The following is a 256,863-nucleotide window of genomic DNA, read 5'->3' as shown; positions in this document are numbered from 1 at the left end:
TTCCTTCCTTCCTTTCCCCCTTCCTTCCCTTCTTCCTTCCTTCCCTTCTTCCTCTCTTCTTCCTTCCTCCTTTCCTTCCTTCCCCTCTTCCTTCCTTTCTTCCTTCTTCCTTCCTCCCTCCCTCCCTTCCTTCCCTTCTTTCTCTCTCCTTCCTTCCTTCCTCCCTCCCTTCCTTCCCTTCTTTCTCTGTCCTTCCTTCCTTCCTTCCTCCCTCCCTCCCTCTCTTCCTTCCTTCCTCCTTCCCTCCCTCCCTTCCTTCCCTCCCTCTCTCTTTTCCTTCCCTCCTCCCTCCCTTCCTTCCTTCCCCTCTTATTCCTTCCTCCTTCTCTCTCTCCCTCCCTCCCTTCATTCTTCTTTTCCTTCCTTCTTTCTTTTTTTCCTTCCTTCCTTCTTCCCTTCCTTCCTTCCTTCCTCCCTTCCTTCCTCCCTCCCTCCCTCCGCCTCTCATATTTGAGTGCCTCCATGGTTTTTGGTATAGACTTGACCATGGGAGCCTGAGCTGACTTGGAACGAATCCCCATCCTTGAGGGCTCTCAGGCTGTGGGGTGAAGAGCATGTAAACTGAAAACGAAACCGTGTAACAACAGCGGTGGAAAGAGTAAATTAATCACAGCGGCCTTGGTATCAGGTGTCTACCAGGTAGCAGGCATCAGCACAGGTGTTAACTCCTCATGCCCTGGGGGTGGGTATCATCGTCTCCATTTGACAGGTGAAGCGAGCAGAGCTCACACAAAGTGTGACTCGCTTAAGGTCACATGACTATTATAGAAATGGTGGATGGGAATTTTCACCCAGGACTGTCTATCTGACGGTTAGATTTCTCTGAGGGTGCTACTCAGTCGAGTCAGCTTGGAAAGCAAAAATCAAGTGTAATGAAAAGTACCCCTGGCAAATCCTCAGAGGCACTAGGTTGGGGACTGATATTCAGTCTCCTAGTGAGTCCAGCACAGTTAGGGTTCCCTGCAGCCCTGGAGCAGGTTCCTCTTCCTTCCACAGAGGGTACTGGCTGGGGTAATATTAAATCATAATATAATCCAATACCAGTGTGTATTAGGAGCTACTGTGAGCACTTCACAGGTGTTAAGCTCATTTTATCCTCTCAACAACCTTTTGAGGTTGGTACTTTTCTTATGCTCACTTTACAGATGAGGAGCCCCAGGCACAGAGGAGTTAGCAACTTGTTCAGGGTTATACAGCCAGGAAGCGGCGGAGCTGGAGTCTGAATTTAGGGTAGTCTGGTCTGCCAAATCCCTCATTCTTTCCTACTATACTGCTAGTTGTTTTTTTTTTTCCCAGCTTATCTTTAAAGACTTGTCCTTAGGTAGCTGTAGGATGAGGGGCCTATCGGGACTGAGCCTCAGACAGCAGATTCTGCCTCTATCTCATAACCACTTAGGGTGTGTGCCCATTGGGCCACATGGTCCTTACTTAATTTCTTTCTCTCTTCTTGTCTTTCTTTCTGTATTTTTTCTTTTGTCTGAAGAGCATGTTAAACTTGCATAAGCTGTAATTTTATTGTAATCAAACTGTCAAAGAGGCCCAAAGTGACAGGGAAGTGAACGCAACTGCCTCTCTTCCTGCAGTGGTCAGGGAAGGCTTCCGGGAGGAGGTGGCATTAAAGGCATAAAGGGTGAATAGGAGTTTAAACAACACACAAGGAAAGGAGAGGCTCTCCAGGCAAGAAGAGTGAAAGTATAGGTGAGAAGAGATTGTTTTGGGAGGGACTCTTAAGTCCTTCCGGGTGGCTGTGTGAGCTGGGCAGGAGGCGAGGTGGGGTGGCAGACAGGGCCTTTCAGTGCCTCACTAGGGAAGCTGGACTTTATGTTAAAAGCAGTGACCGTCAATGTGTGGACAGTGGGCTCCTTGGGGATTTCCGAGCTCCACATTGTAGCCCAAGACAGGGAAACCGAGGCCCTGTAAGGCTCGTCAGCCTGTCCCATCCCACTCAGTTCCCCAAGGCTCTTCCATGCTGACCAAGCACTTACCTAAATGCTCTTATTCTCACGTCTGGCTGATGGAAGCGGCTCAGTCTGGCAGGTCTCTCTGGAAGGGCATCTACTGGGGGACGGAGAGAGGGTTGACAGAGAAAATACAGGATATCTATGCCCAGTTACATTTGAACTTCGGACAAACAGCAAGTGATTTTTATATCTCAAATATTGCATGATATATACTAAAAGTATTCATTATTTTTATGAAATTCAAATGTGATTGGGGGTCCTGTATTTTTATTTGTTAAATCTGTCTAGTCTAGATGGAGGGGACAGGTCACTTCCCAAATAGAATTGAAACCCCTGTGCCTTAGTCAGCATCCCATCAGAGAATTAGAGAAGCTGAGCCTTTAGGAGTCATCTAGAACAAGGGATTCTGCCTCTGGTGTGGACTTGGAAGGCCCATGGATCGGCTGGACCAGCAGTCGGAAGGAAGAGCTGCCACAGACAACAGTAAGGACAAACGGGAACATGTGTCTGTCTGCCACCCCTGCCCATGTCACTGCCACAGTGACCTGCAGGAGAACCTGCCGCCTTCCCTCTGAGAGGCTTTGTAACCATGGTTACAAAGGAAGGGCCCTGGGGAGTATGGAAACTGCACCTCAGTTCTGCCCTGGTCTGTAACTTTGGGTAAGTTACTAATAGTAGTCAACTTCTCCATGCCTTGGTGTCCTCACACATTAAATGTATACAAAAACTCACACCTCCCTTAGAGAGTTGCGGAGAAGATCCAATGGGAATGAGCCCAGCCTGGCAGCTGACATTTCCTAAGCAGTCAATTAATAATAGTTACTAGCAGTGTCAAAGAGTTGCTATCCATTTATTTTGCTATTAAAAAAAAAAGTCACTTGTTTTAAAAGACAAGATAGGCTGGGAATGGTGGCTCACACCTGTAATCCCAGCACTTTGGGACGCCAAGGTGGGTGGATCACCTGAGGTCAGGAGTTCGAGACCAGCCTGGCTAACACGGTGAAACCCCGTCTCTACTAAAAATACAAAAATTAGCCAGGTGTGCTGGTGTGTGCCTGTGATCCCAGCTACTTGGGAGGCTGAGGTGGGAGAATCGCTTGAACTGGGGAGGCAGAGGTTGCTGTGAGCCAAGATCATGCCACTGCACTCCAGCCTGGGCGACAGAGCGAGACTCTGTCTCAAAAAAACAAAACAAAAACAAAAGACAAGATATTAAGAAGCAGTATGTTTCAAAATCCTATCTTGATTAAGTAACTCACCAGGTAAGTCTTGGAAAGATAACATAAACCACCTTCAAAAGCATCTCCAAGTGCCAAAGTGAAAATCAGATACCGCGCACAAGCGAGTTACAAATCTCTGAAATCTTAGCGACTCTTCCCCCAAATAAATGGAACGGATAAGCGCTAAGTGATGGGAAAATAACAAAATTCTGCTTCAGCACTGTTACAGATGCAGTGACTGCTGATTAAAAGAAAATACTTCCTTTAAAAAGGCCACTTATGAAAAGGAAACTCTAGTAGCAAAAGCTGGCATGGAATGGGGGTCAGGCAGCAGGTGGTGGCCACAACCAGGGGGGCATTGATCAGATGTGAGATGGGGAAGGCCAGTGGGCCTCCAGGGGGGCTGAAGGGCAGAGGACCCAGAGGACAGTGGCTCCCTTCCTTCCTGCTGCTCAGAGAGTGGTGGGGAGAAGGGTTTCCTGTAACCTCAGGGCCTGTTTTCACTGCTTGTTTTCATGGCCATTCAATGCTCTGGCTTGTTTTCAGGCCTGAACAGGGGAAAAAAAAAAAAAAAAAAAAAAAGCCAATTCCTTGTATTTGGAAGAATGGGGGTAAATTGGCCCTCTTCAGGGTGTTGGAAGCCTCTCTCTGCCTCCTGCTGGAAAAAGAGGCCCCTGGGCAGTCTTTTTAGCCACTTAGCCTGGTTCTGAGGTTTTCTTCTTAACAACTTATAATTCCAGATTGCAGCAAGAAATACAAATGCACTGGAGACCGGGTCTGTGCCAGAGGTGGAGGGGTTGGGCAGAGTGTTCCCAGGAGCACAGCAGGAGGAGAAAGTTCCAGGGTAGAAACTGGAACTCCTGCATGTTGTACACAAGTGGAATGGAGGCAATGAGGCCATCTGGATATGATTAAAAAAAAAAAAAAGTTCACGCCTTTGATCCAAGCATCTCACATCTGGGGATATCTATGCAATAATGTTTAAGACAAAATTGTTTGCAAGTAGGGAAAAAATAGAAACAGTCCAGCTCTCCATCAATAGGGAATTCGTTAATTCAATTATTATGTTGACATCTGTCAGTGGCAACTTGTTGCTTTTTTTCCTTCAACTCTGTCTTCCCCATCAGCTGGTCCCGTGGGCTCTGCCACCAAGACATGTTCCAGGCTGGAGGCCGCATCCCTAGTCCCTACCACCATCGCCTATTGCCCGTGCCTCTGAATCCTGTAGCCTGACAACTTCCTGGTTCCTCCACTGGTGCCTCTCCAATCTGTTCCTACACAGCTGCAGGACCCCCGGGTTCAGGGACTTCACATGTCTCTCAGGATAAAATCCACAGGCACTGTCTCATTGGGCCCTGGCCTGACTCTCCAACCTGGTTTCAAAAATGCTCATTCTCTACCTCCAGTTGAATCACACTTGAGCTTAGTCCAGCCTCCCAGCCTTTGCCCTGGCTGCTTCCTCTGCCTGGACTGCTCCATGCTCCTTCCTTCTCTTCCTTCCGGTGGCAGTAAAATGCCATATCCCTGGGGACTTCACGCATTGTCTGTAAATTGTTTTCCCTCTCCCAATCAGTGTCTCTTTAACACTTTGTCCATCTTTTCTTTTTTCTTTTTTTTTTTTTTTGAGACAGAGTCTCACTCTGTCACCCAGGCTGGAGTACGGTGGTGAGATCTCAGCTCACTGCAAACTCTGCCTCCCCGGTTTAAACAATCCTCAGCCTCCAGAATAGATGGGATTACAGGCATGCACCACCACATCCAGCATTTTTTTTTTTTTTTTTTTTTTTTTTTTTTTAGTACAGATGGATTTTCTCTACTAAAACCCTAGGCTGGTCTTGAATGCCTGGCCTCAAATGATCTGCCTGCCTTGGCCTCCCAAAGTGCTAGGATTGCAGGCATGAGCCACAGTGCCTGGCCCCATCTTATTTTCTTCATAGCACTCAGTATAAGATGAAATGCTCTCAACTATTTATTCATGCATTTGTCAATTATCCCTCCCATGAGAACTCAGAGCAAGGACTGAGTGTGTTGTGTGCCCTTGCCTGGTGTACAGGAGCTGCCCGCTCTACACATGTTTGGTGAATGAAAGAATGAATATAAGAATGTTATGAAGCTGCTTGAAAGAATGAGGTAGACCTGTATGTCTTACTTGGAAAGGTGCCTTTAATGTATAGATGTAAATCCACTTATGAAAAACCAGAAATTAATCAAGTCTATGGCATTAGAATAGTGACTAGTTTTTGAGGGCTCACTATCATCTGGGCACAGTTTTAACCACTTTTACTGTCTTTTCTCATTTTGTCCTCACAGCAGCCTTCTGGGATAGGTACAGTTTTTGCCAGCATTCTACAGAGGAGGACGCTGACACAGAGAGGTTAAGAAACTTGCTTAAGGTCACGCAGTCAGGAAATGGAGGAGCCAGGAAATGAATTTATAGGGTCTGACCTCTGAAAGAACATTCACTAAGTGGTGTCGAGTGTTTGTTTCAGGGGATGGAGAGGGGCTGGGGTGAGATTCTGCAGGCTGTGGGATATTAGGGGAGAGGTCCAGACGCCAGTTCCATTCCTGTGTGATCTTGGGCAAGTCATCTGCTTCTCTGTGCTCACCTGGGAACCAGAGGCGATGGTGCAGGGCTACCGAGAGAAGTAAATAGGATAACGTACCCACAGCGCCCAGCTCGGGGCCCTCCATCAGCCAGTGATGGGAAGGTTTGGTGGAGCAAGTCTGAACTTCAAGGCCTGAAAGCCCCGTCCCGGTTCCTTGCGCCAGGGCCACACAGGGGTGGGGAGAGGGCTGCAGGGCCTGGTTGCTTGGCTTGAGGCAGGGTCCTCCCTCAGGGCCTCGGCTCTCCCAGCTGTCGGCCGCGCTGCTGCTTCCCCTGCTCTGGACCGCGACTGCCTGGGCTGGGCGGCGGCACCAGCGGAATGCGCAGGGGTCATTTTTGGAAGAGCTCAGCTCCAGGTGCAAGGTGCCAAGAGCAGGGCGGATGACTTCAAAGGGCCTTTGCAGCATGTTCTGAAAGATGAGCCCTTGCAGCTCTCCCTGCCCCCGCAGAACACACAGCTTGAAAGGGAAATCGAGCTCCGAGCAGGTGGCTCAGGAATTTGGTGCACGCTGGGGAGGCAACTCATTTGGGCACAAATACGTGAGGAGGGCGTGGCCTCCTTACACTCCCGGTTAGTATTGCGCGTTTGGGTCCGGGGTAAGCTCGCCTTCTGAGCTTTCATCGCTGGCCGTATTTCGCATTCATTTTTCTGATTATTCCATGATCCCTTTCCTCCCCGACAAGGGCCTGGGATTTGTCTGTTGCTCTCTGTGTCTACAGTTCGACCTGCAGTAGACGACGAGTGAATATTTCCCTAGTGAATGAATGCGTTTTCCTCTTCCACCAGTTTCATCACGTTGGAAAGGCACCGGGATTTAATCCTGCCTCTACTAATAACCAGTTGGGTAATCTTGGACTTCGCTGTTCAGCTATAGGCTTAAAATCTGCCTCCATTTGAACTCAGGCCCTGCCTCTTACTAGCTGCGTCACTTTAGAAAGTTGTCAAACTTCTCCGTGTTTCAATTTCCTCATTTGGGCAATGGGGCACTCAGTGCTATGTCACAGATTGGAGTGAGGGATAAACGGCTTAACACATAGGAAGCACAACTAGGACGGCACATAGTAAGATCTAGATAAATATTAACTCGTATTATTTTATTATTATTTTAAAATCAACTTTATTAAAGTATTAACTTACAAACAATAAAATGCACTCATTTTTAAGCATACAGTTTGATGAGTTTTGACTGAAATATACACCCATGTAAACACCACCTCAATCAAGATAAGCATTTCCAGGTTCCCAAAAGTTCCCTTTGTCCCTTTTAGTCAATTGCTTCCCTCTCCCCAGCACCTGAGAGATGAGTTTTGCCGGTTCTCGAACTTTCCATGAGGCTGGGAATGGTAGTTCACGCCTCTAATCCCAGCACTTTGGGAGACTGAGGCAGGAGGATCACTTGAGCCCAGGAATTTGAGAGCAGCCTGGGCAACATAGGGAGACCCAGTCTCTACAAAAAAATTTTTTTTAAACTTAGCTGGGCTTGTTGGCATGCACCTGTAGTTCCAGCTACTTGGAGGCTGAGGCAGGAAGATCACTTGAGCCCAGGAGTTTGAGACCAGCCTAGGCAACATAGGGAAACCCTGTCTCTATAAAAAAAATTTTTTAAAAATTAACCAGGCATAATGCACTGCACTAACACTTATTCCACACTCAAGAAACACTCTCTCCTACCTCCTCTCCCTTCTTCCCATTAAAGGGGTCCTTCCAAGGGTATTGGGAGGCAGGAATCTAAAGGTCAAGGGCACTTTGGAGTTGAAAGGGGAGAAACCACTGTGTTTATAAAGCAGGTTGTTATTTTTTCATTCTTTGCCTTGTGTCCTTTCCCCTACTTCCCTCTTTTGAGGATAATTAAAATGCAAGCTGGCACTCCCTTGGAGGAGACAGCTGAAGATTTAATTGCCCCAAGAAAAATTTTCCAGCGAAAGGTCCTGTGGTAATGGCAGCTCCCGGCCTGGCTGCCCGAGTGCCTTTGCATCAGGCACAAAACATTAGCGATAACGCATTAATCTGCGTGTGCACAGGGTCCATTTACTGGCATGGGGGGAGCCATGGCAGAATCAAGCCGACAGCCTTAGTCAGGCTGCAGCCTTCTGCCATTAAACTCTCACCCGGCCTCATTCTGGAGACAGGTCTGTGGCCCAGATCCATGCGACCGGCTGCCGCACCAGCTGACCTTGCCCAGAGAGGGCCTGCAGGGGCAGAAGGCCCAGGTTGGTGGGAACGGCACCTTCTACCATGAGGGCTTGGCCTGTTGTCATTGAAGCAGAGCCAGGAGGACAAGTCTGTTGAGAGGCTGAGCCCCGCCAGCTCCCAAAGTTGAGCCATTGACTAGCCGCGCTAGGGTTGTGCAATTTGAGAATAGACAGATTTTTGCAATCTTTTATCCTGTTTTCTAAGTATAGCCCCAGTTTCTCTAGAAGAGGAACCAAAGGTTCAGACAGAGGTCATGGCTCCTTGCCTGTTGGGGATCATGCGTCATTTTTTTAAAAAGGTGATTGCCCTGAACCCAGGATCATGATGAAAAGCAGAGAAACTCAGTGGGAAAAGTCAGATGTACTGAGGTTTGCTTCTAGTTCCAAACCTGCCAGCCAGGGACTCTCAGTTCTCCTAAAATGCCAAGCAGACTCCAACTTTTATGCTCTTCCTTCTCCCCCTTTGCTCTCTTCCCTCCCTCCCTCTCCCCTTTCCTTTCTTCCTTCCCACCCATCCACCCATCCATGCTCTCCTGCATCAATCCAGCCATCCATTCAACCTCCCTCCTTCCATCCATCTATCCTCTCATCCTCCTTCTCATCACTCCATCCATCCTCCCATCCCTCTAATATTTGTTGGGTGCCTCCTATGGGCTTAGCATAGGAGTTACATCGATGAGTGAATCAACACCCTCCTTGCCCTGAGGCAGCAACTAGGGCAGTAGAGGAGAGGATGGTAATCACATAATCACAGGGCCAGTGTATGATTACAAATTGTGATGAGGGCTACAAAGAAGTGCTGGACATGGTTACTATGGAAGAGTTTGACAAGGGAACTTAGCCCAGCCTCTGGATTGGAGGACAAGCAGGAAAGATCCAGGGAGTGTTGCAGGCAGAGGGAGTAGCTCATGCAGGAGTCCTGTGGTTCATTTTAGAAACTGGCAGGAGGCTGGTGTTGCCCGTGCAGGGAGTGATGGAGAGAGTGGTGTGAATCGGGCTGCAGAGCTCAGTAGCAGCCAGTGCACACAGGGAAGGCTGGCCTCTGCCAGGTGCTGGCTCCTTGGAACTCCTTTACACTGGCTCCTTTGCACTTATCTGGCTTCCTGTTACTTATTTTTTAAATCTCAGTTCAGGAATTTCCTCTTCAAGAAGTCTTTTTCTGCCCTGTTCAGGCTGAATGAAGCCAGTGTACTTTCCTTTAATAAGACAAAGTATCCCAAATTTGGAAATAAGGCAAAAGAAGGCAGTGCTTCATCTCGTTGCCATACTGGGGCACGGTTTAAAAGCCCCACTGAAGGATTAGTTAGTTCTGTAGAAGAATATACCTGAGTTTGTCTTTCCTATTTGGTTAAGGCCCAGATTGGGGCTAATTTGTAGACTTTTGTCTGGTGGGTGCAAATGGCTTCTGTCTGGCAGAAAAAAATAGCTCCAAAGATGTGGCCTTATTGCCTTGTAGAACATTAACCAGATTGATCTCTAACTTGAAAATGTTATTCTCACCTTCCTTTTTCAAAGCCTCTAAATGCCCATTGGCTCTTGGAACCAGCTCTTGCCCCACTGCTGACTCACTCATCAGTGTGTTAATTCTGCACTTGTATGTCATGTTTGTCACGCCCTTCTCAGCAGCACTCATCCCTGCACTGGGATTGCCAGTGGCTCTGGCTCCCTCATACATGAGCTCATATGGGTGTGGTCCATTTTTTGTCAACATTGTGTCCTCAGAATTTTGCACAGGGCCAGGTTCCAGTAGGAGCTTGAGAAATAATTACTGGTTGAAAGATCTTGAGCTTACTATCTCTCCACCTCTCTGAGCCTCAATTTTCTTCTCTGTGAAATTGACATTCCCTTTGTAAAGAATGTGAAGGTTCCATGAAATAAAGAATTCGAGTGTCCACCCAGAGTCCAGTCTGGCACATGGTGGGCTTTAGTCTCCCTTATCCTAGGGGCTGAATCCCAAAGGTAGAATGTGAAGTTCTGGTTTGGGAGCTCATGGCTGGTCGAGAGGACAGCAAGTCACTGGAGGAATGACTCATGGTGGGGTTAGGGAAGTCAGAGGAGTTGCTATTTAGTATTTCTTGGGAGAGGAAGATCAGCCTGGCCAGGGAGTCCAGTAGGGGCTGAGGAGGAGCAGAAAATGTTCTTAACCAGGTCAGGTGGTGGTGTAAGGCAGAGGACTCCGAAAACCAAGCTGGGGTGTTAGACCCCATCCTCCAAAGGTTGGTAAGAGAGACCTATCTCAGGCTAATGAGAAATAGAAGGACTTGATAAAATTATTTGTCAGAAGAGAAGACCCACCATTGCAGAAATGCTCTAATAACCTGGCCTGATATGTGAGTGTGTGGGTGTCAAGGTGCATGTGAATGTGTGTGTGTGTTTGTGTGCATATGTTGACTGCTGTCTGCACCTCACAGCTGCAAAGAGTCTTAAATCTATTTTCTCATCGAACCCTTGCCAGAACCCTAGGAGGTGAAGGCTGCTACTATCCCTGTTTCACAGGTGACAAAGCAGAGGCTCAGTGGTGAATCTGTTTGCCCAAGGTCACAGGGCAAGGACTCCGGGGTGCAGTTGTATCCGATTCCAATGGGTGGAGGTGGAGGAAACGTGATGGAAGGAATCTCAGGAGATGAAGTGGTAACAGATAATGGCTTATCCTTGTAGCCATCCTTAATCTTTGTGCTGTGTGGCATCTCTTCTTTCACTGTTTTCTGTGCTGTTTTGATCATGGGGATGTTCATCTTTCAAATGAACTCAGCGACACTCCTTGGGCCCCTCACTGGGGCCAGGCCCTGGGCTGGGTTCAGGGACCAAAGATAAGGTGTTGACACTAACTTTAAAAAACAGATTGGCCGGGGGCGGGGAAGGAAGGGGCAGGCATCAAAGGTTGAGGGGGACAGGGCGTGGCATCCATCTTTTAAAAAATTTGAGGCATAACTTATATACAGGGAAATGCACCCATCTTAAATGTGCAGCTGGGAGAGTTTTTACATATGCAACCCCTCAGATAACCATGACTCGGGAAGACGTAGAGCATGTGCCACCCCAGGCTTCTCCTGGTCCCCCCTCCAAGGGCAGCCACTCTTCTGATCTCTGTTGCCAAGGTTTTGCCTGTTTTTGAACATCAGGAGCACGTCTTCTTAAAAAGCATCTTCAATGTCACAATCTTGTATTCAGAAAAGAAACCAAGAGCCTGGCCAGGCACAGTGAAGAGGGTGGTGAAGGGGGGTGGTGTCGGGGATCCTAGCAGTGGCAGGCGCAAGGGTGCCTTGGCTGGCTGGTGAGCAGGCAGGCAGCCATATCACCCTGATGTTCTGACACTTTGGTGGTGAGATGTGGTGTTTCTGGCTACTGACAGCGTCCAGTGTATCCTGAACATTATCTACGCCCCCCACTTTCTCTCCAGCAGCCCCAGCCCCCATCATATGCCCATTCAGTGCTGGACTGGACCATACCCACAGTGGCGTCACTTCCCGGATGGCGACATTGAAGCAAAATGCTTAATCTCTCTGTGTTTCTATTTGTTTATTAAGTGGGGGATAATCATAGTACCTAACTCATAGGTTTGTTAAGAGAATAAAGTGAATTTTAATAAATACTTGTCCAGAGTTTAGGAGTGTCTAATATGTAGTATGTGCTTATGCCAAAATTAAATAAACCTTTGTCAAAACTTGGCTGTTGGAAATGTGCTAGAAGACACGTGGGCTTTTAAAGTTGGGCATTCAAATCTTGGGGTTGGGGGCCGGTGGAGATTTTCCTGATTATCATGTAAAATGGGCAGAGGCTTCAGGTAGAAGGCAGAGGACTCTGGCCTGGTCCTCATGGAGGAAGGGAGTCTTAGCATTCTCCTTTGCACAAGGAGGAACCCTAGGGAGGTGTCCGATAAATGCCAAATGCTTGACTGATTTCCTGGCGGGCTGGAAAAGGGCCACTTAGCTCCCATCAACTTTCATTTTGCCTGCCAACCTCCAGCCCTGGAGATTTGGCCATGGAGAAGCAAGGCCCAGGTGCTGCATAAAATACACTCCCCAAGTCTCCTTGCCTGGACATGCAGTCCATCATCCCCCACCTTCGCAGAGAATGGAAGGCATTTCCCCACCCACTCGGCCTGGATTCATGCCTTGAACACCCCATTCCTGCAAGCAGTGCACATATTTCATGGGTTGCTCCCGGAGGCGGAGAGCTGAACTCAGGCCACGGGCCAGCAAACTGCTGAGCTGTCTGTTACAGCCAAGGTCCTGGCCTGAGAGGAGGGTGACCCCTCTGAGCCCTGCAGAAGGCTCCTTGGTTCAGGTGGTCCCTGATCACATGGACCAGGCCAAGGGTGTAGGGATGATCCCCAGTGGGCTTGTGGATCTGAGTTCAAGTCTCAACTTGACTAAAGACTCTGCATGAGATTGGTCATGTCACATGCACTTCCAGAACCTTATCTTTCCTTCTTTGCAAAATGGGCACAACCACAGTGATCTGACAGTCATGAGAATTAAATGAGGCAGTAAGTACAGTGTGGGGGAGAAGAGTCAGATTCCCTGGCTTCAAACTGCTCTGCCATGGGACATTGGAGAAATGACTTCTCCATGTCTCAGTTTCCTCATCTGTAAAGCACAGAACAAGAGTTCCTCCCTCATGTAGTTGGGAGAATGAAATGAGTTCTAACTGTGAAGCACTTGGCACCACACTTGTCATAGCTGCTATTAGCTATCATGGTGGTTAATTTTGCAGTCAGTGCTCAATACATGATGTATTGATTATTAACCCAGTGGCTAAGCATCAGGCACTAGTCATCCAGTTGAAACTGGAGGCTCAGTAACACCACTCATTAACTGTGTGACCTTGTATAAGTTATACCCTCTCTCTGTGTCATCTATAGAGTCAGTAACACATGATTGCCCTTGAGTCACAAGGTTTAAGAATTCATCAAGGTAAAGTGTTGACACATAGTAACCACTAAATATTAACATATTTATGCCTTAACATTATTACATAATTAGCACTAATTTCATTAATGATCTAATGGAGGGAGAGAAAGGAAACTAACATTTATTGAGCACCCACTATAAACCAGTACTTGACATCAGTCATCTGGCAAGCATATTACAGGACAAGCATTAGATGTCTGCATTTGGTGGGGTAGGAAAGTGAGGCCCCAGGAGGGTGAGCCAGAGATCCCATCAGTGGTGAGAGGCCACGAGACTCAGCTATGCAGGGTCAGGGCAGGAAGGAAACACACAAGCCTCAGTGATGGCCTACCCAGTGCGAAGCATGGGCTCAGTGCTTCCAACCTCCTTGAATCCAGACAGTCACCCTGGCAGGGACTATTCCTGCCCCATTGTGCCGACGCGGGGCCCAAGTCTCAAAGAGGTGCTGTTTGAATTCCCACAGCTATAAAGCAGCAGAGCCGACATCCAAACTCAGTTGTCTGTATGGAATTTTATCTCAACCTTACACCGGCTCCTTCTGAGCCAGGGCAAACAAAAATCGTATGTCTCTAAAACCTACGTGAGGGGCTCAAATGCTGTAGGTTGTTTCCAAACCCTGGGGTCCATTCAATCCTCTTCCAGGCTTTGGCAGGAGGGCGGGCAGCCCCCGAGGCGGCCCTGGGACACACTCACAAAGACAAGAATACTGAACACCGGAAGGACTCATTATTACCCAGAAATCTTTATTACAAAAATATTTTGCAAGCCAAAAAGTTTAAGTTGCAACTATATACAAAATGGGGCCTGTTTCCTTCCCAGCAGTCTTAAAATAAACTCCTGAAACCATGCTCCTTCCGCAGGGTTGGTTCGACCTCTTCCTTTTCCTGGGGTTCAATACACAAGGTATGTGGAATCTCCAGGTTGCCAGGCTAAAGCTAAAGCTATACATCTTCCTTGGCCTTATTCCCTTATTTCCCCCTCCAAGAATTAAAATAAAATGAAAATGGCACCAAGAAAACATTCTTTTAAAATACTGAATGTGTGTGTGCATGCGTGTGCACACGTATGTGCTGTCTCTGGGTAGAAGAGAGGGAGACGAAGGTTTTTACAAGCCAATCTTTTGGAATTTGGAACTAGCCCGAGCCAGGTGGCTGGGCCACTGTGGCTCCCAGATGCCACACGGGAGCTCTGGCCAAAGCTGTCCACATGGTCTGTTGGCTCAGCTAATTCCTGGATGCCATCATTGAAATCACCAGGTGACCATCCCCCAGAGAGCTGGGTCTATGCTGAGCTCCTGCAGTTTCACCTGTAGGACCTCCAGGAACGGGCAGGATGGCTCAGCTACTTTTACAGCCTGAGCCAGAAATCCCCTGGGCATCCCAAGGCCAGGAGTCATGAACATTAGCGTCTCAACTCTAAGAGTTACAGTGAAGACTGAATAAATAGGGCTTGCAACATCTGCTTGCCCTGGGCCCGGTCAGGCCCTCACACCCGACTGGAAGGGTGGGGGTTAAAGGGTAACTGGGTCACACCCTCTGGCCAACCTTCTGGGACAGAGGGGGAATCAGCCCGAGCTTCACAGCTGCACCATCCCCCTGGCTGTCTTCAGTTTATTCCAGTTTGATCCCAGTAGGGTTTGACAGTAGAAATGGAAGATTTCTTCTTCAAGGATCAGCTCAGAAAGCTGGGATGGGGGCGGTCACTAAAGGGGTAGGATAGGTGGCCAGGGCCACTATCCCTACCCTCTATGTGTTCCTAAAGTGCTTATGAGAGGTGGTGGGGAGGGGTGTCATCTTCACTATCCCCACTTTACGGATGAGCAGACTGAGGCGTTAGGTCTTGATTAAGACTGCACTGTCAAGAGGCAGCCCTCAGCAGCCCTAGGCAGGCTGGACTTACCACAGCGGGGTCACAGAAGGCTGCGGTACCAGCCGCGTGGCTCAGCTGAGAACATGGCCAAGTCAGTCCCAGCCAGAAGGCTAAGTGTCTCCAGGGAGCTGCTGACCTGATCCTTCTTGCCCATTCTTGGGGTTCTGGGACTTGGAGGAACTCAGTCTTCGCTGTAAGAAAATCCCTCCAGGACTACAAACTGTTAAACCTCAGACTTCACAAGACCCAACCATGGACTTCAACACATGACAGACAGCCAAGATCACGTTGCTGTTGTTTTAAGAAAAAAACAAAACAAAACAAAACACCACAGATCAAGTTTTCTAACACCTCAGTTTCAAGATTGCACATTTCACATTTCTCAGTAATTTACAGGCGTCCACAGCGAGATGTTGCTTAGTGCTAGCTGGAGGGGCAAGCTCAGGTCTAGAAGGGAGAGACGGGTCCGGGTGGAGCAACACAGTTGGGCCCCAGGGAGTCTTGGAGGGACCCGAGGAAGCAGAGGGTTTTGTCTCCAGTCCTTTGGGAGGGGTCTTCTCCTCCTCCAGGACTCATGGCTCTTTAGCCTAGGGATGGGGGAAGCCAGGACTGTTGGCAGCAACCTCACCAAGCCTGGATATGGGTTCCAGAGTTTTTTTCCAGCTTTTCCATGGAAGGGGCAGTTTGATCTAAAGGAGAAATCTTCCCCACTCAAGCCCCAGTTGGGTGGTGGTGGTGGTGGTGGTGGTGGTGGAGGTGGTGGAGGTCAGGGGAGGTGGGATTTTCTCCTCCCTACCCTGGAAGATCAGGTTTCGGAGCATCGGGGAGGCAGTCGAGGGTCTTCAAAACCCACATGGTGATGGACGGAGGCACAAGAGTTCTTGGACCCCAGGCAGTTCTGGCCACTTCCCAGGTCGGTTCCCTGGCTGGTTTGGCAACGTCAGCCTCCAGGTGTGTGGCAATGTGGGGGGAGGGGGCCGTGGCTGCCCAGGAAGTGCTGGAGAGCCAAGGAGGGGTGGGGAGAGAAGAGCCACCCTGGCCCCTGGGTCCCAGAGCCTGCACCGCTCCAGCCCTCCGGGAACTGGGTTGGCTGTGCTCATCACGGCGGCTCCCTGTGGGACAAGAAAGCGCGTAGAGATGGGTGCTAGAGCAAACCATGGTCCCATTCACTTCCTCGGGACCTGGACGCTGGCATACTCTGAGAAGGACGGCTCGGGCTTGGGGGCCGGCTGCTTGGGGGTCCGGTTGAGGTGGACCATGTCCAGGTCAGCATAGGTGAGGGTGTCCTCCGATGCGGGCTGCGGGCTGGTCTGAATGCTGGCATACTCCGTGTGGTTGTTGGGCTCTGCGGCCTGGGGAGCAGGCTTCTTCCCCTTGGGCACGTTCAGGTCTGCATATGTGATATCATTTGTGTCCTGGATTTAAGATACCCAAAGAGAAAGTCATGAGAAGGTCATTCTATAGCCCCTGGCCCACTCACTCAAACTGAACACCAAGTCTGGATGCTTCTGTGTCCTCTCGGCCCACACTGGCTCAGCCGTAAGTCATGTTCCCCTCATCTCTTGCCAACGTTACTTGTCTCCAGCCTTGCCCCTTCCCATCTGCCCTCCTCCTCACCCTGCCTGAAGGGTCTTTCTGACCCGCACAGTGTGGTCCCCTCACAGCCCCACCTCAGTGTCACCTTCTCCCGTTCCTGCCTCCTTCCAGCCTGAACCACCTGCAGTCTTCGCCCATTTCTCATGTTCGTCTCTCGAGGGTGTCTGTCCTGCTTCTCCTTGTAACAAATCCCAATCCACCCTGTAAATTTCAGATGAAGCATGGCTCATCCTAAAACCCTTCCTGGCCCTCCCCTCTCCTGGCAGGGTCCACGTTCCTTCTTTGTCCTTCCTCAGCCCATGTTTGTTTTCCATCACAGGACCCACTACCCAGGACCACGTCTGTTTAGGGGCCTGAGGAGGTGCTGATGGTGGTATGTGTGGGGACATTCATTAATGTATGCATTTATTCCACAAATATTCACTGGGCATTTGTTATGATTCAGAAACCAAGGCTGGCACATAAGAAGTCTGATCCATATTGAATGAATACAAGAATGGATGGCAATAATTTCAGCTTCACTCAGGGCAAAGCTGGGGACAGGGAGACAGAGAACAGGGGCAGTATAAGAATGAGATCGCCAGTTAGTGAAGCAGGAAACGTTCTGGAGTTAGAAAGCCTGGGTTTGAATCCTGGTTCTAGCTCAGGGATTTTGAGCAATTCACTTAACCTCTCTGGGCCTCAGTTTCTCCATCTGTAAAGAGGGGATGATAATAGTGTCTCCTGCCAGGGTTGCTGTGAGGATGGAATGAGATTATCCAGGTAAAGCATTTAGAACAGAGCCTGGTACCTACTGAGCATCTGTCTTCAATAAATGTTCGCAATCATTAACCACTTAGCAAACTTGGATACCTCCCATGTGCTAATCCTATCAACCTGCCACTGCCGCCTCAAAATCACCCATCATGAATGATAAACTTGGCTCCCTCTGTGACTGGTCCCTGCATGACAGAACAGAATAAAGCTACCACCAACCGGCACGACTCCTAGTTGGTGCATGGTAATGGCTGATTTCAGTTCTCAGGGCTTACAAGCAGCACACAACCACACAGATCACCCCATCCACTCTTACCACAACCCTGCTTGGGAAGGATTGTCTACTCCACTTTACAGCTGAAGACACTGAGACCAAGGGAGGTTCAATAAAGTGGACAAAGTTGTCCGGCTGGCAAACAACCAAAGTGTGTTGGACTCTATGACTGTGCTCTTAGCACACAGCTCCTCTGTCCTGAGCCCTGTGTACTCTCATTTGCTTCTGTCTGGGAAATCCATGTTGACAGCATGCAACTCCCTCCCTGGCCAGGGCTGGCACCTGGCACTGGAATCGCAGGCACTCTGCCAGCTGGGCCGTGACTGTCTGGCTCACTGTCCAGTGCGTGGCACACAGTGGGTGCCCAGTAAGTCTCTGCTGTGCATTTCGTACAGGTTTCCATGACCCATTCTTCTCACCATCATTTTATCCCCCAGGAGATTCCAGGAGGAAGTCCAGAAGTAAAATGATGGGGGAGAAGGTCTCCCTCTCTCATGACTGGAAATTGTTTTGTTTTTCTTAATTACAACTCAAGCTCATGTCCGGGGCTGCGGGGGGACCCCATGGGTCACAAAGGCAGGGCTAAGGCGTTTTGGTCTACAAATGCTGCGCCTTTCACCAGCCCGACTCCTTCAACAGATTACATCTAAAAAGATGACAACTGCCTTGGAAATGTCAAGGACAGCTGGTGCGCTCTCGTTCCGGGTTCAGAGCAGGGCCTGTCTTGTTACAAGATGCTGAGGAGCCCTCTGCCTTCAAGGTCTGACAGCATTAGCCGGTGATGAGCAGGGCTAGGTTTCTCAGAAACCATGTTGCCTGCAAAATCATCTCAGCAATGTTGACCAGAAACCTCCAGCTTGAGTGAGTGTGCCCTTGCGTGAGGTAATTAATGACATGGGGTCTTTCCATCAGCAAAGGTGGGAGAGGCCCTGGCAGGCTGGGCTTTGCAGTTACAGCATAGAAAAGCCTGGCTGTGATGAGCAGGCAGTGAGCTGGGAGTGGCGCTCCTGGCAGAGGGACGGGCCTGGGCAAATGTACAGAGATGGGAAGGCACGATCCACACTAAGGGAGCTGCAGCCTGACTCCAGGGCACCATTTTCATAGGACGGATTGTGAATGGTGCCCCTGGGGAGTTGTGCAATGGGTCACACTGAGTCAGGAGGCTGCAACAGCCACCCTTGGCTGCAGTAGAGAGAAGGAATATGCACAGGACATGGGGAAAACTAGGAATGTAAGATCCTCCACCCTCCACCCCACAAGGAGTCTTAATTTAGAACCAGATCTGCAATTCCGGTTGATGTGAAGCAACCACGCCACGGAGTTTCCCAGGAAGGGCATCTCACCAAGGACTGTACCTGTGTTATTTCTCTGGCATTCTTCTCGGGCTCATGCAACCTAAAAAGGAAAGAGACACACAGATAAAAATACCCTCACTATCTCAAGTGCCCATGCAAATTGATAAGAATAACATTTAGGCTCCATTTTCTATATGGGTTGAGGACATGAATGAAGGACTCATAACAGAAATACAAGTGCATATCAAATGTTTGGACAAAGGGGTCAATCTCACTAAAAAGGAATTCTAAGCAATGCACTATCATTTTTTTAACCTACTCTACTGGCAAGGATCTTTAAAAATTATAATGCTTGGTGCTGGAGAAGCTATGGTGAAATGAACTGGAGCTTTCATACGTCGCTGGTGGGAGAGGCAAACCAGTACAATCCTTTTGGGAAGCAGCTGGCAAAATCAAGAGCTTGGAAGATGTCCTCATCCTTTGACTCATAATTGCACTTTTTTGGGGGGAATTCAAAATATAGAAAAAGCTTTCAACACAAAGGCATTTGTCAAGGGCAGGATGGGGGAGGAGGTTTATATCTTAGGGCTCTGCCAATTGGGACTGGTTAGGGAAATTAGGATAAATCCACAGATAAAGATTTAAAAGGTTTATGAGGAGGTTTTTTTTTTTTTTTTTAGTTAAAAATGCTTACATTAAAATGATAAGTGAAAAAGGAAAATTCTCTGTGGGATTATCTCCATTATGAAAAATGTGTGGATAACACTGGAAGGAAACATAGCAAAATGCAAACTGCAGTGGTCTTTGCATGGTATTTTTTTTCTCCTTTTTAGTTTCCCATATTCTCCAAATGTTCTGTATTATAAACATCTATGCATCATCATTAAAGAAAGAAAAGAAAAAGACCAAGATATCCAAGTTAATCAAATAAGTTGTTCGTGCACTTGCTTCTGTAATTGGAGGCCACGGCTTGACTCACTGGAGGGTCACGGTCAAGGTGATGAGCAAACCAGAGCCATTGGCTTGGCAGAAGTTGTGTAAATTCTCAAGCCGGCAACCCCGGGGATGTTAGCATGGATAATGTCAGAAATGAGCAGTGGGGCTTGGCAGCAGGGTTATTAATGGATTTGGCATGAGTGCTTGGCTCCGAAAGCAGTTCTGAGACATGACAAGCCCCACGTGACCACAGAAACAACCCTCCAGGAGCAGGGGCACGTCTGCTGGGGAAGATCATGCAGGTCTGTCCCCACCCTGCTGGCCTCCAGCCCTCCTGGAGCTCCCCACTGGCTGGCTGGTTCAAGTCCAACTCATCGCCCTGCTCAGAGTCCTATGTGGTCTGATGTGCTGCCTCCAGGCTAATTCACTGCCCTACCCTCATGTACCCACTCATCTACCCACCAGATATTTCGGGGGGGTGGCATTTGATGTTATGTACTTCATGCTTCAATAGCAGCCTCGAAGGACCCCCTTGATCAGTTTTCCTCTTGGCTAACTTTCGTGTCTCCTTCAAGACTCAACGATGGTGTCACCTTGTGATGGCTCTGCTGACAGTGCTGGGCTGGCTGGGCTGCCCCTCCATGACAATCTCAGATCTCCTGTCTATCTGCATATCCGGTTTCTATTGTTGTCTGCCTGCCTGCCACGCTTCCTCACCACATGTGCTCAAAAACAGTGATTTGGAATGAATGCCAGTCAGGCTGCCCCAGGGCCTTTGCATGCTCCGTGCTGCTGCCTCTTCATCTGCTTCAATCCTTTTCTTCCTTCAGATGCTATTTTAAACAGCCTTTTCTTGGAGAAATATTCACTGAACCCCCAAACTCCATTCTCAAAACATTGGGTTCTTCTCTTTCAAAGCAATTTCAGACTATAACCAATTATCCATTTTCCCCATATCTGTGTCTCCCCTGGATTTTCCTATTTCAGTGAATAGCTCTACCATTGTTCATCCTGTGCTCAGGCTGGAGAAGTGGGAGTCAGCCCTGATTCTTCTCTCTCTTCCTTTACAGCTCTCATCTAATCCAACCTAGGGCTCGTCGGCTCCACCTCCAAAATATCCATCAAAGCCAGCCACCCCATCCTCTCCACCACCCGAACTCTCCTGATACCTGAAGAACCTCCTCCTTGATCTCCCCACCTCTATTCCTGCTTCCCTGCCCTCCATTCTCCCTATCTGAAATGCATAAGTGATGTCATGTTACTTTTCTGCTCAGAATGCTCAACCCCTCTATAACCACTCCAAGGTGGTCAAGTGACACCAGCTCCAAGGCTCAGCCTAGCCGACTGCTCTAGGCTCCATCCCTCTCCTGCCTCTGCTCTGCTCCAGCTCCTCTGGCCTCCTCTGCGTTGTGTGCATGCATCTGACTGCTCCTGTCTCAGGGTCTTGGCACTGGCTGTTCCCTCTGATTGGTGTAGTCTTGTCCCAGATATTCCCATGGCGGAAGCCTCCTCATCCTTCAGTGATCTTCTAAATGTCACCTTGCAGACAAGTCCTCCCTGCTCACCCCAGGCCCCACCTCCTTGATCTGCTCTATCCCATACCTGGCTTCATTTTATTTAGTCAGCAGCTGCACAACATCCCTTATTAACTTTCCAGCTTGTCTGGTAACCTGTCTCCTCAGCGGACATTGAGCTTCACACAGGGAGGAACTGGGCCAGTCTCATTCACTGCTGAAGCCCCAGCACCAAGAACTGGGCTGACACATTGTCAGCAGTCCATATGCATTTGTTGAATGAATGAATGAATGAATGAATCTTTCTCACTGGCTCTGAAGTGCCATGAGACCAGGGGTGGGCCTTTTCTGCTCCCCTTTGCAACCCCCAGCTCAAGGCTTGGCACTGAGTTAGGCTCAGTCCAGACAAATAAATGAAAGACTCAGGGAAGCCCTAAATATTCCAAGAATAAATGCAGTGAATGTCTGACAAGTGAATAAATGGCTGATCGAATGAACCCCAGTGCCCAATTAAGGGAGCAGAGACACATTTTTCTCTCGTCTGAGCTGGGGAAGATTACAGACAATATTCCGTCTGTACATTCCTAACCCAGGGAGTTAGAGAGAGCCAATCCCTCCACCAGCCCTGCAACCTGAAGAACTCTTTGAGCTCAAAGTGGCAGCTTCCCCGCTTGTAGCCTCCCTGAGGTGCTCGGCTGTTACTCACACCAACGTCCTCTGGAAAATGTCTGATCCCAGCAAGCCAAAGCCGAAGCTGGCTGCTGCATGGGAAACCACCATTAGCACTCACTAGCTATTGCTTTGGTTTAGAGAGATGAAAGGGAGCAAGTGATCTCATGGCTCCCTTGGTAGGCTCATGCTGGAAAAATAAAAAACAGGCAGAAAATGGTTGGTTTCTCTGGGGAAGAAGAAATAGACAGCAAGAAGCATGGGAACAGTGATGAAGGCACCAGCTTTAGTGCAAGAGATGTCGAGGCTGAAGTCATCATTCCGGTGCTTCCTAGCCGCAGGACCTCGGGAATGTCATGACTTCTCTGAGCCTCAATTTCCTCAACCATAGGTTAGGGAATAAGAACCTTCTAGAACAGGGGTTCTCAAAGTGTGGCTGGGGAACAACAGCATCAGCACCACCTGAGAACTCGTGGAAATAGAGATTCTCAATCAGGGACTTTGGGGGTGGGGCCCAGTAATCTGTGTTTTAACAAGTCCTTTGGGGATTCTGTAACACCCTCAAGTTTGAAAACCACTGTTCTATAAAATTGGGATAGTGATAAATCATATCATATCTTGGTTTTCTGCAAGAATTAAAATCACAAGTGGGCTAATATACATAAAGGCATAGATCATGCCAGGAGCACAGTAAGTCCTCAATAAGTGGTAGCTGCTACTGCTGTTATTATTATTGACAATGTTCTATTCTTCCAGAAACTCATTGTTTAATCGGGGAGGTAAGACAAGTAAAAAGTAATGACAACAGAGCCGGGCGCAGTGGCTTATGCCTGTAATTCCAACACTTTGGGAGGCCGAGGCGGGTGGATTACCTGAGGTCGGGAGTTTAAGACCAGCCTGACCAACAAGGAGAAACCCCATCTCTACTAAAAATACAAAATTAGCCAGGCGTGGTGGTGCATGCCTGTAATCCCACTCAGGAGGCGGAGGCAGGAGAATCATCTGAACCCAGGAAGTGGAGGTTGTGGTGAGCCAAGATCACACCATTGCACTCCAGCCTGGGCAACAAGAGCAAAACTCCATCTCAAAAAATAAAAATAAAAATAAAAAAATAAAAAAAAAATAACAACAACAGAAACAAAAAAGAGAGATCCTCCTAGATGGGGCTGTGTAGCCACTGGGAAGCAGCATTTTAGGGATTCAGAGAAGGCAGAGTGGGAAGTGCCACAGTAGTTTAGGATGGCATGCATTGATCCATTCATTCATTCATTTGTTCACTTGTTCATTCGATAAACCTTTACTAAGCACCTATCCCATTCCAGGCATGGTGCCAAGTTTAGCAGCTATTTGCAGTGAACCTCAGGGACATGGGCCCTGGCCTCGAGGGGTGGGTTATGAAATGGGACAGATGCAGAGACACCTTGAACACACCGGGGTGTCCATGCTGGGGCACCAGGAAGGTTCACAGGAAGCCCCCCAACCCTGGAGGATGTCATGCCCTTGCTGACCTCAGGAGGAGCAGGAGGTGACCAGGTGACAGGAGGGGTCCCGCTCTAGCTACCACATTGCATAACTCCAGGGGGTGCCATTCACAGAGCCCACTGTGCCTGCCACCCCTGGAGCTGGGGGACCCTGGGTAGTGCATGAGCAGGGGCAGGGAACACACCCCAGCAGAGAGGGCAGTGTGCAAGGGGGAGGAGGAGAGTGAGGGCCCAGCCTGTGGGAGGAGGGGAGGCGGGGGAGCACAGTGTGGTTGAGCCGTGAAATGTGAGGACAGGGGGTGGCTGGAAGTGAAACTGTTCAAGGCAACTGGACCACAAGGGGCCCAGGAGCCTCAGGGAGGCATCTGGACTTTATCTGGAGGGACAGGTAGAGCCACTGAAGGTTTTTGGCAAAGGATATAAACGAGTCTCGCCCTTGGAAGAGTGTCCTAGGTGTGGGAGTGTGACAGGCGCAAGCATGACAAAAGGAAAACACATGTGCCCGGAAGGCAGTGAAGAGCCTAGTTTTGCTGGAGAGGCAGCTCTGCTTGTTCAGGGGAGGAGAAGGCCAGAAGGTTGGGCAGGGCTCAGACCAGGAGGCCCCCTGTGGAGATCAGAGCAAGAAGCAAGGCTTTATCCCAAGAGTACCTTGGACTCACACTGCTGGGCAGGAGCGGGCCATCCGATGCTTCCCAGAGCCTTCTCTGGCAGAAGAGCTGCTCTTGCTATATGCAACTGCTTTGCCTGATATTTGCCCCATCACTCCACCCATCACCTGCACCCCCCAACTCAGGATACAGCACTCCACTGCCCCCAATCTTGAGGTGGTCCTTAACCCTACAGCCAATCTGTCAGCAAGTCCTCTTGTGTCTACCTTCAAAATATATCCAGAATCTGAGCATTTCTCAGCCCATCCCACCACTTTGGTCCAGGTCACCATCTTTTTCTGCTTGGACCGGGACCACTACGGTCACCTACACACCCTCGCCTCCTGTAGTCTGGGCTCCACATGTAGCCAGGCAACACTTTTAAAACAAAAGTCAGATCATGTCCATCTTTTTGTTCCTCATCCCACTGCGGATAAAATCCCAAGTCCTTCTAACACCCACAGGCCCCACTCCAGATCATCATGTCCTATTCTGTAATTCTGAAACCCAGAAAGCTCTAAACCATCAAAAGATTGGCACTATGCAGTTGCTGGCAAAACCTGGTGTGAACCAACATGAAGCTATTTATAGTTTTATTTATCACCCTTAGCACGGATGTCCACATGGTTCTATGCAGATAGGTTCACATGGCAGATTATGGTGTGCTGCCTCTGCTCTGCTGGGGATGAAGATCAGAGGCCTTCCAAAAAGCCGATAAAGGCTTTTCACAAAATAGTTCATAACACCTCTGACTGCAGGGGCATCTGCGAAGGACACCAAGATGCCCAGGACCTGTGTCTTCCTGACCTTATCTCCTTCCTCTCCTTCCCTCTGGCCCAGCACACAGGCCTCCTCTCTGGCCCAGCATGCTGCTCTCCAACATACCTCACTAGTTTCAGGCACCTGCTTGCATCCCCTTTTCAGAGGCAGTCCCTTCCTCTGCCTAAGACAGTCCCCCACCATTCACCTCCATCCCCTTGCAGGGTAGGAGTTGTCGCCACCTGATATGACACCATGAATCACTTTATTTCTGCGTTTATGCCTGTTTCTCTCACCGGCCTCTGAGCCCCATGAAAGCCTAGGCTGATTCTTGTTTACTGCTATATCACCAGCTGGTCCTGAACAGGGCTGGCACATAGTAGGGACTCAAGTCACTAAAAATGTGAATCAACAAACTAAAGTGCCATCGGTGACGTACATCAGTGATGTAATGTCACCGTCTGAGCCTCTGACCAGGCTGTGAGCTTGCAGAGGGCACAGATTCTATCCTACTCATCCCGGCATTCCAGGGCCACAGCACGCCAAGGTACTCAATAAATATTTACTAAACAAAGGAAAGAGTAAAGTATACAACTTGGATCTGGATGCATCCGATGGCATGTGCAGGATGTCTGTGAGGACAGAAAGCCCGGGAGGTCTCTGCCCCAGTCCACATGGGATTAGACAAGGGTCTCCTTGTCTGGGGAGAGCAAGCAAGAAATCAGCGCCTCTGTGCACCAAAAAAAAACCCTCATTTGGGACAATAATTAAAAACAGCATGACCCAGTGTGAGGAGCTTACAAAGGAGAGAAAGAGACATGTTGACCAACACATTGGTGAGGTCAGTGGACATGGATTATGCTTTGTAGTCTGGGGGGCTGTCAAACAACCAAATAATAACTGCAAGAGGGTCTGGACCAATGATGCACTTACCTTGTAGAAGAAGTGGAGCCCTGGGCTGAAAGACAAAAGAAACAAAAGCCAGTTGTTTAACTAGAAGCACACTTTTCTTATGTAACTATTTTTTGGCAAAAGGTTTGCCTCCAGGGACGTGGAGAGGAAATACTGTAATCACATCCTTGGAACCACAGGAGACCCCCATGCCCACCAAGTGGGCATCCTCTTCCACCAAGGAAGCCTGTGAAGGAGTAAGCTAGATGGTCCTGCTTTTCCACTTCTGGAAGTTGCCAGGAGTCCAAAAGCAGCCTTCAGCCTGGGAGGGGACAACCGCCCTACCTCTGTCTGGGTCTCACCTCCATTCAACCACAAACCTCAGCGGAGACCCTCCAACAAGCCTAGGTCCCAATCAGTGCCCTTCGTGGCTTGAAAACAGATTCTAGCAGGGCTGCAAACCGGGGATCAGGTGTGAACCCTGGGTCTGCTACCCACTCACTCACTGTGTGACCCTAGATGGGTCACTTCCTCTCTCTGAGCTTCTATAACTTGCAGGGTTGGGCTGAGCATCCATTTATTTACATGCCACCACTTTCCAAAAAAAGGATCTTGGAAGGAAAGAAAGTATCCATCTGGTTCAGAGGTTTTAAACCTGCGATATGGGGTAACCCACAGAGAAGCCTCCAGGGTTCAGCAGCCATTTGATCCCATTTTGCTGTAAAATTGTAATTAAAAAGCAACATGCACACCCAAATGCACTCTGCACTGCACTTTAATAGGCTGGAGGCTGCCACAGTGCAAGAATTCTTGCTGCTGGGTTAACGCTTGGTGCCTGGGCAGGTCCTGGATCTTTAGATGAGGTGTACCAGTTGGAAGCTGTGCTCAGCACTGAAAGTCTGAGTGGAGGCTGACAGGTTGCAAAGCGCTGGACACAAGTCATCTCTGGAAATCCAGTGATAGGACACCAGTCACCCCCCTTTTACACCAGAGAGACTAGGTGACTCCTCAGGGTCACACAGCTGGGTAGTGGTTGAGTTGAAATCAGGACATTTCACTGTGAGCATTGAGAGGTTGGGCAGACCCCTCCAGGGCCTAATGAGGGAGAAGGGGGGTCTAGTTATGGCAGAGGGAGGTAGTGTGCAAGGTGGTCCTAGACATGGTCCTTGGGTTTAAATTCTGGCCCCACCACCTCCTGGCTGTGAGGCCCTGAACAAGTTTTATAACTTTCCCATGCCTCAGTCTCCTCATCTGTAAAGTGGGGTTAGTAATGTCACCCATGAGGTCTGTGGTGAGCACTGACTGTTACTACAGGGAAAGCACAGTGAGCAGTGCCTGGCACATTGGAACTGCTGGGGGATACTAGCCGTCCCTGTCACTGGAGCCTGTGTTTGAGAGCTAGACTCTGCACACAGACCTGCCACTCGGGCTGGGTGGCCTTTACCAGAGCTGCAGCCCTGCAAACTCCATTCCTCTGCAACACCTAAGCCCACAGTAATGAGCTCACACGTGCCAGGAGCCTGGCATGCTGCCTGGGGCTGAGATGGCCAGGATGTCACTATCGGCCGCTACGAATGCTTCATCCCACGGGATGGGTTGTCACCCTTGGTGGGGAAGGGACCTGCTTCCCCACCCAAGGAGGAGTCCTCCCTGTGTGGGGCTCTCCAGGAACTTTAGGGAATCCATTGGGTAGACGTCTTGGTGGGACATCTTGCAGATTCTGCAGAAGCAGGGCCTGACTCCAACCCTCCCAGACAGGAGCATGAGGCTTGGCCAGTATCTCAGAGCCAGCCCAGGAGGGAGGGAAACTTGGGAGGCAGAGGTGAAGAAGCTACCAAAGGGATGCGTGATTAGTGTATAACGTGCCCATCCAAGCTCAGCTGTGCCAGGCCACAGAAAGGCAGCTCGGGACAGCACTTGTCCCTTTGGAGGCGGTGGGTCACAACCAGCATTTTAAACAGAAAAAAGAATATGACAAAAAAGAAAATATCAGTTTTAATTTTATATACAAAGGGTGTGTGTACGTCTTGGGTTGAGATGTGAAATGTATTTCTATCTCTTGTAATAAAAAAAGGTTGCAGAAATACCAGCTTAAAATTGTCTTCTCCAAGAGTGGGAAAGAGAACATATATTTATGGCGATCCTAGAATGTGTCAGACCCGTTATTTCACATGGGCTTATTTGGATCTTGTAACTTCTCCAAGACAGGCTTTGCTAAACCCATTTTACAGATGGGGAAACTGAGGCTTGTAGAGGCCAAATTGATTGTTTAGAGTATACAACCAGGGTCTGGAACGCTGGTTTGTCTGACTTCAAAGACAGAGGCCCTGCCACAGCAACAACCAACCCTCCCAACAACCAACACACACACACAGACACACAGACACGTAACACATGCACACGAACAAGGGGAAGCTTTGTCCTGGGTTCGACCCTGTGCCCTCCTGCTGTGCAGTCAAAGGCTATGCAACTTGCCCTGTGAGGGGGCTTTCTAGGGAGGTGGCTCATATTTCTGGGCTTACATACAATACGGGTAATACTCAGGGCTGACATTTATTGAGCACTTGTGTGCCAGGTTACTTCCCTAACATTTCCCATGCAATCACTTGTTAAGTCCTCCGAATCAAATGGTGGTGCTATTATCTCCATTCCCTCTGGCCTCCTGTCCAGGGGCTGGTCATGTAACCTAGACTTGTACCAGGAAAGCAGAAGTCTGCCGGGAGGCTCCTGGGAAAGATGATGTCCTCCCTGAGACAAGTAAGAAGAGTCCCTGCCTCCCCTCTTCCCAGGCTGGCAGCTCCCTTGATCAGTAGTGGCCCCTTGAGGACATGGGGCCTGGGGCAGTGATGAGCATCTTGTAACCATGAGGGAGAAGCCACAGAGTGACCCACCCAGACTCTAACGTGGTGAGGCCACTGCCCCAGCCCTAGCACCACCACCTCTGGACTTCTTGCTACTGGCAGAAGCTGATGTCCTTAATCCAAAGCACCCAATGGCATCTCCCTCTGAGGACAGTCCAGGGACAAACCCTTAGGGAGGAAGAGGGGAATGCACCCACCTTTCTTCTGTCTGATTCGGACGAGGTAGAGGGCTGCCATCAGTAGGGCCACCAGCAAGGTGCACACCACGCCCACCACAATATAGATGTTCCGTTCATTAGGTCCAGTGTTCTCTAGGGACCACATGGAATAGAGGCTTCATGTATGCAGATTAAAAACAGAGAAAACCAAACCCACCACCGCTTTTCACCACTAAAGCAGGCATCATTAACTGAGAACATCTGGCTGGACCTTCTCAGATGTCTCAAGCCACATGGGCACACTCACAGGTCTGTACACACCTGCCCATGAGGCTCATCCATGAACAGCACAAAAACCATGCTGAGGTGCCAGGGGGGAATATATTTGCCGCTGACAGCTACGGAGGAACCCCTGCTGCAGGATACAGGAGTGTTCCTCACTCCTGAGGAACAGAAACATTCCTTCTCATCTGGAGTGAACCACAGAGCGGTCATGAGGGCACCCCAGATCCACTGGAAACTCAATCAGCAGCTAGAAGAAGGGCAGTGTGGCTAGCAGGCTCTGCACAGCTCAGGGGCTGACCACCGATCTGTGCCTGGCACCTGGGCCGTGCACACTGGGCTCAAGAGTTAGCATAGGGGCTCTGAACCAGGACTCTTGAAATGACGATGGAGGCTTGACTGCCCACAGCACAGGTAAGGGGATCATAGAGTAGAACACAGTGGTTCAACAGAAGCAGGGCTCTAAGCCACAGAAAAGTGCTTTCAAATCTATGCTACTAAGTAGCTGTGTGACCCTGGACAAGTCAGTTAAGCCTCCCTCCAAACCCTGGCTTCTTCTTCTGTTACTGGGGCCAACAGTCATCTCTACCTCATTGGCTAAGGATTATGTAACCAACCAACCAACCAACCAACCAACCAACCAACCAACCAACCAACCAGCCAACCAACTAACTCTTTTATCCTCTTTCACTCAAAAAGCATTTATTGAGTGCCTACTGTGGTCAGGCCCTAAAGCTGCAATGCTGAGCAAGATAATCATGGCCCCTACCAGCTGAGACTCAGAGCTGAGGGGTCATGAAGCTCATCCCCTTCAACACAGCCACAAGCAAGTGGAGGCCTGGAGAGAGGCACTGACTCGTCCAAGGTCACACAGCAAGTATGCAACAGAGCTGGTGTGGAAAGCCACACATCCTGTCTCCCGATGCCCTACACGTCCTACGAAAACCCAGCATTGCCCGATGCCCTACACATCCTACGAAAACCCGGCATTGCCCGATGCCCTACACGTCCTACGAAAACCCAGCATTGCCCGATGCCCTACACGTCCTACGAAAACCCGGCATTGCCCGATGCCCTACACGTCCTAGGAAAACCCAGCATTGCCCGATGCCCTACACGTCCTGTGAAAACCCAGCATTGCCCGATGCCCTACACATCCTAAGAAAATCCGGCATTGGTGAAACCAAAGGGTCACTTTGACACAGCCCCAAGGCTGTCTTTTAGAGCTTCCCTGAAGGGTGCATGAAGGACAGAAATGGCTTCTATTCTAATCCATTCAAGGGTTCTACTATGTATAGGGCATCAGCCACATTGATAACAGGTGATGACATATTCCATGGCTGCACTGAAATGCCGACCAGGTGCCACCATTTGAAAACAGAAGAGATGTACACCAACACCACGTTGCAGGGGCTGAGAAAATGGCACCTTGACACCCTCACACTCTCTCAGGGCAGTGACATCATTATCTCCTCCTTACATGAGTATGCCTTTTGGCCTAAAGTGTTCCTTGGGCAATCACACAGAAATAGTCACATGTGGGATGGAACATGTACAAGGATGTTCACTGAAGCACTGACTGTATGTGGGACAAGCTGCAAACACCCTGAATGACTCCACCCTGGCTTCCAGTGGGGCAGGCTCCCAGTGGCAGCCAGGGAGATGAGGCAGAGGCTAGAAAGAGTAGGGAAGAGGGGCTGGGCCAGTGAGAAATGGGGAGCGTGACAACTGTCAGGTGAAGAAGGCAAGATGCAGGCACCATGAACAGATGGGCCCCCTCTCTCCCTCTTTCCTCCTGTGATATAAATCTATGTCAAAAGATCTATCAAGATGTGCATCAAACTCTTACCAGTGGTGACTCTTGGAGTGTGGGATTTGGGGAAATAGAGCTGACATTAAAATTGTACTTTATATTTATAGACTTCTAGATTATTCTACAATAAGCATGAATTACTACTTTTAATATTTAAAAAAACCCACAAAACTAAAAGTTTAAAAGAGCTGGGTCAGCTGAAATAGAGGCCTCACCAGCGGCGGTATTTGAGCCCTGCTCCTTCGGGTGGGCTGAGACCTTCAGGTCATGGCTTTTGCTGATCGCTGGCTGCCCGTCATGCTCCACCTGGCAGGTGAGCTTCACATCATCCCTGTGGGCAGATACATTCACCAGGAGCCAGCTCATCCAGTTGTAGGTGCCATCCTTGTTCTCTGTAAGGGTCGAGGCCGTTTCTGTCCGGGACACGTTTCCATTCTCCAACCAGGTCAGCTGTAGTCTCTGGGGGTAGAACTTCCTCACCTGGCAGGTGACATTCACCTGGTTCTCTGCCCTCATGGGCTGTTGAGTAACCTCCAAGGTGGGTGGAACTGAAACAGCACAGGGCAGAAGCTCTGACCTTGTGGCACAGACAGATCACAGGGAGGGCTCCATAATGTAGCTCCCACCAACACGGTGAGGGCATCACCAGGACAGTGCTAGGCAGGCAGCAGGTGCTCAGACATTGAGGGTGCTCTTTGCATATGAATGAAATTACTAAGCACAATGCCCAGCACACAGTAGGTGCTCAAGGACTGGTAGCTCCTGCTAGGCTAAGAATGAGTGAAATCTATAAGCACCACCCCTGGCATGCAGTTGGAATGTTGTAACTGTAGCAAAATAAAGAAAATCACCAAGCACATAGAGGCTTAGCTCATAGCAGGTACTCATTAATTGTGTTTGCTATCAGTGAAATAAATGAAACGGCTAGCACAGTCCTTGGCACCTGGTGGGTGGTGTGGTCACCTAGCCACTGCCATTAAAATGTTAGTAAGTGGCTGGTACATCTAGGGGCATAGGAGGTGGGCAGTTAGGAATTTAGGTTCCAGGCATTTCAAGCCCTAGAGCAAGAGTAGAGCTGGATGAGTGGAGGGTGGTGGGGGTTGGGCTTGGCGGCCAGGTGTGGGCTTGGGCTGGGTGAGGGTCTTCTACCTCGGATGGTCTCAGACAAGTTGGCAGTCCCACGAAGAAGGTCCCCCTGCAAGGTGACGTGGGCCACCTCACAGATGACTTGAGAGCGAACGTCCTCGTGGGCCAGCACTACCTTGGCTGTGCTATGGATGCTGTAGGACACGCTCTCTCCTGCGGGGTCCACATTGGTCTGGAAGTCTGAGAGCTGATTCCCATTTTTGAACCATTTCAGGGTGATGTCTCTGGGTGAGAAGCCATGGGACTCGCAGGTGAAGCTCACTGTGTGCGCAGGTGTGGCCCTTGCCGCAGGGCCCGATACCACGGGGGCAGAGGGTTTGGCTACAAAAGGAGCATCGATAATCAGGAGACATGACTCAGATGACAATCACTAACGATAAGTGTGTGACACATTAAGAACCTTCTGAGATATTATTTTTTATCCTTCCAATAATGTGGAAGGATTAATGAGGGTGGTGTCCTTATTCTCATTTTACAGAGCAGGATGCAAAGGTTGGGAGAGGTGAGGACCCACGTGAGGTCAGACAGTGTAGGGGCAGGACCCGGAGGGAAGTCCAGGCCTGAGTTCAAACTTCTCCACTCTACACAGGGTGACTTCCACCAATTTGGGCACAGGATCAAAATTAACGATCCATCTCATCCTTGGTATTAACTTTTCTACCCTGCCTCTCCTGGCAACAGTGCCAACCTCAGAGAGAGCGTTTATAGAGGTCAGTGCAGGGAGTAAGTAGCAAAGTGGCACCACCATGAGAGCTGGAACCAGGCCACTCAGCCCATGAGAGGGGCGGCCTGGCACACCCAGCTCCTTGTCTGTAAAATGGGACAGCAGCATTTCTCCTTCCTAGGATGCAGCGAGGATTAAATGAGGCAACAGAAGCAGTTTTGCTTTGCATAAACACAGAAGATGCTTCACAAAAATAAGCAAAAACAGATCTAACTTTAACCCAGACTTTATTCATATCCAAAGCTCTCTCTTCAGGTATTTATGAATTTACTTCATATTTTTCATTTTCTCCACAAATATTCCAGCAGGGTCTAATCTGTGCCAAGTGCTAAATTTGAAAGGAAGGGACACTTTTCTGAATCTGGGGTCTTCTCTGGGGTCAGTTTTGGATAGATACTAAAGATCACCAAGTGTGGAGAAAGCCAAAGTGGTTAATTTCTTAATTATCAATTAATTACACAGACACAGGGCGCCCAAGCAGGTAGAAGCACTTCCTGGGTCCTGAAAGCACACAAACGGCTGAATCAGAACGCGGGCTGTTTCTCCCTGCAGATGGGTCCTAAACGTGTCTCCAAATTGCTAATCATTACCCTGTACCTCCTATCGCAGTCACCAGGAAGCACATATCACACATACTTGCATTTGTAAATATTAACTTGCTCCCTAACACCCATCAAACATTTTGAGGGCACAGTAAGGAGGGTGTCACTTGAAGAAGTCAAGTCATTGAGGCCAGCAGCCTGGATGTCCCCACAGGGCTGAGGGGCTGCAATCAGTTCCCATTTATCCAGGGCTTCTCTGGAGCTGGACACTGGCTGCTCCCTCCATGCCCCTCAGCTCTTTAATCCTCACTCCATCTCTGTGAGGGGATCCTTGTGTGAGCCCCTTTTAGGATGAAGCTCAGAGAGGTCCAGGGCCAAAAGTGGATACAAACCCCACTCTGGTAAGAAGAGGGAGGATGAATGGAAGCACAGAGCCTGGTATGCAGCAGGTACTTAATAAATGACCCCTGTGACTGTTATCAGGAGGTCTGGTCATTATTGCTTCTGAATCTACACATTTATCCTTCAGGCAGCAGAACAAAGAGGAGCAGAAACACCAAGAAAAGGCTCAAACCCTGCTCCCTGCGGCTCATGACAAACCCACATGATAAAACGAGCAGAAACCACCAAGTGAGGATTCTCTCCCCTTTTCTAAACAATCCCCTCAGGAAACAAGTTTGGCGAATTGGCTTTCAAAACACAAACAAGATCACAGGCGCCTCCCTCCAGAGGAGCCATTTACAGAAGCTGGAAGCATTTTAAAGGAGGAGGGAACAGACTCCTCCATGACATCTTGGTGTGTCGAGGCAGGGAGGATTCTGGGGCCGAACTGGAAGGATTTGCTGGGATTCCGGCGGTCGTTTAGACACAAACATTTTCAAGATGGAAGATTTCCCCACACTGAGGCTGGATCTGAGCAGGGCTTTGTCTGGGGCCCCTACCTCGGCCCCCAAGGCCTGTATTATAAGAAGAGGTCTGGCCAGGCCACTGGGGCCTCCAAAGAGCTGTCCCGGGTGCGCGTTGTTCAGAAGCATCCACACCCTGAAAAGCTGTTCTCCCATCTGGCACTACAGAGGACCATCTTTTCCAACTTGTCCTCTGTGACCTCTGGGTGTCTATCCCAGGGATTTTCAGTCCTGGCTCTGTATTAGAATCTTCTGGATTAATTAAAAACTTCAGAAGCCTAGGCCCCTGCCAGGCCAATTGAAGAGGCATTTCTGTGGTGGAGCCCGGGATTTATTGCAAAGTTTCCCAGACGATCCTAAAGAGCAGCCAAGATTGAAAACTACCTGCGTACACATCCTAAGGACCATTTACCCTTGAGGCCTGGAGGAGCACTGACCCATCTGAGGCCGCATGGCTTCACATCACACAGCTCACATCTGTTGAACATTGACTGCAGGCCAGGCGCTGCCCTAAGCACTCTACAGGATTTAACTCATTGGGTCCCAACTCCTGGTCTGTGAGGTTGGTGTTATCACTAACAAGTGAGGACACTGAGGCCCATGGTGGTGGAGTGCCTTGTCCCAGGTCACAGAGCCAGGAGGTGGCAGAGCTGGGATGGGGCCCAGGCAGTTGGACTCTGGCTACACTCTCCTAATTACAGTTCTGCAGGAGCTCAGTGATAACCCGAACACCACCACCATTCCAAGGCTCTGTACATCCTCTCCAATCCTCACAGAACCTGTGAGGGTTGGCAATCATCATCATCATTTCATAGACAGGGAAGCTGAGGACTCAGGGAAGCCAGGATTTGCCCAAGATCACATGATCTTGGGAAAACCCCATTGCTTACTATGGTCTATTTTCTCCCCAGGCTCCCTGCATCCTCATAACATCCTGGAAAGGTTGGTACAATTATCGACGTTCTACACATGGGGAAACTGAGGCTCAGCAAGGGGAACTGGGTTGCCCAAGGTAACACATCTTAAAATAACACCTTGATGGCAGGGTGCAGTGGCTCACACCTGTAATCCCAGCACTTTGGGAGGCTGAGGTGGGTGGATCACCTGAGGTCAGGAGTTTGGGACCAGCCTGGCCAACATGATGAAACCCTGTCTCTACTAAAAATACAAAAAAAAAAAAAAAAAAAAGCTGGCTGTGGTGGTGGGTGCCTGTAATCCCAGCTACTTGGGAGGCTGAAGCAGAATCGCTTGAACCCAGGAGGTGGAGGTTGCAGTGAGCCGAGATGGCACCATTGCACTCCAGCCTGGGCAACAAGAGTGAAACTCCATCTCAAAAATAATTAAAAAAAAAAAAAACCTTGATTTGGGGGTGTCTATTCTGCATTGGGTGTTTTATATACAGGAACTCAAATCCTTTCCACACTGCCAAAGGAGTCCCTGATTATCACCATTCTACAGATGAGGAAACTGAGGCTGAGAAAAGCGAAGGCACTGTCTCCTCATCCCTCATGTACCCAATGGGCATTTCCAGTGTTCCCCAAGCTCTTGTGTCAATCAATTGAGCAAGTGCCTGAACTTCATGAACCCTGACACTGACCACCACCTTCCCTTTTTCCCTTTGAGATCCCTGACTTCATGCAGTTCTAGGGAGAAGCCTCCCTCCAGGGTACCCAGATCTGGTTACCCTATAGCCATAAACTGAAGTCAGTGGGCTCCTGACAGCCTGAGGGGATAATATAAATTCTTGCTCCAATGAGCCCCAAGCACCCACCAGGAAATGCCTCATCTCCTCATCCTTAGTCCTCAGCACCACGAGTAGGTGGGCACGTGGTCTGCTGGGCTGCAGGAGGCCCAACTCTGCTCCATGGATGCTACTCAGTGATGTTCCGAGACCTGTCCTTTAGGAACAAGTTCCCATATCATGAGACATCTGCAGGACCTTTCTGATGGGGGCCAGTCCCTCCTACTCCCATAGGACTTGTTTTGTTTTTTCTTTCTTTTGAGACAGAGTCTTGCCCTGTCACCAGGCTGGAGTGCAGTGGTGCGATCTCGGCTCACTGTAATCTCCGTCTCCTGGGTTCAAGCATTCTCCTGCCTCAGCCTATGCTTGTTGCTATAGAACTGCAAGAGTTTGGAATGAGAAGGGTGGAGCATTTCTTCACACTTTGACAAGCATAGCTGAGTGTTACAGAGACAGGGGCTGTGAGTCAGGCTGGTGGGGATCAAACCTTGGCTCCCCCACTGGCTCACCACACAGGTCTCCTCTCTGAGCCTCAGAGTCCTTATCTGTAAAGGGGGCAGGAAATGGCTCTTCCTTCATAGTACTTGTTATAAAAGGAGAAAGTGTCAGGATGAGGATCTGGCCCAGCTGCTGCTCCCTGGCCCCCTCCCACCTCCCTCCTTTCTCATCCAGGGCATCATTTAGGCTGACAGCATGGCAAAGAGGAGTGAGCACTCTGCTAGGAGTCAGCAGATCTGGGTCACACCTGAGCCACTTACTTGCTGTGATTGCCTAGGCACGAGATGCATCATCTGGGAACTTCAATGTCTTTTCCTATAATATCTGCACAATCAGAATAAAGCCACCCTCCCTGCCTATGTCCAGCGGTTGTGGGGAGACTTGATTGTTATAATGTCTAGGAGGGAAATTAGGCCATAGCCACACACATTAAAACACACACCCCCTCTGATCTAGCAATGGCACTTCCAGTGGGCATCTACCCTGTGAGTAGGGTCACACATGTATAAGGTCATCCACTGCAGGACTGTTTTAATAGCTCAAGGTTGGGGCAACTTACATATCCATCAATGGAAGGCTGTAAAATAAATCTGGTACTTCCATAAGCTGGAGTATTCTGTAGCTATTACACAATGGAGCAGGTCTCTATCCTGATATGAAATCTCAGTATCAAATGATATGGCTTACGTTTGGGAGAGGTTTTCCAACCACTGATGGGCCTAATGGTCTGAATGTGAGTATTGTGAACCTTTAGGAAACTGATGAAAAGGAGAAGTGCTGGCTTCCTGCTTCGCGGTTCTGTTCAAGGAGCTTTCAATCAGCACCTATGATGCACCAGGCTCTTCTATGGAAACAACGTCTAACACTGGGGCAGGAAGGAGCCTCCCTGGAATCAGATGTGGGCTCTGGTCCAGATCCTGTCACTAACTGGGCCTATGACTGTGGACAAGGCCCCTGTCATCTCCTGACTTCAAGTTTCCACCTGTAACTAGGGGTTGGGCTGGATGGTCTGAGGGTGCTTCCTGCACTAATGTCCCAGAATCCGGAGTTAGAACAAGGATCCCGGGGCTCTGGCAGTAAATACAAAATGAGCATCTTTGCTGCCTTAACTGAGGAACCCAAAGTCACCCAGAAGGGAGACCTCCTCCCTGGGGTGAGGGATATTCTATGATGACCCAGCTTTGTTCAGAGGCTTTAGTGACTGCATGAATCAGTCCCTAAATCACACAAGGGTTTTTCTAAAAGACCCACAGAAAATTCCCAAACCTCTGGCTTCTCCTCTCACCAGGGCCATCAGATTAAACAGTAAATCTGTGCCTTTTAGGAATCTCAGTTGGTGTTTGGTGATGAAATAAAGGAAACACACCCTCCCTGCTCCCTGCCCTGGGTGGATTTCTTATTGGAAGGGATGAGAACACAAGCTTGGCGGAGCCTGGCACACAGTAGGTTCTCAGTGAGTGCTTGTCCCATAAAGGAGACTCGGCTGCCCCGAGAGGGAGTGCTCTCTGGAGGCAGCAGGTGAGGTCTGGCCCTGTGCCCGGGCAAGTCACTCTATCTGTCAAGTTTCCTCATCTGTGGAACCAAAGGGCTGGGTCAGCTTTGAAGAGGCCGCGGCTACAGAGCCAGGCAGATGAAGGATGCACACGTTCCCACCCTTTACCAGCCGTGGAGCCTTCAGCAAATAGCATGACATCTCCAGGCCTCAACTTCCCTTATTTGTAAAAGGGGAGACATCAATTCATGAAAAGGAGCAGCCACCACCACACCTCATCATTGCTCAAAGAATGGAAGGTGTTATTATTGAGTTATTGTCACACACCAGGGGTGAAGGAGGCTCACGCTGTACTCACCACGCACAGACAGCTCAGTGCCTGCTCCAGACTTAAACTCCACATCGACAGGGCTCCCTTTCCGGAACTTCACACAGTAGTAGGTGCCGGCATCTGCTGGGGTGATGTTACTGATGCGGATGGAAAAGTCCATGTTGTTTCTCTTTGTGGGGTCTGAAACAGCTGTTACCCGGGGGAAGTGGCCTTCTTTCTGATTGTAGATTAATTCCCGGCCTGGTCCAGCTCCTCTGAACCACTGGATGGGCCCCACAGGGATGAGGGAGGTCACATGGCAGTGCAGAGTGGCCGACTCTCCAGCTGCAACCGATACAGACTTCTCAGGCTGAATCACCTGCAGCTCCTCCTCACCCGCCACTCCTGGAAAGGAGCACAAAGCAGTCATTTTTTTTAATCCTTACCTGATCCTCTGTGTTTTCTCAAGTGTTTATCAGTTACTTTCATTGACAGGGTGCACACCAGGAGCAGGCTGTGAGGTCAGTATACTGCATGTATTATCTCATTTAACCTTCACAACAAACCTGCAACATGAGCCTATATTCTAAGTGGGGACACTGAGGCACAGAAAGCTAAGTGACATGGCAGAGTGGGTTTGAATGCCTGGACCCTCTCTGGAAGAGTCACATCTGAGCTGGGCTCTCTAATTCTAGTCTGAATGAGCCAGAAGGGAGCCTGGTGTTCCAGACAGTGGGAACAGCCTGGGCAAAGACTCAGAGGAAAGGCATGTGTGGGGCTCTACAAGGCATTAGATTCTGTTTCTAGCCTGGGCCAGGATGCAGGCCCCGAGAAGGGAGGCTATACTCAGCGGTTTGGGCAGTAGGAGAACGTGGTTTGAGTTCTCGATCAGTGGCCTATAGCTGTGTCCTTGGCAACCACTCAGGTGACCAAGAATATCCAACATAGACTCATGCCAGTGTGTTTGAATCCCCGCCTGGAGCCCGGGACTGAGCCTGACTTGCAAAGTGCCACACAAATTCAAGACCTGCCTTAGTTTGCCCTTACTGCTCTCAGCCTTGGTTTCTTCACCTGTAAAATAGTTACTACGACCCCACTGCAATGGATCTCTGGGAGGACCAAACAAGCCAAGGCTGGGGACAGTGTCCAAATGCAGCATCTGGTCTTTAGAGTCATCAGACCTGGTTTGAAACCTGGCTCACCCCTTGTTCTTGTGGGACCTTAATTTACCCATCAGTTTTGAGTCTCAGTTTTCTTATCTACAGGATGGGTGGAACAGCCCCCAAACCTCTGCCTTTTTCTGAAAAGAAAATGAGATCAAACATAGAAGTCACTTAGCCCTGAGATGGGCACTGATGCCCTGTGATCCAGGCCTCAATGTGATGGGGACACACTGGAGCTGGACCCAGTCCAGGCCTCAAGGGCTCCCAAATGGTTAGCTGGAAGGAGTTGCAGAGGTCGGCTGCAGGAGCCTGAGCCCCAATCAGAGACACTGGGGAACACAAGACAGGGACCCTGGGTGGAGAAATTGGGGTGCAGGGGGGAGAGCCCAGACAGGAAGAGGAGGGCAGGATGAGGTTGTCATGAGATGCGTTGAAGATGCTTAGGGACCAAGTGAGAACAGTTCAGAGCAAGGCAGAGCCAGGGCCTGGATTCTGAACAAGGTGAGGTACAAGAAACAAAAAAAAGAGAGACAGATCATGATTATAATGACCTCAGAGAAACACACGCCTGAGAGATAGAGGCAGAGTGAGAAAGTGAACTAGAATGGGGGAGAAGGAGAGAACAAGGTAGACAGAGGAGTGGCAGCTGCCTGGTATGCAGGTGACAGGTGACCTGGGGCCCCAGTTGGACTCTCCACTGACCCTTCATGTGACCTTGTCCTGCCCTGACCTGGGCCACCTTTGCCTTGTACATCAGACAAGGCTGCGGCAGATGTCCAGAGCAGCCCCTCTGGCTCTGCCTGGGCAGAAGAGAGACCCTGTGAATTTGCCCACCAACCCGTGGCCTGGCACCGCCCCACTGGTAGGGACAGGGCAGCCAAGCAAGGAGGCTCACAGACGCTTATCTGCCCTCACTGCAGCAAGCCTAGGGCTATCTGCCCATTGTCCTGCCTCTTTCTCCCATTCCCAGCCTAACCCAGTCTTGACTCTGGCAAAGGATCACCCTTGGGGCCCGGTTCTCATGGCAGGTGAGTGGAGTCTCAGAGTGCCTAAGACCACTTCACCTGCTTTGGGTGTAAATATGACCATTTCGGCTTTATTTTCCTGATCAACCACTTAAGACCTCAGCTGCTTTTATTGTCAGGAAGTCCAGCTTCTCATTTCATTTCCATTTGAAGTTGAACATGGCAAGATCTTCATGGCGCAGGAGAAAAAAACAGAACCCACAGTGGACAGAGGCCCAGCCAGCATCAGACAGCCTGAGAGGGGTGAGGCTGGTAGACAGATGTGTGGGAGGCCCAGGAGGCCCATCCAGGCGGAGACATCAGAGGCAGCACCAGCAGCTGCCAGCAGCACTGAGCTAGGAACTTTCCCGACAGGTCTGTATTTCAGCCTCGACACGGGACCAACTGGAAAGGCTGCCTCGGGGAAGTACAGTTGCTGGGGCCAGCAGGCCTGGGCGACAGCATGGCTCTCCTCTTAGTCACCTCTGTACCCACCTTCCCTGGACCCCCATTCCATCATCCATAAAGTGGGATTCCGGCATCCACCCCAGCACAGTCATGAGGACGGACACAGTGGTATGCCTGCTGCATAGGTGCTGGGTAAGTTTTAATTCCTATTCCCGTCATTATCACATAGCTATATTATTCATATATTTGATTTTCTCTGGATTGTCCTATTCCCAATAGTAGGATGTAGGATCCACAAGGGACTGTTTCCAACCTCCTGCCTAAAACACAATGTCATCGATAAAAATACACAGAATGAATGTGGTAACGAATGAATGAAGGAAGGATTTCGTTGGCTCCATGACCCTGGGCAAATCTCCTCTCTCTTCATATGTTAAATGGAGTTGATACTGGCATATCCAGGAGAGGGTGCCGGCCTGGAGCCCGGGACTGAGCCTGGCTTGCAGTTATTATTATCCTTATCAATAACACCACACGGGGCTGTGAGTCAGCAGTTGGTGAGGGAGCAGGAGGCGCAGGAGAGGCTGCGGAGTCAGGCGTGCAGCATGTTGGAGCAGGGCTATTCTTGTGGTGCAGCCGGAGGCCTGTAATCACACCCCAGGCAGGCGACAATAAAATCTGGAGTTGTGTAGGGCTGGCTCCCCCATTTTTTTTTTTAGCTCCTCTCAAGCTCTCTCCACCAACTGCAGCCAGATTTAGGCGGCTTAATTAATTAGCTAGTGTTTATAAAGCGTTTGAAGAATTTTAAAAGTGCGACATAAGTGCCAAATATTATTTTAATCTGTGTATGTGTATGTTTTTTCCAGTAGAGAGGTTTTTTTTTTTTTCCCTTGCTTGCTTTCTTTTTCTTTGCAGGTTCTGTTCTGAGAATCAGGCTTGTTAAAAATCACTCCTGGTTCTGGGTCTGGGGTCACTTGCTGGCCAAATTATTTCCTGCTCTCTCTTGCCCTCCTGGCAGAGGATGCGACTGTCCAGGGGCCTGAACTGTCTCAGGGAGAGGAGGGCGGCTGGGCAGGCATTCCCACGCACTGCCGGTGGGAGTGGAAATTGGAACATCCTTTCGGGAAAGCAGCTTGGCAGGATGAACCAAAGGTGTGAAATCTGTTCACCAGCCTTTGCTGGGCTGCTCCCTGAGGACATAACCCCAGATATGGAGTAGGTTTCCTGTATAATGATCTTTAAAATGTTGGAAAAAGCCCAGCCAGTCAATGATAGGGGATGGTTAAGTAAATTACGGCCTATCCCCTATGTGGAATTACAGGCAGCCGTAACAAGCCATTACCATGAAAACGGCAGTCATATAGAAATTTTCATGGCATCATTTTAAATAATATTGTGTTTATGCAAATAAAACCTGTTCATTGCAAGACATTTAGAGAAAATAAAGAAGTATGAAAACAAAGTAATAATCTCACATCATACCATCAAAGATAACTGCAATCAACATTCCAATGTAGTGAAAATACGAGTGAAGAAAAACAATCTTAACATCATACCTTTAGGTAACTAAGAATATGTGCAGACATTTTGCTTCATTCACTTAAATGTTTGTATGATAATGAAAATATCCTAATATCCAAGGAAAGGAGATTGGCTGATCCCAACATGGTGAATCTACTTTCACAGCTATAGGCCAAGTCTATAGCCATGAAAATGATGGTACAGAATTACAGTGGAAATGTGTTACAAGATCAGAGTCTGTTACCAAGTGGTAGATCCAGTGTGATCCCAAACTCCCAATTTTGGAAAAAAAAATGATATTAAAGATTAGCCATGATTATTTTGAGTGGTAGATTTCCATGGGATTTTGCTCTTGTTTATGTTTTCTGTTTGCATTTCTTTTGTAAGAAAAAAAAGATGGAGAAAAATCTATACTCTCTGTATGATCATGACTTTGTAAAATAAAACTATATATAAACAACTAGAGGGTATTAAACAAAGCTATAAAATGTAACTCTCTTTGGATCATGAATCTAAACCTCATGAGGTTTTTCTCCTTTTTCCCCTCCTACTTTGGGCATTTTTCAGCTTCTCTAAATTGGATGAACAAAAAAGAATATTTATAGTATCTCATTTTGTTTTTTAAAAAACCTGTACATGTAATGATGTATGTTACCGTATGTGTATTGTTTAAATGAACCTCTCCTCCAGGGATTTAGTCTGTTTTGTTCACTGTTTCCCCAGCTCCTGCTACTGTGGTTGGCACAGTGTAGATGCTCGATAAATAGTTGTTGATTGGTCAATTGCACGTCTAGAGAAAAAGGTTTGCAAGGATGATAAGTTAAACATGGCACTGCTGTGGTGTGTTACATCTGGGAAATGGGACTGAGGTAGGATGGAGGTCGGCATGTTTTCTTATTACTTTATAATAAATCATATATTGTATTTTTTTGCAGTGAACATTTATTGGTTTTGGAAAAAAGTTAAGTAATGAAACAAAACACATGAACACGTTTTCTAAGGGGAGAAGTCAGTACAGTGGGTGGTCACCATATGTTTGTTGTAAGTGTCCACAGCAAGGGCGGTCAGTGCTGCATTCTGGATCCTTCCCTGTGCCAGGCCCTGAGCTAAGGGCTGTGAAATGGCTGTGTCCCTGGCCTCATGGAGCTTCCACCCTCGAGGCAAAGATGGATTTCAAAGAAATCACTCAAATGATTACATCTGGAATGTACCTAACCCCCTTGGGCAAGAGGCTCCTGCTGGCATCTTAGATCCCATCTCCTGGCTCCTTCCTGTGACCTGCTTCTCCCGCCACATCTCCTTTCTCTTCTTTGAATTGGCCAAGGAGGGTGTGAACACCTGCATTGAATGCCACTGAGAGATGCAGTAAGATGGGGGCTGAGAACTGACCACTGGGATTTAGAAAATATATTTGATTTCTTAAAAAACAATGTTCATGTGTGTGGCTTTTGAGATTAAAAGATGAAAATAATTTCATAAAGGGTGAAAAAAATTAGCATGGATACTTTTCTTTCTTTTTCTTTTGAGACGAAGTCTCACTCTCATCACCCAGGCTGGAGTGCAATGGCACAATCTCAACTCACTGCAACCTCCACCTCCCCGCTTCAAGCAATTCTCCTGCCTCAGCCTCCCAAGTAGCTGGGGTTGCAGGCACCTGCCACCACACCTGGCTAATTTTTGTGTTTTTAGTAGAGATGGAGTTTCACCATGTTGGCCAGGCTGGTCTCAAACTCCTGACCTCAGGCAATCTGCCCGCCTCAGCCTCCCAAAGTGCTGGGATTACAGGCATGAGCCACTGCGCCCTGCGCACATGGATGTTTTTTCTAATAGAAAAAAATCAACTTAGAAGCAAAGCTTGAGGCAGGGATGGGGAGGGCTGCCTAACCCTGGGGTGTGAGTCTTCCAGAAGCCTGTCTCAAGGGGTGGGGAGAATGAAGCTAACAAGTACATTTCCCAAGAGCCAGCCTTGCCCAGGCGGGTACTCACTGCCACTGCATGGGAGCTTGCCCATCCCCTGGAAGCAGTGGGTCACCACAGCACAAGCCACGGGGACAGGCTGGAGGCCACCTGTTTGGATTCTTTGTAGATTCTTTGTTTGTACTCAAGGATCCCCAGGGTCTGGGAGGCTATGGCTAGAGCTCTGGCAGTACACAGGGCTCAACATTCTAAAGTGGCTGCAGTGATACCCGGCTCCCTTCTTCCCTCATCATTATTGTTATTCACCATCCTCAGAAGGCTGCGATTTTCCACCCTGCACTTACAGCAGCTCCTCATCATGGGCTGCCTCTACTATCTTCTGGGTGTGATTTAATGCTGTGTGCAAGAGTATGCAGTGCAAGAGTGTGCATTAAAGAGGGTGCTCACAGGATGTAGTACAGGACCTTGCAATAGCACATGTGAACATAAATGTGCATTAAAGTGGATGCACACAGGATGTAATAAAGGGCTATGCAGAGAACATGTGAACATTAAGTGTGCATTAAAGAGGATGTACACAGGATACAGTACAGGGCTGTGCTACAGAACATGTGAACATGAGTGTGCTGAGGGTGCATAAGAGTATGCACACGAGAACACGTGTGTACATACATGTATGTGTGTACAGAGCATAAGCATCTGCACACACATGTACACATGGATGGGCACAAGGAGGAGTGTGAAAGAGATGGTGCCTGTGTGCGGAATATGTCAGAGTGCAGCACAGGAGTGTGTCTGAATGGGGGGCTAGGGATCATGGGCGTGGGCATGTGAATTGTGTGCAGGAGAGTGCCTGAATCATGGTGGCCTAGGAATGTGTGGGAGGGTGTGAGTGTGTGGGAGAGTGATGCAGGAGCGGCATGCACGTGAGTGTGGTGTGTGTGTGTGTGTGTGTAGAGGGTGTGTGGGGGGGTGGCACGTGTGTGACAGAGTGGTGTATGCGTAAATGTGACTATGAGGGTGTGTGCACTGAGAAGCAGGGAGGTATACACTTGCCACTATTTGTGTGCACCCCAGGTGTCCGTGTGCCTGTGTTTGGGAGTGTGTCCAGCTGGGCATGTGCCTGGAATAGATGAGGTTGCTGTGTAAGTTTCCACAAGCATAAGGGTGATGGAGGAGGTGAGGAGACACACTTCCCCCAAGTCTACCATGGGCTCCCGGCAGTCAACATCCTGTGTGGTATCTGTCTAGGGTTGTGCCCTTGATAGGAGGTGCTAACCTTTCCAGAGCACCTACTTACTATGTTCTGGCCACAGGGCACAGCTGTGAACAGGCTAGCCCAGAACCATCTGCTGGAGCCCATGACCACACGCAGGAAGGCGAAAGGTAGCTGGGGCTGCGCCAGTGGATGGCTGCATGGATGCCGCAGTTCCCAAGAGAGCTTGGGGCTCCAACAGCCATGACTACACAGCGATTTCCTCTGGAGTCAGAATGATTCATTCATGCCCTCTCAAACCTCACTCTGCTGCCAGGCCCTGTCCTAGATACCACAGAAAACAGAGCCAAGTAAGACAGGACCTTGCCCTTGAGAGTATCTTAGCATGTGAGGCAGTCCTGGACATGAGCAATGACCACACACATGGTGATCGGTGTTGCAAGAGGAGGTTTGGGGATGGGGTTATGGAAGAGAGTGAAACCCAGGAAGACTTCCTGGAGCTGGTGGCCCCTGAGCTAGGTCTTAAAGGCTGACAGAGGCTGGGGTGAAGGAAGGCATTCCAAGAGGAGGGAACCACATGAGCAAAGATGCAGAGGTGACAGGACTCAGGGTAGAGTCCTTGGAACGTGCTCACTGGCTGTCAGGAAGCTGAGATGGGGAGGACCTGGGACTGGGCTAACCTAGCGCCCTGAAGGATGGTTTCGGTTGCCCATCTGAAGAGCAGGCCAGCACTGGGAGCATTCTGCCGGCACCACTGGATACACCCATTGGGCAGGGACAAAGCAGGTGCTGTGATAGAAACTGCTACCTGCATTGAAGCCACCAAAAATGGGGATGCATGTGGCCTGGTAAATAAGCTGACAGCTGGCCCAGGGGCTCAGGGTCCCCACTCCTTCACCCTTGCTCCGGGTAGCTCTGAGAACTCAGTGCTGTGCCACATCCCTGCAGGGAATGGGCAGACTCTGGTGGCCCCTTCCATGCAGTAGGTAAACTTCTAAGGTGCTAAGACCGTCCAGAGCTTGGGCTCTGGGGCCGGAGAACCTTTATGTCTTGTCTCTAGCACGGTGCTTGGCAAAGCTGCTTTTCTCTAAGCTTGTTTCTTCACCTGTAAACAGGAAATGCAGCCCCCTCCCTCCCCAGGTCAGATGCTCCGTGGTTAGAAGTGCTGGACTGAGAATGAGACATTTCCTTGACTGCCTTTCATCCGTGTCCCACAACCCATCTGTTAGTAGATCCTGCTGGCTCAACTTCCAACACATGACCAGACCCTGACCTCTCCTTACCACCCTGACTGAACCCCCATGCTGACCTCCCTGCCTCTGCCTCACCTCTCTACCAGCCACATTCCCCCAGCAGCCAGAGAAGCCTCTAAAACCTAAGTCAGGTGACGTTCCTCCTTTGTGCAAAACCCTCCCACAGCCCCCACTGCACTCAGAGTGAAATCCAGAATTTTTACAGTGGCCCCAGGGGCCTACAGCCTTGCTTTTCCCCAATCGTGCCAGATTCTCTACTCACCACATGACCTTTGCACTCACCATTACCTCTGCCTGGCACTCTCATCCCTAAATATCTACATGTCTGGCTCCCTCCCCTCCTTCAGGCCTATCTGAGAGGCCTTCCTTGGCCCTTCTGTCTAAGATACTATCCACCTCAATGTCCCTGGCTCTGCTTAATTGTTCGATATATCATCTTCACTCAAAAAACTATGCATTTCCTTGTTAATTTTTTTAAAGTGCTCATCTCCCTATCATAGACTCACTTATAAGTCCTTTGAGAGCAGGAACTGAGTTTTCTTCCCCAGGGTTGGAGCAGTGCCTGGCACTTGTTAAAAGTATGTTTTGATTTGGATTCCAACTCTGCTACCCATGAGACTCCAGGAAATGTTTCGCCCCCTCTGGACCTCTGGCTCTTTATCTGTAGAATGGGTCTGATGATGATGATGATGATAACAATACTAGGGTTGTTCTGAGGATGAAACAGGCTAGCGTGCCTGGCACAGAGCAGCTGTCACCATGCAGATGGGTGTCTAAAGATGAAGGGGGCGACAGATGACCATGTCCTTAAGCCTGAGAGGCTCAGGATCCTCTCCGAGGCAGAACCAGCTCGCCTCGATGCATGCATGAGGCCCCTCTGGCATGGACCTGTAGGCAGGCTGAGCACACTGCTGGCAAGGAGGCAGCAGGGACAGGCAGCGCTGGGAGCCCTATGGAGCATTTGCCAGGTTCAGATGGAACTTGGAGGTGACGAAGTGATGCTTGCAGTGTGACCCCGTTTGCAAAGTGGCAGGAAAAGAACTGCAAATCTGTGTAAATATCCTTTAGAATTAACAGGCTTTGGGGGACAAGCAGAGGCTGGGAGAGCAGGTAGAGGACATTGACATCTACTAGGCTTGGTGCCTTGACAACCTAAGGACCTTTCCTCCTCCTCATTTTGCAGAGGAAGAAACTGAGGCCTGGAGTAAGGCCTGAAGAGGCTGCGGTTGGGAGGTCCTCCCAACCTCCAGGCCCCAACCATTGCCCTGAGACAGGCCCTGGTGCTGCACAGCCACACTTTCATGGGGGCAATGCATGGGTTAGGCCAGATAACCAGAAGCCTTCATTTAGCCCTCAGGACATCCCAGCCCAGAGTGGCAGGTGTTATTGTCACTGTCCCCTCCTACAGATGAGGAAGCAGAGCCTGCAGAGGCAGGTAAGTGGCAGGGGTAGGATTCCAACACTGGAGCCTGGAGCCACCCCATGCGATCGCTTCTCCCTGTGACAGGTCCCCTCCAGTTCATGCTTCTGGATTCTCAGGTTGCCAAGGATGCGCACACATTTTCCCAGCTGAGATAAAGGCCCTCTTAAAAGCAACACGCATTTATTAAACGACATTTGCCAGGGTTTCAGCACACTGCCAGCAGCAGACAGTCTCCGGACTGACGGGATTTTTCCCCAAGCTGACACTATTCACTGATTCCTTTTATAGAGCATTTTGCAGCTTGCAAAAGCACTTTCCACGGCTCTTAATTCCTTAACCCTCAACAGTCACCCATTTGGGAGGAAACAGTGTTAGCAGTTCCATTTTGCAGATGGGGAAACGGAGGCTCAGAACTGGGAAGACACCTGCCCCAGAGCACACAGCCAGTAAGCGGCACATGCTGGACTCCAATTCAGGAATGTGCCCCAAAGCAGAAGCCCCTCCATGGCCTCTCCTGCCAGAGAAGTCTGTGGAGTCATCAGGACAAAGGGCCAGGAGGACATGCAGGCTGGAGCATCAGGGCTGGAAGGGACCTGCAAGAGAGGAGCCGAGCCAAGCCTCCCAGTCACAGAAGGGGAAACTGAGGCTGAGGGGCAGAGGAGTGGGTTTCAGGTATCCCTGCTGGCAAAAGATAGAGCTTTTAAAATTCCCAAACCATAAAATGATGACAATCACATAACAGCAGTAACAATAGCTAATAAGCGTCGATGCTGCCCAGAGCAAGACAGGCCTCATGGAACCTCTGCAGGAACCCAGTAAGACAGGGCTGTCACCACCCTCATTTCACGGAGGACCAGATGTGAAGCTTTGGGAGGTACGACCATTTGGCCATGGTCACAGGGCTGCCGAGTGGTCTGATTCCACCTCCCTCTGTTCTAACCCCCACCCCGCATCAGACTGCCTCGTGCAGTGACCCTCTGGGGGAGGCTAACCTCAAGGTGGGGCCTCCAAGCCAACCCTCAGCCAAGAATGCAGCACTAATTACGTCATGTTTCATGGTTTGCAGCACCTGATCATTCATCATGGTGTCTAAAGTGGGGCAAGTAGTTTGTGTAGCCAGAATTTTAAGTACAAATTCTGGGGTTTCTTGGCTGCCCCCTCCTATCCCTCCTGGCATTGATATCTTTGTGCTTCCTGATATCTTAGGGCTCTTCATGACAGCCTGATGGACAGGGAACTGTGGTATGATCCCGGCCCTGGCTGCAGAGGGGGGGACTGTGGTAGTTAGGGAATAAGCTTTGCTTGTACAACCTCATAACTCCAAGCCTCCTCTTTAAAAGGGGGATTTTAGTACCCACCTTGTTCTTTTATTCAATCAATATCTATTAACCCACCTACTGTGTGTCAGGCCCTGTGCTGAGGTCCTGGGAGGCCCAACAGTGAGTAAGAGACATAGCCCATCTCTTGTGCAGCTTATATCCTAGTGGGGTAGACAGGGCTGAAATAATGAAATGAATTAATATAGAAATGGCTAGAAGCACTAGGCAACAGGCAGATTTGGCCTAGTGATAGAGAATCACAAGCGAGAACCTCTTTTGGAATGGGGTGGTTGGGACAGCATCCAAGGAAGGGAGGTGGCAGCTGAGATCCAAAAGAAGCGAAGACCAGGGAAGATGCCCCCGTAGGAGACAGCCAGTTCAAAGGCCCTGGGGTGGGAAAGAAGCTGGTGAAAGGCCAGAAAGGAGGCTGCCAAGGCTGAAGCCCAAGGAGGAAGGAGAGTGGTAAGAGGTGAGGATGAAGAGACAGACATGGTTCAGAAATGCCATGCTGGAAACCGAAAAAGGTTTCCAGCAGAACCAAAGATGACTTGATTCACTCCAGCTGCTATGGGTGAAGAGCCTGAAGGGGTCAAGGGTGGCTGTGGAAAGCAGCAATGGGGATGCTGCAGCATTCAGGGGCCTAAATCCTAGTTCTGCATATAAAAGCTGTGTGACCTTAGGCAAGTCACTTTACCTCTCTGTGTCTCAGTTTCTTCATCTGTTCAATGGGTTAATGGTATTTCCCATCTTACAGAACCGTGGTGAGAATTAAATGAGAGAATGCATAATGATCCTCTCACAAGCCAGACATGCTCCATGTTAGGTGCTCAATGAGCCAGATCCTGCTGGTCTGGCCCTGACCTCTGCTCACTCCCCCACCTCTTCTCCTTTCACTCCAGCCCCACTGGCCTCTTTGCAATTCCTGGAACATACAAGCTCATTCCTGCCTCAGGGCCTTTGCACCTGCCATTCCTCCCACATGGAGGGCTCTTTTCCTGGTATCCCCTGTCACTACTCTTCCATTTTCTTTTCTTTTCTTTCTTTTTTTTTTTCTTTGAGACAGTCTTGCTCTGTCACCCAGGCTGGAGTGCAGTGGTGCAATCTCGGCTCACTGCAACCTCTGCCTCCTGGGGTCAAGCGATTCTCCTGCCGCAGCCTCCAGAGTAGCTGGGATTACAGGCACACGCCACCATGCCCGGCTAATTTTTGTATTTTTAGTGGAGATGGGATTTTACCATGTTGGCCAGGCTGGTCTCAAACTCCTTACCTCAGGTGATCTGCCCACCTCAGCCTCCCAAAGTGCTGGGATTATAGGCATGAGCCACTGCACCTGGCCTTACCTCTCCATTTTCTTGAGGCCTCTGCTCCTTACAGCGGCCCTCCCTCTGTCCTGACTAACCTCCTCCCTTCCCTCCTCCTGCTTTTCTCCCCAGCTACCTGGCATCATTTGTTTACTTAGGTGTGTTATTTTCTTCCTCACTAGAATGTCTGCTGCATGAGAGCAGGTGTTTTTGTCTGTCTTGTTCACATTTGTATCCTCCAAGCACCTAGAGCCATCCCTGGCACATAGTAGGTGCTCAAAAATATTTGTTGAATGAATATTTACAATTAAAATGACCCTAATAATGACTGCAAAGTGGTTAAGGGTAAAGTGAGGAGTGGAGCCTGGCTTTACCTCTCACTGGCTGTGTGGACTAAGGATGAGCCCCACTTGGCCTTGGGAAGCCTCAGTTTCCATATCTGTAAAGTGGGGATGAAGGACCATACTGTTTGGCTCGTGGTGAGGGTCAGACAACAGCTCACATGAAGGGATGTGGAGAGAGTATTGGTGGGTGAAATGATACCCCATGTTTAGCACTCGCTTTATATACTCCCCGATTCTCCTCTCCCTAGCAAAAATAGGGGCAGGGGACAAGCATGGTAGAGAGCTGATCAGTGTCAAAGCTGAGGCTCATTACATCATTCCTTCTCATTTTGCATATGTTTGAAATTTTCCAAAATAAAAAGATAAGGAAGAGCTAACACATGTTCAAGGCTCAGCCTGTGCCGAGCACATCGTGTACCTAGTATTTCCTTCCACCATGGGCTTCCATTTCTGGAGAATACCGACGGTCGGCCTGAAGAATGGAGCTGTAGAAACGGCGCTGGTATCACCGCCCACCTGCTCCAGCCGTCCCTCCTGGCTGGGAGGCCCATCGCTCACAACCAGCTTCCAATCTCCCTCCTGATCCGAGCACCTGATCTCCTTGGGCTCTTGGCGCTAATCTGCAGCCATCTAACACCCTGCGCCCCCAAACGAATGTGCCAGGAAATCTTAGACACAAAGGACCAATTCTGCAGCATTTCCGACTTCCACCTCAGCTGTTTTGCATCTCTCTGGACTGAGGGCCTGGCAAGACACCTGGCAGGGAAAATCCATCTCGTGGAGGGCTTCATCAGAATACCCACCCCAGGAACACCAGAAGTTAACAGGAAAGCAGCTTCAGCTGTGAAAATAGATGCTTCCTTCTCTAGTATGGGGACAGGGACACACCTTGGGGACACACACTGCCCCCACTTCGTAGGAAGGTGCACTGATACACATACTAGAGGAGGCCGAGGCGGGCAGATCACCTGAGGTCAGGATTTTGAGAGCAGCCTGATCAATATGGTGAAACGCAGTCTCTACTAAAAACACAAAAATTAGCTGGGCGTGGTGGTGTGTGCCTGTAGTCCCAGCTACTGGGGAGGCTGAGATAAGAGAATTGCTTGGACCCAGGAGGCAGAGGCTGCAGTGAGCTGAGATCGCACCACTGCACTCCAGCCTGGGCGATGGAGCAAGACTCCGTCTCAAAAAAAAAAAATAAAAAAAGGAAAAAAAAAAAACGAAAGGAGCACTAAGGGAGCAGGGTGCCAGCACAACTGGGCCTCAGTTTCCCTACCTGTCAAGCAAGCTTCAGTGACGGCTAAGGAATGGCACAACAGTTAACCACATAGGCTCTGTGATTAGGCTGACAGTGGTTATCCAAATCTGGCGCTTACGGTGTGGCCTTGGGCAAGCTGCTTCACCATTCAGAGCCTCAGTTTCCTCACGGATCGAACGGGTCTGAAGATAACGATGCGCATCACCAGGTGGCTGTGAGTACCACCAGGGTCACACAACAAGTGCTGAGCCCAGGAAGCAGAGAACCCAGATGGTTCCTATTAGTATTACTTTAGTGTTTTCCCACAGAATTCGGGATCCTGTCAGATTTCTGGCTGAAACAGTGGAAAGTTCCAGCACAGCCCAGTTTTTAAAAGCCTTGGCCTGGACCACAGGAGGCTTGGCGTTCCAGCCGGGCCTTGCCATGGATCTCTTGCGTGGGCCCGGCCAGTTTTTTTCTCTCTGTTCTTTTGGCCGCACAATAAGGCACTGGATGAAAGCACAGAGGGCTCTCTCAGGCCCCCTACAGCTTTGCAGGTCCGGGAATCCACAACTGCAGACCCGTGGATCCAGATAGAGACACCTAGAGGCAGGCTGTGCCCACAGCGCTCAGTCCCTAGTAACAGGCAATTAAATCACTCTAGCCCGGGTTTCTACTCAACTTGTCCATCCTCCAACAGCAAAAAAGCTAGAAGGACAGCTGGGTGGTGCGGTGGCTCAGCCTGTAATCCCAGCACTTTGGGAGGTGGATCACCTGGGGTCGGGAGTTTGAGACCAGCCTGACCAACATGGAGAAACTTTGTCTCTACTAAAAATACAAAATTAGCCAGGCATGGTGGCGCATCCCTGTAATCCCAGCTACTCGGGAGGCTGAGGCAGGAGAATCGCTTGAACCCAGGAGGCGGAGGTTGTGGTGAGCCAAGATCACGCCATTGCACTCCAGCCTGGGCAACAAGAGCAAAACTCTGTCTCAAAAAAAAAAAAAAAAAAAGCTACAAGGAAAATATCAAGCTGAAGGACATTTGTTCACTGAGCAGCCTTTGCTGTTTTTTAAGTACCCCCTATGTGTAAGCAACTGTGTTAGATGCTTTATGAAAATCCGTCCCAATGTTATAAATGAGGAATCAAACCAGAATAAAGCCATGCTAATTACAACACTGGTTAATATGTACTGAGTGCTTACTACATACAAGGCATGGCTTCCAGCATTATACCCGAATTAATTAACTTAATCCTTGCAATAGAGTGGTTAATACCATTCCTCTTTGACAGACGAGCGAAATGAGACACAGATTTCTGCCAATTGTCCAAGTCAGTAGCAGGACTCAGATCAAAAGCCAGGGGTCTTAGCACCATCTTAGCACTAGGCTAGGTTGTGTGTCTGTGTGGAGAGGCTCCTCTGACCCCCCCTCAGGAGGCACATTAAGTTGAACCTCGAAAGATGAGTAGGATTCAGACATAGGAAGACAAGGAGGTACAGGGTGGGCATTTGTGATGGCAGGAACAGCACGGGCCGAGGCACAGAGCTGAGAGTTCAGCTGAGGGCATGGATCTGTAGAAAACCATTTACCAAACGGAGAGAGGCCGCATGCTAATGGGCGTTCTACAAATCAAACACCTCTTGTTCATATGTTCAGAGAACACTGGAGTAAATGTGACCCAGCTCGGGATTCTACAGTGCAGGGCTTCTCAGGGTCTTTGGGGTGCTCGTGTGGCTGAGTAGCCAGGAAGCTCTGGTCTGCAGGGAGGAAGCCTGGTTATCCTGCAGCATCTCAACAGGTCAGCTTGTTGGAAAACATGTGGCTGGAAATCAGGCCTGGCAGGGAGGACGCCCAGGCCTCACGGCAGCTTTGTGTTTTTTTTTTTTTTTTTTTTTTTTTTTTTTTTTAAAGAAAACTTGGACCCACTCAACAGTTTTGAGCTGGGGAGTGACATGATCTGAGTTGTGTTGACAGGCCAGAAATCTGAGCACATTTAAAAAGAGAGAGAGGGGGGAAACCTTCCGTCAGTCCAAGACTACAAATAAGAAAATAACCTGTCGCACGGAGCCATTGGAAGCAGCAAGCGAGAGCGTGTGGGATCCGTACAACACTTTTAGACTCCCTTCCTCTCGCACACCCCCTCTCCATCTGTCGCAAAGGGCACCAGGAAGATGCAGGGAGGAATATTCCAGCTCTGGGGGCTCCAGAGCTCAGCAGCCCAGATGGGGGGCTCTTACAGGAGTCACATCACCCCTCATGTGTTGTCACTGGTGAGGACCAAGGGGCTGTCAGTATTTCCACCCTCAGCAGGCTTTCAGACAAACGCCTGTGACTTCATCAAAACCTTCTGCCCAGAGAAAGAACTCTTCCACAATCCTCCACCCAAGCCCAGAGAGCGGCCTCTCTCACTCCGTCTCCAGCTTGGACTAAATCATCCTGATTAAGTCATTGAACTTCTTCCCTAGAAGCCACCCAGCAGGAAGGCCAGCATCCAAAATCCTGGCTCCTCTCTATCACTTATAAGTTACTTCCCCAGTCTGGGACTCGATTTTCCGCATCTGCAAAATGGGGATAAGAGCCAATTCATGTCTTGCGGATGAGAAGATGCAGGAGCAGCATCCAGCCTGGAATGCCGTCAACTATTTAATGAACGTTGGTTTTGGTTTTCCTCCCTTCTCTCAACACATGGTTCACACCAGCACTTCATAGGTGCTGCATGACTGCAAGTACAGACATGAATTACCGTGAGTTTCCAAGGGGTTAGTAAAGGCCGGAAAGTACTCAGAGAAAACTATGGCTTTAAAGGAACTTCCAACAGCCTGAGCGTGTTGAGCCAAAGCACTCCCGCCCCATTTTCTCTTCTTACGAAAGAGGAAGTGAGATTAACTTTACCATTTAGGAAAGTACAGAGGAGCCCCCAGAATGCCACCCTCTACCAAAGGGTCAGGGCTTCACTGGGGGGCCCCGCTGCTCCCCAGAGCCTGAACTGCAATTTGGCTTGGCCTCCTGCAGGACAGAGAGAAGAAATGAATGGGAGTTTATCTGAGGTCGGCCTGGGGGGTGACTCAGAGGTCTCAAGGCGTAGCTGGGGCCAAGCAGACATCCTGCGGGTTCAACGTCAGGCCCTGCTGACACAAAATCAGGTGCCAGGTGTCCCCAGGCCCCAGTCCCTTGCCCTTCTCCCAGCCTCAGAATCTCCCTCAGTGCAGTTGTTTTAGGAAACAGGCCTCACATTGGGTCCAAAAACATAGGTTGGTGACTTCACTGGGATCTTTTTAGAATTTCCCTTTGGCAGCATTTGTGCTAAAAGCAATCTTTAGAAACTTCTTCTCTTGCCTCCCCCACCCAAGATAATTCACATGATTGGCCCCACCCCCCCAAAACAGTGATCATGTGAAGACACAGGAATCATGTGACACCTCCCAGGCTGACAGTTCTGCCTGAGACACCAGTAGTCATTCAATCCAAAGCCGCCTTCCTAAACCTGACATTTTAGTTTCTCACTCGAACAAATCCATTTTCTTAGAAAATTGGACAACTGCCTCCTTGTACCTTCCTACCCTCATATCCTGTCTTTCTACTTCTTTGTTGTAAATTCCATGTCTGGAGCAATATGGGGAGGGGCCTGAGGCCCCATCCTTCAGCCAAACCAGGTGACTTCCCTGCCCAGGCCCATGGTGTGACCAGGACCCCGAAGAACAGAGATTGAAGGATGATGGGAGGCTTGAGCTATGATGGTCGCACCCCATCCCTTCCCCACCACCCTCAACCAAGAAATTCATTCTTACCTCCTAAGATTTATTTATTTCAAAGCTAATCTTGGCCCCTCTGCTGCTCCCACTTTTTCAGGCCATTGATGCTGAATGGATTGGAACGGAAGTTTTATGGCCCAATCTTTACCATTTTATAGATTGTTTTTATAGGCAAAAGCGGGAGATGTGCTCACAAGAAAGGTGTTGGTGTTCCCAGCCAGTGGCCCAGGAAAGGCAGGCTGCCCATCTGAACACTTGCTAATCAGCGTCACTGCTCATTTGCCAGGGACTGAACCACAGGCTCCTCCTGGTCGGAGAAGGGTCTGGAATAGACATTTAGAAATTAACTCGGGCCCAATTCCCTGCTTCAGGAAAATTAAGCACTTGTGAGTGACGCTTGTGCATTTCCAGGCCAGGAAGGATGGCAGGGCAGGAACTCGGACTTTTGCAGGGTACAAATGGCCGGCTCAGGCAGGAAGGAGCAGATAGGAGATGCCACTCACTGGACAGATGTGAACTGTATCAGTGCTCCCTTCCGCCCAGCAAGGACCCAACTATAACTGAAAAGAACTGGGGGTGGAGGGTGGGGTGGGGTGGGGGGATGCCCATGTGAATTCCTGGGTTTCAGGGGAAACTGCAGGGCAGAGAGAAGCAGCTGTCTACCCCCTACTTCTCCTTCCACCCACTCTTTTCTAGTTCTCCCTTTCTCCCTGCTATCAGATGGTTACCATCTCTAGTCAAACGCAAAAGGGGGTGTTGGACACTGAGCTCATCTTTACCTCCCTCCTCAAGGGTGGGAGGTACAGAGAGACCCCACTGCCTACAACACAGTTTCAAGACGACAAAAAACAAGATCCCCATTCTTCTCTCCCTCCCAACTCCCTTAATGCCATTTCTCTGCTACCCCCGCCCCACACCCAGTGCCCTCCCAGGAGACCCATGGTTTTGCAAAACCCATTTAAGAAGCAGGACTCCTGAATGGTGACCTCACCCTTTGGTGAACATGCACAGTAGCCTTCAGAGCCCGCCTGCCGGCGACAGCCAGGTGTTTGATGTAGGCCAACAGAAAGACATGCTCAGAGCCACAGGTAACATCCCCGCGGAGCACCTGAACTGCAGGGAGCTGCCTGGAAGCTCGGGGAAGGCAGGAGGAAGTGAGAGCTGGGAGCGCCTCAAGGAGCAAGACCACCAGGGAGAGGCTTTGGCAACCACAGGGACAATCCACCGCGTTTTTACATAAGGATCTGTTGCTCGCGGCAGCTCGCTCCGGGGTTACCGGGTTACCGCGGCCTCCCTGTTCCCTCTCTCCCAGGCACACACTAACACTGGTTTACTCTGCGCACTAGAGAGAGGGCTCACTCTTCCCTAATTGCAATAGCTTGTCTCTGTTCCATTCCAGGCAGCATTAGGAGGACCTCTGCCCTCACCTCCTCCCCTCACACCCTGAAGTCAAACATGTGGAAAGCCGTATGTCCATGGGGAGAGATTCTGGGGAAGCCGGAGGGCCCTGCTCTGAAAGCCACTGTCAGTCAGCCTTCCCCATTGGACTGGGCAGGGGCTGGGTGAAGCAACTCAGCTCTTTTGTCTCAGTGCCCAGCACAGTGCAGAGAGTCAGAGTCCACAGAGACAAACTCTCATAGAAGAGACTTGGGTTCTACCCTTGGCTGTGTGACCTTGGGCATGTCGCTGGCCCTCTCTGGGCCTCAGTTTCTGCATCTACAACCCTGGTTACAGGCGTCTCTCCCCCTATTACTGCTCGGCATTAGCCGAATGGGTCCCAGTGCCAGTCTGAGAGGCCTGAGTCCGCAATTTGGGGAGTGCAGCAGTGGGGAGCGGGGGGGTGCTTACCTGACCAGGCGCAGGACGAGGCGAGCAGCAGGCAGAGCAGCGGCCCGAGGCGGCCGGGGGCCGGGCCGGCGGGCTCCATGGGCCGCGGCTGCGGAGCGAGGAGGGAGAGCGGCCGTGAGTGCGCGCTCGGGCGGGAGCAGGCTGGAGCGGGGAAATGACTAAGGCTCCCCCCCTTCCCCCCTCCCGGCTGGGCCTCCCCCCGACTCCGGAACGGGCGCCTGGAGCGGCTTAGGAGCGGCCGCCGCCGCCGCCGCGGTTTTTGGAGACCCCCCCTCCCCGCCCCCCAGGAGAAATCGAGAGACGGAGACTGGGAGAGACCCCAAGCGCGCGAGAAATAAAGCCAGGGGCGGCCAGAGAGGGGCGGCAGGAGAGAGAAACAGACCCAAGGGAGCCAGGCAGAGAGCCAGAGACACAGAGAGGCGAGAGGGGGAGAAAAAGGGGGAGAGCGAGCGAGCGAGGAGTGAGCGAGGCGGCGCGCAGATCGAGACAGACAGCGCGGGAGAGAGGACCGCGCGAGCAGGGGCGAGGGGCAGCACGGCCGAGCCCGGCCGCGCGGAGCCGCCCCCGCCGCTGCCCACCTGCCCCTCCCGGGCTCCACACGGCGCGGGCGGCTGGGCTCGCTCCCGGCCCGCAGTCCCGACCGCTGCCCCCGCCCTCCCGGCAGCCCGGCCCCCTCCCTCCTTCCCTTCCCCCTCCTCCCGTCTTCCCGCCGCCCGGGGAGGCTTCGGGGCTCCGGCCCCGCCGGCACCTTTTCTGCGAGCGAGCGCCCGCCTGCGCGCCCGCCAGCAGCGCGCCCCGGGGGAGGGAGCGAGGGCTGCGAGCTGCGCGCCCGGCCGGGGAGGGCAGCGTCGCCCCCAGCGCTGGCGCCCGGGCCCCGGCACCCCCGCGCGGGCACCCGGCTGCTGCCCGGGAAGGCGGCCCCGCGAGCCGCCGCAGCCCGCTCGGGCTCGGGACTAGACAAGCCTCCGGCTCCGACAATGTGCCAGTTCAGAAGCCCGCGCGGCTGGTCCCCAGCCCCGACCCGTCCCGCTTTGCCCCTCCCCGTCCCTGCCAGGCTCGGACCTGCGCCGCCCGCGAGGGCTGGAAGGCACTAGAAGCGCCGCCGGGGCTGCCCAGAGGCCGGGTCCCCGCTCCACTTTGCGCAAACTTGTTTTTCTAAGGTCAGCGCTGCGAGCTGGCTACATCGTCCTCTTAAGGTGGACTGGGGAAGTTGCGGCCGACCTCCCCTCGCCTCCGGATTCCGGCCGCGCGGCTACTCCTCGCTTCCCACTGGCGAGAGGCTGGAGGCGGCGAAGGAGTCGGGGAGTGGAGGCGCGGGGGTGGGGGGTGTCTGCCTTTTAACCCTCCCCAAGAGGTCGTGCCTCTGAGCCCCACAGCTGAAGGCCCCTCTTGGGTGTAGGTGCGGGCCGGAGGGGCCCGATCCTTTCAGAGCCGGGCCGAGGTGAAGGAAAAGAAGGAAGTAAGTGAACGCAGGGGGAAGGGGAGAGGAAGAAGAGAGTGATGGTACAAAAATAGCGTGTGTGTAGGAAGGACTTCGGTGCCGCCTGGAAAAGAGGCGCGGGGAGGAGAGGGAGCGAGAAGGGGGCTGTGGCGGGGAACCAGAGGGGAAGGGCCGGGGCCTTCCCAAGGAGGTGGAAGCTCCCTGGCCAGGTGTCTCGGTGGTGGAGGGCGGATTGAGGGGGTGGGGAGGCCCAGGCCGGGGCGTATGTGGGAGAGCGGGGCCCTGAAGGCCTGGGTTCCAGGAGAAGGACAAGCCCTGAGGAAGATGAGGGCAAGGGGAGCCGGGGCCAGAGGCCTGGGGTTAGAGAGGACAGAACCCCGGTTTTCCTGGAGGGAACGCCGTTCCTGTAGCAGCCAGGTCAGTGATGGGGAGTGCCAGTGTTGTGGTCACCTGGCAGAAGAAGGCTCCGCCACTGTGGGAGGAACACAAGTTCAAGGCCCGCTGCTAATGGGAGAGGATTTTGCTTCACACAGTGGCAGTTAAGAGGATAGGAATGACACAAGGTGAGAGAAGGCCCAGCCCTGTAAATGGACAGAAAGTTGAGGCCCAGAGAAGGAATAGGTTTGCTTAAGGCCACACAGCAAAGCTTGGGGTAGAAACAAGATTTGAATTCCTGATTCCCAGGTGAAAGACCTATGCAAAGTAACACCACTGCCTCCCCTCCTGCCCCAAGCCTCCTGGTTAAATGCCTGGTCCTGCTGTTGTGCAGGGGGAAAGGGAGGGTGCCACACTTGAGAACATGGGCTGAGCTCCCTGGGTTCAAATCCCCTGGCTACTGTTATGAGCTGGGTGGACTGGAAAGTACCCTACCTCTTCTGTGCCTCAGCTTCTTCATGAGACAAGGCCAGCGTGAGTCTCAATTGTGAGGATTTGATGAGTTAATATTTGTAAGACATGTTAAAAAGAGCCTAGCACATACCAAGTGCAACATAAGCAGTTGATAAATAAGTGAAGTGTTTGACGACAGTCCTTGAGAACCCACAGGGTTCTGGGCAGCATTGAAGTGCAAGGGAATTTTCATTTCTTTGGGTGTGGGAGAGCACGAGGTCCCTGTCCGTGAGGAATTTATATTCTACTAGGGGAGACAGATAAGTGGACAAGTAGAAATAATTAATGAAGAACGGAAGATTGAACTTAGAGAAGGAGAGGGGTGAGCGTATTTAGATAAGGCGGCCAGTAAGACCTCCCTGAGACATGGGTTGCTGAATCACAAGTAGGGTCAGCAAGGCGAAGATTGGGGGAGAAAGCTGCTCCAGGAAGAGGGCCCAGCGCAAGGAGGGGAAGGCCTCAGGTGGCTAGGCTGGAGGAGAAAAGGCGCAGCTTGCAGGACTGGGGAGGGTGGGATGGTCTCCAACACCTGGGTAAAGAGCCTGCGTTTATTCTGCAGTTGGGAGACCCCTAGAGGGTTTTCAGTATGGGAGGGCCATGTCTGATTTATGTGTCTAAAAGGCCACTCTGCAAGCATAGGGTGGACTGGAGAGAGAGTTGCGTGGAATTGGGCACCAGTGAGAAAGGAGATTGTTCTGGGGTTATCCTGGTATCTGATGTGGGGGCAGGGAAGGTCTCCAACTCTTAGGACACATCGGGTCTAGACCATGAAGGTGACCAGGGAGGCTCCTGGGAAAATCTGTCACCAGACTCCATCTGGGGTGGGAGTGGAGATGGGGGTTGCTGAAGTCAGAGAAGAGGCAGCCTCCTGCCCTGACTTCCAGAAGGCTCTGCTGTTCACTGTTCTTCAAGACACATACACACTCACAAACCTGCTGGGGGATTAGGAAACTGGAGATTAGGGAAGGATAATAATTGAACCACCTGCTATTTATATATAGCACCTTTGGCAAAGGCGCTCAGCAGGGCTTCCCTCACCTCTCCCCCAGGAGGGGGCCCTGACCCTTGTTCTCTGTCCACATAAAAATCATCCTTGGCCAACCTCAAGGCTGAGAAGCCATTGAGACCCACGGGCCGTGGGTAAACTGATGTGAGGGGCAACTTGTCTGAGGCCACACAGAGAGATTATGGCAGATAATTGACATGAATCAGCCACCGGCACAGCAGGAGGTCTGGGCTGCCCTGCATTAAAATCTAACTGCCTTCACACATGTTCATTCATGCACTCAAAAATATTTATTAAGCATCTGCTAGGTGCCAGGCACTGCGAATGCAACAGTTGGAAAACATAAAAATCCCTGCCCTCAAGGAGCTGACATTCTAGTGGGAGGAAACGAATCGATAAGATAAGTAAATTATTTAGTTTGTCAAATGGGATAGGTGCTATGGGGTGGGGGGAATTAGCCAGGGAAGAGGCCCAGGAGTGCTGATAAGAGGGATAGATTGCAATTTTGAACACGGATCAAGGAAGGTCTCACCAAGGAGGTGAGATGGGAAGCCAGGGGTGGTTGCATCCCTGCATTTGCTGCTTGACTCTTCCTCTTACTCCTAGAGGGCACAGTCTGTCAGCAAATCCTGCCTGCTGGGCCTTCTCATCACAACCAGAGCCAAACCACTTCTCAGCACCTCCGCTGCTTCCGCCCTCGTCTGAGCCTCCACCGCTCTCACCTGGGTGCCCTGTTGCCACCTTGTGCCTTCTGTCGATTCCTCACTCAGCAGCCCGAGGAATCTTTGCACAGAAGTCAGATCACATTCCTTCCCTGTTGTCAAGGGAAGAAGACAAATGGGCATGAGAAGGAGAGGATCAGGGGCTTGGAAGCCAAGATTTTGCCAATTTGACTTATGCAACTTGGGCAAAAAAGAATTTTGAGCCTCAGTCTTTTCATCTGTGAAATAGGGATAACAAACTCTGATACGAGGGGTCAGTAGTGGCAAGGATGTGAAAGCAGCCATGATGGCATGGCAGGGCCTATCTGGAGTTTGGCCTTTGCAGGGGGGTGGATGACACCCTTGTGTGTTCTAGGCCCTTTGAGATACATTATCTAACTGAAGCCTTAGCAACTCCACGGGGTTCCCACAGGTGAGGAAACACACCGAGAGACAGAACACGACTTGACCAGGGCCACCCTGTGGGGCACGCTGGCACCTGCACAGCCCAGCTTCACCTGGTTCCAGCCCTGCCTGCGCTCTGCTCCCCACTTCCCGTAACCCTGGGCTGGCATCAGCAGGCAGGCCTGCCAGGAAGCTGGGGCTGCCAACGACCTATTTTTCTGGGCAAGAAGAGCCATTTGGAGTTAGAGGTCTCAGCTGTGGAGCCAGAACAATAAAAATAAAAACAGCGTGGACTCCTAGGCAGCCTGGACCAGGAAACCAACTGCCCCAAGAGTTGCTGCTCACCAGGCTGGAGAGCAAGTGGGGTTGGGGGGATGGGAGATGGGAGTGACCTTACCAAGCCCCTGCTATGTCCTCCGGCCCTTACAGAGTAAGGGTAATCTCCAAGGCTCACAACAGCCCCTCTCTCTGGGTGGCCAAACCAGTCAGGATTTGAACTCAGTTTTCCAAACAATAACAATTCCCATCTGTTCGGCATCTACTATGCTTTACAGACTTGTGACATTCATACCACACCTGGGGGGGTGAGCTAATCATTCCCTCATTTTACAGGTGAGGCAGCTGAGACTTCAGGAGGCCTCTGCTCACACGCCACCTCCTTGAGAGGCCTTGCCAGACCACCCTGTTAGTCACCCCCACCCCTGCCCAATATGCCATACCCTCTTCCCTATTTTATTTCATCTTCATAGCATGCATCACGACCTGCTAATATTGTGTGTCTCCATTGCATTTTGTCTGTCTCCCTAACTAGCTCCAGGTCAGTTTATCCTAGTGGCTTGCACTCCAGTGGTCTCTCATACTAGCCCCGTGGGGCAAGTTATTTTGATGATCTGTGCTTCCTTTGGGGTAATGATAGGACCTTACCTGAAAGGTTTCTTGTAAGGGTTAAATGAGTTAATATAGGTTAAGTGTTGGCCACTGCCATTGTTTTGTCCCGGAGCTGTAGCTCCAGGGTCTTCAACAGTAAACAGTAGGTTGTCAATAAATATGTATTAAATTTAAAAACTGGGCTGGGCATGGTGGCTTACACCTGTAATCCCAGCACTTTGGGAGGCAGAGGTGGGAGGATTGCTTGAGCCCAGGAGTTCCAGGCTGCAGTGATCTATGATTGCTCCACTGCACTCCAGCCTGGGCAACGGAGCAAGACCCTATCTCTAAAATAATAATAAGTAAAAATAATAAATAAATGAAGCACTCTGCCCATGATCCAATCTCAGGGTAAGGAATTGGCACAGCCTGGATTTGAAGGTGGGTCTCTAGGAGCCTGTGCTTCAATCCATCCCACTTCATAATCACCTCTCCACAGGCCTCCATGCAACCACAGCTGCACAGGAATCAGAGCTTTGGTTCTACAACGTGAGCTGATACCAACAGCCCCTGGAGGGATTGTTAAAACACTGATTCCAGGGCCCTAGCCATGGAGTGTCTGATTCAGTAGGCCTTAGGTAAGGTCTGAAAATCTGCATTTCTAACAAGGTCCCAGGTGATACTGACGCTACTGATTCAGGGATCACACTTTGAGAACCGCTGAATAGACTGCCATTCAAGCCAAGGTGAGACTCCTTTGTAAGCCCGGCCCCAACTTCCGTGTTGGTTAGTCTGTCCATCCCTCTGGTTTCTGTCCTCCCCTTAGGGTGAAGGCAGAGGGCAGGACAGCGCTTGCTGTAGAAACTGTAGCCAGTGCTCTGAAGCCTAGGGGCTGTGACAGATCATCAAGCCCAGGACCCAGGGGAGCTTTGCTGTAATTAGTGCTTTCCTGGGGAAGTCAGCGATTGAGCAACTCGGCAGGCAAGCAGGCAGCTCATAGGAGCCCATCAGGGGTGGGACCACACTGTTGGGCCCTAAACACTGTTCTCAGGCTCTGGGGATCTGGCTCCACCCAGAGCCATGCCCAGCTGTGCTGAGCTGAGCCAAACCCTCCCCAACACTTCTGGGTGGGCATCCCTCTACTGGTGGTGTTGCAGGGGCAGAGAGCTGATTACCTCAGCCATCACGGAGAGACCTGGGTTTGAGTGCTGGCTGTGCCTAATAGTACTAATCACAGCTAAACATAGGGAGTATGTGTTAAGCCCCAGGCCTGAAGGGTTTCAGCACATCATCTCATGATGCCTCCCTGTGATTATCTTACGTGCACACGTTCTTATCCCCATTTCACAGATGAGAAAACTGAGGCACAGAGAACTTAAGGAGCTTGTCCAAAGCCCACACCTTGAGAGCTCCAGAGCCAGGCTTTGAATCCAGGAGCTCTCATTCCCTATCCCCTGCTCCCGACCTCTGCACATTCTGACTTCTACTTGCTTAGGATGAGCTTGGGATGCCCCACAGTGCCCTCTCTGGGTCTCCATCACTACTGAGGTGTTGGCTTGATGATTTCCAGGTCCTTCTCTGGTGCCCAGCACCGGGCCTGCTGAAAGGTCTTAGACACACAAGGATCTGGTGGATGAAATAAGGAATGAACAGATAACCCTAACTCCAGTTCTGATGGGACAATATAGCTCAGTGGCTAAGAGATATGCATGCAACTCCAGGCTCTGCCCCTCACTATGTGTGTGATCTCGAGTGGGTCTCAGCCTCAGTTTTCTCATCTGAAAATAGGTGAGGGCAGGATTAATGCATAAAGAGGAGAATGAGAGACAGAAAATATGCACCAACGCATGGCAGCTGAGAATGATGTTTGTTGCCTGCTCCATCTCATTCTGTTTACGCAGTTTCTCAGGCAAAATACCTTGGTGCCCTCCTTGACTTACCTCTTTCTCTTCCTTCCCTGCCAGCCAATCCTCTTGGCTCTACCTTCAAAATAAACCCAGAATCCAACCACTCCTTCCCACCTGCATCACACTCTGGTCCCAGCACCTTCATTTCTCACCTGGATTAGTGTGGTCACTTCCTCACTGGCTCCCTACTTCCTGGACTCCCCACCTTGTTGCTTCTTCAATAAAAGCCTTCCAATGGCCTTCCATTCCTTCTCTTGGAGTAAAACCTGAAGTTCTCAATGCAGCTCAAAAGGCCCCCTGTGATCCTCTGCTTCACTGACCTGGTCTCCCCACACTCTCCCCCTTGCTCACTCCACTCCAGTTAATTCACCATCTCAGTATTCCTTGAACATGCCCAGCAGGTGCCTACCTCAGGGCCTTTGCACGGGCTGTTCCCTGTGCCAAGAACCCTCTTCCCCAGCTAGCTGCCTAGTTTGCCCCTGACTCTTCCTTAGGGTCTCTGCTCAAATGTCACCTCTGCAGAGAAGCATGTCCTGACCACTCAGCTAAAACTGTCCCATCACTTCCTATTCCCTACTCCACTTAATTTTTTGATAGCATTTCCATTTCTTGACAGCATATCAATGTTATACATTTGATTGGTTGCGAGGCTCTCTCCCACTGATCTTTGAGCTCCATGCAAGCTCTTTGCCTTTGTTCCCTAGCACCTGGAGCTGAGCCCACACACAGTAGGGCCTCAGGCAAAAACTACTGATAGAGTGAAAGAAGGAGCAGGAAGCAGGAAACAGGAAGCAGGATGCAGCTCTGTCCATGAAGGCACTGGCGGCAGGATCCAGGGACTCAGGCTCCACCACCCCGAGGGCCTGGCTTGGCCTGGGTTTCCTGAAGGAACAGGTGTCCTCGTTGAACTCCCGGCTGCTTTCCTGGGCAGGGAAGCCAAGACTGTAGTTGGCCTCATTCCTGTACCCAAGAGAGGAAGTGTCCATCCCTGGGCAGGAACTGGTTTGGCTCTCAGGGAAAGCCTAAACGACACATACCACTTTCTCTGCTGCTGCAGCTTCTCATTGGGACCATGCCCTCTGGGTAGCAGTTGGCCATACCGGCCTTCATGCTGCCACTGCTGCTGGAGCAAGGAGGGAAGTGGATTGGAAAGTCTCCCAGAGCCCTTTGGACTGTACCTGATGGGAGCCTCATAGCCGTGCCATACCTATTGTACAGATGAGTAAACAGAGGCTCTACCTGACCAACATATTGGCTTAGTGGCACAGAAAGGCCATAAACCCAGATCTTTTGATAGCAAATCCCTTAGTCCCCTTCCTTACTCCCAACTCACACCCTGCTGCCCCAATGCCCACAACCCTGGGCTGGTTCATACTTGAAATTCCACCATTATAGTTTTCTTTCTCACTGTGTCTCATTCCCTCTTCAGCAAAAAAGGTGGTAACTATCCCCATGAATATCTGGGAATAGATGAGGAGACTGAGGCGCAGAGAGGGAAATGGGTGGCCTGAGCTCTCACGGCCTGTAGGCATGACAGGCCAAGTTAGAAAATATTAGTCTGTTTGTCCTCTTTATGTTTCTTCTCTTCAGTTTCAAGCAAATAGTTGGGCTTAGTAAACAGGTGCTGCAGGGATTTAGGCAGAAAAATGAAGGCCCCTTGGTCTTTAGTAAAGTCTAAAACCAAAGAGATTCCCAGGAAAGACTGGGAGAGGTTGGGGGCAAGCACATTGGAGAAGCTGGAGGGGGTCAGGCTGACAGGGGGTGCCGCCCCCAACCCAGCAGGATTGGGGAGGGGCCAAGGCCTCCAGGGCAGGCCTCATGGTGGCTCCAGGTAGCCATACCTGTGTCTCAAGGTCTCTGCCCTCACAGAAGACCCCACAGCCCCACAGGGTGACTGAGATGGGGGTCCCTTAGGGTGGGACAATGGGCACGGCCTCCATCAGCCAACAGATACTTATTGAGCACCTACTATGGCCAGGGGCTCAGCTGGATGCTGGAAATGAGGTAGTCACAGTTCTGCACTCAAGGCATTCACATTTTAGTGGGGGAGATGGAAAGATAAACACATGAGTTAAGGGGAGGGGATGCTATTCTATGCAGTGGAGGTCTCACTCAGGGAGTGGAGTTTCCTAAGGAAAGTATGAAGGAGAGCCATAGGAACACCAGGTGAAAGGAACGGCCAGTGCAAAGACCCCGGGAAGACCCTGGGATGACAAGTTCAAGGGCAGCTGGGCAGCCAGGCAATGGGAAACTAGCCAGGAGTGAGGCGGGAGATGAGGTTAGAGAGGAAGCAGGGCCCAGTCTGTTGGGCCGTGCAGGCCAAGGTGAGGCCTTCAGGTTTTACTCAGAACCAGATGGGAGCCACTGCGGGATTAGGAGCCAAGGAGCTGCAGGCAAGCAGTGTGGACAGATTCCTGGAAGCCACCTCAAATGTCCAGAGACTCTCTAAGACCCTGGATCTGAGCAGGCTCTGGAGAGGAGAGAGCCCCAAGAGTGACCAAGGTTGGGCTTGCTTCACGTCACCCCCATGGGATACATTCACAGACCAGATGAATTTAAGTAATTTGGGGCTTCTCAAACTTTATTCTTGTTAAATGCAGATTCTGACTTAGTAGGTTTGTAGCGGGGCCAAGATTCTGCATTTCTGGTAAACTTCCAGATGAGGTTGAAGCTGCTGGTCCCTGGACTGCACTCTGAGCAGTGAAGATTTAAAGGAAAGAAATGGCCACGTCTGGCCCAACTGTGCCTGTGGTTTGAGAATCATACCTGCTGCCTGGCTTCAAGGCCATCATTCAGGGCTCTTGACAAATTGTGCAGCCCCTCCACTCAGCCTGTTGCTCCCAAAAACCAAATGGGTCTTTCCTCAGCTCCATGCTTCCTGTATGACATAGGCAGTGTCTCCGGAGCCAGCTTACTTGGGTCCAGATTCCAGCCGTGGCAGCTACAGGTGGCAAGACTGTGGGGAAATGATTTTGTCTTGTCATTTAGTTTCTCATCTGCAAAATGGAAAAATCATGATAGCTTCTTTATGGAGCTATTTGAAGATTCAAAGGAATAATATATATCAAAAGTCTGGCACACAGGAGGGACTTAATAAACGTTATATCACTTTCCCTTCAGTTTCACCTGTCCTTTAAAGTAGTGATCTATGTACCTTTATCTCATTATTTCAAATTTTTCTATTTTTGTGTATGTTCTATGAAGTACATAACAAAGAAATATATAAAAATTTGTAAAAAGTATCAGATGTACATACATTGAGGAATACATGTTTAAAATGTTTTTACTAATAGTGAATATGATACAAAAAATTTTAAAGACCACTGTTTTGAAGCCCAGTGGAATTGATAGAAATAGAGACTCTCAGAGCTGGAATAGATTTTAAAGGCCTTCAATTCCCCTGGCACCCACTCTCCCATCTGATGCCCAAAACCCTTGGTTGCACTCGAGTGCCTCCACTACCTTTCCAGGCGATCCATTTTGTACAGCTCTGGGAACGGTTTCCTGAACCCAGTGCCTATCTGTATTCTAGCTGGCTCTGAGTTCCCAGGGACTGACTGAACTGCTCCTCCCCTTACTCTGCTGTGTCAGAGCCCTGGGATCTCCCAGGGGCCCAGTGCCAGGTTGTGTGCAGAGTGGGCCCTAAATAATGTCCCATGAATGAGAGGGAGTGGGAGATGGGGATGAGAAGGGTGATTCTGACAACTCTCATTTGAAGGCGTGATAACAACTCACTGCTGTTGTCCCCCCGGGAGTGTGTTGTTCTGTGTAACTCTGGATCTGTGTCTATTTGTTTGGATTTATTTGCATGTGTTTGTACATATGTGTGTGTGTGCATGCATCGTATGTTTTGCTGTGTGGCTGTATATGAGTGTGTGTGTATGTCTATGTTGCACTGCAAATATCCACGTGTGCTGTGCATGTCTTTCCCTGTGTTTCTGCATGCTTGTGTGTCCAGGTGTATGTCACTATGGGGTTGTGTGTCTGTCTCTGGTTTGTTTGCATGTGTGTGAGTGCTGCACACGTGTAGGTGTGTGCTGTTTGCACTGTCTGTGAGTGTGTGCACATCTCTCTCTGTTTCTTTGTGTGTCTGTGTGCCTGGGGCCCTCCTTTGTGTGTCTCTGTGTGTGTGTGTCTGAATCTGCAGGAGTGTGTTTCCCTTCTCTGCTCAGTCCCTTCAGGGAGCTGGGGTGACTCGCTGCAGCCTGGTCAACTTAAGGTCGTCTGACTGGCAGGCAGCATGGGTTCCACACCCTCCTCTCCTGCTCTGCTGTGCTAATCACTGGGTTACATGCAGATGGCAAATGCGTGGCTGCCAGGCTTGGAGGAGGGACTGTGGAGGGGGGTGTGCAGATGAGCAGACACCAAAGAGCGAAAAGACAATTTAAAGGCAGAAAGGGGGAAAACAAGCCTGCTTGGCTTTGGAGTTATGGGTGTGGGGTTCTTTCCAGAGGCGTGAATTTTATTAAGAGGATGTGATGACTACGATGTCTTCCTTCCCCTAATCAAGTAAGAGTCTTAGAATCACAGGATTCTAAAATCTTGGAATTTTCGAACTATAGAATTCTAGAATCTCAGCTGAATGCAACTCTAGACTCGTAGAACCTCTTCAAGGACCCTAATCCTCCTGGGAGTTTAGCATCTTCACATGCACATGCAGTTCTTCTTGTCTCCCTTCTCCTTGTATAGAATCATGGCCAGGAAATGACCTTGAAAGTTCATCCAGTCCACCCCACCCTGGCTCCGGGCAGGGCAGTGGAGACAGAGGTCCAGCCAGTGAGGACATTCTTGGAAGTGTTGCACTGGAATCTTCCCTGGCTCTCTTGCTGGACAAGGACTTGTTGCCTGAAGAGTCTGGAGTCTCATATTACTCTCCTCATTGCCACCTTCCGCAGGGACTGAGTTCCTGGCAAAGGCAAAGACACCTATGTTCCCAGGATGTTCTCAGCAGTTCAGGAGCTGGCACAGGCTGCAGGCGTGGGGAGAGTAAAGGGACGGGGCTCGGTTCCTCTGAGATCCTCCCTAGGTAGAGGCTCAGTAACCCAGCCTGGGGTGGGGGTGGGTGGCTAACCAGACAGCCACACGCATGCCCCAGGATATTCAGTGGGGTGTCTTCTTCCTCTTATTGCTTCCTCTTGCTGCTTAAAAGAGTAGACTATGTCCGGTCGGGCATGGTGGCTCATGCCTGTAATCCCAGCACTTTGGGAGGCCCAAGCGGGCTGATCACCTGAGGTCAGGAGTTCAAGACCAGCCTGGCCAACATGGTGAAACCCTGTCTCTACTAAAAATACAAAAATTAGCCAGGTTTGGTGGCAGGTGCCTGTAATCCTATAATCCCAGCTAATCGGGAGGCTGAGGCAGGAGAATCGCTTGAACCCGGGAGGCAGAGGTTGCAGTGAGCTGAGATCACGCCATTGCACTCCAGCCTGGGGGGACAAGAGTGAGACTTCATCTCAAAAAAAAAAAAAAAAAAATTCTATGTCCTATCTCAGAAATCCTGGGAGCCATGGACTGTCCCTGAGGGAGGGCATTGCACTGTACTTTGAAACCCTCCAGGACTCACCTACACTCTTTAATGTGGCAGCTTTTCAGGCTCTGGCTACTAGCCATCCCCCCCGCCTCCCTCCCTTGCTCCCTCCCTTACTGCCTCCCTTTCACACATGTCCAGCCACAGTGAACTCCCTATTCACCTTGAATCTACTTGACTTCATGCCTCTGAATGTTTGCACAGGCCCTCTTTCCTCTTTATCTCTTCTTCTTGGTGCAAACCTTGTTCATCCTTGGCATGCAAGCTCTCACTCAATTGTAGGCACTATGAGAGAGTCTGGTTTATTTAATACTTTATTTCCCCAAATCTACAACATTTGGCACACATTAGGTATTGAACCAATGTTTGTTAAATGACTAACTGACTGAATGTATGGTTCAAAGTCAGCTCATTTCCACTCTAAAGCCTCAATTCTCCAACCCCTTCTAGATATTTCCCTGAGGCCCACACCATGCCCGGGATTACCTGTGGTTGTGAGCCCTTGCTTACTTCTTCACCAGACAGGGAACCTCTTGAAGCTGGAGCCATGTCTGATTAATCTTTTTACCTGTAGCATCCAGTTCAGGGCCTGGTACCCAGCAGGTGCCCAGCAAATGTGGGGCCCTTGCCAGCAGCCTGGCTTAGTGACTTGAAATCCCCTGTCGGTCCCAACTGCACGCGCCGGTCCAAGCTGTTGGCAACATCTGCCTCAGAGTCTCATTTGCAATTATACATTCTCAGGCTCTTGCCACTTAATATTTAATAACCAGGCGGCTGGCCTTCTCTGGCAGCCAGTTAAGTCCCTGATTGCCTCTTGTCTGAACTTGGCCCCAAGTGAGGCAGGGACTGCTTTGGGGTTAAGTGTAAAGTCTGTTTCCTGAGTTGGGGGCTAGCATAAGGCCAGACCCTTGGAGATGGAGGAAGGAACGGCTGCTGGCTCAAGGCTTCTGGGTGACCTTACCAGGCAAGAGGCAGGTTGAGCATTTGCTCCAACTGGCTCCACCTCTCCTCCCCTTCCATGTGGGTCGACGCCTGCTCCTGGCCTCATAATGGGAGGAGGAAGGGAGGAAAATTATTAATGAGAGGGTCCCTGACTCACATCTGATTGGTCCAGGAGAAAGAAAGGGGGATTCTGCCTGGGCTGTGTCCCAGCAGGAAAGGTGGTTCTATCCTGTGTGGTTTGGCCACCAGGAGCCAGGGCAGTCCCTGTGAGGGCCTATGGCGCCACAGAGTGGGGCTCTGGCAGTCGTGCAAGCCTCTCCTGGCACAAGGCTGCGGAATTCTTCCAAGTTGGCTGTGGAAGGAGATGAGGCAATGGTGATGACCTGACCCTAGGGGTAACCCAGGCTGCTGTCCAGCTCTGTGAAACCCTGCAGGCCCAGGGAGGCGTGGGTCAGTTCTAAAAGCTGACCTCTGCAGAACTGCTGGGGTGAGAGGGCGCAGAGAGGCCAAGTGACATCCAAAGGTCATGGGAGGCTCCAGGAAGGGGAACAGCAAGCACAAAGTCTCTGAGGCTGGACTCTGCTATGGAAGCCCGATGTCCAGAGAAGGACTCACACCTGGGAATCTCAGACTTTGGATCCCAGAGGACATTTTACAGGGTCAAGAGACTTGCTTTCCGGGTCCCACTCTGCCCCTAACAAGCCCAGTGACCTTGGACAAGTCACCCTGCTGTTTCCACTGTCACTGCACATGTTGGGCAACATGACTGCCTGACTCCTTCCCGCGTGGAGTCCTCTGTTATCCCCTCAGAGGTCATTTGGTGCAATCCAGGAATCTGAGACCAGAAATGCCGCTCTGTTGATCGACAGGGCTGGTCCCTTTAGAAGGTTGTGCTTAGTATAGAACACTATGCTTTCCCAATGGGCAGTGTTTACCAGCACTTACTGTGTGCAAGGGGCCATGCTCAATAAACCCTCTGCTAACACACATAGTCTCAATCACCTGTGCCATCCTTGTCCCTTCCCTTTCCCTCTCCTGCTCATCATCCTCAGATCCTGTGACAGTATCTTTAAAACCCAGCCCAGCCCTGGTCCACCGTCTCATCCCACGTTCCCCTGCACTACCCTCATAGACCACAGCTGCTGTCATGCCCATGGCTGTACCAGCCTCTTTTCAGCTTCCCTGCACCACCCTGGCCCCTGCAATCCATCCTCTACCAGCAGCCAGGAGGCCTTTGAACCATCAAAATCAGATCACATCCCTCCCCTGCTCTGAACCTCCAGGGACTGCCATGGTGCTTCCAGTCAAACTGAATCCTACAGCCATGCTGCTCTACATGGCCAGTCCCCACTCTTCTCCATCCTGAAGTTGCCCGTCTTTGCTGCCCACTCTGCTTCAGCCACACTGGCCTCCTCAATGTGTCCCTTGAGGCCAGCCTGGGGCCCTTCAAGGCTGTTGATGTCACCTGCGCCTTAGTTCAAATGCCTGCCCCGAGAGTATCCTTCCTTCCTTCTCTAAAAGACCCCTCCTCCTTACACCCGGCCCCTTGTTATCCCATTTCCAAGTTTTATAGCACTTATCACTTTCTCATATTTCTCTTATTCATTTATGTGCACCCTCCCCCACCTGGAATGCAAACTTTGTCAGAACAAGACTTAGTCCCTGTTGTTCCCTGCTGGTTCCCAGTGCCTAGAAGGCACCAGCATGTGGCAGGGACTCCATGGGATTTGTCAGAGGAGGGATGACATGGCCTCGAGGGATGAGTGTAATAGTAGTATCCCATTTAATAGAAAGCCCAGCAATGCTAGGTGCCTGTGCAACTTACCAAACTTGTGAAGGGTGGAGTCGGGATTCAAACCCCCATCCAGGGAGTTCTAGCATCTATGCTTTTGTTCAGGAGGCTGCATGCTGTGGTCATGGTCAGAGCCCCTGAGCCCCAGGGACTCAGAGGTCAATTAGGGGTGGGGGGGGCACTGGCACTGGTGGTGCCTGGGATGTGCTTCTTGATTTTGCCCCCAGCTGGGGCCCTACCTTAAGGTTAGGGTTCTGGAACGAGGGGCAGCCTCACCCATACCCCTCTGCCCAAAGGCCACCCCTGTAGCTCCTGTTGAGGCTGCTGAGCCCCCTGGAAGTCCCTGGCTTAGCTGTGGGTCAGTGAGCTCATCCCCTGCCCAACCTACGGGTTTCCAACGCTCCCTCCCTCTGCTGCAGTCATTGCTACACAAGTTAATGGAATAACAAGACACTTTACCTATTATCTGATGCAAATACCTTTCCTCGCCAGCACCAGCTCTGCAGCTCAGATCTTCCTGTAACCCAGCAAACAGGCCTCCCGCTCCAGGCTCCAGCTGAAGAGGCCTGAGCACCAGCCAGGCACATACAACCCCCTAGCTCGAGGCCTGGAAGGAGGGGTCAGAGGTGTTCTGCTGACGGGGTTGTGGCACCAATCTTAGTACGTTTCACCTGCGACCATACAGTGAGGCCCACTGTGCACAGGCAGTTTGCATATTTCACCTTCACATGATTACATACAATTCTGATCCTCACTAGGCAGATGTGAGGATGAAAGGCACAGGCAAAGCTGTGTAGCGCTCAAGTGGTGGATCCAGGTGGGTTTCATACCCGCATCCCAAAACTTGACCCCTCTCCTATCCCCTTCCTAAGAGCTTTGTCTTAGTGGCCCCATTTAGACCCAATTTCTCTAATAGCTCCATAGTAGGAGTTCTACTTATAGACGAAGAAGACGAAGGGGGTGGCACCTTGCTCAGCCACACTAGGGTAAGTGGGACTCTATGCCCAGGAAGGTGGATGTGTGTGTGGGGGTACAGTTGGGTCAGGAGAGTTCCCAAAGCTTGCCCCTTGGGAAGCTCTGTCCTGGGACCCCCACCACCACCAAAACACACCTGGCCTAGTTCATATTCAGTGCTGCAGGCATGTACAGGGCATGTACGCAGGCATGTACAGGGCACCTAGCAGGTGCTGGGATCACCCAGATGGAAGGTGGACCTCCAAACAACTACATGAATCTCACAGGATGGCGGGACAGACTTAAGCTCCTCAGTTTTCTCATCTCTAAAATGGGGAAGATAATACTATTACTTCTTCTATAGAGTTGTGCTGAGGATGAAATGAGAATGAAGCACTTAAAAGAGGATCTAGCACCTACTCAATGGCCGATCAACAGCCATTTTTATTGTCACCTCCAGATCCCACATAGGCAGCTCTTCTCAAGGTCTATTGTCCTGACAAATAAAGCTCTAGTTCTGTCTAGGTCAGAATCATCCCTAAGCCAGTGGTTCTTAAACTCCAGTGTGCTTCAGAATCCAGTAGCATCATGTGAAAAATGTAGCCACAGCAGGTCTGAATGGGCTTTCTAGGAAGCTCCCTGCATCCCATTCTGACACAGGTGGTTTGCAGCAGGACTCAGACCCTCTGCTCTGGGGGGCACCAGTGAGACTTTGTTGTGGGAACGTGACTCCTGGTGACCAGCCCCTCCTCATCGCCATCAAGGGAGGTTTAGGATGTAGCATAGTGGTCAAGGCCTTGCCAGGAGACCTGGGTTCAAATCCCGGCTTCCCTCTTCTGGGCAAACGGCCTCCCTCATTTCCTTTTCTGAGACATGGAGGTTCCACAGTTCCCATCTCCCTGTCTGAGGGTTGGATGAATGCCTATCCAGAGTGGGCCTGAGGCATGTTGCACACCCAGCAAGCAGGGGTGGCTGCCACCTTCGCCCTGCAGCAGTTTGTCTTCTGAGGCTTCTGTCCCTGAGTGTTTTATTTTCTGTTGATAGATTCCAGCTCATGTTCATGGGCCTGCACCTGCATACAAATGCCAAGAGGACTGGCCCGCCCCTGGGATCTGTCCTCACCCGCTCCTCACCAAGCACCCGGCTGCAAGTTCCCAGCAGGGCTCGGAAGTCCCGGGGCCTCCTGTGAAGCTCGGACCACCATGCTGGTCCAGCCTCCTTGGTTGTGGTCGTGGCCGGAAGCAGCCAGGCTGCTGGCCCCTTTGCGAGCAGGAGTCTCTGTGAGAGAGTGGCTGCTGGGAGGCCTTCAGGGAACTTGGGCGCCGCTGGGACAATTGGTCGCTGTTTGGGGGAGTGAGGTTGGCAGGCCCTTGGCCCTCGGCATTGAGCCTCTGCCAGGCCCCTGCCAAGCCTGGGGCTGGTTTCCCACTGCCTGCTAGTTTCAGGGCCATTTGGGGAGGGGGCCCAGGGGAATTCATTGCCCCTCTCTTCAGCGTCTTTGCTGTGGTCCAGGAAGCCCGGGCAGTGTCCGCTCTCAGACAGCAGGTCAGCACAGCCTCAGACATGTTCTGACGATGCCCGCTGTCTACCAGGCTAGGGGTGGGATGCTTAGAACCAGCCTCCCAGATGCCTTAGAGACCCCTCCAATGGGCTGCCAGGGGCCTCACAGGCCATGGCAATGCAGAAGGCCTGGCTAGCTTGAGCCCATGCATGCTTGTTAACTCTGGGTGGCCCTAGTCAAGAGCCTTGGCTGGGGAAACAACTGAACAAAACAAAGCCTCTACCCTCCTGCAACTTACATTCTCACGTGGGGAGGTGGGGGTCAAAGCTGTGACAGTGCGGGGGAGAAAAATAAAGTGGGGATGGATACAGGGGGATGGATACAGGGGGATGGATACGGGGGTGGATACACGGGGGTGGATACAGGGAGGTGGATACAGGGGGATGGATACAGGGGAGTGGATACAGGGGGGTGGATAAAGGGGGGTGGATACAGGGTGGTGGTGTGGGGGTGATTTCTGCCAAGAGGTCAGGGAAGGTCTCTCTGAAGAGGTGACATATGAGCGGAGACATGTAGCTATGTGGAGGAAGAGTGTTCAGGCAGAAGGAACAGCATGTGCAAAGCTGCTGAGCAGGGACAGGGCCTGGCATGTTTGAGAAAGGCTGGGAGGCCGCCGGTGTGACTGGAGCAGAGGGAGGGAGAGGGAGAGGGGAGGCAAGGAGGTCTAGGCAGAGAAACTCCTCCCCACCACCATTGTCCCGTCTTAGAGACAGGAAACTGAGCCCAGAGAGGTTAAGCAACTTGCCTGAGGCCATGCACCTGGTCAGTGGAGGTACCTGGCTGGATGCCTACTGTGATGTCAGAGCCACTTAGCATCATGTGACTAACATGCTCTGTTGTAAAGCACAAGCGGCACCTTGTCATCAGTGACCTGGGATCACTGAGTGCTAGTGGTTTCCCTTTTAACTGTAAGCCCATTTGGCAGGGTTGTGTGCTGGCCACCCAGGAGCCGGGCCATCTTTAAGTACCTTCCTGAGATCTGGAGTCTGACAGGCCTGGGTTCGAATCCCTCTTCTATACTCACTAATCACTGGGGTTTTCTAGGCCTTGGTTCGTTTCTCTGTAAAATGGGGCTAATGCTGCCTACCTCAGTGGCCTGGCAGGAAGTGAATCAGCCCGAGATGTGGTGGATACTTAGAAAACATTTACCACCTTCAGCCCCCCTCACCCAGGCCTCTAAAGCTGTGGTCCTCAAACCTCACAGTGTCCTTTCCTGGGAAGAAACAGCCCTCCCTAGAAGTGCTGGGTCTGCATGCCTGGGGGCTTGAAATGGGATTCTGATGCGAGGTGCTGCAGGACCACCACTGCGGTAAGGTTTCTGCAAACCTTGTACAAATGGGAGATGTTGGCATCCCCCACTGTCCCCTCCCAGGGCCTTCGCTGCTTTTCCTTTGTGGCATCCGTCACACTTGTAATTACTTGTTTAGCATCTGTCTGCTTCTCTGGGCTGCGTGTGTTGGCCTTGTTCATGGCTGGGTCCCCAGCACTGAGCAGCCTGCCTGGGGCGTAATAAGTGTGTGTTGGGAAAACAAACAAACAGACGCCTGGCTGGCTGAATAAATGCACGGATGCTCTTCAGAGCAGCTGGACTCAGTGTCCCCCCACCCCCCAACCCCAAGGCCTGGGTTCTGACACAGGCTCTGCGGCCACACACTTCTTGTGTGATCTTGGGCAAGTCATCGTGTTCTCTGAGAAATTACATTGATTACTGGGGAGGAGTCGTGTGCAGAGGATCCCTGAGAGCTCTGGAAGAACTTGTTGGAAGTGGGTTTTTGGAAGAAGAAACCGCATGAGCAAAGGTAAGGAGGGAGGAAAATGCACAGCTTGTTCAGGGGATGGCCAGATGGCCAGGGGATCCGATGCTCTTTGTACACCATAGTGTGCGTGTCTGTGTATGGGGGAGTGTGGGATGTGTGTTTATGTTGCTGTGTGTGTGTGAGTTTGAGAGTGTATATGTGTGTGGTGTGTTACTGTGTGTTGTGAAGAGTGAGAAGCTGAGGCACAAGGAGGGTAAGGGTCTTACTTGATGTCCCTGGGGTGGGTGGCACGTGGTAGCCACCCTCTCTCTCATGCATGCCCTTATCCTCTGCTCCCCTGGCCTCAGGATGTACCAGGCACTGACCCAGGCACTGGGGTTCCAGCAGCTACAATGGCAAACAGAATCCCTGCCTTCACAGGGACTGCTGTCGCAAATAGAGGGGTGACATTGTGGAGCAAGGGCACAATTGGCTCTGGGGGCCTTGAAGGTCAGGCTGTTGAGCTTAGACTTAGGCCTGGAGGCACGGGGAACCGTGGGAGGGATCTTGGAGGGGAGGTGCCCTGGGAGACATTGAGGAAGGAAAATGCACCATGAGATAAGTTCTGCAGCTGCAGAGCATTGGGCGCTGCTGATGGAGTAATCAGGAGACATTGTGCTCACTTCTTCCCTTCCTAGAAGAGGAATCGCAGCACAACCAGGGTGAGGCGAGTGTATGGGCAACTTAGCTCAGTAGCTAGTGTGTGTGTGTGTGCAGTGTGTATGTGTGTGTTGTAGAGTGACTCAGAGTGGACTCTGCACCTCTGCGAGAGGGAATTCTATCATGGAAATCGTTTGGTGGCCCTCGGAGGCACGGGGTCATGCAGCAAGCTGGCACTAGAATATTTCGAGCTCGCAGTAATGAAAGCAAATGGCAATTTGGCGTGTCTTCAGGCTTGAAAGCCGCAGAGCAGCGTTCAGTCATCAGCGGCGGTTATCACCCACCGATAATGGGGGCTGCTGCTCGGGGCCCGGTGAGGGAGAGGAGGGCTCAGAGAGGTTAAGTGACTTGCCCAGCATCACATGGCCGGTAATGGGAGGGCAAAGTCCAAGGTGCAGAGTTTGGCCTTTCCCTCCCCCAAGGCCGGGCCGCTCCCCAGAATGGATCATCTCTGAGCATTTCCTGAGTGCTGGTTTCCATAGCAGCAGGGCCATTCCTGCACAATGGATCCCCATCTTTCCCCGGCTTTGCTGCTGTGGGGGCTGGCAGGGGTGGGGATGCTTGGTCTTGGGGACCGCTGGGGTGCCAGTAGGAAGGAGCTGAACAGGCCATTTGGATGGTCTTGGGGCCTCCAGCCTTTACAGAAGGGCCACACCTGTTCAATGTTTTCCATTTCAGCTCTGGAGTTGGGTCCACTTCCAGGTAGAGGGTAGGCAAAGAGAGGACAGAGAATGAAATAGGAAAAACACCAGAAACAGAGAATGGGAAAGTCAGAGACAAAATAAATTTTACAAAAGCCGAGACAGAGAAAAGGTGTTTGCTTTCCAGACAAATTATTTCATTTCATCTTTACAACCTTGGGAGGTAGTTTCTCTTTACTCCAAATTGACAGATGAGGAAACTGAGGGAAAATGCAGTGCTTCTCAAAGTATAGTTCGAGAGCCAGCCTGAGAGGTCACAGGGTGAAAAGTTGTGGAGAGGATAATGATTAAAACGCAGATTCTCTTGCCCCATCCTGGACCTATGGAATCTGATTCTCTCCAGTGGAACCAGGACGCTGCATTTAGCCAGTTCCCCAGGAGAAATTTCTATAAAGTTTGAGAATATCCACAGTCAGGAGGGTTGCCCTGTGCTATGCTGAAGTTTATGCAGCACATAAACTCAGAGCCAGGATTTAGGACCCAGAAGGGAACAAGATAGAGAGGAAAGTGACAAAGAGAAGCTTTTCAAAGCAAGACAGATATGCCTCAGAAGAGATGGCAAAGAGCAAGAGAGAGAAATAAGACTGACAGAGACACATTGGGAGAAGTCCTCTGAGCTAAGAGAAGGAGGAATCTGGTAGGACTAGTGTGCACTTTTATTGATTATGGATTGCCTGTCACTGTAAACACAGCCCTCACTTAATCCTCACAACAGTCTGATGAGGTAGGTCCTATTGCTCCCATTTTTTGGATAAGGAAACTGAGGCAAGGAGAACAAAGGGGAAGAGCCTTGCTTTGACCCCTGGTGGCCTGGCTTTGGAAGGGGTCACAGCTTTAACCACCAGGCTAGGCTGCCTCCTAAGCAGAAAGCTTGGGGACTCAGACTTAGACTCCAGATTTTTCTCCATCACCCTACCTGTGTGACGCTGGGAAGCTTTCTGTGCCTCAATTGCCTCACCTGCAAAATGGTGATAACAATACCTGTCTCAAGGAGTTCCTGTGGGGCCTTGTCTGAGATGGGGCAAGAGCACAGAGCAGTACCTAGTGCTAGAAGTGCTCCATAACAGTTAGCTGTCAATAAATACCTAGAAAGTCCAGGAAACACATAAAAGTTTCTCATAAATGGTGGGTTTCTTGAGGCCTCTTTGCCCTGAACTGGGGCAAAGGATGGTGTCTTAGTCCATGTTATGCTGCTATAACAGGATACTGCAGACTGGATAATTTATAATGAATAGAAATTTATTTTGCTATGATTCTAGAGACTGGGAAGTCCAAGAGCATGGAGCTGGCATCTGGAGAGGGCCCTTGGGCTCCATCATCGCATAGTGGAAGGCAAAAAGGTAAGAGACTGTGCAAGAGCAAATAAGAGGGAAGGGTGCTGAGCTCATCCTTTTACCAAGAACCCAATCCCACAATAACCAACCCACTCCCATGATAATGGCATTAATCATCCCTTAAAGGTCCTACATGTCACCACTCTTGCATTGGGGATTACATGTCCAATATGTGAACTCTGGGGAACACATTCAAAACCTAGCAGAGGGGAAGAGGCTCCCAGTGAATCTTGCTCCTCTCTGAGTCTAGAGCAAACCTATCAAACACAGAATCATTGATGACACAGAGACAATGGCCCGACTAATGGCCCTATCTGCCACTCTAAGCCACTGGGCTCCTGTGAGACTCACCAGGTTATATAGGGAAGCCCCAGCCTGTGACTCACAAGAGCTCACTCCCAAGTCTGCTCTGCCAGATGCTATGGTGGCTCTGGTTGTCACTATTATGTGGACTATTATGTCTACTGTGCACCTGCCAGATATCCTCTGGGTACGTTGGTGCCATACCTTCACCCTGTGACTGAGGCGCAGGAGCCCTAGGGATGCCCCACTCACCCTTCCAGGGAGGAATGAGTCCTCCCACTTTACAGATGAGGTAACAGAGGCTCAGAGAGGCAAAGTGATGGGCCGTGGGACACACATCTGGAAAATGGTGCAGTCAGCACACACACAAACACACACACACACACACATCTGGCTGTGCTCTGGTTGCCTCTAACAAGCATTTATTGAGCCCCTGCTGTATACCGAGCATTTGTGATATTTGTGAGCATAGTCATTACCTACATCTTCTCATAGGCTGGGGGCAGCATAAGAGGAAGGAGATCCTCCTACATGGCATGATGGGTGCAGCAGCAGCAGCAGGTGACGTTCATGCAATGTGCCAGGCACACATCCAAGGACGTCTCATCACTCCATGCCACAGCCTTGTGGTCACATGGTGAACATAGCTTGGGTGGTGATGAGCAGCCAGCCTTGGTCCAGCCCCTGTTCTTAAGTGTGGGTGGTCTTGGGTTGACTGGGGTGGGAGGAGGTTAGGAAACAAGCCCTGTGACCATTGGACCTTTCTCTGGTGGTGGTGGGCGGTGTGAGCTTTATGTCTTTGCTCTCAGGACAACACAGACCAGCTGATAATGCTGATGTTCATTGACCCTGTCATGGTATGTGGTGCAGTTTATACAATTGAATCTTTGGATTTCACTTACTACCTGAGGGTGGGTTTTTAATGGTCTGTTATTATTATCTCCATTTTACAGATGAAGAAAAATGAGGTTCAGAGATTGTAAGTAGGGAGGATTTGAATCTGGCACTTGAATGCCAAGGCCTGTCCCCTAACTGCCTCTTGGTTCTCTGGGAAGGGAGGGATGAGGCAGGTCAGGGGCTCTGGGCTGGCTTCCCAAAGGAGGAGGTGAGGGCTAGACTGAGACTTGACGCACAAGCAGGCGTGGGACTGATGGAGCGTGTGTGTGTGTGGAGAGGGGGTGGCGGCTTGGGCAGGGCTTACTGGGTGGGGCCCAGGGGGGCTGGAAGGTGGGAGCAGGGCCTCAGCGAGGAGCCGGCTACAATCTCATCTTGTCACCTGGGTTACCCTGTGTTAGTAAAATCAAAGTGAGGTCATGCCCCCTCCTGCACTCAGAAGACTCCTGTGGCTCCACATTGCGTGCGGAGGAAAAGCCGAAGTTCTGATAGAGGCCTGCAAGGCGCTGCCCTGGCTGACCCCGGCCACTCCTCTGACCTCACGTCCAGTCTAGGTCCCCCTTGCTCACTGAGCTCAGGCCGTGCATTCATGGACCATGTCGGGCACGCTCACGGCCCTTCTTCCTGCAGAGCTCTGCTCGGAGATATCTAGAGGGCCCCCTCACCTTGCCAAATCTTTTCATAGACAGGCCTTCCCTGACCCTCTTATTTAAAATTGTGACATCCCCCTTTCCACACCCCTGCCTCTCACGCTCTCCCTTCCCCTTTCTTGGTTTAATTGCTACTTTTTCACAGCACGTATCCGCATCTGACATGCTATGTATTTTACTTGCTTATTTGTTTAGTGCCTGGCAGTCCCTATAATGACGTCAGCTTTAACTGAGATTTTGTCCATGTTATTCACTGCTATATCCCCGGAGCCTAGAACAATGCCTGGCACATAGTAGGTGCTCAATAAAATAAATTGTTGCCTAAATAAACATACCAGCAATGACCCCGTCTCATCATCATCCCTCTGCAAGTCATTTTATTTTTTTTCCAGTTTTGGAAGTTGAGGCTCAGAGAAAGCAAGGAGCTTACCCACGGTCATGTATCGAGTAAAGGGGCAGGGTGGGTGCCCAGCTCTCCTCAGGAAAGAAGGACTTACTGCCCAGCTATTGGTGGTGCAGCAAAGTCCCTGTTGGAGATTGCCCAGTTAAGGAGAGCAGTCTTGCCTGAGGTCATGTCCCCTCCCTAGGCAGCTCATATCTGATGACCGATTTATGCAGGGTCTAAAGGCCCAGCCCAAGCCACTGACCACAGCCCCAGGCTCTGGTGGCAGTAGAGAGAGAAGCACAGCTTACTTACAGCTGACAGCCCTAGGCAGAATGTTTTAGATGCCATATGAGTTGAATTATGTCTCCTCCCACCCGCACCATATTCATATGTTGAAGCCTCAACCCCCAACACCTTAGCATGTGACTGTATTTGGAGACTGGGTCTTTAAAGAGGTAATTAATTAAATGAGGTCATTGAGGGTGGATCTTAATTCAATATGACTGGTGTCCTTTATAAGGACACCTTTATAAGAAGAGGAGATTAGGATGCAGACACACACAGAGGGAAGACCAAGTAAAGACATAGAAAGAAACAGCCATCTACAAGCCAAGGAGAGAGGCCTCAGAAGAAACCAGCCCTGCTGACACCTTGATCTTGGACTTCTAGCCCCCAGAATTGTGAGACAATAACTTCTATTGTTGAAGCACCAGAATATCCTGTGGCTCTGCATTGTGTGCAGAGGAAAAGCAAAAGTCCTTAGAGTGGCCTGCGAGGCCCTGCCCTATCTTCTGTCTGTAGACCGTAAGTTCTCTGGGAGTCAGGTCCTTGTCTGTCTTCTATACTGTGTCTCCGGTATCTAGTGTAGTGTCAGAAACACAGCAAGTGCTCAATAAGTATTGATTGATTGGATTTGCAAAATGACCAGATGCACAAAGTCATTGTGATGCTTAAGTGAGGTTTTAATTGTGAAGCATCATGGCACAAAACAACAGAAATTTATTGTCTCACAATTCTGGGGGCTAGAAGTCCATGATCAAGGTGTCAGTAGGGTTGGTTTCTTTTGAAGCACCAATATCACAGCCAATTGTGACACTTTGTTTTTTGTTTGTTTGTTTGTTTTTGTTTTCGTTTTGAGTTGGAGTCTCACTCTGTCTCCCAGGCTGGAGTGCAGTGGCATGATCTTGGCTCACTGCAACCTCCACCTCTTGGGTTCAAGTGATTCTTCTGCCTCAATCTCCCAAGTAGCTGGGATTACAGGCACCCGCCACCATGCCCTGCTAATTTTTGTATTTTTAGTACAGATGAGATTTCACCATGTTGGCCAGGCTAGTCTCGAATTCCTGACCTCAGGTGATCTGCCTGCCTCAGTCTCCCGAAGTGCTGGGATTACAGGCATGAGCCACAGCAGCTGGCCGAGTGTGATACTTCGTTATGGCAGCACTAGCAAATTAATCCAGTGCATTTGCTCATCCAATCCTTACAAGATCTGCACAGTAAGTCTAATAATTACCCCATTCTGCAGATAAGGAAACAGGCTCAGAGAGGGGTAGTGACTTGCCCAAGATGACACAGTTCAGCTCTGTTCTGACCCCAAAGCCAGAGGCAGCATGCAGTCTAGTGAGAAGATGGGCTTTCACAAGCAAAACTGATGAAGCTGCCTTGGCCATCTGCCCTCATGACTGGGCAGTGCTGTGTGAGCTCAGAGGACCAAGGGCTCCATTTAGGGCAGTCAGCCAGGCTTCCTGCAGGAGGCAGAAGCCCCTGGACCTTGCAGAGTAAGTACAATTTCATTAAGGATAGTGAAACCACAGAATTCAAGGTAGACAGCCGCTCTTCAGGGGTGTGGAGGGAGGAATCCTCATGGCCTCCTTGGGTAGGTGCCTCAGTTGCTCATTTGGACAGAGCACAGGGTCCAAACTAGGTCATGGCAGGTCGGGGGAGGAGAGGAGGAGGTGAAGAATTGACGCCAGGTGAATCATCTGGCATGTGTAATGTGAAGTTATCACATGAGGTTGGATTTTAATGTTTTGGTTTTAGGACTCCTTTATACTCTTAAAAATTACTGTGGACCCCAAAGAATTTTGTTTATGTCAGTTTATCTATTGATAGTTACCATGTTAGGAATTAAAACATTGAAGAAACACACTTGGCTGGGTGTGGTGACTCATGCCTATAATCCCATCACTTCAGAAGGCTGAGGCAGGCAGATCACTTGAGGTCAGGAGTTCGAGACCAGCTTGGCCAACATGGTGAAACCCCATCTCTACTAAAAAAAAAAAAATACAAAAACTAGCTGGGTGTGGTGGTGCGCACTGGTGGTCCCAGCTACTTGGGAGGATGAGGCAGGAGAACTGCTTGAACCTGGGAGGCAGAGGTTGCAGTGAGCTGATATCACACCACTGCACTTCAGCCTGGGCACAAAGCGAGATCTGAAATAAAAAAAAAAAGGAAGAAGAGGAAGAAGAAGGAGAAGGAGAAGGAGAAGGAGGAGAAGGAGAAGGAGAAGGAGAAGAAGAAGAAGAAGAAGAAGAAGAAGAAGAAGAAGAAGAAGAAGAAGAAGAAGAAGAAGAAGAAAAGAAGGAAGGAAGGAAGGAAGGAAGGAAGGAAGGAAGGAAGGAAGGAAGGAAAGAAAGGAAAGGAAAGGAAAGGAGGAAGAAAAAGAAAAAGAAAGAAAGGAAAGAACACTCCATTAGTTGTCAAAGCAAGGTCATCTTCCTAACAATCTTCTAGTGTGTTACTATTATAATCCCATTTTACAAATGAGAAAACTGAGGTCCAGATAAGCTGAGTCATCCAAAGTCTTACAGCTACCATGTGAACTGAGCCAGGATTTGAACCCAGGCATTCTGCCTCCAGAGCCCAAGCTGTTAACTGCTACATTATGCTGCTTGGAGACGCTGCACGTGCCCCCATTCCTACTCCAGGTATGGAGTTTGGACATTATCCCAGGAGTCTTGGGCTAAATCCCTGGAGCCTGTCTATAGCCAGTAGAATGGGGTGCAAGGAGTTAAGCTTTCCTGAGATGAGATTTCAAACCGTGAAAGGGATGCTTTACCCCAGAGGCACACCAGGCATCCCACACCCACCTCCACACAAGGCAGGGGTGAGAAGTCTGCTCTCACAGCCAAAGCCTTTGAAATGTTATTTCCTGAAGTGTTGCCTCACCCCTACCACAGCTCAAAGCCTCTGGGACTGGGGCTCCCTCCAGGAAGCAGCTGGTCCCCATCCTTCCTCCTGCATAGAGCTTGGGACCAGCCAGGACCAGAGATAACTTAGCTCTCTGTAGGGTATAGGGCAGGATAAGTCCTGGCTAAAATCTGCCTTCCCACTGAAAGCCTTGCCCAGCCCACATGCACCTTGATTTAGCTAATTTTTACTGTATTTGCAGAGGACCTCCTGTGTGCCATGACGCTTCACAATCAGAACCTCGCTTAAGCCTCATGACAACTTTATGCATCTGGTCATTTTGCAAATCCAATCAATCAATACTTACTGAGCACTTGCTATGTTCCTGATGCTAAACTAGATACCAGGGACACGGTGCAGAGGATGAAGACAGATAAGGACCCATCTCTTGGGGTACTTACCATCTAGAGAGAGAAGACAGTCAGACAAGGAAAGAGGCAATCATGGGCAGTGCAGAATAACAGGAAACACAGGGGGCTTTGCAAGCACAGAATAGGGGCTCAGTAAATATTCGTGGTTGAATGGAAAGCTCTTAGGATAATGGCTGTCAGATAGCTCTCCAATGTGCCAGCCTATTGTGTTAGTTATGGCAGGATAACTGCTGTTACAGACAACCCCCAAATCTCAATGACTCACAATCTGTTTACTTGTCACTCAGGTCACAGTCCAGTGTAGGTCAACTCCTCATGATCACTCAGAGATCCAGCCCCTTCCATCCAGGGGAGGGGATCTTGATTTCTTTTTTGATCTTCTGCATCCCCCTACAGAGAAGAGGAAAAGGCAGGGTGTGGAGGAGAATGGGGGAGGTTTTATGGGCAGGCCTGGAAGGGACTCATGGCCAATTCACCTGGTCTTGTGTGGGGGTGTAGATAGTGACCTAGGAGTGAAGGAAGGAGCAGTGTCATGCCCAGCAGTTCCCCTGGATGAATTTAATGGAGGAGAGGTGATTTTCCTAAACAATGAGGGTTACTTAGGAAGGGGGCATGGATTCTGGGTGGTCACAGCCTTCTAACTAGTATATATTCACTGCAGTATGCTAGTCAGGATTCTTTCAGCTTCAACTGATAAAAACCCAACTCAAACTACTTAAGGAAAAGAGGGAATGTATTGGTTCTGGTCTAGGAAGGTGGTTTCAGGAATGGCTGGTCATCTTTTCTGGTTGGCTTTAGCCTCCAGGCAGGCTGTCAATGTGTGGTAGGGATGCTGGCCACCAGCAGGTGCACCCAAACATGTGTGCAACAAGCCCAGCAAGCCTGGCAGGAGTGAGGCATATATATCATGTATCTGTGTACATCTATAATATGTATGTCATATATCATGTATCCTCTCTATATATCATATATCAATGTACATATCACATATGCCATATATTGTATATCCTATATATGTCATATATATGTCATATATCTTCTATACACATCATACATCCATGTGTATATATCTATCATATACATGTCATATACCTACATATATTATATATCCATATCTATGCCAAATATTCATCCCAGAAAATCACTTTGGTCCTGAATGGGACCCATGACCACTCTTGCTTTGGTGATCTTGATGGAAATCCCAAGTTCACACGGTGTGGAGGAGGGACCATTTTCCCAAAAAGGGACTCAGACAGACAATACCATCAAGTTCACTACAGGAGACATTACTAGATCTTTCCAAGAACATTGGGCTTATCTCACCGTCCTAGGTGTCAAAAGGGAGAGGAAACTTGAGAAAAATAGGCATCTAATCTCTTTGTTAATAGCCAATTTCTAGGAGCCAGGTATGGACTATGTGATTTTTATGGCGTCAACATATAATGTTGCTTTCTCCCTCACTTAAGTTCAGAAGCAGTAGGAGACCCAGGAGTCAAGAGGTGAGGAACAAAATGTCAACTTATTACAGATAAAGCTGTTCAGAGAATGTGGCTTGGGCATGCAGGCAAATGGAACTGCTAACACTGATCCTCAGAGTTGGACAGCCTTACCTTTGCAGTCACACATAGATGGATAAACACAGATCTCTCCCCTCTGTATCCTGGGACAGAACATGTCTTCACAGGTAGCTGATCCCAGGTTGAGAGAGGGCTCACCTCTTCATATTCACCAATCATTCAGTCCAGGTTTGTTGCTCTGATGGAGGCCACCCCAATCCCCAGCCCCTTTTCAAATGTGCACCACAGTAGTGAATGAGGCCAAGACCTGAGACCTGGCTGCCTGGTGGGTAGACCCTGGAATGTACAAGCAAACCGCCCCTAATACTGGGAGCTCCTGGTTCCCGAGGAAACAGATGAAATTTGTGATGGGCAGAGAGTCAGAGAAAGAAGCATTCTTGTTTTCCTTCATTTTTTCAAAAATGACTATTCGAATAATACAAGCCACTGTGAAAATTTTAAAAGGAAAAAAAAGCCAGGAAAGAATTGTAAAACTGCAAGCCACTTCAATTCCATCATCTGGTGTTAACTATCATTACATGTTGGTGTATATCCCTCGGGCCTTTGTGAGTGTGTGTGTTTAAACAAAATTAGAATCATGCTCTATGCATAATTTTTTATCTGGCTCTCTTTAACATTCTATATAAAGCATTTCAGCATGTCCACGAGGATGGAGGCAGCACGAGGGCAGGAACCAAGTCTGCTTGATGATTGCTCTCTCCCCAGGGCCTCCCATGTGCACCATGCTAAAAAAATATATTGCAGAAAAGAACGATATTCACAGGTAATATTGATTAGGTGACTTCTAGGCATCACCATGCATCACTGAATTACATTCTTACAAGATAATGCAATGGGCACCTCTATGAACCACACCTTGTAGAAGAGGAAACTGAGGCCAGGGGAGGTGAAGTAGCTCACACAAGGTCACCATCAATGTTACATACCTGCATGAACACATCCTGTATGTGCATCTTCCTACTTGACATATTTTCTTCTTGCTACTTCCCGGTTTTAATCAGAGAGAGAGGGAAGCTCTGTTTGCTTGAGAGAGGACTCTTTATTTGGAAACAAGGTCCATCCCATTATGGGAGGGGGATGTGCTAAGGACTGTCACCCAGCCTTTGAGCCCCACCGGGATTCTTTTTTTTTTTTTTTTTAATTTTCTTAAGACAAGGTTTTGCTCTGTCACCCAGGCTGGAGTGCAGTGGCGGGATCATAGCTTACTGCAACCTCAAACTCCTAGCCTTAAGTGATCCTCCTCCCTCAGCCTCCTTACAGTGTGAGCCACAGCATCCCACTGAGACCCTTAAGCAGCCTGGGCACAGGATGGTGACGAGTCTGTCCTCACTTGGGCCCTGTTGCCCGTGACACACCTGTCCCAGCTGTGTGTGTCAGTGTGTCTGCCTCTCTGCCAGATGTTGGAGTCTCCCAGTATGCCCACTGACTATCTTTCAGAATTCCACAGGGACAGATGTTCTTAATGCCCCACCTGAGTCCCCTTGGCCTTTCTTTTCTGTTTCAGGTCACGCGGGCCCTGTGTCCGGCTGCTGGCACACGAGTCTCTGCTTGAGGGTTTATCTGGCCAATGGAGCCTGCTCACCAGGGATTGATGCCTCCTGGGAGCAGCCTCCAACCAGTTACTCTAGGAATTGGCATTGAGATCCTCCAGCCTCCTACCCTTGAAGTGGGCAAATCTGAGGCACACTCAGTGCCGTCTCGCAGAACTCCCAGCAGGACTGAGCTCCCGTGGCCCACGGTGCTAACTGGCTTTCTAATAAACATTTTATCAGCCTTCTTCCCTTCCCTGTCTCACTTCCTTCTCCCTCCTCCCCACATCAGTGCTTCCTGGGGTCACATCTCAAATAAGATTGGATCCTTGGCTCAAGGTTTGCTTCTTAGGGAACCCAAACTGAGACATTTTCACTCTTTTCTTCCCTGCAGCCACCACCCACCTGAATTCCCCCACAGGCTGTGTCCGCACTCTTTCCCCTCTAATCCATTGGCCACACTTGTCCTCAGAGTCACCTTTCATGTTTTGCCCCCCTCCCTATGTGGCTGATTTCCCCTGGCCTCCAAGCTGAAGTCAGCCCAGCATTCAAGGCTCTGTATGTTTCTCCCTTGTCAACCTCTCCAGTATCTTTTTGAAGTATGACTCTCATCCTATGCTTGGGCCATACTGACCTATCTCATCTGTCTCTGCCTTTGCATGTGCTGTTCCCCCTACCTGATGTTCCCTTCCCTATGCTGGTCATTCAGAAAACTTCTACTCATCCAGCAAGACCCATCTCAGAAGTCACCTTCTCTGTGAAGCCTACCTAGATCAATCCTAGATATTGACAGCCTCTCCCTTCTTTTGTGCCCCATTTGTATATTATTTTTCCCTTGTATCCAATACTTATCTTACTTTATTGTAATTATGTGTTTGTATTCTGTCTCCCCAACAGGACTGTGAGCTCCTTAAGGGCAGGATCAGTCCTATTCTTTCTCACCCCAGGGCCTGCCTAGCACTGACTCTGGGACAAATTAGGTCCCCAATGCATACAGGTGTCCCTTGCTATCCAAATTTTCCTATATGCTCAAAACCTAGAAACAAAATAGGTTAGGGCAACATGGCGTCCCACATGATTCTGAGTCCATTGTCCAATACCCGCTACCTGAATTTAGGAGTTCTGTGGATTTGGATGGCAAGAGATACTTGCGTATGAATTAATTAATTACTTAATGAATGAGGGCATTCAAAGCTGAGAGCGTTCATCAACTATGGGCATAGACCTGCATGAAGTTGGTGGAGAGGAGGGAAGGAGGGAACATGGAGATGCCAAGCCAGAGCCAAGAAAGTTGTTTTGCTTTGGAATATATTATTTTTGCAGGTTGCTATAGTTACCGCTGTGAAATTAAAAATTAAAACCTTGTGAAAGAGAGAGGGTTGACTGAGATGAGGCAGTTCCTTGACAGGCTGAGTTATTTATCTTTTCCCCATGTAACATCTGGTTATGTGCTTGCAAATTTATTTTTAATTCAGAGCCTCTAAAAAGGATTTCGTGGCAGTGCAAGGTGCCTGGATGATCAGCTTGGGAGGGAAAGGTTAGAGGGTGGTATTTGGGGCCTGCTGGTGACCCCCAGCTTCTCTCCTGGCCCTTGCTCCTACTTGTCACACAACCTCTAGGAGTCAAGGGGTAGCTCGAATGTGTCTGGACCCCCTGCCAATCAAGCTGCAGCCGTAACCATGGTTCCCAGATGCAGAGCCAGGATGGAGGCTGCTGTCTGGTTCCTGTGGGTCTTTGAGTGTGAGGACAAGCATGGCTGGGAGTGGGGCAGGTTTCAAGTTCCTATCTCTCCAGCCTGTCTCCTAACTTGTGTGTCTCTGAGTGTCTCCCGGGATCTTTCTGGACCCCTCATTCTGCCATCCAGAAAGACAACAACTGTGGTTTAGGGGAGGCAACACTGGCCAGAGTTAAGAGATGTGGGATCTGGGTCCAGCCCAGCCACTGCTGGCTGTATGACCTGGGGAAATCACCTTCCCTCTCTGGTCCCTGTTCTCTCTATTCTTCAGATACGGGTTGGAGGCTGCAGTAACGCATTGGATCCCTGCTGTAGGAATCTAAGTGAGCCTAAGGAGGTGCCAGCCATCATTGGAGCCTATTTTTGTGCTTTCGCCTGACTGCCCAAGGAGACAAGTTGGGAACCCGGGACAGGCTGCCCCATGGGTTCCTTTACCCTGCCAAGCTTCTTCCTGCCTTGTACCTTTGCACTCTATGTTTTCTGCCTGGAGCTTTCTTCCCCTAGCTATTCACAGGACTCCCTTCTCCGTCCCACCCAGTCTTATACGTCACCTCCTCAGCAGGGACTCTCCGCCCAGCCAGTCTGGAATGGCCTCGTCCTCCCTCCCCCACCTTGAAGCCTCTGCTTTTCTCTTCCAGCATCTGCGCTGCCTGTGAGTGTAGTATATTTTCTGTCTGTCTGTCATCTGTCTGTCTGCCTTCCTGTTGTCTGTCTTCCTTGCTGGAATGTCAACCCCATGAGAGCAGAGACATTGCCTGACATTGTCTGTTTGGGTCACAGCTGCTTCCCCAGCTCACAGAGCGGGGCCTGGCATGTTGGAGGAAGTAATAAATGTTTGTCAAGTAAATGAATGAAGGAAGGAAGGAATGAAGAAAACATTTATTGGTCTCTGCTATATGCTGGATTAGGTTAGGACAAGCTACGATGGGTTAGGACTAAGGGGAAATGAATGAAATTAAAAACTCCCAGACTAGGAAAAATGAATGCCAAAGACAACTTTAGAGGAGGAAATAAATTCTTTCATAATGGCTTAAGTGTGAGTTGTGTATGTGTGTATATATGTGTGGGGTGGGTAGAGGGGGCGTTTTCTGCCATGGTAATAGTAATCATATAGGTGGGTAACAGAAAATAATTGTATGTGTAAAACTTAAATCCTCCGACAATAACAAAAGTCATAATGACCATGAATGGAGTACTTATTATATGTGGGACACAGTACTTTAGATACATTAACTCTTTACACAAGCCCCCGTGAGAACAGGACTTGGCTGTTCTTTTCACTGCTGTATCTGCAGTGCCTGGGACATAACAGGGACCCAATATACATTTATGCAATGAATGAATCTCCATTTTATATTTGAGGCCTTTGATCAGACAGGGCAAGTGACTTGTTCAAGGACACACAGCTGGAAAGTGACAGAGCCAATTGAAGCCAGGTCCATTTGGCTCTGTCCATCTTGCAAAAGGAGATCTTTCTACGTTCATTGGCTTCTTTGAGTCACTGCCCACCACCACCACCACTCCCCTGAAGAAATGACTCCCCACCCCCTTCCCTCACTAACCCTCACAACATGCCTAAAACTCTGCTTAGCTCAAAGTCTGAAAGACCTTGGGCTAGGTGGGAATGGAAAACAGGCTGAGCGGTTTTAGCTACCAACATTGCAAACACAGCCTGGGCCCTGGTGTCTCTGAAGCCTCCTGGCTCATTGTCATCTTTCACTATGCCTGGCGAGGCTGGTGTGGGAGGACCAGGGAACATTTTGTGGGCAGACACATACATTCCAAACTTCTTAACAGGTCTGGGCTTATCACCCCATGGGTGAGCTCCAAAAAGCATGGCTGAAGCCCTGGGCCTACATGTTCAGCAGGGATCAATAATTAAGCAGCCATCAGGTGCCAACAGCTTGATGAGGGGAGTTTTGTATAGCTGACAATGCTGTATCCAAGCCCAACACTGATTTTGGGTAGAGGCTGTTGTTTCTAATGGCTGTCTCAGTGATGCCCAGAGCAACAGATCCCCATGGCAGAGGGATTTATTTGATTGTTCTAGTGGACAGAGGATGTGCCCTGGGGAAGGCAATTGCCCCCAGACTGACCCTTCTGGACATGGCTGGGTGATCTTGGGGAAGTCTCTTCTTGGTCTCTGTTTTGTGCCTTTGTTTCTTTGGCAAAATGGAAAAATGAAGAGTTATTGAGGAGGCGAAGTTAGGTCTCCTTAAAAAGCCCTTCCCTTTATGTTTATCCCTTTCCCTTCTTCCTACATGGAAGAGGGATGTGATGCCTAAGACCTGGCAGTCATCTTGCAACCATGAGGCACTAGGAATGAGGATAAAGGACAGATAGATTCTTAAAAGTAAACTGTGAAGCACCTTGTAAAGGTGAGGGACCTCTCTGCTGATTTGGTTATGGTTTGCTTCCCCCACTAGGATATGAGTTCTGATGACAGGGACTTTGCTGATTTTGTTCCCCTATCAGCATCTGAAACTGGGCATCCCCTCAATAAACATTTGTTTAGAATGATGGATGCTATTATTTGTTTAGAATGATGGATGGATGGTTATTATAGGTCAAATCAAATATGTTTCCTGGAAGTCCAATCTGTTGGATACTTGGGACCCTGGAATTTTCATGGTAGGTGGGTTCAGGGCAAGACCCCACCCCCACTCCTCATGGGTTCACATGGGTAGGTCTAGTGGCTGCGTGGCCTGAGGAGCAACTGCTCAGCACCCTTTTCTGAGCCCTGAGCCAGGCAAATGCCTAATGCTGGTGCATTTTGGAGGAGATAGAAAGGGGGAAGGTACATCTCCTGGGAGGTAGTGTGACTCCATAGAGGGAACAAGGGCTTGGTGACAGGCAGTCCCTGGGTCCTATCTTGACCCCACTCTTGGGAAAGTTAGGAACGAACTCAGCTAGAAATAATAGAAACCCTTCTGCAGAGGCATAATCCAACTGGTGTTTATTGTCTTATAAGTCCTGGGCAGGCCACCTGGGACCAGGGTGGCTCTCACTGATGCCACTGGAGACTCAGGCTCTGCTTGCCATTCGTCTTTGCCATCTTTAGCATGTAGCCGTTTATCCTCATTCCTAGTGCTTCATGGTTGCAAGATGACTGCCAGGTCTTGGGCATGGCATGCCTGTTCCATGTAGGAAGAAGGGAAACGGATAAACACAAAATAAAGGGCTTTTTAACTGTGGAGGAAGACTGTTTCTGAGACTTCTACCTACATCTCATTGATTAGATCAGCAAGTGTCACATGCCTCTCCTAGTTAAAAAGGAAGCTGGGAAAGTTAGCGTTCTGGCTTTTCCTGCAGCTAGCATGAGAATAACTATTAGCTGTGTGGGAGGAAGCTGTCCACACATAGTTTCCACAGCCATAGGCTGATTTCCCAAACCCTGAAGCCTCCTTCACCCATGCTCACTGAGTGATGCTGGAACTTCCAGAAAGAACGTCCTCTTCCTGCTGTCAGTGTAGTGATCAAGATGGGTTGTGAAGCCAGGCTGCTGGGTCTGAATCCCTACTCTACCGAATACCAGCTGTGTGGTCCCAGGCACATTCTGTAACTTCAGTGTGCCTCATTTTCCTCATCTGTAAAGTGGGGATGCTGATCCTTCCCCATGGAGTGCCTTTATGAGAGTGGAAAATGTTCAGTCATGGGAAGGACCTAGAATAGTGCCTGCCTTATTGTAGGCATTCAAAAAAATATAGCTCTTAACAACCTAAATGGCCACCAGTGGCAGACCGGATAAAGAAAATGTACATATATACTGCGGAATACATTGCAGCAATAAAAAAGAACAAGATGGTGTCGTTTGTAGGAACATGGATGGAACTGGAGGCCATTATCCTCAGCAAACTAATGCAGGAACAGAAAACCAAATACTGCATGTTCTCACTTATAAGTGGGAGGTAAATAATGAGAAATCATGGACAGAAAGAGGGGAACAACAGAACTGGGGCCTACTTGAGGGAGGAGAGTGGGAGGAGGAAGAGGATCAGGAAAAATAAATCAGATACTATGCTTAGTACCTGGGTGACAAAATGGTCTGTACACCAAACCCCCATGACGTGAGTTTGCCTATGTTAATGAACCTGCACATGTACCCCTGAACCTGAAAGTTAAAGAAAAGTTTAAAAAATCAGGAAATTCTTTTTCTCTCAAAAAACAAATTATATATATATATATATATCTCCATCTTATGATTGTTGTTATTATTATTATGACTATGGTTACTAAGATAAGACTTTGATGTCGGTGAAAACAGTAAGGCCTCAAATGCCTGGGGGTGGTCCCAGCTTTGTCCCAACCTGCTGTGTAACTTTAGATGAGCCCCTATCTGGGCCAGTGTCCCCTTTGTACAACAAGAGTCTGAATCCCGATGGTTGGGTCTTACAGGCCTTCCCGGAGAGGACTCAGATGGAATCCTCCTATCAGACACTCACAGGTAGAGTGACCTGTGATCACATCTTCCCGGAAAATGGGTCTTATCACAGGAACAGCAGGGTCCAGGAGCAGAGGAAATTTTGGCAAGTTTGGGGGCTCTCCCAGGATTGCTGATCCCAGGCTTGGTGTCTGGAGCTGGGCCAGGGCTGATCAAGCTTCTCTGTGTCGGGGGTGGAGGCTGGGCTGCCCCCACCCCCCACCTCCAGCCTCATCCTGCCCCCGTTGTGCTAGGCTTAGCTCTGGTTCCTGCTACCCTTCTTTCCTTTCTCTAAGTATTACTTCCTCTTGCTGATTTCTCAGCAGAAGCTGGTTTCCCTCCTCTGAAACCAGCTTCCTGCAGTGGGAGGTCCTGCACCAGGGAGGGGCATTAAGGAGGCTCACTGGGTCCCTCTGTGGCAATGTCGAGAGGGGCAGTGGAGTTTGCACTGGGACTGTGACCTTGTTGTGGTTGTTGTTTGTTTTTCTGGGAAGGCGGCAGAGAAGCCCCTCTGCTCTCCAGAGGGAACTTGGCTCTTAACTGGTTGGTAACCTTGCAGTCCTCTCTAGGCCTCAGTTTCCCCATCTGTGAAATGGGGCACTGAATGCATAGTTTTGAGAGGCCTGAGCAGACTGGATTTTGACAGCAAGGACACAGCCACTGAGGTGCAGGCGCATGTGGTGGCATTGGGCCATGGTAGTGTTTTTGCAGGCTATTGCAGGAGGCGGTCCAATTTCACAGGGCTCCAGTGCTCCCAGCCCCTGACTTCTTCAGGTCGGGCAGCTTTTCTTTGTTTTATTTGTTGTAACATCAGTATCCACTGAAGTTTTGAATGGAAGACAGGACTCCAAAGTTAATATAAAATGTTTGAAAGTAATAGCTAACACTTTATAGACTTACCATGTGCCAGGCACTCTTCTAAATGTTCCACACATATTACTTTATGTAATCTTACAGTAATGCAGTCAGGTAGGTACTATTATTAGTTCTGTTTTAAAGGTAAGGAAATTGAACAAAGAGAAGTCTAGTAACTTGCCCAAAGTCACTCAGAAAGGTAAGACGGATTTGAATCCAGGCAGCCTGGCTCTTAACAAGTATTTGTTTGTTTTTTTCCAAAAAGCCACTGATGTAGCTCATCCTCTTTGCCTCCCATCTGGTGTTGGAATCCCTACTACAACATTCCACCAAATGTACTGCCTGGGCTCAGCTTGCACACCTGCAGGGATGGGGAGCTTGCTACCTCCCTGGGGATCTGTGGCCAGCTGTACCAGTTTTAAAATTCTCCCCCAAATTTATGAATTCTTTAATAAGTCCTCAAGGCCCCAAATGGTTTCCTGGGAAACAGAGCAGCTTGCTCAGCCCCCAGGGACCTGTTATGGTCTGAATTCCAGATGGAGAAATCTAAAAGGAGCCAACAAACCTCACATTTCATGGATATGAGAGAGGGCACAGGGTGGACACCAGAGTGGAGGCTCTGCATGTCTGCTCTGGAGTCATTTTTCTGCCTGAGCCTCAATCTCATCTTCTGTGAAATGGCATTTACCAATAGCATCTTCTTCATAGGGTTGGTGTGAGGATTAAAAGAGATAATCCACATGGAGTGCCTGGTACTTAGGTAGCATTAAAAATTGTTAACTAGTATCTTGGTATCATTTTTATCATCATCATCATTATCACCTATGAAGTCTCTGTTCTCACTCTGGAATTTAGGAATGACTTGGTCAGTGGCTAGACCATAGAATCAATAAGGCCAGCAGCTTGATCCCTGGATCCAAATAGTCCTCTTTGGCATATGGAGAAGTTGAATCTCAGAGAAGGCTGGGGACTTGCTTAAGGCTTCCCAGCTAGTCAGTGGCAGAAAAAAATCGAGTTCCATGGAGCAAAGGGAGAGGTGACTGGTTAATTCCACTAGATCCTCTTGGAAATAAGTGTGAGATCAAAGGTCAGAAGCAGGACCACTGGGAGGTTGGGGCCAGCTCCTTGACACTCAAGCTTCTGGGAGGAGCACAGTGTGGGTATTAGAATGGTCAGGTGCTCAGATTCACACATCCATACATGTTGCCTGATTAAGAGTTTTTATGTTACATCTGGGTGTGATCCTGTTGCAGGGATGTAGCTTGGATTGGGCAATAGTCATAAACTTTTTGGAATTTGTTTGGGTGGCTTTGGAACACCAGGGGCAGGGCACCTCAATATACCTGAGTGATTCAGTAGAGAACGTAGAGGTTCAGGAAGCACATATAGGCTTGAATCCCAGCTGCTCCACTGACTTGCTATGTGAGTGACCACTTTGAGGCTCAGTGTCATCATCTAGAAGATAAAGACAGAGTTGTTGGAAGGATTAAATGTGATGAGGGCAGCGGAGTAGCTACAGAAGTTGCCAACCCAGAATCTGTCTTAACCATATTTAAAAATTAGAATTGATAACCAAATCCAGATTGCCTCTTTCTTTCAAAAACTCAGAAAGATCCTGCCACCTTAAACTGCTTTTTCAGGAGCCCAAGTTGGGCATCTCTGGCCCCCTAGAGCTGCACTCTCTGACCTGTCAACCCGACACCTGCAGATGGGTCATCTAGGTGTCGCTTCTCCACCTTCCTAGCTCAATAAGTCTGTCCCAGGCCACGGAGGCAGCTGCCCCCGCTCCAGGAGCAAAGATCACTGGGAGAGGAAAATTCCCCATCCCTGGAGGTGTTTGCTCAGGGCCGCTACAGGATGAATATTTCCTTTCATAATGTTGCTAGTCATTTTCCCCTCCAGGCAGGAGCAGAGGCTCTCCCGAGCTCCTTGCAGCTGTGGTGCCCTGTGGGCTCTTAATCAATGTTACATGGTAATTAATAATAGATCCTCCTGCTCCGGCTCCATCACTCCTGGCTTCCCGCTCTCTCTGACAAGCTGGCATCTTCCTGGCCAGATGAGGCCGAAATCAAAGGCCTGAAATTAGAGCTGAAAATTTGTCCTCCAATTGCTTGTGGGAAGGAATCAGGATAGCTCGAACCCCTGGCAGATCTGGCGCTGGCTGAAGTTCTCATTTTACCCTCTGATCCCATGGGTGCTCAGCCTTGCTTTATGGATGGGGCATCAGGCTTGGGGACGTTTGCCCATTTGTCCCAGTTGTTCTCACACTCTAGCGTGCATCGGTGTGATTCAGTAGGTCTGCAATGGGAACCAAGAATCAGCATTTCTAACAAGTTCCCAAGTGCTGCTGCTGCTGCTGGTCCTGGGGCTACACTTCCAGAACCACTGATTTCTCTCATCCTTTTCCAAGGGCAATTCACCTGGTGCCAGGCACTGGGAATATGGCGATGAATAAGGCAGACGTAGTGCCTGCCCTCTTGTTGGGTGGAATTGACCTGGGCATCACATGATGGGTAGGCAAGTAGGTTTTAGAATCAGACATGCTTGATTCAAGTCCTGACTCTGCTAGCGATGCTCTCTGATCTGGGCAGCACCTGCTTTCCCAGTGCCTTCGTCCCTGCAGCTGTCTAATGGGGATAATTACATTCTCTGCTTCAGATGATTGATGTGAAGATCAAATGAGGAAAGGAATGTACAAATATATGCTCAGGGCTGGGTGCCTGGCTCATGCCTGTAATCTCAGCATGTTGGCTGTCCAAGGCAGGGGGATTGCTTGAGACCAGGAGTTCGGGACCAGCCTGGAAAACATGGTGAGACCCTGTCTCTAAAAAAAATTAAAAATTGGCCGGGCGCGGTGGCTCACGCTTGTAATCCCAGCACTTTGGGAGGCCGAGGCTGGCAGATCACGAGGTCAGGAGATCGAGACCACGGTGAAACCCCGTCTCTACTAAAAATACAAAAAATTAGCTGGGCATGGTGGCGGGCGCCTGTAGTCCCAGCTACTCTGAGAGGCTGAGGCAGGAGAATGGCGTGAACCCGGGAGGCGGAGCTTGCAGTGAGCCGAGATCGCGCCACTGCACTCCAGCCTGGGTGACAGAGCGAGACTCTGTCTCAAAAAAAAAAATACATAAATAAATAAAAATAAAAAATTAAAAAGTAAAACATTAGCTGCACATGGTGGTGTGTGCCTGTAGTCCCAGTTACTTGGAGGCTGAGGTGGGAGAATCACTTGAACCCAAGACAAAGGCTGCAATGAGCTATGATTATGCTACTGCTCTCCAGCCTAGGGAACAGAGTGAGACCCTGTCTTATAAAAAAAAGTGCTCAGAAATGTTAGTTATAAAGAGTGATGTATCATTAATAACTATGTTTTTATTGTTGCTGGGTCATTGTCCAAGATTGTGTAACTAGGCTCTGGGGAAGTTGAAATTCACTTATTTATTCATTAATTCATTTGACACATATGTCTTGAACAACCAAGTATGTACCAGGTGTTGGAAACACAGAGCTGAACCCAAAAGTTAACTCTCTACCCTCATGGAGCGGACTTTCTTGTGAATAAGCAAATACATATGTAGTAAGTCGAGAGGTGTCAAGCACGACAACGCGAAACCAAGCAGAGTGGGGATAGAGATGTTGGAGCTGGGAGAGGTGAGCAGGTGATGCTCTTTTAGGTAGAGTAGTCAGCTGAGGCCCCTCTGATAAGGTAACCTTTTAGCAGAGAGCTGACTGGGGAATTACAGTGAGCCAGTAGGTGTCTGCAGGGGGCGTGTTCCAGGCCCAATGAGTGTAAAGGCCAGGTGGGGACCAAAGTCTGTCTGGGACTTACAAGCATTCCACCTGGATGTCTAACATTGCATCCAGGAGTTCCAGACCTTCATGCTTTGTGGTCCCAACAGCCTATACATCTCTTCTCTCCTCCACACTGAGGACTGACCCTAGATCCCACCAGAGGCACCATATGCACTTGTATCCCAGGGCTGCGTAGCCTGGTCATCAGATACCACTGGCTTTGGAGTTGGCTGGTCCCACTGTGACATTGCATAGGCCACTTCCCTCTCTGAGCTCCACTTGACTTGCCTTCAAACAGTGGATGATAATATTACCTTCATCACAAGTGGTGACGAGTGGCAGAAGAGCTCCAGGCCATGAAAATGCTTTGCAAGTGGGACACTTAGTAGATACTCAATGAATGGGGTCATCACTATGCCCTCCTCTCACTCCTTCCTTCCCTCCTCAGTGAGACCCAGGATCCAGGTGGGAGCTCAGACCTGGAATTCTTGCTTAGCCAGAGAGTGTGTCCCATTTGCACAGATTTGCATAAGGCAAGGAATGGTGTGTACCTCTTTTTGCCTTTAGTTCCTGCAAGCTCACGTCACCATTTAAAAATAGGGTGTTGATCTTCCCCTTTCCCTACCATTCATTTTGCCTCCTGAAAGAATTTCAAGCTGTTAATCAAATATGCTGGAGTTGGAAGCTGTTTTTATTTTGGCCTGGTGCAGAATGGGGTCACCAGCTCTGGGCAGTCCTTGATTACCTGCTTTACTGGAGGAGAGACAACAGCAATGATCTCACAAATTGGAGGGTCCTGGAAGCTTTTAAAAGAAGAGCCAATTTTATTTTTTATGCTTACAAAACTAGAACATATAGGTAAAATGGAAAATATAAAACAGCAGGAAAAATTCCCCAACAAATTACCCATAATAACTGTAACTAAGCATAATCACTATTAACATGTTACTGTCTTTATTGCATGGTTGATTTTTCCCTCATGTAATTTTTCTATAATTGAGATTATATATAATATATATAATGCTACAGCCGGCTTTTCCTCTGTGCTATAATATTATAAACTTGCAAACATAATTTTTTATGATCATGTAATATTCCACTGAACAGATAGTTTAAAAATCCTTCCTCTGTTATAGGACATTTAGATTTGTCCAGTCTTTTTGGTGGGGCTGGGGCAGGATGAGGAGGATATTGTAACTGTAACTGTCATGAAAATTATACTCCTGGCTTTTTCTCTGCTTATTATGGGTTATTTTATCAGAAGAGAGCTCAGAAGTAAGATTACTAGGATATAAGAAGAGTAAGATAAGCTTAAGACTGTGGATAGATTTCGCTGCATCTCAATCAGTATCTGAATTCAAGAATGTACTTTTGAGTTGGCATTGTCATAGCTTCCTCTATAACCCTCAAAGCAACATGGGACACTCTGCCATGGGATTTGATGGGCTCCCAGCCTTCCGCTCCATGACTCCTGGTGCCCCTCTCACACAGGGAACACTCAACTCTTTGCTGGGGTGGATGCAAAGCTTGGACAATCTGCTTTCTTATAACATCTTTGGGCAGAACTTGTTTATGAAAGTATCTGGAATTCAAGGATACTCAAGCTGTGTCTTCAAGGCTGTGTCTCAAGGCTCTCACAAGTCCTATTTTACAAAAAATGACTTGGCTTTGTGTCGGTTAGGAATGAATGTCTTTGGCTCAAACAAATATGCATTTCCAATCCAATTTTTCATAATAAGATGTCAAGAGATAGCATTCCAGACTATGCACAGCTGCCCAACAATGTTGTCTAGCCTTTAGGCTCTATTTTTCTGTTCTGCAGTCTCTGGGACTGTGGCATTTATTCTTGCAGTTTTTGCCTCATGGTCCCACAATGGCTGCCACACCTCCAGGTATCAAATCCTCATTCCAGGTATGAAGAAGAAGGAAAGGTAAAGGAGCAAAAGAATATGCCATCTAAGTCTATTTTTTGCACCAGGAAGGCAAAAGCTTTTCTAGAAGCCCCACCGAGGAGATGCTTGCATCTCATTAGCTAGAACCAAGTCCTGTGGCCATCCCTGAACCAATCGTTGGTGAAGAGAAATAAGGTTACCATGATCTTTGGACCAATCAAGATTCACCCCCAGAGCTCATGTTAGGGGCCTACCCTCTTTGAGATCAGTGGCTCACCAGTGCTGTGGGCACAAATCAGTTTCCTTAGCAAAGAATGGGATGGGATAGCTGAGATTACTGGGATATGTGTTACTAGAAAGAGGACATTGTCATAGGCTTTGTGGAAGATGTTATGATTTCATCCCAGGGGTAAGCTCTCATTGGCTGATGCTCATTTATTTCTCTTGCCCAGTGATTGGCTCAGAGATAAGCACATGATCTAAATAGAGCCAGGACATCCAGTCCGTAATGAAAAGAAAAGGCTCCTTTTCTTTGTGCAGTGGGGTACTTGAATATGATGCCCAGAACTGCTGCAGCCATTTTGTTCCTATGGGGTAAACCAGGCTGAGGATGAAGCTTACAAGTGTACAGAAGGGGTGATAGAGACACAGAGAATCCTCAAGAGATGGAGCCAAGGCCTTGATCAAACTCTACCTGAGGCCCTTATGTTTTCTAGACTTTCAGTCTCAAAAGCTATCGTACTCTTCCGGTTGCATAAACCAGCTTGACTGAGGTTTCTGATGCAAGTAAAAGAATGATAACTGACAGAGATGCAAACAGGAACTTTCAGAAAAAGAGTTATGTGGTTAAATAAGTTTGAAGAACTGGATTAAGCAAAGTTTGACAAACTTTTTTTTTTTTTTTTTTTTGCTTCCCGTAGATTCTTCTACATGCAAATGTGTAATGTGAAGCTTCAAGAGGGGGAGATTTCATGTAGCATTTCCAGAATGTATTGTCCCCAGAATTGTTTTATCATGGGACAGGACATCATTGGGAAATGCTGACAAGCCTAGCACCTACCCTATAAACCTTAAATTTTTGACTTGAGATTAGACAGACGGTTAATGTAGACAGAGTTAGGAGGCGAGTCTAAAGGGAAGGCAAAGGTTTCGGTTCCTGGAACATCTCCCCAGTGGTCTCTGCATTTCCTCCCGAGGTACACATTGCATCAGCTAGACCAGGAAAGAATGCTAATTACAATTAGACACAAAGGAAATTCCAGGAAGCTCCAAGTAGCCTAGAGAGCCTCAGCTGGGTGACAGGTTAAAACTGATTTTTTCATCCCCAGTTGCCTACATGCAACACACACACACACGCACACACACAAACACACACACACACACACACACACACTCCCTTCGCCTTTAGTCCATGGCTTCCCGGATGGCAGGGTTAAGTGTCTTATTCATCTCTTTCTCCAGGACAACACAGAGGGCCTGGCACTGAGTAGGTGCTTATAAATCCAGCCCTGACACTTGGGAGACATTTGGGAAGAATGTCACTGACAAGTTGGCCCTATTGCCACATTTCACAGATGTGAAAACTGAGGTCCCGAGAGAAGGCATCTGCCCAAGCTACAGGGAAAGCCAGAGGCAGAGCCATTCAGGACAAGAACCTGATAACCAACCCCATCCTCCTTCCCCACCCTCCTTCCCCACCTCCCCACTCCCTACCCTACCCTGCCAACCCGGCCACTACCACCTCCTGCCTTTCCTACACCCTCTCCCAGCCTCCTGGTCAGGAGCTCAAGACCAGCCTAGCCAACATGGCGAAATCCTGTCTCTACTGAAAAAATGAAATAAAAAATTAGCTAGGCGTGGTAGCGGGCGCCTATAATCCCAGCTACCCAGGAGGCTTTCTAATTTTTTTATTATTTTATTTTTATTTATTTATTTATTTTGAGATGGAGTCTTGCTTTGTCCCCTAGGCTGGAGTGCAGTGGCGCAATCTCTGCTCACTGCAACCTCTGCCTCCCAGGTTCAAGCGATTCTCCTGCCTCAGCCTGCTGAGTAGCTGGGATTACAGGCACCTGCCACCACGCCTAGCTACTTTTTTATTTTGTTTTTTTTTTTTTTAGTAGAGACAGAGTTTTGTCATGTTAGCTAAGCTGGTCTTGAACTCCTGACCTCAGGCGATCCTCCCGCTTTGGCCTCCCAAGTGCTGGCATTACAGGTGTGAGCCACTGCACCCGACCTCTTTTTGATTATCATGAGCTCTAGAATGCTGCATTCCTGAGGCCATATCCAGGCTCAGTGGGGAAGAACACCCTGATCATTTACTGATGTCTGTCATGGACAGTGGGAGCAGAGCATGCCTGCCAATGTGTTGTCATTATCCTTGTAATATAGTGCAGCTGAATAAGGAGGGATAGCAGAGGGAGCTGTAGGAGCCACCAGGGAGCCTAGCCTGGGGTGAGTTCCAGCCATCTGGAGAAGAGGGCAGTGACCCTGCAGGTGATAGAGAAGTGGGAGTTTGCCAGGTAGAGAAGGGCAGGAAGAGGATTCCATGCTAGAGCAACCTGGAGGAGCAACTGTGCAAAGCTCTGCAGGGGTGCTTTAGGTACAGCTTCTTACAGCTGGCAGGTACTGTGGCTGTGGGATGGGGGAACAAGAAGGCCATGAAGAGTGGGACCAGATCACACAGGGCCTTGAAGGCAACTATTGGTGTTCTAGATGTTATCCCAGGCCAGGGGGAGCTATGGTGGAGTTTTAAGCACTCGCTGAGTGACATTGTCACCCTCTTCAGAATGGCCTCCTCCTGCTCTTAGTGGGGTGGATGGGAAAGGGTTGGATGGATGCAGGGGTACCAGCAGGAGCCCATGACAGCCATCAGGTGGAAGGCAGGAGCCAGGTGGGGCAGTGCTGTGGAGAAGTGGTGGCAGGAATCAGGCATTTGAGTTTAGGTGTCTTGAGGAGGTTGCCCGCCTCCCCTCTCCATGAATGTTTAGGGAGTGAGACGAGGGCACCTGGAGCTGCAGGGACCAGATTCTCCAGATGAATCTGCTGCCTCTGAGTAAACCAACAACCAGAACCTTACAGCTGTGGAGCTGGGGGCTGCTCAGAGCAACCTTGAGCCTGCAGCTGCCCTGGGCTGCCTGCGGGGTGAGGAGCCTACAGGGCTGGGATCTGGGGAGATGGACCTTGGCCACCAGCTACCCAACAAGGGCAACAAGATTCCCCTGGCAGGAGGGGCCAGGTGAGCAACTTCACTCCTGCTTGTCTGGGTGGGGGCTCCTTGAAAAAAGTTTGCGGGAGCCTGGCTAGCCCTAATAACAGCAACACATATAAAAACAATAAGGGCTTTCCTGACATCAGCATAACCATCATAATGCACCCCAAATCTAAAAGCTGCCATCGTCTCTATGGCTACCACCTTCATCCCAGGTGCCATATCTCACCTGGATCATCACCACAGACTCTCCACTGGCTTCCCTGCTTCCACCCTGGGCCCCTCCAGTCCATTCTCCAGGTAGCAGCCAGAGGAATCCTGTTAAAACAGAAGTCAGGTCATGTGGCTCTTTTGAAGGAAATCCTCCAAAGGCCTCCATCTCACAGTTGAAGCCAAAATCCCTACATGATAATCTGCTTCCCTCCTGGGGTGGTGGGGGGCCACCTCCCATTTACCTTCCTCTCCGACCTTGTTTTCCATCATTCAAGATCATTCCTCTCTGGCCACCTCGGCCTCTGGGCTTTCCCTGGGGCATAACTGGCTGTGAACATTTATGCCCCAGGACCTCTGCACCAGCTGTTCATTTTGCCTGGAATGCTCTTCCCCCAAATATTTGCCTGGTTCCTCTATTACCTCCCTTGGGTCTTTGCTCAAATGTCACCTTCTTATTGAGGCCTTCCCTGACCCACTGCCTTATTTAAAATTGCATCCCCTGAATCTACTCTTCTTGGCCTGCTCCCATGCTTTTTCTCCATAGGAGACATCACCACCTGATATGGTTTGGGTGTGTCCCCACCCAAATCTCATCTTGAACTGTAGCTCCCATAATTCCCATGTGTCATGGGAGGGACCCAGTAGGAGGTAATTGAATCATGGGGGTTGGTGTTTCCTGTGCTGTTCTCATGATGGTGATAAGTCTTATGAGATCTGATGGTTTTATAAAGGGGAGTTCCCCTACACAAGATGTCTTGCCTGCGCCATGTAAGACGTGACTTTGCTCCTCATTCGCCTTCTACCATGATTGTGAGGCCTCCTCAGCCATGTGGAACTGTGAGCCAATTAAACCTCTTTTCTTTATAAATTACCCAGTCTCAGGTATGTCTTTATTAACAGCATGAGAACAGACTAATACACCATCTAATATACTATGTATGTATTTTACTTATTTAGGAGTCTGATCCTTCCCTTAGGTTGTGTGCTCCCTGAGGGCAGGGACCTTGTCCTTTTCATCACTGTTGAGATTCTAGCACTGTGAACACTGTCTGGTGCATAATAGGAGCTCCATGCACTTCTGTTAAATGGTTGAAGGAATGGTACTATGTGTCCAATGTGTCTGACACTGGCCTTCACCTTCTTAACAAATCTAGGAAAGCTACATTGTGAATTTTCATTCTTTTCTCTTTTCAGTTTGGAGAATTTCTGTTGACCCATCACCAAGTTTCACTTTCCTCCCCTATGTCCAGTCTGTTGCTAATCCCATCAACAGAATTCTCCCTCTTTGATATCATATTTTTCTTGCTGGTTCCAGCATTTCCAGTTAGCTCTCTCTCTCTTTTGTTTTTCATAGTTTCCTTCTCTCTTCCTAAACTTCCCATCTGTTTATGTATGTTGTCCACTTTTTCTGCTAGATCTTTTCATCTATTTATTACCATTATTTGAAAGCCCCTGTTTGATGGTGGATGATCATTTATTGAGTACTACATGTCAGACATTGGGATAATGGATGACTTTAACCCTTTTAACAAGTTGAATTGGGTGAGAAAAATGGAGGTTTAATAGTAGGAAGTGACCAGGGGGTGAGGGCATTGGGATTCAACCTCAGACTGACAGCAGAGCTTTTGTTCTAATCAACTCTGTTAGTCTGCCTTTAGCTACCAGCTCTCCCAGAGACCTGGGCTCAGTTCACCAGTTTATTCACAATGAAGGATCCAGGTGGCCAGTCCCCATGGCACCTCACTGTGGCCAGGTCTCTGAAGAGTAGAGTCAGCTCAGATGCAAGCTTCCCCACTTGGCCTTCCAGACCCCTACCATCTGGCCCCATCCACTTTTTCCTTCCCATTCCCAGAGCTCCCCTGCAGGGAGCCAAGCTGGCCCCTTCCTCTGCCAGAACCACTCTCCACCTTGTTCTCCATCTCTCCACTCCACTCCAAACATGGCTCTTCTGTGTCTCATTCAATGATTCGGGTCACTTAACATGTATTTAATCAGCTTGGATTCTGGTCTCTTCACTTACCAGCTGTGTGACTTAAGTAAACAATTCGCTTCTGTGTGCCTCCGTTTCCAAACCCATAAAGTGGGGACAATGGAAGGACCTATCTCAGGGAAATGGCATGAGGAGTGGCGAGTTAGACCATGTATCAATACAGGACCAATACAGTGCCTGCCTCTCAGCCAGTCCTTAGTAAGTGTTAGCCATCATTAACAGTGACAGCTGTGATGTGGGGACACAGAGGTGGCTCAGGCCTGATCCTGCTCTCTTGGATCCCCCAATCCCAAGGGGCACCAGGCGTGTAAACCCAATCCCTGTGATCAGGGATAGAGATGGCATAGGCCGGGGACAGCCTGGAAGAGGGGTGCTTCCTTTGCCTGCCTGTCTAGCCACTTGGCCGATCAGAGGGACAAAGTCACTGGGCTGTGAAAAGTCCAGCTGGCCAGGCCATGGCAGGAGCCCCCTCCTGCTGGCCCTTCCTCGAGTCCCCACCCCAGCCAGCTACCTTTGCTCTTGTCAGGCAGAGAGGAGGCTGGGCACTGCACATGCAGGGCTAAGACTGAGGTTGTGCACACAGAGACACAGGTAAGGCGTGAACTTAGGCATGCCAACTTGCATGCTACGAGGCATATCAGCTGGGGCGAATGTGCTCAGTCAGCCAGACAGACACAGACAGACACGTGCACGCAGAAAGAGCCCTAAGATCACAACAGCTCACACATGGCTCCTAGTATGTGCCAGGCATCAATCCAAGCATTACACATATATTCATTTATTTGATCCTCACAACAACCTTATAAGGTGTGTTTTATTAATATGCCCATTTTACTGATAAGGAAAGTGAAGCAGAGGGGGTTGAGTAATTTGCTCAAGGTCATACCCAGTAAGTGGCAGACCTAGATTCCAACCCAGGGAGTCAGGCTACAGAGACAGAACTCTTAACGGCAATGAAGATCCATGAAACACATGCGCAATGACGCACACTCATTTTAGACATGCAGACATGGATACATGCCCCCTGATGAACATGGATACCTTCCCAGGGATGCGTAAACACAAAGACAAGACGAAGATGCCCATGCACACTTGCATTCACACAGATGGGAAGGGCTAAGTAAACCACTGTTTAACTTGTGGGCAGCAGACTCAAGCCCCTACGCAGCCATAAACACTCAGGCAGACACACTCAGAGGTAGGAATGCACACGCTGTGTGTACACGTGCTTAGACTCCCTCCACAACCAACACACACAGAGAAACGGAAAACAGCAATCACGATGGATTCTTATAGTATCTGCTCAGGCTCTTAGCTGACTTCTCAGTTTCCCTTCCTCTCTCTGCAGCAGCGGCAGCCCCAGAAGGGTGGGGGCTTCCCCCATGTGATTCCCCAACGTGTTTGGCGCAATGCCTGGTAATAACATACGCTCACCCTTTCTGGCTTTCCTCACTAGAAAGAGTGTCAGGCCCTTTGCAGTTGAAAGCTTTACTTTACAGTCAGACAGGCCCAAGATATTGCTCTCAACTGCCCTACTTGTGAGGCAAGGGATTTCACCATTCCAAGCCCACCACTCTGCCCCTAGAACATGTCCTAGCCACGGTGGCCATTGCTTCTGTACACCAGGGATGGGCCCACCTCAGGGCCTTTGCACTTGCCTTTGCCTGGATAAATCCCTGGCTAAGTCTGTTTTGTGTTGCTGTAGCAGTATACCACAGAATGGGTAATTTATAAAGAATGGAAATTTTCTTTGGCTCATGGATTGGAGGTTGGAAAGTCCAAAATCCAGGGGCTGCATCTGGTAAGGGCCTTCTTGTTGCATCATCCCATGGCAGAAGGTGGAAGGGCAAAGGGGTTGGGAAAGAGAGAAGAAGGGAGTCATACTCATCCTTTTATTAGGAACCCACTCTTTCTTTCTTTCTTTCTTTTTTTTTTTTGGAGATAGAGTTTCACTCTGTCGCCCAGGCTGGAATGCAGTGGTGCAGTCTCGCTCACTGCAACCTCCACCTTCCAGGTTCAAGTGATTCTTCTGCCTCAGCCTCCTGTGTAGCTGGGATTATAGGCACCTGACACCACGTCCAGCTAATTTTTGTATTTTTAGTAGAGACAGAGTTTTGCCATGTTTGGCCAGGCTGGTCTTAAACTCCTGACCTCAGGTGATCTGCCTGCCTCGGCCTCCCAAAGTGCTGAAATTACAGGTGTGAGCCACCATGCCCAGCCTAGGAACCCACTCTGTCAGTAACCCACTCCTGTGTTAACAGCGTCAATTCATTCATAAAGGCAGAGTCCTCATGACCTGATCATGTCTTTAAGGTCCCCCCTCTTAACACTGTTGCATTGAGGATTATGTTTCCAACACATGAGCTTTAGCTTTACACAGTAAAATTAGAGCACCCCTTCACCTCCTTTAGGTCTTAAATGTCACCTTCCCAGTGAGGGCTTTCCTGGTGTCGCTATTAAATTGCAAACCTCCTCCACTCACCTCCCTTGCTGTCTCTACTCCCGCCCCTTCACTCTCTACACTTCTCCATTCTGTTTCCTGCCCCCACAGACTTGTTTTAATTATTTATTTATTGTTCATCTGCCCCACTGAAGTGTAAGCTCCATGAAGGCAGGATTGCTTCTTCACTCTGGTGTCTCCTGAGCCCAGAACCATGCCTGGTGTGTAGCAGGAGCTCAGTGACTCTGGGGAATGGAGAATGCGCTTCGCTTCATAGAACGGTGGGAGTAACAACGCCCTCGCAGGGTAGTTGGGAGGCTGGGGAGAATCACTCATAGCCACTACACGGGACATAGCATCACCTCAGAGCTCTTTTTTAAAAATCACATACCTATGCTCTGCATGGTAAGAGTTTCATGCAACAGCTGAGTGAAATGAGTGAAATGAGTGAACCCTGAAAGGGCCCCTTGACAGCCACTCCCCCATCCTCTTTGCCCACCCTCCTCCCCGGTTCACCACTGTATGGTAGTGGACATGTTTCCAGGCCTTTCCTATATACTTACATCTGCACAGATATAACATGTGTGTCATAGGTATGCATCATACATCGATAAGATCATTCTCCATTTATTTGATAACTATTCATTGAGCACCTACTATATGCCAGGCATTGTTGTGAGGCATGAAAAAGTGAGAATCCTACCCTCCAGAGCTGACACTCTAACAGAGCAGCCAGCAGACAAAGCTAAAGTATTCTTCCTGGTAGTGATATTAATAGATGTTATGAAAGACATACATTTAGGTAAAGGGATAGAGGAGGATAGGAGTGGGGTTGTTGGGGGTGCTTTCAGTCCAGGGAATCAAGGAAATGTCTCCTCTGAGGAGACATTTGACTTGAGCTTGGAGGATGGGGAGGAACAAGCCCTGCAGATATCCAGGACAGATTCTTGGTAGAGAGGACATTGGGTGCCAAGGCCCCAAGCATGGAATGAAATTAGTGGGTTGGAGAAAGAGTGAACAAGCCAGCAGGGCTGGAGCAAAGTGAGCGAGGGGAGGGGCAGGAGATGGGTCAGGGAGGTGGGGTGCAGAACACGTGGGGTGGCATGGGGAATGCAGGTTGGGGCGTACAACCGGAGCCTCAGGAAGATGGAGCAGAGGAGAGGACTGAGCTAGGATTGGTTTCATTGGGGTTTTTTGGTGCAATTTTTTTTTATTGTGGTAAAATATACACAGCATAAAACTGGCCATTTTAACTAGTTTTAAGTGTACAGCTCAGTGGCATTAAGCACATTCATATCGTTGTGCAATCGTTACCATCATCCACATGCAGAGCTGTTTTATCTTTCAAAACCGAAACTCTGCACCCATTCAACATGAATTCCCCCGTCCCCCAGCCCCATTCTACTTTGCGTTGCTATGGATTTGACTACTCAAGATGAATCATGTAAGTGGAATCATGCAGTATTTATCTTTTTGTGTCTGGCTTATTTCCCTCAGCATAATATCCTTGAGTTTCATCCATGATGTACCATGTGACAAAATTTCTTTCCTTTTTAAGGCTGAATAATATTCCATTATATGTACATACCACACTTTGTTTATCCATTTATTCATCTGCCAATGGACACTTGGGTTGCTTCCTCCTTTCGGCTATTGTGAATGATGCTGCTATGAAGATGGGTGTGCGGATACTTACTTGAGACGCTGCTTTCAGTTCTTTCGGGTATAGAGCCAGAAGTGGAATTGCTGGGTCCCATGGGAATTCTTTGACTTGGTATTTTATGTAATAGAATCCAGGGGCTACCAGGGGAGAACAGCCACCATGGAAGGGCAGAAGCTGGGAGACCAGCCAGGCAGCAGCTGTTGCAAGGCGCCTTGTCTTACGTAACAACCTATCCTGCAGATCCCTCCAGGGTGGCACAGGGAGTTCTGCCTGTCTCTTTAATGATTCAGGGCACTTTCACTTTCATCCTTTATTCGGGTTCATCCCAGCTCTGGAAGTCAGGTGGGAAAAGGCCTATGATTCCCTTGGAGAGACAGGGACAACGGGGCTCAGGGAGGGAGAGTGTCTCAGCCGAGGTCACTAGGCTGTAACGCTGGTGGAGCCTCTAGGACGTCCTTCAACCCTGGGCCTGCCTTGGGGCTGACTCTGGGGGTAGGTGACTGCACTGTAAGCCTCCCTTCTATTCCCTACTCCTGCCAGGCAAGGCTGGGCAGCTGGAGAGAGCTCACAGCCAGAGCATCTGTGCCAAGACATTAATGAGCCTGAAATCCAACTCAGGGTATCCCTGGGACCTGGAGAGTGAGGAGGCAGCACCCTAATTAGCCACCATTCTTCTTACCTGCAGCTTAGGGAGCCCATCCCGGCAGCCCTGCCTGAGGTCAGGGGTGTCTCCCAGCAGGGTTAGGAGCCCTGAAACTGGCTGCTATTGGCTGTGCTTCCTCTTTCTGTGCCTTAAGCCCAGGAATGCATCCTGAGGAGGACAGTGAGAATTCCATCAGAGCCACCAGAAGTCACACCCCACCCGGGCTGGGGTCTGACCTGGGGCAGGAAAATCTTAGGGCTCTTCCTCTCCTGGCATCAGTTCCTCCCTTTTTAAATTTTCACTTTTTCACTGATAAAGCTTTGTGGGATGAAAGGAGGAATGGGAGATGCTGCTTCCTTGGGTCGGGGGAGCAGGATGGAGAAGGGGCCAGGCCCTGTCTCGCTGGTTTCCCTCCCACCTATAGGCATCCAGGTCCCAGTCTCTTCTACCCATCAGCCCCTTCCTCCTTCCCTCCCTTCCCTGCATGATCTGTCCCGCCCCCACCAGCTTAGTCAGCTCAGTCACAGGGACCTCCTTGCTTTCTTCAAACAAACCAGGAGCAGGCCTGCCTCCGGGCCTTTGCACTCGCTGTTTCCTCTGCCCGGAACTCTCTGTCCCAGATTCTATCTCATGCCTCCTTTACATCTTCACTCAAATGTGGCCTTTTCAATGAGACTTTTCCTGACTCTCCTTTTTAAAACTACAAATTGCCCCAGTCCTCCCTGGTGGATCTCCACACCCTTCCCTGCTTTGATTTTTTCCACAGCACTTGTCATCACCTACCATTGGCATATATTACATTCAGTTACCATTCTCTTTCCTCTAGATTGCATGCCCTGTGAAGGCAGGAATTTCTGTCTTGTTGGCTTCTGCATCCCCAATGGCTGGCACAGGATAGGAGCTCAGTAAAGATGTGCTGAATGCACAATTTCAAGGACCATCCGCGGCCATTGCCATCACCCTGGTCCAGCCTGCAGCCACCCTTCCCCTGGATGCTGTGACAGCCCCCAATGCTGGGCTCCCAATGTCCTGTTCTGCCCCATCAAGGTAGTTTCCTGCCAGCAGCCAAAGTGAGCTACTTAAAATGCGATTCTGACCAGACCATCCCTGATAGAAACACTTCCGTGGGTCCCATTTTATGGAGAATGAAACCCACAGTACGTCACTCAGTCTTCAAGGCCCTGCCTGCTCCGGCCTCAGTTACTCTCAAACTCATCCTCTGTCTCCTCCCTCCATTGCAGCCACACTGATCTCCTTGGGGCTTCTTGGCCACATGGAGCCCTGCTTTGACCTCAGTGCCTTTGCACCTCCTGTTCTCGCTAACTGGGACACTCTTCTCTCTACCCTTTCTGGTCAGTTCCATCACACTCCTTGTGTCTCAGGCAAATGTCACCTCCTCAGAAAAGTGTTCCCTGACTAACCGGTTCCTCCACCGAGTCACTCTTATCTGTTGCTTTGTTCCTGTATTTATTGTCTCCTGAAGGAGACTGTGAGCTTCCTGAGAGTAGGTCCTTGTTAGCTCACTTTTCTCAGCTCGGAGGAGGCATGTGGCACATAGTAGGTGCTCAATAATATTGTCTGGCTGGATGAATGAAGATGTCTGAGCACACACAGCCATTTTCCTCGTTATTCCTCCCTGTCCTCACAAGCTAGGATTGTGATACCCTTTTGACAGATGATGCAATTGAGTCTCAGAGAGTTTGGGCAAGCTGCCTGGACCACACTGGCAGTGAGCAGTGTGTGTCTGTACGTCCTTTGTGTGTTATGTGTATGTCTAGATGTATCTCTGGGTGTCCGAGTGTCCTCTGTGTGTGTCTTTGGATATCTGTGTGTCTGTGAGTCTCTGGGCACCCAGGTATTCCTATGGATTTGTGTATGTCTATGTGTTTGCAAGTACCTTTCTTTGCTATGCACATGTGGCTGCCATGTGCATATCTCTGTTTCTCTGTGTGAGTCTGTATATGTCATTGTGAGGCCCTTCATGTCAGCTGTCCTAGTGTCTCTGTGTGCCCCTAAGCGTGTGTGTCCACAGTCCAGCTCTGTCAGCTTTCCCAGCCCCCACTCGGTGGTCCATCTCATTTCCCTGCTACTCCAGGCTCCTCCAGGGCTCTAACAGCCTGTCGTCTTCCAGCTGTGGGGTCCTTGAGTTCTTTGGGCACCTGGGGAGCTGGAGCAGAGGAGAGAGGCAGGCAGGCAGGCAGGCAGGCACTGTGCATCCCTGGGGCCCACAGACCCCAACCCATGGAAAACCTCGCTAGCCCCAGGATTGGCTCCTGACTTAAAATTGCCAATCTCTGATCGAGCTGCCAGGAGCCTGCACTGGGCTGGTTCCCATGGCAACGTGGAAGCTGCCAGGCCTCCCGCTCATAAAACAGGTCATAAAGCAGGGGGATGGGAGGAGGATCAGGGGCTGCCCGGCTGAGGGAGGGGCTGGCTGCCTGGGGGCTGCTGGGGCCACTTCCCTTGGAGACCTGGCCATGCACCTGTTGGCAGCCAGGCCAGGTTCTGCTCTGCCGCTCGCACTGAGCGGCCTCTTTGTGAATGGGAGTAGTCATGGCCCTCTAGTTCTGCCTCTAGGTACGATGTTGCATGGATCCAGCAATGCTTTGGGTGAAAGGGCCCAGCAGGACTGAGGCCTGGGAGTGAGCTCTGTAACCCTCTGTCTCCCCATCAGTAAAAGGGAGAGCTAAGGGAAAGCAGCATGGTGAGTGGAAAGAACCAGGCTTGAGAGTGCACTGGGTTCAAACCCAGCTCCACCTGCAAGCTGTGGGACCCCGGGCAAACGGCTTCAGTCTCTGAGCCAAACTTGTTCGCCTCTCAAATGGAGACAAAAATGGCATAGAGTATTTGTGAAAATTAAATCAAAGTTTATAAAAACTTCTTATGGTGCCTGGTCCAGAGACCAGCTGTGGTTGTTAGAAATAATAGCAGCTATTATAATAATAGTGATAATTCTGTGCCAAGCACTTGTCTAAATACTTTACACATAGCAGTTTATTTTATCCTCACAGGTGATAATTATTCCCATTTTACAGATGAGGATGCTGAGGCACAAGAGGTTAAGTGACTCACTCAAATCACAGAAACCAGAGGGAGAACTCCGGTTTAGATGTGGAGTTGGGGTGCTTTCAGCCACAACCCAGTACTGCCTCTCTCTTCCCTCCCTGCAGAATCAGTGAGGCTAGGGGAGGAGTCAGCATGAGCCCCAGCCAGCCTCCTCAGCTCCAGGGCCTCCCCACTGCAGCCACGAAGAGGAGAGGGCTTGGTGAGCGTGGGCTTGGTCCTCCAGAAGGACTTGGGGAGGCAAGTTGCAGGGATCACAAAACAACCTCCTTCAATACCCTTTTCCCATTGCTCAGAGGGAGAAATTGAGGCCCAGAGAGGGCCAGTGTCTTGCACGAAGTCATATAGCAAGATGGTAGCTGCAAGGATTCAAACCCAAGTCCCTTTCTTTGGAGCCAATTATACTCCCAATAAGCCCTACGGCTGCCCAAGCACCCCGGGCCACTGGCAAAATTGAGAAGAAAGCAAAACAATAGTGACAGCAGTAATTCCTGTGTATTGTGGATTTAGCAGGTATTGGATATCGCGCGGCAACCCTTCACGTGCACCTTGTTTAGTCCTCGCTGCAGTCCTATAAGGTTAAGGCACATGATACACATTATCAGCATCATCCCCATTTTAGAGATGAGAAAATTGAGGATCAGAGAGGTTATGTGATTTCCTCCAGGTCAATTCAAGAGACTTGAACCCAGACCCGCTGATCCCAGAGCGGCATAGAAGGACCCAGCCCTCAATCCTGGGGTCTTTCTGTGGTGTAACTCTTGGGGCGTGCCCACGGGGGCTGCCTTGTGCTGACCACAGCAAGGCCCAGGGAATGAGCATTTCTCTGTCCATCCAACCGTCTACCTACCTATCCATCTGTACACTCGACAAATATTTACCCAGGGCTTTCTCCATGCCAGGCAATATTCAGGCATTGGGAGGCACACAGCGGTGAACAAAGCAGGCAGTGCCTGGCTTTATGGCCCTCATACCCTCGTGGGTAGAGGCAGACTATAAACAGAGAAACAACAAAGATGTGTGTCAGGTGGTGGTGAGGGCTATGGAGAAAAACAAAGCCAGAGGAAGGGGCAGTGCAGGATGGCGGGGTCCGAGAAGGCTTCTCTGAGGGTGACATTTGAACGGTGATCTGAAGGAGGTGAGGGCTTGGGCCGTGTGGGGATCGCTAGAGAAGGGTTTCTGGCAGAGGAAATAGCGGGAGCAAAGGCCCTGAGGTGGGAGCGTGCCTGGCATGTTGGAGGAACAGAGAACAGGTCAGTGCAGCTGGAGACAGCAAGCGAGCGGGAGGGCTTTGGGGAGGTGGAGGGGTCAGTGGGAATCGGACCAAGGGCGGCCCTGTCAGGTTTTCTTCTGAGTGAGATGGAAGCCATTGGAGGTTCTAAGCAGAAGCATGGAATCATCTGATTTCGTTTTTAAGAGCATCCTCTGGCTGCTGGAGTGAGGATGTACTACAGGGCTCAAAGGAAGAGGGAGTGGGGGTTAGAAAGGCAACGTAGTATGTGGGTGTCAGATGGCAGAGGCTAGGGCCACGCAGAGTGAAGGAGGTGGAGAGGGAGGCCCAGATCTGAATATATACTAAAGGCTAAGCCACAGGATTAGGGTCTGAGAACCCTCTAGGATGGCTCCAGGTTTTTGGCTTAAACCAGAATGAAATTGTCATTTATGCAGGTGGGGAGGACTGCTGGAAAAGCAGTGCGGGCCCAGGCTTTGCACATCTCAATTTGTTTGTGCCTTATATTCCTCAAGCGTCAGAATCACTGGAGACACTTGTCAAAGTCCAGATTTCTGGGATCCTCCACCAGAGTTTCCCATTCAATAGAGCTGGGTGGGGCCTGAGAATGTGGATTTCTAATCAGTTTCCAGGTGATGGTGATGCTGCCGGTCACAGGACCTCACCTTGAGACCCACAGATTGTTGCAGCTGGGGAAGTGGAGGCTCACAACTGGAAGGCGACTGGTAATAAAGCCATAAATTGAGCCAAAGCCTCTTCAGTCCTTGGCCAGCTTCTGGACCCTGATGGAGAGAGAAGGGAGCCCTCAGACATATGTCCCCAGAGAATGGGAGGTGGGTGTGGCTGGAGCTCCTAGGGACCCTCTGGTTTCTGCTTCTGTTTCCATGGAGGCCATAAAAAAGGGTAGTGGCTGAGCGTGCATGTGACATGCATTCTCTGCAGTTTCTCCACCTCCGGGTGTAATCCTGTCTGGCTTCCCTGAGCCCTATGCACAGGAGGGATTCTGGAGAAGCTTGCTGCAAGACCCAGTGGTGTCCTCATTCCTTTGTTTTACAACTGTTTGCCGTGTTCACATGCCGCAGTTGTCAAGAGTGCTGTCCACCATCTGGGTCCATTTCTGGGTCTCCTCATGTGGGGCGTGTGGAGAGGCTGTACTTTCCAGCCCTCTTGAAGTTAGGCACAGCCTTGGCACTTGATTTCTGCCAAGATCTGTGAGCAGAAGTGAGGTGTGTCTCTTTCTGGTGGGAGCCTCAAGAGCCGGTGAGCAATTTGCTGTCTGCATCCCCTGCCAGGGAGACTGGTGGGTTCTTCAAGGGAGGGCTCGCCAGCCTGGGCCCCTGACTGTGGACGTTATGGAGGAGATGCCTTGCCATCTGGAGATGGACGTGGAACCGGAGTAAGAAGCAAACCTGTGTTTTTTTAAGCCAAGGGTTGGCAAATTTTCTTGGCCAGAGAATGAATATTTTAGGCTTGTCGCAGCTACTCAACTCTGCTGTGGGAGCAAGAAAGCAGGAACAGACAGTATATAAATGGGTGGTTGTGGCTGTGTCTCGATGAAACTTTGTTTACAAGATGAGTGACCAGCTTGCAGGCTATAGTTTGCCAACCTGTTTGAAGTCTTGAGAATTGGGAGTTGTTTGTTCCTGCAGCATGAACTAGCCATAGTGACAACTGTACCTTCCATAGTGACCTTGCTGGCATAGACAACAGAACCTACTGTGCCTATGCAAGCACAAGGCAGTAGGTAAGGAAAGTGTATTTGACTTTGGCTGGAGATCTTGTGGTTCTCCTCCCAGATCCTCTTCCCACCCTTCTCCTTGCTTTCTGTCCTAAGTGGTTGGCCTGCAGGGATTATGTCAATCAAGGGAACCCTTGTTGTCTGGCTTTCCATTGGGTCTGGCCCGCTGGGAGCACTGGTAGGATCTGGGAAGAGAGGATAGTGAGGCTGGCATATTTATTCCCCAGTTCTCTGCCTTCAAGATCCCCTCAAGCTGCCTGTGTCCTCCAACTGAAGGCCACATCTCCTATTGGGGGCTCTCTCTTTGTTTCCTGGTGACAGCAACTTCTTTCTTCTCCCTCCTCTCACCCTTTGGGCTCACAACAGTTCGACTTGCACCAGCTCTGAGGTACTACCTTACCCTTTGTGGTTTGCTATACTCTTCTCATCCCTCCTAAGTGATCCCTTTATTAAAATCAAATCAAATGACCCACCTGGAGGGCACCATCTGCTCCTGCTGAGACCCTGACTGCTATGGCTTTGAGGCACACATGTCTGGGCTTGAATTCTGATTGAGTCCCTGCCTTAGTTAAATCATGTCACCTCTGAGACCCCTGGGTTTTCTCTTCTGTAGACTGAAGCAAAACTAACCTCCAGGAAAGGAGGAGGGGTTTCCTAAACTATGGTATCTGTACAATGTCAGGAGGCATCTCAATTAGTGTTAGGAAAGAAGGGAGGAATCCTCATGACAGCTTGGAGATGGTGGGGCCTGAGTGCCACTTGCCACTTGAGAAATGAGGCTAAGGCTGCGTGGGATGGAGTGTTCCGGGGCTCTGAATGGGCCTGAACCCTGGACAGACATCAGTGCACCCACCTCTGGTTCAGTCCCTTCTGGGGATATTGCTGGAAAAGGGTCCCTCAGGACAGAAAACGAGACATCAGCTAGGCCCAGGTTCAAATGTGGGCTTTGCACTCCTTGCTGTGTGACCTTGGGCAAGTGACGCTGCCTCTCTGTGCTTCATCTAAAAATAGATATACGAATACCTACCTCAGTTGAGAAACAGAACATAAGGCAGGCATCCTGACTCTCTTTTTGACTGCTGTATGCATGGTATCTAAAGCAGTACCTGGTGTATAGTAGATGCTTAATGCTTGTTACATGAATGAATGAGTGAACAAATGCATTTGTGTAGAGCACTTAGCACAGTGCTCACCTGCCTGAATTCAGCTTCTGATGCTACCAGTTTCCAGCTCTGTGGCCTTGGGTACCTCATTTAAATTTCTTTATGTGGAAGATGGGATTCAAAAATACCTACTTTGCGGGATTGCTGAGGACTACCTGAATCTTCACATGTGCCAGGCAGAACCAGCACTCACTCATGTTAACCATCATTGGTCACACTTTTGCTGAGGGTCAGGCTTTTTAAGCTGTTTAAGCTCTTTTGACCATGCATACAGCAGTCAAAAAGAGATTCTGGATGCCTGCCTTATGTTCTAATCCTCACTCGAGGTAAGTATTTTTATCCCTATTTTTAGATGAAGCACAGAAAGGCGGTGTCACTTGCCCAAGGTCACATAGCAAGCAGTGCAAAGCCCACATTTGAACCTGGGTGCCTGACCAGTTGGCTTACTGGAATTACCCCTGGGCTGGGGACAGAAACCTGGGCAACTTGCCACATGATATTGGGTGATTGTTGCCCTCCAGGAGCCTCGGTGTTCCTATCTGTGAAGTGGGAGGTGGTGGCTGAAGTGGGAGCCCTCTGAGACCCCTTGTAGCTTGCACCTGCACATGAGTCACTTTCGGACCAGGCTGTTGCAGGGGATGCCCTATGCACGGCCCCAGAGACGGGGCATCTGGATGTGAATGGACCCGGGGCAAGTGCAGGGTCAGAGCCCTCGTCACATGCCTGGGCCGGTGGCAAGCATGTGCCAACACTACTACTACACTACATCACAAACACTACTACTAATGGTATTGCTGACCTTATTATCGTCATCATCATGAGGTGGGAGCTAGGAGGAAGCCCTCGTTGGGGTGGGAGACCCAGCTTCTGGGCCCTCCGCCCTGTTCCCGATTCCTCTATCCTTGCCCAGTGGTGCAGGGGGGAGGTGGCAGCCCATTGGTGCTCAAAGCTGGAAGAGACGTTCTTCACAAGTGCCATCGAGCCTTCTTTTTTTAACCGCCACGAGCTGACTAATGCCTGAGAGTGTCAGTCCCTCCCGCTCCGGGTGGCCGTGCAGGGGTGTGAAGTGCCAAGAGGAGAGGAAGCTGCTGCCTTCTAGAGCTGCTGGGCTGCCTGGGGCACTGTAGGCCCTCAGAGCCTGAGCCCAACGTCTCCGAGCCCCTGTCCCTCTGTCAGGGCTCCTGTATGCTCTCCAAGCTCTCATGCCCCTCTTAGACTTCAGTCTCCTTTCTGAGTCTCCCCATCCTTTTGGGGTCTCCCTGTCTCCCCTCTGAGCCCCACCTCCCTCTCTGGAAATTAGTCTCTTTTTTGCCCTCCTCCCTCCCACTTCCCTGTAGTAGTCCCTTGACAGATGCTGGCAGGGTTGCCCGCAGACGGCCCAGCCCTGGCCCGGGTGCTGGGAATCCTGGCTGGAGCCTCAGTTCAGCCAGTGGCTCTTAGGGGACTTCGTGCAGCTCCTGTTCCCATTCGGGTCTCGCTTTCCCTATCTGTGTAATGAGAGGGTTGGACTGGATGGGTGAGAAGTCCCCTTCCCACACTGAGCCGAGAAGATTCCATAGAAACCCAAAACCTTCCAGTAGGAGGTCGGGGGTCCAGCGCCCCAGCACGGTTCCTTTCATGGTGCTGGAGCTCCTTTCCCCTTTCCTCAGGGGAAAGGTCATTGCCTCTGAACAGCACGGGCTCTTGGCAGCTATCTCCCGAGTCGATTTTTGGATGTGCCTTACTGTTAGAACCATAGTTCCAACTCCTCCCTTCCCGACGTCAGCAGTGCCTGGTCCAAGTGGGCCCCTAATGGTCTTGATTCCATCATATTTTCCACCTCGCACAATCTAAAACTTGACCAAGGTGTGCGCCTCTTGATGCTGGCCAAGTACTCTCCCCATAGATGCCCTGGCTGGTTAATTTATCACACTGAGGGCACAGGACGCTGCATGAACTCATTTTGATGGGCTGTGCAGGGTTTCGGAACTCTCTGCCTCCAGGGCCAAGTCTGGTTACTGCAGCAGCTGTGAACGTGCACTGCTGAGGTCTCCTGCCGTGGGGAGCATGATTGACTGACGGCCCCAGCTGTTGTCCCTTGGGATGTGCTGCCGTGTCTATGCTGAGCCCACATTTCCTGTGGGCTGCTCTCAGCCAACCACTGAGCATGGCAGGAATACTAAAGGCAGGCCCACTCTGGAGAGATGAAGAACTCTTCCAGTAAGTGACTTTGGCTCAAGGACTCTCCATTGGCATGGCTTAACCTTTGGAATTGTACTGCAGTTCAAGACTCTTCCTACACAATCTGCCTTCCTTCTCCCTCTCCTTCCCCAGGTGCCAGACCTGCCTTCTCCTGCTCCCTCTCTCAATAAATCTCTTGTATGTTGGATTCAATCTTGATGTCTACTTTTCAGTGGACCACCCTAACACAGTTATTACCTACTAGGCTACTGAAGTTATGTTATACACAGGAATTGATAACAGCAACAACTAGTATTTAATGAGCACATATTGTGGGCCAGGCCATATCTCATCAACTGTTTACTTCAACCTCATGAGGGAGGAACTCTAACCATCCCATTTTATAATGAGGAAACTGAAGCTCAGAGAAGGAAGGAACTTACTCAAAGCAGAATTTAAAATGACTGTAGAGTTTCCAAATTTTTTGTTAATATCTCTCTCACCCTCTATACAATACAAGCCGGTGAGTGTAGATATGAAGTCACTTTTTGCTAATCATCGTGTCTCCCTCCTCAGAGCCTCACGTAGTCTCTGGCATGTAGAAGGCACTTGATAAATATTTGCTGCAATTGCCAATGAATAAATGAGCAGTAAAAGAGCTGTGAACAATGGCCAAGCAGCTAAGCCACATTGTGAAAAGGCTGCAAGAAGAAGCTTTCGTTTGAAAGTCCTCGGCCCTGGTAAAACATGAGGGTGTGAGTTTCTATATTTATTAAAACATATTTAGCTTCTCTTCCTTTCTCTTTCATACCCGTCTGCTTCATACTGGGGAGGCAGAGCAGAACAATGGAAAGAACTAGTCAAACGTAGTAGGATTCTCCTGGCTTGGCCACCTACAATGTTCTGTGCCTCAGTTTCCCCATCAATAAGATGGGAGTAGTAATGTCTACTTTATCAAGTGCCTGGCAGAGAGAAGACGGAGTAGGCACACAGCAGGTCCTGTGCTCCTGCCAGTGCCTCCTGGTAGCCCACAGAGGTTGGGCACAGCCCCATGCCAAGCTTGGGCCAACTGGGAAGGTATGGTGGCTGCGGTGGCTGCAGTGGCTGTCACATCAGTCCCCAGAGGGGCTCAGGAAGCCCAGTGCTGGCAGCCTGCTCCCTTCCCCCAGCTGCGTAGAGGCATCCTGCCAACCTCTCCCAGCCTGCGGGTGAGTCTCAGGCCCCTGGCTGTCCCAGTTTCTGCTGATAGCAGAGGACCACACGTGAGTCAATGCATCACCCCCAGGTTTCTGCAGCTGCCCTTGGATGCGCCAGGCCTGACCGGATTAGTAACTGGATCACAGCCTCCGCCCCTGCGAGCGTCAGAGGCTCAGGAATGCTGCGGGAGACCTTGGCGTCAGCTGTCCCAGGCTCCTTGTGCCTTGCATTACAGATGGGGAAACTGAGGCCCAGAGAGGGGAAGGGATCTGCCCAGGGTCACACTGAAACTCAGTGGCATTACAGGAACTCGAGCCTAAGTTTTCTCCCCCAGGGGTTCATTCATTTATTCATTCATTCATTCTGGGTCCTAGCTCTAAAAAACAGATCTCAACTCTGCCTACTCTCCCCTGCTCCACTGTCACACCTGTAGCCTAGCTGCTGACAGCTCTCACTTGGATGGCTGCAGTAGCCTCCTCCATCCATTTTCCACACAGCAGCCAGGGGGGCCTTTTAAATAAAAAAAATTAGATTGTGTTACCTTCTTGCACACTCCTATAGTTTCCCATCTTATTCAGATTAAAAACCTGAGGCTATGACTAGGAATGGCCAGGCCTTATGGGTCCAGCCCCTGCCACTCTGAACCCTTCCTCTTGCTGTCGCCCCTCCATGCACTTGGTGGGAAGCCAATCCTGTTGGCCTCAGTGTATCTGGAAGGCTCCACCCTGGCCCAGCCCTGGAGCCCTCATATGTACTGTTCCCTCTGCCTAGAACACTTGTCCCCAGCATCCCCATGGCTGGTCCCTTCAACCCCTCATGTCTCAGCACGATCCCCTCCTCAGGGAGCCCGGCCAACCCAGTCCTTCCACCGCACCCCAGCTGCTCTGCCCCGCCACCCTGCCCCATCCTCTCACAGCACATACCCCCGCCAGAATGATCGTTAGTCATGCACTTAATTGTTTATCACCTAGAGCTCCAGGAAGAGTGGACACTCCCTGAAGACAGGGGTCTGAGATTCCATTATGGCCTCAGTGCCTAAAAGAGTCCCTGGCACAGAGTATGTACTCAATAAATATTCCCCTCTCTCTCTTTTAACAGTGTAGTGTGGGGATCATAATATTTTCTCTTTTTTGTTTATTATTATATTACAAATATATAACTATACTATTTATTTTATTTTATTTTATTTTATTTTATATATTTTTTTAGACAAGGTCTTGCATTGTCAGCCAGCCTGGAGTGCAGTGGCGCAATCATAGCTCACTGCAGCCTCAAACTCCTGGGCTCAAAGGATCCTTATGCTTCAGCCTCCTGAGTAGCTGGGACAACAGGTGCAGCCCACTGCCCCTGGCTTTTAAAAAATTATTATTATTTTTTTGGGACAGGGTCTCACAATGTTGCTCAGACTGGTCTTGAACTCCTGGGCTCAAGTGATCCTCTTGCCTTGGCCTCCCAAAGTGCTGAGATTACAGGCATGAGCCACTGTGCGTGGCCATAAATATTTCTTGAATGGAGTACAGAAGAAAGAAGAAAGAAAGGAAAGAAAGGAGAAAGGGAGGGAGAAAGGTAGGGAGGAAGAGAGGGAGGAAGGGGGGAAGAGAGAGGAAAGAGAGATGGGGGGAAAGAGGGAGAGGGGAAGGAAGGAGGGAGGGAGGGAAGAAAGGAAGGAAGGGAGGAAGGAAAGGAAGGGAAGGAAGAAACGAAGGAAGAAGACTAAGCAACGGTGTTGCTGGATGTGGAGGGAGAAGGCCTGATATTGAGGAAAAATTACCAAAGAAAAGTCTGCTTTTGTTTCCTCCCTCATGTAATCTCACTTTCTCTGTGAGTAGTCCCTTCTCATTCTCCTGCTCCCCTTCTGGGCTCCTGGTGCCTGCCTGCCCCCGCCCCCCCCCCCCCCCCCCCCCCCCCCCACCCCCACCCCTGCCTGCTGCTTGTTGTCTTCTGACTCACCTCTCTTCTCGGGAAAACTAATTCTCACTCACGTGTGACAATAGGGCATTCCCATTCAAAGGGAGTTTTTATTTTTAGCTGTCTTCACAGGGTAAAGCCAAAGAAATGAATACCTAATGGTGGAATCTCTGCTACTAGTGAGGTTGGAGGACTGTCCTAATCCCCTAAAATTACATTCAGTATGTGGCTATCCCTCTGTCCCAGGTAAGGGCTGGGTGCCCACCCCCAAGTCAGGCTAGGATACATGGCCTTCTGGACTGTGCCTGTCTCTGTCACCTCTCTCCCCTCCCTCATTCACCACTTTCCCAAGATAAATCAACCAGGTCAGTCAACACGTTTTGGTGAAAAAGAAACAAGTTAGTCTTTTGACTCGACAAAGTGGGCCTTTCTCGTGGCAGAGGGGCTGGGGCAGTCGGGAGCATGTGGAATCAGCACTGCTGGGCCAAGACAAGGCCCCTTTTGTGTTCAGAGACAAAGATAGAGTGTCCGGGCAAGATGGGGCCAGGGCCTTTCCAACGCCAGCTCCGGCAGCCTGGATTGGCTGGCAGGCAGACAAGTCTACCCTGTGACTGGGCGGCCCAGGCTCCCAGCCACCGGCCGCCCCACCCCTCCCTTTGGCAAACAACTGGGCGGGGGTGAAATAAATTGTGAAACCAGACTGTCTTCCCTGTCCTGGCCACCAGTGCTCTTGGGGCTGGGGATCCTCAAACCTAACAGACCTGGTACTTGGGGGCTGAGAGACCTTAAATCTGCTATTTCCGTGGCCTTTGGAGATGAAAAAACTTGGCTTTGGTTCCAGGTTGGGTGACCTTGGGCAAGTCACCCCACTTCTCTGAGCCTCTGTTTCCCAGTCTGCGAAAGAGTACAATAATAGTTCGCCTCCAGCCGTGGTACAGGTTCAATGACATGGCATCTCTAAGGAACAAGGCGCATGCCTGGCACAGAAAGGGCACACAACTGTCAAGTGCACAGCTCTTTACAGTTTACCACTTCATATCTACTATCTCATTAGGTGCTCAGAAAACTACCCCTACTCATGGAGGCAGGATAATCACCCCCATAGACTGAAAGAAAGGAGGCTTGAAGGAAATTTAGAGAATCTGAATTTCTGGGGATGTGGGCATTCTGGAAGGGCACCTGGTAAGGTTATGTGTGGCTCAGGCTGATAGATCCTGAGGTAGGTGGTAAGAGGGAGAACCTCCAAGGCGTAAAAACTTGAGAGGGTCAGAGACTGATGTAGGGTCATACCCCCAGGTTGTTGCACTGGCTGTGCCCTCTGCAGAGAATGCCCTTTTCCTCCCCTCCCCACCCCCCAGGTTAATGCTGGTTGGCTTTTTAAGACAACTTAGCCTAGGAAAGGAGGAAATTCACTTTTCATTGGAAATCTGTGTTTAAAATTTTTGCTATGTGGAAAAATTTTTAAATGGAAATTCTTTGTTGAATGGTTTATTTATTCAACAGATATTTGTGGAGGACCTACTCTTCATCAGACACTGATGCCAGATGCTGTTAAGCAAGATAGAAGTGGTCTTGGCCTCCGGGAGCCAACAGTCTAGTTCAGGGGGCTCTCAACTTTCGCCACATCGGAATCACTTGGGGAGCTTTAAAAATTATTGATGCCTGGGCCTCACCCCAGCTATCTTGACTCAATTGGTCTGCAATGGGACATTTTCTTCTTCTCCTTCTTCTCCTCTCCTTCTCTTCCTTCTTCTTCTTCTTCTTCTTCTTCTTCTTTTTTTTTTTTTTTTTTGAGACAGGGTCTCCCTTTGTTGCCCAAGCTGGAGTGACTGCATTGGCCGTATCTTGGCTCACTGCAGCCTCGACCTCCCAGGCGCAAGCAATCCTCCCACCTCAGCCTCCTGAGTAGCTGGGATGACAGGAACACGCCACCATGCCTGGCTAATTTTTATTATTTTTTGTAGAGACAGCGTTTTGCCATGTTGTCCAGGATGGTTTCAAACTCCTGGACTCAAGTGATCCATCTGCCTCAGCCTCCCAAAGTTCTGGTATTACAGGTGTGAGCCATTGCCACACCAGGCTCTGCAATGGGGCACTGGGATTTTCGATAGCCATTCAGGTGGTCCCAGAGGCCAACAGCATGGAGAACCATGGTTTCGGAGAAAGGAGACAAATGAACAAATCACCAAAATGCACAGACCATGATACATGCATACGGTGAAGGAAATCTATACCAGGAAAAGGGACCAGCGTGATAGGGTTGCTGTTTAAGATGGCCTGACCCTAGAGGGCCCCTTGGGGTGGGGAAATACTGCAGCAGGGAGTGGGGCAAAGAAAATGAGGAGATGGATCATTGGAAACCTGGGGAAAGCAGTCCAGGCACAGGCAAACAGCAAGTGTGAAGGCCCAGGGATGGGAATGTGAATGTGATGAACAGCAAGGCGGCTGGTGTGGCTGGAAGGCTGCAGATGGGTGGGGAGGGAGAGAACAGAAGGAGGCAACATTGAGAGGCGTCCTGTGGTTCCCCCAGGCCTGAAGGACTCAGTGCTGCCTCAGGAACCTGACTATTTTCCTCTTATTCTTAGTCCTAGTAACCCAAATAGAAACTGGCAAGAAGTGCCTGGTCTGAATATTGGGATCATTCTTGCCTGTCCCAGCAGGCTCACTTTGAGCCCGGAATGGGTGGCCTCCTCCTCCTTCTCCCTTACCCCAACCCAGAGCCCACAAAAGCATGTGGCTTGGAGGAGACAGGTAGCTACCAGAGGTCAAGGAGTCCCTGCCCTGTGCCTTGGGAAGGACCTGCCCTCCCTCTACAAAGCTAGACAGCTGGACCTACCTGACCTGGGTCCTGGGGGCCCCTGGAACTAGGAAGGGCTCTGGCCTCACGAATCACAAACTGGCATGACATCAGCTTGTCCAATGGACATTCCAGAGGCTTAAAATCTCAGAATTCTTAATATTAGAGTAATAACTTAGTTATTTTAGAGTGTTGTATTAGAATTGCATTCAAATAATACAGAAATGTGTTACTGTGTTAGCAGCCTAGATTGGAATGTTGTGGTACAATGTCTTATAATATTGCATTAGGACATTATGCAATGTTATGTGTTAGAATTGTATGTTGCTCCAGAATGTGGGATTAGAATATTGGTTAGAATTGTGCTGAAATATTGAATTCGAATATTAATCTGTGTTAGAACATTATATTTGAATGCAATGTTATAATAGTATATTAGTGTTACATTAAAATATTATATTGTGTTGAAATGTTTTCTTAGCAAGTTTTCTTAGAATGGCATTTTGAATCTTAAAATCAAAAGGGAGCGCATGAAATTGTGAGGTGCTTTGATGGCATGCAGAACACCTCCTGACCTAGGAATGGTGGAGTAGGGGTGGCAGGGCCTGGATTTGGGCTCAGTTCTGACACTGACTCCTTCCCCTGCTCTTCCTCTCTCTGGACCTCAGTTTCCCCATTTTTACATCAGGAGCTGTTGGGCAGTGTTGGCCTCTAGGGCCTCTCTCATGCCGATTTTTTACGGGGCTCTGAATGCTGGACATTTGCCCTGCGCCAATTCCTGGGCAGGAAGTGAAAATTCTGCTTGACAATGAGATTGATCTTATCAGGGAATGAATGACTTTCTGGGAGTAAACAGCTTCCTCACTGACAGGAAAAGTAAGAGGATCAAGTGACCAGGGTGAGAGAAACTCCAGACCAAGCAGGCAGGAGTATAGACATCCAGCCAGCTGCTCACTTTTCCCTAAAGGCACAATGGCTCCATCCTGCAAACTGGGGGTGAACCAGAGTCTCCTTCTTCCTTCTAGAAACATTTCCCCATCCATCCCACCCAGTCTTCTCCAGACCCCATGGCTGACCACAGTTTTAGACTGCTATCCCTGACTGCTGGGCTGAATTGCTGAGTTCTGAGCCCCTCATCTTTGCCCCTAGACGTTGGCTGGACTCTCAACCATCCCTGTTTTCCCCCACCCCTATGTGGATCAGGGCATTTCAGAAGTAGGCCTAGAACAGGTGGTTTCAGCAAAAATATCCCAGGCCTTCCCACCTTAACTCTCCCTGCCCCTCACTCTTTAGAAGAAAAAACAAGTGATGGCAAGGCAACCTGGAAAAATCCACACATTTACACAAGCTCTGATCCTTCTGTACATCTTCATGGCTTGCATGCACCACCACCCACAGACCCTGTGGTCCCTGATCCAAGACAAGGAGGGGGTTAAGAGCAAGGCCTAGCAGACCAGCTAATGACCATCAGTGCTCTTGTGCAACCCACTTCCCCTTCTGAACCTGTGTCCACCACTGCAAAATGAAGTAAGGGTTTTGACCTTATTAAGCCTGGTGGGCATGAATTTGAGGTAACACCTGCAAACCACTCAGCTCAGCACTTATCAAGTGGCAAATGCACTGAGCTTGTTGAAGTTGAAATTGTCTGGAACTGGGCACACCCCACACCCACCCTAATGCCTTCAGCTTGAGGTCTGGGCCCCAGCCTTCCTGCATGCTACAGCTTGGAGGGTAACATTCATATCTCATGGTCATCCTGAGATGAAAGGGAAAATCCACAGGAGAAAGACAGCCAGGGGTCTTGGTGACTGGAAGAAGGCTTTCTTAAGAAGCTTGTAGTGAGCATGATGTCTTTTGCTTAAATAAATCTCTTGATACTTTTGAGGGCAGACAAGGCCTTGGAACCTGGAGTAAAGAAGCTGGGCAGGGTTCTAGGCCCACATGGCGTCATTGCCTGACCTCTTTCTATCTCAGGGCTTCAGTTATCTCATCTGGAAAATGGGGCTTTAAAAGGCACTTCTTTCACAGGTCATTGTGGGGGTCAAATGAGATGGTCTTACTCATAAATCTAGGAAAGGCCATGAGAGGCCTGGTGTGGCATAGGGATGGAGAACAAAAAATAACATGAAGAAAAGGAGAAATGAAAGGGGAAATGGAGGGGAAGGGATAACTTAGAGAAATTGCATGCTATGGGCAGTCCCTGAGGCAGTCGCCAAGGCAACTTAGAGAAACAGGAGGTGGTGGGCAGTCAGCAGCTCTGCCACTAGCTTGTTGTGTGACTTTCAGCTGGTTCCCTGCCCTCTCTGAGCCTCAGGGTCCTCACGGGTAACACTGGCCATTCAGACTGGACAACTCCAATGGTGTACCCACCCACCTCCCTTGGTCCCCTGGATTCCCTGATATGTAGCAATAAGCCCTGAAGTGCTTGGCTGGGGAGACTAGAGTTGATCACAATTCCTAAACACCTTCACTCCTATCTTCATGGTTGGACCATGGATGGCAAGGAAAGGATCTCAAATTTCTGGAGGTGACAGCTGGGACAGCCGAAGTTGGTCAGGTTCAAGCTCCTGCCTGAAGCTTGCCAGACCCTATCTGTCCACTTTTGCCATGGTCACCTAGTGGGGATAGTGGAAATTGAGCAAATGTGTGTTAGTCATAAATGCCTGGTATGAGAGCAAAGCAGTAAGCAAGCCAGATCCAGTTCTTGCTCTCATGGAATAACATTTGGGGAGTAGGGTGAATAATACATTAGAACTCTGCTATTTGGTGCATATATGTATGTAATTGTTACATCTGCTTGATGAATTGACACTTTTATCAGTATATAATGTTCTTTGTCTCTTGTAAACATATTTGACTATTTTGTATGGCATTCGTATAGCAATCTCAGATCTTGTTTGGTTACTATTTGTATGAAATATATTTTTTCATGTTTTCACATTCAACCTATTTGTATCTAAAATGAGTCTTTTGTAGACAGAATATAGTTGGATATTTAAAAAAATTCATCCTGTCAATTTATGCCTTTTGATTGGTGAGTTTAATCCATTTATATTTAAACTAAATACTGGTAATTAGGAACTTACTTTTGCAATTTTGTTATTTGTTTTCTCTCAAATGTGCTGTTGAACTCTTCTAGTGAATTTTTCATTTCAGTTATTGTATTTTTCAGCTCCATAATTTATATTTGGTTCCTTTTTATAATTTCTATCTCTTTGTTGATATTATAATTTGGTTCATATATCATTCTTCTGATTTCCTTTAGTTATTTTTCTGTGGTTTTCTTTAGCTCTTTGAGCATTTTTAAGACAGTTGTTTCAAAGTCTTTATCTAGTAAGACCAGTGTCTGGGCTTCCTTAGGGATAGTTCCTGTCAATTTATTTTATTCCTTTGAATGAGCCATGTTTTCTACTTCTTTGTTGTGTTTTTGTTGTTGTTGTTGTTGAAAACTGGACATTTGAAAAAAGAGCTGCCTCTCCCAGGCTTTGCAAACTGGCTCTGTGTTACACAGTCCTTCACCAAGGTGAAAGCTTCAGGTCTTCTCAGGTCTTTTCTGAGAATGAATCTTGCCTGCTCCTAAATGTGGCTTACTCAATTCCTCCATATGTACAGCTGCTTTTGAATGTCTTACTTTTTCAAAGAATCTTACCCCAGCACCCAGCTTCTCCTTAGGGTCACAGATGGTCTATTGTGTGTGTCCACTCATAATCTCTTGCCCCAGTCATCTATGGGTCTATAGTCTCCCTGCAGTTTCCACCAACAGTGGAGCTTCCCTCTACCTGAGATTTTAGTTAGACAAAACAGAGAGCTGTCCTCCAGGCAGGCCTCAGACCAGTTAAGAGTGTTGCCATTAAGGTAGGCTTGCTCCCTCTGGCTCAAGGGAGGGAAATGGGCTGCTGTGCCAGGGAGGGTGTTGGGCAAAAGGGAGTAAAAATGCCACAAAACTTTTTCTGCTGTTTGAAGGTGGCTTTTTCTTGATTAGGTGTTCACCTGGGTGCTGTAAACCTTTGACTGTTTTCCAGAGCTCCTATATTAGTTCTAAACCAGTCTCTGGTTGTTTTCTTGATGCTTCCATGGGGTGAATGACAGCTTGGAGCTTCCTAGTCTGCAATTTTGCAGCTGTCACTCCTCCATTAGAAGCACTCAAATATCTAACTGCACATTACAGGGAAATGAACAGCATCGCTGGTGTGAATGTCTGCAGGGAGGAAGGTACCAGGGATAATTGGGATCAGAAAAGGCCTTGGGGGAAGTATGATTTTTGAACTGAAAGAGAGGAAGGAAAAAGCCAGGAAAGCACAAGAGCAAAGGCCTTGAGGTGAAGAAGAACCTGGTTTGTTCTAGGCCCTGTTGGAAGGATGGTGTGGCCGGAGCCCAGGGAGGCCTGGGGATCAGAGCACACAGGGCCTGGGGGCTGGGATGAGCAGCTCGAGCTGTATTCTGTGACGAGAACCCATGGAGGGCTTTAAGAACTAAAGAGACCTTGTGATTTTTGTTTAAAATGACAAGGCTGCATTGCAGGTAAGGTCTAGAGTGAGAGCAGTGAAGAGGATGGTGTAGATGCCCTGGTGAGAAATGAAGCTACAGTCGGGGAATTAAGGGTCAGTTCTTGGCAGGGGTCAGAGGAAGCAAGGTTTAGTGGGAACAGCTGGCAGCATCCCTGCAGACTTTCAGAGGTGGACCAGGGAACATTCTTGGCCAAGTCAAACCAAGACCAGTGTTGGGACAAGAGGCAGGAGGGACATTTTTGCCCCTGTGGCTTCCTTTGACGTTCTAAGCTCTGCCTCTCCCAGATGAGCCTTTCCCCAGGGAAAGGAAGACAAACTGTGTCTCCAGGGTTTACAGAACCTGAAAGGTTTTTCAAACAGGAACTGGACCATTGAGAAGATGGGGAAGCTGGGCCCAAGGAAGGGCTGTGGCCATGGCCTCACAGCACATGGTCCTCCTTTAGGGGAGATGAGTCAGGGACTGCATCACCCAGTTCCTGCTAATACTCAAGTGTCAGCATTTTCAGTGAGTTTAAGGTTAAACTCAAGGATTCCAGAGTTGGGCTGGCCTGGCCAGAGTCCTGAGCTTTCTGGCTCACAGAGTGATGCTGTGCTGGCCACTCCCCCTCTCTGAGCCTCAGTTTCCTCATCGGTACCACTGGGGCGATGATAGTCCTCACCACACTGGTTATTGTGAGCTGTGTGGGATAACACATGAAGAGCACTTAGCAAGGCACCTGGCTCACAGTGAGTACTCAATCATTGATTTTTGCAATGACATTGCTATTTACTGTGATAAGAGTAGGTATTATCTGGGGACCCTGGTGACAATTTTAGGCACCCAGCAGAACCACAGAATCTCACTTGGTTTGGTTTGGGAGAATGTCAGAGAGTGGTCTCCACTTCTTATTTAGCCACGGACCTCATCTGTTCTCAGGCCACACAGCCTATCTCATGTCTAAAGTGAAATGTCATGGGTCAAAGAGAAGGAAAGATAACCCGTGACCAGGAGGACCACGAGGACCATTTGAGCTGGACCTTAAGGTTTGGTGGGAGCAACACAGGCCAAGACAGCAGGATGCCATTCCAGGAGAAGAGAGGAGCCACAGCCAGGGCTTAGAAGTCGAAAAATGATTCTTATTCCTTTAGGGTATGCAGAAGAGAGAGAGTCATTTTGGCCACAGTGGAGAACTTGTGATGGGATGGTGGGTACAAGGAAATCAGGCTGTAGCTAGATCATGGATGCCAGGGTGGGGGAAATTGGCCTTCACCTTAGAGGTGACGGGGACAGGGGGCTCTGACTGTTTCTGAGAAAGAGAAGGCCATCCTCAGAGCTGGACTATGCGAAGGTCACTCCATCAGCATGAATATAGGTGAGCGGCCCAGAGACTGCTGGAGCCTCTCTGTGGCCTAGGTCAGGAGTGCGGAGGCCCACTTTGGGCAGTGAAAATGCAGATGTAAGGAGATCCCACAGGTATGAAGGGGGTAGAATCAACAAGACTTGGCAACTAACTAGAAGGGGCAGGGGTGAGGGAGGACCCAAGCCTGACTCCCAGATGCCAGCTTGGGCAATGGGGTGGTTGAATAGAAGCCAAGGATGGAGGTGGTTTGGGGAGGAAGATGGCTGGGGTGGGGGCAGCTCTGAACACACCTTGCCTGAAGAGCCCATGGGCCACCTGCACCGGCACTTGCCTTTATAAGTCTGGACTTGGAGAGAGGTCTCAGGATTGGGGACAGGTATTTGACAACGTTTATAGCCCTGAGTTTGGCTGGCTTGTTGAGGAGACAGGTGAAGGAGAGGAGGCGGGACAGGTATGCCGGCTGCTGCTCTCTTTGGCCTCAGCCCTGGGACAAGCTTGTTCCTCTCCTCTGCTACCCTCCCCCTCTTCTTCTCATCTTACTTCCTTCTGGCTCTTACTTAGCTGCGTCATTTTAGGGAACTTGGAAACCAGGCCTGGTGTCTTTAACTTACAAAATTATACACTCCAATGAGCCGGAAAGGGGCTTTTGGAATAATTCTATTGAAAATATGTGGGTTTTCGCCTTGAAATGATCTTCCTGAAATTATCCCCTTTCTCTCTTTATAAATATTAAAAAGAAGGAATCTGAGCTTACTGCTTTAAATCTCTATTCAGGGACTTTTTCTTCTGCCTCCCAGGAAAGCAACCAGTCATTTCTGAGGAAGAAAAGGACAAGGCTGGCGCAGTTTCCTTTAACATAACAATCCCACCCCACTTCTGAAATCCACTTTTTGGAATACCCCTGACCAATCCCTCCTTGTTCCCCCCTACAGCTAAGCTGGGATTTGCTGGAATATTGTGTGTCAGTGTGGGGGTGTGACAGAGGAGCCACTCCAGGAAGGGTGGCAAGGGGAAGGTGAGGAAGGCTACAGAGACAGGCAGAGAGAGACGGGGAGAAGCAGGGACAGGGATGAAGGGGAGACAGAGACAGCAACAGCGACAGAAAGACAGAGACAAGAGATATACAGAGAGATACAAAGAGACAGAGAAAGAGAGACAGAGGGACAGAGAGAGAAAGGAAAACAGAGAGGAAGACAGAAAGAGACAGAGAAGCAGAAAGAGACAGAGACAAGTACAAAGAGAGGGAGATAGAGTGACAGAGGGATGGAGAGAGGCAGGGAGAAAGAGAGAGAGAGAAAGAGGAAGACAGAGAGAGAAGTCACATACACACCCACACACACCCAGAAAGAGAGGCAGGAGGGAAAGCAAGGGAGGTTAGAGCAGAGACAGAGGGAGAGGGAGATAATGCTAGGGAGAAAGGGAGAGATGTGTAAGAATAGAGAGGGAGAGATGGGCTGGGGGAAGAGACATGGAGACACTGAAACCCTGGATACTGAGGATTAAAGGAGAGACAGAATATTGTGGGGGGGGGGGGGGGGGGAGGGAGAGACAGAGAGAGAGAGAGACAGAACAAGCATGCTGAGGAGAAAGTAGCACACAGATGCAGAGAGACAAAAAGGGAAGACATAGGAATAGAGAAATGGGGAGGGCTGGGGAAGAGACAGAGCTAGAGGCAGAAAATGATAAAGAGAGAGAGGCCCACAGAATGGAGACGATGCAGATTGACAGATGGGGTAGAAAAGAGCTAAAGAAATTGCAAGTCAGGAATGAGGCAGGGGAGAGAGGCTGACATGGAGGGCTGGATGAGGAGACCTGATGGGCTCTGCAGCCTGTGTGCAGGTGCGAGTGTGTGGCTTGTAAGCACAATGGCCTCCAATGGAGGGAAGCCCCTTGTTCCCAGCCCGGCCCCTCTGCTGCCTTCCTCGGTGCCTGAGAGTGGGGTGAAGCATTGCCTGCCTTTGATGCACAGAGGGAGGGGCAGAGCAGACCAGTTAACAGAGTGTCGTTTAGAAGACAGGCAACCCCGAGTTCAAGCATCAGCTCTGCCAATCCCTGCCAACCCCCTTGGGGCCCTTACTCAGTCTTTTGGAGCCTTGGCTTTCTTGTCTGGAAAATGGGGATAACAATGCCTATCCACATCGTAGGGTCGCCACGGTGCCTACAGGAGGCCTCACTGTAAAGGGCTTGGCACAGCACCCGAGTCAGCTGCTATTGTCCAACCTGGAGTGTAGGGTGGGCTGTAGTCCTTCTGTGATCTCATAATCCACCAGCAGACCCCTGCTGTGTACCCCTCTGTGTACTCCTGCTGTGTACCTGGAGACCCCCAGGTCTCCAGGGGTCAAACCATACCCCACAGGCACCTTGGAAGAAGAAATCCACAGGAGGAAAAAAAAAGTAGGAAATCTTGGTGGTTGGGAGAGTTCCAAGAGGGCATCTCAGGCAGCTGTGATGGGTTCAAGAGGAAACAGAGGCTTGGGTGCACTTCCCTGGTCTCCACCTCCTTGAAAGAGAACCTGGGGAGGAGGAAAGTGTGACCTTGAGCCTGTCCAGGGTTTCTGCCTGCCTGGCTGACCCAAAGAGGGTTGGATTCTATGCTCTGTGAAGGCCTTTGAGGTCCTAACAGTCAGGGGTTCTCGAAGTCCATGACTGTAAGCAGCCCGACTGGGGCTGGGGGGCGATGGGGAAGGGTGTCCCTTGCTCCCCCACCTCCTCCTGCCAAGGCTGCGGAGGGAACAGAGGCCGTTGCCTTCTGAAGGATTTGTTACAAAGCGCGGTGGTCGGTTACCGGTTACCACATAAGCCAAGCCCTTGATCTGCTGTGTTTGAGGAAACCCTTTGTTCCTTTCAAGTCTCTATTCTCTCAGCCAGGGCTGGTGCAGAGACCGAAGCAGTGAGCTTTCTCTTTCTTCCTTTTCTTTTTGGATTTTTAAAAATAACTGGCTTGCGCATTCAGGCAGTGTTCCAGAATTGGGTTCCCGGGCTGGGGTTCAGGGCCAGGGACTCCAGCAGCCCCGTCATCCCAGGAAGGCCTCAGGGGAGGGAGAGCCTAAGGGCTGATGGGGAGGGAAGGGCACACACAGGTGCTTGCGAGAGGCCTGGGCTCAGGAACCAACACTAAGGGGAGACTGAAGATGGGGTTCTAACTCTGGCTATGCACCCCATGCATGCCCAGTGCATCTTCTTCTGGACCTCAGTTTTTTTCAGTGCAGGGGTGGAGGCCAGAGCAGAGATGGCCACTTTTTCCCATGGCTGAGTCCATGCCAGACATAGCTCATCAATCGCCCTTCCCCACGGAGTTTGGATGAGCCCCAAGAAGTCTTTTCAACACCGTGCTCTGGGTATCTACTGCCAATTGCATTTGGCATGCAAAATGAGACCTGCTTCCCGTCCTGAGAGAAGATCATCTCTGAGGCACCAGCATGAAGTGGGGATGCAATAAATATTTGTTGGATGAATGGGCACTGCTTTTTTTAGCCCTTACTTCATGCCAGGCATTGTTCTGAGTACTGTTCTAAACGTTGAACAAAACAAAGTTCCTGAACTCAATCTCACATGTGAGGGAGACAGGCAATAAGCAAATAAACAGAGAAACAGATCAAATGTCAGGTGGTGATCAGTGCCATAAAGAAAAATTAAAACAATAAAGAGTGACAGGCTGTGGGTCGGTGGGGGCGCACGTTGTGGATAAGGTACCCAGAGAAGATCTTCTGGGAAAGAGATATGGAGTAGACAAAGTGAGAGTCCCCTCAGAGCCCATCACTCTAGGACTTTGAGTCTAAATTTTTCTGACTCTAAGATTCTAATTTCATTGAGTAAGATTCTAGAATCTCGTGAATCTAGGAACCTATAACCAAAATTATAGATTTTCACTGCTCTCATATTCCATGACAATGATGCTAGAATTCTGTGACTCTGAAATTCTAGGCTTCACTGATGCATCTTTTTGCTTGAACAGACCAGGATTCATTGCCTACCCTCTCCCCACTACCCCTAGGAAATGGAGCTGAAAATAGAAACAGTCAAAACAACAAGCCATTCCAGCTCTAAGTGCCATAGTAAACAAATGGTCCAATGTTGCTCTGATAGTTTAATTGCAGCAGTTCCAGACAAGCCCATTCATGAAGGATCTTTAGTTGATGGAGAGGAGGAGTGAGCACCCAGGGAAGGGAAGGCTTGTAGGTGGGCACTTGGGGGAGGTCTGCGTCACCACCCCAGCTGAGGATGACGCTCTGGGGAGCCTGTTGGGTTTCAGCAGCCAAAGCATTGGTGTTTGAATCAGGCCCCTTTGCCTTTAAGGACCACAATGGTGGCTATTTTAACTGGCAAAGTAAAGAAGTGTCTCTTTGAGGATGTGGCATTAGAGCTAGACTAGAAGACTTAAGAAGATAGTAGCTTGACAGAAATCCAGGGAAGTGAGTCCCAGGCAAAGGAGAAGAGCAGATTCAAAGGTCCTGAGGTGAGAGAGAGCTTGGCAAGTTCCCCAAGTATTCAGAGCATAGGACAGAGAGGAGATGATATCAGAGGGATAAGCAGGGGCTGTGTCCTATAGGGGTTTGGAGGTCAGGGTTAGGAATATGGAAGCCACTGGAAGGTTTTTAACAGGGGAGTGATATGATATAACTCCATATCCAAAATATTCGTAAGTGCTTTGAGTAGAAGAGACTACTGGGGGCAAGAGTGGAAACTGAAAGACCAGTGAGAGACCCAAGTGTTTCAGTGAGAAATGATGGTTGTTTGGATTTAGATGGTGGCAGTGGGTCCATCTGTTTGTCTACCGCTTTGTTCTTCCCTCATCTCTTCCATTCTTCTATCTCTTCATCCATCCATCCATCCATCCACCCACCCACGAATCCACCATCCACCCACCCACCATCCATCCACCCACCCACCCACCACCCATCCATCCACCCACCCACCCATCCATCCATCCACCCACCCACCCACCCATCCATACACCCATCCATCAATTAACTAAACACATTGTGTCTATGGGGAGTCAGGTACAATGCTGAGATAACAAGAACGAAATAAACATGGTTCCCATCCTAAGGGGCTTACAAAACAGCAGGGTACACAAAATTGCAATGTAATGTTATGAATGCTCCAGTTAAGGAATGCATGAAGCACTGAGAGAGCTCTTGGGAGGCAATTCCCTATGCCGTGTCCTGGAGGAGATATTGATGTTTGAGTTGGGCCTTTCGAAGGACACAGGAGTTGGACAGGCAGCAGAAGAGTGTTCCTGGCAGGGGCACACAGCTTGAGTAAAAAGCAAGGAGGTAGCATGAGTGCGCGTGGCCTGTTCTGGAAATGTATAGATGTCTAGGTTGGTTGAATCAACAGGTATGAGTGGGGACGCTGTGGGAGAGGAGTTTGGGTCAACTTGGGAAGACGCGGAACAGCATATGCCCATGACTGGGCCTGCCCCTTCCTGCTAGGCTCTGCATAATTGAATTAAGTACCAGCTCTTAAACAAGATGCAGCTGTTTAGCAGATGTTGCTTCCACCCCAGATGGAGGTGCATCTTGGAGACGGGCACAACATTTCCAAGGCATCTAATTTGTGAGGCTGTGGAGAGGAAAGAACTTCAAGATGCTGGCATTATTATTTAATAACCATCATTAATTACACACTCCCTCTCTCCAGCACCACTGCATGTCAAACATTCCTGCTGGATTCGGACTAGGGGCACAGATGCGGGCTGGCAGGTGGGCTTGGGGGTTGGACTTGCTGGTTCTTATTCAGAAAAATAAAAGAAGAAAAGGGAATAAAAAAGTCATCAATCCACAAAGCCTTCAAGAACTTTTTTAGTAATGGAAAATGACTTCTCTTGCATTTTTCGTAAAACGGGTACAAATAATAACTGCTATTGATTGAACCCCCACTCAGAGCCAGGGGCTGTGCTGGGTGCGTCTTAGATATTGCCTTCAATTCCCTAATCCTCCCAACAGCCACGCATGGCCCTATCTCAGGGCCTTTGCCCTTGATGTCTCCTCTGACTGGGAAGGTTCTTCCTTCAGACACCCACATGGCTAACTCCCCTAAGTCCTTCAAAGCTCCACTTAAATGTCAGCTCCTCAGAGAGGCCTTCCCTGACCATCACTCCCTGAAATAATGTCTTCCACATTCTTGACCTCCTTCCCTTGCTTTTTTTTCATCATCTGATATACGTATATTTGTTAATTGTCTGTTTCTCTCTTTTAGATTTTAAGCTCCCAAGGGCAAGGATTTTTGTTTCATTCACTGTGGCCTCCCCAGCACTCAACACATGCTTGACACAGGACAGAGTTCTTTTTTCTTTTTTGAGATGAAGTCTGGCTCTTTTGCCCAGGCTGGAGTGCAGTGGCACGATCTTGGCTCACTATAACCTCTGTCTCCTGGATTCAAGCGATTCTCCTGTCACAGCCTCTGGAATAGCTGGGATTACAAGTGCACGCCACTATGTCCAGCTATTTTTTTTCTTTTTTTGGGGGGGTATTTTTAGTAGAGATGTGATTTCATCAAGTTGGCCAGGCTGGTATCCAACTCCTGACCTCAGTGACCCACCTGCATTGGTCTCCTGAAGTGCTGGGATTACAGGCATGAGCCACCGTGCCCGGCCCAGAGTTCTATAAATATCTGTTCAATGGGTGGGTGAATCATCAGTGGGTCTCATTAAAAAATGTAGCAGAAGAGTGTTAGGGAGATAAAATCTCTTTCCCAGGCATTACACAGCCAGCAAAGAGCAAGCTGAGATTTGAATTCAGCTCTAATTCTAAAGCTCTGCGCTTTTCATTAAGGACTTTGTTTTTCTTCTCCATAGAACTTATTACCACTTACATATTATTATTATTATTATTATTATTATTATTATGATGATGATGATGATGATGATGAAGTCTCGCTCTGTTGCCCAGGCTGGAGTGCAGTGGTATGATCTCGGCTCACTGCAACCTCCGCCTCTTGGGTTCAAGCGATTATCATGCCTCAGCCTCCCAAGTAGCTGAGATTACAGGCATCTGCCACCACACCCTTGTATTTTTAGTAGAGATGGGGTTTCACCATGTTGGTCAGGCTGGTCTCGAACTCCTGACCTCAGGTGATCCACCCCCGTCGGCCTCCCAAAGTGTCGGGATTACAGGCGTGAGCCACCATGCCCGGCCCACTTATTATTTATCTATTCATGTGTTTAATGTCTGTCCTTCCCACTACAATGGCAGCTCCACTGAGGGCAGAGTTCATCTATTCTGTTCGCAGCTGAATCCCCAGCCCCAAAACAGTACCTGGCACCCAGGAAATGCTTCATAAATATATGTTGAATGAAGGAAAGAAGGTCTGGGATATGGGAGCCTGGAGGTGTTCCCACCCTTGCTGGGTCTCTGACTGGGTGAGATGGTGGAGAGCTCCAAGATGTTTCCCACTTCCCTAACCCCTCCCCACCACACACTTCTTATTTACTCTTGGGAGCAATGCCGCAAGGGAAATATTATCCAAACCATTTTACAGATGGGGAAATCGAGGCTCAATCAGAAGAAATGATTTGCCTTTCTCAAGATCACCCAGCTAGTAAGTGTCAGAGCTGGGATTTAAACCTAGGTCTTCAGAGCTCACTTGTCACGCAAAAGGGACCCTTAATGCTTGCTAGCTCTGCCCACCCAAAGGCAATAGCTAGAAGGTCCAGAAGGTCCAGTCACAATCTATGCATTTCCTCTTCAAGGTCAGGGGTGTCAGGACCAATGTGAAACTCACGCTTAATTCACAACTCCCAGCTTTGTCCATTTAAATGAAAACTTTCATGTTATTTTAACCAAAATCCCCTGTCGACTTCAATGAAAGCTTTGAATCCATGAGGAAGGTCAGAAAGGGTTTTTTGGAGGTAGCACAGGCGCCCAGTGGAAATCATATTAGCATATTCATTATCATCAGGGCCCTTTGAATGTGTTTTTGAGCTGTTCCCTTCAAGTGACTGGAGACAATGGCTCCTTTCTGTTCACGAATTCCTGGGCTTGAAGTGGGCTGTGGCCAGCTCCTGTGTGCTTCTCTGCACTCTCCAAATGGTCACAGGGAACCCGTGTTGCATAAGGTGACGGGGAGGATGTCATCCTCCAGGAGTGCTGGTGGTGAATGAGGCTCTTTGTCTGGGTTTGGAAGAAATACCTCCTCAAGTCACTTAGGCAGCTGTGGTGGACCCCAAAGATGGACTCAGGTAACAAAATATGTTGTTAAACTGTCTTCTAAGGAGGCTGGACCCTATTAACAGGCGATCCCTGAGTGTGGCAGAGTCAGGGCTGGGTCTGGGGTAACAAGGTAGTTGCTCAACTCTAGCAAGTGCCAGGATCACCCAGGGAGCATTTAGCAACCATCAGTGCCCAGCACCACCTCACCAGGCCATCTGGACCCAAATCTTGGGGAGTGGGGGAACAAAGGTTTGTAAGTGTCCCCAGATGCAGACAGGCAGCTAGTAAGCAGAGCAGAATGGCTCTCTCCTTGAATCAGAGGGGAGGAGAAAAGAGAAGTTGTGGGTGGGGTATGGTGAGGAGGGAGGGCTACAGGAAATCCTCTGGGCATGTGTCGGGAAAAGAGAACTTCAGGCGAAAAACACTCTCTTTTTTTTTTTTCTCTCTAAAGAAAATTCTCAAACAACAGGAAGTGGAGAGAACAGTACAGTGACCCTACACGCTTGTTACCAGCCTCACCTGTCACCCACATGGAGTCCTTCCCATTTGTGGGGTTTCCAGGTGTGTGCCTGTCCCAGGGAGGCCATGTGCCCCTGCTGCCCCAGAACCTTCCTTCTGTAAAGCCCACACCGCTCCCCAGTGATTCTAACAGTAGATCCTTGGTGGGAACACAGAGCTCCAGCTCTCAGCCTGAGACAAGCTTTGACAGGAGAGCCAGCAACTGGGACACAAGTCCTTTTGTATTAAGGGAAAAAAAATAGTTCTAATTAAAAAGAAATCCCCACCTATTTGGACTAATTCCTCCATGACTAGCTTCTCCTTAGTTCTCCTGTTTTCGGACAGGGCCTGAGGCTGATTTCCCCTGAATAGGATCAAAGAAGCGAGGGGACTAGCCGAGGGCCTGGAACACCCAGAGGGTGGCTGCTTGGGGCATGAGAACTGGGTAGGGGTGCCTCCAAGAAGTCCTCTTATGTATGCTTCTTTGTTCATTTGACAAGGATTTGCTGAGTACCTACTATGCATCAGACGTTGTGTTCTAGGTAAGGGGGATACACCTGATGGAAGAAGGTGCTTCCCTAGACGTAGCTAACATCCCAGTGTAGGAGACGACAAGAAAAAGTAAGTAAAATCTACTGCATGTCAATAGATGATGTTAAATGCTACAGAGAAAGTTAAAGCAGGGAAGGAGACTGGGGAGGGACTGCTGGAGTGGGTGGTAATTTTTAATGAGGTACCCAGGGAAGGCATCTCTGCAGACCCACACAAGTGAGAGAGGGAGCCGTGCTGGAGGGGCACCCCAGGCAGAGGGCACAGCAGATGCAAAGGCCCACGGGTGGGAGTTCTCCTTCCAGGAGCGGTGAGCACCTTGAGTGGCTGGAATAGAGGAAGGGCTGGGGAGAGTGCTGGGAGGTGAGGTCAGGGAGGCAAGTCTGTAGGGGAAACTGAGGAGGTGGGACTGTGTGACTTAGGAAGCCTTTGTTTTTCCTCTGAGTGAGAAGGGCAGTGACAGGTGGGTTTTGAGCAAGAGGACTGCAAGCTCCAGCCTAGGTTTTAACAGGACATCTCTGGCTGCTGAGTTCAGAACAAGTTGCAGAAGGCAGGCCAGAGGCAAGAGGAGGCTGTTGTGTCACCCCAGGTGACAGACGATAGTGGGTCAGACTAGGGTGATCATGGAGGGCATGGATATGTTTAGAAGGAAGAGCCAATAGAATCTGTGGACTGCAAGAATGTTGGAATATGACTCAGGACAGTCAGGGCTGACTCCAAGGTATTTGACCTAAGCAGCTCGAATTATAGGGTTGGCATTTCCTGATACGAAAATCCTGCAGAAGGGCTGGGTTTTGGAGGCACAATCAGGAGTTCCATTTTGGACAGGTGAGATTTGACATGCCTGTGTAACACAGATGGATCTGTGGAGTTAGTAGCTGGGCATGAGGCCAGAGTGCAGGGGAGACGCCTGGCCCAGAGTCACCCCAGATGGTGAGTGAGATCACTAAGGGTATGATTGTAGATGGTGAGACATGGACTAAGGTTCTGATATAACAGGAACTGGGCTAGGCCATGTCTTCTGGGCCTCGTCACCTGGGGTTGATGGACGGATGTCCTGATCCTACCTGCCTCTCCATTCACCACTTCCAAATCTTAGCATTTACCCTAAAGATAAATGGGAGAGCTGAGCTAGCCTAATTTTGGTTGAAAAGAGCAGAGCCTCTCTCCTAACTTGAGCCACGGGGGTTGTTGTAAAGCTACATGCAGGGACTGGAAGGCAGAAATTTTGACCACACATCACAGAATACAATTTAGCCACTGGAACATCATTCAGGACCCAGTGCTCCACGACTGAGTGAGTTCATAGTCATCTCAGGAGAAGACCTTTGTCAAACTTCTCCTCCCCCTTGTCTGTCTTGGAATTTTGGCTTACTCATTACCCCTGTGCCTTCACATTTGTTTGAATTATGTCACCTTTTAGGGTCTTTCAGCTTGTAGGCATTATCCTAACTCTTTGTGGTCCAATTCAAACTGGCAGCCACTATCACTGCTGATGAGTTTAGTTAACTGGGCTCAGCCCTGCTGGGTGGAGCTTCTGTCCCAGGCTGTATCATAGGCTGCTCAGCCTATATTTTGGCAGTCTTTGGGTCAGGTGGCTCTTCCTGCCCCCACCAGGTGTTGTGGAAGTGTGGAGATATTGGGTACAGAATTCAAGGTCAACAATAGTAATGTCGACAGTAATAATAACAGCATGGCTATTGATTAAGGTAGACTGCATCAGACAGACTGGGTTCTGGTTCAAGCCCAGCTTCCACCACTTACTATGACCTTGGGCAGCTTCTTTAGCCTAACTGCATCCCCATCTCTACATCTACAAGTGAGAAATAATAACGTTAACTACATCTTAGCATTGTGGTGAGGAGTATATAAACTAATCAAGAAGACTCTTATGGCATATAATTTAATCAGGGCTCAAAAAATACCAGTCACTCTTACCATGACTATTGGTTGAACAGTTCTTCTGTGCTAAATGAGGTGCTTTAAAGGCGCACATTCTCATTTGATTCCTTATAAAATCCCAATGAGATAGGTTCTTTTTTCAGCCCCAACTTATAGCTGTGAAACTGGAGGCAGAAGTGATGTGACATATCCAAAGGTCCTTCAGCTAGTATGAGATGAAGCTGGGACACTCAAACACAGGTTTGTCTGGTTTCAGAACCGCTGGTCTCACTGTGTCCCCCCAGCGGGGCATCTATATGTAAACGCTCACCCTGGGCCACTTCCTCTGCAAGACTGTGGGCAGGAGCACCCCAAGAAGGTGCAGGGCACTCCCTGATCCCCCACAACCCCACTCCCTACCCCAGATCTTTCTGCCTTCCAAGGAGATAATGCCTAGTCTTCTAAATACTACTCAGATCCAGTGGGACTGTGCCCCTCACCTGCTCTGGCCTGCAAAGCCCGTTCCTATTCCTTGTCCTGTGTGGTCTTCAACATTTCAATTACTTAGCAAAGCAGGGATTATTCCCTCTCATTTGACAGATGTGGAAACTGAAATTCACCGAAAGGATAGAATCGTATCCTCCCCAGTCCTTATGAGGAGCATTTGGAGAAAGGCAAAACTGAACTTGAGGGGAACAGGGAGTCACTGCATGTCCTCGAACAGGGGTGAGGCAAAGGCAAGAAAGACTGGGGTCAGAACAGAGAAGCTTGGAGCTGGAGCAGAAAGGTGCCTCATTTAACTGGGCCTGTGCCCTGCTTAGCAATGTAGTCAGTTCCGCAAAGTCTCCTCCAGACTTGGGGTTCAGTCAGGGTATAAAGGAAATAGAATGATATGAATTCCTGGTGCCAGTTTAATTTCATGAAATATGCCAGCATAGCCCTGGGGCTTGATGCAGGCTTCCCTACTGAAGGATCACAGCGGGAAGGGAGCATCTGCAGGCTGTTGGCTCACATTCGTCGCCTGTAACCTTCACACACCAGGCACAAGTCTTGCCCATGCTCCGGGGCTATCATCCGTAAACAGTCCCTGAGCTTCACAAGTGTGGGTTTCACAGCACAGCTCTGGAATCTGACAGTCGAGGGTTTGAATCTCAGCCTTGCACCTACTCACTGTGTGGCCTGGAGCAAGTCATTTAACCTCTCTGGGTTTCTGCTTCCTCGTCTGTGATCCTCCCTCAGTGGGATACCGTGGAGATCAAGTGAGATATGTTCATTTAGTGCTTGGCACAGTGCCTGGTGTGTGGCAAACCCCATTACTGTTTCACACAACACAAAACAACTCGGACAATCGCTGTTGGCATAGGAATGATTACAAGATACACGGTATAGGAACATAACAAATAATAAGGAAAGATTATTTTGATGACAGAGTGGAGAATGTGTTAGGAAGGAGAAGACTGGTATTGAAACATCTCTGCTAGGAACAGTGTTTGGCTGTTGGCAGCAAACAAACAAACAAACAAACAAACAAAAACAACACCTAACCATGGAACAGATTTTAGTTGGTCCTCAATACCCATGCTCCCCTTCTTCCTTAGTCAACAAAATCCCTAATTTTCATCGGAGTACATGGCATGCCTCCTGCAATAAAGATTACAGTTTCCAGTTTCCCTTCCATATCCTAGGTATGCCCATGTAAGTTCTGGGCAATGGAAAATGTTGTGTGTGACTTCTAGAAAATGTCTTAAAAGGGAAGGTAAACACCTTCCTCCACCCGTCCTCCACACTTTCTGGAATTTGAGACATGATGACTACATCTCAAGCAGCTTAGACCATGTGATAAGCTAAAGATGGCTGTGAATTCTTTGATCCTCCTCCCTTTGAGAGGAGGAGTCAATTTCCCCTGTACTTAAATCTTGGCTGACCTGTGACTCCTTTGACCAATAGAGTATGGTGGAAATGATGCCACACCCACTCCAGGCCTAACCTCTAGGAGGACTGGCAGTTTCTGCTATGGCCTCTGGGAGCCATGAGCTGCCAGGTCAAACTACCCTGCTGGAGACACTCACCTGGAGAAGCCCTGGGATTCCATGGAGACGCAGAGGGACCCAGCTGAGCTCAGTGTTCCAGCCATCCCAACGAAAGCACCAGGCACCTAAATGAAACCATCTCGATCCTCCAGCGTAGCCCAGTCAGCAGCTGAGTATCATTGAGTGACTCTAGTCGGCGCTCCATGGATCACTGAAGGATCACCCAGCTGAGCCCTGCCCAAATTTCTGACTCACAAAACTGTAGACAATACAATGGTTGTTGTTTGGGGGCAGTTTGTTATGCTGTAGCAATAAATAGCCAGAACAGACCAAGAGGCAGAAGTTGTTTGCTGAAAATAATGCAAAAATTATACCAGCCCTTGCCCAGCTTTCTTGCTACATGAAAAAAAAAAAAAAAATCCCTATTTGTTTAAGCCTTGTTGACACCTTGGGCTATTGCTCAGTCCTCAGGTTTCCATTTGTTAAATGGAGCATTAGCTCCTGTCTTATTACTTCCCAAAGGTGCCTGAGAGGGTACAGTAAGAATGAAGAAGAGAAGGCCTTTTTCACATAATATAAACAGTGCTTTTGTCCCCAAAGATCAGTGAGTGACATGCTCAGTTATATTTAATGCGGTCATAATGGGAGTGAACTTGTCATGAACCAATTGCAATGGATTTTGGAATCAGACGCGTTAGGGCTTGAGGCTCTCAGCTCTGCTAGACAAACTTCTAACTTGACAAATAGGCCAGTCATTAAATCTCTCCAAGCCTTAGTTTCCTCATCAATAAAATACAGACGATGTGATTTCCCTCCATTAAGTCTGTGTGAGGATTAAATTAAATGAGATTAATCCATCTATTTGATAAATATTGAATATCTCCTAGGGTCTAGGCCAAACACATTTCTGATATTGGTGGAGGCTGGTGTCCACTCACCCTTAAATCTAAATATTTAAAAATTATAAATCAAACCAATACCTTCTCTTAAATGTTCTATCCTCCTCAATAAGTATAACTTCTCAGCAGCCTGAAAGACCAGGATTGATTTGGATTTCTTAGATACTTGCACTGAAATGTGGCGGTGGTGGGGAGAGCCAGCCCCAGCCCCTGGTCGCTCATTTCCCAGCCTATAAACTGCCACCTTCCCTTCTCGTCCCCAGCTCCATCCTGTACCGGTCATACCTCACCTGCATGTGTGTAGACATCCCAGGCTGCAGGTCCAATCTCCATCCACACCCCATCCTCTGCAGTGCCCCTTGGCTACACCCTGGGCTTAGTGTTCTGCCTCCAGACAATAGACCAGGAAGAGGCCTGGCAGCAGGCTTGGGACTTTTAGGTAGGGAGCTCAGGAATCCTAGGAATCTGTAGTATTCTAGACAAGGAGCAAAGACTTGGATGGGTATATCCCCTTGGCACTGCAGACTCTCTAGCCTGTGGGGATGTACGCAGATGGAGGCTGGCCAGGGCAGAGCCCTGCTTGCCTGGGTCCAAGGATGGGCTGGTCAGCCTGTGCTAGATGCTGCAGGTACATGAGTAGATGAAGCAGATACCATCCCTGCTTCTCCTACTCAAAGGTGAAGACGCATCCCTGAAGTCGGGGCCTCAGTCTCAGCCCTATCTGTAAGATAAGGGCTTACCTGATCTGACATCAGGTAATGTTGGAGACTTGGTGTACGTCCTCAGGAATCTCCTAGAAGCCAGGAGGTCAGATGAGGAGGGGCATGCTTAAGGCCCGAGCAATCAACTTCCTCCTTGAACCTAAGGCTGGCAAGGCAGGAAGGGCATCCACCGTCTGGTCCAACTCCATCCACGCAACTCCTTCCATGGCCATAACAACACAACTTCCCATCACACCTAGAAGAAGAGTCCAGCTCCTTGCCGAGACCTACAAAGCCTGCTACCCCCAGCTCCTGATCATCTCCAGTCTCCTTACTGCTGCTCACTGAGTTCCATCCTTATGTTCATGAAACCCCACATCTACTCTCCCACCTCAAGGCCTTTGCCCTTGCTGTTTGCTCTGCTGCACACGCCCAGCTCTTTGCATGGCTAGTTCCTCTCATTGTGCAGGCCTCAGCTTACACACTCCCTTGCACAGAGATGTCCATTGACATCCTTTTAGGAGCAGCTCCTGTCTAGCCCCAACTCTCTCTTGGGCATGCCACCACTTTACGTCCTTCCTAGTACAACCAAAAGTGGTGTAATGGAGTGTGCAAAAGCTTCCACTTGGAGCTGGACTGGCTGGGTCGAAACCCAGGCTGGGCCCAATATTCTCAAGTGCCCAGCCTACCTACTGCGCACTTGAGGCTATTGTTCAACCTGGTTCCCCACATATTGTTCAACTTCCTATTTCCCTTGAATAGATTATTCAACCTGCATTTTCCTATCTGTACAAGGGAGTGAGGATTACACGACCTAATGTACATACAGCATAGAGCAGAGTCTGGCACAAGCGCTGCATTGGTGTTTGCTACGATATTAACACTTGTTGCTATTTGAAATTATTTTGTCTGTATGTTTCTTGTTTATTTCCCTCTTCTCTCTGACAGGCAAACTCCCCACAACAGCCTCCTCAACGCTGCCTCCCACAGTGCTTGGACAAAATAATTACAGCAAGAAGCGGGCACTGAGCTGACTCCTTATATAGGACATCCCAGTGCAGTTAGAGAAACTGAGGGACAGTTGGAGGTTCCTTGCCCTTGGTGATGCGGTGTGAAGGCCTGCAGGCACCAGCCTGGCCGCCAGCGCCGCCGCGTGCACCGCTTCTCGCGGACCCCAACGGAGCTGCGCTTCTCGTGCCGCTCCTGCGGGTTTCCGCGGCGCAGGCGTTTTTGTTCCCGGAGCGTTTAAGTCGTTCAGGACGAATCAAGCGAAGGCGGAAAAGCGGCGCGCAGCCCGCGTCAGCTGCAGTTCCGTCCCCCTGGTTCCCGGTGCGCTAACAAAGGCATTTGCATGAAAACAGGAACCCCGTTTGCAGAAAGGACTCGTTGGCGGGGTGCATCGTGAGCTCCAGTGCCCTACCGCTGCGCCCCCCTCCCCAGGTGGGGAAGAAGCGGGGGGCGGGGACTGGCCCTAAACACTGCTTGGCCGGCGGAGACCGGGACGCTGCGGCCCGGGCGACCCCCTTCTCTGCCCCTTTCCCAGGCCGGCGGAAACGGCCGTCTCGGGCGTGGGCGCGCTTCTGCAGACTCATCGGGACCTTTTACCCAGGCGTGCGGCCAGGGCGCCCGGGGCCTCGGGGAGCCGGCGCCTGCGTGCGGACCGCAGCGGAGCGGAAGGAGGGGCGTCAGTGGCTACTCCAGATCTGGGGCGCAGCCTCCAGGCTCGCCCTGCACCACTCTGGGCCTCGGTCTCTTCGCCTGTTCGACAGGGGCGCAAGAATGTCACAACGCCTATCTGCAGGGGGAAGTGGGCTTCCCAGAGGCATGCCGGCGCGTGGCTCGCAGAGGGGCTCAGGGAATCTCCGCTCCGTTGGCGCTTTCCAAAGCTTTTCCGTAGCTGCTTCTCCTTTGAAATCCTCATTTTTCCCAGCAGCCCTTGGAGGCAGGATAAATTAAGTGGTAAAAGCAGAGGATTAGGAACCAGGAACCCTGGATTCAAATCCTGCCCGCCGCTGACTAGCTGTGTAACCATGAGCAAGTTACTCCGCCTCTGGGGGCCTCAGCTTCCTCATCTGTAAAATGGCGCAGAACACAGTCCAGAAAGTGCTTAGTTCCGCAGTGTCACAAATCAAGTGCTTAATTCATTCTTAAAATTATCACTTCCAGCTGTGGGACAGGCGCAGGGTAGAAAGGGGTTTTCTTCGGGTCACAGGCGGGGTTAAAGGCAAACCCTCCGGGTCTTCACAAGTAAGACTTGTGAAGCAGCAAGTTCCCCAAATGGTTTTATCCAGCCAGGTAGATGTGAGCGGCAAGGAGCGCCGGGGCATCTCCCCATCTCTCCGCGAAGACGCACAAGCAATGGCTGGCGAACCTACTGCCTGGAATGGGGTTCTTGGGTCGAGACCTTAAAAAAAAAAAAAGAAGAGGAAGAAGAAAGAAAGAAAACAAACAAACATGCAAACAAAAACGGAATGCCAGAGCCTTTTATGTAGGAGCCAGCTTGCTATTCAGGGCCGACCACCGTCTCGCCGCAATTCCTCCCCGGGAAGGAAGCCTCGCGCTGCCCTCCAGTGGCAGGCGAGGTAGTGTCGCCTGGACGAAACTCACAAACAAGGGTTTACCAGAGAAACCAGCTTCGCTCTGCGCGGGTGGGGGCTGTCGGGGAGAGAGCAGAGAAAATCGGAATTGTTCCCTGACTGCTGTTTTTTGGTCCCGGTGGATCTTGGGAGTGTTGGAAAGAGAATAATAAGGCTCTCTGAATTTGAAAGGCATAGGAGTTTTTACATTCTGGTTTTATTTATTTTTGAATAGATAACACATTTACACGATTCAAAAGATAAAAAAGAGGATAGCATGAAAAGGAAGTCTCGCTTCCACTCTTGTTCCCCAGGCACCCAGTTCCCCTTCCTAGAGACAGCCATTGTTACATGTTTCTGTGTACCCACCCGGAGACAGTCCATGCAAATGCAAATATTTTACAGGATAAATAGTAGCTTGCTCTGTATACTCTTCTGCCTCTTTCTGCTTCGCTTAAAAATGCATCATGGAGTTTGTTCCATGTTGATTCACATAGGGCTGCCTCATTCTTTTGAACAGCTGCATAATATTCCATTGTTTGGCTCTCCTGTAATTATTTGATCAGTGTTCTATTGATGAGCCTTGAGGCTGCTCCTAATCTTCTGTAATCACAGTGTGTTACAACAAATAACCACCTACATGCATTGTTATGCCTAGGTGCCAGTGAGGCACATAGCTATTGCGGAATAACAAACCACTCCAAAATTCAGTGGCTTTAAATAGAAAGCTTTTGGTATTGCTCATGTGGGTCAGCTGGGTAGCACTGCTGATCTGGGCCAAGCTCAGCTAACTTTGCATTTGCTCCTTGTGTCTGGGATCAGAAAGGGTGGGTCAGCTGGGGCTGGTTTATTTAGGATGGTCTAAATCACATGTCTGGTAGTTGACTGGCTATCAGCTAGGATTAGAGGGGTGTTCAGGCTATGTGTCCCTCAACATCTGGCAACATGCAGTGCCTCCTGAGACTGTATAACTGGTGTGAATTTACATCCATTACATTCTGTTGGTGCAAACATGTCACAAGCCAGCCCAGATTCAAGAAGTGGGGAAATAGAAATCACTTCTCCCAGGGAGGAGCAGCAAAGTCACATTGCAGAGTATGATGCAAGGGCCCTGAAGTATTGTGGCCATTTAAAAATATATTTATAATGTTATAGTTAGCATTATGGCGAAAAAACCTGATAAACATTACCTTTGCCATTACCTGACAGACGTTACCTCAAGCCTCAAGGCTCATCAACAGAAGACTGATCAAATAATTAACAACAATAATAATTAACAACAATAACAACAATAATTTCAACAGAAGACTGATCAAATAACTAGGTGATCAGGGTTAACATTAAGTGATACTGATATTGATAGCATATTCTCGATATAACTTGTTGAGAATGACACTGTACCTCTGTGGTTTTCCTCCCCCAAACCAGTCTAATAATAACCCCAGTATAATAATGAGAATAGCCTCATAGAATAGCCGCTATGCACAGCCTCCACTTAAGGGATGGGGAGTTATGCTTCACTTCCTTGAGGGGGCAGTATGTAATAAGTTACTCGGAATTCTTCTGCTATTTGTTTATTCAGTCATTTATTATATCCATGTGCACTCATGGATATTTATTTTGTACTTTTCGTTATAATCCAATACTATGTTATTTATATTGTTGCTTAAATTGTTCCAGTTTTGGCACCTGGGAGCTCTCTCTATTGGCTCCTGTGTCCCTTTGCCATAATTTTTTGTTATGTTTTTGAGCCCTTCCTTACTTTCTGGCACTAAAGCTGCTCCAGACTCATCGTGCATATTTTCTTCCCAGCCCTACAATCAGCCATTTCTCCAGGGAGCCCGGTTCCTTTCACTGGACAATGTTATTAGAAACAGATCTGGACGGTGGGTTTGCATGTTGCTACTGGGGACCCCCTACCAGGGGGCAGAGCTAGGAAATACATGTATGTATCCTAGCCTGTGTATACACATAACTGTAATGATTCTGTATCTATCATCGGTATCTATATTAAGCTAAACATGAGCTCATGCTACCGTCTCTGACTCTAACACATTCATACAGTTCATTCTATCCTTCTCCCTTTGCTTATCTATAACCTCCCACTTGAGCAGTGAAAAACCTGGCTCCTACCATCTGCCATCCATTTACTTAATTGTTCAATGTTAGTACACATGTACTGGGGTTTCAGAATTGTCAAGCCATACCCCTGCGAGAAACAGCTCTACCAACCGGAGGGCAATGCTTATGGACAGCTCTTTTCATCTTTAGCCTTCTTGTTTCCAGTCATTTCCAAAGTTGTTTAGGTCAGCACCTCTAGTCTCCATGCCCTTCAATGAGATCCCTCATACGTTTGTAATACAATTAGATTCTTTTGTCATCATCTGCATTTTATCCTGTGATTCCCCATCCTCCTAGTAGATTTTTAAAAATTGGCATACATTAAGGTTTACTTTTTTTTTTTTTTTGAGATGTAGTTTCCCTCTTGTTGCAAGATCATGCAATGGCGCAATCTTGGCTCACCGGAACCTCCGCCTCCCGGCTTCAAGCGATTCTCCTCCTCAGCCTACCGAATAGCTGGGATTACAGGCATGCGCCACCATGCCCGGCTAATTTTGTATTTTTAGTAGAGACGGGGTTTCTCCATGTTGGTCAGGCTGCTCTCGAACTCCCGACCTCAGGTGATCCACTTGCCTCGGCCTCCCAAAGTGCCGGGATTACAGGCAGGCATGAGCCACCAGGCCTGGCCAAGGTTTACTTTTTGTGCTGTAAAATTCTATGGTTTTGACAAATGCATAGTGACAAATGGATAGTGTAGGACCTCTTTATATGTTCTAGATATCAAGCCCTTAGCAGATATATCAATCACTACAGTACCACACAGAATAGTTTCATGGCTCTAAAATATCCACTGTGCTTCACTTAGCCACCTGTCTCCTTCTTCTCAGTCCTCTGGCAACCACTGATCTATTTCCCATCTCTATCATTTGCTTTTTTTAAAGAAATCATATAAATGGAATTATATATATATATACGTATACCTATATATATACACACACACACGTATACATATATAAAACATTTGGAAACTGGCTTCTTTCATTTAGCAGTATGCGCTTAAGATTCATCCATATTGTGTGAATTAACAGTTCCTTTTATCTCCGAATAATGTTCCGTAGTATGACTGTTCCACTGTTTGTTTATCCATTCACCTATTAAAGGACATCTTAGTTGCATCTGGCTTTATTATGAATAAAACTGCTATAAACATTGTGTGCAGGTTTTTGTGTAGACATAAGATTCCTTATCAGTTGAGTAAATACCTAGGGGCATAATTTCTAGATTGTATGGTAAATCTATGTTTAACTTTATAAGAAACTGCCAAACTTCCAAACTGTACTTCCAAAGTACCATTTTTCATTCCCACTAGCAATGAGTGACAGTTCCTGTTGCTCTACACTTCATCAGCACTGGTATTGCCAGTTGGTTGTAATTTAGCTATTTTTATAGGTGTGTAGTAGTTGTTTTAATTTGCATTTCTATAATGACAAATGATCATTTTTTCATATGCTTATTTGCCATTTGTATACCTTCTTTGGTGAGATGTCTGTTCATATCTTTTGCCCATTTTTTAATTCAGATGTTTGCTTTCTTATTGTTGAGTTTTAGACATTGTTTGCATATTCTGGATATGATCTTTGGGATGGTTAATTTTATGTGTCAACTTCTCTGGGCTATCACAAGGGATGCCCAGATAGCTGGTAAAACTATTTCTTGGTGTGTCTGTGAGATTGTTTCCAGATGAGATTAGCATTTGAATCAGTACACTAGGTAAAGAACTTTGCCCTCAGCAATGTAGATGGGCATTATCTAATCCATTGAGGGTCTGAATAGATCAGAAAGGCAGAGAGAGTGCAAATTCTGTCTCTTTCCTTGAGCTAAGCATCCTTCTTTTCTTCTTCGACATCAGAGTTCTCCTGGTTCTTAGCTCTTCAAACTCTGGGTCCTATAATAGCTGGTACCCTCCCCTCAGACCCCTGGCCTTTGGAATTAAAAGTTCTGATTGTCTGAGAAGCCCTGACTAATACAATCTTTCATTAGCTATGTGATTTGCAAATATTTACTCCCATCCTGTGTCTTATCTTTTCATCCTCTTTTTTTTTTCTTTTTAGTGACAGGGTCTTGTTCTGTCACCCAGGCTGGAATGCAGTGGCATAATCATAGCTCAGTGTAGCCTCAAAGTCTTGGGCTCAAACAATCCTCCTACCACAGTCTCCTGAATAGGTGGGACTACAGGTATTCTACAATGCCCAGCTAATTGTTTTTTAGAGGTGGGGTCTTGCTGTGTTGCCCAGGTTGGTCTTGAACACCTGAATTCAAGCAATCCTTCCACCTCAGCCTCCAAAAGCACTGGGATTATAGGCGTGAGGCACCACAGTCAATGCCTGGCTGCTCTTTTCATCCTCTTAACAGGCCTTTTTTTTTTCTTAAGACGGAGCCTCACTCTGTCACCCAGGCAATGGAGTGCAGTGGTGGGATCTCAGCTCACTGCAGCCTCCACCTCCCGGGTGCAAGTGATTCTCCTGCCTCATCCTCCTGAGTAGCTGGGTCTACAGGCACGTGCTACCACGCCCAGCTAATTTTTGTATTTTTTTTAGTAGAGTTGGGGTGTCACCATGTTAGCCAGGCTGGTCTCGAACTCCTGACCTCAAGTGATCATGCGCATGTCTCAGCCTCCCAAAGTGCTGGGATTGCAGGTCTAAACCACCACACCTGGCCAACAGTGACTTTTATGGAGCAAAAGTTTAATAAAGTTCAACTATCAATTTTTTAAAATTATGTTTTTGGTATTGTATCTAAAAACTTGTCACCAGACCCAAAGTCAAGTAGATTTCTCCTATGCTTTCTTCTAGCAGTTTTATTGTTTTGTGTTTTACGTTAAGTCTATGATCTATTTGACTTCGTATTAATTTTCATGTAAGGTGTAAGGCCTATGTTAAGGATTTTTTTCTTTGTCTATAAACATCTAACTGTTCCAGCATCTTTGTCAAAAATGAGTTGACTGTATTTGTGTGGATAGCTTTGTGGGCCTTCCATTCTGTTCCATTGAGCTATGTGTCTGTATTTTTGACCACACTGTCTTTGATTACTGTAGTTTTATAGTAAGTCTTAAAATCGGGCAGTGTGAGTCCTCCAACTTGGTTGTTTTTCAGAATATTGTTGGCTGTTCTGTACTTTGCCATCCCATGTAAAAAAAAAAAAAAAAAAATTTTTTTTTTTTTTTGAGACAGAGTCTCGCTCTGTTGCCCAGGTTGGAGTGCGGTGGCACGATCTCTGCTCACTTCAACCTCCACCTCCAGGCTTCAAATGATTCTCGTGAGTCAGCTTCCCAAGTAGCTGGGATTACAAGCGTGTACCACCATGCCTGGCTAATTTTTGGATACTTTTCATAGAGATGGGGTTTTCCCATGTTGGCCAGGCTATTTAGTTGTTTGAGTTTCTTATACATTTTGAATATTAACCCCTTATGAGATGTATGGTTTATAAATGCAGGATGTTCTTCCATTCCATAGTTGTCTCTTCATTCTCTCCATGATTTAGATCTTTGATTTCTTTTGTTGTTGTTTTTTAGTTCTCTACATACAGATGCTCTATATATTTTGTTTGATTTATACCTCAGTACTTTATCTTGGGGGATGCTATTTCAAAAGGTATTTAGTTTATTAAATTTACAATTCTATTTGTTTATTACTGGCATATAAGAAGGTAACTGACTTTTGTATATTAATCTTGTGTCCTATGACCTTGTTAAATTCTCTTTTTGTTCCAGAAGTTTTTCTTTTGTTTGTTTGGTAGATCTTTTGGGATTTTCTATGTAGACAGCCACATCATACATGAATAAAGACAGTTTTGTTCCTTCCTTTTCAAACTGTATACTATTTATTTCATTTCCTAGCAGTACCCAGGACTTCCAGTATGATGGTGAAGAGAAATGATGTGGGAGGGCATCCTTATCTTTTTCTCAATTTTATTAGGAAAACATTCATTCATTTACATTAAATATGATGCTACATATTGGTTTCTTGTATATATCCTTATTAGATTAAGAAATTTCCCTTATATTCTTAACATTTTTGGAGTTTTAAAATCTTGAATGAGCAATGCACTTTGTCAAATGCTTTTTGTGTATATATTGATGCGATCATATGCTTTTCTTAGTCTATTAATATGACATATTACATTGATTGATTTATAAATATTGATCTGGCCTTCTCTTCCTGGAATGAACCTGATTTAATTGTGATATATTATTATCCTTCTTAAATATTGCTAGATTCAATTTGTTGATATTTTATTAAGGATTTTTACAGTTATGTTTATGAGAGATATTTGTAGCTCTTTTTTCTTTTAATGTCTTTGTCTGATTTTGGCATTAGAGTAATTCTAACCTCATAAAATGAGTTGGGAAGTGCTCTTTTCTCTTTTGTCTTTGGAAGATATTATATAAAATTGGTAGGTATTACTTCTTCCTTAAATGTTTGGCAGATTTCATCAATGAAACCATATTGTTCTGTTATTTCCTTTTATAGATGGATTTTAACTACTAAATGAATTGGTTTAATAGGCATAGAACAATCTAAGTTATCTCCGGCTCTCCTTAAGTAAGTTTTGGTAATTTGTGTCTTTCACGGAATTGGCTAATTTGATCTAAATTATCAAATTTATGGGAATAGGGTTGTCCATAGTATCACCTCATCATCTTTTCAATTTCTGTGGGATCAATGGTAATGACCCCTCTTTTTTTCTCAGTGTTAGTAATTTGTGTCTTCTCACTTGCTTTTCCTTGGTTAGCCTGGCTAGGGGCTTATCAATTTTATTAATATTTATAAAGAACTAGCTTTTGGCTTTTATTGATTTTCTCTATTGTTTTTCTGTTTTTAATTTCACTGATTTCTGCTCTAATTTTTATTTTCTTTCTTCTATTGTCACAAATTTAACTTTCCATTCTTTATTTAGTTTGCTAAGGTAGAAGTTTAGGCTACTGATTTTGGAATTTCTTCTTTTCTAACACACATTGAATGCTATAAATTTCCTTTTATGCACTACATTAGCTAAATAACACAAACTTGTATAATTTTTATTTCCATTTCGTTCAAAGTATTTTCTAATTTATCTTGAGACTTCTTTTTTGACCCATGGTTTATTTAAAGGTATACTGTTTAATTTCCTATTATAGTCAGCTTTCTGTTTTTGATTTCTAGTTTAATTCTTTTGTGATCTGAGAACATAATTTGTATGATTTCTATTCTTTTTAATTTGTGAAGGTGTGGGTGATGGTCCCGAATGTGGTCTGTCTTGGTGAACATTCCATGAGTGTTTGAGAAGAATGTGCATTCCGCTGTTATTGGATGAAATACTCTGTAAGTGTTAATTAGTTCAAGTTAATTAATAGTGCTGTGCAGGTCATCTGTGTCCTTACTGATTTTCTGCCTGTTTGATCTATTAATTACTGAAAGAGGGGTATTGAAGTCTCCAACTGTAATTGTGGATTTGTCTATTTCTCTTTTCAGTTCTATCTATTTCATGTCATGAATTTTGACACTTGTTGTTAGGAGCTTAAGATGATTATGACTACTTGGATAATTGACTCCTTTATAATTATAGAATGACCCTCATTAGTTCTGATACTCATTCTTATTCTAAAGTCCGCTTTGTCTAAAATGAATATATTAATAGCTACTCCACTATCCTTTTGATTAGCGTGAATATACTATTCCCTTACTTAAAAAATTGAGATATAGTTCACATACCATAAAATTCACCCTTTCCAAGTGTACAGTTCTGTGCTGATTAGTGTGTATTCACAAAGATGTGAAATTATCACTGGGCACGGCGGCTTATGCCTGTAATCCCAGAACTTTGGGAGGCCAAGGCAGATGGATCACTTGAGGTCTGACCAACATGGTGAAACCCTGTCTTTACTAAAAATACAAAAATTAGCCAGGCTTGGTGGTGGGTGCCTGTAGTCCCAGCTACTCAGGAGGCTGAGGCAAGAGAATCAATTGCTTGAACCCAGGAGGCAGAGGTTGCAGTGACCTGAGATTGTGCTACTGCACTCCAGCCTGGGCAACAGAGCAAGACTCCATCTCAAAAAAGAAAAAAAAAAGGTGAAATTATCAACAAGAATTCCAGAAACATATAATTACCCTACAAAGAAATGCATACCCATTAGCAATTACTTCCCATTCCCCCTCCCTGGAGAACCTGGCAACCACCAATCTACTTTACGTCTCTGAATTTTCCTGTTCTGGACATTTCATATAAATGGAATCATATAATGTGATTCTATATTGTGTCTGGCTTTTTTCACTTAGTTTAATGTTTTCAGAGTTCATCCATGTTCATCCAAGCAATCCTCCTGCCCCAGCCTTCTCTGTAGCTGGGACTATAGGTGCATGCCACTGCGGCCATGTATCACTACTTCATTCCTTTTTTTTTTTTTTTTTGAGACATTCATTCCTTTTTATGACTGGATAATATTCCATTGTATGATGTCATATTTTATTGCATCATCCCATTTTTTTTTATCAGTTGATGGACATTAGGGTTATTTTCATCTTTTGGCTCTGATGAACAAGGCTGTTATGAACATTGATGTATGAGTTTTTGTGTGGATATATGTTTTCAAATCCCTTAGGTAAATACCTAAAAGTGGAATTGTTGAGTCATATGGTAACTGTATATTTAGCATATCAAAGAATCACCAAACTGTTTAACAAAGCAGATGCACAAAGCGGATTTCATATAAGTGGACTTATACACGTTTTGTCCTTTTGTATCAGCCTTATTTCACTTAACATAATAATGTTTATAAGATTGATCCTTTTGCAGCATCTATCAGAACTTTATTCTTTTCTATGGCTGAATAATATTCTATTATATGTATATACCACATTTTGTTTAGTAATTTTTCTGTTGATGGACACTTGATTCTTCACAATAGCCAAAACATCTTTTGGCTATTGTGAAGAATGTTGCAATGAACATTGGCATGCAAGTATCATAGTCCCTGTTTTCAATTCTTTGCACTGTAAAGCTAGGAGTGGAATTGCTGGATCATATGCAATTCTATGTTTAGCTTTTTGAGAAACTGGAAAACTTTTCTACAGTGGCCGCACCCTTTTACTTTCTCACCATCAATGAACAAGGGTTCCAATCTCTCCACATCATTGCCAACACTTCTTTTTTTTTTTAGTTGTTACTTGTAAATAGCCATCCTCTTAGGTAAGAAGTGGTTTTGATTTTGTATTTCCTAAATGACTAATGACGTTGAGCATATTTTCTTGTGCTTATTGGACATTTGTGTATCTTCTCCGGGAAAATGCTTATTCAAGTCCTCTCCCCATTTTTTAATTGGGTTGTTTGTCTCTTTCATTGTTGAGTTGTAGGAGCTCTTAATATATTCTAATAATTATATTATTAGATATATAATTTGCAAATATTTTCTCCCATTGCATAGGCTGTCTTTTCACTCTCTTGATGATAACATTGGATGCACAAAAGTTTTTAATTTTAATTAATTTATTTTTTCTTTTATTGCTCATGCTTTTGCAACCGCTGCCAAATCCAAGGTTGTGAAGGTTTACAACTATGCTTTCTTCTAATAATTTTATGATTTTAGCTTTTACATTCAGGCTCTGATTGATTTTGAGCCAATTTTTACATATGGAGTGATGTAGGAACCCAACTTCATTTCTTTTGTTCATGGACATCCTGTTGTCTCAGCACAACCTGTTGAAGAGGCTATTCTTTCCGCACTGACTGGACTTAACACCCTGGCCGTATACTTTATGGGGTTATTTCTGGACTTTCAATTCTATTGCACTCATCTATATGTCTATATATTGGTTTGTATAACCTAATGTCATTATCATACTGTGTTAATTACTATAGCTTTATCTTAAGTTTTGAAATTGAGAGTGTGGGTCCTCCTACTTTGTACTTCTTTCTACATGTCTCCTTATAAGAGGGAGACAGAGGGAGATTTGATACACAGAAGAGGAGGAGGTGACATCACCAGAGAGAAAGAGATTGGAGTGATTTGGCTACAAACCAAGGAATGCCAGCAGCTACTAGAAGCTGGGAGAGGCAAGGAAGGGATTCTCCCTTATAGAGCCTTAAGAGGCAGCACAGCCCCACTGACACGTTGGTATCAGCCCAGTGATTCTGATTTTGGATTTCTGGCCTCCAGAATATTAACAGAATAAAATTCTGTTGTTTTTAGCCACCCAGCCTGTCCTAATTTGTTACAGCAGCCTTGGGGAACTAATATAGATTGAGTATGTCTTACCTAAAATATTTAGGACCAGAAGTGTTCTAGATTTTATTTATCTTTTATTGGGGCATGTCTGCATATACATAATGACATATCTTGGAGGTGGCACCCAAGTCTAAACACAAAATTCATTTATGTTTCGTACACACCTTACACACATAGCCTGAAGATAATTTTATACTATGTGATATGGTTTGGCTGTGTCCCACCCACCCCCCAAATCTCATCTTGAATTCCCATGTGTTATGGGAGGGACCTAGCAGGAGGTAATTGAATTATGGGGGCAGGTCTTTCCCATGCTGTTCCCATGACAGTGAATAAATCTCATGAGATCTGATGGTTTTAACAAGGAGAGTTTCCCTGTGCAAGCTCTCTCTGCCTGCTGCCATCCATGTAAGACATGACTTGCTTCTCCTTGCCTTCCACCATGATTGTGAGGCTTACCCAGCCACGTGGAACTGTAAGTCCAATTAAACTTCTTTCTTTTGTAAATTGCCCAGCCTTGGGTATGTTTTTATCAGCAGCATGAAAATGGACTAATACCATGTACTATGCATATAAAATTATAGTGTATAATTTTATACTATGTGTATAAAATACACACATATACTGTCTGTGTGTGTGTGTGTGTGTGTGTGTGTGTGTGTGTGTGTGTGTATAAAATATATATAGAGATGGAGTGTTGCTATGTTGCCCAGGCTGGCCTTGAACTGCTGGGCTCAAGCAATCCTCCTGCCCCAGCCTCCTAAGTAGCTGGGACTACAGGTGCATGCCAATGCAACCAGCTATACAGTATTTAAAAATTTTGCGCATGAAACAAAGTTTTGACTGTGTTTTGCCTGCAGACCATCCCATGAGATCAGGTGTAGAATTTTCCACTTGTGTTGTCATGTTGGCCCTCAAAAAGTTTCAGATTTTGGAGCATTTCAAATTTCAGATTTTCAGATTAGGGATGCTCACCCTCCACAGCTTGCTTTGTAAATTTTTGCTGAAAGCTGGACATGTTGAATAAGAAAATAAACACTGAGGTAAATAGACCTTTAGTGTGAGGATTGATGTTAATCTGGCTAGGAGTTGGGCAGCATTTAATGCTTGTTGTAGTTATGGGCACCAGGGACTTCCAATTCATTTAATGTCCTTATTTTCTCCTCTCTTGGCTCTGGAGCTTTCCTTTGTACAGCTCCTCAGAGAGTCTGTGTCTTGCAGCTGTAAGTCACTGTACTCTACTGGAGCCTTATTGGTATGTGCTAGAGTGTGGGAGACAGAGGGCATTCCCTAGTCCTCTAATTAAGTCTCAATCTGGGGCCTCTTGCTTCAGGAGTGTGGACTTTAGAAGTGTTTTTCTTCTTCCTGCAGGGGTAGAGCTCCCTCCTCTGCCACCACTTTTTCCTCCCTAGATGGGACAGGAAGTCTGGAGAGGCCTGGAGTGATGCAGAACTCCTTTAGCCTAGCTAGGCTAGAGTTTCAGAAGTGCCCTCTGCCAAAGTCCTTCCCTCTGGAGATGAGGGAAGAGATCCTGGGAGGGCTTCACCATAGCTTTCTTTGCCTCTCCTTGCTCGGGCCACGTGGGGACCTTTCTCGTTGGAACTTGGTGAGCTTTCTGGAGGAAAAACCTGCTAGAGTGTGGGGTCTTCCCTCTCATGCTTCTCCCTCCCATGCTAGTCTGCATGTAGCCTTGGCAATTCATCAGAATTACTATGTAAGCATTCCCACTAACTGACTTAGGCATTGCTGCAGGGAAGCAGAAATTTGGGGTCACATCTATCTGGACTCACCTGACTCCCCAGATTTTTAGGTGGTAGTTTGCTCTGCAACCTCAGTTTTCTAATGGGTTCAAGGAAAGTCATTGATTTTCAGCATATCCAGCATTTTCTTATTGTAAGGTCAGGAGTAACGACTTCTGAGTTCTTTGCACGTCAGAGTTGAAACCGCAAGTCCCCACTGTGGGGACTTTTAATATTAACCTACTACAGCAAGTAAGAAATATTAAGAGTCACAAAATCATAGGACTATAATCTTGGAATCATAAAGACTTTGGCACGTAGAGTCATAGAGTTTTACAACTGGAGAATCATAAATTCTAAGAATAAAAATCCCCCAGATTGAAAATCTCCATGGACTCACCACTGTTTATAGGACGACATGACATAAAACGATTTTTATGATCTGACCTATTCCATCTCTCCAGCCTCATTTCTCACCACTTATCTCATCTCCTACCCAAATCCTATTCTCCCTCCCACTCCCCAGCAAACAAATTCCGCCCAGGGCTCCAGCCTTGTCCTTACCTACTTCGTATTCTCTGCTGCACCTTGAATATTGCCTGGAACCTAGCAAACCCTCAATGATCATTTGTTAACATAATTAATAAATAAAATGGTAAAACTCTCTGCATGGTGTGTAGCACACAGAAGTATTAACAGTGACCTACCTCTATCATCCACCTGATTTTTGTCTCATACTCTTCTAAGCATGTCACGTGTATTAATTTTATTTTCATAACCTTATGTGATAGGTGCTATTGTGATTCCCATTTTAAAGATGAGGGAAGTGAGGCACAGAGAGGCTGGCAATTTGCTCAAGGTTACTCAGTTGATAGGCAGCAAACTGTCATAAATAGGTTGTATTAGCATGAGGCTTCTATTATTTTCCAGGCACTGTGCTAATGCTAGATGCATTAGGTGCATAATCTCTCATTTCATAATAACTCCCATGTAATGCATGAAGAAATGGAGGTTTATAGGGGTTAGGCGACATATCCAGGGTCACACAGGTAGTAAAAGCTGGAACTAAAATTCACACCAGGTCTGCCTGCTGTACATCCCACACTTTTTGCTATTCTTTGAGCGGCTTCTGCTGGCTGTATGGAAGGTGACACCTTTGCCCACTTGTCAAGCCATCCAACTCCTCTTCCTTCAAGACATAGCTCAATGATCCCTTGTCTATGAAGTCTTCCCTGGCCTCTTCCCCACCCCACCCCAAGCTGCTGCAGTCAGCCTTCCTTCTCTGAGCCTCCATACCCCACCCACCTGCCCTTCACACCCCAGTGGAGCCCAACGGTTAGAAATTCAGGCTCTCCTGGTGGTCTTAGGTTCAAATTCTGGTTCTGCTGGGTGGACCTTGATTCACCCTTTGTGTGACCATTTGAGCTTTGATTTTTTTCCCATATGTAAAATGGAGTTAAGAAAATCAGTTTGCACAGGGGGCTGGGTGAAAGGTGCATAAATCTCAGCCAAATGCTTACTGAAGCATATACTACCCTGTATTATAATGATCTGTGTAAATGTTCGTCTCCATCTCTTAAGTTGAGGGCAGGAACTGATTCTGATGTATCTCTTTGCCCCTAGAACCCAGTATGGCTTAAAATAGATATCAAATAAATGTGGAGTAAATGAATAAAAAACAAAATAAATGAATCTTAGAATCCTATTCTCATAATTTGATACATAAAACCTAAGGACCTCATGTCACATAACTGCAAAGTTTGAAGGACCTTAGAGATCAACTTCCTGAGGTGTTCAATCTCTTTGACTATCACCCACACTTAGTAATATACTTTATATTGCCACCTAGTGTGTGTGCGCGCACACGTGCGCGCACACACACACAAACACGCATGCACACACACACACTGAAAGTTTCAGTGAACAGTTCTTGTCCTTCCTATGTGGGATAAACTCACATAATTCCTCTTCTTTTCTCTTTCCTCACCTCACCTCCTCTTCTATCTTCTAACTTTTCCCTTCTCACTGTTTCCTTCTTTTCTTTCCTCTCTCTTCTATCTTTTCCATTTAAAAAAATTGCTGGTTTAGGTCCACTAAATCGATTTCATGCCCCATGAAGGCGTTGTGACCCATGGTTTGAAAATCACTTATCTAGTCTAACTAGACTCCTTGTCCAGCATCTCTAACTGGAGTTCTATACTTACACTTCCCTGATGAAAGGAAGTTCCCCCCAAAAGATAAACAGTTTCGTTGCTGGACAGCATTTATTGTTAGAAAGTTCTTCCTTCTCTTAAGCAGAAATGAGCCTCTTGTAACTTCCTCATTGGTCTTAGTTGTTCCTATCTAGGTTGCTGGCCTCTCTGTAAGTTATCAAGCAAATCACCTCATCTCATTGAGTTTCCTTTTCTTCTCCTCTTCCTACAGATGTGCCCCACCTAAGTGCTGACAGCCTAGAAGTCCACCATTAAAGCCATTCTTCGGGGTTAAGGCATTGATCTTCACCCATCGTCTCGCATTATTATATCTGCTTGCTGTCATGGAGACAGGGGTCACTGGGGTCAGTCCACCTGTAGTGGCTGAAGTCTTCATCTCCTGCAGCAGAGAAGTTTGTTGGGACTATGTGAAATATCAAAAGAGGGTTTCTTTGACCCTTAAATCTCTTTTGCTTGTTTTCTTTCCTCAATGGCTTGGATCTTCCCAGTGAGATGCTCAGTGGGGTTAGCAAATAGCATTTTGGAAATCACAACCAATATTGAAGGGTGAAATGGTATGTTAGCCTTTAACACCTTAGTCTAAATTTTCCCCTGTCAGTCTTTTTTCCATCACTCTAAGATCAGCCAGGGGAGGGGAATTCTAGTGCTAGCCCTCTATAGGGTCTCCTCAGGCAAGAGGCAGTAACCAGCCTTCACTCCAAGGTAAGCGTCAGATTCCTAGGACTGAAAGATTCCCTTGGCCCTATACATCAAAACTCTCCATTCATTCATTGAACAAGTATTTGTTGAGCATCTTCTTTGTGCTACACCTTGTGCTAGGTGTTGCAGATACCATGGAGACCAAGAGAGTCCCCATTCCTGGCCTCCATGGTGCATGCAGTCTAGCAGTAGTGACAATCACCAATGATAAGAAGGTGCTCTGCTAAGGTCAGGAGTTGAGGGAGCTTGGAACGGGGTCTCAGCTCACTGTGTGCTGGAGTCAAGGGAAGGCTTCCTGGGGGCGGACATTTGAGCTGAGACCTGAAGGACAAGGAGCATATGGCTGAGTAATTAATCTCTCCCTGGCTTCCCTCCTTCTCCCCACCCCCCAATCCAGGCAGCATCAATGCCCCCATCAAGTCATCTTCCTGAACTCATCTGGGTCACTAGCTTAAATCAGTAGTTCTCAAGTTTTAACTCAGTCAGAAGGCTGTTTTGTTTAGTTTGTTTAACTGCAGATTTTAGGACCTCTGTAGGATTCTACATCTGGGGTAGGACTGTGATCTGCATGTCAGACCATGGCTCATATCTTCGGAAATCCTAGGCTATATCAGAATTCCACGGTTTTGGCATTTACCCTTGACTATTTGTTCAGCTTCTGAAGGAAAGAGGAAAAGGAAGTTCAGGAATGCCAAGGTTGTCTTTCTGGGATTGCAGAGTCTGGGGAGGCATTGGGAGGGTGGTGTTCGTGACAGCAGGGACTGGGGAGTCCTCAGAGGGGTCCAGCAAGGGCCCTCAGTCCTGGCACCGAACAACCCGAGGGACCTCCCACCAGCCAAATAGTGCTCCTGCCTCACCTCACAGCAGTAGACCAAAGGCACATGGGAGCACTGGCCACATAATTAGCAGAGCATGTCCCAGAATAATTAAACGTTTCAAAACAGTAACAACAGAGCAGTAAATCAAGTGCGGGTCCCTCTGAGAGTGGGGCCCTGTGCGATGCAGGGGTCAGATAGCCATCAGGCTCAGCAGTGGGGTGAGTGGAGCCCCGGCCCAGACTGAAACTCCTGGGTACAGGAAATGAAACCAGGCCTGTGAATATTCAAAGAAGAAGGATCCTTAGAGATCACCTGGCTCAGTTCCCTCCATGTCCAGTTGTAGAATCCAAAGCCCAGACAGGTGGCCCAAGCTCACCCTGCAAATTGGTGGCAGAGCCAGATCAGAATCCCAGCCCTGGGACCCTCCTTCCCCCTCTCCTTCTCCCCCAATCTCTTCTTTCCTGAGATGGTCTCATCCTATGCAATGTCCATGTGGAAACCATCCACATGTTGACAGCTTGCAAATATCTATCCCCCGTCTCCATCACCTATCTCTCCCCCAGCTCCAGAGTCCTGTGTCCAGCCATCCCCAACTGCAGTGGCCTCTTGCTTCCTCTTCTCCCGTGCTTCCTTCCTTACCCCCCTCCAGCCTGTCCCTCCTCCAACACACACATACACACAGCCACCAGAGTGTGAGTTTCCAATCTGTGACCTGGATCCTGCTCCGGTACTGCTCTCTGCCCAAGGCATTGCACACAGATTACACTCTAACCTCATCAGCACAGCCTCCAAGATTAAGTCCTGCCGTTTCTCCCATGACCATCTGTCCCCTCACTCTGCTCCCACCACAGTGACCTTGCTGTGGCTCACATGTGCCCAGCTCATGCCTGCCCTGCAAGTGCATTCCTCTCTCTGGAACATTCTTCTCCTAGAACTCCCTATGACTTCCACTTCCTTCATTCAGGTCTCAGCTCACAGGACCCTTCCCAGAGAAGGCTTCCTGTGCACACAGTCCAAAATATACCCCGCCACTCTCTGTCCCTGACTTCTTTATTTTTCTTCATACCAGTTAACCTCCCTGGAATTATACTGCCTAGTTATTCCTTTATTTTTATTATCTTGCTCACTGCTCGCTTGCTCAGTGCCCCAAATGATGCCTGCCACGTAATTGACACTCTATAAAGAATTGTTGTAGGAATAAGTAAATCAATAATGAAACACATTTATTTAACACATGCATGTTCGGGGGCTATTCAGTGTCAGGGGCTATGTGAGGCACTGAGGTCTCAGACATGGAGCAAGTGGACAAGGAAGGGTTCCTGTCCTCAAGGAGGCTGATCATTGTCTTGGGGAGACAGGGACTTGTGTTCACAGGAGGCTCAGAGTGACATGTGCAGCTTGTCAAGGGTAAGTCTAAGAAGATGGGGTGAGGGTAAAAGATCCATGGGTCCTTGCAGCAAGGAGTTGGATTTTAGGGGCATCGATGTCCTTTTTTTTTTTTTTTTTGAGACAGAGTCTCGCTCTGTCCCCAGGCTGGAGTGCACTGGCATGATCTCGGCTCACTGCAACATTTGCCTCCTGGGTTCAAGCGATTCTCTTGCCTCAGCCTCCTGAGTAGCTAGGATTACAGGCACATGCCACCACGCACAGCTAATTTTTGTATTTTTAGTAGAGACAGGGTTTCACCATGTTGGTCAGGCTGGTCTCGAACTCCTGACCTCATGATCCGCCTGCCTCAGCCTCCCAAAGTGCTGGGATTACAGGCATGAGCCACTGCACCTGGCCCAGTGTCCCTTTTCTGAAGAACTAGCAGCTCTCTGTCCTCTCTGGGCCCTCAGCCTGTTAGGCCAGCACAGGGGCCCATATTCATGATGAGGGCTCTTGGATCCCCAGCTCCTATAAAAGGTTGTGCTTATAGAGTAGGTGACAGCCAGTTCTTGCCGGTGCTAGAATAAGGAAGGAGACTGACGTGACTCCACTCAGAGGAAGCCAAGCCTTACCCAGTGGACGCATGGCCCAGCCTGGGCGAGCCCTGTGGGTACTTTGGCATTCCTCAGGCCACCCCTTGGAAAACCTCATCTTCTCCACTTCCCCTTCAGCCTTCCAGCCCCACAAGGCAGGCCGCCCATGGCTGCCCACCCATTGCAGCTTAGCCCTAGTGTTGCAGTCTTCTCCTTCTGTGTAGATGGTATGATTAAGCTGGAGGGCTGAGACAGGAGCCCACTTCCTGCAGGAAGCCTTCTCTGCTTTCTCAGTGGGAGTGCTTCTTTCTTTCCCTTGCCCTGTAGCACATACCTTCCTCTTAGTCTGTTTATCCATGGATCCACCCACCCATCCATCCATCCAACAAACATTCATCCAGCACTTATTTACACTAGTGACCAAGGACATGGTCCCTGTCCTCCAGAGCCTACAGTCTAATAAGGGAAAGAGTTATTATGCAACTAGTTTCAAGTTAACAATTTAATTATAACTGTGATAAATTATCTGCAAGAGAAGTATTTGAACCCACGGGGAGACATTAGGGTAGAAAAGACTTCCCTGATGAAGAATGTTTCACCCAAGACCTCACTGTCGACTATGGTAGCCAGTAGCTGCACGTGACTATTGAGTGCCTGAAATGTGGCTAGTGTCACCAAGGAACTGAGGGTAGATGAATAATTTTATCAAACTTTATAAAATAACTATTCTGTGTCAGGCCCTGCCCAGTCCAAACTAGTCTGGTTGAAAATGCCAGCATTACATCTAGTTCAGCATCCACTTCCTCCTCTCACCCTAGCCCAGTGCTGCCCCCAAGTCCCTGCTGAGGGATCTGGAAGGGATGGAGGTGAAGCATTCTTTTGTTCCTCCTCCTTTCCCTGAATTGGGTCTGTCTATCATCTGGTGTGTTAGGGCCTGGGAGGGGACATGGAAAAAGAGGGACTTTTTTTACCCAACAATGCTCTGTTCACTATGGCTGGACTCTGGAAGCCAGCTGCCTCCTAGGGCACAGGTGTGGATTCCTAGGAGGATCCTGAATGTGTGCATGCGTGCATGCATGTGCACGTGTGTGTGCCCATGTGTGTGTGCTGCGGGGGTACACAGTCTGCTGCACAATCTCTCTTATGCATGATCTGATCCAGGTTCACAGCTCCCCGCTGGAGTCCATGCTGCAGTCTCTTACTCCTAGGCCCTCTTGCCAGTTGTCACCTCTCTTGAGTGGGATGCTCTAAGGTTGGCTCCCCCCTTTCAATGGGGGTCTCTCCATGGACCTCACCCCCTTGCCACTCTGCATGGAGGAAGCTTGAGCTGCTGCCCTGCCACCCCGTCACTTACCCTGCTGTCTCTTTTCAGTTCCTTTTTCTCTTGCCCAGGGCAACATTAAGGTGGATCAGCAAATCCACTGTTGCTTCAGGAGACACCTGGAAAAAGAGGAGGCAGCCTCCTCGTCACTCTACCCTGCTGTCTCTTTTCAGTTCCTTTTTCTCTTGCCCAGGGCAACATTAAGGTGGATCAGCAAATCCACTGTTGCTTCAGGAGACACCTGGAAAAAGAGGAGGCAGCCTCCTCCTCCTGCAGGCACCTAATATCTAGGAGTCATTTTGGGGTTCCTTGCTTGGCTAAGTAGTGGTGGAGGGTTGTGAGGTCAGAGGAGTTTCCATAACAGCCTCCCCCAGGATGAAAACTCCTCTCTAGCCTCTCCCTCCACTTTAGCTGAGCATACAGACCCCAAAGAGATGGGATGGCTGGGGAGCAGGCCAGGCTCTGCTGCTTTGTAATCAGTCTTGAGAACATATCTGGCCCCAAAGGTTCATTTGTTATTACCGAGTATCTATTCTGTGCCCAGCACTGGGTGGCTGCTGGTTACAGCTATGAACAAAAAGCAGTAGTCTTCAGGGCAAATCATTTACTTTTCATGAGGGAAATGGATAAAAACAAATAATATACATCAGGGCTAACCATTGGAAAGCCAGGTAACGTAGGGTAAGGAAATGGAGAGAGACCAAAGGGAGAGGCTGTTTTCATAGGGAGGTCAGGGAAACTGGTGGCTGTTTCAAATTCATGCTTCCTCAACATGGAGCCTAGTAGACAATTCTGGGCCATGGGAAATCCATGCCGCCATTGTTCAAGACTAGTTAAGCCGTGAGGCAAGGGTTGGGTTTCAAAGTCCAGGGTCTTTCTTGGTTGCACGTGGTTGTGTATGTCAAGGCTCACTTCTCAACCCTCTGGGCCCATATCTGATCCATTCTGCATTCCCAGAAGCCGTGTCTGGGTCTGGGACAGGGCAGGCTCTTGATGCTGCATGTTCAGCATGGAGGAGCCTCCAGGAGAAGGGACATCAAGGCTCAGCCTATCAGAGGCCAGCTCTGTGGCTTGAAGCTTGAGGCAGAGCTCTGCCACTTCCTGGTCTTGCTCATGGGGAATCAGAGACAGTCAGAGCCCATTGAAAGGCTCTAGATGCCTCCCTGGCTAGACACCTCAGGCCTGAAGGTTTGGGGCTTGGAAGGGGGCCTTGGCCACAGTGACCACTTCTCTCACTGTGGCTCAAGCCTCTGCTCCAGGCATGGCAGGGAATGGGGTGGGGTGAGCAGCTGGGAAGTATAAGGCCTGGTCCAGGCTGTCAGAGGCTGGTCAGTGGCTCCTGGGCTCTTTCAGGGCCTTATCCAGTGGTTGCCACCAGGAACAGACGAGGAGCACTGTGAGTCTCTCACCATGGCTACCACACCTGGGTGGGTCCTGGGCTCCCTCCTGCCCACCCTTCTGCTGGGACTCACAGGTGAGTCCTGATTCCTGCCCAGAGAGACCCTCAGGGCAGGCAAGGAGACCCCCAGGAATGACCAAATCCAGCCGCTGTGTCTTTCTGAAGGGAGACGGAGGCTCAGAGGAGGTGACTGAGCTATTTTCCTGCCAGTCAGGTGCTGTTTTTCATCTTTTCTTCAATGTGGACCTTGTGGACAAAGGGAGTTGGTGGGAGCTTGGGGGTCAGAAGAGGAAGTGACCTAAGGGTGAAGGGGCTCGGGGGAGGTCAGGGGGTAAAAGAGGAGCCCACCTCCCAGTTTTCCCGATGTCAGCTCTAGTCTGAGTGGCTACCTGTTCTGGATCAGAGAGGGTGTAAGGGTGGAAAAGACAGAGAAAGAGAGAGAGAAAAAAAAAAGAGAGAGAGAGAGAAGTCGCCAGAGTGATGGAGCCTCCGGCATTGGAGGCATGGAAGAGTCCTGGACCCAAAGTCAGACAGGCCTTCTTACCCTTCCTCCTTAGCCACTGATAGGCTGTGTGACCTTAAGCGAGTCACAAGACCTTTCTGAATCTCTGTTTCCTTTTCTGGAAAGTGGGGACAATAATACCAGCCTCCCATAGCTGAGATGTGGAAGAAAAGAAGCACACATGGCTGAAAATGTTTTCTGAACCACACGGTGCTGTGTGCAGGGTGGGTGATGAGGGCAGAGCACAGTTCAGAAGGTACCAGAGCTGTGTGCTAAGAGGACAAGTTCCTATGGCCTCCTGCGCTGCCCTCTGCCTGTCATCCTGCTTGTCATTGGTTGTTTATTTGCCTTTCACCCCCTCCTGACCAGATGCTTCTCAAGGGTAGGGCTCCTGTCTGACTCATCTCTATGGTCTCAGCACCCAACTCTTGACCTGAGCAGGGGCTTAGGGAATGCTGTGAAGACCTGGGGAGGTTCCTGCTCCAGAGCACTGCAGGGCTGTCCTTAGGAGGAGGGGTGAGTCTCATCCTGCAGTTTTCCTGGGAAAATTCTGGGAGACAGATCCCAGGTTATATCCCAGAAGCAGGAAATATTTTGTCATAGTCCTAGCTGGGTGTGAGGGTGAATGGAGCTGCTTCTCATGGAGAGAGCTCCCTGTCACTGCAGGTAAGCAAGCAGACAACGGGGGTCTAGCGAGGTGTCGATGGGAGGGACCTGAGTAGGAGGGCCAACCATCCCTGTTGGGGTGATTCTTGACTTCACACTCAAGTCCTTAGAAACTTACATCCACAATGGAAATCCTGATTCTTCACCATTCCCTTCCTATCCCAACTTGGTCCTTCTCCAGATCTTCCCATCTCAAAAAGTAGAGCTACCATCCACACAGCTGCTCTAGAGAAAACCTGGGAATTGTTGATCCATAATTCATTCTGTCCCTCACCCCCCATCCCGCCCATCACTGAGTCCTGTGGGCTGTATCTTCCAAATATGTCTCCAGTCTCCTTTTCTCACCACCCTAGTCCAGGCTACCGTCACCTCGGCATGGAGGCCTGTACCAGCTTCCCCACTGGTCTCCCTGCTTCCATTCCTGCCACGCTCCTTCCCATTCTCCACACAACAACCCCAGTTATCCTCTAAAAAATATACATCAGACCACTTTTCCCCTCTGTTAAAGTCTCTGCTGGCTTCCCATCAATCTCAGAATAGAATCAAGATCATCACCATGGTCCCCAGGCTCTTCTCACTCTGGACCTCTTTGCCATGACACTAGGGTCGTACAGACTTCTCAGTTTCTCAAGCCCACCAAGCCCTTCCTGCCCGAGGTCCTTCTCTCCTGCTGCCCCCGCTGTCTGGAATGTCCTTCCTCTGTCCCTTCCCATAGCTAGCTCCTATTCATTCCTGAGTTTCAGCTCAATGATGTCACCTCCTCAAGGAATTCTTCCCCAGCTGCCCTTCTAGAATAAGTCCTCCCCGTATTCTCCATCTGTGCACTCTTTGGGTTTCCTTGACGGCATTGGGCTCAATCGTAATCACATTTGCATTTGCTTGTTTTCTTGTGATCAAATGCCGATATGCTGCCTGAAGACAGAATCAGACACAGCACATAGTAGGTCCCCAGGGCCTGACACAGCTCTGGTGCCACGGGTGCCTGTAGGGTGTGTCCCACTCTCAGTGTGCAGTCACAGTTGCTCTTTCCTTAGCTGGACAGCCCTTCATCTCTCTGACTGGTCCATCTCAGAGGACAAGCCCTGGAGACACGGCACCTTTCAACTGTACTGCTGGCCCCTTCAACTCCCAGGACTTCTCCCGGGACTTCTGTGTTACCTGGTTGAAGGACAGTGATGAACATCCAGCTTCAGCTCAGAGCCTGGTGCCTGACAATGGAGGCAATGACTTCATTACCAGCAAGGCATGGGTGACACTGACCCGACAGGATGTCTCATCTGAGATCACCTGCGAAGTCACCCACAGGGCCCTGGCAGAGCCCCTGAAAACAACCATGAATCTCTCCCAAGTGCTCCGAGGTGAATGGGCAGTCAGGTGGGGTGGACATTAACCCTGGAAGCATCTAGCTTTCAGGGTTTTTGCCCAAAGCCCCATTTCATAAATGGGGAAATAAAATTCCTCTTGGATTTCTGATCATGTGTATTGTGGTTATAAGCGCAGGTTCCAGGGGCTCACCATCTGTGTTTTAATCCTAGCTGTGCCACTTTACAACTTGTGGGATCTTGCGAGTTACTTGACTATTTAATGCCAGTTTCTTTATATAATAGGAATAAAATGAGGACCTACTTCATAGGTGTCCTGTGAAGATTAAATGAATTATTCTTTATAAAACACACATAACTGTGCATGGCATGCAGTGATTTACTTATGAATGTTTGATCTTGTTATTATCTGATCTCAGACTCCCTTTCTAAACATCTTTGTTCTATTAATGTCATTGTTACAGTTTTTTATTTAAAATGTTTATTATTCATTTAATAATAATGAATATCCACTGTATGCCAGGCACTGTGCTCAGTGCTGGGGATGCAGCAACGAGCAAAATAAAGTCCCTGTCATCATGGGCATCATCTTTTACTAATTCTTAAAATTATATTTTCTGATATGAAATATTTCAAAACTACAGAATATAGCAGACACCCATGTACCCTTACCCATATTTAATGAATATTAACATTTAGCCCTATTTGCTTTACATTGCGCATACAATAAAAAAATATTTCTTTAAAAAAAGGCGAGAGAACCTGAGGCTGTTCCCTGGGAGAAGGAAGCATGGGTGGCCACAGGCAGGGGCTGATTTCACCAGATCTTACTTCCTATTCCTCTGTCTAGTTGTCCCCACCCTGAAGATCACCACAGAACCCTCTGGGACCCATGTACGTGTGCAAGACAGAGTGAATCTCACCTGCCACGTCCTCCACTTCTATCCCGCCCACCTGCGACTCACCTGGATGGAGAACAGGCGCATGATCCGGACCCTGGTGTCCCCTCAGGCCACCAGAAATCCAGATGGGACATACTCTCTGGAGCACACATGGCAGGCAGAGGCCACACTGGAGGAGCGTGAGTTTGCTTGCTGGGTGGTCCACGATGAGCAGCCCCCACTCAAGGCCAACATCACCCTGCAAGCCCAGGTGCGCAGGCAGGGGAAAGGTGGGTGCAGCCTCTGGCCCAGCCCCTCTGGACATCCCCTGTGGGCAGCACGGCTGGGGAGGGTCAGAGACTCAGGGCAGCATTGGATGATGGTGAAGGAAGGAAGGATACCCTCAGCTGGTGATACAACTCTCACACATTCGCCCCCAGACTCCACTCCTCACGCCTTCCTCCACACCCTCCCCAAGAAGAAAGGGTGGGACTCCCCTTCCCTAATTCCATGCATTCTTGGTGTTGAAAGTTCTCCACCTTAACACTTGACTGCAAGAAATGGCAGAGATTAAGGACTGCTGAGCACCAAAGTGCCTTCTAGAAAGGCTATTAATCAAGACTGGCACAGTTGAAAGTTTCTGGATGGCAACTTTAAACAGAGGCCAGAATTCTGAATTCAGCTGGAAAAGAGGGTCCATGCAGGGCCTTACACAGGGTCAGGGCAGGCCCTTACACGAGGTCAGACAGGCCCTTACACAGGGTCAGACAGGCCCTTACACGGGGTCAGGACAGGCCCTTACACGGGGTCAGGACAGGCCCTTACACGGGGTCGGACAGGCCCTTACACGAGGTCGGACAGGCCCTTACACGAGGTCAGACAGGCCCTTACACGGGGTCAGGACAGGCCCTTACACGAGGTCAGGACAGGCACTTACACAGGGTCAGGACAGGCACTTACATGGAGTCAGGACAGGCCCTTTGAGTCAGTGCAGGCCCTTACACGGGGTCAGAACAGATCCTCCTCCTCCTTTCCCCTTCCTTTTCCCCCTCCCTTTCCTTCTCCTTCCGTCCTTCTCTTTTTCCTTGTCCTCTTCACTTTCTCCCTTTTTTGAGTGTTTTTATATTATCTTATTATTATTTTTTTAGCTTTGGTTTTAGGTTGGGGCCCATGTGCAGGTTTTCATACAGGTAAATTGTGTGTGGGGGAGTTTGTGTACAGCCTGTGTTATTTTTTGACTTTGTAATCATAGCCATTCTGGCTGGTGTGGGATGGTATCTCATTGTGGTTTTTATTTGCATTTCTTTAATGATTAGTGATGAACATTTTTTCACATGCTTGTTTGCCACGGGTGTGTCTTCTTTTGAAAAGTAGCTGTTCACATCCTTTGCCCACTTTTTAATGGCGTTATATTTTTACCTGTTAGTTTATTTAAGTTCCTTATAGATTGTGGATCTTAGACCTTTGTCGGATGCATAGTTTGCGAATATTTTCTCCCATTTTGTGGGTTGTCTGTTGGCTCTGCTGACAGTTTCTCTGGCCCGCCTTGCCTTCTGGAATCTCCTCTACCTCCGTCTCTCTCTCTCACTCTTTGCGTCCTCAAACTGTTTTCTCCACAAGAGGGAGCTGTCTGCTGGCCGTTCAGACCCAGAGAGCGCGGGCTGCATTCCTTTGGTTCAGCTTGGATGAGCTTGGGAGAATGAATTACTGGCCCAGAGTGGCCGGCTGGGTAGTGGGGGTGGACGGTGTCCGAGAGGGTGGGTGGACGTTCTTAGGATTGGCCGGGCCTTGTGAGCTAGGGGTAAGCCAGCATATGGACTCACAGCCCTCCAGAACCACGTGGTCAGAAAGGACAGCCCCTTGTGGGCAGTGAGGGTGTATGCCTCGGGGTACGAGTATTACAGCGCAGGCCACTGCCAGAGCAAGGGTGCCGGACCGGACCGGCAACAACAGCCCATCTTCCCACCAGGGCCCTCCACCTCGCATTCTCTCTCTCCCTGACGGAATTGGCCTCTATCTGGCTGTTGCAAGAATTCTTAAGGGGAAGGATCCCACTCAGCTTTCAATATCCCCGTGCCTTTTTGTCTGTTGTCCAGCAGAAATAAGAAAAACGCTCACCCAGCAGGATATACAGGTCTGGCTGAAAAACTCAAAACTGGTCCTTTCTGATCAGAAGCAAGTTTCAATATTTCTTTATTGACTCATGCTGGTTTTTTCTTCTTTTATTTTTCTCTTTTGCCTGCATACAGTATATCTGGCCCACTGCTGCAACATTAACCCCCTGGGAGCATCCTTTTGATTATACGGCTCCGCTATGTAGCTTTGTGGGGCCCCGTGGTCTGCAGGGGGAAGGGCAGCCCCTTCCCTTTCTGGCATTTAGGCCCCTTTCTATTTGGTGTTAACAAAGCATTGCAGCTGTCCTTCCCCAACCTGGCCCATAAATGCCTTCATCAGCACCCTCACCTGTTATGCACTCCCCACTCTGTGTCTCTGTTCCTACTGGCTGACACCTGTAGAGCATTTACTGCATGCTAGGCGTCCTCAAATATGTTATCTGATCCTACAACAGAGCCCAGAGCTAGCACCGGGACCAAGGTCTCAGAGGTTCCAAACAGCATAGCTGGGGTTAGAATGCAGGCATGTCTGTTCAAAAATTCAATGTGTTTTTCTGCATTTTTCTTTCCTATCTTGCCCGAGAATACAAAGCTTAGTGTTATCTCAAGTCTCTTCTCAAATCTCAATTTTAAATGATCTATTTCTGGTATTTATGTCTTCCTGAATTGTGTGGTCTTATCTGTCCATACCAGTTAGTTCTCACAATTGGCACTTAAACCACAAGGACATCCCCAAAGTCCCCCAACCTGGGGTTTTATTCCGTTTACACCCATCTTCCATGATTAGACCCTCACATCCTTGAAGCAGGGACTGGCTCTTATGTTTCGAGGTGGCCAAACGTTGGAGTCAAACAGATCAGTGTCCCCAGCCATGTGACCTAAGACAAAACAACTCCCTTTCTTTTTTTGAGATGGAGTTTTGCTCTTGTTGCCCAGGCTGGAGTGCAGTGGTGTGATTTCAGTTCACTGCAATCTCTGCCTCTCGGGTTCAAGTGATTCTCCTGCCTCAGCTTCCCAAGTAGCTGGGATTACAGGCACACACCACCATGGCCAGCTAATTTTGTATTTTTAGTAGAGATGGGGTTTCACCATGTTGGTCAGGCTGGTCTCGAACTCCTTACCTCAGGTGATCCACCTCCCTCAGCCTCCCAAAGTGCTGGCTTACAGGCATGAGCCACCGCACCTGGCAGCAACTCCCTTTCTGAGTCAAGTTTTCCATCGGTGCAATGACAATTGTTATACCCACCTCAAAGAGCCCTGCTTAAGATTCCTTTCCTTGACTCCTGCCTGGCATCTGGACAATGGGGCCCATAGCAAGTTCTCTGCAGTGACTGTTTGCAGTCTCCATAGTGCCTAGCCCAGAGCTGAGCTGCAAGTAGGACAATATTAAAGGTCATTGGTTAATACAGAGCCAACTGTGCAGAAGTAGAGACAGCTATGATGTAACAGAAAAAGGCCTTGACTTGGGAGTCAGAACTCCTGGGTTACAATGTCAGTTCTGTTCACTGTGAGGCCCTTGGATGAGTCACTAACCCTCCCTGAGCCTTTTCTTTATCTGTTAATATTAAAAATATGATTAATAATAATTCCTTGGATGGTCATTGTGAGTATATGCTGTGGAGGGCTACTGTTTATATAGTGATTACTGTGTGCCACACATTGTACACTAGTTACATCACTTAATTTATTAATTAACTCTGAGAGAAATGCAAATCAAAACCACAATGAGATACCATCTCACACCAGTCAGAATGGTGAGTATTAAAAACTCAAGAAATGACAGATGCTGGCAAGGCTGTGAAGAAATAGGAACGCTTTTACATTGTTGGTGGGAATGTAAATTAGTTCAACCATTGTGGAAGACAGTGTGGTGATTCCTCAAGGATCTAGAACCAGAAATACCATTTGACCCAGCAATCCCATTACTGGGCAGATACCCAAAGGAACATAAATAATTCTATTACAAAGATGCATACATGCGTATGTTCATTGCAGCACTACTCACAATAGCAAAGCAGTAAAATTAATTCCTTGACATGGAATCAACCCAAATGCCCATCGGTAATAGACTGGACAAATAAAATACGGTACATATACCCCATGGAATACTATGCAGCCATAAAAAGGAATGAGATTGTGTCCTTTGCAGGGACATGGATAAAGCTGGAAGCCATCATCTTCAGCAAACTAATGCAGGAAGAGAAACTCAAACACTGCATGTTCTCACTCATAAGTGGGAGCTGAACAATGAGAACACATGGACACATGGAGGAGAACAACACACACCAAGGCCTGTTGCAGCGGGTGAGGGGAAGGAGAGCATCAGGACCAAAAGCTAATGCATGTGGGCCTTAATACCTAGGTAATGGGTTGATAGGGGCAGCAAACCACCATGGCACATGTTTACCTATGTAACAAACCTGCACATTCTGTACATGTATCCCAGAACTTAAAGTAAAATAAAATTTAAAAAAAGAAAGAAAAGAAAAATGTAATTCATCAAACCTAGTGGCTAAATAAACAAAAGAAGTCTGAATTTAATTATACTCCAGATATCAAAATGGGATGAATAATTGTTATAAAATTTAAGCCATTCTTCTTCTATTAAAAAAACGCCCCCATTTTACAGATGAGAAAACTGAGGCTCAGAGAGTTAAGTTGCTTGGGCTCCAGTGGAGAGTGGAAATGTAAACTTGGGTTGAGTGAGATCCTAAAGCCTGTGCTCCTAACCTTTTCTCTATGGTTCTAACCTCTTCTCCATGACCCGGCGTCTGAGAAATGAGGTTCTCTTCCATTTTCAAAGACTGAGGGTAAGGCTGAGTGACAGTAAGGGGTGCTGACCCTGGAGCCTGACTACCTGGCTAAGATCCCAGCTCTGCCACTGACTAACGGACCTTAGACAAGTTACTTAGCCTGCCTGGCCTCAGTTTCCTCATCTGCCAAATGGGGATAGCAACAGCTCCCACTTCTGAGGGCTGCTGTGAGAACTCAGTGACTTAGGGAAGAGCCTGTAGGCAGGGTAAGTGCCAAGTGAGTGTTCGCTATGCGGTATCTGTAGGAGTTGACCCCCTTACAAACTGCCGTTGCCCATTGCTACAGTTTCACTGTCTGGCCTCCGTTATTAGATTCAGAAACTGGTTCCTATCAGAACACAACATTTACATCTTATGAAAGAGGAAGCAATGGGCTTCTTGGCAGATGCAGTGTATTTGTTCACACTGGGGTTCAGGCACCTCTGTGCCCTCTCATGGGAGGGGTCTATCCTTGCAGGCCAGAGTGTCCAGCCTTACAAGTTGCAAGGCCCCCTTCAGCGATCTGAGCCCGGCACAAGGATCCGATTGACCTACACATCCTCCGGGTTCTCGACACACCAGGTTACTGTGACCTGGCTTAAAAACAAACACGAGCTCCCAAACCCCCAGACCAGCGTCCGGTACAGTGGACACACCTACAATGTGACCAGCAGTGTGCTTGTCCCGCTGACGGATGATGATGTGTTCTCCCACGTCGTTTGCCATGTCGAGCACAAGTTGATGCGGTTTTTCCAGAAAACCATTGGCCTGGACCAGTACCTCCGGGGTAAGATCTCTCTCTCTGCTCAGCTGAGGTAGTGCAGAGTTGGGGTGGGGACTTCTCTGAGCCTCGGTTTCCTCAATGGAAAATGAAGAAGAGCCCTCAATGATAAGCAAGCACATCCCTCGTTTGATTGAGGCAAGAATTTAGTGAACTAATACCTGTAAAGCATGTAAGACAGTGCCTTGCTCATACTAACTACTCAGAAGTGGCAATTGTTGTTGTTATTATTATTATCATTTACAACACTTCTCAGAACTCACTTCTTTCATCTGTAAAATGGAGACAGGATATCTTCTGGGAATTCAATTTTATTATTATCATTATTTTATAGGAAGAAGATTTGAAGGGCTTGGGAAACTAAATTCTAGGGCCTGTGGTGTCTTTAGATGGGTTGAACCAACGCTTGGCAGATCTGTGAATTCCATGAGGTCATAAAGTATCATGCCTAGAAGAAATCTTAATGATCATCCCATTGTTCTGACAACTGTAAAAGTCAGAGAAGGCAAGTGAGTGGTGCAAGCTTGCATAGCAGTAAAATTAATTCCTTGAATGTATATTGGACTTTAAAATCTACAAACTATATCTCTCTTCATTTTCTCATTCACAAAATAGGGAGAGAAGTGTGCTATTGGGAAGTAAACACATCATGCTACATGGTGGAAAATATTGGTAGTAATGTCTCAAACATTTACAGCACACAGACGGTAAAGCACACTCATGTGAATGGACTTTAATGCATAGAACTTCCCTATACTGTTTGTGCTATTTGTGGGTTACAGAAGGAAACTGAGGCTCAAAGAAGTGAAGGCTGCTGAAGGTTGTAAAGCTGGTGAGTGAGAAACCTTGGCATGAATTCCAGCTTCCAACTCTGCTCTATTTACCAGTTGTGGGAGCTCCTGCCAGTTGCTTATGTTCTCCCACCCTCAGTATCTTTGTCTGTAAAATAGAGAAATGATAGTTCAGGGAATCTTCCTTATCTGAGTATTTATTATGTAGTTCTCTGGAGCTAGGACAATGCTGTTGAGGAGCAAAAGTTATAGAAAATACAAATTTTCAAAAATAAATCGATTACATATAAAATTAGCTCCCACTCCAAGCCCCTTCCTACTCAACACTGCACGCATCTCAGGGCTGTGCTTCCTCTCATGGAAATATCTTTGTGGGTGTCTTTATTTGGGTTCCCCTGAAAGCAGAGCCTGAACCCAGGACTTGGGGGCAGGTGGTTGGAGGGTGATGCTGAGAGTTTGGGATGGGGGAGCAGGGAGAGAGATACTAGCTTTGCAGGGGGTCAGCCAAGAAAGAGTGAGTTATTAAGCTGGATGGCCCTATGGAAAACTGGGGCCCAATGACACTGGAGACCCTCTGAAGAACTGGGTAGACCATGCCTGAGAATTGTCTCATGAAGGAGGAGAGGTGGGGATGTGCCTGCAGTGGGGAGGTGGCATTTCATGTTTACAGAGAAATGCGAGGCAGAGAAGAGGAAAAGGGTTTTGGAAGCCAAAGGTGGGACTCGGTGTGAGTAGTACTGTCTTGCACCACTGCGCTGAGGTCAGGCAGCTGGTAGAGGAGGCGTGGAGCCCAGAAACCCTCTGCTATAGGAGGTTGGTCTTGCCTTGATTGATGTGTGGCAACCTCACACCATCTTGTGCAAATAGAATCCATATCCATTGCACAGTGCAATCTGAGATCTTGAAAAATTTTTATTTCAAGAAGTTGAGGCAGGTGATATTGAGGAGCTGCAGGGATCACAGGCAAAGCCTTTGAGTGTTAAAAATGGAATCATAATAATAAGAAAAAATTCATGATGCTAATGATACTGTGGGTACTTCAAAAGAGAGCACTTCGATTAAAAGATGCCCCTATGAAAATTGATAGAACACTCAAATAATTTCAAATGATTTTTCAAAATTACTCTTTAATGATTGTGCTATAAATATGAGATTTGAAATGAAGGATTTGTTGGTACTATAGTATAACTTCTGAGAAAAAAATGATGCCAGCTTCTGTCCACTCCTAACAATTATTCTTCTAAGAGTTGGTGCCTCTTTGCAATTATATTATATATTTATATGCAAATATAAATTAAGTAAATTTTTTAAAATCCAAATGCTTTTCAAGATGACGTTCCAACCAATTCCTTTTTTATAATTTCTATGAAATTGAGGCCTGATTTTGTGTAGGCTGCTTCTAAGTGGCACTTTTTTTTTCTGATACCTAGTAGCTTCGGTGTTTACATTATTTGGTTTTGTGAGAATTGAATAAGAGAATGCATGCACACTGCCTCAAACACTGACATTCAGGGGATGGGAGCAGTTGTCATCAGCTGTACTCAGGCCTTTGTCCTCCCAACACTGGCCCGGACACCAGACAGCCAGGAAAACTCACGGTGGTTGAAATGGGCCATCTCAGCCTCTTATCCTTTTTTATTTTTTTTTGATCCTGGCCACCTTCTAGAACCCATGACAGTTGTGTGGAGGCACCTTACCCTGCCCTCTTCTCCATGGGCATCACCCCAGTTACCAGGACTTCAACACCCGGAGTCCTCCATTCTCAGGCTTTGCTCTTTCCTTGGTGAGATCCTATGCTCTCCCTGTGTGCTGAAAGAGAAAGACTAAGTGCAGGTAAAAAGCTCAGGGAGGCTGTCTGCCTCAGCTGCCATTAGCAACATCATTGATAGACTTTTACAAGTCTGGGTATGTTGAGGATGAGAAAAGAATATTTGGGAGTTGGATTCCTGTAACTCCTTCAAATTGCACTACAGAAAGAGTTGCTTCGTCTACCCTAGACCAAGAGCTGAAATCTCTCTTAACTAGGCCCGTGAGAGCTGATCTGACCTCAGAGAATTTCATAATTTTAGAGTCTTAGAAACAGAGGGAAAGTGACTTGCATAGGTCTCGCAGTTGGCTATGGTATCAGTGCAAGGACCAGAATCCAGATCTCCCAGCCCTCAGTTTGGCATTAGAGCTGCATCGTGTTGTGTGTTCATAAGAAGTCTATTGAAATATTCAGTGTTTTATAGGACTTCAAATTTGTCCTATTTTCCTTATTGTGAATACATTCTATTGCATAGCTGAAAATCTGGCTGAAAAAATTCTGGAAGTCATTAGATCATAATTTTGGAAGCCTAGAATCATAAATGCTTATAGCCTCGTAGTTTGGGTGTTAGAATAGCATAAAGGTAGAACCTACTGTCTCTGGTGTAATCCCACCTTTGCTACTTGTGCCTCGGGCAAGTTACTTAACCTCTCTAATATGAAGTTCCTTCCTATGTACAATCTTAATATCTTTGATTCTAAGACTTAGAGTCTTTGAATCTTCAAATCTTAAAATTATCTAGTCATAGAGTAAGTTAAATGATTTGTAGCTTCTTCAGTGGAATTCATACCTCATCTTTTCATCTTTAATGGCCAAAGTGAAAAAGAAAAGAAAGATTAAATGGCTTTCTTCAATCCCATCCATCCATCCATCCATCCATCCATCCATCCATCCATCCATCCACATCCATCCATCCATCCATCCATCCATCCATCCATCCATCCATCCATTCAGGCATGCATTCACTCATGAATTTTCACTGTCATTCAATCATGCATTTCCTTATGTGTGCATTTGTTAACCAATACCTAAAGTATTCCTCTGTGGCAGGCTCTGGTTAGGCCCTAGGCAGATGACTTCATCTTCAAGGAGCTCCTAGGCACCTACAGATGGCTTCCCACAATAATTGTTTGCTTTCTCTGGGCTTTGTCAGTTCCCCCTACAGTGACAGTGTCCCAGTCTTCCACCTCCTCCAGCTTGGTGACTGTTACTTGCCTCGTGCAGAGATTCTATCCACAAAACGTGCACCTCGCCTGGCTAGAGGACTGCCATACACTCAAAAGCACTGGGCAACCCACATTAAAGAAGAATGATGATGGGTCCTACACCCTGAAAAACCTGCTGCTGGTGAATGCATCAGTGCAGGGGCCTGAGCGGGTGCTCACCTGCATGGTGGAACATGAGGGACAGCCTCCCAAACGGGCCAACCTCATACTGTCCACAGCAGCCCACACTGCTTATAAGCCCATTGCGAGCACAGGTAAGTTCACTTCTTCTTCTATGAGCACCTGGGGTCACTTCTGTATCCTGAGTGGATTTCAGAAGGTACTCAGAGGAGGGGGAGCTTGATAATCAATGAGGTCTTATCCCACTTGAGAGTCTGTGATTCCTTAAATAACCAGAATGGTTTCTGGCCAGTGGATTCCTTTAAATCTGGCCATCCTGAAAGGTTCTTTAATTTCTGTGGAAAGAGTGATCTCCTGGCTCAAGCTCCTTCAAAATTCCCAAGAGAGAGTTCAGCTTAGTGCACTCACTACTGGTTCTTCTGAGATGGTTGTCAGCAAGGCTGTCTTGTTTAAAATATTTGTTTTGGTTATATGGAGGCGAGCTTGCATGCACATAAAACCTGCTTGCATGATGTCTGTTCCAATGATAGAATAGCCTCTTCCCCTTGATTCTTGCACAGGCACTTCACCCCTGTGTGCTTCAGTCTGCCCATCTGTAGATAGTGTCTAATAAAGGTTCCTAATTCGTTGTCTTTATGAAGATTAAATGAATTAATATATGTGAACTTTACCTATGGTCTACAAGAAATGTCAGCTATTGATACCTATTACTTGAATTCAGGTAAGATTACTTTAAAATTTAGTTTCCGGTAGTTACAACTTTGTAAACTTAGGCAGCTGAGTCAATTACCTTCCCATAACCTCAATTTACTCATCTAGAAAACAGTGCTAATGATACCAAACTCTTAAGATTGTAGCAAAGTTACATTAAATGACCACAGGCTTTCAGGACATGGAGCTGATTATATTATACTTAGGTTTGTGCCTCTAAAGCCTTGCACAGTGGCTGGTATGTGTCAGATATTCAAATCAGCATTTGTTGAGCCAAATTCAAGGTGAGGCTTACAGGTCAAGGTCAACTCTTATTTCCAAGAGAGAACTCAATGTAGAGAGAAGGCATGGGTTTGGAATCAGAATCAGGTACAACCTGCAAGCTCTGGAACTTCTTGACTACATGACCTCAGACAGGGCATTTAAACTCATAGAGCCCCCATGTGATGGCTCCTTCTATCCTTTGGCATTTAGGTCCAGAGATGCCTGCCCTTATCTTTGTGGTTTTCCTCTTGGGCCTCAAGGTGCTGCTGGCGATGAGTTTCACAGTGACCTACATCTGCAGGAGGTGGAACCTGTGACAGGTGAACATAGGATGGGCTTTAGTCTTCGGTACTGGGTGGCAGGCTGGCAAGAGGCCTACAGGCCAAGCCCACAAAGTCACTGGGGCCCTCAAGAGTGATCCAGCCTCAAGGGAAGGTTGGGAACACTCTTTATTTTCTCCAAATGTTTTTTGGGATTCCTAGAGTCTTTCAACTCCGTGCACTGTGTAGTGCCCTGGAGGTGGAAAGGTTTCAAATTCCATTCTTTGGGACGCTGGAGATGGGAGGAGGGGGGTCCAAGGTGTGGTAGTGGTATGAATGTTGAGACCCAAACTCCAGAGTCCCCCAATACACTGTTACATGTTTCAGTTTACATATGATATATTTTGGGGATGTATAAGGAAAGTATTGCTAAAATCAATGAATAGAACCTATTCAAGGGACTTGGAGGTTCTGACTAGTGGCAAAGATGAATGTGGGTATGGGAGAGAGTTTAGAACCCAGAAAGTGGCGTTGGGGTGTAATGAGTAGGGGCTTTGTTTCTGATCTGTGCCATGAATCCAGACCAAGCAGAATACCTGCCATATAGTAGGTGCTCAATAAACATTTGTGAAATTAATACATGAATAAACAAACACATGAATGAACATATTTTTTTCTCTACAGCCCCTGCATGCCCTGTGATACATTACCTCCAGCCCTTTCCAAGGGGTTCAAGCGGGGAGAAGCTGCAAGGACTTGTAGGTCACTAAAGACCCCTTTATTCCATCCCTGCCACCCCCATTGCAGACATGCTCCCTTCCACACACTCTCCTGGTGTTCCCTCCCTCAGAGCTTTGGAGCAGAATCAGGGATGGATTTTCTTCATGAGGACTCCGGGGATGTCTTGACCCTGATGTACTGAGCTTCACATTGGCCCTGCTTCCACCCAAGAGAATCAGACTGATCAAGAAAAGAAGTTTCCATTCTGCCCCTGGTCATGAACAATTCTTAATTTTCAGAGCAGTTTTTACTTTTGTGCAGGGCTTTTGAAAGTATGATTTCATTTTAACACACATATATTTTGAAATCACTGGCACGTTGCACAAGCATTTTTCTCTTCTGAAGAGTACAGGAAAAATATAAACAATACCCGTTGACCTACCATCCTATCTTTGTAAAATAGTAACATTTGCCATTATGTTCTTCAGTTCTTTTTTAAAAAAAAAAAACAAAAAACCACTGTTCTGAATTTGGTGTTTATCATTCTCAAGCATGATTTTTAACTTTATAACATATGTATAAATCCTTAAGCAATGTATAGTATTACTTTTCATATTTTAACATTATATAAATGCTATGATACTGTACACAGCACTCTGGAACTTTATTTTTTATGCTTAACACAGTTTGTGGGGCTTGTTCCTATTGACATGTGGAGCTACATTTTATTAATTTTCCACTGTTCTGTGGTCTTTCTATTGTAAGAATATGCCACAATTTATTGATCCTTCTCACCATGGATGTTGAAGCTTCATTCAGTGTTTTGCTAGTACAACTTTGCAACAAATGTTCTTGTATTTGTTTCCTTGGGCATGTGTGGGAGAGTCCGCCTTGTTCCTCTAGCTTGGTGCACAAAGCTGCAGTATTGGTATGATTTGGGAGCTTTTGTTACATAAAAGCAATTTCCAATTGTTGCTTAAGTTTTATTCTTTCCATTTATCCCTTTCATCTCACTATATATATAATATTTTTTAATGTGTATTGCATTTTTTAAATAGATACCTTTTAGGAAGTTAAAGAGTTAAGGAGTTTTCCTTTCTTCTATTCCGATATTAACATATTTTAAAATCAAACAAAAGCAAAAGAAATCATCACCAGCAGACTTGAATTACAAGAAATACTAGTGGACACCCTTCAGGCACAAAGAAAATGACACCAGGTGTAAATCTGGATCCACACAAAAGAATGAAGAACAGAAACAGTAAATAGATGCATAAATTTAAAAGACATTTAAACAAAACTCTGTAGATGATAAGTGAATGTTTAAAGCTAAAAATAATAATAACGCAATGTGGATGTTATGATAATAATGCATCAATATCATATAATACCTGAAACAATGGCACAAAGGCTGGGAGAGGGAATTGGATGTACACCGCCCGAGCATTCCTGTACTATACATACAGTGGTATAAATATTGGGACTTTTTTTCAGGATCACTGTATACTTTTATATGTTTCATGTTGTCTTTTATGTCATTTAGAAACAGCTCTGCTTTTTAATATAATCCATGTGCATTTTTATTACATTTATCTTTTTAAGACTTAAATGTAAGATCTGGAACTATAAAAATAAGAAAACTTGGGAAAAGCTCTTCTGGACACTGGCTGAGGCAAAGATGGAGTCTCACTCCATCGCCCAGGCTGGGGTGCAGTGGCGTGTTCTAGGCTCACTGCAACCTCTGCCTCCCAGGTTCTAGTAATTCTCCTGCCTCAGCCTCCCAAGGAGCTGGGATTACAGGCGCACACCATCACATCTCGCTATATTTTTCTGGTGGTGTGTGTGCACACGTGTGTGTATGCATTATAGATGGTAGGAATCTTATTTTTTTATAGGTGATAGGAATCTTATCTTTTTTCTAGAAGGATTAATTATCCAGCACTCCCTGATATCCTGCCACCTTTGCTATATAGCGAGTGTCTATAAATCTGTGGTTCCTTTGATGAGCTCTTTGTTCCGCTGATCTGCTTGTCTAGCTCTCTGTCAATACAGGCAAATTAAATTGTGCTTCACTTTATTGCACTTCACAGATACTGCGTTTTTCACAAATTGACGGTTTGTGGCAACCCTGCATTGAGCAAGTCTATTGGTGCCATGTTTCCAAGAGCATGTGCTCACTCCGTGTCTCTGTCACATTTTGATAATTCTTGCAATATTTCAAAATTTTAATAATTATTACATCTGATCTGATGATCTGTGATTAATGATCTTTGATGTTATTATCGTAATGGTTTTGTGGCTCCACGAACCATGTCCTTATGAAACAGCACACTTGATGGAAAAATGTCTTGTGTGTTCTGACTGCTCCACCTACTGGCCGTTGCCCCATCTTGCTCCCTCTCCTCAGGCCTCCCTACTTACCCTGAGGCACAGGGAGACACATTGGCCTGAAATTAGGCCAATTAATAACCCTGCAACGGCCTCTAAGTGCTCAAGTGAAAGCGAGAGTTGCAAATCTCTCACTTTAAATCAAATCTAGAAATGATGAAGCTTGGTAAAAAAAAGGCTTGCCCAAAGCTGAGACAGGCTGAAAGCTAGGCTTCTTGCACCAAACACTCAGCTAGCTGTGAATGCAAAGGAAAAGTTTTTGAAGGAAATTAAAAATACTACTACAGTGAGCACATGAATGATAAGAAAGCAACACATCTTATTGCTGATAAGGAGAAAATTTTAGTGGTCTCAATAGATGATCAAACTAGCCACAACATTCCCCTGCAATATCTCCGAGATATGCTTGTACCTGGCTTAGCATAGCTCCACAGTAAGTTTTGATATCTTTTGGGCAAATCATCTCACCTTTTCTTATCCAAAATTGTTGTGATTATTCTTGGCTTAAATGCATTTTAGACTCACTTTATCAAGTTTCATGAAAAATCCTTTTAGATTTATTATTTGACTCCAGGGAATTCATATATTATTTTGGAGACATTTACATTTTCCCAGGATTGAGCCTTCCCATTTATGGGTGTGGTATACCTCTGTTTATTTAGATTTTCTTTTATGAATTCAGTTTACAATTTTACAGTTTTTTTCTCTATAATGGTCTTATGCATCATTAGTTAGAGACGCCTTTAATATATTCTAGTTTATGGAATCTTTAAAATTTATTATTACTTCTTTCAGTGGTTGTTGACTACTGAATAGGATTGCAATTGAGTTTTGAACATCAATCTTATAGCTGGAAAGCTTATGAAATTCTCTTACTAGTGCTAATAGTATGGATATTCTTTTTACATATAACTCCTTTTTTTTTTAGATGGAGTCTCGCTTTGTTGCCCAGGCTGGAGTGCAGTGGTGTGATCTTGGCTCACTGCAACCTCCGCCTCCCAGGTTCAAGCAATTCTCCTGTCTCAGCCTCCCGAGTAGTTGGGATTACAGGCGCATGCCATCATGCCAGGAGACAGGGTTCCACTGTGTTGACCAGGCTGGTCTCGAACTCCTCACCTCTAATGATCCGCTCTCCTCACCTCCCAAAGTGCTGGGATTACAGGTGTGAGCCACTGCACCTGGCCTTTGTGTGTAACTCCTATAACATTCATGTAATGATCTAAATTAGTGTTTATCTTTATCAAAGTTACATGTACACACTGAGTCAAATAAATAGTTATCTAAGTTTTACATATAAAAATTGGAGTCTCCTTAACATCCAACCATATTCTACCTCCCAGAAGTAATTATTCTCAACTTTTAATAGATTATCTTAGATTTTTACTGCCATATCTCATATAACATGTTCATATCTCCACTTCTTCATCTTTCAGTATTAGGCATTATTTTTGACTTCCCACAATTGCAGATGGTAATATAATGCTCTGCCATTGCTGACTTAATGCCACACGTGAACACTTTCTATTCCCTATCAACTGAATATGATTATATCATAATTTGGGATAATTTAAGAGTCAATGTCTGTATTGCAATAAGTGTTTGAATATTCTTACGTTCCTTCTTTCTTTCTTTCTTTCTTTTTTTGAGATAGAGTCTCACTCTGTTGCCCAGGCTAGCATGCAATGGTACAATCTTGGCTCATTGCAATCTCTGCCCCCTGAGTTCAAGCAATTCTCCTGCCTCAGCCTCCCTAGTAGCTGGAATTACAGGTGTGCACCACCACGGCTGGCTAATTTTTGTATTTTTAGTAGAGACGGAGTTTCACTATGTTGGCCAGGCTGGTCTCGAACTCCTGACCTCAATTGATCCACCCGCCTCAGCCTCCCAAAGTGCTGGGATTGCAGACATGAACCTCCACGCCCGGCTGAACGTTATTTCCAGTTGGGTCTGGTAATATTCCTAGCTTTTGCTTATGTTCAGTCTCTCCTGTGTATGTTTGTGTAATCACCACTATAGTCAAAATACAGACAATTCCATAACCATAAAGGTCTCCCTGGTGCTACCTCATTATAGTGACACCCACCCTCACCACACTAAGTCTCTGGCAAGTGCTAACCTCTTCTATAGCTCCGTAATTTTGACAATGTTATATAAATGGGATCGTACAGTATGTAACATTTTGAGTTTGATTTTTTCACTCAGCATACTGCCTTTGAGATCCTTACAAGTTGCTGCATATATAAATAATTTATTTTTTTATTGCTGAGTGTTATTTTATTGTACGGATGCATACTGTTTGTTTAGCCATTCACTTGTAAGACAAGTTTGTCTTATGCTGGTTGTTTCCAGTGTTTTGCTGTTACAAATAAATCTGCTACAAACATTTGTGCACGATTTTTTGTGTGTACATAAGTTTTCATTTTTCTGGGACAAATGCATGGGAGTGCAATTGCTGGTTCATGTAGTATAGTGAGTGTATGCTTAATTCTTTTTAGGAAGTTGACAACCAGTTTTATAGAGTGGGTGTATTATTTTACATTCCCATTTTCAATGTATTAAATATTCAGTTTCTTCGCATCCTAGCCAGCATTTGATAGTGTCACTATGTTTTACTATAACTGTTCTATTAGGTACATAGTAATAATATCTCACTATGATCTTAATTTGCATTTTCCTGATGGTTAGTGATGTAAGCATCTTTCATGTGTTTATTTTCTATCTATATATCCTTGTTGATAAAATGCCTCTTTATGTCTTTCACCCATTGTGATATTGTAAAATATATATTTGATCTTCAATCCTGTTTCCTGCCAAACAACCCCTAAAATCCTTAGACTCTCCAAAGAGATGTCTTTTTGTGTCTCAATGAATTGACTGATGGCTGGGGGGAGCACCTACGTAGCTTCAGGATGGGGACTGGTCACCAGAAAGTCCAATTTTTAAAGACAGACAGGGGACCTGAAGAGTAAGTCGATTAAATGATTTAATCAATTATGCCTACATAATGAAGCTTCTGTAAAAACCCAAAAGGACTGGGTTCAGAGAGCTTCTGGACAGCTGAACACATACAAGTTCCTGAAAAGTGCTGCACCTGCAGAAGTCATGGAAGCTCCGTGTCCCTTCCCCATTCCTCTCTCTATGCATCTCTTCATCTATATCTTTATAATAAACTGGTAAACTTAGTGTTTCCCTGAGTTCTGTGGGCCGCTCTAGCAAATTAATTAAACACAAGAAAGAGGTCGTGAGATCTCTGATTCATAGCCAGTGAGTCAGAAGCACATTCCTTGCAATTGGCATTGGAAGTGTGGGGAAGTTCCATGGGACTGAGTGCTCATCCCCGTGGTATCTGACGTTACCTCCAGATAGATAGCATCAGATTAGAATTGGATTGAGGACACCCAGCTGGTGTCTGCTGCAGAACTGATTGCTTGCTTGTTGGTGGGGAAGAAATCTCCCACATTTTGTCACAGAAGTCTTCTGTGTTGATTGTTGCTGTATGAGTGCAGAGGAAAAACAGTTTGAGTTTTCCCACCTTTACCCGCTGTCTTGTTTTGTTGTTTTTAACTGTTGAGTTTTGAGAGAGATATCCTAGATTTGAACCCTTTGTCAGATGTGTGGTTTGCAAATATTTTTGCCCGGTCAGTAGCTTTGTTTTCATCCTTAACATGGTATCTTGGAGAGCAAAAGTTTTAAATTTTGATGAAATCCAATTTATCAATTTTTAAAATTGATCATGCTTTTGACGTCAAGTCTAAGAATCCGTCATCAAGCCCTAGATCCTGAAGATTTTCTCCTAAACATTTTATAATTTTACGTTTTATCTTTGAACCTATGATCTATTTTGAGATAATTTTTGTATAATGTATGGTATGAGGTTTATGTTGAGGTTCATTTTTTGTTTATGGATATCCAGCACCATTTGTTGAAAATACTTTTTCACTTGCGGAATCAATCCCTCCTCTATTGAATTGCTTTTGCTACTTTGAAAAATCAACTGTCTGTACTTGTATGGGGCTGTTTCCAGGTTTTCTATTTTGTACCATCGATCTATGTGTCTGTTCCTCTGCCAATATCACAAATTTTTGATTACTACATCTTTATCATGTCTTAAAATCGGGTATATTGATTCCTTCCACTTTATTCTGTTTTGACTCTTTCAGTTCTCTTTTTTTCCCTTTGTTCATGTAAATTTAAAAATGGTCATGTATGTTTACAAAAATATGTCTAGAATTCTGACAGAAATTGTGTTAAACCTATATATCAGTTTGGATAGAATTGACGTTTTTATTATGCTGAGGCTCACAGTCCATGGATATAGCATGTCTCCCTGTGACGGTTAATTTTAGGTGTCAGCTTGAGTGGGTTAAGATAGCAGGCAAAACATTATTTCTGGGTGTGTCTCTGAGGGTATTTCTAGAAGAGATTAGTGTCTGAATCAGTGGACTGAGAAAGGAAGATCTGCCCTCATCTAATGAAGATAGGCACCATTCAATCAGTTAAGAGCCTGGATAGAACAAAAAGGCAGAGGAAAGGTGAATTCACTCTTTCTTCTGGAGCTGGGACACCAATCTTCTCCTGCCCTTGGATATCAGAACTCCAGGTTATCTGGCCACTGGACTGCAAGACTTACACCAGTGCTATGAGATTCCCTAGTCCCAATCTTTACCTCTGTAGAGTCTGAGGCCTTCAGCCTCTGAATGACAGATATGCCAACAGCTCCCCTGGTTCTCAGGCCTTCAAATGCGGAATGAGCCACTCCACCAGCTTCTCTGGTTCTCCAGCTTGCAGACAGCATATCATGGGACTTCTCCGCCTCCATGATCACATGAGTCAATTCCCATAGTAAATCCCGTCTCATCCATCTATTGATATACATATCAATAGATATATATAAATCCCATCTCATCCATCTATCGATATATGTATCCTATTGGTTCTGTTTCTCTGGAGAATGCTGACTAATACCTTCCTTTTTATTTGAATCTTCTTTGATTTCTTTCATCAGTGTTTGCAATTTTCAGCACACAAGTCTTATATATGTTTTGTTAAATTTATACCTATTTCATTTTTGAGCAATTTAAATGGTATTGTATTTTAAATTTTGGTTTTCATGGGTTTATTGCTAGTATATAAAATTAAAGGTAACTTGGCCGGGCATGGTGACTTATGCCTGTAATCCAAGCACGTTGGGAGGCCGAGGCGGGTGGATCACCTGAGGTCAGGAGATTGAGACCAGCCTGGCCAACATGGTGAAACTCTGTCTCTGCTAAAAATACAAAAATTGGCTGGGTATGGTGGCACGCACCTGTAGTCCCAGCTGCTTGGGAGTCTGAGGCTGGAGAATCACTTGAACTCTGGAGTCAGAGGTTGTGGTGAGCCAAGATCATGCCACTGCACTCCAGCCTGTGCGACAGAGTGAAACTCTGTCTAAAAAAAAAGAATTAAAGTTAACTTTTTTGCATGTTGATCATGTAGTCTGTCACCATTCTGAACTCACTTATCGGTCCTAAGAGTCTCTTCTGTAGATTCTGTAGAATTTCCTACAAAGGCTATTATGCCATCTACAAATAGAGATAGTTTTATTTCTTTCTTTCTGATATGTATGCCTTTTATTTCCTTTTCTAGCCTTATTGCCCTGGCTAGGACTTCCAGTACTATACTCAATAAAAGTGGTGAGAGAGGAAGAAACACTGTGACTGCGAAGTCATGGTGAAGCCAGGCTGTCACCACCACTGCTGCCATCGAACAACAGAGAAAGCTCCAGGAGTACCTAGAAGTCAAAAGGAACTTCAAGTGCCAAACACTGAGCTTCATCTAAAAGCCAAAAATAATTGCCCAAATCTATCCAAGAGAATGTTATCAATCATGCTGCTTTGCCTGTTAAAGCATAAGGCCCATCAGCATTAAACTCCAGGCCAGGCCAGGCCAGCCAATATTACAAGGTCCCAGAAGCCAAAGTTGAAGCCACTAAAACTGGGCAAAAGGCTGAATATGTTCCTTCTAACCAAACTGTAAGCCTCCAGCGGTAGCTGACAGCAGCACAAAGCTGGATCATTCACCACGGAAAAGCTGTCAAGAAAACCCACGGGGTCACTTAATGCACAGGATTTGAAGACTACAAAGCAGCAGTTAACATATCAAGGAATGTTAAGTGTACAGACTCCATAGGAAATACCCGCATTGAAAATTAATCTTTGGTTAGCTTTCTAAAAGAGATTAATGAAGACAATTTGCCTCAAACCTTGTCAGACCCTGAGAGGAAGCCAGATTCTCAATTACATACTATAAAGAAGTTAAAGAATAACTCTCATAATTGAACCAAGAGCAATTTGGTTCCTAAACAAGCCTTGGGCAGATATTCAGTGACTAGTGCTGCCTTGAAAGACAGAGTTCATAAACAATTTTTTAGAGAAACACAAGTCAAGCTTCTAACAGTAAAGTCATAGCAACTCTCTCAAGGGGATCTTGCAAGACTGGAAGAAAAGCCCCCAAAACAGTTCCCTCTCTCTTTGTTCAGACCCTTAGTAGGACTCAAGCATCAAAAAAAAAAAAAAATTAATGGTGGAGGGTACAAAGGTTAATAGGGTTAATTATTAAAGAGCATGTATAAGTTAGTGAACAGGAAGTAAAACATACCAAAACCAGGACATACTCCAGTTTGTTTCGGGGAGGATACAGTAACAGACATTTAAACATTAAGCAAGATCAGCAGTCCATTCAACCTTGTTTTGGGCCTTGGTAGTGTGCACTGCAAAAATCAAAAGCTATAAGCCAGAGGCCTAGTTTGACAGTTGGCAGCTTAAATTCAGTCATTCCCAGCGCCCACGGCTTAAGAGCAAATGGAACTAATGGGGACAAATGCCACAACAGCTTACAACACAAAGCACAGGCATCAGACTCCCAAGTTGAAAAAGGCTCTTCTGTTTTCTAAACAAGAGAGCTCCCAAAACTCAAGCTGGTAACACAATCATGAAGGGAAAAGGAGTCTCAAAAGGGACCCAAATGAATCCACATACTGAAAAGAAGACAATAGCAGAGGATCAAAGGAAACAACCTGAAGAATGATAGAAATCTAAGGGGAAAATCTATAAGTGGCCTCCTATGACACATAAAACAGAAAGAAAAATAATAGAGAAAATAAATATTCTGGAAGACCGTTAAAAAAAAGAGGAAGAAAAGAAAGCATAACTTCAACTGCTCAATAAAACTAACAACACTCTGACAGAATGTCTGCAGCTCATTGAAAGGGGTGTGGTTTTTAATGAAATATTTGCCATATTGTCTAGTATTCCTGAGGCCGAAGAACTGCTAAATTCTGGTTCTACAAAGCAAAGTTGTTAGCCAATAAAGGCACCTATGATGCTACTGGGCTATATGAAAAGGCCGTTAAAAATGAGGCAATACCAACACAAGTGTTACAGGAAGTTGTTCTTAACATTTTGCAAGACCCAAACAAAACCATGGAAGGAATTACCTCTGACTTTTTAGTTGCTAAAACTGACACGACATCAGCAGAAGAGTTGGCCTAGAAGATGGAATCTGGAAAGTCTTGTTCTTCTCAAAGAAAAAAAAAAAAGGAACAGGTTACAGCAACACCCCAAATAATGAAGGCATAACAGGATAATCATCCTGATATCAAATTGCAGATCACTCCAGCCCTGGAATAAATGGAGTGGCAGAATTGCAAGACATGAAACTTGTCACTCCTGTACAGGGTTCAGTGGAGATCAAACAAGCAGTATCCCACTACCTGGAAAGGCTGCAGGAACGCAATTTAGTAGTGCCTTCTCTTGACAAGCTATTAGGTGTGAAAGAAACAGCATTTTATATTTTATAAAAATCAGATTTTACCTGTAACATTAGGGTTTCAAATCCTTGAATCATAATTTCTGGAGTCTTTTTTTTTTCTTTTTTTTTTTTTTTTTTTTTTAAAAAAAAGGTGTTTTAGAGGGCTGGGTGCAGTGGCTTACACCTGTAATCCCAGCACTTTGGGAGGCCAAGGTGGGCGGATCAGGAGGTCAAGAGATCGATACCATCCTGGCTGACACAGTAAAACTCCATCTCTACTAAAAATACAAAAAATTAGCTGGACATGGTGGCGGGCACCTGTAGTCCCAGCTACTTGGGAGGCTGAGGCAGGAGAATGGTGTGAACTGAGCCGAGATGGTGCAATGCATCCACCAAGATGAGACTCGTCTCGTTTTAGACCCGCTGAGGTAAGAAATGCTCTTGTTCAAGTGACCTGGAAAAGAACGTATAATAGAGAGGCATAATGGATGCAGAAGATTATGTATGGCCTCTCAGGATTTCAAGTAATTTGCTTGGCTTACTCAGATTTCCTATACCCACAGGAAGGTCTTTGGTGTATGTAGTTTGACAGTTTTATGGCATACATAAGTTTCAAACTATTAAGAATTAATTTATCCTGTAAGTATGGTAAAAATTTGTACTTTGTTGATGTACTTTAACCCCAACATAGTTCTTTTTTATATTAGAAGGTTGGTGCCACAGTATGATGGTCTTTCATTTCTGCATCCACCTTAGCAGGGAGGGCAAGTCCTTTCACAGTGGAAGATCTGAGCTTTCACGTTGGCTTGCCAGGCTAGATGGGACATAACAGACTACCTGGTTCAAATCTCCTCACTTGCAGATGGATTTATACTAGGTTTGTCTTTGCTCAGAGCCTACATATGATATTTATGTACGATCTTTGATGTCTGTCACAGTATCCCTGTAGATGAAGGGTAATCCTTTCTGTGCCAGGTCTCCTGGAATGAAGTGCAATCTTGAATTGGGGTGGTCATCTGGCTCTTTTGGTTTATATTCAAACCTAATTTTGCATTTATTATTCAGAAATACTAAAAGTAAAAACAAAAGGGGCAAGAGAGAGGGGCAAGGAGGAGAGACGGGTGAGGAGGAGAGAGGGGTGAGGACACTGCTTCTTCATTTCAGTGCTTTGATCTGCCAGGGGACAACAGGCCTGAGAAGGCAGTGCAAGGCCCGGAGACTGTTATAAGTTCTTTTACTTGCTTTCTGAGCAACTGCTCTAGGAAAGGTAAAATCAGAGTCATCATGGTAATATAATATATAGAAAACCCTGGTCAAGATATTTTACATTTTAACTTTGTAAATATTTAAGTATTATCCTTTAAACAATCATTAATATTTTGTTTATTCCTGCTTTTAAAAAAAGAGTGATGAGAGAAAACATTCTTGTTTCTATCCCTATCTAGAGAGAAAGGCTTCAATACTTCATCATTAAGCATGTTAGCTATAGCATTTTGTTTTTGTAGATGTTCTTTTTAAAAAAAAATTTTAGTTGACACATAATAATTATACATATTTAAGGTGCACAGAGTGATATTTTGAAACATGCATATGAAGTATAATGATCAAATCAGGGTAATTAGGATATCCAGCACTTCAAACATTTATCATTTCTTTGTGTTGGGAACATTCAAAATTCTTTCTTCTAGCTTTTTGAAAAATGCAGTAACTTATAGTTTACCATATGCACCCTACAGTGCTGTGGAACATCAGAACTCATTTTTCATATCCAGCTAAAATTTGTAACCATTCACCAACTTCTCCTTATCCTCCCTACCCTCCTGCCCTTCCCAGCCTCTGACAACCACAAGTCTCTACTTCTATGGGCTCCATTTTTTTTTTTTTTTTAGTTCCCACATGTAAGTAAGAACACGTGGTATTTGTCTTTCTGCGCCTGACTTATTTTACTTAACAACGTCCTCCAGGCTGATCCATGTTGCTGCAAATGACAGGATTTCATTTTTTTTTTTAATGGCTGAGTAGTATTCTATTGTGCATATAATACCACTTTTTTTTATTCATCTGTTGATGGACATTTAGGTTGATTCCACACCTTTACAATAGTGAATAGTGCAGCAATAAACATGAGCATCCCTTTGAGAAACTGATTTCCTTTCCTTTGGATAAATACCCAGTAGCAGGATTGCTGGATTGTATGGTAGTTCTATTTTTAGTATTCAGAGAAGTCTTCATACTACTTTCAATAACGGCTCTACTAGTTTACATTCCCACCAACAGTGTATAAGCATTTCCCTTTCTTCACATCCTTGCCAGCGTTTGTTATTTTGTCTTTTTGATAATAGCCAATCTTAACTGGGGTGAGAGATCTCATTGTGGTTTTGATTTTCATTTCCTCATGATTAGTGATGTTGAACGTCTCTTCATGTATTTGTTGGCCATTTATTTGTATGCCTTCTTTCGAGAAATGTCTAATTAGATAATTTGCCCACTTTTAAATTGGGTTATTCATTTTTGGTTGTCAAGTTTTGTGAGTTCCTTGCATATTCTGAATATCAGACCCTTGTTGGGTGAATAGTTGGCAAACTTTTCTCCCATTCTACAAGTTGTCTCCTCACTCTGCTGATTGTTTTCTTTGCTGTGCAGTAGTTTTTTAGTTTGATATAGTCCTATTTGTCTGTTTTGTTGCCTTGTTGCCTGTGCTTTTGAAGTCTTATCCATAAAATCTATGGCTATAACAATGCTCTGAAGCAGTTCTTCTATATTTTCTTCCAGTAGTTTTATAGCTTCGGGTCTTACATTTAAGTCTTTAATCCATTTTCAGGTGATTGTTGTGAATGGTGAGAGATAGAGGTCTAGTTTCATTCTTCTGCATATGGATATCCAATTATTCTGGCACCATTTATTGAGAAGATATCCTTTCTCTGATGTATGTTTTAGGTGCCTTTGTTGAATGTCAGGTGAATACACAGATTTATTTCTGGATTTTCTATTCTGTTTCATTTTTTTATGTGTCTATATGCCAATACCATGCTGTCTTGGTAACTGCAGCTTTATAGTATGTTTTGAGGTAAGGTAGTGTGATACGTCTAGCTTTGGTTTTTTTGCTCAGCATTGCTTTGGCTATTTGGGTTCTTTTGTGGTTCCATACAAATTTTAGGATTTTTTTTCTATGTCTGTGAAGAATATCATTGGTATTTTGATAGGGATTGCATTGCATCTGTGGATTGTTTTGGGTAGTATAATAATTTTAACAATATCAGTTCTTACAATCCATAAGCACAGGATGTTTTTCCACTATTTTGTGTTCTCTTAAATTTCTTTCATCAATATTTTGTAGTTTTTATTGTGGAGGTTTTTCACCTCCTTGGTTAAATGTATTCCTAGATATTTTATTTTATTTTATTTTTATAGCTATTGAAAATGAGATTCCTTTTTAAATGTGTTCTTCAGCTATTTATTGTTGGTGTATAAAACTACTACTAATTTTAATGTTGATTTTGCATCCTGCAACTTCACTGAATTTGTTTATTAGTTCTAAGAGGTTTTTTGGTGGAGTCTTCAGGTTTTTTTCTATATATAAGATCATATAATCTGCAAAGAGGGACAATTTGAATTTTTCTTTTCCAATTTGGATCTTTTATTTCTTTCTTCTGCTTGATCATTCTGATTAAGACTTCCACTACTATACTGAATAGGAGTTGTCAAAGTGGGCATCTTTGCCTTGTTCCAGTGCATAAAGGAAGAAAGGCTTTTGCTTTTCTCCATTCAGTAGCTGTGAGTTTGTTATATATGGCCTTTATTATGTTGAGGTATGTTCTTTCAGTGCCTAATTTGTTAAGAGTAAGTTTTATTTTGAAGGGATGTTGAATTTTACCAAATCCTTTTTTCTGCATCTATTGAGATGATCATGTGGTTTTTGTCTTTCATTCTGCTGCTGTGATGTATCACATTTATTGATTTGTGTGTGTTGAACCATCCTTGCATCCCTAGGATAAATGTTATTTGATCATGATGTAGTATCTTTTTGATGTGTTGTTGGATTTGGCTTACTAGTATTTTGCTGAGGATTTTTGCATCTATGTTAATCAGGGATATTGCCTGTAGTTTTCTTTTTTATTGTTTCCTTGTCTGGTTTTGGTATCAGGGTAATGCTGGCCTCATAGAATGAGTTAGGAAAAATACCCCCTTCAATTGTTTTGAGCAGTTTAAGAAGAATTAGTGTTAGTTTGTTGTAAGTCTGGTAGGATTTAGCAATAAAGCTGTTTGGTCCTGGGCTTTTCTTTGTTGGGAGAGTTTTTTTTATTACCAGTTCAATCTTGTTACTTGTTATTGGTATGTTCAGATTTTCTGTTCCTTTCTGGTTCAATCTTGGTGTGTTGTATATGTCCAGGCATTTATCTATTTCCCCTTTGGTTTTAAATTTGTTAGCATATAATCATTCATCATAGTCTATGATTATCCTTGGTATTTCTGTGGTATCAGTTTTAATGTCTCCTTTTTCATTTGAGGATCCAGCCTCATTCCCCTACATGTGGCTTGCCAATTATCCCAGCATGATTTGTTGAATAAGGTGTTGTTTCTCCACTTACATGTTTTTGTTTGCTATGTCAAAGATCAGTTGGCTGTAAGTATTTGGCTTCATTTCTGGGGTCTCTATTCTGTTACACTGGTCTATGTGTTTATTTTTATATCAGTACCATGACCGTTTTATCTCTTTTTATGTTTTTTGACTTAAAGTCTATTTTATCTAATATGAATATAGCTAATCCTACCTGCTTTTGGTTTCTATTTGTGTAAAATATCTTTTTTCATCCCTTCAGTTTCAATCTATGTGTCTTTACAGGTGAAGTGAGTTTCCTGTAAGCAGCATATAGTTGTGTCTTGTCTTTTTTTTTATCTATTCAGCCAGTCTGTATCTTTTAACTGGATGTGTAAACTGTTTATATTCAAGACTGTTATTGATAGGTGAGGAAGTACTCCTGTCATTTTCTTACTTGTTTTTGATTGACTTGTACATCCTTTGTTTTTTCTTCCTCTCTTATTGGTTACTTTTGTGATTTGGTGGTTTTCTGTAGTGACAACATTTTATTTCTTTCTCGTTTTCATTTGTTTATCTGCTCTACCAGTGATGTTTACACTTTTGTGTGTTTTCATGATGGCAGATATTTTCCCTTAACTTCCAAATGTAGAATTCCCTTAAGCAACTTGGATCTTGAGAGGTGAGTGGGATCCAGTGTGAATTTTCTCCCTGAAACAATGCAGTCACATGAACTCCAGGCAGCTCCCATACTAGCCTTATGGCCTGTAAGGGCCAAGAGGTTCTCCTGTGGCTAGGAATATAGGTGTCCATGGTGAGAATGTGCATCACTGTGAATCTCTTGCTTACCATTTTCTCACAATGGGGTGTTCTTCCTGGCACTGAGCTGATCCCAGCCAGGCCAACTGCTCACTTCCCTTTCTTTCAGTGCCTCAGAGGGTTCCTGTCACTTCCCTGATGAATTCCAGTGTTTTCTCTTAGACACTCTATTCAGTATGTGGTTGTCCACTCTCTGTTTTGATCTTGCTTTGTAAAAGAGGTGAGTGTTGGGCATCTCTGGTCAGCCATGATGTTTCCTTGGTAGATGTTATTTATCAAGTTGAGAAAGTTCCTCTATAATATCTAGCTGTCTGAGGTTTTAATCATGACGGGGTGTAGAATTTTGTCAAACGCTTTTTCTAATAACTTGATACAGTCATCTGATTTTTCTTATTTAGACTGTTATTGCAATGAACTATACTGACAGATTTTCAAACATAGAATCAGCCATGCATCTTCATTCACTTGTTTGGGGTTTATTTTGCTATTTTTTCCTAGGATTTTTCTTTTCTTTTTGAGATGGAGTCTCGCTCTGTCACCTAGGCTGGAGTGCAGTGGCATGATCTCAGTTCACTGCAACCTCTGCTTCCTGGATTCAAGTGATTCTCCCGTCTCAGCCTCCCGAGTAGCTGGGATTACGGGCACCCACCACCATGCCCAGCTAATTTTTGTATTTTTAGTAGAGATGGGGTTTCACCATGCTGGCCAGGCTGGTCTCAAACTCCTGACCTCAAATGATCTGCCCACCTCCAAAAGTGCTAAGATTACAGGTGTGAGCCACTGTGCCCAGCCTTTTTCTAGCTTTTAAAGGTGTGAGCTTCGATTATTGATTTGAGATCTTTTTTGCTGATGTAAGAATTTAGAGATAGAAATTTCCCTTTCAGCATTTCTTTAGTTGTATCTCACATATTCATTTTCGTGTGTGCGTGTGTGTCTAGATAACAAGAAATTTGAAAATAAACAATACACTGCTAAATAACCCAAAGGCTTTTGTGTGGACACATTTTTTTAAATTTCTCTTGGGTATTCTCTAGGGGTGTAATTGTTGGATCATATGGTAATTCTATGTTTAAACCCTTGAGGAACTGCTAGATTATTTTCCAAAGCAAGAATACCATTTTAAGTTTCCACTACCATGTAAGGGTATCTGATTGTGGTTTTGATTTGCATTTTCCTGGTTATTAATGACATGGAGGATCTTTTCATCTGCTTATCTTTGGAGAAATATCTACTTAGATACTTTCTCTTTTTGAAAATTGAGATATTTGTATTTTTATTATTGAGTTGTAAGTGATTATCTATCTATCTATCTATCTATCTATCTATCTATCTATCTATCTATTATCTATCTATCTATCTATCTATCTATCTATCTATCTATCTATCTATCTATCTATATCTATCTGTATCTATTTTCTAGATACCAGTTCCTTCTTAGATATATAATTTGGAATATTTTCTCCCATTCTGTGAGGTATTTTTTTACTTTATTATCCAAGGTCATGAAGATTTATCCCTACATTTTCTTTTAAGAGATTTACAATTTTAGCTCTTGCATTTAAATCTTTGATCCACTTTGAGTTAAATTGTTTATATTGTATATGTATGTGGCTATCCAGTTGTCCCAGAATCATGTTGGAGGGACTATTCTTTCATCATTGAATGGTCTTAGCATGCTTGTTGAAAATCAGTTGACCACAGATGTATGGGTTTATTTATTGACTCTCAATTATATTCCATTGATATGTATGTCTATCTTTATCAGTACTAAATTTTCTTGGTTACTATTGCTTCATAGTTAAGTATTTCTTTGGATATACCCAATAATGAGACTGCTGGGTCAAATGCTAATTCAGTTTTAAGTTCTTTGAGAAATTGCCAGACTACTTTCCATAATGGCTGAACTAATTCCCACTAGCAGCATATAAGTATTCCCTTTTCTCCACAACCTTCCTAGCATCTGGTTTTTTTTTTAACCTTTTTAATAGTAGCCATTCTGATTGATGTGAGATGGTATCTCATTGTGGTTTTGATTTGCATTTCTCTAATGTTTAGTGATGATGAGTATTTTTTCATATGCTTTTTGGCTATGTGTATGTCTTCTTCTGAAAATTGTCTGTCCATGTCCTTTGCCCACATTTTCATGGGGTTGTTTGTTTTTTGCTTGTTAATTTGTTTAAGTATTTGTAGATCCTTGATATTAGGCCTTTCTCAGATGCATAGTGTGCTAATATTTTCTCCCATCCTGTAAGTTGTCTGTTTACTCTCTTGATAGTCTCTTCTGCTGTGCAGAAGCTCTTTAATTTAATTAGGTCCCATTAGTCAATTTTTATTTTTGTTGCAGTTGCTTTTGGAGTCTTCATGATGAAATATTTACCAGGCCCTATATCCAGAATGGTATTTTCTAGGTTATCTTCCAGGGTTTTTATAGTTTATAGTTTTAGGTTTTACATGTAAGTCTTTAATACATCTTAAGTTGATTTTTGTATATAATGTAAGGAAGAGGTCCAGTTTCAATCTTCTGCATATGGCCTACCAATTACCCTTACTAGGCAGTTTTTATGTGAGGTTGAGTCAATCTAGTTATTAGATGAACAGTACCCTAAATTTGGGTACTGTTAATGCTGTGTTTACTTTCAATGCACACAGGCTTCTAATTCCTCTGTTGTCTTGTGTTCTGGATGGACTTGTTCGCAGGAGATTTTTCTCAATGGGTGCTTTACCCACTGCTTTAGGCCTTTCCTTTGCACACCTGCTCCTCAGAGTGGGTCCTTCTTTGTATCTCCCCTTTATGAGTAGTAGACTGCTGTTACTTATTACTCAGGACCTGTTAACCTGGTTGGGGCCGGGGGTGTTTGCACAGGGAGCTCTGTTGTTATGGTTCAGTCACAGTCTTAGTCACTATGGTCCAGGGTTCCAGAAGTGGAGACTTCTCAGTGGTCCTTCCCTTGGGCATCTCAGTAGATCTCTAATGGTTTAGGCCCAGGACATTTTTCTATCCTTTCCCCAGTGGTACAAAAGGGTTTTCTTTCTGTTCCTTTATCTGAGGAAAAGCAGATTTGCTGTTCTTTCCAGCTGCTTAATGCTTTGTTCCATATGGGAGACAGATGGGAAGGATCTGGGTGGGGCTTCGGGCTTTTTCCTACAGTAACTGTTGCCCACGTCCCCTAGGTCTGCACCATGAAGGAACTTTTCTCTGAAGTCTCATCCTGACCCAACCTTTCTGAGAATCCAGTAAAGTCTGTGGAGAAGAGCCTGCATGTACGTGTAAATTTCTTTTATGTCCATGGATCTCTGGGGTTCTATATTCTCATGTTAGCCCACACATACTCACTTTAGCAATTTGGCAAAAAAATCTTTGAATTTTTCTTACCAGTTTATTTGGCTTCCAGCCTCTGCCCCAGGGAGGCATTTGTGCATGGCTCATGTCTTCTTGGAGGCATCTGTTTTTCTTTAGATTTCAGATTAGCCAATTGCCCTGCAACTTCAGCTCTCTGATCAGTTCAAGAAAAGATTTTATTTTGTAGATTATACAACTTTAAATTTTTGTTGTAAAACTGGAGATGACACTCTTTCTGAATTTTATCATCCTAAGCAGAAGCTGAATTTCCCTGGATATATTTTCCATATAGAACTCATAGGATTTGCTAATCTGTAGAGTGAGAGAGAGAGAGAGAAGTCAGCGATGTCCCCAAGATTTTGGGCCTAAGAGACTGGAATAATACATTGCCGTCAAGTGTGTTAGAAAAAGCAGCACATGGAGCACCTTTGGATGGGGAGATCGGAGTTTAATTTTGAACATGTTGAGTTTTAGGGCTGTAATTGGAAACCCTATTGTCTCTCATAACATTTCCGTTTCTGAGTGTGATGCTTAAAAACCTTCTCTGTTCTTCAAACCTCCACCTTTAGATAAATAGCATATTTTCTAAAGGAAAGACTCCCTGCACTTCCCACAGGATTGTGAATGAATAATAAAGGTCTCCCCCATCTCAAGAGGGAAGAATAATGAAGACCTTCAGACACGCATGCATGAAGTTGGCACATATTTCTAAGGACAGGAGTCTGGTTTCTTGAATATTTCCTCAAGAAGATAAGTTGCTATGTGAATAATAAAATTTTGTTAGAAGCAAATATTTCTATTGTCTTCACAAGTTGAGAAGGTCAAGGACAGTTGAGCCCATGGCAAATACCTCCAGGACCCTAGACCACCTAAGCGGAACATAGGAAGAGGCTGCAAAAACAAGTCGTGCCTGCATTAGCAACCACCCACCTCCAACCTACATGAGAAGTTGAAGAGTACAGCGAAGCTGTATTTTAAATCTATTTTAATAAAGCAAATATTAAAACAAGTATTTATAAGTATTTTTCTTTCCATACCAAAAGTCTGCTTTGACAGTAAAGCTTGTTGACACATAGTTCAAACACTTCCTTCCTGCCTTTTAAGAAATTTATTCTGCTTTCCAAGGAAGGTATGTTTCTATTTTATCTAGAAACCTTGTAGACTGGCCTTATGGTTTATAGCAATATAAAAACACACAAAGTGATGCGTTTTTTAAATGAAATTATGTAACAACACATAATGTATGTATTTTACCACTCTTATAAAGATAACTTACAGTAAATAATGTTAACAATGTTAGTTTTACTTTTAAAATACAGCATTTTTAAATCTCTAATCTCAACTTGAAGATATCATAAGAACAGTAAATTTGATAAAAATGAGAAATTAGTAATATTCCCATTTCTTTAACAATTTGTAAATTCCAATTATCCTGAACATTTAATACCACTTACATATTTTGTTAATCACATTTTCTTAAACATTTGATGAGAGATTTAATATTTTGATCCAACTACCAAAAAGGCAGACTTTTGTACTTGACAGATTTTTCTAAACACTTGACAACTCACGATTCAAACATAAACACAAAATAGCATATCAAAAGTTAATCACTCAGTTGGAAAGCATTCATACCATAGGCTTTTATTCATTTCTTGAATACTTTTGTTATATCTTCCTCTTTTAGGCTGGCTGCAATGAGCTATAATTGCACTACTGCACTCCACGCTGGGTGACAGAGCAAGACCCTATCTCTGAAAATAATAAAGTATATATATATATAAAAGTATCTTCCTCTATTATAATTTAATTCATTAAGCCATTTATTTAGATGGAAACTTGGCCCCTGACATGTGCTATGAAACAAATAGAAACCTAGAAATTTAGTGCATATTCAAATATTAAGACAGACACTGGTGTGGTGACTTTGGACTATCGCTTCATTGGGACGTTTTTTCTTTCTGATCAACTTAATGAAAGTATAATTTACTGTAAGTAAGTGTAGCCATTTTTACTGTAGAGTTCAATGATCTTTGATGAACGTGTACACCCATGTAACTACCACCCCCAATCAAAGTAAAGAACATTTTCTTACCAGAATAAATTTCCTCTCCCTTTGCAGTCATTCTCCCCAGCCCTAGGTCACCACTGATCCACCTTCTGTTACTGGAAGGTTAGTTTTCTTCCCTGATTTAGAATTTCATATAAATTAAATCAGATAGTATATACTCTTGTGTTTAGTTTCTTTAGCTTAACATGTTTAGAGATACTTGCTGTTGCATATGTCTGTAGCTTTTTGTTTTTATGCTGAATAGTATTTCATTGTAATATACCACAATTGGTTTATATATTTGCTGATGAATATTTGTGTTATTTCCAGTGTGGGATTATTATGAATAAAGTTGCTACAAAAAAAAAAAAAGTACAGAGAAGCAGGGAAAGGAAAGATCTTTGGAAGGAGTCGTTAAGGGCTATAGCAATTTTCTTCCCATCCTCAGGGTCAGGAGTGAGGGGGAAGCAACTGAAACCAAGCAAGAGAACTTTCAGACAACACTTCAGAGATCTTGACACTCATGCCAAGGGTCTGGGAGAGTAGAAGGGCTTGTACTAGAAGTGGTAGCTCCAATGGCCTAAGGCAACAGAGCAAAGAAAGAGGCAGGGCTGCACCCAAGGCAGCTGCACTTCCTCCAGTGATGGGACAATTCATCCGTAGAAGTTCCAACTCATTATATATGACTTTCCTATAAATATTGAGAGTCTCCATCAGCCAACACAGTTTTCTATGAAGTCTGGCCATATCCCAGTCACTTCAAGGAGTCTGATCCATGTCGTTACAGATATCCCAGTGAAGGGCTAAATAAAGCTTAGTTTATGATTTTTGCAAAGTGAGAATGGAATAAAAGCTAATCAGATTCAAGGTTTGGTTATCATTTGAACTCAACATTATGTTCTTGACAACTGATGAAAGAAAAAGAATTTAGACATATATCTTGCCCAAGCAGAACTAGTTTGGAAGGCTTTCAGGGAAAAGGCTGCTTAGAAGCATGAGACTAGAATGGGGAGCACTTGTGTGTACATTTCCACTCAAGTTTTTCCGTTTTCCTTCTCTAACATCTTTCTTTGTCATAATCATTGTTTCTCTTTATAGGCACAGACTCAGAGATTAGTCATTACCTTGGACCTAAAATTTTTTTTTCAAATGTATACATTTATAGGTTACTACCATTTTTCAGTGGCCTGAGGAAAACTACTATTTTGAAGTAAAGTGATACCACAGAGTATTTTATGTAGCTTCATTGTCTTTTACTGGCTTGATGATGTCAGTCACGGCCCCCACCCACTCTTTTTTTTTTTTCCTTAAGCAGATGAAAGGAAAGGGCAACCTTATTTTTTCTAAAAATCTATCTTCTTCTGACATGTTGGAGGGCTTATGTATTTTGTTGTATTCTCGTTCAAAGCCTTTAGCTTAAGCTATGTCAAGGCTGTCTATAGCAGCAGCTGACTTCTGCTTTCTGCTGGGTCTTCAATTCCTGTTCCTCCTGCCACAAAAGAGTGGTTGCTGATGCTACTTTAGAAAGTGAAGTCATTTGCCTTTTCAGATAAAATGAAGAAAGCCCGGAGGAGGCTGCAGAATCTTTTCACGTGGTGAATATAACAGGAAGAAAGGAAGGGAGGGAGGGAGGGAAAAAGAAGAAAGGAGGGAAAGAAGGAAGGAAGGAAGGAAGGAAGGAAGGAAGGAAGGAAGGAAGGAAGGAAGGAAGGAAGGGGAAAGAAGGAAAGAAAGAAAGGAAGAGAGAAAGAAAGAAAAAGAAAGAAGAAAAGACAGAAAGAAAAAGAGAAAGAGAGGGAGGGAGGGAAAGAAAGAGAAAGAAAAAGAAGGAAGGAAGGGAAAAAGAAGGAAAGAGAGAAGGAAAGGAAAGAGAAAGACAGAGAAAGAAGAGAAAGAAAGAGGAAAGAAAGAAATAGAACTTTCTGTCTTACAGAACTAGACACTGCTCACGGAGGCCTGGGTGTGACTGTGACATAGGCTCTGGAGCCACGGGATAGACCAGTAAACTCATTTTTCTTGCCAGGTGAGGTCTGTAAGATTTTGATTTGTATGTAAGCTGGAATAGAATTGTGCCTTCAAATAAGTGACTTTTCTAACTTTAGGTTGTACATGGTGTGATACTAACTTAAAAATAAGTGCATTTTCCTTCAAATAAACTGTTTCTTACGTACAGCAATTTGTAACTTAACAACAGTGGGGTTCTTCTTGGGTGTCTTGTTTTGCGTTCTATAGGTAAAGAGCTGAATTTAACATTGGTTGCAAGAAAAAAACACACAAGTGCATTTTAATTTCTCTTTCTCAAATTTCTTTTCTTGGATATGTAATATTAAGTGTATACGACACCAATTTAATAAATATCTTACACATTGCCTATATATAAGACCTCTTCTGGGGAAATGGAAAGTTATCAATGTTTTTAAGTAGCATCAGTTCTTATGAATGAAATAGCTTGTGTACAGGATGATGAGCTATTCATTAAACATAATCATTGTGCAGGAAGTAGCAGGGGTGGTGTTTTGTTCAGAGTTTGTATCAAAATACCCATTCTCTTAGGCTTTATGTTCTCAACAAATGACTATATTTTATAACATAAAATGTGAAGTTGTTTTGTAATTGGAAAAGGGGACAAAGAACATGTACTGCCATTAGGAAATATCCCGTTGTGTTCAGCTTTGTCATAAATTTTTTTAGTTCAGTTAATCTAACCATATAAAATCTTTGTAAATTATGACAACTGTACCTTCTATTTCAAGTGGTGGGATGGTGCAGCTTATTTGGATGTGGTTAGAAATTAGGCATATGTAACGACCAAGTCCAAGTACACTTCTAGTTACAGGTTTCTTAATTTAGTAAGAACATTATTTTTACCAATATAAGTAATTTTACCTCAGTGCTGCACTTGTCAACTGAATTCAATATTAATCACAATAATGTCAAATGTTTAAACTACAAGAGTGAATTTCCAAAAGACTTTTGATTTCATGAATTAAATGAAAAAAATTAAATCATGATTTTCTATTTGAATCCTCTGATGGCATCATTTAACTGTTGACTTCTCTTAATGGAGCCAACACATTAACAACCATTGCTTCACTTTTCATGTGTGCATAAAAAAACTTGGAGAAAGTAATGAGTATAATTAACTTAGAAGAACAGTCTTTTGATCTAAATGAAGTCATGCTTCATAGCGTAATATGTAGGCTCACCTTTTGTAGCCCTCATTTTAATTATTATCTTTTAGCACCATCTTCTTAATGTAGCTATTAACTTTTGAAGTAGATGCTGATGGTTCTTGTGATTGGCAATCTGTGTCTTCTGATTTCCATCTAATCAAGCTTTTTCTAGGCTGCTGGCATGAGACTGCACTTTGCTTTATCATTGAGTGCCCCTCATGCTGTTCTCAAAAAGGAGGGGTTAGTTACACTGTGACCAAGTGCTAAAAAAAGCACTTTGCTCACTACACATGTATCTCACAGCCTATAAGGTGAGAGCACAGCAGAAGCTGCACGTACAAAGTGGAGGTTTACTAAATCCACCCCAGCTTCAGTTAATGCAACTATTGACAATAATACTTTGTTAAAACAACAATGAAAAGGACAAATACCCAAACAAGCAAAACATGAGGACAACAGGTATAACCTGAGACTGTTTCAGTGAAACCAAGGCATAGGCTTTCCATAACTGATGATAAAGATGCCAGCTCTGTGGATTAACAAGTTGGAGGGACCAAAGGAATCCCAGAGGGAGGAGTTGGCCTTGGAGAGGCAAGAGAAATTCTACAATATCAGATAAGAAAAAGTGTCAGTAGGTCCACAGCACCTGGAAAAGCCAGAGGTCAGTGACTGACAACATACAGTAAGATTCATTCAACGCTTAGCAATTTCCTGTTGTTTGCCAAGCATCAGGTATGACAATTAGTACTATTTATTCAGCATCATTGCATAACAAACACTTTATCTTTTTTAATCTCCACAAAAGAGTGTAAGATAAGTATTGCTACTTCTGGATTACAGGGGATAAAACTGAGTCCAGGAGGAGCCAACTGACTTGCCCAAGTCCTGGCCATTCCCTCCTGTTCTGGGCATTTCTCCTCTGCCTCTCCGCATTTCTCTGCCTACATGGGGAGTAGATGGGAATGGTGACCTCCCATGTTAAAGGTGTTAAAATCTGTGTGCCCGCCTCTCCCACAGAGGTCTGATCATCATTTTCTCCTCCCATCATTTCTCCTCCCTTTCCAAATGACCCCTCCAAAAACACATCCTTGTTTAACTAAACCCATTTCCTCTGCTGGCAAGAAAGAGGAAATGGGTTTTGATTGTGTTGCAAAAACGTCAGGGGTCCACAATACACTTTACATCTGACTCAATTTTATGTTTTATCATTTTATATTACTAGAGAGACTTTGTTTTTACTTTTTTTAATTTAAAAAGAAAAGAGCTTTATTTTGCTCATGACTGATGGCTGGAAAGATCAAGGCTAGGTATCTGCATCTGGTGAGGGCCTCAGGTTGCTTCCACTCAAGGCAGAAGGTGAAGGGGAGCTGGCATGTGCAGAGATCACATGGCAAGAGAGGAAGCAAGAGAGAGAACAGGGGAGATGCCATGCTCTTTTGAACCACCAGCTCTTGTAGGAGCTAAAATAATAAGAAATCACTCACTGTGCCCAACCTCCCACCCTCTGCAGGGAGGGTATTAATCTATTCATGAGGGATCTGCCCTCATGATCCAAACACCTTCCATTAGACCCTACCTCCGATATTGGGGATTGTATTAGTCTGTTCTTACACTGCTAATAAAGACATATCCAAGACTAGTTAATTTATAAAGGAAAGGAGGTTTAATGGACTCCAGTTCCACATGAGTGAGGAGACCTCACAATCATGGCAGAAGGCAAAGGAGGCACAAAATCAAGTCTTACATGGCAGCAGGCAAGAGAGCTTGTGCAGGCGAGCTCTCATTTATAAACCCATGGGATCTCGTGAGACTTATTCACTACCACAAGAACAGTATGGGGAAACTGGCCCCATGATTCAATTATCTCCACCTGGCCCCACCCTGGACATGTGGGGGCTATTACAATTCAAGGTGAGATTTGGGTGGGGACACAGCTAAACCATACCAGGGATCAAATTTCAACATGAGGTTTGTAGTGGACAAACATCCAAACCATAGCAAGTGATCAATTCACCTATCAATAACCAATAAGCATATAAAAAGCTTCTTACTCTCTAGTAAATAAAGACGGCAAATTAAAACAATAAAATGTAATTTTCTATCCATCAAATTGAGAACTTAAAAAGTGATAGTGATAATTCCTCAAGCTGGAGAAAGTACAAGGAACCAGACTCCCATTATCTGCTGGTGGGAGTGTAAACTGTTGCAACTTTTCCTTCACAGAAATACCTGTCTAAGAATGTTTTGATCTGTACTATTAAGTATCAGATGGCAGGTTCAGAACAGTGCATATGATTTGCTCTCATTTAGAAAATGTACCAGTGGTCTTCTCTGGAGAGTGGGGCTGAGGGTCTAAGTAGAGATGGAGGTTTTTTTTTTTTGAGACGGAACCTCACTGTTGGCCAGGCTGGAGTGCAGTGGTGTGATTTAGGCTCACTGCAACCTCCACCTCCCGGATTCAAGCAATTCTCTTGCCTCAGCCTCCTGAGTATCTGGGATTACAGGTGTGTGCCACCATGCCCAGCTAATTTTTATATTTTTGGTAGAGACGGGGTTTCACCATGTTGGCCAGGCTGGTCTCAAACTCCTGACCTCAAGTGATCTGCCTGCCTCAGCCTCCGAAAGTGTTACAATTACAGGCATGAACCACCACACCTAGAAAAGGGAGCTTTTTTAACCATACAATCTTAGGTAACTCTTTTTCTTACCATGTACATGTATATTGTTTAAGTATCCAAATTTTAAAACCAATTTTTAATTTTAAAAATCTCAACTTGAGTTTATCTGAGATTTCAGCTCATAAATATTCACTGCAGAATTATTTATAATATCAAAAAATGCAAACTTTATATCCAACAATTTGGTATAAATTGGAAAAAAATAAGCTAAACATTAAAAACCATATTGTGGAATATTTTGCAACATAGGCAAATATTCAAATACAGTAAATGAAAAACTGATTATAGATTACATTTCAATCTCCTATTGTGTAAAAATCATATATGTACACATATATGGTCAGGTCTCACTCCGTCTTCCAGGCTGGAATGCAGTGGCATAATCATTGCTCACTACAGCCTCAAACTCCTAGGCTCAAGGATACTCCTACCTCAGCCTCCCAAGTAGCTGGGACTACAGGTGCATGCCAGCATGCCCTGCTAAACTTCATATGTTTTTGGAGAAACAGAGTCTCACTATTTTGCCCAGGCTGTGCTTGAGCTCCTGGCTTCAAGGGAGCCTTCTGCTCTGCTCACCCTGAAGATCTCAACTTAAAAGCCATATCCTGGTCGGGCACGGTGGCTCACGCCTGTAATCCCAGGACTTTGGAAGGCTGAGGCAGGCAGATCATGAGGTCAGGAGATTGAGAGCATCCTGGCTAACATGGTGAAACCCTGTCTCTACTAAAAATACAAAAAATTAGCTGGGCGTGGTGGCATGCGCCTGTAGGCCCAGCTACTCGGGAGGCTGAGGCAGGAGAATCGCTTGAACCTGGAAGGCAGATGTTGCAGTGAGCGGAGATCAGAGATCGCGCCACTGCACTCCAGCCTGGGCGACAGAGCAAGACTCTGTATAAAAAAAAAAAAAAAAAGCCATATCCTGGAGAATGTAAATTAAGTCACATCTGCCAGGCAGGTATTCTCTTTTTTTACACCAGGTATCGCACATGATAATTATAAATACATTTGCCTCTCAGCCAACAAATATTTATTGAACCGTACTCTGTGCCAAGCAATGTGGTTGGTACTAGAAATTAGGTGGAAAAATTCTTGTTCTTGTGTAACTTGCACTCAAATAACTGTAAGGTTACACCTGTGCTAAGTGCTAGGAACTAGTATGTGGTAGTCCGAAAAAACCATGAAGAGGTAAATTGTACACAGAAACTAGCAAGGATTGCCCTAATACAAGAAATCCTAAGGAGGGGAATTAACCAGACCAAAGAGGGCATCATTACCCGAGGAACCACGCGTTCAAGAAGTAAAAGGCCAAAGAGGCTGTAGCAGAGCCAAGGGGAGTGTCCTGGAAGATGCCAGGCAAGCCAGACCGCCTGCACGAGAAGAACGTTGTTGATCTGTTGTCTGGAAACAATGGGGATATTAGGCGACAGGCAGAGGGAGGATCATACCCGATTAATAGGGACATTTCCCCTCTGGGCTGAGAGTTTGTGTGTCTGTCTCACTCAGTGGCATCCCAGGAACCCAGAATAGCACTGCACGTAATAGGTGCTCAATAGGGTACTGGTCTGGGTGAACGGGGGATGGGCCTCTGTGGCCGGATAGACCACACAGGGCCACACCTCCAGCGGCGACCCACATCCACGGCCCCCATATCCCAGAGCGGCCACAGCAGGGGAGGGAGGGAGGGAGGGAGTCCCAGGGCTGCCCCGCAGACCTCTCCTGCCCTCTGGGTCCCCACGCCGCTGCCAGCCTCCTGCCCAGGCTTGGACTCCCAGGTGCCTTGAGAAACCGAGAAGCCGCCTCCTCCCGGGTGGGCGACGTCGCAGGACCGGGACGCTTAACAGAAGTCTCCCTACTCAGCACTCATCTCCCGCGGCGGGCGGCACCTGGCTCTGGAAGTGCCGAGACTTTGTTTTTTCAAGAGACAGGGTCTCGCTGTATTGCCCACGCTGTCCTTGAACTCCTGAGCTCAAGTGATCCTCCCACCTCAGCCTCCCTGGTAGCTGGGATTATAGGTGCATGCCGTCATGCCTGGTTACTAGAGGGACTTAAACACACACACACACACACACACACACATTAGAAAAATCTACTAAACTACTTTTTAGAGAAGTTTTAGGTTCACAAAAAAATTGAACGGAAACTACAGGGAGTTCCCATATACCCCCTTGGTGTTGTATACTCTATGGATGCATAATGACATGCATCCACCATTGCAATATTGTACAGAATAGTTTCACTGTCCTAAAAATCCGTGTGCTCCACCTAGTCCAGCCTCTTTTGTTTTTCTTTTTCTTTTCTTTTTTTTTTTTTTGAGATGGAGTCTCGCTCTGTCACCCAGGCTGGAATGCAGTGGTGCGATCTCGGCTCCATGTAACCTCTCCCTCCCAGGTGTAAGCACTTCTCCTGCCTCGGCCTCCTGAGTAGTTGGGATTACTGGCGTGTGTCACCATGCTTTGATAATTTTTGTATTTTTAGTAGAGACGGGGTTTCACCATGTTGGTCAGGCTGGTCTTGAGCTCCTGATCTCAGGTGATCCCCCTGCCTCTGCCTCCCAAAGTGCTGGGATTACAGGCGTAAGCCACTGCACCCGGCTGACTAACCTCTTTTCTTTGTAAATTACCCAGTCTCAGGTATTTCTTTATAGCAGTGTGAGAACAGACTAATACAGTATGTATTATGCATAAATGCAGCTGGTCTTCCTAAGGATGGTTGCCCCTTAAAGGAAAGCTCAGTTTTGTCCAGCAGTTTCCCATAATTTTAGAATTTCCTTTTCAAAAGTGTCCAAGGCTAGGACAGTGTATTAGGTCAAAGTGTGTTGCTTTGTGAGCATCACTCCACAAACTATCACCAGTGAGTCATGAGTCCCTCTGTTGCATGTAGCAACTGTTCATGCAATTCTCTTCGGGAGAATTGAACTCACCCTCATGTTTCCTTTGGTTTTGGACAAACAGGAATTGGTCACAAATGAAAATACAAGTCTGAATTTCATGCAATAGGGAACAGCTGCAATTTTAACAGCATGATATGTAATTTTAGGCCAAAAGAAATGAAACTACTTATGCTAGACTGGCAACGCTATGAACTGGAACACCTGCTGTGAAATAGCAGCAGAGACAGTTATCTTTTGTTTTATTCCTGAAACCAGAATCTCCTGCCCATAGACAGAGATCAAAACCTCCATTCTAAAGAGAGGCGGTTGGAGAGAACATCCCAAATAAAGGCAAAACCTCACCAAAAAAGAAAGGGAGATCTGAATTCAGGAGGACTCACCCTTTTGCACCCTGTGAAACCTCTGGAGTCTGAGGAACATAGTGCATTAATGCTGGTACCAAGCACTGAGACCAAGAGGGAAGGCAGCATGTTCAGTGTTGGGAGGTCCCTCTGAATCCTGCTGACTATAACAGACATGTCTACCTAAGAGAAGGAACTTAGATAAAATTAATATAAGTAGAAGGTCTATTTGGGCCAAATTTGAAGACTGTGACCCAGGAAATACCTCCAAGTCACTCGAGATTTTAAGGAAAAAAGGACAAACCAGGGAAGGGGATGATTACAAAAGTTTTTGTCAGGAATTCTCATTGCTTTACAAAAATAACATTGATTAGTAACCTTTATACATTATTTAACTATAGAGTATGACCTACCGTGTCCACATATGGCATTGTTACATTAATTTGTAGCTACCTGGGGCATCAGTCAGTGTAGAGTCCACTGGCAAGCAGCCTCAAGAGATGATTACTTAGCTGAAGGAGGGAAGTGGGACATGACTGCTTTCTCATTCCAGTGCCTCTCTGGGCCTGATAATTGAAAGGGGCATCGCATTCCTCAGATTAAAAGGTTTTTGTGCAGTTTATATTACAATATGGATGTACCCAGAATTTATTTGATTACCCTTTACTTTTTCCTGTTGTGTATTGTTTTAAAATCATTATGTAATCTAAGGGTAGCATTATGCTTTCTGCAAGGCCTCGAGCCCAAGCTCAGCCATCATATCCCCTGTGACCTGCACAAATACATCCAGATGGCCTGAAGCAAGTGAAGAATCACAAAAGAAGTGAAAATGGCCGGTTCCTGCCTTAATTGATGACATTCCACCATTGTGATTTATTCCTGCCCCACCTTAACTGAGTGATTAACCTTGTGAAATTCCTTCTCCTGGCTCAGAAGCTCCCCCACTGAGCACCTTGTGACCCCCACCCCTGCCCGCAAGAGAAAAACCCCCTTTGACTGTAATTTTCCGCTACCCACCCAAATCCTATAAAATGGCCTCACTCCTATCTCCCTTTGCTGACTCTCTTTTCAGACTCAGCCTGCCTGCACCCAGGTGATTAAAAAGCTTTATTGCTCACACGAAGCCTGTTTAGTGGTCTCTTCACATGGACGCGTGTGACATTTGGTGCCATGACTCTGATCAGGGGACCTCCCTTGGGAGATCAATCCCCTGTCCTCCTGCTCTTTGCTCTGTGAGAAAGATCCACCTATGACCTCAGGTCCTCAGACCAAGCAGCCCAAGGAACATCTCACCAATTTTAAATCAGGTGGGTGCCCTCTTTTTACTCTCTTCTCCAACCTCTCTCACTATCCCTTAACCTCTTTCTCCTTTCAATCTTGGTGCCACCCTTCAATCTCTCCCTTCCCTTAATTTCAGTTCCTTTCCTTTTCTGGTAGAGACAGAGGAGATGCATTTTATCCATGAACCCAAAACTCCGGCGCCAGTCACAGACTCGGGAAGACAGTCTTCCCTTGGTGTTTAATCACTGAGGGATGCCTGCCTGATTATTCACCCACGTTTCAGAGGTGTCTGATCACCGCAGTGACGCCTGCCTTGATCCTTCACCCTAGTGGCAAGTACCACTTTGCTGGGGCACAAGTACCCCCCACCCCTTCTCTCCATGTCTCTACTCTCTCTTTTCTCTGGGCTTGCCTCCTTCACTATGGGCAACCATCCACCCTCCATTCCTCCCTCTTCTCCCTTAGCCTGTGTTCTCAAAGACTTAAAACCTCTTCAACTCACACCTGACCTAAAACCTAAACACCTTATTTTCTTCTGCAATGCCGCTTGACCCCAAAACAAACTCAACAATGGTTCCAAATAGCCAGAAAATGGCACTTTCGATTTCTCCATCCTACAAGATCTAAATAATTCTTGTCATAAGATGGGCAAATGGTCTGAGGTGCCTGACATCCAGGCATTCTTTTACACATTGGTCGCTCCCTAGTCTCTGTTCCCAATGCGACTCATCCCAAATCCTCCTTCTTTCCCTCCCACCTGTTCCCTCAGTCTCAACCCCAAGCATCGCTGAGTCTTTTCAATCTTCCTTTTCTACTGACCCATCTGACCTCTCCCCTCCTCCCCAGACTGCTCCTCCTCAGGCTCTGATTCTTCCTTGGCCTCTGCTCCTCCACCCTATAATCCTTCTATCACCTCCCCTGCTCACACCCGGTTCAGTTTACAGTTTCATTTCGAGACTAGCCCTCCCCCCACCTGCCCAACAATTTCCTCTTAGAGAAGTGGCTGGAGCTGAAGGCATAGTCAGGGTACATGTGCCTTTTTCTCTATCAGACCTCTCTCAGGTCAGCCAGTGTTTAAGCTCTTTCTCATCAGACCCCACTAAATATATACAGGAATTCCAATATCGAACTCTGTCCTACAATTTAACCTGGAGTGACTTAAATGTCATCCTAACTTCTACCCTATCCCCAGATGAATGGGAAAGAGTTTTTTCTCTAGCCCAGTCTCATGCTGACAACTGCTGGTTTCATGAGCCAGACCTCCAGGAAGGCATTAGAGCAGTTCCCTGAGAGGATCCCCAATGGAACTATCAGGCAGATTCCCCAGGTATAGCTAGGCGAGATTACATAATTTCCTGCCTAGTCGAAGGGCTTAAAAAGGCAGCTTACAAAGCTGTTAAAGAACAGTTAAAGAACAAAGCTTAAAGAAACTACCCAAAGTAAACATGAAAACCCAGCCCAGTTCATGGCTTGTTTGGCAGCAACCCTCAGATGCTTTACAGCTCTAGACCCTGAAAGGTCAGAAGGCCATCTTATTCTCAATATGCATTTTATCACTCAGTCAGCTCCTGACATTAAAAAAATCTTCAAAAATTAGGATCTGGCCCTCAAACCCCACAAAAGGAATTAACTAACCTTGCCTTCAAGGTGTACAATAATAGAAAAGAGTTTCAATTACTTGCCTCCACTGTGAGAGAAACCCCAGCCACATCTCCAATACACAAGAACTTCAAAACACCTAAGCCACAGCAGTCAGGCATTCCTTCAGGACCTCCTCCCCCAGGATCTTGCTTTAAGTGCCAGAAATCTGGCCACTGGGCCAAGGAATGCCTGCAGCCCAGGATTCCTCCTAAGCTATGTCCCATCTGTGTGGGACCCCAGTGGAAATCAGACTGTCCAACTCACCAGGCAGCCACTCCCAGAGCCCCTGGAACTTTGGCCGAAGGCTCTCTGACTGACTCCTTCCCAGATCTTCTTGGCTTAGTGGCTGAAGACTGATGCTGCCCGATCGCCTTGGAAGCCTCCTGGACCATCACAGATGCTTTGGGTAACTCTTACAGTGGAGGGTAAGTCCATCCCCTTCTTAATCAATACGGAGGCTACTCACTCCACATTACCTTCTTTTTAAGGGCCTGTTTCCCTTGCCTCCATAACTGTTGTAGGTATTGATAGTCAGGCTTCCAAACCTCTTAAAAACTCCCCAACTCTGATGGCAACTTGAGCAACATTCTTTTATGCAGTCCTTTTTAGTTATCCCCACCTGCCCAGCTCCCTTATTAGGCCAAGACATTTTAACTAAATTTTCTCCTTCCCTGACTATTCCTAGGCTACAGCCACACCTCACTGCCACCCTTTTCCCCAGTTCAAAGCCTCCGTCACATCCTCCCCTTGCATCTCCCCACCTTGAATTATAGTTTCCATAATCCCTCCGTGTTATGGGAGGGACCTGGTAGGAGGTAATTGAATCATGGTGGCGGTTACCCCCATGCTGTTCTCATGATAGTGAGTGAGTTCTCATGGTTTTATAAGGGGCTTTTCCCCCTTTGCTCAGCACTTCTTGCACCGCCATATGAAGAGCAATGTGTCTGCTTCCCTTTCTACCATGATTGTAAGTTTCCTGAGGCCTCTCCAGCCCTGCAGAACTGTGAGTCAATCAAACCTCTTTCCTTTATAAATTACCCAGTCTCAAGTATGTCCTTATAGCAGTATGAGAACAGACTAACAGACTCTCCCTTCCTATGAGAAGTGTCATAGAGCAAACATTAAAAGTGAAGGCTGTGGAGTGTGACAATCTATGTTCTAATTCTGAAAGCTGGGTGATCTTGAGCAAATTCGTTACTCTCTATGTGCCTCAGGTGTCTTCACCTGTAAAAGGAGGTTCATGGTAGCACTTACCTCATGGGGTTGGAGTAATGATTTAATGAGATCTGACATACCATGTTTGATGCAGTATCTGGAGCATAAGACATCTTCAATAAATGATGCAGCCACTATTCCTTCATGTCATGTGGAGACTCATTTCTTGTTCATAAGTGTAATTAGACATTGATTAACATAATTACATAATTTTTCATTTTCATTTCTGTGAGTGTGGAATCACAGAGAAGGGATGATTTCACCATGTGCATATCTGCCACATTGAAACATTTGAATGAAAATATGATAAATTTTACAATTTTATTTGACAATTTGACAGATGAAGAATCTAAAACCCAGCATGCAACAGAAATGTTTTTGGACAGGCCTTCGTTAGTCATAGATGATGGAAGAGAAACCATTTCTCCCAATAAAGTGGTTTTTCTAAAGTACAGCTGTGGCAGGGAAGCAGTGAACGCTTCCTCTACACACAAAAAAAACTATTGCCGCATTTTTTGACTATAATTAAGTAGAAGTCCAGCATTTTGTATAGCTTATATTATTCTACCGTATCTCTACAAGGTGCACATTATAACCTCCATTTACGTACAATCAAACTAAGGCTCAGAGAAGTAAAGTGTCTTGTTGAAAGCCACACAGTTGGAAACTATAAGTAGAGGGATTAATGTATGGATTAACAGGGAGCAGGATGAAGAAAATCCCAGAGGGAGCCATTGATCTCAGGATGGCAGGGGTAGTCCAAGTGCTTCCTGTAAGCTGGGTCCCAGGAAGACCAGGGAGTTAGATGGGAGGAAGTCCCTGCAACTTGCCAGGCAGTAAGGATCCATTCAAAAGCAATACTTGAGTTCCCTCTGTTTACATGGCACCATGAGTATCAATAATGCCCGACTGCGTTTCAGGCATGGTATAGTTATAACATCTCTTTTAGTCTCCACCATAACATCTGCAGGGAAAGCCTTATTATCCACATTTAGGAGATATTATCCTAAACTTATTATCCACAGTTTAGCAAAACTGAGCCTAGGAGGGCCCAGTAGCTTGCCAAACTCCTTAGCACACCCTCTTGGTTGAAGCATTTATTCTTCCTCCCTCCTCAGGTCTTATCTGAACACAGTAGTGAATGAAATAGGTGCTCTGTTTACAGAACAAAAGGTATTGAAATTGATGTGATGGCGCCAGGAACCTGTCCACCATATTCTCCTCCCATGATAACCCTGTGCCATCTCTGGAACCCATAATCCCCAGCTACCTCCTGAAGCAGATCCTTATTACTCTAAACCCACTTCCTCTCCTGGAGGAAGTCGTGAAATGATTCCTCCTGCTGGATGCAGGCACATGAAAATGCTAAGGTCCCAGATTAGATTGAATTTGGGCTAAGTTTGGCCAGTTACATCAACAAACTTTTGGAATAAGGAATCATTTCAGGAGCAGATCTTGTTCCTTTCCAATGCTGAGCAAGTCCTGTAAATGTCCCTCCTGCCTCCAGCTGAGTAGCGCTTGTTTGAAGCTGGTGCAGACTAAGGCAGCAAGCCAGGCATTTCTTACCGTCTTGACATGGACAGTTTAGGGCATAGCTCACAATCACAGATCTTTCTTGGCCTAAAACCCCTAACTGGGGAATCACCAAAAATATCTGAGATGGAAATAGGGGCGATGTGGGGAGAGAGAACATGGCCAAGGTGTGCAGGAAGCATTATTTCTGCTAAGTGTGTCTGATTCTCCTGAATATGAAGCATGAGAACTCTGCTTTGTAGCCTGCCTGCTGTGCCTGGTTTCTATGTCACAATCTAGAAGCAGGTTACTGTCTCACTTCATCACAGCTACTTCCTCTTGAATCGAGGGAGCCAGCGCTTGTCTTATCTACTTAGAGCAGAGCTTGAGATCTCCCCAGCACAGACGTTTGAACAGAGCAGGCTCCTGATGTCTCCAGGATGCCCATCCTAGCCTCCTGGCCCCACCCTCCTCGTCCTTTCCTGCTGCTGACTCTCCAGCTGGGACTCACAGGTGAGCATTGCCTTGGGCTAGAATGCTTTATTCTTCACCACTGAGCCATAGCCTGCCCCTGGGCTTCCAGGGATTCCAGACAACCACAAGCGCTGCCAAGGAAAGTCAAGGACTGGGCATTGTCTAAGAGCAGAAGATCAGGGAGTTGCATACTTCCTCTGTGGATCTGCAGCTGGCTACTGGAGGCATCAAACCACATGATGCTTCAACCACCACCAAAACAATTACTTACATTTTTATAATAGTTCAGTTTACACAACACATTCAAAAGAATCATTATTTACATCCTCGCAACTCTTGAGGCTCCGAGGCAAAGCAACCCGCCAAAGGCCACAGAGTAAGCTCAGAGACAGCCTGACAAGGCTGTGTGGCTCCAAGCCCAGCCCTCTTTGTGCACCATCCTGAAGATGTGAAGTCTGAAATGGTGCCTGCTTGAGTTGGGCAGGGGTGCAGTGTTTCCTGGGGATGTCCTCCATCCACCATCCTCCCTAAGGGTGCTCCTCCCTTTGTTCTGTGTCCCCCTCATTCCTCCCTCCTCTGCGATCTGAGTGTTACCACCCATTTCTCTGTGGCCAGTTCCTTTTTAAGAAGTTCCACATCTTCTGCTTACTGGGTCCTATATTTGTTAGCAAGCGCTTCCATAACAAAGTACCACAGACTGGGAGGCTAATACTTCCTTGCAGTTCTGGAGTCTGAAGTTCAATGACGAGGTGTCAGTAGGGTTAGTTTTTTTGTTTTTTGGTTTTTGTTTGTTTTTTTGTTTTGAGAGGGAGTCTCACTCTGTCACCCAGGCTGGAGTGCAGTGGCACAATCTCGGCTCACTGCAGCCTCCACCTCCTGGGTTCAAGCGATTCTCCTGCCTCAGCCTCCCGAGTAGCTGGGATTACAGGTGCCTGCCACTACGCCTGGCTAATTTTTGTATTTTAGTAGAGACAGGGTTTCACTATGTAGGTCAAGCTGCTTTTGAACTCCTGACCTCAAATGATCTGCCCACCTCAGCCTCCCAAAATTCTGGGGTTACAGGCATGAACCACCGCACCTGGCCAGGTTAGTTTCTAATGAGGTCTCTCCTTGGCTGTAAAAGGCCATCTCTTCCCTGTGTCTTAGCACGTGGTCTTCCTTCTGTGTGTGTCTGTATCCTCACCTCCTCTTGTTGTGAAAACACCAGTCATATTGTGTTAAGACCTATCTGCAATGACCTCATTTAACTGAATTACTTCCTAAAGACCCTATCTTCAAATACAGTCACAGTTTGAGCTATTAGGGATTGGGACTTCATCACATTTATTTTGGGGGACACATTCAGCCCATAACAGGTCCCCATAACATTCCCTGGTTCTCTAGACTTTTCTGTGGAGATTTTATTTCCCCTTCCCCAAGACAGGCAGGATTGGAGGGCCTTACCTGGTGCAGCCTTGGAGAGTCCTGCTCCCAGTTCCCAGACAGGCTGCTTGTCCTCACCCCTTTCTCAATCCATGGAGCTGACCCCATGGTCACAGGTCTCGGCATAGCACCTTCTCAGCTCCCCACTGGGCCCTGCTGTGATGTCCCCTCACAGATCCTAAAGGGCAGGGGTCCCACTTTTTTTTTTTTTTTTTTTTTTTTTTTTTTTTTTTTTTTTTTTTTTTTGAGACGGAGTCTCGTTCTGTCACCCAGGCTGGAGTGCAGTGGCGCGATCTCGGCTCACTGCAAGCTCCGCCTCCCGGGTTCACGCCATTCTCCTGCCTCAGCCTCTCCGAGTAGCTGGGACTACAGGCGCCCGGCTAATTTTTTGTATTTTTAGTAGAGACGGGGTTTCACCGTGGTCTCGATCTCCTGACCTCGCGATCCGCCCGCCTCGGCCTCCCAAAGTGCTGAGATTACAAGCGTGAGCCACCGCGCCCGGCCGGGTCCCACTTTTAAAAGTATTTTTCTTACACATACACTGTGGTGAAATTACCACCGTAAGAGTTCACCAATTGAACTCTTCTGATAAGACAGACACATTTCTTAGCATTTTGTATTAATTTGACTAATCCTCTCAGCAGAGGGAGGAACTTGTTCATTGTCTCCTAGCTCAGTCAATGGAGCAGCTACAGAGTTCCTTCTTTAAGCCAGTTTATGTTAATTGCAGAAAAATTAGAAAGTGCAGGGAGGAAAACAGAGGAATAATCACCACCCATCACACCAGTCAGAGACAACCAGAGTTAAAACCCTGTTGTATGCACTCCAACCTTTTGTTAATAATGTGTTGGATGCTTTCCATGTGCCAGATATTTTACTGAGCTTTTAAAATGTGTTATAATTTAGGTCAGGTGCAGTGGCTCATGCCTGTAATCCCAGCACTTTGGGAGGCCTAGGCAAATGGATTGCTTGAAGTCAGGAGTTCAAGACCAGCCTGGCCAACATGAAAAAACCCTGTCTCTACTAAAAATACAAAAAAATTAGCTGTGCATGGTGGTGCATGTCTATAATCTCAACTTCTTGGGAGGCTGAGGCACGAGAATTGTTTGAACCCAGGAGGCAGAGGTTACAGTAAGCCAAGATCATGTCACTGCACTCCAGCATGGGCGGCAGAGGGACAGTGAGACTGTCTCAAAAAAAAAAGTGTTACAATTTTATTCGATGTACAAAACAACCTTGTATATTAGCATGATAGGCCACGCTTTTATATGTATCTATGAATGCGTGTGTGTGTGTGTATACACATTTGTGTATATGAGTGTAAGAATACACACACAGTTTTTATTTTTTATTATTTCTCTTTCTATTTTAAATTAAATTTTTAACAAAAAAATGTAGTTTTATTTTCTATTTGTCAAAATTATACATATGTACAACATATTATGAAATATGTATACATTTTGAAATGACTAGATTGAGCTAATTAACATATGCATGATCTTACATACGTATCATTTTTTTGCGGAGAGAACTCATAAAATCTGCTCTCTTAGTATAATGGATGTTATTAAATATGGACTCCATATTGTACAAATAATCCCTTAAACATATTTCTCCTATCTAACTGAAATTTTGTATCCTTTGACCAACCTCTCCCCAGCCACACCTCCTCCCTAGCCCCTGGTAACCACCATTCTACTGTCTATTTCTGTGTTCAACTTTTTTAGATTCTGCATATGAGTGAGATCATGTGGTATTTGTCTTTCTGCACCTGGCTTATTTCATTTAGCATAAAGTCCCCCAAGTTTATGTATGTTGTCAAAAAGTACAGGATTTCCTTCTTTGGTAAGGCTGATTAGAATTCCATTGTGTATTTTCCTTATCAATTTGTCTGTTGATGATGGGCACTTAGATTGATCCCATATCTCAGCTATTCTAAATAGTGCTGCAGTGAACATGGGAGTGCAGATATTTCTGTGACATGTTGACTTCGTTTCCATTGATTGTATACCCAGTAGTGAGATTGCTGGATCATAGTAGTTCTATTTTAATTTTTGAGGAATCTCCATACTGTTTCTATCATGGCTGAAGTAATTTACATTCTCACCAACAGTATGCAAGAGTTTCCTTCTCTGCACACCCTCTCCAACACCAGTTAAATATCACTGTTTTTATAACAGCCATTCTAACTGGTGTGAGATGATATCTCACTGTGGTTTTAATTTGCATTTCTCTGGAGAATAGTGATGTTGGATATCTTTTCACATGCCTACAGCCATTTGAAGGTCTTCTTTTGAGAAATGTCTGTTCGGATATTTGGCCTATATTTTATATTTTGGGTTGTTTTCTCACTATTGAGTTGTTTGACTTCTTTCTATATTTTATATATTGACTCTTTATCAGATGTATGGTTTGCAAATATTCTCCAATTCTACAGGTTGTCTTTTCACTCTGTTGATTGTTTTCTTGCCTGTGTAGACAGTTTTTAGTTTGTTGGAATCCCATGTGTCTATTTTTGCTTTTGTTGTCTGTCCTTCTGGGTTTATATCCCAAAATTAACTGCCCAGACCAATGTCATGGCACTTTTCTTCTAGTACTTTTACAGTTTTGGATCTTATATTTATGAATTTAATCCATTTTAGTTGATTTTTTTTATGTGATGTAAGATGGAGGTCCAATTTTATTCCTTTACATGTGGACATCCAGTTTTGCCAACACCAGTTTTTGAAGACTGGTCTTTCCTCATTGTATGTGTGACAGTTTTGTCAAAAGTCAACTAAGCATAAATATGTAAGTTTGTTTCTGGACTCTCTATTCTGTACCATTGATCTATGTGTCTACTCTTATGCCAACGCCATGCTATTTTGATTGCTATAGCATTGTACCAGATTTTGAAATAAGGCAATCTGGTGCCTCAGGCTTTCTTCTTTTGCTCAAGATGGCTTCACCTATTCATAGTTTTCTGTAGTTAATATTAATTTCAGATTGTTTTGTCAATTTCTGTGGAAAATACCATTGGAATTTTTTTAGGATTGAACTGAAGTTGTAGATCTCTTTGGGAAATATGTATTATACATTTAAACAGTATTAATTCTCCAATCCCTAAACACACATATCTTTTCATTATGTGTCTTCTATTTCTTTCATCAGTGATTCATAGTTTTCAGTGGGCAGTTCTTTCACTTACTTGATTAAATTTACTCCTAGATATTTTAGTTTTTTGAAGCAATGGTAAATGAGATTATTCTATTAATCTTTTTATGCTAATTTGTCATAAGTGTATAGAAATGCACTGATTTTGCATGTTAATTTTCTATTTTGCAACTTTATTTGCTTTTTTGCTGTAATTGTTTTTAGAGATTTTAGGATTTTCTATATATAAGATAGTGTCTTCTGAAAACAGCAACAATTTAAATTCTTCCTTTCTGATTTGTATGACTTTCATTTCTTTCTCTTGATAATTATTTTGGATAGGACTTCTGATACTATGTTGAATAGAATTAGTGAGACAGGATGTCCTTGTCTCGTTCCTGATCTTAGAGAAAGAGCTTTTCACTTTTCTTCACTGGATATCATGTTAGCTGTGGATTTGTCCTATGTGGATTTCATTGTACTGAGGAGCATTCATTTTACATCTAATTTTTAGAGCATTTTTACAATTAAAAAATGTTAAATTTTGTCATATGCTTTTTTTTGTCACTGTTGATAGGGTCCTGTGATTTTTGTCCTTCATTCTGCTGATGTAGTGTATTGCATTTATAGATTTATGTTTATTGAAGCATCCTTGTATTCCTGAGAAAAATCTCACTTAATCATGCTGAAACACACAGGATTTTAAAAAGACACTCTCTTCAACTCATTTTTTAATCTACATGAAATGCACATTGAAGAGATGTTTGGTTTTCCCTGTTGCCCAGCTACTCTCTTCCCTTTTCTACCATTTGATATTACCACTGAAACTCTCCCAATCTGTTAAGATAAGCAATAGATAAGTAACTTCTCTCTTGGTAAAATGAGTTTTATCTTAAAGCAGAACTTCTGTGCATTACTGTCTTAGAGTTCCCTCTTTCATGAAGGGTAGGGATAAGGAAGAAAGAAAGGGATAAAACAGAGAGCTCTGTCTATGTTATTTATATCTATAGTTATATCAATAGCTGTATCCATATGCATATCATGTAATGTCGATTGAAGCCTCCATGACTTAGAAAACCTAAAAAGTACTAATTTACAATTTTTGAATACTCACCATGTGCTAGACACTGTTGGAAATGCCTTATAGCTGTTACCTCAGATGGTCATTATGCCCAAAATAGATATTCCCCTTAACCTCCTCCCACCACTCACAGATAAGACAACAGAAGCACAAAGAGCTGTGAGGATGCTCATTGGTAACTGATACAGCTATGATTTGAACTCAGGCACTCTGACTACAGAGATCACAGGTTTCACCGTTGCTCTTGTCAAACACTTGTGGCCTTGATGCTATGCCGTGAGACTTCTGCAGCTACTGCTCCTGAGAGTGAGGGGGGGTGTGGTGTAGGGAAGAGGGTTTGTGGTTTTCTCCTCCTGGGCTCTTCTGCTTTCTTTGTGTATGCAAATGGATGTTTTTTAAACCAAGTCATCTACATGGGAAACTCAGTTTCTAGCAAATGTCACAGATGCAATCCACTTAAAATAGATTTCAGTGTCCCAGGGAAGTGTCCTAATGAGTAATTCACACCTTATACACCTATATATTGGATAGCTACTATGTGCCAGGACCTGACATAGAACATGGCATGCATTGGTGAATAAATGAGCAAAAGTGGTTGACCTTTTGGAGCTTATATTCTACTGGAGAAGTGAAAATAACCCATACACATGAGAAATAGATAAATAAAATAGTGTAGTATGAGTATATGATTTTATCATGTTGTGGAAATGTCCATATATTCTTTTTATTGATTATTTTTCTCATAAAAAGATGTTTGAATTTGTCAAATGCTTTTCTACATCAAATGAGATAATCGTGTCTTTTTCTCTTCATTGTATAAATATGATATATTACATTATCATTTGTATATTGAAACATCTTTGTATTCTAGGAATAAATTCCACTTATTCATGGTGTAGAATCCTTCTAATATGCTGTTAAATTCAGTTTGTTAGTATCTGTTTGAGAATTGCTGCATCAACAAATTATAAGACCAACAGTCCATAAAATGGTGTGCAGCTGCACCTGACAGAAATTTTAATTTTGCCTTTCAGTGGAAGTTTAGGTTCCAATGGGCCCCGTTTCAGATGAGCAGAGCCTTGCATGTGGGACAATCTATGGTTCATGATTGCAACAGGAGAATATTGTTCCTAGATCTGGACTCCAGGATAGGAGATCCCAGTAGGTAACCAGGCATTTGTTGTTTTAATGGAATATAGCACAAGGGTGAGAGGGGCATTGTTTTTGCATCAAAGGCCCTGGGGAGATGTATGGCCATCACGAATGGTCTAGAAACTCCAAAAAGCATGAAAGAAATTGCTAAAGTCTCCACAGAGAAGAGATATTTTTGTTTCTTTGTTTATAGGCACTAACAGGGGTGCCTATTGATTTTAATTTGTAAATAAACTTTGTAAAAGAAGAATATGTTGCCACTGGCACCTCAAAACAACTTAGAGATGCCGGATAATGTGATGTTAATATGCACATCACACGAATCTCCTTTGAAGAGGTTGTTATCAATGTTACGTTATGTTATCCCGTGCTCTGGAAGAAATGTAGATGTCATTATTGATATTTAAACAGGATCCTCACTTCAGGATAGAGAGTCTTGGCAGAACTCCAAAAGGTAACACAAAGCTGCACATAGCACAGCAAAAGAAAGCCATCAGTGTAAAAAGCCTTCTCACGTTGTGGAGCCAATCAGAGTAGCAAATTAGTAAGCCATGAATAGTTAAAGAGCATCTCCTGGGAACTTTCCAGCCCAGTTTAGAATGATCCCATTCTCATTGCCATTAGTATTGAAAATGGTACAGTCAGGCTATTGGGTCTTTATGGATCACTCTAAGATGGCCATGAAAATTTCAGTTGGAAAGGCATATGGAATATGATTTATTTTACTCACTGGTCCTAGAGAGGAAAGTAAGGCGTGCCACGTAGAAAGCCATAGGAGAAGAGCTCCTAGGAAGCAGGTTCAATTAAGCAGATGGGGAAGCAAGAGAGAAAGAATTCCTCAGCAAGTGCCTTTGTTGGGAGTCAGGGTAGAGTATACAAGCAAAGAGCATGATGGGATTTACTGGTGTCCTTTTTCTTTTTATGAGACTAGGTCACAATATGGGAGGGCAAGAAAGGAAACTTGTGCCAGGGACCAGCCTTATCACACTGGTGCACCTGGTCACCTGGGCAGGGTACTCACAGCATGATTGTGGAATGTTGAAGCATCAGAAAAATATGAATTAAAATAAATTTACATGTAGCAGTACTTTTTTTTTTTTTTAGACAGAGTCTCACTCTGTCACCAGACTGGAGTGCAGTGGTGCAATCTCAGCTCATTGCAACCTCCAACTCCCTGGTTCAAGCTACGAGATCTCGGCTTACTGCAACCTCTGACTCCCTGGTTCAAGTTATTCTCCTGCCTCAGCCTCCTGAGTAGCTGGGATTATAGGCATGCGCCACCATGCCCAGCTAACTTTTGTATTTTTAGTAGAGACAGGGTTTCACCATGTTGGCCAGGATGGTCTTGATCTCCTGACCTCAGGTGATCAGCCCGCTTGGGCCTCCCAAAGTGCTGGGATTACAGGCATAAGCCACCATGCCTGACTGGACATTTTTACTTATACAACTTGGAGTTGCCATGTAGCATCCTTTTATTTCTACCTGAAACTACTCTTGTAGGTAAGGTTTAATGGTAGTGAACTCTTAGTTTTTATTCATCTGAGAATATCTTAATTTCTCCCTCATGTTTAGAGGATAGTTTTCCCAGGTATAAGATTCTTAGTTGATAGGTTTTTCCTCTTTCAGCATTTTCAGTATATCACTCCTCTGTCTTCCGGCTTCCAATGCTTCTGATAAGAAATCGGCTGATCTTCTCATTGAAGAACTCTTGTATGTGAGGAATCCATTCTCTATTGCTGCTTTCAGGGTTCTTTCCCTGACTTTAGTTTTCAACAGCTGGATTATAATGTGTGTTAGTGTGGGTCTCTGAGTTTTTCCTTGAGTTAAACTTGAGTTTCTTCAGCATCTTAAATTTGTGGATTCATGTATTTTATCAAGTTTCAAAAGGTTTTGGGGTATTATGTGTTCAAATAATCTGTTCCTTTCTCTCTTCCTCTTTTCTTCTTCTAGAACTCTAACAATGTTTATGTTGATCCATTTGATAATGTCCCACAATGTCCTCAGGTTCTGCTTGTTTTTCTTTATTCCTTTTTCTTTCTATTCTCCAGTCACAATAATTTCAATTATTCCATATTCCAGTTTTCTGAACTCTCTTCCGACTGCTCACACCAGTTGGAGAACACCTTTAGTGGGTTTTTCAATTATTGTATTGTTTAACTCTTAAGTTTCTGTTTGACTAATTTTTATAATTTCTCTTTGCTGTTGTTCTTATTTTATTAATGCATCATATTCCAATGTTTCTTTAGTTGTTTGTCCGTTGTTTTCTTTAGCTGTTTGAGCATGTTTAAGACAGTAATTTAACATCTTGTTCTAGTGTCAAGATGGGCTCAATATATGACAAAGGTCTTTGTAGGACATATGACAATGGAAACAAGAGTTTGGAGTGATGGGAAGATGTAACTGAGAAAAAGAATCTGGCAGCCTCTAGAATTCGAAAAAGCAAGGAACAGAGCCTCTAGAATATACACAGCTGTGCTGACACCTCTTATTTAAGGGGTAAAACATGGTGCTTTCATATACATAGACACAGTGTAATGTTTATTACAGTCAAGCAAATGAACATATCCATCCTCTCACATAGGTACTGTGTGTGTGTGTGTGTGTGTGTGTAGGGCATCCACGGTAGACTCTTTGAGCAAAAGTACTGAAGTCAATGCAATGCTGCTAACTCTAGTCCTCATATTACACATTAGATCTCTGGACTTCTTCATCCTACCTATCTGCAATTTCGTATCTTTTGGCCTGCATCTCCCCATTACCTCCCCAACTTCACGCCTGGTAACCAACATGTCATCCTCTATCTTTGTATGTTTGAAGATTTTTCTCCTTGATTCTATCCAGTAACATGATTTTGGACTTCTGACCTCCAGAACTATAAGATGATACATTTCTTTTGTTTTAAGACGCAAGTTCTGATAATTTGTCACATCAACATTAGGAAACTAAGGTAATGTAATTATGCTATGGGTGAGAAATTCTCAGGGGCTTAAAACAATGTTGTAGTCGTTAGTTAAGCTGCATGTTCAGTGTGTGTGGAGAATTCATGGTCATTCAGGCATCCAGGCTGATGGAGCAGACCTCATTAGAGCCTTGTAGGTCTCTGTGGAAGAGAGAAGTTAATCCACAGAGGCTCTTGCAGTTAAATGCACAGCCCACAAATTATACTCATCACTTCTGCTCACAACTCAGTGGCCTAAAGCAGTCACATGGCTCCACCCAATGCAAAGATTCAGAAAGTGTGGCCAGGTGTGGTGGCTCATGCCTGTAATCCCAGCACTTTGGGAGGCCAAGGCGGGCAGATCAACTGAGGTCGAGAGTTTGAGACCAGCCTGACCAACATGGAGAAACCCCGTCTCTAATAAAAATACAAAATTAGCCAGGCGTGGTGGCGCATGTCTGTAATCCCAGCTACTCGGGAGGCTGAGGCAGGAGAATCTCCTGAACCCGGGAGGTGGAGGTTGTGGTGAGCCGAGATCATGCCACTGTACTCCACATTGTACTCCAGCCTAGGCAACAAGAGTGAAACTCCATCTCAAAAAAAAAAAAAGAAAGTGCAACATTCCATATGGCCAGAAAGCGGAGGCACAAATATTTAACAAAGCATGACACTTCCAAGGGGGGCTCAGGAGCTCCACTCAGGTTAGCAACCCCATGCTCTTCCATGAAACTGAACCTGTCTGTGTCTCAGTGTCCTCACTTGTAATACAGTCTCAAGTTACAGACTTGTTGTGAGGGTTAAATGAGATAATCCACGCAGTGTGCTGAGCTCAGGCCTGCTCCTGGTATGCACCCAGTCATTGAAGTTCATTGATAAACACTTGAGGAAACATTCAAGATCATGTAAAGATGACTAAATGACTGCTCTGTTACTTTCTAGAAGTGGCAGGTGAGGAGCTGCAGGTGATTCAGCCTGAGGCATTCGTGTCAGTTGCAGCTGGAGAGATGGCCACTCTGAACTGCACTGTGACCTCCCTGCTCCCTGTGGGACCCGTCCAGTGGTTCAGAGGAGCTGGTCCAGGCCAGAAATTGATCTACAGTCCAAAAGGATGCCACTCTCCCCGGGTAACAACTATTTCAGACCAGAGAAAGAGAAACAGCACAGACTATTCCATCCGCATCAGTAACATCACCCTCGAAGACGCTGGCACCTACTACTGTGTGAAGCTGCGGAGAGCAATTCCTGCCATCGTGGAGATTAAGTCTGGACCAGGGACTCAGATGTCTGTGCATGGTGAGTACAGTGTGGGCCTCGTTCATCCCCTAAGGTGTGACAAGAAGTCAATAATAGCACTGTCCTCTCTGTCAGCAACAATCAAGGGTGGCAGTGGGTGCTCACTTTCATGATCTGATGCCACCCTCTTCTACAAATCAGATATATTGAGGCCTGGAGATGTCATGCTATTCACTCAAGGCTCCGTGGTTGGTAAATGATGGGGAAGTCTGAAACCTTAGTCTGCCTGGCACCATAGCCTTTTCCTCTTCTAATCTGGCCCAGTCATGTTTCCACAAATAAGGGAACTGACGGTTTGAGTGACTTTCTCAGGCACAGGGCTAGACCTTGTCTGCTGCGTCCACAGAGCACTTTCCCCTCAGGTGGCTGAGTCTCTTCTTTGCACAACAAGCATTCACCGAGAACCTACTGTGTGTGAGTCTCCACCGTGGTTGCTTGGCAAATAGCTGTAAAAAAAAAAAAAAAAAAAGGCACAAGCTCTGCTTTCACCAAGCTTACATTCTGTTCCCTTCTAATGAGGATAAATCCATCCAGAGCACTGAGGGAGTAAATTGGGTTTTTCTTTGTTTAATCTTCAGAATCATCACACTGGGAACATTCCTGAAGGACACAGATTCACTGTTTAATCTGATGGCCCTGGTGAAAGGAGATGCCAAGAGCTTTATGGGTCTATCCAGGATGTTTGTGGGTTGTTCAGGAAACCCTTGTGTGATTCAGGGACTGCTTCAGACAGTCACTAAAGGCTTCAAGCAGAGCTGGGCCATCTCAGAATGTCCCTCGCCTAAGAGAAGAGGTCCCTTTCTCCTCCCCTGCCATGTGGGACCCTCAGTCTGTGCTGCCTCCTTCCTTCCTTGAAGGGCTCAGCCTGAGAGAAGGAGCTAGCGAGAAGCTTCCCCAGACTCAGCTCCAAATGCCTATCCTCCCAGGTCATCTGCCTGCCCACAGGCTCCTGTTGCTCTTTGCAGAGTCCTTGATGCTCCAGAGCAGGGTCTTCATTGATGGTCCTGAGCAGGGGCCATGGGATGGATCTCTGGGGAGTGACTCATGACACCTCCCTGGAATATGAGAAACACGCCAAATCTAAACACATCAGGACTCCTCGCATCCATCGCCTTGGGACTGGCCATAAACCACAGACTCTCTCTAGCCTCTCGAGAGTTATTCTGCCTTCTGGATTCCTTCCTACTCCAACTCTCCAGCCTTGTTGAGGTTCACTATTGCCTCCTGAATACAAATGAACCCGCATCCCAATTTAAAGAAAAAAATGATTCTCCTTCCTCTTTGTCTCACACCAAGAAAGAAAGACGCTCTCCCTGCTTTCTCTGTGATGGGACACTAGTTCCCCTAGCATCCTGCAGCCTTCCCAGCCCTGCTGCTCGTGGTAGAAATGCTGCCACAGTCCAGCATCCTGGAGTCCTCCTTGATTTCTCACTCTCTTTTTTTTATACTCCGCATTCAGTTCTGCCTTTGAAATGCTTATGTCCACTTATATGAGACAGTAAATGTTTAACAATGGACTTTTTGAAAGGGAAAAACAAAAAGCTGATTTGTAGTGCTTCCAATCTCTGTAGTGTGGTATTTCCCAACATAGACAGTTTCAAGCCATCAACAGTTAAACAACCAGAATGCAAAATTCCTGAAATTTAACAATTGGCTCTCAGCTGCTCCAGCACAGCACTGAGTTACATGCCTAATTCGCACATTTCTCACCTCCGCCACCCCTCCCTGTCGCAGCCAGCATCATCTCTTCTGGTAGCATTCCTATTGCCTCTACTGGCTTTCAGTTTTCAGCCACAGTGATTCTTTGGAAAAGTCTAGTTGTGTACGCCTCTGCTTCTTCTCCAACACAGCTACATGGTTCCCTTCACCCCTCCTTCAACTCTTTCTGCCTAATGTCTACTAATGTAAACTACCCTGTATAAAATATCAATTTCCCTCCCTACCCTGATACTCTAATTTATCTTAACATGATGAATTTTTCCTTAGCACATATTACCATCTGTATTACTCTGAATACAGGCAGTTCTCACTTTTCACAGCAATGCAGGATTGTAAAAATGACTATGCAACCTGAAACCTAGGAAAGCAATCTCCATATCCAATTGGAAAAACAATGATCATTCTATGACTTTTACAATTTTTTGTCAAAATATTAGAAACAAAATTACAAATGTAGGAGGCAATAAAAATATAATGAAATAAATATTTATTAGTGCACTGTGATTCAAAGCATTAGAAACATTGAGAGTTCAAGTGTTTTATTGATTTGTAAAAATGTATCAAGATTAGCTGGATCAGTGCTTGCCACCTTCTTGTGCATTTCTGATATGGAGCAAGCATTGTTTCTACCTTGGTGTTTCATCATCTTCCTAATTTTGAATTTGTTTCCAACATCTTATCCTTTGCACTTTGTTTGTTTGTTTGTTTGTTTTTTAAATTATACTTTAAGTTCTGGGATACATGTGCAGAATGTGCAGGTTTGTTACATAGGCATACATGTGCCATGGTGGTTTGCTGCACCCATCAACCCGTCATCTACATTAGGTATTTCTCCTAATGCTATCCCTCCCCTTGCCCCCCACCCCCTAACAGGCCCTGGTGTATGATGTTCCCCTCCTGTGTACATGTGTTCTCATTGTTCAACTCTCACTTATAAATGAGAACATGTGGTGTTTGGTTTTCTGTTCCTGTGTTAGTTCGCTGAGAATGATGGTTTCCTGCGTCATTCATGTCCCTGCAAAGGACATGAACTCATTCTTTCTTATGGCTGCATAGTATTCAATTGTGTATATGTGCCACATTTTCTTTATCCAGTCTATCATTGATGGGCATTTGGGTTGGTTCCAAGTTTTTGTTACTGCGAATAGTGCTGCAATATACATACGTGTATGTGTCTTTATAGTAGCATGATTTATAATCCTCTGGGTATATACCCAGTAATGGGATTGCTGGGTCAAATGGTATTTCTTGTTCTAGATCCTTGAGGAATCACCACACTATCTTCCACAATGGTTGAACTAATTTACGTTCCCACCAACAGTGTAAAAGCATTTCTATTTCTCCACATCCTCTCCAGCATCTGTTGTTTCCTGACTTTTTAATGATCGCCATTCTAACTGACGGGAGATGGTATCTCATTGTGGTTTTCATTTGCATTTCTCTAATGACCAGTGATGAGCTTTTTTTCATATGTTTGTTGGCTGCATAAATATCTTCTTTTGAGAAGTGTCTGTTCATATCCTTTGCCCACTTTTTGATGGGGTTGTTTGTTTGTTTCTTGTAAATTTGTTTAAGTTCCTTGTAGATTCTGGATATTAGCCCTTTGTCACATGGATAGATTGCAAAAATTTTCTCCTATTCTGTAGGTTACCTGTTCACTCTGATGATAGTTTCTTTTGCTGTGCAGAAGCTCTTTAGTTTAATTAGATTCCATTTGTCAATTTGGCTTTTGTTGCAATTGCTTTGGTGTTTTAGTTATGAAGTCTTTGCCCATGCCTATGTCCTGAATGGTATTGTCTAGGTTTTCTTCTAGGGTTTTTATGGTTTTAGATCTTATGTTTAAGTCTTTAATCCATCCTGAGTTAATTTTTGTATAAGGTGTAAGGAAGGGGTCCAGGTTCAGTTTTTCGTACATAGCTAGCCAGTTTTCACGACACCATTTATTAAATAGGGAATCCTTTTCCCATTGCTTGTTTTTGTCAGGTTTGTCAAAGATCAGATGGTTGTACATGCGTGGTGTTATTTCTGAGGTATCTCCCAGTCAGGAGGCATGGGGGTCAGGGACCCACTTCAGGAGGCAGTCAGCCCCTTAGCAGAGCAGTGCTGTGCTGGGAGATCCACTTGTCTCTTCAGAGTTGGCAGGCAGAAAAGTTTGAGTCTCCTAAAGCTGCGACCACAGCCACACCTTCCTTCAGGTACTCTCTCCCAGGGAGATGTGAGTTTTATCTATAAGTCCCTGACTGAGGCTGCTGCCTTTCTTTCAGAGATGCCCTGCCCAGAGAGGAGGAATCTAGAGAGGCAGTCTGGCTACAGTGGCTTTGCTGCACCGTGGTGGGTTCTGCCCAGTTCGAACTTCCCGGGGGCCACCTGTTCAAGCCTCAGTAATGGCGGATGCCCCTCCCCCAACCAAGCTTGAGCATCCTAGGTCAGCCTTAGACTGCTGTGCTGGCAGCAAGAATTTCAAGCCAGTGGATCTTTGCTTGCTGGGCTCCATGGGGGTGGGATCCACTGAGCTAGACCACTTGGCTCCCTGACTTCAGCCCCCTTTCCAGTCTCACTGGCATTCCAGGCACCACTGGGGTACAAAAAAAAAATTCCTGGAGCTAGCTCTGTGTCTGCCCAAGTGGCCGCCCAGTTTTGTACTTGAAACCCAGCACCCTGGTGGTCTAGGCACCCAAGGGAATCTCCTGGTCTTCAGGTTGCGAAAACCATGGGAAAAGCATAGTATCTGGACCAGATAGCACTGTCCCTCACAGCATAGTCCCTCACGGCTTCCCTCGACTAGGGGAGGGAGTTCCCCAACCCCTTGTACTTCCCAGGTGAGGCGACACCCCACCCTGCTTCTGCTCACCCTCCGTGGGCCACACCCACTGTCTAACCCATCCCAGTGAGATGAGCTGGGTACCTCAGTTGGAAATGCAGAAATCACCCACCTTCTGTGTTGGTCTCACTGGGAGCTGCAGACTGGCGCTGTTCTTATTCGACCACCTTGCCAACTGTTCCCCTTTGTACTTTCAAAGTGGTGAAATCTCTGCAAAAGTTCCTTTCATGTGAAGATTTTTGCTGGTGTCACATTCTCTGGGAGCACTTTCTTCTCTCCCATCCCTGCATGAGACAAGACTTGGAGCTCCTTTTCCATAAACGTCTGTGTAGACACTTACTGGGATGTGCCTTGCCCTAGTCATAGTGATTCCCCCTGCGGCCAAGCCTACACCATGATCCCGGCGCTAGTAATGACTTTGTGATTATAAGGCTGGACACATGACCCACACTCATTATGTGGTGGTACCTGCACATCCCCCAGCCATTGGCCAGGGTTGTTGCACTGCATCACAAATCCTTGAGGGCAGAGAGTCTGTTTTTTTAAAACTATTAGTATTACCAAAACACCAATTAATAAGAATCATATCTAAGTTTTGGAACACAGTCAGCTGTTATTAAGTAATTTGCATATATTAATCCATTTTACGGCCTTAACAAACCTATGAAGTTGATATGATTATTATTTACATTTTAGGGAACTGAAGAAACAGGGATGTCAAACAAGTTCCCCTAGGTCACACAGCTAGGACTGGTAGAACTAAATTCAAACCTAGAAGTTCTGATTCCTAAGCCCACAAGCTTAAACTGTGCTCTTCTCAAACATCCACTGACTCCTCACTTGTCCCACAGCCATATCTCATTATCGGCACCTTGTGTCATGAGTGCAGGGCTAAATTTCCCAGAAGGAGAATTTTAGCTTGTGGTTTCCCAGGCTCCTGCCTCTCTCAAGCATTCAGGCTGTATCTGTACTGCACGAAGTCAACTTAAATTTGAAACTCAATTCTCCACGTGATTTCCACAAAATTTTTTCACTTACATAAGCACTATGCATCTAATAGATCTTTATTGAAGGATTGGAGTTCACAGGAGGTCACTTTGCTGCTCCAAGTACAGATTCTGCCAAATTATTGAAACTATTCTATCAATATTTGAGTCATATATTCCAAATTATAGTTTTGGAGGTATAATATTTTGTGACTCATATCTTCCGGGTAGTTGTTACTTTCATAAAAGGAAATATTCCTCTTTCAACCATTTGTGCTTTTTGCCTTAAATTATACTTCTTAAGATATTAATATTTCTAGCACAAAATTTTGCAAAGTATGTTATGGTATTTCTCTGTTATTGCTATATTTATATCTGTTTACATTACTTTGTTTGGGTGTGTCTCTTTGTGCTGGGTCCTAGGAGAAGGCCCCTACGTGATGACCCAGCTCACTACTTACTACTCATTTATCTATAGTCAGCTTACTCAGCTGATAGGGTTTGGATCTGTATCCCCACCAAATCTCATGTCGAATTGTAATCTCCAATGTTGGAGGTGGGCCTGGTGGGAGCTGATTGGATCTTGGGTGTGGATTTCCCTCTTGGTGCTGTTCTCATGATAGTAAGCAAGTTCTCATGAGATCTGTTTGTTTAAAAGTGTGTGGTACCTCCCTACTCTCCCTATCCCTCCTGCTTTGACCATGTAAGATGAGCCTACTTCCCCTTCGCCTTCTGCCATGTTTGTAAGTTTCCTGAGACTTCCTCTGAAGCCGAGAAGGTACAAGCATCATGCTTCCTGCAGAGCCTGTGGAACAGCGAGCCGGTTAAACCCCTGCTCTTTATAGATCACCCAGTCTCAGGTACTTCTGTATAGCAATGCAAGAACAAACTAATACGTCAACCTAATTATTTTTAAAAACCTATATATATTTTAAAACTCCTCTGCTTTGTTACATTGCCAAGATACCTGTTGTACTTCATGTCTGCCTATGCTTGTTTTATATGTGGTTGGTTTTGTTCTATGGATTTGCTTTTTTTGCTATGTTTATAGGTTATTAAATATTCTAATCTTGAACAACTTCTCATATTTAATTTTTAACATGTTCTCAGGTGTGAAGTTCTTTTTATTACTGTTCTATTGTTTTTAAGTTATTGTTGTTCTTAGATTGGTTAGCTATCTCTTGTGGTGCTGCTGTTCCCTAAATCTTTAGTGATTTCTGCTTGCACTGCCGTCTTTGCAGGAATAATGCCCCACGTGATCATGGGTTGTTAGGGCCTTGTGAAGCATGGCACCTGCCCCAACCTCACTGTGGGGACTGCTCCTAACTGAGTCTATGGCTTCTTCACTGCTTACTTCTAGAGGGATGTCCCTCCTTTCTTATGAGAGGTGGTCATAGTGCAAACATTAAAAGTGAAGGCTGTGGAGTGTGGCAGCCTATGTCTCAATCTAAAAGCTGAGTGATCTTGAGCAAACTTGCAACTCTCTGTGTGCTGCAGATTTTCTCACCTTTAAATGAAGGTTAATGGTAGCACTTACCTCAGGGTCAGAGTGTTGAATTAATGAGGTAACTGACATAAAATGCTGGATACCATGTCTGGTGTCCAGGACATCTGCAAAAAATAATAGCTGCTACTATTCCTTCATGATATACAGAGACTACTTTCTTGTTTTAAAGTGTAGACATTGATTAAGATAATTTTATCATTTTTTATATTCATTTCTGTGGGTATGGAGCAGGAGGTGAAGATTTCACTCTCTGCACATCTGCCACATAGAAAAAGAAATTTGGATGGAAATATGATAATTTTTATAATTTCATTTGACAATTACTTCTGAGAGATGAAGGACTTCAAACCCAGCATGTGACAGGGAGGGTTCCACGCAGGCCTTTCTTAGTCGTAGATGATGAAGGAGAAACCATTTCTCCTAACAGGGTAATTTTGCTAAAGCACAAGTGTGACAGGGAAGCAGTGAATGCTTGCTGTACACAAAATATTAATATAGCCACCATTTTTTAGTTATAATTAATTATGAGTTGAGCATTCGGTATGGTTTATATTATTCCTACCATATCCCATTTTTTAGTTATAATTAATTATGAGTTGAGCATTCAGTGTGGTTTATATTATTCCTACCATATCTTTACAAGGTACATGTTATAACCTCTATTTACATATAATCAAGCTGAGGCTCAGAGAACTTAGGTGTTTTGTTTGAAGTCACACAGCTGGATATTGTGAGAGAGGAATTCATTTATGCATTGACAAGAAGCAGGGAGCAGAGAATCCAGAGGGAGCAACTGATCTCAGAGTGGCAGGAATATTTCAAGTACACCATATAAGCTGGGTCTCAGGGGCCTGGAAATCTCAGAGAAAGCCACTGGTGGGAAACTCAGCCTGCAGTAGGGATCCATTGAAAAAATTTTGAGTTCCTTCTCTTCACCTGGCACCATGGTATCAATAATGACCTACTGGGTTTCAGGTATGGTACAGTCATTATCTCCTTTAACATCCACAAAAACACAACAGTGAAAGACTTATTATTTGCAATTTGGAGAGCAAAGTTGAGCCTAGGAGGGCCCAGTGACTTCCTCAAATCCTCAACACACCCTCTTGGTTGGAGTATTTATTCTTCCTCTCTCCTCACCTCCAATCTGAACACAGTGGTGGATGGAATAGGTGCTCCATGTGCAAAACAAAGACTATTGATGTGACTGCCCCAGGAAATTGCATACCATATTCTCCCCCCATCATAACCCTATCCCCTCTCCATAACCCATAACCCGTAATTCCCACCTCAGCCCACAAAGCATATCCTTATTAACCTAAACCCACTTCCTCTCCTGGAGGAAGTCAGGAGATGATTCCTTCTGCTGGATGCAGGCACATGAAAGTGCTGCTAAGATCCCAGATTAGACTGAATTGGGGCTAAATTTTGCCAGTTATATTGATAAAAGTTTGGAATAGGGAACAATTTCAGAAGCACACCTGGTTCCTCTCAAATATTGAGCAGTAGGTTTTGTGAACCCTCCTCCTGCCCCGAACTGAGTAGCACTTGATTGAGGCTTGGTGCAGAAGAAGACAACAAGCCAGCAACATCCTAGCATCTTGAGATGGAAAGTTTAGAAAACAGTTCCTAATCACAGGTCCTTCTTGGACTAATAGTCCCAAATGGTGAATCACCAAGAAGACCTGAAGATGGTGTTAGGGGCCATGTGGAGAGAACATATGGTCAAGGTGTGCAGGAAGCACTATTTCTGCTAAGCCTGTCTGATTCTCCTGAGAATGGAGCATGAGTAACTGTTTGCGTTGTAACTGCCTACTGTGCCTGATTTCTATTTCACTGTTGTATTCTATCACTGCCACTTCCTCTTGAATCAAGGGAGGCAGTGCTTGTCTTCTCTCCTCAGAGAAGTTTGAGATCTCCCCAGCACAGACATTTGGACAGAGCAGGCTCCTGACGTCTCCAGGATACCCATCCCAGCCTCCTGGCCCCACCCTCCTGGTCCTTTCCTGCTGCTGATTCTGCTGCTGGGATGCACAGGTGAGCACTGCCTTGGGCTAGAACCCTTTCTCTCTGCTTGCAGGGCCATGGCCTGCCCCTGGGCTTTCAGGGATTCCAGACAAACACAAGTGCTCCCAAGGTAGGCCAAGGACTGGGCATTGTCTGAGAGGAGAAGATCAGGGAGCTGAGCACTTTCTCTGTGGATCTGCAGCTGGCTACCAAGGAATGGAATCAGGTGATCCTTCAACCAGCACCATAATTAGTTACATTTTAAAAATAATATTTCATTTGTCAAACACAGAAGAATCATTATTTAAATCCTTACCTGAAGCAGACCTGGTTCCAGTCAAATATTGAGCAGTAGGTTTTGTGAACCCTTCTGCTGCCCCAAACTGAGCAGCAGGAGCCTTGAGCCTGGAGCCTTGAGGCTCCAGGAGGCAAAGCCATCTACCCAAGGCCACAGAGTGAGCTGAGAGACAGCCTGACAGGGTGTGTGGCTCCAGGCCCAGCCCTCTGTTCAGCACCCTGAGAATGTGAAGTCTGAAACAGTGCCTGAGTTGGGCAGGGGAGCAGTGTTTCCCAGGGATGTTCAGCCACTGTCCTTCTTCAGGATGCTGCATACTTTGCCCTCTGTTCCCCCTGCTTCCCACTCCTCTGTAATCTCAGTGTTACCACCCATTTTTTTGTGCCCTCTTCCTCTTTAAGAAGGAATTTGCTGCTTTCTGGGCCCTGTAATCCTTTCCTAGGACTTGCATAACAAAGTACTATAGACTGGGCAGCTAAAATTACAGACATTTACTTCCTTGCACTTTTGGAGGCTGAATGCAAGATCAAGGTGTCGGCAGAGTTAGTCTGTACTGAGGTCTTTCTTACTGGCTCGTAGATGGCCGTCTCTGCTCTGTGTCTTATTACGTGGTCTTCCCTCAGTGTGTGTCTGTGTCCTCATCTCCTCTTCTTCTGAGATCGCCAGTCATATCAGATTAAGACCCCCCCCCCATGACCTCATGTAACTAAATTGCTTCTTAAAGACCTTGTTTCCAAATACAGTCAAATTCTGAGGTTCTGGGGACTGGGGCTTCAACACATGCATTTTGGGGGACACATTCAGCCCATAACAAGTACCACAATCTACCTTGGTTCTTTCAACTTTACCATGGAGAATTTATTTTCCCTTCCCCAGGACAGTCAGAATTGGAGGACCTTTCCTGGTGCAGCCTGGGAGAGCCCTGCTCACAGCTCACAGACAGGCTGTCTGTCCTCACGCTCCACTCAGGTCAGGGAGCTGACCCCAGAATCACAGGGCTGGGCACAGCAGCCTCCCTGCTCCCCACTGGCCCCTGCTGTGAGTCACCTCACAGGTCCTAGAGGACAAGGTTCTCACTTTTCAAATTATTTTTCTTACATATACACTTTACCCAAATGACAGTGGTAGGAGTTCAGCAATTGAGCTCTTCCTACAAGGTAGACACAGTTCTTAGTATTTTGTGTATTTTAACTTTACTAATCCTCACAACATCCCTATTTGAAAGCTACACTTATTAACTCCTATTTGCAAACAGGGAGTCAGGCAGAGGGAGGAACTTGTCCATTGTCCCCTACCTCAGTCAGTGGAGTAGCTGGGATTCAAGTCCAGGTCGACCAGCTCCAGAGTTCATTCTTTTAGCCGTGTTATGCTACTTGTAGAAATATTAGCACATGCAGGGAAGTAAACATAGGAATAATCATCACCCATCACACCAGTCAGAGAAGAGACACTCAGAGTTAAAACTCTGGTGTATACACTCCCAACATTTGTTACAAATGTGTTGGATGACTTCTATGTGCCAAATACTTTACTGAGATTTTAACAGGTTTCCTAATTTTATTTAATTCACAAAACATCTTTATATAGTATAATGACAGAACAAACTTTTATATATATTTGTGAATGCATGTGTATATATATGTATACATATATACATACGTGTGTATAAGTGACTATAAGTGTACATACATGTACATAAGATTTCACTTTTATCGTTATCTTTTTTTTGCAGTGAAATTTTTCAGAAAAGAAATGTATTTTATTTTTATTAAAAAAAGCATATATACTTATCATGTACAACATATTATAAAATATGTGTACATGACTAATTTGAGCTAATTAACCTATGCATTACCTTACATATATATCACTTTTTGTGGTGAGAACTTATAAACTCTGCTCTCTTAGCAATTTTCGACAATACGATTCATGTTATTCACTCTGGAAACCATATTGTTCAATACATCTCTTAAACTTATTTCTCTTATCTAAACTAAAATGTTGTATCCTTTGACCAGTATCTCCCAACTACACCCCCTCCCCTGCCCCTGGTAACCACCACTCTACTCTCTACTTCTTCTTTTTTCTTTTTTTTTTTTTTGAGACGGAGTTTTACCCTTGTTGTCCAGGCTGGAGTGCAATGGTGAGATCTCGGCTCACTGCAATCTCCGCTTCCCGGGTTCAAGCAATTCTCCTGCTTCAGCCTCCCGAGTAGCTGGGATTACAGACGCCTGCCACCATGCCCGGCTAATTTTTTGTATTTTTAGTAGCGACAGGGTTTCACCATGTTGGCCAGGCTGGTCTCAAACTCCTGACCTCAGGTGATCCACCTGCCTCAGCCTCTCAAAGTGCTGTGATTATAGACTCTACTCTCTACTTGTATGAGTTCAACTTTTTTAGATTCAGTGTATGAGTGAGACCATGTGGTATTTGTCTTTCTGTGCCTGGCTTATTTCACTTAGCATAATATCCTCCAGGTTGGAAATGACAGAATTTCCTTCTTTTGTAAGGCTGATTAGAATTTCATTGTGTATATATACCACATTTTCTTTCTCCATTCATCTGTTGATAGACACTTAGGTGGATTCCATCTTTGCTCCTGTAAATAATGCTGCAATGGACATGGGTGCAGATATCACTGTGACATGCTGATGTTACCTCCTTTGGATATACACCCAGAAGTGAGATTGCTGGATCTAATGATAGTTCTATTTTTAATTTTTGGAGGAAACTCCATAGTGTTTTCAATAATGGCTGTACTAATTTACATTCTCACCAACAGTGGGATGGATTCTCTTTTCTCCACATACTCTCCAATGCTAGTTAAATTTCCTCATTTTGATAGTAACCATTCTAACAGGTGTGAGATGATACCTCACTGTGGATTTAATTTGCATTTCTCTGATGAATAGTAAGATTGGGTATTTTTTATATGCTTGCTGGCCATTTTAATGTCTTCTTTTGAGAAATGTCTATTCAGATCTTTGGCCCATACATTAATTGAGTTGTTGTCTTATAATTGAGTTGCTTGAGTTCTGTATACGTTTTGTGTATTGACTCCTCATCAAATGTATAATTTGCAAATATATTTTCCCATTCTGTATGTTGTCTCTTCACTCTGTTGAATGTTTTCTTGGCTATGTATGTAATCACACATTCATTTCTATATCCACAAGAAACGCACATGTAGAAGCTTTTTAGTTTGTTGTAATTCAATTTGTCTCTTTTTGCTTTTGTTGTGTTGTGTGTGCTTTTGGGCTCATATCTAGAAACTGATTGCCTAGGCCAATGTTACAGAACTTTTCTTCTAGTACTTTACAGTTTCAGATCTTACATTTAAGTCTTTAGTCCATTTTGAGTTGATTTTTGTATGTGGTATGAGATGAAGGTCCAATTTTATTTCTCTATACATAGATATCCAGTTTACTCAGTAACATTTTTGAAGAGATTGAGTTTTCCCTATTGTGTGTCCTTGAAACTTTTATCAAAGGTCAATTAAGTGTAAATATGTGAGTTCATTTTTATGGAGTTGTCCCATATGGCATTTATTATGTTGAGGAACAATCATCCTATACATAATTCATTGACAGTTTTTATCATTTAAAAATGTTGAATTTTGTCATATGCATTTTTGGGGCCTGTGTTGAAATGGTCATATGGTTTTTGTCGCTCATTCTGTTTATGTAGTGTATCACATGGAGAGATTGCTGAATGTCGAACCATCCCTACGTTCCTGGGATAAATCTCACTTGACTATGTGAAACACACACAGAATTTTTTAAAGACTTTTATTATTCCCTTCTAACCATTTTTTAGTCTATATGAAATGCACATTAAAGAGATGTTTGGTTTTCCCTGTTGCCCACACTCTCTCTTCTTTTTTACTTCTCTGATCTTACCCCTCAAAGTCCCCCAATCTGTTAAGGTAAGCAATAGACAAACAAACTTCTTGGTAAAATGCATAGTCCCACAAAATAGAACTTCCGTGCATTGCCGTGTTAGTGTTCCCACTTTCATGAAGGGTAGATGTGAGGAAGAAAGAAGTGGATAAAGTTTCAGAAACTTCTGCCTATAGCATCTATATCTATATAGTAACTATATCTATAGTTATATCCATATCCATAGTCATATCTATATCCTCATCATCTAATGTCCATTGAAGCCTCCAAGCTTCAGGAAATCTGCTGAGTAAAAACATTATTTTATTTATTTATTTTGAGTCAAGGTCTCACTCTGTCACCCAGGCTGGAGTGCAGTGTTGTGATCTCAGCTCACTGCAAACTCTGCCTCCTTGGTTCAAGCAATTGCCATGTTTCTGCCTCCTGAATAGCTGAGACCACAGAGGTGTGCCACCACCCTCAGCTATATTTTTTATTTTTTTTAGTAGAGACGGGGTTTTGCCATGTTGGCCAGGCTGGTCTGAAACTCCTGACCTCAGGTATCTGCCCACCTCAGCCTTCCAAAGTACTGGAATTACAGGCTTGGGCCACTGTGCCTGGCCAACTTTACAATTTTTGAACACCCTCCATGTGACAGATACTGTTGGAAACATCTTACAGCTCTTACTTTGGATAATCATTATATCCAAGATAGAGATTGTTATCACCCCCTGCCCCCCACCACACACACACATAGATAAGGAAATAGAAGCACAAAGCATTCCAAGGTCACTCATTGGTAACTGGTATAGCTATGATTTGAGCTCAGGCACTCTTAATGTAGAGCTATGATTTGAGCTCAGGCACTCTTAATCTAGAGATCACAGGTTTCACCGTTACTCTTCCCAAATACTTCTGGCCCTGATTCTATTTCATGAGATTTGTGCAGCTGCTGCTAGTGTGAGTGTGTGCAGGGGTGTGGTATGAGGAAGAGGATGTGTAGTTTTCTTCTCCTGGGCTCTTCTGCTTTCTGTTTGATTGCAAATTGATTTTTTCTTCACCAACTCATCTACATGGGAAATTTATTTTCTTCAAATTCAACAGAAAGATTTCAGTCTCTTAAGAAAGTATCCCACTGAGCAATTCACACATTATACACGTATTTATTGGATATCTACTATGTTCCAGGACCTGACATAGAAATGTTGGGTGCACTGGTGAATAAAATAGAAAAAGTAGTTTCCCTTTTGTTCCTTATATCCACTGGAGAATGACAGTAACCAATACCCATGATAAGGAGATAATTAAAATAGTAAATTAGACAGTGAATAGTAAATTAGATAGTGCAAAAAAACAAGAAAGTATGAGTATATGACTTTTATAATTTTGAATGTTTTCATATATTCCTTTTATTGATTATTTTTGTCATAGAAAGATAGCCACATCTGTCAAATGAGTTTCTGCATCAAATGGATAATCACATGTTTTTCCCTTTATTCCATAAATATGGTATATTACATTGTTGTCATTTGTTTACTGAAACGTCCTTGGATTTCAGGAATAACTATTATCTGCTCATGGTGTATCATCCTTCTACTATGCTATTCAATTCAGTTTGCTAGTATTTGGTTGAGCATTGTTGCATTAACAAACCTAGTAGTAATAATGCCAACTGTCAACAGAATGGTGTGCAGCTGCACCTGGCAGTGATTTTAATTTTGTGTTCTAGTGGAAGCTTAGTTTCCAATGCACTTCATATCAGGTGAGCAAAGCCTGGATGTGGGACAATTTATGGTTAACGATTGCAACAGGAAAGTATGCCTGGTAGATCTGTACTCCAGACCAGGAGATCCCAGTAGGTAACCAGTCATTTATTGTTTTAATAGCATATAGCATGAGGCCAAGAGGGGCATTGTTTTCGCATCAGAAGCCCTGGGGAAATTCATGGCCAACATGAGTGGTGAAGAGACTCCAACAGGAATGAAAGAAGTTGACAAAATTTTTATAGAGAAGAGGTATTTTTGTTTGTCCATTTGTTTGAAGGCACTAACAAGAGTATTGCTTTCAATCATGTGTAAAAGAATATGTTGCCACTAGCATTTAACAGAAACTTAAAGGTGTTGGATTATATGACATTAATAAGTGTGTCAAATGAATCTGTTTTAAAGATGTTGTTATCAATGTAACGTCATCTCTGTGCTCCTGAAGAAAGGTGGATGCCATTATTGATATTGAGACATGATCCCCACTTTAGGATGGAGAGTCTTGGTAACACTCCCAAAAGGCAACACAAAGCTGAAGAAAGCAGAGTACAAGAAAGCCATCAGGGTAATAGCTCTCCCAAATGGTAGAGCCAATCAGAGTAGCAAATTAGCAAGCCTTGGGAATTCAAAGGGTATCTCCTAGGAACTTTCCACCCTAATTTAGAATGATCCCATTCTCATTGCCATTAGTGTTGAAAATGGTAGAGTAAGTCCTGCTGATTGGGTCTGTAAAGAACACTCTAACATGGCTGTGAAAATTTCATTTGGAGAGGCATATGGAGATGAACAATTTATTCTACTCATAGTTCCCAGAGAGTGGGGTATGGCATGCCAGGTAGGAAGCCATATGGAAGGAGCTTCCATGAAGCAGGCTCAATCAAGCAGATGGGGAAGCAAGAGAGATTGGAACCCCAGGTAAGTGTCTTTCTGGGAGTTAGGGTGGAGGACCCAAACAAAAACCATGATGGATTTACTGGTATGTTTTAATGCCACTACTCTACTAGGTCACAGCAGAGGAGGACAAAAAGGGAAATTGTGGCAGGGACCAGCTTTATCACACTGCTGTACTTGGTCAATTGGTAGGGTGCTCACAGCTTGTTTCAGGGATGTTGAGGCATCAGGAAACTATGAATTTTTTAAATGTACACTTAACTGGACATCTTTATTTCTTCATACAACTTTGAGTGCCATGTAGCATCCTTTCATTTCCACCCAAAGCACTCATTTTAGCATTTCTTGTAGGTAAGGTTTAGTGGTCATAAACTGTCACCACACCAATTGGGTGTGGTGGTGGGTGCTCATTTTCATGACCTGATGCCACCCCTTCTACAGATAAGGGAAGTTTGGGCCTGGAGACATTGTGCTATTCACTCAAGGATTCATGGCTGGGATTTATCTGAGAATATCTTAATTTGTCCCTTGTGTTTGAAGGATGTTTGCCAGGTGTAGAATTCTTGGTTGATAGGTTTTTCCTCTTTCAGCATTTTAAACATATCATTCTGCTGTCTTATGGCCTCCAATGCTTCTGATAAGAACTCAGCTGATAATCTTACAAGGATCTCTTGTGTGAGAGAAATAGCTTCTCTTTTGCTGCTTTCAGAATTCTTTCTTTGACTTTAATTGTCGACAGTTGGATTATAATGTGTCTTAATGTGGGTCTCTTTGACTTTATCGCTGAGTTAAATTTGGGTGTCCTTGGCACCTTAAGTTTGTAGATTCATGTATTTTATCAAGTTTGGGAAGATTTTGTTCATGATTTCCTCCAATAATCTTCTGCCCCTTTCTCTTTTTGTCTTTTCGCCCCTAGAACTCTAGTAATGTGTACTTTTATCAGTTTGATAATGTACCACCGTTCCCTTAGATTCTATTATCTCTCGTTTTTGTTGTATCTATACCTCACTCTCAATAATTTCAATGATTTCATCTTCCAGTTTCTTGATTTTTTTCCCACCTGCTCACTTGTTGGAGAACCCCTTTAATGAACTTTTAGTTGTAATACTTTCAACTCTTAAGTTCTCATTTGATTTCTTTTTATAATTTCTCTTTGTTACAGTTCTTATTTTGTTACTGTATCATAATCCTGAATTATTTTAGTTGTTTGTCTATTGTTTCCTTTAGCTCTTTGAACATGTTGAAGACAGTGCTTTTAATATCTTAGTCTAGTATCAGGGTGGGCCCAATGTATCACATGAGTCCTTATAAGAAGGAGGAGGCAGGAAATTACGAGTTAGAGAAGCACATGTGAGGATACAAGCCAGAGGCTGGAGTGATAGGAAGATGTAACTATGAGAAAAGAAATGTTACCAGCTTCCAAAATTAGTAAAGGCAAAGAACAGAGACTCCAGAAAACATAGCTGTTTTTTAAAAAAATTGTATATATGATGCTTTCCTATACATATACATAGTGTAATGATTATTATAGTCAAGCAAATGAACATATCCATCATCTCACATAATTACCCTGCATGTGGGTGTGTGTCAAGAGCCCATGAAATATACTCTTTAAGCAAAAATACTAAATTCAATGCAATATTATTAACTCTAGTCATTGATATATGGCATGTTCGATCTCTGGACTTCCTCATCCGACCTATCTTCAATTTTGTATTTTTTGACCTGTATCTCACTGTTACCTCCCTGCACTTCACCCTGGTCAGTACCATTTTATTCTTCACCTTTACGTACTTGACTTTTCTTCTTGATTGTAACGCAGTCACACAATTTTGGGCTTCTGAACTCCAGAACTACAATATGATATATTTCTTTTGTTGTAAGACACCAAGTTTTGGTCATTAGTCACATCAGCATTAGGAAACTTATGCTATGGGTGAAAAATTCCCAGGGGCTTAAAACAATGTTATTTCTTTTTAAGCTGCATTTTCATTGTGTGTTGGGGATTCTGCATATCACTGTCACTCAGGGATCCAGGCTGATGGAGCAGACCCCATCAGAGCCTTGTGGGTCTCTGTGGAAGGGAGAAGGTGATCCATAGAAGTTCTTGCATTTGAATGCACAGTCCACATATTATACTCATCATTTCTACTCACAACTCAGTGGTCTAAAGCAGTTACATGACCTCAGTCAATGAAATGGTCCAGAAAGTGCAACACTCCATATGGTCAGAAAGTGAAGGCAAAAATATTTAGCAAAGCATGACACTTCCAAGGAGGGCTCAGGAGCTCCATTCAGGTCCTGAACCCAAAGCTCTATCATAAAATTGAACCTCTCTGTGCCTCATTGTCCTCACTTCTAATAAGTCTCATGTTACAGACTTGTTGTGAAGGTTAAATGAGATAATATATGCAACGTGCTGAGCTCAAGCCCTGCTCCTGATGTGCACCCGATCAATGACAGTCTTTGATACACATGAGGAAATACACAGGATCACGTAAGGATGAATAAATGAGTGCTTTGTCGTGAAAGTGAAAGCTAAGGAGGAGTTGCAGGTGATTCAGCCTGAGAAGTTCATGTCAGTCACAGCTGGAGAGATGTCCACTCTGCACTGCACTGCAACCTCCCTGCTCCCTGTGGGGCCTGTCCAATGGTTCAGAGGAGCTGGACCAGGACACTAATTAATCCACAGTCCAAGAGAAGGCTACTTCCCCCAGGTAACAACTATTTCAGACTAGACAAAGAGAAACAACACGGACTATGTTCGAGAAGCTAAATAAAAGCTCCTCAGACAGAACCACTGACCAGAGAGCCAGCATTTCTCCTTTTCATCGGTTTCCCAAAGGCTCAGAATGCACCTCACATTCAGACACTAAAGCCCATTGGTGATTGGAAAAACTCTTCCAAACATAAGCCCTATCATTCCTTATTGAGATTCCACATCAGGACATAGAGAGCTGTTCCACTCTTTAACAGCTGCAGAATAGTCCAATTTATGAAAATATCAATCTGTTTTACAGTATTCTGTTGATAAATATGTAAGTTGCTCTCAATGTTGAGCTATTAAAACAACCCTGCAGTGGGTGACCTTGTACATGTGTTATCCTACTCAGGTAACAAATGCCCACTGGAAGTGGCATTGCTAGGTCAGAGGGTGTGTTTGTTTTCATATATAAGAATACTGCCTAATTTCCTTCCTAGATGATTAGCAATCAAGGCTCCTAACAACCCTTAACCATAGATGGAGAAGGTGGCTTTGTCCTGATTTTGCAGTTATTACAGATAAAGACACAAGTTCCCAGCTGATGTGTTCCCACCCTAGACAATCACATTGAGTAAGTGGCTCAGGTGTGACCCCAATCTGCTACCTTCTAGTGAAGTGCTCACTCCTCTTTGCCATATTATCAGCCTAACTGATGCCCTGGATGAGAAAGGAGGGAGGCAGGGAGGGAAGCAGGGAGCAGCAGCTGTGCCAGAGTCTCCTTATAAGCAGTGCTAGGAAGGAGGAGCCATTTGTTGCCTCTTTTAACCCATTTAGAAAGAAAAAAAAAAGTGCAGCTCACTGCCAGAGCTCATTTAATTTTACATAAACATGCTCTTTGAGGTTGAAGAAAATCTGACTGATTTTCAATGTGAAAATAAAATATAAAAACTGTTCTTGGAGTTATTTCTAAACAGAACTTGTCTCTAGTCCTAATGTAACAGAGATGTTTATGATGTTACATTAGAATTAGAGACAAGAGTATCTTGGGGCAAACAGGGTATGTGTTAAAGATGAGGCACTAAAGCTCAGAGAGGAGACCTGAGTGGTGAGCAGGTCAGGCAGCCAAGGTCTGATCCCCACCAGCCTGACTCACAGCCCCTGTCTCTATAACCCTCAGCTATGCTTTTTAAGGTGTGAAGAAATGCTCCAACCTCATTCTAAACTCTTGCGTTGCTCTGTTCTACAGCAAAAAGCATTCAACACAAAGCAAACAAAAAAAGTCTGTAGGGGAGGGGCTGGCTTTACACTCTCTTTAGAAAGGTTCTGCAGATGGCTCATTATATGTCAAGTCTGTTCCTAAAGGACAGGTCTCAGCACACATGAAGCATTTGGGACTCTTCCCCCGTGTTGTGCTGTTTCTCTTTCACTCAGCAGCATCTATGGAGCAAAGTCGAGCCTCCTGCAGCCCAGCAGAGCACATACCCACCCCTTCTTGGTGCTGAGGACTAAGGATGAGGAGATGAGGCGTTTCGTAGTGGGTGAGTGGGGCCACTGTGAGCAAGAGTTTCCATTCTCCCTTTGGGCTGTCAGGAGCCCATAGTGTTTTATGGCTGCAGGGTATCTGGGCCTGGGGCACCCAGGAGGGAGGCTTTTCTCTAGAATTGCATGAAGTCAAGAATCTCGAAGGGACAATTGGGTGTGCGGTCAGTGTTGGGGCTCAAGAATTCAGGGCACTTGCTCTGTTAATGGACATGAGTGCTTGGCAGGACACAGGAAGTGCCCACTGGGACACATGGAGGACAAGGAGGCAGTGCCTTCATTTCTCTCAGCCTCAGTTTCCTCATCTGTAAAATGGTGATCATCATGACTCCTTTAGGAGAGGGGATAGGATTTGAGGTTCTCTCTGTAAATCACCTAGCACATTGTAGGCACCCCTAAATCAAGCCGTTATTTCTTGTGATCTTGGGCCAGTCTTGCCTTCCCTTGAGTCCTCAGTTTCCCTATCTGTGCAATGCTGATAATCATGCACCAAACCCACTCTGGGTTCTGTGAGGACGGGAGAGAATGTGCACAGAGTCCTGAATGGTGGTGGTGTTCAGGTTATTACTGAGCTTCCGCAGAACAGTGGTTAGTGCAGGGCAGGCAGGAGCCCAACAGCCTGGGCCACTTCCGGGCTCTGGTACTTCCTGGCTCTGTGACCTGGGACAAGGTGCTCTACCACAGTGAGTCTCAGTGTCCGCACCTGTTGATGATAACACTGACCTCACAGACTGGGGACAGAAACTGAAAGAGTTAAATTCTGTTAAATGCTCAGAGCAGCACCTGGAGTGCAGTAACTGTTCCATAAATGTGAACTATGTGATGCCGAAGCTATGAGGCCTCAGATGGGTCGGTGCTCCTCCAGGCCTCAAGGATGCATGGGGTTTGGGGTGGGGTCTGGTGGCTTTTGATTCTGGCTGCTCATTAGAATCATCTGGGAAATTTGAAAAAAAAAAACTTTAAATCCAGCCCAGGGCTCCCTCCTAAAAAAATGCCAGTTTAATTGGTCTGACAGGAGCCTAGGCATGCAAGTTCTCAACGACTCCAGAAGATTCTAATACACAGCCCCCTAGCAAAAGTGGTCCCCCATTGTGTTGAGCATTGAGAGCAGCTTTTCTGGGTGTGGATGCTTCAGAACAACATGGGCCAGAGACATCTCAAAAGGCCCCAGTGGCCTGGCCAGGGCCTCTCCCATGAAGCAGGCCTTAGGGGCTGAGGAGGAGAAGCCTGATCTAAGTCCTGCTCAGATCCCAGCGTCAGTGTTCGGAACAACTTTAACATGTTTGTGTTTAAACAAGCACTGGAATCCCAGCAAATCCTTACTCTTCAGCCCCAGGAGCCTCTCTGCCTCCACACACCAAGATGTCATGGAGGACTCTTTTCCCTCCTCCTTCCAAAATGCTTCCAGCTTCTGTAAATGGCTCCTCTGGAGGGAGGCGCCTGTGATCTTGTTTGTGTTTTGAAAGCCAATTTGCCAAACTTGTTTCCTGAGGGGATTGTTTAGAAAAGGGGAGAGAATCCTCACTTGGTGGTTTCTGCTCCTTGTGTCATTTGGGTTTGTCATGATCTGCAGGGAGCAGGGTTTGAATCTTTTCTTGGTGTTTCTGCTCCTCTTTGTTCTGCTGCCTAAAGGATAAATGTGTAGATTCAGAAGCAGTAATGACCAGACCTGATAACAGTCACAGGGGTCATTTGTTAAGTACCTACTACATGCCAGGCTCTGTGCTTTTCATTTGTCTTCTCTTATCTTACCAGGGTGGGGTTTGTGTCCACTTTTGGCCCTTGGCCAGCCAGGCCTCCTCTCTGAGCCTCATCCTATAAAGGAGCTCACATCAGGACCCCCTCACAGGCATGGACGGGGGTTAAAAAGATTAAAGAGAGGAGCAGGCGGCATCAGGCTCCCATAAATGGAAATTGATTACATCCTCTCATCCTGCTAGGGTCCCCACGCTGGTGGTGTCTTAATAACTTCTCTTCTTCAAGTGACACCCTCCTTACTGTGCCCTCAAAATGTCTGACACATGTTAGGGAGCAGGTTAATATGTGCAAAGGCAAACATGTGAAATGTGCTTCCTGGTGATTGTTGTAGAAGATGCAGTGTAGTAATTAGCAATTTGGAGATGCCCTTTAGAACCTGTCTATGGAGAGAAACTGTCCTCATTTTTCTGATTCTCTAATCTGTGTGCTTTCAGGATGCAGGATGAGCATCTGCCTGCTTAGATGGCCTGGGTCTGTGTTTCTTGTAATTAACTAATGATGAAAAAATTAACCACTTTTGGCTTTCGCAGTACTCCGTGATCTTGTTTGTCAACCCAAACCTGACCCAACTGAAGACCCAGATTCCAAAAACGTTCCCTCTTTTGAAAGGCAGCACTTGGCACAGATTAGGCCTGCTGACAACAACAACAACAAAAAAATGATTGGCAGAAAGGCCAAAAGAAATAGCATTTATTTGGGAAATAAAGAATTGTACTTTGAGTACACAGAGTCAGAGAAGCGCTGAATAGAGTCTCATACAGCAGTGCAGGAAATGTTTTGTATAGGGGATTTTCAAAAAAGTTGGTTTTAGAGACAGTTCATTGGCTGGGCAAAAATTCTAAACTGCAAACCTGTTTTCATTGGTTACTTAAAGTACTCCAGGATGAGAGAGATCAAAATCCTACGTACCTTGACTTCAGTTGTTACTCAGATCTACAGCAACATCCTGTGGCTTGACCTTTAGCAGGTGTGGATGCAATGCTCTTACAAACTCTTAGCTCTATGTTAAAGCTTTAGCCTTAATTACTTCATTTTCTTTCACAGATCCTGCTGGAATATTTGTGAAAAGAATGAACTATATGGAACAAATTCATAAATACCTAAGAGATATCTCTGTGTTTTCATGAAATTTGGGTTAAAGATAGAACTGTGTTCACTTATATGAAGCATCCTCTGTGTTTGATCCAAAGCAAACAGTGCCCCATTTAATCCTCACTGCATCCTGGGAAGCAGAAATGCTGTCCTATTTTACAGATGAGGAGCTGGGTGTGTCAGGCCACCCATCTCCTGGGCTGAGCATCCTGGTTCCAGCTCTCACAATGGCACCACTTCACCATTGTTCCCTGTATTGGCTTCTGTAAATGCCCTCTCTTGTTGGGAACAGGCCCCCCAAAATCTGGCCATAAACTGGCCATAAACAAAATCTCTGCAGCACTGTGACATGTTCATGATGGCCAAGATGCCCACGCCAGAAGATTGTGGGTTTACCAGAATGAGGGCAAGGAACACCTGGCCCACCCAGGGTGGAAAACCGCTTAAAGGCGTTCTTAAACCACAAACAGTAACATGAGCGATCTGTGCCTTAAGGATATGCTCCTGCTGCAGATAACTAGCCAGACCCATCCCTTTACTTCAGCCCATCCCTTTATTTCCCATAAGGAATACTTTCAGTTAATCTATAATCTATAGAAATAATGCTTATCACTGGCTTGCTGTCAATACATATGTGGGTAAATCTCTGTTCAAGGCTCTCAGCTCTGAAGGCTGTGAGACTCCTGATTTCCCACTCCACACCTCTATATTTTCTGTGTATCTTTAATTCCTCTAGCACCGCTGGGTTAGGGTCTCCCCGACCAAGCTGGTCTCGGCACTCTCTGAGATTGGTGAACTCTCCAGGGGAGGCAGCCTAGGACCAGCCAATACACAGAGGGAGACCAATCAGTAACTTTGTTCCTGTGCCCAGATTGGTGGAAGTCACCCTGTTTAGAGAGGAGAACTTTGAACTCAGGTCTGGACTTCCTCACCTCTCAGAGCCTTTCCA

At 46.4% G+C, this 256,863-nt stretch overlaps 3 protein-coding genes, 3 long non-coding RNA genes and 1 pseudogene across 15 annotated transcripts in view; 4 read left to right on the top strand and 3 right to left on the bottom strand.

Annotated features, from left to right (window-relative positions):
- Positions 1 to 6,287, bottom strand: part of LOC116461181 (uncharacterized) — a 64,344-nt gene extending 58,057 nt beyond the window's left edge. The window contains exons 1-2 of the mRNA XM_032142674.1: positions 5,845 to 6,287; positions 1,986 to 2,055 (exon numbers count right to left, since the gene is read on the bottom strand). Of these exons, the coding sequence (XP_031998565.1) occupies positions 1,986 to 2,055; positions 5,845 to 6,193 (419 nt within the window). The 5' untranslated portion in view covers positions 6,194 to 6,287. The remainder of the gene's footprint in view (positions 1 to 1,985; positions 2,056 to 5,844) is intronic.
- A 7,328-nt stretch (positions 6,288 to 13,615) lies between these two features.
- On the bottom strand, positions 13,616 to 59,193 carry LOC116461231 (tyrosine-protein phosphatase non-receptor type substrate 1). Of its 7 annotated transcripts, none has more exons than XM_032142742.2 (9): positions 58,821 to 59,193; positions 57,759 to 57,846; positions 38,100 to 38,456; positions 31,843 to 32,160; positions 30,909 to 31,241; positions 28,638 to 28,751; positions 25,622 to 25,646; positions 18,731 to 18,782; positions 13,616 to 16,176 (listed from the first exon to the last, which is right to left on the bottom strand). In XM_032142742.2, the coding sequence occupies exons 2-9, from the start codon at positions 57,835 to 57,837 to the stop codon at positions 15,928 to 15,930; spliced, it is 1,527 nt and encodes a 508-aa protein (XP_031998633.1). In that variant the 5' UTR covers positions 57,838 to 57,846; positions 58,821 to 59,193; the 3' UTR covers positions 13,616 to 15,927. The 7 variants fall into 7 exon arrangements, with proteins under 7 accessions (XP_031998633.1, XP_031998637.1, XP_031998636.1 ...); XM_032142746.2 differs by having other exon boundaries at positions 18,743 to 18,782; positions 58,821 to 59,192; XM_032142745.2 differs by lacking the exon at positions 58,821 to 59,193 and adding an exon at positions 58,507 to 58,750.
- LOC116461230 (signal-regulatory protein beta-1-like) lies at positions 56,818 to 190,593 on the top strand. Of its 3 annotated transcripts, none has more exons than XM_032142736.2 (8): positions 56,818 to 56,998; positions 80,166 to 80,246; positions 173,055 to 173,378; positions 174,193 to 174,513; positions 179,608 to 179,916; positions 183,662 to 183,988; positions 185,040 to 185,149; positions 185,774 to 190,593. In XM_032142736.2, the coding sequence occupies exons 1-7, from the start codon at positions 56,914 to 56,916 to the stop codon at positions 185,144 to 185,146; spliced, it is 1,554 nt and encodes a 517-aa protein (XP_031998627.1). In that variant the 5' UTR covers positions 56,818 to 56,913; the 3' UTR covers positions 185,147 to 185,149; positions 185,774 to 190,593. The 3 variants fall into 3 exon arrangements, with proteins under 3 accessions (XP_031998627.1, XP_031998629.1, XP_031998630.1); XM_032142738.2 differs by lacking the exon at positions 56,818 to 56,998 and adding an exon at positions 59,130 to 59,217; XM_032142739.2 differs by lacking the exons at positions 56,818 to 56,998; positions 80,166 to 80,246 and adding an exon at positions 149,164 to 157,802.
- LOC131382226 (uncharacterized) lies at positions 66,500 to 74,118 on the bottom strand. 2 transcript variants are annotated; one of them, XR_009211515.1, is made up of 3 exons: positions 73,694 to 74,118; positions 70,664 to 70,785; positions 66,500 to 67,929 (listed from the first exon to the last, which is right to left on the bottom strand). It is a non-coding gene; the product is annotated as an uncharacterized LOC131382226 (long non-coding RNA). The 2 variants fall into 2 exon arrangements; XR_009211516.1 differs by lacking the exon at positions 66,500 to 67,929 and adding an exon at positions 69,283 to 69,879.
- On the top strand, positions 135,348 to 136,545 carry LOC131382227 (uncharacterized). Its single transcript, XR_009211517.1, has 2 exons — positions 135,348 to 135,488; positions 136,289 to 136,545. It is a non-coding gene; the product is annotated as an uncharacterized LOC131382227 (long non-coding RNA).
- On the top strand, positions 138,109 to 146,829 carry LOC131382225 (uncharacterized). Its single transcript, XR_009211514.1, has 3 exons — positions 138,109 to 141,276; positions 141,699 to 142,366; positions 146,123 to 146,829. It is a non-coding gene; the product is annotated as an uncharacterized LOC131382225 (long non-coding RNA).
- A 31,309-nt stretch (positions 190,594 to 221,902) lies between the features above and the next one.
- The window catches only part of LOC116460977 (signal-regulatory protein beta-1-like), a 40,631-nt pseudogene continuing 5,670 nt past the window's right edge, over positions 221,903 to 256,863 (top strand).

The sequence above is a fragment of the Hylobates moloch genome, unplaced genomic scaffold (assembly GCF_009828535.3).
Source record: "Hylobates moloch isolate HMO894 unplaced genomic scaffold, HMol_V3 SCAFFOLD_21, whole genome shotgun sequence".
NCBI lineage: Eukaryota > Metazoa > Chordata > Mammalia > Primates > Hylobatidae > Hylobates > Hylobates moloch.
The sequence above is the reverse complement of the archived record's forward strand: the minus strand, read 5'-3'. Positions and strand labels throughout refer to the sequence as shown.

Coding starts and splice junctions, on each gene's coding strand:
- LOC116461230 (XM_032142736.2), top strand. CDS start 56,914: ATGCACAGTAGCCTTCAGAGCCCGCCTGCCGGCGACAGCCAGGTGTTT. Junction 173,379..174,192: donor TCTCTCCCAAGTGCTCCGAG/GTGAATGGGCAG, acceptor TCCTCTGTCTAG/TTGTCCCCACCCTGAAGATC. Junction 179,917..183,661: donor CCTGGACCAGTACCTCCGGG/GTAAGATCTCTC, acceptor GGGCTTTGTCAG/TTCCCCCTACAGTGACAGTG.
- LOC116461231 (XM_032142742.2), bottom strand. CDS start 57,837: ATGGAGCCCGCCGGCCCGGCCCCCGGCCGCCTCGGGCCGCTGCTCTGC. Junction 38,457..57,758: donor CTCGTCCTGCGCCTGGTCAG/GTAAGCACCCCC, acceptor GCTCCTTTCCAG/GAGTGGCGGGTGAGGAGGAG. Junction 16,177..18,730: donor TAACACAGGTACAGTCCTTG/GTGAGATGCCCT, acceptor TCTTAAATCCAG/GACACAAATGATATCACATA.